The 261494-nt window shown below is 39.0% G+C and overlaps 4 protein-coding genes, 1 non-coding gene and 1 pseudogene across 17 annotated transcripts; 3 read left to right on the top strand and 3 right to left on the bottom strand.

Annotated features, from left to right (window-relative positions):
• Nucleotides 1-5693: 5693 nt before the first annotated feature.
• On the bottom strand, nt 5694-7595 carry LOC144299487 (eukaryotic translation initiation factor 4E type 2 pseudogene; annotated as a pseudogene).
• Nucleotides 7596-20885: 13290 nt separating this feature from the next.
• NAA25 (N-alpha-acetyltransferase 25, NatB auxiliary subunit) lies at nt 20886-99230 on the top strand. The gene is made up of 24 exons (XM_077875676.1): nt 20886-21039; nt 34014-34099; nt 35792-35930; nt 43773-43891; nt 47554-47628; nt 48756-48863; nt 49510-49588; nt 54826-54937; nt 55515-55604; nt 57317-57486; nt 58572-58684; nt 66095-66302; nt 67298-67387; nt 72514-72694; nt 73517-73616; nt 78329-78480; nt 79004-79129; nt 81863-82106; nt 82523-82646; nt 83290-83355; nt 84619-84716; nt 86274-86384; nt 91018-91164; nt 96341-99230. The coding sequence occupies exons 1-24, from the start codon at nt 20982-20984 to the stop codon at nt 96461-96463; spliced, it is 2919 nt and encodes a 972-aa protein (XP_077731802.1). The 5' UTR covers nt 20886-20981; the 3' UTR covers nt 96464-99230.
• A 4142-nt stretch (nt 99231-103372) lies between these two features.
• ERP29 (endoplasmic reticulum protein 29) lies at nt 103373-111423 on the bottom strand. The gene is made up of 3 exons (XM_077875695.1): nt 111146-111423; nt 106240-106378; nt 103373-104201 (listed from the first exon to the last, which is right to left on the bottom strand). Exons 1-3 carry the CDS (start codon nt 111287-111289, stop codon nt 103699-103701), a joined length of 786 nt encoding a protein of 261 aa, XP_077731821.1. The 5' UTR covers nt 111290-111423; the 3' UTR covers nt 103373-103698.
• TMEM116 (transmembrane protein 116) lies at nt 110847-256472 on the top strand. Of its 13 annotated transcripts, none has more exons than XM_077875686.1 (13): nt 110891-110946; nt 130146-130187; nt 136988-137034; nt 137536-137599; nt 145045-145176; nt 199587-199691; nt 204004-204053; nt 204942-205025; nt 205398-205530; nt 207875-208019; nt 208584-208657; nt 209410-209638; nt 231536-231724. In XM_077875686.1, exons 3-13 carry the CDS (start codon nt 137021-137023, stop codon nt 231604-231606), a joined length of 1101 nt encoding a protein of 366 aa, XP_077731812.1. In that variant the 5' UTR covers nt 110891-110946; nt 130146-130187; nt 136988-137020; the 3' UTR covers nt 231607-231724. The 13 variants fall into 13 exon arrangements, 12 of the variants coding, with proteins under 12 accessions (XP_077731820.1, XP_077731815.1, XP_077731812.1 ...); XM_077875685.1 differs by lacking the exon at nt 110891-110946 and adding an exon at nt 111540-111756 and having other exon boundaries at nt 231536-231723; XM_077875683.1 differs by lacking the exons at nt 110891-110946; nt 130146-130187; nt 231536-231724 and adding exons at nt 136306-136451; nt 246505-246574; nt 253116-256472.
• LOC144300082 (U6 spliceosomal RNA) lies at nt 137315-137422 on the top strand. Its single transcript, XR_013366723.1, has one exon. It is a non-coding gene; the product is annotated as a U6 spliceosomal RNA (small nuclear RNA).
• LOC144299872 (disintegrin and metalloproteinase domain-containing protein 1a-like) lies at nt 255125-258546 on the bottom strand. The gene has a single exon (XM_077875679.1). The coding sequence runs from the start codon at nt 258154-258156 to the stop codon at nt 255655-255657; it is 2502 nt and encodes an 833-aa protein (XP_077731805.1). The 5' UTR covers nt 258157-258546; the 3' UTR covers nt 255125-255654.
• Between the last annotated feature and the right edge of the window lie 2948 nt (nt 258547-261494).

Below are 261494 nucleotides of genomic sequence, written 5' to 3'. Positions count from 1 at the left end.
ACAAAACAAAAATAAAAACAAAACCGGAATTTTTAAAAAAGATTTTATTTATTTATTCATGAGAGAGACACACACACACACAGAGAGAGAGAGAGAGAGAGAGAGAGAGAGAGGCAGAGAGAGGGAAAAGCAGGCTTCATGCAGGGAGCTGGATGCAGGACTCGATCCCAGGACTCCAGGATCATGCCCTGGGCCTAAAGGTCTCGAGGCTTAACCGTTGAGCCACCCAGGCGCCCCAAAACTGGAATTTCCAGAGTGATAGGAGTATCTTTATTATAGTAATGGTGACTCAAGGTGGGCCCCTATATAGCTTCAGAATGGTGGATGGTCACCAAAAGACCTGGCACTTGATCAGAGGATTAGACTTTTCCACCTCTGAAGAGGGGAGGGGTTTGGATATTGAGTTTAGTCACCTAACCAGGGGCATCTAGGTGGCTCAGTGATTGAGCATCTGCCTTTGGCTTGGGTGGTGATCCCAGGGTCCTGAGATCAAGTTCCACATCAGGCTCCCTCCAGGGAGCCTGCTTCTCCCTCTGCCTATGTTCCTGCCCTTCTCTCTGTGTCTCTTATGAATAAGTAAAATCTTAAAAAAAAATTACCTGACCAATTATTTAATTGATCATGCCTATGGTAATCAAAACCCCAATAAAAACTCTGGACACCTAAGCTTAAGAGAACTTCCTGGCTGGTAACCATATTGATGTGCCAGGAGGTGATACACCCTGTCTTGGCAAGAAGGCACAGAAGCATTGCGCTGCTCCTCACACTAAATGTTATGTGTCTCTTCATTTGGCTGTTTCGGAATAGTATCCTGTATAATAAAGCTGTAATTGTAAGTACAGTGCTCTTCTAAGTTCTGTGGGTCATTCTAGTGAATTATCAAACCTCAGGGAGTCATGGGAAATTCTGCATTTATGGCCAATCAGAAGTTTGGTTGGTTTGGAGGCCCCTACCCTATGGCTTGGCAATTAAAGTGGGGCAGTCTTGTTGTGGACTACTAAGATCTGTTTTTGACTCACAGCAATTAAGTTCTGGCAAAAGAAAAAAGCGAAGAATTTTTTTTCTCACATCAACAACCAATCCTTCAACTCTCCAGACTTCAGGTGGGTATCCTACAACTTAATTTAACTCTGACGCTAAATACCTGGAGTTAGCATCAGATTTCATAAGTTAGGGGCCCAGTCCCACAAGACACCCCCTCAAACACACTTCAGATGCCAGTCTCAAGTTCATGTTGTCACCTGTGCTTCTGAACCAACTTGTTATAAATCACAGGTTCCCACAACCCACTCCTCAGGTTCTATAATTTGCTTTAATAGCTCAAAGGACTCAGGAAAACATTGTACTTACGTTTACTGGCTTGTAAAGGATAAAATAAAGAATACAGATAACTGCCAGAGCCAGAGGAGGACACACGCAGGTCAAGGGGTGGGTGAGTCCCGAGCACGGGAGCTTCTGTCTTTGTGGAGTTAGGGTATGCCATCCTCATGGCACATGGATACATTTACCAACTCAGAAGCTCTCCAAACTCCATAGTTTAGGGTTTTTAATGGAGGTTCCATTTCACAGGCATGACGGATTAAATCATTGGCCATTGGTGATTAACTCAACCCCAGCCCTTCTCCCTTCCCAGAGGCAAGGGTGGAAGGGTGGAGTGGGGTTGATATTTCCAATTTTCTATTCACATTGTTAGCTCTCTGGAAACCATCCCCCATCCTAAAGCTACCTAGGGGCTCCCCAAGGTCACCTCATGAGCATAAGCTCAGGTATGACTGAAAGGAGTTTATAATAAACAACTAAAGACACTTTTCTCAGGGAATTTCCAAGGATTTTAGAAACTCTTGGGCCAGGAACCAGGGCAAAGACCAAATACTTATTATTATATCATTGTATTGCCAAGAACTGTGCACCTAAACCTGTGTAGTCAGGTGCTAACTCTAGGAGGTTAGCATCAGAACTGAGTAAATACACACAGCTGGGAGTTAAACAGAACACATGCTTTAGTGGAGAAGCCCAGTTAGATATGAGACCCAACCTACAGCAGGTGTTCACAGAATCTTTGAGTCCCAACAACTAATTAGGTGCAGTCTCCACTTGCAGTGAATTTAGGTTATTTGTAAATAGGTTTCTTCTGAACTTTGAAACAGATTTTCCCATAGAAACAGTGTTAACAGTGGTGATTCTGACTGACCCACAAAATGTTATTCAGTTCATAACACTTCCCAGCAATCCTGTGAACTAAACAGAATCCTTTCAACAAAAATTCATTTTCAGGATACCTGGGTGGCTCAGTCAGTTAAGTGTTTGCTTTCAGTTCAAGTCAGGACCTCAGGGTCCTGGGCTCGAGCCCCCACATTGGGCTCCCTGCTTTGCGGGGATTCTGCTTCTCCTTCTCCCTCTGTCTCTGTGCGCCCTCCCGACCCTGCTCATGCTCGCTTTCTATCTTTCTTTTTCTCAAATAACTAAAATCTTAAAAAACAAACAAACAAAAAAACTAAAGAAAAACCATTTTCACTAAATTAGCCAGTTGGATCTTATGTCTTGTAATGAATAATGTTGTCCAAAAAAAAAAAAAAAAAAAAAAGCACTGTAAGAACCTAAATCCCTGAGAATATATCTGCTTCTCCCACTCATATATCCTGCAGCTACAGAACAGAAGGGGGGTAATTTTTCTCCTTCTTAAAACTATTTCACTTTTTGACCAAGCAACTTGACCAAGAAATTTCTAGGAAGCCAACTTATATATAGAAATATTCATGCTATGTAATTACAGGGATGTCTATTACCAGTTCCAGGAATGAAAAATAATGACAAAAGGTCCTTCAAAAAGAGACCAGTTAAATAAATTGTACTTAGTGGAACCATACAAAAAGTAAAAAGAATCAAGGTGCCACCTAGGTGGCCAGTTAAGTGGCTGACTCTTGATTTCGACTCAGATCATGATCTCTGGGTCCTGGGATGGCGCCCCATGTGGAGTCCCACATCAGGCTCTGTGCTCAGCGGGGAGACTGCTTGAAGATTGTCTTGCTCTACCCCAGCTCCTCCCCTCCCTTCTCTCTTCCTCTATCAAATAAATAAATCTTTAAAAAACAATTGAGTGTGGAAAATACATTGCTTTAAGAAAGTTAAAAATCAAATACATCAGGGTGCGTAAGTGGCTCAATTGGTTTAACAACCAACTCTTGATTTTGGCTCTGGCCATGATCATAGAGCCAGTTCTCCAACCTCTCTTCCCCACCACCATGGAGCTTACACTGGGTGTAGAGCCTGCTTGGGATTCTCTTTCTCCCTCTCCTTCTGCCTCTCCCTTGTACTTGCTCTCTTTCTTTCTCTTACAACAAAACAAAACAAAAAATGAATATATCAGGAGAATTCTGTATTTGTAAGTATAATATTAAATAATATTAGTAATATTAAACTATCTAGTATTATGTTAGGCTTAGAAATAAAGGGGAGGAATAATCCATTCCCAGTGGTGGCCTCTACAAGGTTGGGCTTTCAATGACTTTGACATCTTACCATTAAATAATTTTGCAACTAGGTTATTTTTGTAAGCAGGGAGAAAAATAAGTCATATTTCTTCCTCTGCTCCTGACTTACATTGTACTGATAGGAGAGTTTTATAAGCCAGATTTTCAGACTTGCTGTTTTGCATGCCTTATTGGTTGAATGATCCGTGGCATATTTTTTTTTTCTTGTTTGCCCCGTCTTTTCAATTTTATTGCAACCTAATTTACAAACAATAAAAGCACCCATATTAAGTGCACAGTACAAGGTGTTTTGACCTAGGGAACTATGACAGACATCAAGGTACACGTTATTTCCATCCTACTTCTATCAATCCTCATTCCTCCTCTGACCCCTGGCAGCTCTGAACATGCTTTCTTTTACTGCAGAGAGGAGTTTTATATAAATGAATATAGTCATGTCCACTTCTGTGTCAGGTTTCTTTCATTCAGCATAATGTATTTGAGGTTAATCCACACTGTTGATCACATCAGTAGATTTCTTTTTATTGTCTAGCAGCACATCCATCATGTGGATGTACCACAATTTATGTTGATGGACAGAAGAGTTGATTCCAGCTTTTAGCTAATATGGATGAAGCTGCTATGAACATTTTGTACAAGTCTGTTGGGAGAACATGTTTTTATTTCTCTTGGAAAAATGCTTAGGAATGGAACCGCTGGATCACATGATCAGTCTATGTTTTAAGTTTACAAGAAACTGCCAAAACTGTTTTCCAACGTGATTGTACCACTTGACATTTCCAGCAGCAATAAGTGAGCATTCCAGTTGTTCCACATACTTGCCAACTTGGTATAAATATATTTTCAATAAATGAACAGAAGAGCAGTGGCCCTGTGTCCTGGGAACAACTTTTGTCCCTTGCATAGGAGATCCAGAAGTTCTTCTGAATACAGACATTACAACATCATCGAGGGTAGGATAAAGTAGGAATAATGACAAGCTCAAACTTGCCTTAATTCCCTGGGGCATCTTATTTTTACTGGCCTATATTCAGCAGCAGAAAAAAAGAAAAAGTTTACCAACATTTTTATTTCTGACCCAAAAAGGCAGACAGGGTGTAGTGATTACAGTGGCAGCAGAAAGGATTTAGATGAGATCTGAGGAAGACCTGCTTCCTGTTTTACTAGGAGATGATCTGGAAAAGAAGATTAGATGCAGTTCCCCTTAAGCAAGCGCTGTTTCTCCAGCTACAGTGGAATTTTGGTAAAGCCCTGGGGATAGGTGTTGCCTTATCCTTCTCTGCTCTGCCAAACTCAGGTCCCAGCCAGGATGGGGGAGGGGAATCCCTCTCTTTTGGCCAAAGCTATCACTTACCGAATCTGAGACACCAGTAAGGACCTCCTCCCCAACATTTCCCCTGCAGCCCAGGTGCCAGCCAGGACCCCTCAACTCTCCACAGTCTGTTCCCTCAGCCACAACCCCTGCCCCCAGTCTAGGGATTTTCCCTAATTGAGTGCTGCTTTTCCTGGTGTCTCCAGCCACCAACCTCTTTCCCTTCCTTCTCAGCAGCTGCCTTGGAATCACAGATTCCTGGCCCGGTGCCCAGCACAGACTCTGACACATAGAAGGCAATTAATTCATACTTGTGGAATTACATCAAGGTGTTTCTGATGGCTATCTCTGGTGTGGAGTCTTGATGGTTTTCTTTATGGGCTGCTTCATCATAAACATTAAAAGTTAGTTTAGGCCAAAACAAAATTCGTTTTCATTGAATTCCATTTCTCTCTGGCATCCCAGCCTTTGCCTCTTCTTGCCCTTTGCTAGCTCCCTCCATCTTTTTATGTCACTGGCCCCATCCTCTCCATGCTTGACCTTCCTGTCACTGTTGTTTTTTTTTTTAATAATTTTCATACAATATTTTTAAAAAGATGTTATTTATTTGAGAGAGTGAGCGAGAGAGAGAGAAGAGAGCACAAGCAGGGGAGCAGCAGAGGGAGAAGGAGCAGCAGGCTCCCCAATGAGCAGGGAGCCTGAGGCAGGGCTTCATCCCAGGACGGTGGGATCATGAACTGAGCTGAAGGCAGATGCTTAACCAGCTGAGCCACCCAGGTGCCCCTGTCCAACATTACTTTTTAATTATTTTTAAAAATATTTTAAATTATTTTTTTAAGACTTTAACCGTTTATTTGACAGAGAGAAAGAGGACATAAGCAAGGGGAGCAGCAGAGGGAGGGAGAAGCAGGCTCTCCACTGAGCAGGGAGCCCAATGTAGGGCTCCATCACTGGACCCTGGCATTGGGCTCCATCACTGGACCCTGGGATCATGACTTGAGCCAAAGGCAGATGCTTCACCACATAACTAACTGAGCCACCTCAGCAACCCCCCCCCCCCATCACTGTGTTAGTTGTGGCAAGGGGCAACTCCATTGGGAGTGAGTCCCTGGTTCCCCAGATCTTGGTAAACCAGCATCCCCAACACCTTCTATCTCTGCCAACCTTCTCAAATTTTCTGGTGGAAAGGATTATTATTATTTTGTTTTAATGTGTATTGGATTATAGTGACACACAATAAAGTGCATAAATCTTAAGTGTATCATGCAATGAATATTTTATAACATCTTTATTGGGAATACAATTCACATATCTTACAATTAACCCATTTAAAGTGCTTTGTGGGGGCACCTGGGTGGCTCAGTTGGTTAAGTGTCTGCCTTCTGTTCAGGTCATGACTCCGGGGTCCTGGGATGGAGCCCTACATCAGGCTCCCTGCTCAGAGGAGAGCCTCCTTCTCCCTCTGCCTTTCCTTCCTGCTCATGCTCTCTCAAATAATTAAAATCTTAATAAAAAAAAGTGTTTTATGTTTTTTTGCTTTTGTTTTTTGTTTTTTGTTTTAGTTTAGCACCATTTATTAAGTGATCTCAGCTGTTGTTGTAGCTGCTGTGTATCAGACTGTTCTTAAAACATAAAATGCGGGGATCCCTGGGTGGCTCAGCGGTTTGGCACCTGCCTTTGGCCCAGGGCGCAATCCTGGAGTCCCGGGATTGAGTCCCACGTCGGGCTCCCTGCATGGAGCCTGCTTCTCCTTCTGCCTGTGTCTCTGCCTCTCTCTCTCTCTCTATCTCTCTGTCTATCATGAATAAATAATAAATAAAATCTTTAAAAAAAACAACAAAAAACATAAAATGCTCTTCCAATTCCTCTTGTCCAGGACAGAAGCATCTTCCAGGTAGCACGCCAACAGAACAAGAGACTCCAATGATGCCAGCTTCAACGATGGTACCATCCAGAGAGGGAGAGGGTCATGGCACATTCAACCGCGGCTTCCAGAGGTTTTGAAAAAGGAGCCTTTGGGGGGCCCAGCCTGCCTGGCATTTCAATGCTGTCGGTGTGGGTTTTGTACTCCATAATGGTGTTGGGAGGTAGGTTAAGCACTCGCCGAAGGGTATCCCGGATGCGGGCTGTGGTTGCTTGGTCACTGGCAGTCTTGTTCCATATTGAAATAATGTCCTCCTCAAACTGGACAGAGACCACAGCCCCACAGATCTCCTCCCCAACCATGAACTGTTCCCCCAACATGGCCAGGATGAGATTCTCCCAGCAACGGGATGCCAAGCCCTTCCGCAGTCGAATAATCCACTTGCCACCATTTTTATGTGCATCATCCCCCAAATGGGCCTAATTCCTTCTTTGAAGAGATGGAAGTCACTGTGGCCTGTCAGGTCCCCAGGACGTACCATGTGGCTATAAAACCTCCAGAACTGCTCCACAGAGGCAAAGGTGCCGATCTGTTTGATACTCTGTTCATAGCTCTGTGAGCTGGTGGGACGGCCGGGGGTTCTGGAGAACCAGAAAGTATAGTTGTACTGCAGGGGATGCGCTGCTGGCCCAGGGACAACAGCCTTCCTCTTGCTGCCCTGACCTTTGTCTCGTTCTGTTTTTTCCTTCTCACCATCTTTCTGTGTGCTGTTTTCTTCATTCTGATCATGGTCCCCACTGTCATCATCTTTCAATGCATCGAACTTGTGGTTCATTCTCTCGCCGCCGCCGTCGCCACTGCCTCACAGAGTGACTTCCTCTCCGCTGGCGTGTTTTATGGCTTTAAGCTTATTCACAAAATTGTGCAGTCATCACCACAATGTAATTCTAGAATATATCTTTAAAAATATTTTATTTAAAAAACTTTTTTTTTTTTTTTTTTTTTTTTTTTTAGGGATCCCTGGGTGGCTCAGCAGTTTAGCGCCTGCCTTCAGCCCAGGGCATGATCCTGGAGTCGTGGGATCGAGTCCCACGTCCGGCTCCCTGCATGGAGCCTGCTTCTCCCTCTGCCTGTGTCTCTGCCTCTCTCTGTGTGTGTCCCTCATGAATAAATAAATAAAATCTTAAAAAATAAACTCATTTTATTTAGATTTTATTTATGTATTTAAGAAGGGAGCACAAGCAGGGGGAAGAGAGGAGAAGCTGGCTCCATGCTAAGCAAGGAAGCCAACACAGAGCTTGATCCTAGCACCCTAGGATCATGACCTGAGCCAAAGGCATATGCTTAACTGGCTGAGCCACCCAGGCACCCCTTTATCTTTTTTTAAGTAGGCTCCAAACCCAGTGTGGGACTTGAACTCACAACCCTCAGATCAAGAGTCAGATGTTCTTCTGATGGAGCGAGCCAGGCACCCTTTAATTCTAGAATATTTTTGCTATCCCAAAACAAACTCTGGAGATTATGAATAGTCACTCCCTGTTTCTCCTTTATTTCCACTTCTGACCAGGACACCCCTAATCTAGTTTGTGTCTCCTTGGATTTGCCTGTTCTGGACATTTCACATCAATGTAATTACATAATATGTACACTTTTGTGACTGGCGTCTTTAACTTAGCATGATTTTTTTGTTTATTTATCTGAGAGAGAGATGGGGGAGGGTGGAAAGCACAGAGGGAAAGTGAGAAGGAGAAGCAGACACCCCACTGAGCAGAGAGCCCAACTTGGGGCTTGATCTGAGGACCCCAAGATCATGACCTGACTCAAAGGCAGATGCTTGGGCAGCCCCAGTGGCGCAGCGGTTTAGCGCCGCCTGCAGCCCAGGGCGTGATTCCGGAGACCCAGGATGAGTCCCGCATCGGGCTCCCTGCATGGGGCCTGCTTCTCCCTCTGCCTGTGTCTCTGCCTGCCTCTCTCTTTCTTTCTCTCTCTGAATGAATAAATAAATCTTAAAAAAAAAAAAAAAGGCAGATGCTTAACCAACTGAGCTACCCAGGTGCACAGCATGATTTTTTAAAAAGATTTTATTTGTTATTTGTTTGAAAGAGAAAAAGAGATAGCAAGAGAGAGCATGAGCAAGGGGGAGAGGGAGAAGCCGACTCTCCACGGAGCAGGGAGCCCAGTGCAGGGCTTGATCCCAGGACTCTGTGGTCACTGTGATCATAACCTGAGCCTAAGGCAGATGCTTAGTCAACTGAGACACCCAGGTGCCCCTAGCATGATGTTTTCAAAATCCATCCATGTTGTAACATGGATCAGTGCTTTATTCCTTTTTACAGCTGAATGATATTCCATTATAATTGATATATCACATTTTATTTTTCTGTTTATCAGTTGATGGTCATTTGAGTTTATTAAGGGCTGATCTGTGTCCTTCAAAAGTTCCTGTGTTGAAGTTCTAATTCCCAGTACTCAGAATGATTGTATTTGGAGACAGGGTTTTTAAAGATGTAATTGAATAAAATGACGTCAGAAGGGTAGGCTCTAAGCCAGTGATTAGTGTCTTAAGAACAAGAAGAAATTAGGATCCAAATGTACAGAGAGAAGACCATGTCAAGTTACAGGGAGAAGACAGCCAATTACAAGCCAAGGAGAGAGAGGCCTTGGAGGAAACCAGTTCACTTGATACCTTGATATCAGACTTCCAGCCTCCAGAACTGTGAGAACAGCCATTTCTGCTGTTTAAGCTGATCAGTTTGTGGTACTTTGTTATGGCAGCTCTAACAAACTAATAAAGGGCTGTTTCCACTTTTCTCTATTATGAATAATCCTGCTGCGAACATTTGCATACTAGTTTTTCTGTGGATATACATTTTCATTTTGCTAGGAGAAGTTACATCTGGGAGTAGAGTTTGCATGATGAATTTTTCCGTATGTGTACACTCATCGTGCTATCACCCAGGTCAAGAAATAGATTTCAAGGGGGCGCCTGGGTGGCACAGTAGGATGAGCATCTGACTCTTGGTTTTGGCTCAGGTTGTGATCCCAGGATCATGAGATCCAGCCCCATGTTGGGCTCCATGCTCAGTATGGAGCCTGCTTAAGACTGTCTCTCCCTCTGCCCCTCCTCTGCCCCCCTAAATAAATAAATCATAAAAAAAATAAAATAAAAGAAATAGATTTCTAGCACCAGAAGGTTCCTTTAGGCTCCACTCCTATTTATCAACTTCCACAGGGTAACTAGTTTTCTGACTTCTACTATTTATGACTAGTTTTTGCTTGTTCTTAAATGTGATGTAAGTAAAATTATCCTGTATATACTCTTTTTTTGTCTGACTTCTTTCATGCAATATTTTGATTGTTATATTTACCCATGTTCTTGCACGTAGCCTTAGAGTGTGTTTTCATTGTTGTATAGTATTCCATATTTTATTAGTTACAGTATATGACAATTAGTATAGAGTATATTACTTACAGTATATTACAATTTATTAGCTCATTCATTGTTGATGTACAGTTGGTTTGTTTCTATCTTGGCCAAGTATGAATATTATTGCTTTTTGTTTTTTAGGTTTTTTTTTTTGGTTTGTTTTTAAGTAGGCTCCACACCCAGCATGGAGCCCAAGGTGTGGCCTGAACTCTCGACCCTGAGATCAAGACCTGAGCTGAGATCAAGAGTCAGATGCTTAACTGACTAAGCCACCCAGGTGCTCCTGGATATTCTTTTTTTTTTTTTTTTTTTTTTTATTCTTGTTTTTGATTAAACATAACATTCATGGGATGCCTGGGTGGCTCAGGGGTTGAATGTCTGCCTTTGGCTCAGGTCATGATCCTGGGGTTCTGGGATCGAATAAATCTGAATAAAATGCATGGAGCCTGCTTCTCCCTCTGCCTATGTCTGCCTTTCTCTGTGGGTCTCTCATGAATAAATAAGTAAATCTTTAAAAAGAAAAAAGAAACCAGTTTCCTAATCAAGATGCCAGGTCCCAATCTGTTTACTTTGTCAATTCTGAAGCAGGGGGCTAGAAAACTCAACTGACATCTGAATTTGTTCATACATAAGGAGAATGGAGATTGGACGTGGGTCCTCAGAGCATGCTGGGAAATTTTCCAGAGTGCCTGGTTACTAGGCAGAATTCTCAGGAGCTGCTGCTCCGTTTGCCTGATGGCTTCCTCATCCCTCAGATCCTCGCACAGTGCCCTTCTGGTGTTGAGGGGAGACACTCTTAGGATCACTTGCATTGTGGTCTGCTTTTCCAGGAAATCTCTCTGTTCTTTCACCCCCATGCTGCCTAGGAAAGTACTTCTCATTTCCTAGAGGGGAAAACACTAATGCTTAAATAGTATTTTTCAAGGAATGGTTTGAGGGCTGGAAGGATTAACATCTTTGGGGGCAGGGAAAATGTTTGTAAAAAATGCAGGTGCCCAGGCCCACTTCCTACTTACTGGATACAAATTTCTGTGGTGGGGTCCCAGAATATTCATTTCAAAAGTCTGTGGATGATTCTTGTGCTCAATGAAATTAGAGAACCCTCTGGCTTAAATTATCAATTCAAGAAAAATTAACAATCCAGACATATTCTTGAAACTATTATCTAGTCCCATCCACCTGCTCCCCACCAGACTGAATATCTTATTTTACCTACCCACCCCTGTGTCCACCAGGACTTCTTAAACACCATTTCTGCTACAACCTGTCTGATGTCCCTCATCCTTCGGGGGTTGGTTTGATTTCACACACTCCAAGAAACCTTCCCAGAACTCTGGGTAAGGCGCCTCTCTGGCCCCTATTCCTTCCTGTGATTACTCTAGGAGCCCTAGAAAGCTACCATATTGTTGTCTCAAGTAGGCACCTGTCTGTCCCATTACACTGGACCAGTTCCTGGAAGACCAGGCTGACATTTTTTCCATGGGCATGGCTGGAACCTATTATAGGGTGGGGCACACGGTAGGCATTCAATAAATGTTGAAGAGAATAATTACCTATTATGACTGATACTTATGCCTGTTTAAGAAACCTTTGCCTACCTCACCACAAAGATTTTTTTTTAATGTTTTCTTCTAGAAGTCTTATTGTTTTATCTTTTACATTTAGGTCTATGATCAATTTTGAATTCATATTTGTGTATGGTGTGAGGTAGGGAATAAAGAGCTTTTCTGTCTTGTTTTTTGATATCCTATTGCTCCATTTACTAAGGGGAAGATTCTTTTCTTTTAAATTGCACTTGAGCCTTTGTCATAAATCCAGTGGCCAACCAGTAGGAATCTATTAACTGGATGCTGTTCTACTACTAATCTATTTGTCTATCTCAAACCAATACCACACTATCTTAATGACGGTAGCTTTAAGATAGGCTTGAAATCTGGTAATGTAAATCTCCCTCCTGTGTTCTTCTTTTTTTAAAATCTTTATTTTGGCTATTTTAGATCATTTGTATTTGTATACAAAGTTTAGAATCAGTTTGCAAATGAATTTCCTGACTGGTTTTAATCTCTTATACTTTATCTTACCAGAAAATTGACCAAACAGTAGCACTACTTCCCAGAGACTCCTTCATTTACTTATTTATACATTTTTATTTAAATTCAATTTGCCAACATATAGTATAACACCTAGTGCTCATCACATCCTATGCCCTCCTTAACACCCATCATCCAGTGACCTCATCCCTCACTCCTCCCCTTCTGCAACTCTTTGTTCCCGAGTCAGGAGTCTCATGGTTTTTGTCTTCCTTTCTAATTTTTCCCCACTCAGCTTCCCTCCTTTCCCTTATAATCCCATTCATTATTTCTTATATTCCACATATGAGTGAAACCATATGATAATTATCTTTCTCCGATTTAGTTATTTCTAAAGACTCCTTTATTTTAAATTGGGATCCAACTTTTTGGCATACTATCAGCCAAATGCGGCAGACAGGGCTCTGAGTTCAGCAGTTCAGAGGCAGTATAGAGAAAGTCCAGACTCAGAACATCAAATCCACCTAGTTTGGCAAATTCTTGATTTGTGACCCCAGCTTCGATCTGCCCTTGAAAGGAGCTTGTAAACTGTTTCATGACTAGACACAAGTGCATATGAAAATTTACTGTATGATAAAGGTGGCATGTGCTTTGTGAAAAAGATGGATTATTCAATAAATGAGGTTTGGAGGAACTGGGAAAGATCAAATTGGAACTCTACTTCATTATTCACACTGAAATAAATTCTAAATCAATCAAAGATTAAAATGTTAAAAGTGAAACCATAAAAACACTAGGAGAACTCAAAGTACTTTTATTTTATTTATCTTTTTAAAGATTTTATTTATTCCCAAAAGACAGAGAGAGAGAGGCAGAGACACAGGCAGAGGGAGAAGTAGGCTCTATGCAGGGAGCCCGATGTGGGACTCGAGTCTCCAGGATCACACCCCAGGCTGCAGGCGGTGCCAAACCACTGCGCCACGGGGGCTGCCCTAATATGGGACTTTCTACCACGGGGTGGCCTCTGTTGTCTTTCTGATATAGGATTCTCTGCCAAGGGCAATTCTGAGCTCTGTTGTCTTTCTGATATGGGATTCCCTGCCGAGGACATTCTGCAGTTTTTCCTGTAAAGTTCAGCTCTTATCACAGGGGCCTAAGATGGCTGTACTTGTGCTAATGCTAAACTTTAGGTGGGATGGCCTTAATTTTTCTCGGCCTCCACATTAGGGTCATGAGTTCAAGCCCCATGTTGGGCATAGGCTTACAAAAAAAAAAAAAAGAAAAGAAAAGAAAGAAAGGGAGAAAGAAAGAAAGAAAGAAAGAAAGAAAGAAAGAAAGAAAGAAAGAAAGAAAGAAAGAAAAGTAAAAATAATTATAGTAAGATCTATCCCTTCTGAATTTGGGAAGTAGCCTGGGCAATTTGGCATTTGTGTGCCACCTGGTGGACAGAAGTGGATGTGCCCGGGTGGACAGCCAAGAGCTAGATCTCTGATGAGAAAAATGTGTGAGGCCCAGGTTCATACTGGGAATTACTGGCTAAACCAAGACCATGACCCTGATTCTTCAAACTCTTATCTCCCAGTTCTGTGTTTCTTTGCCTTGAACTCTATTTACCTTTAGTTCTGTGCCTTTCTTTGTACTTTCAGCCTTCTCTATGCTAAGTGTTTGGACCCAAGTCTGTTTGATTTTAGAGCCAGAAATCAAGCTGTTTATTCTATTGTCAAAGTGCAGGAAATCAACTGTGAAATATATCACTTTTAGAGCCAGAAATCAAGCTGTTTATTCTATTGTCAAAGTGCAGGAAATCAACTGTGAAATATATCAATTCTGTGAAGGGTTAGGGTTAGGTACTGAAGCCTATCCATCAGAGGAGCATCTGGCTGGCTTAGTCAGAAGAGCATGTGTCCCCTGATCTCAAGGTTGTGAGTTCGAGTCCCACGTTGGATGTAGGGATTACTAAAATAAATAAATAAACAAATAAACTTAAAAAAACCCCAACAACAACATATCCATCAAGATGGAAAAGAAAACCAAAAAAACCTAGAAAAGTCATTGGGTGGAGATATAACCAGTACATCCAAGTAATGTGGCCCCCCTTCCCACATTACCCAGCTATTCAGGCACAATGCACCCATAAGCCTCACTGCCCTTGAGTGAGTTTTTCACCAGAACGAATCTGCCACCAAAAAGGAGAAGAATGAAGGGTGTAACTTGTTCTAAGTCAAAGAAATGGAAACTACCATTGAATGAGCACCTGCTGTATGCCAAGTATTTCCCGTTAATGTCAGCTCTAAAAATGGAGTTCCAAATTGTACAGCAAGCAGAATGGGCTTTTGGCTCCTTTGAGGTCATCTCCTTTGTCACCTGAAATGACTCAGGTTTGCCAAAGGGTGTGGAGGCTGCCTCCCAGGAGCAGGTAAGGACAGACCCAGAGCCAGGTCACTGCTTCAGCCTTACGTGCTGAGGACAAGGGATAGGAATGGGAAAAGAGAAAGGCCAATTCATCTCACTTGGATGCCAACAAGGTTTTTGGGGAGAAGGGAAATATACTCTACCAACAACAGTGACTCAAGGATCTAGAGGCCTGTGTGAGGAGGTCCACAATGCTCAGGCTTTGCCAAGTTCAGGGAACAGTGCTGAGCCTGTCAGTATTCTTCTGGGGCCAGGCCAACAAAGGTAACCTGAGAATGATCTGAGTAACCATGGTCCTGGCCAGGAGCCTCATAGGTGCCCCTACTTGAAGGTGCTGTATTTTTCCATTCTGGGAAATTCTGAAAATACAGGTGAGTCACCAGCTCTTTCATTTGTGCCAAAGATGAGCCCCAGCCCTCCTCCCTCATCTCAAAGCTCAACCTTAGCCGATCATACTTGGCAAATCATCTCAGAATAATCCTGGGGTCAGTTTACCTAGACTCTTGTCCTTTATTCTTGCTGTTTAGCAGAATTTGGGGAGCATGAAATTCTCCCCACTAGGATAGGGCTGCCAGATTTAGCAAATAAAAATACAGGATATCTGGTTAAATGTTTATATCAGACAAATAGTGAATATCATTTTAGTGTAAGTACTTCCAAATATTGCATTGTATTTTACCCAACATTCTATCCTTTACCTGGCATTTCTACTAGAGCAGGAGTTGACAAACTTTTTTTGTAAAGGACCATACAGTAAGTGTTTTAGCCTTGTGGGCCACTGCTGGGTCTCTGTTCTAACTATTCAATGCTCCCTTTGTAGCACCAAAGCAGCTGTAGACAATGCATAAATAAATAGGTGTAGCTGTGTTACATACAATTTTATTTATGGACACTGACCTTTGAATTTATATAATTTTCACATGTCATGAAATACCATTTTTATTTAAATTTTTTTTGCCCACCATTAAAAAAGATAAAAAATCATTCTTAGCTTAAGGTTATACAAAAACAGGTAGAAAGCTAGATTTGGCCTACAGGTCAGTTTGCCTACCTCTGATCTAAAGTCAAAGAGTCCAGGGGTGGCGGCTTAGTCACTTAAGCATCCAACTCTTGATTTCAGCTCAGGTCATGATCTCAGCATTGTGAAACAGCCCCACATTGCGCTCTGAGCTTGACATAGAATCTGTTTGAGATTCTCTCTCTCCCTCTGCCCCTTCTCTCTGTACTCTTTCTCAAATAAATATATCTTAAAAAAAATAGTCAAAGAATCCAAGTTTTGTCAGAGTCTAAATCACCAGAGAATCAATTTCTAACAATACAGATTGCTAGGCCCTACTCCTAGAGTTTCTGATTCAGCAGGTCTGCATCAGTGCCTAAAACTTTCCATTTCTCACAAGTTTCCACATGATGCTTATGTTGCTAAGGACCACACTTTGAGAACCACTGCCCTAGAAGAAAACCATTTCCCTGAAATGCCTCTCTATCAGTAATATTTTGTTTACTTTTAAAAGATTTTAATTTTTAAAAAGATTTTATTTATTTATTTATTTAGAGAGAATGAGAGAGAAAGTGGGGGGAGGGGCAGAGGGAGAGGAAGAGAGAATCTCAAGGAGACTCCAAGCTGAGTGTGGAGCCCGACATGGAGCCGGATCCCATGATCCCAGGATTACAACCTGAGCTGAAACCAAGACTCAGATGCCCAACTGACTGAGCCATCCAGGTATCCCAAAGATTTTTATTTTTAAGTAATCTCTACACTCAACATTGGGCTTGAATTTATAATCCAGAGATCAAGAGTTGCACTGTGCACTGACTGAAACAGCCAGGCACCCCTATCTGGGTTATTTTATTTTTATTTATTTATTTTTTAATTTTTTATTTATTCATGATAGACATAGAGAGAGAGAGAGAGGCCGAGACACAGGCAGAGGGGGAGAAGCAGGCTCCATGCAGGGAGCCCCACGCGGGACTTGATCCCGGGACTCCAGGATCACGCCCCCTGCCAAAGGCAGGCGCTAAACCTCTGAGCCACCCAGGGATCCCCTATCTGGGTTATTTTAAAACCTCCTCAGCCTTAGGAATGATTTCCCATGAGGATCACAGATTCTATCTTTGTTGGAGAGCTTTCCATTCTCTGTAAGAATTTCTCCATGCACTCACTACTGAATTTTCTCTTTTAGCTAGCCTTGGGACAGAATTCAGCTGAGAGTTTCTACTTTTTTAAAAAATAGCTCTTCCCAATAATTAAAAATGATGCATTTAAAAATCTTTCATTTTGGGCAGCCCTGGTGGCCCAGTGGTTTAGCGCCACCTTCAGCCTAGGGTGTGATCCTGGAGACCCGGGATCGAGTCCCACAGTGGGATCCCCATAGGGAGCCTGCCTCTCCCTCTGCCTGTGTCTATGCCCCTCTCTCTCTGTGTCTCTCATGAATAAACAAAATCTTTCAAAAAAAATAGTCATAAAAATCTTTCATTTTGTGGGGCAGCTGGTTGGTTCAGTTAGTAAAGCATGTGACACTTGATCTCAGGGTTGTAAATTCCAGTACCATGTTGGGCATAGAGATTACTTAAAAAGGGAAAAAAATCTTTTATTTTGGAGTAATTTTAGATTTATAGAAAAGTTGAAGAGGGTAAAATTTACATATACTTCTCACTGTTTTCTTTCCCTTTTAAATTTTTTTTATTTTTAAATATTTTATTTATTCATTCATGAGAAACAAGAGAGAGAGAGAGGCAGAGACATAGGCAGAGAGAGAAGCAGGATCCCTGCAGGGTGTCTGATGTGGGACTCAATCCCGGAACATCACAACCTGAGCCTAAGGCAGACAGACGCTCAACCACCGAGCCATCCAGGTGTCCCACCTTTTTTTTTTTTTTTTTTTAAAGATTTTATTTATGTAATTCAGAGAGAGAGAGTGAGATAGAGAGAGAGAGAGAGAGCATGCACACTTGAGGAGGGGAGCTGAGGAGAGGGGGAGAAGTGGGAGAGAATCTCAAGAATCTCAAGTAGACTCTGTGCTGAGTTTGGAGCCTGACACAGGGCTCAATCTCACCACTCTGAGATCATCCCCTGGCTGAAACCAAGAGTGGGATGTTTAATGGACTGAACCGCCCAGGAGCCTCTCATCCAGTTTTCTTGAATGTTAACATCTTACATCACCAGTGTACATTTATCAGAACCAAAAGGCCAACATTAGTACAACACTATTAACTAAACTCCATTTTATTTGAATTTCCGCTGTTTTTCCATGAAGCCCTTTCTCTGTTCTAGGATCCCAACCAAGATACTACATTACTTTAGTTCGCATGTCTCCTTTGGTCTGTGACAGTTTCTCTGTTTCCATATCTTTTTTTAAAAAAATATTTTATTTACTCTTTTTTTCTGTTATATATATATTTTTATAATAAATTTATTTTTTATTGGTGTTCAATTTACCAACATACAGAATAACACCCAGTGCTCATCCCGTCAAGTGCCCCCCTCAGTGCCCGTCACCCATTCACCCCCACCCCCCGCCCTCCTCCTTATTTATTTATTCTTGAGAGACACAGAGAGAGAGGGGCAGAGACACAGGCAGAGGGAGAAGCAGGCTCCATGCAGGGAGCCCGACGTGGGACTTGATCTCAGGTCCCCAGGATCATGTCCTGGGCCGAAGGCGGCACTAAACTGCTGAGCATCTTTCATGCCTTGAGAGTTTTGAAGAGTACTGGTCAGACATTTTATAGAATATCACTCAAATTGGATTTGTTTAATGTTTTCCTCATGAGTACTCTGGGTTTATGGGTTTTCTGGAAAAATACTATGGAAGTTCCTTTCTTATCATCTCATATTGGGGTACATGGCATGAACATGAATTATCACCAGTAATATTAACTTTGATCACTTAGTTAAGGAGGTTCTTACCAGGTTTCTCAACTGAGAAGTTATTTTTCCTTTTCTATATTTAACTTTTTGGAAACTTGTCAATAATTCCAGAGTGTGGATTTGGGAGTGAGACTACCACACATTCTACCACAGATTTACTGTGTGATCTTGGGCAAATTACCTAATATATCTATACTTCAAAATTCTCATTTTAAAATGAGGATTGAAATGGTATCTATTCCACAAGTTTATAAGAGCAAAATGAAAAGATGTATGTAAAAGAGCTTATTTAGCAGTCTCTGGCACATAAGTGCTCAGTAAAAGCACGCTATTATTATTATTATTATTACTATTACCACTATTTTTTTGTAGGCATGTATATTTAAATTTTATTATTTTTTTTATATTTAAATTTTAATAGCAGTTGTTAGCTTGCTGTTATGGTAGATACCAAAGACTTTTGAGGGGTTCCTGGCTGTTTTAGTTGGTAGAGCATGAGGTTCTTTTTTTTTTGAGCATGCAATTCTTGATCTCAGGATTCTAAGTTCAAACCCCATGTTGGCTGTAGAGATTACTTAAAAATAAAATCTTAAAAAAAAAGTAAATAAAAACTATTGATCTAGATCCTTTAATTAGTATTTTTTTAAAGATTTTATTTAATTATTTATTAGAGACAGAGAGAGAGAGAGAGAAAGAGAGAGAGAGAGGCAGAGGGAGAAGCAGGCTCTTTGCAGGGAGCCCGACATGGAACTCGATCTTGGGCCTCCAAGATCACGCCCTGGGCTGAAGGCGGCGCTAAACCGCTGAGCCACCCGGGCTGCCCTAATTAGTATTTTTTTAAAAAATGATTTTATTTATTTATTTGAGAGAGAAAGTGAACAAGAGACAACACAAGCCAAGGCGAGAGGCAGGGGGAGAGGGAGAAGCAGACTCGTTGCTGAGCAGGGAGCCTGATTTGGGGCTTGATCCGAGGACCTTGGGATCATGACCTGAGCTGAAGGCAGGCAGATGGTTCGCTGACTGGGCCATCCAGGTGCTTCTAATTACTATTTTTCAAAGAGCGGTTCTTTGTTTGAATTAGCATCTCTGGCAGTAGAATCCAGGAAACTAATGTTTATCAAGTTCCCCAAGGGATTCTGATGAGCACTAAAGTTGGAGAATCATTTTCTTGGATGCTAAAAAGCTCAGAAGGGGAGAGGGAAGGAACATCAGTAGAAGGTGTCAACCCTATCTGGTCATAGCTGACACTTGGAGACACTGTAGTGCACAGGATCACCCTGGTTCTCAGAAAGACCTGAGTTTGAATCATAGTGACTAGTGTGGCCTTACCTTAGGTTATGACTCTACTGAGCCTGGCACACCTAATGGCTCCCTCCTCCTCCTACTCCAAGTCTTTGACAACTGTCACTTTTTCAACTAGGCTTTCCCTGACCACATTATGCATATACAATTGCCTCCCTCCTCCACTCCCCTGTCCCTGTTTTACTTTTCCCAGAATCGTTTATCACCACCTCATTTGCTATTTTCTTTGTCTCTCCCATCACAAGTAAAGCTCCATGAAAACTCTATTGATGTAGCCTTCGGGCCTAAAACAAAGCAGGGCACATAATTGGTATTCAATAACTATGTATTCTATGCATTGAATTACTTTTTCCCTCCAGCTTTACTGATGTATAATTGACAAACTGACTGGATTACTACTAATCTAGGATGCTTTTTAGCTGGCTAAACGCCAGATGAGGGGTGAAGGGATCCTGAACATTTCAGGCAGATTTTTACTGTTGATCAGCATTCCACAACCCCCTTCCCTTTTTTTTTTTTTTTTTTTTTTTAAGATTTTATTTATTTATTTGACAGAGAGAGAGCGCACAAGCAGGGAGAGCAGCAGGCAGAGGGAAAGAGAGAAGCAGGCTCCCCCCTGCGCAGGGAGCCGGGTTGGGGCTTGAATCCAGGACCCCGGGATTATGACCTCAGTCGAAGGCAGACGCTTCACCGACTGAGCCACCCAGGGGCACCCCCCCCCCCCCATTTTTAAAGTAAGCTGTGTCCTACCAGGGGCTTGAACTTATCAAGCCCAAGATCAAGAGTCGCATGCTCTCCCTATTGGGCGAGTCAGGCACCCCTGATCAGCCCCCCTTTCCTTATTGTCCCTTGGGTCAATCTCCCAGAGGAGTTTCTGGTTCCTCAACAGTTAGTCAAAGACAAGTCTGGCTGGTCCTCCTTGGACACTGAGGATAAATACGACAAGCAGGAGCAGCCGAGCCCCAGTTTTGAACGAGTTTCTCCCCTCCTTTCCTCACTACCCACCAGTACGTGATTCGGAAGGGATTTCAATACCAACAGCCGTCTGTTCCACCCAGGTCGATTCCATCAGGCCAAAGGAGGAAAGTTTCCTATCCGAGAAGCCACTGCGGTGCGGGTAGGGGTCGGGGGTCCCGGGGAATTCCCTCTCCGCGCGGGGCGTCCAGTCGCAGCTCCGCGACTATCGCGATAGAAGAGCGAGATCAGCGCTGGCCCTTTAACAGCCCCTTCCCGAGGGCCTGCCCCGCGCGTGCGCATTGCGGTTCTGCGCTTGTCATCATGGCGACGCGGGGCCATGTGCAGGACCCTAACGACAGGCGCCTCCGGCCCATTTACGGTGAGTGTCTGGGGCCAGCCTGTTGTCGGCGGGACGCGTCGAGGGCTGCTGAGGCCGGGGCGAAGGTCCAGGAGGGGTGCTGAGGGGGCAGGCGCGGAACTGGCGGGCGCGGGGGGCGGGCCGCGCGGACCTCTAGGCCGCAGCCACGGGCCTCGCGTAGGTGCCGGCCGGGCCTTCCTGAGCCCTGTGCTGGCAGCGGCGCGGTCCAGGCAGGGTCAGGTCGGCAGAGCTGGCCTGACTTGCAGGCCCTGAGAGACACTCTGGCTGCGTTGTTAGTGCCGCACCAAGGGATTCTCAGGATCTCAGGTGGATCCCGAGCCAGGTGAAAGCTGGCTCCAGCGTGAGGGTGCGACACTACTTGAGGGAAAATTCACCACTAAAGAGTTTTTACTTACGAGAATCGAGCCTAGGGGGTGGTCTGACTAGCTGTGCTCGGTGCACATGGAAAAACGGACCCAAAGAGGGGAAGGGGCTGATGTAAGGTCACCCAGATCGAGCCAGGAGCAGGTCGGATTCGAGGCCCCCAATCCAGAGCCGTTTGGTGGGGAAACAGCTGCGCTGGGCGCACGTGGGAGGCGGGGTGGGGGGTGGGGGTCGTGGGCCCAAAATAGCGGTGAAGAGACCGTGTTAGCTCTTGTCAGAGGGGCATGCAGGGCTGCTGCAGGGCTTCTCCTCTCCGCAGCTTCTCTGGTTTTCTCTCCAGCTTCCCATGTGCTTGTAAAATAGATCCTCCTCCATAACGTTTCTCTTCACCCCAGGCTTTAAGACCTTGATGTCATCCTTGATGTTGTGAAAAACAGATTTGAGTCAGGGAGGAACACCTTTTCAATAACTGAGATGTTCTGTAATTGGACTGTGGTAGTTCCTCTCTCTCATGGGTGGTTGGTCTCTCTTAATGGTAAGGAAGGCTTCAAGGTCAGTGGTTTTTGCCAAACTAGACCTCGCGTTTATAGTGTAGATGTTACTGTAAATGGAGGTTTCTCCACATGGCTGAGATCACTCAACTTTTTTGGAGGAGGGGGCAACTTTATTTCTGATACAGTTGGTCCTGCTTTTATAAATTTGTATGATGCTTTACTCATGTCTCATTTGATTCTAGCAACAACCCTGTGAGGTGGGAAATAAAAGCTAATGTGTATAGACTGATTACTATGTCGCCTCTGCGACTGGCCCTTCACATGGCTTATCTCATTTAATTTTCACACATTCTCATGAGGTGGATAGTTTTTTCCAATTCTGCACCCCCTCCTCCTTTTCCCCCACAGATGAGAAAAATGGGACTTTGTTCATGTTGTCTAATTTACCTGAGGTCACTCAGCTAACATTTGATGGGGTTAGGATCTGAACCCCAGTGTCCCAAGCTTACTGTCTTAACCATTGCTAGAGAATACCTCACTTTGAGCTGAAGACACTGAGTTGCCAAAGGTCACACAGGTGTGTTGAGTGGCAGAGGTAGGACTCTATTTCCATTTCCTCATGGTGTATGTTATCATACCCTCCAGTATATATTTTCAGAAGGCAAGGATGAAATAAGGGTGATTGAGAGTAGGAACTGAATCCAGCCAGGGCTCACAATTTTTGGCGTATTACGTATGACTCTCTGCAACAGCAGCTGCCTGCAGATTTTTTTTAAGTTTTATTCATTTATTGAGGTAATCTCTGTGCCCATTGTGGGGCTTGAACTCATAACTCTGAGATCAAGAGTCGCGTGCTCCTACTACTGAGCAGCCAGGTGCCCCAGCCCCCTGCCATTAAAAAGATTCAGTACTTTTATTTTTAAATTTAAATTCTAGTTAGCTAACATACAGTGCAGTATTGGTTTCAGGAATAGAATTCAGGGATTTATCACATACATATAGCACCCAGTGCTTATGATAACAAAGTGCCCTCTTTAATACCCATCACCATCTAGCCCAACCTCCCCAAGATACAGTACCTTTAAAAAAAGATTTATTTATTTATTTGAGAGAGAGAGAGAGAGTGCATGTGCATAGTGTGGGAGATGTAATGGTGTGTGGGGGCGGGGGAAGAGAGGGAGTGGGAGAGAGAGAAAACCAAGTAGAATCTATGCTGAACCTGAAGCCTGACTCAGGGCTAGATCCCAGGGCCTTGAATTATGACCTAAAATGAAATAAAGAGGCTGATGCTTAACTGACTGCATCATCCAGACATCCCTAAGATTTAGCATTTTTAAGAATAAATGGATTTCTAAAATTGTTCTTGAAGACTAAAGAAAATGCCTTTGGTGTCCCATGAGTCATTTAGAAATAACGGTGTTTTGAACTACCCAGTAAGGAGTAGTTCATCGTCCATTTCACATTGCTAAACAATTAAGATATGTTAAATAGAAGTGACAGGTCATATTGTCAAAACTGAAGCCAGAATTATGTAGCTTTTGTTATATTACAAAAGAAGAGTATTAGAAGAGACTTTCTTTAAGAATTCCAAGGCAATTAATATCAACTGGCAGGAATAAGAAAAGAGAGGGTACCCACTGTCCTTGACTTCAGCACTTTTGACCTCCAGACTTTGGGACAGCCCCTCCTTTTGTGTTTATATATATTAATACCCCTAAACCACTATTGTTCTTGAATTCAGACTTTAATTAGCTGGTAAAGGAAAAGCCTGTGCTTGGTAGGTAGTGCTTGCTCACCAGCCTGAGGTTCAACAACTGTTAGCATTAATTGAGTGCTTATTTGTATGCTAACTGTCCTATTAGGTAGTAAGATTATTGTGATCATAGTAGTAAACTAAAGGCCTTAGATGAACTTGCTCACAGTTGTAGCTAGTAAATTGTAGATCTGGGATTTGAACATAGGCATTGTCACTGAGAGCCCAGCCCTTCACTGAGTTCAGAATTAGCAGCATCACTGTCTTTGTACAGCATTATTTGTACTGCCAAGGTTTTAGCATTTTACAACTGTTGGAATCTTGCCTGTGACCTCAGTTCATGCTGAGTATTGTTTAGGGTAGAAGTGGACAGGACTGTATGGGCAATTAACTGTGAAATTGTGTTGTGTTGAGATGTGGTAGGTTGAAATTACATTTTCTTTCTTTTTTTTTTTTAAAGATTTTATGTATTTATTCATGAGAGACAGAGAGGCAGAGGAAGAATCGGGCTCCATGAAGGGAGCCCGATGTGGGACTCGATCCCGGGACCATGGGATCATACCCTGAGCCAAAGGCAGACGCTCAACCAACCACTGAACTACCCAGGCGTCCCAAAATTACATTTTCAGTGTCTAGGTTTGGAATAACTTTTCAGAAAGCTCATTAGTTGAAATATCTTCAGAGCGCTTCTCATTATTTTTAAATTGGTAAGTTTAGGTATTGTGTTTTTGGTGTTTGAAAACCATACCTGACCTTACTAGAACAACTACTTTATTTATTTTCCTTTTGCTAAAATTATTGTCTTGTGCTATGTGGTTCTTTACAGATTTTGTACTCTGACATTACTTGGTGAGCACCGGTGCTTTCTTCTATTATTATTATTAATTTTATGTTTTTTTTTTTTAAATTTTTATTTATTTATGATAGTCACAGAGAGAGAGAGAGAGGCAGAGACACAGGCAGAGGGAGAAGCAGGCTCCATGCACCGGGAGCCCGATGTGGGATTCGATCCCGGGTCTCCAGGATCGCGCCCTGGGCCAAAGGCAGGCGCCAAACCGCTGCGCCACCCAGGGATCCCTAATTTTATGTTTTAATTAATTTATTTTAAAGATTTTATTTATTTATTCATAAGGTACAGAGAGAGAAAGAGAGAGGCAGAGACACAGGCAGAGGGAGAAGCAGGCTCCATGCAGGGAGCCTGACACGGGACTTGATCCTGGGACTCCAGGATCACACCTTGGGCCAAAGGCAGGCTCTTAACTGCTAAGCCACCCAGGGATCCCCATTATTATTAGTATTAAAACATTTTTTTTAAAGATTTTATTTATTTATTCATAGAGACACAGAAAGAGAGGCAGAGATATAGGCAGAGGGAGAAGCAGGCTCCATGCAGAGAGCCTGCCTGACGTGTGACTCTATCCAGGGTCTCCAGGATCACGTACATCCTGGGCTGCAGGCGGCACTAAACCGCTGCGCCAACGGGGCTGCCTGTATTAAAACATTTTTAGTGGTTAGAGGGACAAGCAGAATGGAAGTGATGGTCAGGTATGGCACATCATAAATTTGTATAGAATACAGGAATTGCTAGGTCAGCAATTGAAAAATAGAGAAGTTTCAAAGAAAAAATATCCCCACAGTCTTTAGAATACACATACACATTTTTATTTACTTTCTTCATACATGATCTTTTGTTCTAATATGTCTTACTGGCTTGCTATCGTCTGGGTCAGGTATAACATGCTTCCTATTTGTGTTTCTTTTTTCTTTTTTTCCTATTTGTGTTTCTTGAATGGTAATGACTTTTTAGTGAGTTAAGACGTTTCCCTTTGGTCCCTGGTCAACCCCAGGTAATTATTCTGCTATAGTTCATTAGAAATGCTCCCTAGTCCTCAATCCAGTGTGGTATTTATTCTAAGCCTTCTGTTGGGCCTTGTTAGCCCTGTGAGTTATGTCCTGTTTTCCCCCAGGAGTGGCAGGGCATCTTGGTGAGTGAAGATTATCTTACCCTTTAGAAAAGTCATTTGGTACATTATTATGACCATTTAAAAAGGTCTGACTTAGACTTCTACTTTCTAAAAGCATTTTAGACTTAAAAGAAATTTTAATGCACAGAAAATTCTTAGAAGAATACGTAGAGCATAATGGGAGCATAAGGTAGGCTTAAGAGACTTGCTTTTCATGTTATGCCCTTATGGACTGTTTGGATTTTTTCTTTTTATTATTACTTACTATTAACCATGGCTTGCACTCCTTTTGTTATTTAAAAAAATTAGTTGGGACACCTGGGTGACTGGGTTGTTTGAATGTCCAACTCTTGGTCTTAGCTCAGGTCTTGATCTTGGGGTTGTGAATTTGAGCCCTACATTGGCCACCATGCTGGGCATGGACCCTCCTTAAAATTAATTGGGGGGGTGCTGGCTGGCTCAGTTGGAAGAACATGCAACTCTTGATCCTAGGGTTGTGAGTTTGAGCCCCACATTGGGATTACTTAAATAAAACTTGAAAAAAAGAGAAAGCTTTAAAAAAAATTAGTTGGCAAGATTTTGAAAAATATTTTAATAGCATGAAGTCATCACTAATAATTGATTCTTTGAATTTCCTGTTATGGTCACTTTGTATGCACATATCTTTCATTTTCCTGATAGACTACTCAATTTCTAGAAGACTGCCTTTTCTCCCTTTTTGTTTCTGTATTCTTTTTATCATTCACCATATTATTGGGGGCCCAATATGTGCTAGGCACAATTTAGATTCAGGGAATGAGTGAGTACCAAACAGCACAACAGAGACATGGTTTCTGCTTTCAAGGAGCTTGTAGTTTCAACAGATTTCTAAAACGTAATGGTACCCATAATCATTACACTTGTGTAATGATTAAGAGATGTTTTTATGGAGCGCCTGGTGGCTCAGTAGTTGAGCATCTGCCTTCGGCTCAGATCATCCTGGGGTCCTGGGATTGAGTCCCACATCGGGCTCCCTGCAGGGAGCCTGCTTCTCTGCCTCTCTATGTCTCTCATGAATAAATACATAAAAAAAAATTTTTTTTAAAGATTTATTTGAGGGGGAGAGAGCGAGAGGGAACGAAGGGCGGGGCAGAGGAAGAGGGAGAAGCAGTGACGCTTGATTCAGGACCCTGGGATCATGACCTGAGCAGATCCTTAACCCACTGAGCCACCCAGGTGCCCTGTGTTAAGAGCTTTGAAGGAAAAATGTAGGTTCCTTTGAGTGCATACAATATATGGGTATCTGAGCTGTTGGAGACAAGACAAGACAAGGTTCCCTGTGGAAGTGACATTTTACTTTGAATCTGAAAGAAGAGCAGAGGTTAGTTAGGCAATGATGGGAGTGTGTAAAAAGGAGCTCGCTCTACCTGAGGACCTAAGTTAAGGCTTGTGTGGTTGCAGTGCAGACACTGCTCTACTGGTGAGATGAGACTCAGCTTTGTAAGCAATTTTAAGAATTTTGAAATTTGTTTTAGAGATAGTGGGAAGCACTGAAGAGATTTAATTAGTGTAGAGTGAGATGATCAGGCTTGCAGTTTAAAAACGATAGCTCTGAATACTCTAGGGGAAATAGTTGAAAAGGGAGCAGCAAATGTAGGCTGTGAGGTGATCGGTTAGGAGGCATCATTCCTTTTTAAATTTAAGCCCTCCCAGCCATTTTGTGCTTAGTTGGTATTTAACAAAATTTGTTGACTGAGGGAATGTTTCACCTACAGTTTGTATTGGTAAAAGCAAGGCTCCTATTCTAAAGCATTTAGAATTTTAAGCAAAGATGGAGCTATGTTGTATTCAATCTTTTTTTCTAAATTGGAGCAATATCTTTAGTAGTCTTTGAAGCTCTTGTAGGAGGTGGAAACAGTGCACGTTGTCATTTTGGCTGCTCCACAGGCTTTCACAACAGCTGCAAGAACACACAGTGTAAAGACTTTTTGTTTGTTGGTTTTTTTTTTTTTTTTGGCAAGACTAATCTTTCTTTTTTGAAGTAAGCTCTATGCCCAATATGGGGCTCGAACTCATGATCCCTGAGGTCAAGAGGTGCATTCTCCATAGACTGAGCCATACTTTCAGTATCCCTAAGTATGATTGAACAAATCAATCCCAGGGCCTCTTCTACTGGACAAGTAGGTAGGCCTGCATGTGTCAGGGCCTACTGCTGTCTGCATGTGTAAGGAAGTCACTTCTGTTCAAATTGTTGCCCAGGAAGGTGGCTAGTTCACTCATTCAACAGATTTTGATCATCTCTTGCCAATGATTTAACCCAGTATTTCCCAAATTTCCACCATTCTTCTATCCAGTCTGATGATTATAGCTTTATTATAGTATTACCTGTACTATTGTTTACTAAATATTCTTCTCTAAGTGATTTTTTTTCTATTTTTTCCTAAGTTGATTTTTAACTTAAATTTGTTTTAAAATCATCTATTTCATTATCATTAATGGAGGACCTGTCACTTGTGCAGAGAAAACAAAGCAGTAAAAATAAAATGAAAGCAAAACAGTGGTGTTAAAGTCTTAACTAGATTTTGATATTTGTGGGACACCCGGATGGGTCAGTGGTTGAGCGTCTGTCTTTGGCTCGGGTTGTGATCCTGGTGTCCCAGGATCAAGTCCCATATTGGGCTCCCTGCATGGAGCCTGCTTCTCCCTCTGCCTGTGTGTGTGTCTCTCTCTCTGTGTGTGTGTCTCTCATGAACGAATAAATAAAATCTTGAAAAAAAATAAAAGATTCTGATATATTTGTGAAGCTCTGAGTCTGAAGTCTGTTCCTTTGTTGTTAAAAGAAAAAAAAAAATTAGAAAGTAATAAATCAATGGGGTACCTGGCTGGCTCAGTTGGTAGAAGAGCATGGACTCTTGATCTTGGGGTTGTGAGTTTGAGCCCATGTTGAGTGTAGAGATTACTTTAAAATCTTTTTTTTTTTTTTTTTAAATTTATGTATTCATGAGAGACAGAGAGGCAGAGACACAGGCAGAGGGAGGGAGGAGAAACAGGCTCCATTCAGGGATCCTGATGTGGGACTCGATCCCAGGACTCTGGGATCACGCCCTGAGCCAAAGGCAGATGCTCAACTGCTGAGCCACCCAGGCGTCCCAAGAGACTGTCTCTTAAATACAAGGGAAACGTTGGAAGAGATAATGTTCTCAGTGTTAGTTATCTAGTGCTGACTGCAAGGATCATAAAAATATTCCACTCAGAGTGGTACCTTTGCTTTGCAAACATTGCTTTCACCTTTGCATCATCATCTTACTGTTTCCTATGCCTGATTTGTGATGCTGATTTTTGGCTTACTCTTGTTGTTAAGGGAACAGCACTAATCCTCATGGTCAAACCACAGTTTAACTATTGAACAAGTTTCTTTTTAAAAAAAAAAAAAAAAATTTATTTATTTATTTTGAGAGAGAGAGAGAGCATGAGCGAGCGAGCACAGGGAGAGCCAGAGGGAAAGGGAGAAACTCTAGCACACTCTGTGCTGAACATGGAGCCCGACGCAGGGCTTGATCCCAAGACCCTGAGATCACAACCTGAGCCAAAACCAAGAGTAGGATGCTCAGCTAACTGTGCCACCCAGGTGCCCCACTCTGGAGTAAGTTTTAAAACAAACTTATTTAAAAAAACAGAGTTATTGTTTATTATTTTTAATTAAATTTTTTTAGAGGAGTGGGGAGAGGGAGAAAGAATCATAAGCAGGCTCCATGCCCAGGGCAGAGCCAGAGGAGGGGCTCAGTGTCATGATCTTGAGATCATGACCTCAGCCAAAATCAAATCGGAGGCTTAACTGACTGAGCCATTCAGGGGCTCTGGGATGTCTTTTTTATTGGCCTGTTTTCTCCAAGAGTTACCTAATTTATATTTCAGAGTCAGTAATGTAAAATGAAAATAGATTTTTCTTGTCTAGGCATCCAGAAACGGGGAGCCTGGATAATAGCAGACTGGCTCAATGTAGTGGAATGTCTTAGTTAAAACTTGTGGGTGCAAGGAGCAGAAACACTTGACACAAGCTCAAGTGAAAGGGACTTGCGGGCAGCTCTGGTGGCGCAGCGGTTTAGCGCCGCCTGCAGCCTAGGGCGTGATCCTGGAGATCTGGGATCGAATCCCACGTCAGGCTCCCTGCATGGAGCCTGCTTCTCCCTCTGCCTGTGTCTCTGCCTCTCCCCCCACCCCCCTCTCTGTGTCTCTATGAATAAATAAATAAATAATAAAAATTATTTTTTTAAAAAAGGGACTTGCTATAAACCCTTGTAGGAGCATAGGGCAGAAATGTATTCAGGGCTTGATGGAAATTGGAGAGCTGTCAGGATCTAAACCTATTTTCATCACTGCTTTTATCTGTGTGTGTTTATTCTCTGCTTGCTTCTTCATACTGTTTTATTTCTGCTTAGTCATCAGTTCATCCAGGGCCCAACATGTTGGGTTTATAGTCATACCAAGATGTGACCTTCAAAATGGAAATTCTAGCTCTGCCGCTGGTAATGTCAGACTCAAAATGAGGTTCTTCCCCATAGTTTACTAACTCTGGCTTTGTGACTCAGTGTTGCAGTTACAGTTTACCAGGGAGAAACCTGACTTACCCTTGGGTCAAATATCCACCCCATTGGGTGTAGTTACAAGGTCTAGAGATGGTTATCCAGTACTACCCCTGCAGTAGACACAATGAAAACTATTCCCAGAGAAGAGGGCATGGGCAGGTAGGTACCCTTTTAAGTCCTGACCTCTGGTCTCATCCATTTGTGTGCAGATGCTCGGAGCTGGGGTCTCATCAAGGATGTTTAGTTACTCTTTGAGAAGGCTCCAGGGTGTGCTCTAAGAACTTGGAGTCATGCAGGAATGAGTCAGAATTAACTTAGAACTGACTCAGAAAGAGATCAGCATCAAGTTATTAGGAAGAGAGTGTCCTTTATTGAGCTGAAATATCTCTCTCAGGTGTTCTGTAAGGACAAATGATGGCTGAGTTATTTAAGAAAACTAGTGTTAGATATTTGACTGTTTAGCCTAAGATTGTGTGCTTTTTTTAAAAAAATTTTTATTTATTTATGATAGTCACAGAGAGAGAGAGAGAGAGAGAGGCAGAGACATAGGCAGAGGGAGAAGCAGGCTCCATGCACCGGAAGCCCGACGTGGGATTCGATCCCAGATCTCCAGGATCACACCCTGGGCCAAAGGCAGGCGCCAAACCGCTGCGCCACCCAAGGATCCCAGATTGTGTGCTTTTAGAAAAAAAAGAAAAACTCATGGGTTCATGTGGTTGTCTGTTTTAAGTTTTAGTCAGGTATTCATTGGAGGAAAATTGAATTCTTTAGGTAAAATCGTCTATTTCTGTTATTTGGGATACTCTGGGCCACCAGGGCCATAGATTATTTTGAATTGTTTATGCCTCCTCTGTCCCTCTTTGGGACCTTGATGGACAGAGTGGGACCATAGGAGGTAGTAGATTGTGAATTGGCCTGCATTCATCCTTTTTTCTATGTTTAGAATTGACAGCTACCACCATTGTTTTCCACTTAGCACGCTTTTCACTTTCCTTCTCTGGAACTGAATCTTTGCTTTTATATATATACATATATATACACATTTATATAGTGTATGTATATAGTTACAATTATATATACAATATATATACAGTATATTGCTTGTGTATATATATATATATATATATATATACACACACACATTTTATTAATACGCTTTTTTTGTTAGAGCAGTTTTAGGTTTACAGAAAAAATGAGTGAAAAGTAGCGGTCCAATATCTTCCCCCCCAGTTTCCCCTGTTGTTAACATCTTAATTTAGTGTGGTACTTTGTTTCAGTTGCTGAGCCAGTAGGATAGGTTATTATTATTATTTTTAAAGATTTTATTTATTTATTCATGAGAAACAGAGGCAGAGACATAGGCAGAGGGAAAAGCAGGCTCCTTCTGGGGAGCCCGATGTGGGACTTGATCCTAGGACCCCTGGATCATAACCTGAGCTGAAGGCAGTTGGCCAACCACCGAGCCACCCAGGTGTTTTTTTAAAGACTATGAGAAAAATAGAGAGAGACTGAGACATAGGCAGAGGGAAAAGTAGGCTCCCTGTGAGGAGCCTGACACAGGACTCAATCCCAGTACTGCAGGATCACGACCTGAGCCACAGGCAGACACTCAACCACTGAGCCACCAGGTGTCCCTGGGATAAGTTATTTTTATTTATTTTTTATTTATTTTATTGTATTATTATTTTTTAAGATTTTATTTATTCATGAGAGACACACAGAGAGAGAGAGGCAGAGACATAGGCAGAGGGAGAAGCAGGCTCCATGCAAGGGAGCCCAATGTGGGATTCTATCCCAGGACTCCAAGATCACGCTCTGGGCCAAAGGCAGGTGCTAAGCCGCTGAGCCACCCAGGTGTCCCAGGATAGGTTATTTTTAGCTAATGTCCATAGTTTACTAGTTCACATTAGGGTTTATTCTTTGTGTTGTACCTTCTCTGGGTTTTGACAAAAGTATGATGACCTATACCCAATCATTACAGTATCCTACAGAATAGTTTTACTGCTCTAAAAATCCCTTGTGCTCTACCCTTTCATCCCTCTGGTGACCACTGATTGATTGTATTATTGTCTCTATAATTTTTGCCTTTTCCAGAATGTTGTATAATTGGCTACATATATTATGTAGCCTTGCTACATTGGCTTCTTTCATGTAGCAATATGCATTTAAAGTTCCTCTGTGTTTTGTGTGTTTGTGTCTTGATAGCTCATTTCTTTTTATCTGAATAATATTCCATTGTATGGATATACTATAATTTGTTTATCCATTGGCCCATTGAAGGAAATCTTGGTTACTTCCAAGGTTTGGTAGTTATGAATAAAACTGCCATAAACATTTGTGTGCAGGTTTTTTGTGTGGAGGTAAGTTTTCAGCTTATTATAAGGATAGATATCAAGGAGCTCAATTGCTGACCAAATGGTAGAGTAAGTTTAGTGTTTGAGGAAAATGCCAGACTCTTCCAAGGTTGCTGTACCATTTTACCTTCCCAGCAGCACCAAGTGAGAGGTGCTATTGCTCCCTGTACTCACCAGCATTTGATCCATAATTTATTTTCGGTTATCTATGCCTCATCTGCTCCTACACTGACTTTGATGAGCAAAGAGGGACCTGGTAGTAGTAGCATGTTGTGGACTGGCTTGTTTAATCATCTTTCTATATTTAGAATTGGCAGCTACCATCATTTCCTATTTATGATACTTCTCATTTTCTTCTAGATCTTCTCATCTGGAAATGAATCTCTCCTTTTGTTAGACTTTTGGATAATAATTGATTCCTTTCTTTTTTTCAAGATTTGTTTGAGAGAGAGCAGGCATGATTTGGAGGCAGAGGGAGAGGGAGAAGCAGACTACCTGCTGAGTGGGGAGCTTGATTCAGGGCTCTATCTCTTTTTTTTTTTTTTAATTTTTTTTTTTAAAATTTGTTTATGATAGTCACAGAGAGAGAGAGAGAGAGAGAGAGAGAGAGAGAGAGAGAGGCAGAGACATAAGCAGGCTCCATGCACTGGGAGCCTGATGTGGGATTTGATTCTGGGTCTCCAGGATCGCGCCCTGGGCCAAAGGCAGGCGCCAAACCCCTGCGCCACCCAGGGATTCCCCTCAGGGCTCTATCTCATCACGACCTGACCCAACAGCAGAAGCTTAACTGACTGAGCCACCCAGGCACCCTGATTCCTTTTTTTCCCCACATTTTTTTTTTTTTTTTTTAAGATTTTATTTGTTGACTCATGAAACACAGAGAGAAGCAGGGACATAGGCAGAGGGAGAAGCAGGCTCCATGTAGGGAGCCCGATGTGGGATTCCATCCCAGGACTCCGGGATCACGCCCTGAGCCAAAGGCAGACGCTCAACTACTGAGCCATCTAAGCGTCCCGCTTTAACACAATTTTATAACAGGTCTGAGATTTGACTATAGGAATATATGATTGTATTCTGGACTATCCTAGCCATATATATATATTTTTTATCCTAGCCATTTAGAGTTAAAATTGGCACTGTGAGGTTTTTAATACTGAATTAAAATGCCTTATGAAACATAGCAGGGTACCTGGATGGCTCAGTTGCTTTAGCATCTGACTTTGGGTCAGATCACGATCTCAGAATCCTGAGATGGAGCATTGCATCAGGTTCTGTGCTCAGCAGGGAGTCTGCTTCTCCCTCTCCTGCTACCCCTCTCCCTACTTGTTCTATCTCAAATAAATAAAATCTTAGTATATGTGCTGCTGAAGAGAGCACTCAAATAACATCTTTAAAAGAAAAAAAAGAAAACCTCATACCAGCCTATGCATTTTTCATATTTGTTGAAGGAATATAATAACTATCATAATTTGTTTTCATAGATTATCTTGATAATGGTAATAATAAAATGGCAATTCAGCAAGCAGATAAATTGTTGAAGAAACATAAGGATCTTCATTGTGCTAAGGTAAGTTCATTTGCTCTTGAGTTACTTTTGGTGGGTTATATATTGTAATCTTGAAAGAGAAAATATTTATTTATTTATTTATTTATTTATTTATTTACTTATTTATTTATTTATAGATTTTATTTATTTATTCACAAGAGACATAGAGTGAGGCAGAGACACAGGCAGAGGGAGAAGCAGGCTCCATGCAGGAGCCCGATGTGGGACTTGATCCCGGGACCTGAGGATCACACCCTGGGCTGAAGGCGGCGCTAAACTGCTGAGCCACCCAGGGATCCCTGAGAAAAGATTTTAAATCTCTTTAGTGACTATTTTTTCAGGGTTAATTTTTTTTTCAGGTTTTGTTTTGTTTTTATTTTTATTTTTATTTTTATTTTTATTTTTATTTTTTTGTTTTGTTTTTTTTAAAGATTTTATTTATTCATTCTTGAAAGAGAGAGGAGATGGGGGAGCAGAGAGGCAGAGACCCAGGCAGAGGGAGAAGCAAGCTCCATGCAGGGAGCCCGACATGGGACTCCATCTCGGGGACTCCAGGACCATGCCCCGGGGACACAGAGAGGGAGAAGCCGGCTCCATGCAGGGAGCCCTACATGGGATTCCATCCTGGGGACTCCAGGACCACACCCTGGGCAGAAGGCAGGCACTAAACTGCTGAGCCACCCAGGGATCCCATTGTTTTGTTTTTTAAGTAGGCTCCATGCCTAGTGTGGAGTCCAATGCAGAACTTGAATTCATGACCCTGAGATTAAGACCTGAGCTCAGATCAAAAGTCAGATGCTTTACCGAGCCACCCAGGCACCCCTTAAAAGATTTCATTTTATTTATTTTTATTTTTTAGATTTATTTATTAGAGAGAGAGAGTGCATACATGTGTGAGTGCACGAGTTGGGGGCAGGGATGTAGAGAATCTTCAAGCAGACTGCCCTCTGAGCATGGAGCCCTACCTGGGACTCAATCCCAGGACCCATGAAATCGTGACCTGAGCTGAAACCATGAGTTGAATGCTTAACCAACTGAGCCACCCAGGTGCCCCTAAGGATTTTATTTTTAAGCAATCTCTACACTCAACATGGGGCTTGAACTCACAACCCTGAGATTGAGAATTGAACGCTCGACTGATTGAGCCAGCTAGGTGCCTCTCTAAGCCATTTATTTTTCTGATTACTTAAATGCCATAAATAATGTTTAATTAAAAGCTGGCTGTTTATTTCTCTGGATATTTTGGATATAACTTAGCTAACTTAATTTTTTATTTTGATAGACTTTTTTTTTTTTAAGCACTGTTGTGCCTTTTATTTATTCATCTTTTGAGTAGGCTCCATGCCCAATATGGCGTTTGAACTCACAACCTTGAGACTGAAAGTTGTATACTGTTAAGACTGAGTCAGCCAGGTGCCCCTGTTGTGCCTTCTTAATAGACTGAAATAGGAAAGAATCTTGATTTGCTGATAGTTTTAGTGAAATATGGTTTACTTGATTAGCAACATAGACATACCTTACAGCTTATCTTTTATTTTCAAGTTGGCCTTCTTTGGCGCTTTTTTTTTTTTTTTTTTAAGATTTTATTTATTTGACAGAGCACAGGATCAGGGGAGAGGGACAGGAAGAAGTAGGCTCCCCACTGAGCAGGGAGATTTGGCTCATATTTTCGTTTCTGTCCTTTTAAAAGTGATTGTTTTTCCTTTGTCTCAGGTTTTAAAGGCAATTGGTTTACAGAGAACTGGAAAGCAAGAAGAAGCCTTCACCTTGGCACAGGAGGTGGCAGCCCTTGAACCCACAGATGACAACTCTCTACAGGCACTGACTATTCTTTACCGGGAGATGCATCGACGTATGTTTCTTTTTTTCTTTTTCTTTTTCTTTTTCTTTTTCTTTTTCTTTTTCTTTTTCTTTTTCTTTTTCTTTTTCTTTTTCTTTTTCTTTTTCTTTTTCTTTTTCTTTTTCTTCTTCTTCTTCTTCTTCTTCTTCTTCTTCTTCTTCTTCTTTTTCTTCTTTCTTCTTTCTTTTTCTTTCTTTCTTTTTTTTTGTATGTTTTTAAACCAGAGCTGAAGTTTTTGTTTCTTTTCTTTCCTTTTTTAAATTTTTTAAAAAAGATTTATTTATTTATTTTAGAGAGAGAGAAAGCACGTGAGTGGGGGGAAAGGAAGAGGGGGAGAGAATCTTAAGCAGACATGGAGCCTGACACTCAGCTCAATCTTACGACCCTGAGATCATGACCTGAGCCAAAATCAGAAGTCGGACGCTTAGCCAACTGAGCCATCCAGATTCCTCAAGTTTCTGTTTGTTTCCAATTGAGTTCTGTATTTGTTTATTTAACAAAAAATTTTTTGTTTTATTTATTTATTTGAGAGAGCATGAGCAGCATCGGGGGAGGCAGAGAGAGAGGGAGAAACAGACTCCCTGCTAAGCAGGGAGCCCGCTGTCGGGCTCCATCCCAGGACTTGAGATCATGACCTGAACCGAAGGTACTTGCTTAACCAACTGAGCCATCCAGGATCCCTGTCTCTTATTCATTTTACTTATCACTCATGATTAGAGTGAATGGCAATAGGCAATATTTTGTGCATTAACTATGACTTACAAAGACTGTAGGTAGAAAGAATATTTTACATGTATTAGTATCCCTGAATTGGAATGAGAACTTGAGGTCAATTGTGACATTTTGATTTACTATATGGAAGAATTACCCTTTTTTATTATTTGGTATGGAAAATTTCAACATAAAACCAGAACAGCATAATAAATCCTCTTAAACTCATTACCCACCTTCAGCAGTCATTGTCACATGGCCAATTTTATCTGTATCTCCTCCCCCACCACATTATTTCTAAGCATATTCTAGGTTGTTGTTGTTTTTTTTTTCTTTTTATCAAAGTTCGATTTGCCAACATATAGTAACCCAGTGCTCATCCCGTCAAGTGCCACCCTCAGTGTCCGTCACCCAGTCACCCCATCCCCCTGCCACCTCCCCTTCTACTACCCCTTGTTCGTTTCCCAGAATTAGGAGTCTTATGTTCTGTCACCCTCTCTGATTTTTCCCACTCATTTTCTCTCCTTTCCCCTTTAATCCCTTTCACTATTTTTTTGTATTCCCCGAATGAATGAGACCATAAATGTCCTTTTCCGATTAACTTATTTCACTCGTCAGAATAACCTTCAGCTTCCTCCACGTCGAAGCAAATGGTGGGTATTTGCCGTTTTCAATGGCTGAGTAATATTCCATTGCATACATATACCACGTCTTATCCATTCACCTTTCGATGGACACTGAGGTTCCTTCCACAGTTTGGCTATTGTGGACATTGCTATGAACATTGGGGTGCAGGTGTCTCGGTTTTTCACTGCATCTGTATCTTTGGGGTAAATCCCCAGTAGTGCAATTGTGGGGTCGGAGGGTAGCTCTATTTTTAACTCTTTTTTTCTTTTCTTTTTTCTTCTTTTTTTTTTTTTTTTAATATTTTCTTTATTTATTCATGAGAGACAGAGAAAGAGGCAGAGACACAGGCAGAGGGAGAAGCAGGCTCCATGCAGGGAGCCCGACAGGGGACTCGATCCCAGGTCTCCAGGATCAGGCCCTGGACCGAAGGCAGGCGCCAAACCTCTGAGCCACCCAGGGATCCCTATTTTTAACGCTTTGAGGAACCTCCACAGTTTTCCAGAGTGTCCTTACCAGTTCACATTCCCACCAACAGTGCAAGAGGGTTCCTCTTTCTCCGCATCCTCTCCAACATTTGTTGTTTCTTGTCTTGTTAATTTTCAACATTCTCACTGGTGTGAAAGTGGTATCTCATTGTGGTTTTGGTTTGTATTTCCCTGATGGCAAGTGATGTGGAACATTTTCTCATGTGCTTGTTCGCCATGTGTATGTTGTCTTGGGTGAAATTTCTGTTCATGTCTTTTGCCCATTTCATGATTAGATTGTTTCTTTGCTGTTGAGTTTAATAAGTTCTTTATAGAACTTGGATACTAGCCCTTTATCGACTATGTGATTTGTAAATATCTTCTCCCATTCTCTAGGTTGTCTTTTAGTTTTGTTGACTGTTTCTTTTGCTGTGCAGAAGCTTTTTATCTTGAGGAAGTCCCAATAATTCATTTTTGCTTTTGTTTCTCTTGCCTTCATAGATGTATCTTGCAAGAAGTTGCTGTGGGCAAGTTCAAAAAGGTTGTTGCCTGTGTTTTCCTCTAGAATTTTGATGGATTCTTGTCACATTTAGATCTTTCATCCATTTTGAGTTTATCTTTGTGTATGGTATGAGAAAATGGTCTAATTTCATTCTTCTGCATATGGCTATCCAATTTTCCCAGCATCATTTATTGAAGAGACTTCCTTTCTCCAGTGGAAAGTCTTTCCTGCTTTGTCAAATATTAGTTGACCACAGAGTTGAGTGCCCATTTCTGGGTTCTCTATTCTGTTCCATTGATCTGTGTGTCTGTTTTTATGCCAGTACCACACTGTCTTGATGATCACAGCTTGTAGTATAACTTGAAATCCAGCATTGTGATGCCCTGGCATTGGTTTTCTTTTTCAATATTCCCCTGGCTACTTGGGGTCTTTTCTGATTCCACACAAATCTTATTTGTTACAACTCTCTGAAGAAAGTCCATGGTATTTTTTTATTTTTTAAGATTTTATTTATTCATGAGAATACACACACAGAGAGAGAGGCAGAGACACAGGCAGAGGGAGAAGCAGGCTCCATGCAGGGAGCGTGACGTGGGACTCGATCCCAGGTCTCCAGGATCACACCCTGGGCTGAAGGTGGCGCTAAACCCCTGAGCCACCTGGGCTGCCCCAAGTCCATGGTATTTTGATAGGAGTTGCATTGAACATGTAAATTGCCCTGGGTAGCATAGACATTTTTACAATATTAATTTTTCCAATCCCTGAGCATGGAAGATTTTTCCATCTCTTTGTGTCTTCTTCAATTTCTTTCAGAAGTGTTCTGTAGTTTTTAGGGTATAGATCCTTTACCTCTTTGGTTAGGTTTATTCCTAGGTATCTTATGCTTTTGGGTGCAATTGTAAATGGGATTGACTCCTTAATTTCTCTTTCTTTAGTCTCATTGTTAGTCTATAGAAATGCCACTTACTTCTGGGCATTGATTTATGCCCTTAATGTGGGAGCTGCCAAGTATATCAATTAATAACCAAAGTAAAGACTTTCTTAGATATTAATACACTAATAGTAGGAGACTTTAACATGGCACTTTCTGCAAATGACAGATATTCTAAGCAGAACATCACCAAAAACAGGACTTTTTGGTGGGGGGGGCACCTGGGTGGCTCAGTGGTTGGGCATCTGCCTTTGGGTCAGATCATGGTCCTGGGATCCTGGGATCGAGTCCCCATCGGGCTCCCTGTGAGGAGCCTGCTTCTCCCTCTGCCTATGTTTCTGCCCCTCTCTCTGTGTCTCTCATGAATAAAGAAATAAAATCTTAAAAAAATAATTAAAAAAAAAAAGAAACAAGGACTTTTTAAAGTATACACTGGACCAAATGGATTTCACAGATATATATAGAACTTTGCATCTGAATGCAACTGAATACACATTCTTCTCAAGTGCACATGGAACTTTCTCCAGAATAGACCACATACTGGGTCCCAAATCAGGTCTCTGATACCAAAAGATTGGGATTGTACCCTGCATATTTTCAGACCACAGTGCTTTGAAACTAGAACTCAATCACAAGAAGAAATTTGGAAGAAACTCAAACACGTGGAGGTTAAAGAGCATCCTACTAAAAGATGAATGGGTCAACCAGGAAATTAGAGAAGAATTAAAAAGATTCATGGAAACTAATGAAAATGAAGATACAACTGTTCAAAATCTTTGGGATACAGCAAAAACAGTCCTAAGAGGGAAATACATTGCAATACAAGGATCCCTCAAAAAATTGGAAAAAACTCCATCTAATCTCGCATCCAAAGGAATTAGAGAAAGAACAGCAAATAAAACCTACACCACGCAGAAAAAGAGAGATAATAAAGATTCCAGTAGAACTCAATAAAATAGAGACCAGGAGAACTATAGAACAGATCAACAAAACCGGGAGTTTATTCTTTGAAAGAATTAATAAGATAAACCATTAGCCAGCCTTATTAAAAAAAGAGAAAAGACTCAAGTTGATAAAATCATGAAAGAGGAGAGATCACAACCAATACTAAGGAAATACAAACGATTTTAAAAATGTATTATTAGCAGCTATATGCCAATAAATTAGGCAATCTAGAAGGAATGGATGCATTTCTGGGAAACCACAAATTACCAAAACTGGAACAGGAAGAAATAGAAAACCTGAACAGGCCAATAACCAGGGAGGAAATTGAAGCAGTCATCAAAAGCCTCCCAAGACACATAAGTATATAGGGCCAGATGGTTTCCCAGGGGAATTCTATCAAACATCTAAAGAAGAAATAATATCTATTCTACTAAAGCCTTTCCAAAGGATAAAAAGGGACAGAATACTTCCAAACTCACTTTATGAGGCCAGCATCACCTTAATTCCAAAACCAGACAAAGACCCCACCAAAAAGAATTATTGACCAGTATCCCTGATGAATACAGATGTAAAAATACTCAACAAGATACTAGCCAATAGGATCTAACAGTACATTAAGAAGATTATTCACCATGACCAAGTGGGATTTATCCCTGGGATGCAAGATTGGTTCAACACTGGTAAAATCATCAACATGATAAATCACATCAACAAGAGAAAAAACAACCATATGATCCTCTCATTAGATGGAGGGAAAGCATTTGACAAAATACAGCATCCATTCCTGATCAAAACTCTTCAGAATGTAAGGATAGAGGAATATTCCTCAATATCTTAAAAGCCATCTACGAAAAGCCCACAGCAAATAACATTCTCAATGGGGAAATACTGAGAGCCTTTCTCCTTAGATCAGGAACACAACAGGGATGTCCCCTCTCACCACTGCTATTCAACATAGTACTAGAAGTCCTAGCCTCAGCAATCAGACAACAAAAAAATAAGGCATTCATATTGGCAAAGAGTAAGTCAAATTCTCCCTCTTTGCAGATAACATGATACTGTACGTAGGAAACCCAAAAGACTCCACCCCAAGATTGCTAAAACTCATATTCTAGTTAGTTTACCACTTCACCTGTAAATAAAGGTTTTCATTGTTAATTTTTCAAGTCTTTTATTATGGGATAATATATGTCTTCCATTTTCCATATTATAGAAGATATATTTTATGTAACACACTAAAATACTTGATGTGAAAAAAAATAAAAAAAATAAAATACTTGATGTGGAGTAATAAATCTACCCACCAACTTAAGAAACGCATTATCAATACTAAGCTTCCTTTGTGTTCCTCTTTGATCTCACTTCCCCTTTTACATTCCAAGGGGTACTTGCTTTCCTGAATATATTTTATTATCTTGCTATTAAATCTATCACATTCGTTTTTCTAAGTAGTACTTTATTAATTTTGTTCAACTTTGAACTTACTTTAAAAGGTTTGCCCTTGGCAGCCCTGGTGGCTCACTGGTTTAGCACTGCCTTTGGCCCAGGGAGTGATCCTGGAGACCCGGGATCAAGTCCCACGTCCGGCTCCCTGCATGGAGCCTGCTTCTCCCTCTGCCTGTGTCTCTGCCCCGCCCCCCCCCCCCCCATCTCATGAATAAAACAAATCTTTAAAAAAAATAAAAATAAAAGTTTTGCCTTTAGGGCACGTAGGTGGCTCAGTTGGTTAAGAGTATGCCTTTTCGTTGGGTTGTGATCCTGAGGTCCTGGGATTGAGCCCTGCATCAAGTTCTCTGCTCAAGGAGGAGCCTTCTCCCTCTCCCTCTGTTTGCTGCTCTGCCTGCTTGTGCTCTCTCTTTGTTTGTCACATAGATAAATAAAATCTTAAAAAAGTTTTGCCCTCAAACCATCACATTTTTCTTTCTTTCTTTCTTTCTTTCTTTCTTTCTTTCTTTCTTTCTTTCTTTCTTTCTTTCTTCCTTCCTTCCTTCCTTCCTTCCTTCCTTCCTTCCTTCCTTCCTTCCTTCCTTTCTTTCTTTCTCCCTCCCTCTCCCTCTCCCTCTCCCTCTCCTCTTTCTCCCTCTCTTTCTCTCTCTCTCTTTTTTTCTTTTTAAAGGTTTTATTTGTTTATTCATGAGAGAGACAGGCAGAGGGAGAAGCAGGCTCCATGCAGGAAGCCCATTGTGGGACTCAATTCCGGGACCCTGGGATCATGCCCTGAGCCATAGGCAGACGCTCAACCGCTGAGCCACCTAGGCATCAAAGTGCTTAAAGGCATATACTTTTTATTTTTATTTTTTAAAAATATTTTATTTATTTATTTATGAGAGACAGAGAGAGGCAGAGACACAGGTGGAGGGAGAAGCAGGCTCCACGCAGGGAGCCCGACGCGGGACTTGATCCTGGGCCTCCAGGGTCATGCCCTGGGCCGAAGGTGGCTCTAAACAGCTGGGACACCCAGGGTACCCTAAAGTCACGCACTTTAAATAATGCGGTTCTTTTTTTTTTTTTTTTTTAAAGATTTTATTTATTTATTCATGAGAGACACACAGAGAGAGAGAGGCAGAGACACAGGCAGAAAGAGGGAGAAGCAGGCCTCATGCAGGAAGCCTGATGAATGGACTGAAGATGGCGCTAAACCACTGAGCCACCTGGGCTGCCCAATAATGCAGTTCTTAATTGTCAGTTATTCCTAGATAAAGCTGGAAAAAATAAAGTTTTCGCCAACCTTATGGACAGAAAATGTTATCATTTCTGTTTTTCATTTTTATGAAAGAATTTAAGAGTTGGGATATTATATGTATTGATTTAGGGATATGAATTCTCCCCCAGTGTTTTTTTAAAAATCATTTATCTGTCTCACAAATATTGAATGTTTCTCTGTGACAAGAATTGTACCCCACTTGAAGATGAAAGAAGCTCTCTCTGTTCTTATGTTACAGTCTATAAGGGGAAATTCAGAGGCACCTGGCTGGCTCAGTTGGTAGAACATGCAACTGTTGATCTCAGGGTCGTGAGATTAAGCCTTATGTTGAGCATAGAGCTCAATTAAAAAAATGTAAGGGGAGATTCATCAATAGACTATATACTGCATTTTGTGTTAATAAATGTTATATAAGAGATTTATTTAAAAGATATAAAGATGGCAGAGGGAAGCAGTGATCAAACTGGGTGGAGGAGTGATCAAACTGGGTGTTCAGGGAAGGATTACATTTGAACTTGCACAGATCCTTGCAGAGAGGATTGCATTTGAACTGGGTCTTGGTCTTGAATGATGTTCACTGAGTAGAAAAGAGAGGAAAGAAGAATCCAGGCAGAGGGAACAGAGTAAAGGCATGGTTAGGTATGATATAGCATAGGGAGTCTAGTGGAACTACAGATAGATGTGCTAGAACACAAAGGGCTGGGGGAAATAATTAAGGAGACAGGGGCTAGATCTGTAGGGTCTTATTTATGTATTGTTAATGTGTTGAGGAGGCCTGAGCTGTTCCATGCTTGATCGAGTAACACGCAGCATAGAGAACATTAATGCTCAGGTGAGGCAAAACAGATACTTTCTTCTTTCTTAGTGATAGGAGACATCTATTTACTTCAAAGGGGAAAAAAATTAAATGCTGTAAAGATTTAAGATATATTTTAATAATTAAAGAATATCCTGTTTCTCTTTATCCTAGCGGAGTTAGTTACAAAACTTTATGAAGCAGCTGTGAAGAAAGTTCCCAATAGTGAGGAATATCATTCTCACCTCTTCATGGCTTATGCCAGAGTAGGCGAATACAAGAAAATGCAACAGGTAACTTGATTCCAAACTTCCTGGGCTGTGGGATTTGTTATTAGATGTAAAAGCCTCTTTAAATGTGACTTAATTTTAGGAATGTGTGTGTGTGTGCATGTGTGTGTTTGCATATATGTGTAGAACTGAATCTATGTATTTATATGTGGAGATTAGGAAGATACTCTGTGTGTGTGTGTGTGTGTGTGTGTGTGTGTGTTTAAAAGATTTTATTTATTTATTCATGAGGAACAGAGAGGCAGAGACACAGGCAGAGGGAGAAGCAGGCTCCATGCAGCTAGTTGGACGTGGGACTTGATCCCGGGTCTCTAGGATCACACCCTGGGCCGAAGGCGGCGCCAAACCGTTGAGCCACCCAGGCTGCCCCTCTGTGTGTGTTTTAAAGATGAACTATTATTCAGGTTCTTTAAGAGTTTTATTTGGGGAAATCTGATTGTTCTTTTGTGGCCTGATGGTATGTTTTATTTGGTTCTGGTAAGTTGGCTTCAAATTGTCCCAATGCCTAAGATTGCTGTTATATTCGCAGAAATCCCAGAATAAAAAATGAATAGACTATAGAAATATTAATTTTAAAGTTTATATCTTAATTTTTAAATTTAACTCTTTGTAGCCTGCTGAGATTTAAATCCATCTGGGAAAACTCCCCACTGTTTGGATATTTGTCTTTTCCTCCAGAGGCAGCTTATTTGCCATTTAGCATATTTTAGATATTCCCTGTATTCATGTGAAGGAGCCTCATTTGGACACATTTGGACTAGTGGGTGGGTAAAGTCAACATCCCAGAGAGATGAAACTGGTAAGCCCATAAAGGGTTATGATGTCACACTAGTATTTTTTTAAAAAATAGCTTTGTATGGGGATCCCTGGGTGGTGCAGCGGTTTGGCGCCTGCCTTTGGCCCAGGGCGCGATCCTGGAGACCCGGGATCGAATCCCACTTCGGGCTCCCGGTGCATGGAGCCTGCTTCTCCCTCTGTCTGTGTCTCTGCCTCTCTCTCTCTCTCTCTGTAACTATCATAAATAAAAAAAAAAAAAAAAAAAAAAAATTAAAATAGCTTTGTGTGTAGGTATAATTTCTTCTAAAAGCAAAGCTTTCTTACTTGGGTTTTTATTTTGTTTTATTCTTTACTTCAAATATCAGATTATAACAATAGATAAATTAGGGATGTTGGAAAATACTATATTAATATAAATCCTTTCTCCTTAAAATTAGTCCTTATATTTGCTTATGCAAGTTTTTAAGTTGGAAGAATTTTTTTTGCCCAAATACAATTCTTTGAAGAAGTTTTACTTACTATTGGAATATATTCTCAGGAAAAATATTCAGAGATTATAATTTTTCTTTTAGTGTGAAATGGATATATATTTCTAATTGGCAACACTAACGTGTATATGCAAATCTTTAATATTTTTACATCTAGAAATACATTTTAAATAAAGTATATTAAATGTCCATTAATACAGATATAGTTAAAGGAATTATGATTCTTATATATGGTAGAGTAAAATGCAACACCCCATCCTGTCAATTAGTCCTATGTGTCTTTGTCTTTTTCTACCAGTACATAAAGGATCTATTTCTAAGGGTATGTACCAAAATGTTACCAGGATATAGGCTTGTGGATACTTTTCTTTCTCTTAATTTCTTTTTTTTTTTAAGTGTTAATTTTATTATTCCACTGTGTGTGTGTATGTATAAAGATTATTTATTTATTTTAAGAATGAGCAAGAGAGAACATGAGCAAGGGAAGAGGGAGAAGCGAACTCCCTGCTGAGCAGGGAGCCGATGTAGGGCTCGATCTGGGGACTCTAAGACTGTGACCTGAGCCAAAAGCAGATGCTTAACTGACTGAGCCACCCAGGTTCTTACCACAGATTTTTTTTTTAAGATTTTTAAATTTACTTATTCACGAGAGTCACACAGAGAGAGGCAGAGACATAGGCAGAGGGAGAAGCAGGCTCCTTGTGGGGAGCCCAATGCAGGACTTGATCCCAGGACCCTGAGATCGTGACCTGAACCAAAGGCAGATGCTCAACCACTGAGCCACCCAAGTGTCGTCCTGTTTTCTTTCTTTATAGTACAGCTAAATATTCTTCCTAGAAGAGTGTAGATGGGTATATATCTCTCCCTTACTCTGTATAACAGACTCGTTTTTGAGTGCTTCACAAGAGTATCTCGGTTACCTTTCAGCCCTTTTCCCCTGCCAGTCCTCTTAATCCTTATCCTTATTTTTAGCCAAATGTCTTATTTGTTCTTTTTTTTGTTTTAAGATTTTATTTATTTACATGAGAGACACACAGAGAGAGAGAGAGAGAGAGGGAGGCAGAGACACAGGCAGAGGGAAAGCAGGCTCCATGCAGGGAGCCTGATGTGGGACTCGATCCCAGGACTCCAGGATCACAGCCTGGGCTGAAGGCAGACGCTAAACCATTGAGCCACCCAGGGATCCCTGTCTTATTTGTTCTTGTCAGCATGTCTCTTTTTCTTTAATATTTTTGTTCAGTTTATTTTGCTTCTACCTAGAATTGATTCACTCACTTAGCCACTCATTTCAGATGTTTGTATTTGTGTATATGTATTCCTTAGCCCCATCTTTGCCTGTAGACAATCTCTTTCACCTTCAAGGTTCACCTGGAAAGACTGTTACTTTGAAGAAGGCTTTATTTATTGATAAAGTTCCCTATCTCTACTTTCCCTTAAAGAAAAAGAAAGGAATGAATAAACTTAATCTTCACTTTTTTTGGAAACAAAAAAGCATCGTGTTTTTGTATAGGACATTTATTTTTTTGCCAAGTATAATTTAGTTGTTTGAATATTTGTCTTATCTCTTTCCCTAGCTTTTAAGTGCATTTGGAACTAGGACTCAATCTTTGTATCATCAGCAGGAATAGAAAGGTCTATTCCACTTAATAGAGGCTCTGTGTAATTTTTCAAGTGGGTTAAAAATAGGCAAAAGATTAATAAACATAAAATAAAAACTAAAATAGTAACTGTGACAATTAGTTGAGTTCTTACAAAATAATTTTCTTACAAATAATTTGTTCAATTACTAGTTGGCTAATTACAGGTTCTCAGTTATGCATGAATAGATCTACTTTTTCTTCTTGCCATGTCTCTGCTTTTAAGTATTTCATATTATACATTTCACAAAGAAAGGGTTCAGTTCTAGTTAATGATATCTTGAAAGAACCTGATTATTTTCCTAAAATAAGAATTAATTATTTTTTGAGTAATGTCAGAGTAAACTTTTCTAATTTTACGTTTAAATATACTATCTGAATTTTTTTTGTTTTACTATAACTGGTTAATGCAGTGTCTTTTAGTAAAATTTATTGGTATACATTCATGAGCCACATTTTGTGTTTGTTGATAGTCTGTCAGAACCATATTGGGTTGCTATATTTTTCAAAAATACTGTGCTTTAATTTGAAGAAGTCTGATTCAAAAGGTGAAATATTCCTGATGTTGTAAAATTCACCTTTGTGATTACCTATATTGCTATCTGCTAGAGAATATCCATCAAGTTATTAGGCACTTATAGTAACTGGGATGTGTAGACGTGTTGCTGTTCTCCTAGAAAACTTCTTGCCACATATCTAGATTATTAATTGCCCTCTGTATGATGTTTTCTAAATTAAGTATTTATGGCTCTCTATCTTTCAGGCTGGCATGGCTCTATATAAGATTGTCCCCAAAAACCCTTACTACTTTTGGTCTGTGATGAGCTTAATTATGCAAGTGAGTATGGCATTCAGAATGGGTTTGAAATTTGTTCTTATTTTTGTATATAGTTATTGCCCTTGTCTTTTGAACACATTGTGTAATATTTTGCAGCATGTATCAAAGGGAGTATACATATTGCCAGTTGACTTTTTGAGTTGGGGAGTTTTGGTATTTATTCCTTATGACTTGGTATTTTGGTTTATCTGTGTAGCACAGAATGTATTTCCCTTGAATCTTAAATCCACTACTGAGTTATTTGATCAAGTATGAGCCTCAAAATATTTGATATTTTGACTTGAAGTTTGTCTTTAAGACAGTATTATTTATTAGTGAACACAGTACTGAACTGGATGGCCTTGTTTTATCAATTCTGGTTTTTGAACCTCAGTTTGCTCTTTTGCAGAATTGAGATACTTATTTCTCAGAGCTACTATAAGGACCAAAAGGAGATAGTGTGTAAGAGAAGATGGGGAAGAAAGAGTTAAAATGTAGCAGTTAAGGACAGAGAAGCTTAGGGTTCAGACAGATCTGCATTCATATACTGGTTTCAGCACATCTTAGTGGGTTGTTGGGGAATCTCTTAGTTTATCTGTGAAACAAGCATAGTAGCTTGAGCTACTGAGCTCTGAGCAGAATCTTAGACAATGTTAAAATTATTAATATGCACTGATTTTAATTATCAATCTAAGATAATCTTAGTTATTGAAATTCGCTAATACTAAACTATATTAATAGAAGTTATTGATGTTTTACCTCTAATATGTGAACATCTCAAAAAAGACATCTGAAAGACTTCTCTTCAAACACCTGATGATACCCTTTACATATAATAAGCAGTATAGGCATACCCCCCTCTTAACTTTCTAGAAAAATGTCTGAATAACCTATTTAAAAGTTAGGTCATATTATTGAAATCCAGTTTGTCAAAAATAATATGGGCTAATGAATCTTTAACAAATCTCTTCTAAAGCAGACCACTCTGTAACGTATCTTCTTGGCAAGTTCAAATTAGGTCTGATATTTGACATAGGAAGTAGACTGGAATTCTGTGCTGGGATCACATTAATAGTCTGCCTGGTAATAATATAAATAGTGCGAACAGAAGAGAAATTAGAGTGAAACGTTTATTTTTTCTCCTATAGTCTATATCGGCACAGGATGAAAACCTCTCAAAAACGATGTTTCTTCCCCTTGCTGAAAGAATGGTAGAAAAAATGGTGAAGGAGGACAAGATAGAAGCTGAAGCTGAAGTGAGTAATGGAAGTCCTATAAAAGCCCTACTTTTGTATCACATGAGTTTGATATTGCTACAATATTATGCTACAGTATTATAAACTTCTGTCTTATTCCAGTTAGAGAGCTGGGTCCTCACTCTCTTGCCTTTTGTATAGATACAAAGCTTTGGAACAACTCAGCTGAGGTATAATGAACATTCTTACTGCTGATTGCATCTCATTTCCATTAGATACTTTTTAAATTAAGTTAAAATAAATTAAAAATTTTAAGGTAGTCTCCACTCAGCATGGAGCCCAACTCAGGGCTTGAATTCATGACCCTAATATCAAGTTGTGAGCTGGGGCACCTGGGTGGCTTAGTGGTTGAGCATCTGCCTTTGGCTCAGGACGTGATCTGGGGGTTCAGGGATCTAGTTGTACATCAGGCTGTCTGCAGGGAGCCTGCTTCTCCCTCTTCCTATATCTCTGCCTCTTTCTGTGTCTCTCATGAATAAATACCTAAGATCTTAAAAAGAAAAAAAAGATCTGAGCTGATAGCAAGAGTTGGACACTTAACTGACTGAGCCACCCAGATGCCCCTAGATAACTTTTTTAAAAACATGCAAATGACTATTATTATTGACAAGTTTCAATTATTCCATTTATTTGTTTTTTCTGTAAGGTTGAACTTTATTATATGATCCTGGAACGTTTGGGAAAGTACCAGGAAGCCTTGGATGTTATCAGAGGAAAATTAGGCGGTAATTTTTAAAGTTTTCTTAAAGTTTTTTTTTCTTATACATGGAAAATATTTATTGTGGAAAATTTCTTATACAGAAACATAAAGATATAAAGACAAAAAAAATCCACTTGTGATAATTTTATGTTCTTCCAGATTTTCCTGTATGTTGTACTTTGACTTTTTCTTTTTTAAAAAAATTAAATTTAATTTAAATTTATGTTAATTATGTTAAAATTATGTTGATTAACATATAGTGTATTATTAGTTTTAGAGGTAGAGGTCAGTGATCCATCAGTCTTCTATAACACTCCATTTTCATTACATCACTTGCCCTCCTCAATGCCCATCACCCACTTACCCCATCCTCCCCCGACCCTCTACCTCTCTAGCCACTCTGTTTCCTATGATGAAGAATGTTTTGATTTGTCTCCCTCTCTGATTGTCTTGTTTTATTTTTTCCTTTCTTCCTGTATGATCCTCTGTTTCTTAAATTCCACATGAGTGAGATCATATGATAAATGGGTTTCTCTGATTGACTTATTTTGCTTAGCATAATACTCTCTAGTTCCATCCATGTTGTTGCAAATTGCAAGATTTCTTTGTTGTTGTTGGCTGAATAGTATTACATTGTATATATACACACCCACATCATCTTTATTCACTCATCTGTGTTGATGGACATCTAGGCTCTTTCCACAGTTTGGCTATTGTAGACATTGTTGCTATAAACATTGGGGTGCAGGTGCCCCTTTGGATCACTACATTTGTATCTTTGGGGTAAACACCTAGTAGTGCAATTGTTGGGTCATAGGGTAGCTCTGTTTTCAACTTTCTGAGGAACCTCTGTACTGTCTTCCAGAGTGGCTGCACCAGCTTGAATTCTCACCAACAGTGTAAGAGGGTTCCCCTTTCTCTGCATCCTTGGCAATATCTGTCATTTCCTGACTTGTTAATTTTAGCCATGCTGACCAGTGTGAGGTGGTATCTCATTGTGGTTTTGATTTGTATTTCCTTGATGCCAAATGATATTAAGCCTTTTTTCATGTATCTGTTGGCCATTTGTATGTGTTCTTTGGAGAAATGTTTGTTCATTTCTTCTGCCTGTTTTGATTGGATTATTTGTTATTCAGGTGTGAGTTTGATAAGTTCTTTGTAGATTTTAGAGACTAGTCTTTTATCTGATAAGGCATTTACAAGTATCTTCTCCCATTCTGTCTGTGGTCCTTTGGTTTTGGTAACTGTTTCCTTTGCTGTACAAGAGTTTTTTTTATCTTGAGGAAGTCCCAGTAGTACATTTTTGCCTTTGTTTCCCTTGCCTTTGGAGGCATGTCTCAATGCTGCTGCCGAGGTTATAGAGGTTGCTGCCTGTATTCTCCTCTAGAATTCCTAGGTATCTTTTGGTTTTTGGTACAATTGTAAGTTTCTCTTTCTTCTGTCTCATTGTTAGTATATAGAAATGCAACTGATGGGACACGTGGGTGACTCAGCGGTTGAGTGTCTGTCTTTGGCTCACGCCATGATCCCAGGATCCTGGGATCGCGTCCCACATTGGGCTCCCTGTAGGGAGCCTGCTTCTCCCTCTGCCTATGTCTCTGCCTCTCTCTCTGTCTCTCATGAATAAATACAGAAAATCTTAAAAAAAACAAAACAAAAAAAAAGAAAAGAAAAGAAATGCAACTGATTTCCATGCATTAATTTTACATCTTTCCGTGTACATTCACTTTTTAAAAGTATTTTAAAATTGAAAATAATTCATGAATTTAGAAAATTCAGGAGGCGTGAAAGAAAGATTATACCCCAGATCTCCAAGCTTTTGTTCTCTAGGTTCTTCATCAGTAATTTGTTCTGTGTATCCTTCTAAAGATGTCCTTTCCCCTCGCCTTTCTTCCCAGTTTTTTCAAACCATGAATGAGAACATACTGCACCTAGTGCATAGAGTAATCTTATTTATTCGGCATGTTTCTATTAGAAAACATTAAAAAATTAATTACAATTACTTTTCTTGAAGATTTTTATTTATTTATTTATTTAATTTTAAGATTTTATTTATTTATTCGTAGAGACAGAGAGAGAGGCAGAGACACAGGCAGAGGGAGAAGCAGGCATCACACAGAGAGCCTGATATGGGACTCGATCCAGGGTCTCCAGGATCACACCCTGGGCTGCAGGCGGTGCCAAACTGCTGCGCCACTGGGGCTGCCCCTCTTGAAGATTTTTAAATGTTATTTGTCTGTAGTCAGGATGTGTACCCTGGGTACAAAAATTTTTTTGTTTCCCTGCTTGTCCTATGAAGTCATTTGAGTTTGTGACTTTTGCTCTGTATCCTCTTATACCTATACATTTTTTTTTAACTTAACAGTGTCTTAGATATATCCTCATTACCTTACACTTTAATGACTGTCCAATATTTCATAGTATAAATGCAGACAATTTACTTAACCAGCTCTTGACGGATATTGAAGTTATTTGCAGAGAACACCTTTGTTACAAACCAGATTGCCTTCTAAGAGGCTGCTGCAATGTGTATTCCCACCTGCTGTATTTGCTATCAGTGTGTGAGAGGGCCTGCTTCTTTGTATACTTAACTTGTATCACTAAACTGTTATTTCAAACTTTTGGTAAAGATTTAATTTATTTATGAGAGAGTGAGAAAGACAGCATGCACGCAACAAGTACGAGCTAGGGGAGGAGCAGAGGGAGAGGGACAGGCATACTCCAGGTTGAGCATGGAGCCAATGTGGGGCTTGATCTCATGATCCTGAGACCCAGACCTAAGCCAAAACCAGAGGTCAGATGCTTAACTTACTGAGCCACCCAGGCACATTAAACTTTTTTTTTTTTTTTTTTTAATTACTTTTGGGCAGCCCCAAAATTTCTTTTGGCTCAGCAGTTTAGCACCGCCTTCGGCCCAGGGCATGATCCTAGAGACCTGGGATCGAGTCCCACGTCGGGCTCCCTGCATGGAGCCTGCTTTTCCCTCTGCCTGTGTCTCTTCATCTCTCTCTCTCTCTCTGTCTCTCATGAATAAATAAATAAAATCTTAAAAAAAAAATTACTTTCAAGTAAGCTCTACACCCAACGTGTGGCTCTAACTCACAACCCTGAGATCAGGAGTCACATGCTCTACTGACTGAGCCAGCCAGGCACCCCTTTTTTAAACTTTTTAATGTTTTTCAATCTGAGAGATTGAACATATCTTACAATTTTTATTTAATTTGGAGGGAGGATAATTTTTTTGTTTAAAAGCCATTGATATTTTCTTTAAGCTGCTTTTCCTTATCCTTTTCCCATCCTAAAACTGTGGTTAATCATCTTAATGATTTGCAAAAGCACTTTATAGGTTAAAGAGTTAGGTCTTTTCCATCGTAGTGAAAAGACCTCTTCCCTTTTTATTGGAAAACTTATTCGTAGGAACTTCATAGATCTAACCATTCCCCTTTTAAGACGTTTATGACAAAGATTTAGGTTCCTAAACATTTACCCATTTTTGATGATTTCAATAGGAAAAAGTTCTGCAAATGCAGTGTTGTTTTGACAAACCTGGTTTTTAATTGTGCCGTTATAGTCTTTGGGGGAATCTATTGTAGATGAGTAGCTTTAGATCTCTCAATAGGAACAGTCATTAAAAAACTTTATTTCATATAGGTGTGTATATCCTTTATTTGATTGTGGTCATAAAACTAACTGTTAACAACTTTATATAAGACATAGGAGTTTTTGTTGTTTTTTTTAAAGATTTATTTATTTGAGAGAGAAAGTGAAAATGAGTGGAGGGGTGGGGAGGGGCAGAAGGAGAGGGAGAAGCAGACTCCCTACTGAGCCAGAAGCTGGACTCTGGCTGATTTCAGGACTCCGAGATTATGACCTGAGCTACCAGGCATCCCCTCCTTTTTAAAAAAGAGATAATATTTATTTATTTGAGAGAGATGATTATTATTTTAATGTTACTTATTCTTTAACTTCAGCCTCCTTGTATATAGTATGTTAGCCTTTTTTTTTTTTTTTTTAAGTTTTGGGTTTTGTTTTTTTTTTTAAGTTTTATTTATTTATGATAGTCACACACACACACACACACACACACACACACACACACACACAGAGGCAGAGAGACAGGCAGAGGGAGAAGCAGGCTCCATGCACCGGGAGCCCGACGTGGGATTCGATCCGGGGTCTCCAGGATCGCGTCCCAGGGCCAAAGGCAGGCGCCAAACCGCTGCGCCACCCAGGGATCCCAGTTTTGGGGTTTTTTTTGAAGATTTTATTTATTCATGAGAGACCGAGAGAGAGAGGCAGAGACATAGGCAGAGGGAGAAGCAAGCTCCATGAAGGGAGCCCGATGTGGGACTTGATCCCGGAACTCCAGCAGCACGCCCTGCGCCCAAGGCAGGTGCTAAACCACTGAGCCACCCAGGGATCCCCAGCCTTTCTGTTTTTACCCAGCTGGATTATAGTTCTAGGATAGTTAAAATGAAGATTATTTGTAGGAAATTCATAATGTAATTGTTGGTATCCTTAATCAGCTAAGCTCTTCTAAAAGGTTGGGGCAAATCTAATTTGGTCAGAAATAATAGTCTTAGTTTTTCTGTTCCCAGCTCTTGTGAAGGTGTTTGATTCATCTCTGTTCATTTTTGTATTCCTCCTCACATTACACCTTGCTTGTCCCGTTCCAGTCCAAGCTTTTTCCATGTTTTGGAGCTGTATGTATAGATGGGAAGTCTGTCTATGGACCAGTACTAGTCCCTAGGTGCTTTTGGGGTTTTATAAGTGTATCCCATGTACTAGATCCTTGACTCAATACATTCTGGATCCTTGTAGTTTATAGAAAAAATGATTATAAAAGTTTATTTTTTTATTTTATTTTTTTTAATTTTTATTTATTTATGATAGTCACGCACACAGAGAGAGAGAGAGAGAGAGAGGCAGAGACACAGGCAGAGGGAGAAGCAGGCTCCATGCACCAGGAGCCCGACGTGGGATTCGATCCCAGGTCTCCAGGATCGCGCCCTGGGCCAAAGGCAGGCACTAAACCACTGCGCCACCCAGGGATCCCGATTATAAAAGTTTAATAGCAGAAATGTACTTTTTTCTTTTCAGCAAAATAATCTTTATTAAAATAATAGTTTGTATTTAGTAGTGGTCGCATTTTCTAAGAGAGGCAATAAAAAAGTGTGACATTTTCCTTCTTGTGTTTGGACTTTATTCTGGTTTCTGAGAAGAAATGACCAGCTTACCAATTTTTATAACTTTTAATTGTAGAGAAGTTGACAAGTGAGATTCAGAGTCGGGAAAATAAATGCATGGCTATGTACAAGAAGTTGAGCAGGTGGCCAGAGTGCAATGCCCTTTCCAGGCGCCTCTTATTGAAAAAGTAAGTAGATGCTTCTCTTTGGAGTATGAGACTGAAGTGGGGCTCTCAGATGTCACTACTGAAATTTTTTTTCTTGGTCTATTGTCTTTTATATTGCCTGGACATAAAATTTCTTAGTAGTGTGTCCTAGGTATTTTAGAAAGTTTTTAATGGCCCTTCATCTTTCAGTAAAGAGTTATAATGGGACTTAAGGCCACCACGGTGCTAAGTCTTAGGTCTTCAGAATGAATGCCAAAAATCATTAATTTGTTAAATACAGTGTTGGTCTAAAGGAGACACCGCCTCTCTCCACCCTATTTTGGGGAAGTGCTAATGTGGAGTTTTCTGTTAAGAATATTAGTTTTCTGGACCTGGTGATTCCACTGAAGGGAATAATTGTTTCCTAAAAGTTTTATACTTTGAAAATGCCTCTGGAGTTGCCCTTTTGGGGCAGCAGAGGAAATGCAGAGGAAGGGGTGGGCTTCTCTTAGTAAAGACTAAAATGTAACCTAGAAAATAAGTAGAGTATCATGGTTCCTAGGGCAGGCTTGTCACAACTTGGGTTTAATCCTGTGTGCACCATTCAATCTGATTTTAGCTCAGATGACTGGCAGTTCTATCTGACTTATTTCGATTCTGTCTTTCGGCTGATTGAAGAGGCCTGGACTCCTCCTGCTGAAGGTGAACAGTAAGTCGACTCCTTTCCTGAATTACACTGGCACTTTTTAGCACAGTGTAGCAAAAGGATTTCATTGTAAGCCTAATTGAATTCTCTTTTTCGGTCTCAATAGTGTAGCCCTTTCAAAGAAAGATTTTTCATTTTTTTTAAATTGTAAAATAATTTTAAAATAATATATATAATATATTAAAAAACAAAATAATTCTAAAATAATTTTTAGGGTATCCGTGGGTGGTTCATCGATTTAGTACCTGCCTTTGGCCCAGGGCATGATCCTGGAGTCCCGGGATTGAGTCCTGTGTCGTGCTCCTGGCATGGAGCCTGCTTCTCTCTCTGCCGCTCTCTTTATGTCTATCATGAATAAATAAATAAAATCTTTAAAAAATAATAATAATAATTTTTTAAAAATGAAAAATCTTATGTGTTTATTGAAGAAATCTTAAACCAGTGCAGAAATGTGTGGTGTAGAAAGTGTTAGTTCCTAATTATCCTACCATCCTGGAAATAACATTTTCCTCCCTTTTTCCACTTTTATTGAGATATAATTGACTCAGAGATAATACTTTTTTTTTTTTCTTTTTTTAAAGTAAGCTCTATGCCCAACGTGGGGCTTGAACTCATGACCCTGAACCCAAGGTCGAGTTGCATGCTTTGCCAGATGAGTCAGCCAAGTGCCCCCAGAGAGAATGGCAATTTAGAATCTTTTCTTCCAGCTTTATTTCTGTCCATATACTAACATTTATTCTCATTATTTAACATAAAAATGCAGTCCAATTAGACATAATGGTTTGCAACTTGCTATTTTCTTCCTTTAAATATATCTTGGGCATCTTTCAATTTATGATACATATAGATTTGTTTCATTCTTTTTAGTGACCTCTTAAGAGAACTCCAGCTTAAAGATGTACTATAATTCATTTAACTTGCTCCCCATTGATGGACTCATGGACACTTGGATTGTTGCTGGTTTCCTTTTTTTGTTGTTTTCTTTTTTTGCTATTCCAGATGAAAACACAAACATAGATGGGATCTTCTGAAAAAGTAAGCAGGAGTTAAGATGGTAATGAGCTGATGCTTACTTTGTAATATTAACTGAGTCATCTAATTTTTCTCAGCCTTCATTCTTAAAGCAATAAAGTAAAATTTACTTAGATCTTTTAGACAGTATTTTTTTCTTTAAAAAAAAAGATTTATTTATGTATTTATTTGAGAGAAAGAGAGAGAGAGAGAGAGAGCTTGCACTTGTGAGCACAGGGAGGACCAGAGGGAGAGGGAGAGAAGCAGACTCCCCACTGACCACAGAGCCAGATGTGGGGCTCAATCCCTGGACCCAGAGATCATGACCTGAGCGAAAATCAGGAGTTGGTTGTTTAACCAACTGAGCCACCTAGGTGCCCCAGAATATGGTAAGTTCTTAACCCTGGTATAAACAGAATATAGACAGTATTTTATATATATAAGGTCATATGCATTCTTTTTTTAAGAAAGAGGTAGAGGTAATTAGTCACTGTGCAGTAATCAAAGGCCAAAACTAGGAATAATCCTGTGTCATGTGACTTGTCGGAATATGCTTCTGGTTCTCTTTTACTCCCATATTTCTAATTATCAAAGTGCTTTTTATTTTTAAAATTTTTTTCTTGAAATCAGTTTAGCTTCACCTCTAAGTTTTAGGATGGACAATAGAGGTACAAAGATACCTTTTTTCGTGTGTTTATACCTAGCTCTTTAGAAGGAGAAGTGCATTATTCTGCAGAAGAAGCTGTGAAGTTTATAGAAGATCGGATAACAGAAGAATCTAAAAGTTCCCGCCATCTCCGAGGACCACATCTTGCTAAACTGGAACTGATTAGACGTTTAAGACGTCAAGGTTTTAATGATGAGTATAAACTAGGTAAGAACCCTTAATATTATTTGGGAAACCATGAGAAGATACAGATAGGCCCCCCATATCCAAGCACAGTATTCATTCTCTGAGGTCTATGATGATGAAGTCATGTTTGGGAAACAAACATTTTCATAACCTGAAAATATCTACTTATGAATGGATTACTGATACCATTAGCCCTCAATCCTATCTTCAACTCAACTTAACATTAGTATCTCTCCCTGTTCCACCAGAGTCTTTATCAGGCATTCTTTTTTGACCCAACATTAATGTCAGAATCAATTTCAAAGTGAAATAGCCAGTTTTGTCAAAATTTCAAGATTTCATGAAGCAGATGAAAGATTTCTTGAAAATCTGCTTCAAGCGCTTACAAAACCATTGATGAAAGAGTATCTGGTGGAGTTAGAGGAATTAACAGTTAAAGGAAAATTTGTAAGGACAGTGACAAGATGGGAGAAAAACAGGATTTGGGTTGAAAATCTCTGCTGCTTAAATCCAGTTCAATTTGAGAGCATTTCCTTTTTCATTATTTTAGTTTTTGTTTTTAATTTGAGGAAAAATAAGAGGTGTGCTGGTAGCCTCTGCATATCCAGGTTTAAATTTTCCATAGTAGTAATCTTGCTGGGGGTTATTGGCTTGTGACTCTTGCCATTTATTTTCTCTTCTTTTGGTGAGCCTGTTAAACATTCCCTTTCATTTCGTTAACATTTAATACTTGTTAAAGTAAATAGTTTAGGAACTGTGGAAAGAAGCATGTTTGTTTAATGTTTGTGTATAAATTTCAGTCTTTACTTAAACTCTAATGAAAACTTTTTAGGTATTTAAACTTTTTTTTTTTAAGGGTATTTAAACTTTAATGAAAAGTGTTACATTTCCTAAGTGTAATAACAAGTAAACTGAGTTTGTAAGATTCAGCTCCTTTTTACAGTATTTGTTTAAACGGACAAGCCATCCTCCAACCGTCAGTGTCATTCTCATTCAAGCAAAATTTTAATTTAATTGAAATAAAGGTTTTTCAAATCAGACCTCTTAAATTAGAAATTGCTTAATTCATGAATTAATTTAGTGATATCTTTTTTGCTCTCCCTTAGGTGATCCAGAAGAATTAATGTTCCAATATTTTAAAAAGTTTGGGGATAAACCTTGTTGTTTCACAGACCTCAAGGTGTTTGTTGACCTCTTGCCTGCTACACAATGTACAAAAGTAAGTATAGTTTAGAATTCTGTTCGGTGCCTGTATTTACTGTAACTAGGTTAAAGTGTGTGTGTGAGTGGTGAACATGAGATGCCCAGGTAACTGCTGTAGCAAGCCAAGGATTCCAGGTGCTAGCAGATTAAGACATGATTTCTTGTTAAGTTAAGCCACAAGGAGAATAAGCCTCTGATAGTTAGATTCTTTCTTGTTTTATGGTGAGGTGTGGGGTGGTTTTTTTTGTTTTTTGTTTTTTGTTTTTTTTTTTTTTAATTTTAGATTCACCTGTAGCTGTAAGAGAAATAATACAGAGACCTCTGTATACCCTATTCCCATTTTGCCCCATTTGTAACCTCTTGCATAACTATATTGTAATATCATAATTAGGAAATTGATATTGATACAATTCACTGACCTTATCCACATTTCATCAGTTTTACATCTGCGTGTGTACATATGGTACATTATGTGTGTATTTAATGCAGTTATGCAGTGCATGTGGATTCAGTGACCCCCACCAGCGTCATGATACAGAACAGTTCCACTACCAGGATCCTATGTGCTACCCCTTTGTACTGGCAGCCATCTCCCTGTACCTCCCTCTTTCTCTCTGTCTGTGTCCCCTGGCAATCACTAATATGGCTTCTATTTCTGTAATTTTGTCATTTTAAGAATGTTATGTAATAGAATCATATTATGTATAACTTTCTGAGATTAACTTTTTTTCTCCCTCAGCATAATTCCCTGGAGATTCATCCATGTTACATGTTTCAGTAGTTCATTTTTTTTTAAGATTTTATTTATTTATGTATGAGAGAGAGAGAGAGAGGCAGAGACACAGAGGGAGAAGCAGGCTCCATGCAGGGAGTCTGACATGGGACTCGATACTGGGTCTCCAGGATCCCACCCTGGGCTGAAGGCAGCATTAAACCACTGAGCCCCCCGGGCTGCTCTCAGTAGTTCATTCTTGAGTATTGCTGAGTAGTATTCTGTGGTATTGATGTGCCACCATTTCTTTAACCTTTTGAAGGACATCCAGTTTCCTGTTTTTGGCTGTTAGAAATAGAACTGCTGTGGACATTTGAGTGCAGGTTTTTTTTGTGTGAACTTAAATCGTCACTTCTCTGAAAAAAATGGCCAGTGGTGCATTTTGGTTTGGTAGCTGCATGTTAGGGTTTTCTTTCTTTTTTTTTTTTTTTTTTTTTAATAATACAGTAATTATTTTATTTATTTATTTGTTTAGATTTATTTATTTATTTATTTATTTATTTATTTATTTATTTATGATAGTCACAGAGAGAGAGAGAGAGGCAGAGACATAGGCAGAGGGAGAAGCAGGCTCCATGCACCGGGAGCCTGATGTGGGATTCGATCCCGGGTCTCCAGGATCGTGCCCTGGGCCAAAGGCAGGCACCAAACCGCTGCGCCACCCACAGATCCCAGGGTTTTTTGTTGTGGTTTTTTTTAAGAAATGTCTAAACTTTTTCACAGTGGCCATCCCATTTTAAATTCCTATTACCAGTGAATGAGTGATCTAGTTTCTCCACATCCTCATCAGCATTTAGTGTTGGCACTATTTTTTTATTTTAACCATTCTGGTTGGTGCATAGTGATATTTTATAGTGTGTGTGTGTGTGTGTTTTTTTAAGATTCTATTTATTTATTCATGAGACAGACACACACACACACACACAGAGGCAGAGACATAGGCAAAGGGAGAAGCAGGCTCCATGCAGGGAGCCCGATGTGGGACTTGATCCCGGGGCCCCAGGATCATGCCCCGAGCTGAAGGCAGACACCCAACTGGTGAGCCACCCAGGTGTCTTTAATAGTGTTTTTTTTTTTTTTTTTTAATTTTTTTTTTAATTTTTATTTATTTATGATAGTCACAGAGAGAGAGAGAGAGGCAGAGACACAGGCAGAGGGAGAAGCAGGCTCCATGCACCGGGAGCCTGATGTGGGATTCGATCCCGGGTCTCCAGGATCGCGCCCTGGGCCAAAGGCAGGCGCTAAACCACTGCGCCACCCAGGGATCCCTTTAATAGTGGTTTTAATGTGCATTTACCTAATGGTTAATTATGTTGAACATCTTCTCATGTGCTTCATTTGCCAGCTTTATATTCTCAGTGAAATGTGTGTCTCCGTCTTTCCTCACTTTCTAGTTGTTGTTTTTTTTTTTTTTTTACTATTGAGTTTTGAGAGTTTAGATATTCTAGACACAACTCTTTTGTCCGAAATGTGGTTTCATATATTTTCTCCCAGTTTGTACTTGTCTTTTCATCCTTTAATAGGATCCTTTGCAGAGCAAAGTTTTAATTTTGATGAATTTATTTTGGAATAATTTTAGATTTCAGAAAAGTCATGAAGATAGCACTTCAGTGTATTTGGGGTAGGATAGAGTACCATATAAAGAAACATTGGCAAGTATAATGAAAGTCTATGACTTTGATCAGCTTTACTCATAAATACCTATGTAATTAGTGAAGGTTGCAACGAAGCCTTTCTATCGCAGAGTTGTCATCACCTGTTATTCCAGAATGCCTTAGTGGAGGTGACTAGAGTATTTGTTTGGTCGTCATATCTTCAGTCCAGCAAGCTCAATAGTTGGCAGTCTTGAGATGATGTGTCTAGGGCAGATGGAGCAGTGCATTCTCAAACTGATAAGTAGCCAGTGGTATCTATTGTTTTTTTTTTTTTTTTTTTTTTAACGATTTTATTTATTTATTCAGGAGAGACACAGAGGCAGAGACATAGGCAGAGGGAGAAGCAGGCTTCCCACAGGGAGCCTGATGCGGGACTCAATCCCAGGACCTCAGGACTATGACCTGAGCTCAAGGCAGATGCCCAATCACTGAGCCACCTAGGCCTCCCTCTGTTGGGTTCTGAAATGACTGACACTTTGGTTTAGTAAAGCTATTCTTGGAGTGCTGTGCTCACAGCGCTCAGGCCAAGCTTTAGAATTTTCTGAATTAATTGTAACATATCCAGAAAGGGGGTTTTGGGTTGTAGGAGGACTTGAAAGCATAAGAGGGAGAAATAGTTGAGTGGAAGAGAGGTTTGACTTGGTGAGGACAGAGTCCTTCCTTTCTTAAAATGAAAAGCCCTTGTACAAAGGGGATTGAGAATTGGCATGGTAAGAAGTTGTTACAGGGAATTTAGAATTTGGCCAGTGAAAAAAAATCTTTCTCATAGTCAGATTCTCTAAAAATAGATTGTGTGAGTTTCATGTTACTAGAGAGATTTAAGCAGAATCTAGAACCACATGGAAGAGATTCCTTCAGTTAGTGTTGGTTGCACTAAGTGCTAAGATTTGGAACAATTGATCATGTCTTACATTGCTTTTCGTCTTGTAAGTTGAAGCATCAAATAATGGGACTGCTAAGTGCTAAGATTTGGAACAATTGATCATGTCTTACATTGCTTTTCGTCTTCTAAGTTGAAGCATCAAATAATGGGACTGCATTAAAAGGACACTTAAATTACTATCAGCTGAGATTCATAAGGGTTTGCTAATGTGAATCTAGTACAAGCACCTCTGATATATTAGTATGTTTGAAAGTCTTAGGTCATCTCATGTGATCTCATGTAGTAATAATCTGAGAGGAACCCTCTAGAAATGCTGGAATACTAACAGTGACAGGTAGTCATTGTTCTGTGAAACAAAAGATTTAAAGCTGTTGCAATGAGTTTTGTAGTCCCACATAAATTTTTCATGGAGGGGGTAATTTTGCTGCCACAACTTTTTAAATGTAGGATGACTTCAGTAGCTAAAAATTCTGCCACTCAGCAGTGTGTTTATCAGAGGATTGCAAACTGTTCAGTAAAGTTCAAGCTGAGAACTGTAGTCGTAATGAATTAGTAACCCAATCATTTAAAACTGGGACTAACTAGCTCCTAAGAGTAGGCCACTGAATCCAGTTATCCTGAAGTGGCTCACGCAGAGTGATGTTTTTGTTTCCTTTATCTTGGGGTTTTAAACTAAACAAATGATTCCAGTTTTTAAAGAAGCTTTTCGCATATCAGTAAAACTGTACAGACTGGAATAAAGAATGAATATATTGTTTCATGACAAAACCTATCTGGAAGATTCTTTAGCATTCCCTGAAGAAAGCATTAATAATAAGAATCACTAATATATAAAATAGCTTACAAGAATGGAACAGTTGGCAGTAGAAGCTGTATAGGCATTTAATCAAAAACATGAAAACCAGTGCTGCAGTTTCTTTGTTGCATATGGTTATCTGATCATAATAATTAAAATTCATATAATTGGAGACAAATTGAAGCAAAATTGTTCTAGATGTGAAACTGCATGAGTGGAGTTTTCTTTTTAATTTTTACTTGTGTCAAAAAATTTTATGGATAAAGTTGAAAAAGCCAAATAGCACTACAAAGTTTCTGTTGACAAATAGTAGCAGCTGTTTGCCACCTCCCCACCCCCTCAACCCCTGTTGTGGCTCTCTACAGGTAGATCACTTTCAACTCCTATGTGTGTCTTCTGTGATTTACCTCCATATTTCTAAATTACAGATTTGTGTAGCTGTTTATTTTTATAGTTAAAATCTTAGTCTGTTGGAGTCCTGTTGTGGAAAGATGATCTTGTTTACAACAACGTCCTACTTCTCTCCTTATGTACTTGCCTCCAGTTTAGTTCAGTGTTAATTCAGAATTTATATTTTTATGACCAATGGCTGTGCCACTTTGTATATGGAGATTACCTTTCTTGCACAACTTTCTCAGAATTCATACTTTTTATTTGATTAATCCCAATCAATCTGACAGAACCATAAACGTATAAAACTTCTCTGAGTGTAGTCTAAAACATGAGGTGATCATCTGTTCCATTCTCCCCCAAACCTCCTCCATCCCCTGCCCCTCACCCCTCACCTCAGGAATACTTTTTATAGAGCCTGTTTGCCACCTTTTGTGTTGGGGTCTCAAACATTTGGCATGTGGCATTCTGGGATTTGGTTGGGATTAGGGGGAGAGGGTTAGGGTGCCCATCCATCACTGAATAACAGAGTTTCACTTTATCCTCTTTTTTTTTTAAACCAACATAGAGGTTTTGTCTATTTATTTATTTATTTTTAATTCCAATATAGTTTACATACAGTGTTAAATTAATTTCAGATACACAGTATAATGATTTAGCAGTTCTATACGATATTTAGTGTTCATCACAATAAGTATACTCCTTGATTCCCACTCACATCCCCTCTGGTAACCATCAATTTGTTCTCCATAGGTAAGAATCTGTTTCTTGGTTTGTCTCTCTCTTTTTCCCCCTTTAATTTGTTATGTTTCTTAAATTCCACATATGAATAAAAACATATGGTATTTGTTTTTCTCTGACTTATTTCACCTGCCATTATATACTCTCTAGCTCCCTTCATGTTGTTGCAAATGGCAAGATCTCATTCTTTTTTATGGCTGAATAATACTCAAGTGCATGTACCTATGTGTATACACTATATTTTCTTTGTCCATTCATCTATTAATGGATACTTGGACTTCTTCCATAATTTGGCTATTGTAAATAATGCTGCAGTAAACAAAGGGGTGCATATATTCCTTTGAATTGGTGTTTTCATATTTATTGGGTAAATACCCAGTAGTATGATTACTAGATCATATGGTAGATAAGGAGGTGGAGAAGAAGAAACCCTTGTACTCTGTGGTTGGGAATGCAGGCTGGTATAGCCACTGTGGAAGACAGTATGGAGGGTCCTCAAACAATTAAAAATAGCACTTTATCCCCATTTCTAGCTATGCCTGAGTCTGTAGTACCTCTGGTTTGGCTTCTCCTTGGGAATAAAACTGTAGGTTTCTTCTGGGTTTAGGAAGTCAGTCTGTGAACTAGAGGAGGAGTTGAACTTCTTAGATGGAATTTAACTAGCTCTTTTCCTGTTTCAGTCTTACCAAGACTGGAGCTTTCTGGTGTCCTGAATTTTTGCCTTCCAAGGTTTTGTGGTTGGAATAGACTTGCTGCCCCTTGTGCATGTTAGATTTCTCCCCTGTGTGTAGGTTAGTACTTAACACCTGCCATTCTGCCTTTTATCTTTGAAATCTTGTTAATGCTTTTTACCTGTTGTTCTCTTTTCACATGTTTTTGATCCTGTGGTTTGATTCTTTGTTGTCATCTTTTTTTTTAAAGATTTTATTTATTTATTTATCACACACACACACACACACACACACACACACACACACACACAGGCAGAGGGAGAAGCAGGCTCTATGCAGGGAGCCCGACATGGGACCCGATCCCTCGCTGAACAAGGAGCCTGATGTGGGGCTCAATCTCAGAACACTGAAATCAAGACCTGAGCTGAAGGTACACTTCCTCCCTGCCCACTCCCCTAAGGTAGATGTTTAACCAAGACTGAGCCACCCAGGCACCCCAAGCCTATATTTAATATATAATGGGAATGATACATTTTAAAAACTTCTTATGAATTTAAAGAATTAAAAACATTTTAATGCAAGATGTTACCATTGGGAGAAACTGGATGAGAAGGGGACATGGGATCTTTCTGTATTCTTTTTTTTTTTTTCTCAAAGATTTTATTTATTCATGAGACAGAGAGAGAGGGAGAGAGAAAGAGAGAGAGAGGCAGAGACACAGGCAGAGGGAGAAGCAGGCTCTATGCAGAGAGCCCAACGTGGAACCCCATCCCGGGTCTCCAGGATCACACCCTGGGCTGAAGGTGGCACCAAACTGCTGAGACACCTGGGCTGCCCCTGTATTGTTTCTTACAACTGCATGTGAATCTATAATCATTTCAAAATAAAGCTTTAATTAAAAAGCAATTTAGGGATGCCTGTGTGGCTCAGTGGTTAAAGCATCTGCCTTTGGCTTGGATCGTGATCCTGGAGACCTGGGATTGAGTCCCGCATTGGGCTCCCTGCATGGAGCCTGCTTCTCCCTCTGTCTGTGTCTCTGCCACCCCCCCCCCCTGTGTCTCTCATGAATGAATAAATAAAATCTTAAAAAAAAAATTTTTAAGGCCACTGACATAACTATTCCTCTCTATGTAATATTTTCTTTAAGAATTTACTTATATAGCAGTTACAATTGTAGACTTGTTTTTGGTAATTGGTCTTTTTATAGTCTTCCTGATTAAACTTATCATTGCCATATTATATATTATGTTGATGTGATATAATTTATGAAACGTTTTTACAATTCTTTTAATTTTTTAGTTAGTGTAGTACCTGGTATTGACAGATTACTTGTGGACAACAATGAATTAGCATGCCATTTTCATTGGCCTTTTACCAGCATTATTTGTTGTTAGAAAAGTTTTTTAGTAATTTTGATAGCAAATGTCTTTTTCTAGACCGTTTCAACATTTGTTAATTATGTTCTGCCAAAGATAAGTTCTGTTTTGAGATCTGTGCTTTTTTTTTTTTACTTTGCAGTTTATTAATCAATTACTTGGAGTTGTTCCTTTGTCGACACCAACAGAGGATAAGCTGGCACTGCCTGCTGACATCAGAGCTCTACAGCAACATTTGTGTGTGGTGCAGCTGACAAGGTTACTTGGCTTGTACCATACTATGGATAAAAATCAGAAACTGAATGTGGTCAGAGAATTGATGTTAAGGTACCAGCATGGACTAGAATTTGGTGAGCAACCTTTTAAAATGTGTAGTAGTTTCCGGATTTGCTAAGTTTTAGTCCTTTTTCTTTTTTTTTTTTTTTTTTAATCAGAGTACCTTGTTATAATGAGTTTGGCAAGGAGAATATTTTGTCAGGTGGGAAGACTGTTTGGAATGTAAAGCCTTTTTTAAGTTTGGAATTTTATTTTTTAAGATTTTTAAAATTTATTTATTTATGAGAGAGAGAAAGAGAGAGGCAGGCTGAGACACAGGCAGAGGGAGAAGCAGGCTCCATGCAGGGAGCCCAACGCGGGACTCAATCCTGGGACCCCAGGATCACGCCCTGGGCTGAAGGCAGGCGCTAAACCACTGAGCCATGCAGGGATCCCCAAGTTTGGAATTTTAAATAATTAAAATTTTCCATATTCTTCTTGATTGAGCTAACTCAATCTGAGGCTCATATGAATTACATGGAGTTTATAATTGTTGTGACATTTTCTGCTGATTGGCCTTAGTATTTTTAATATATAGACTGAAATTGAACAAAATGAATGTTGTAAATTATGAGGTAAATGTTTGAGAAGTAGATGATCTTTAAATTGTAGATACATGTGATAAAGTGTAAATTATCTGACAAGATGACATCTCTAATGTATCCTAAATCATTAGACGAAGTAATGAGCCTACTATTTATTACTTTAGTAATACATGGCCCTTGGCTTCTGTTCTTCTCTTTACCTGAAGCCTCCTTCCAAATCTTACTGCTTTCCCTTTGGTGCCATTGAGGGTATCACCTTTGCTCTGGAACTCTTTCTTCTGTTCCAGCTGAGTGTGGCCTTACCTTCTTTTGAATCCTTTGATTCATGGCTTATATTTTTCTTCTGGTATTTATATGACTCTTATTACTTTTCATTTCCTCTTTTTATCTTCTCCCTCCTGTCACTTTTCTGCTTTAAAAAATTCCTTTGGGGCTGTGATGTTGAACAAATGTTAAAATACAAATATGGGGTTTTTTCCCTACAGGGAAGTCCTGTTTGAAAACCGAATTGCAGTTTTCAGACTATTACTGTCTTCTTGCTGTCCATGTGCTTATTGATATATGGAGAGAAACAGGTAAGGAAGAGTGATTTCAGTTTAACTTTACATTTTGCTTTTACTGATTATAAATCCTGAGAATAATTATATAATCCAAGAATTTGATTTATGCTTTTAGGTTTTCCTCCTTGCCCTTTTCCAGGTTGCTTTTAGAAGAACCCATCTCCAGATAGCCCCGTCTCGGTAATCAGGATGATTTTACATCAGTGCACATCTGTTTTTATTTTTTAGATTTTGTTAAATTGAAGTATAGTTGAGACACGTTACATTAATTTTAAGTGTACAACATAGTGATTTAGACAATTCTGTACATGGTGCTATGTTCACAATAAATGAAGCCATCATCTAGCACCATACAACACTGTTATAGTACTGTTGATTATATTTCCTATGCTATGCCTTTCATCCCTGTGATTTATTCATTGTACCTTCCACTCCTCTTTTTACACCTGCCTCTCGTCTCCTGACAACTTCCCATTCTCTGTATTTGTTAATTTGTGTCTGCTTTTTTTGTTTGTTTATTTTTTAGATTACACATATAAGCGAAATCATATGGTATTTGTCTTTCTCTAACTTATTTCACTTAGCATAATACCCTCTAGGTCCATCCATGTTGTTGCAAATGGCAAAATATATTTTTTTTAATGGCCAAATAATATTCTTTGGGGTATGTGTGTGTGTGTACACGTATAGATACCACATCTTTATCCATTCATCTATTGATGGACACTTGGTTTGCTTCCATATCCTGGCTATTGTAAATAATGCTGCAATAAATATAGAGGTGTGTAATTCTTTCTGAGTTAGTATTTTCATTTTCTTTGATAAATCCTAGTAGTGGAATTGTTGATTTGGAAGATATTTCTATTTTTAATTTTTTGAGGAACCTCCATACTGTTTTTCACAATGGCTGCACCAGTTTACATTCCCACCAACAGGGCATGAGGAATTCTTTCTCTCCACATCCTTGTCAAACTTGTTATTTCTCATTTTCTGTTCTGTTTTTAAACATTTCTAAATAGTGAATAATGACTGAACTACCTATTACAAAGTTACAATAATTAAATACAGAGAACCTGACTCAGAGATAGATGTATAGGCCCATGAAATGGAATAGCTTTTATTATTCACTTGAAAAAATGTTTAGGAGAATGCATTCTTTTTGGAATATAATTTTAATTGACCTGTTTAGGACAAAAAACACAATACATGCTGAAGGAAGCATCATGTATCATTAAGCAAGAAAAGGATGATTCAGCAAATGGTATTGTAATTACCTTTTCTTTAGGTCTTACTCCTGGCATTTTCTTTTATTAGCATTTAGACACTTACTGCATAGTATTCACAAGAATAAATTGCACAAGACACAAAGGGCTAGGGAGACTGTACTGTGCGTGATGGACACAATCCCTGCCCTTGGGATCATTTCATGGAGCACTTGATTTTGATACCATCACCCTCATGCTTAAAATCCTTTAGAGGTGCCCTGTTTTTCTGAGGATAAAGGTTAACCTTTTTAGGATAGTGTTTACAATGCTTTTTATAATCTAGCCTCTGCCTTTATCTCCAGATTCTTAGGTACTTAAATCCTAAATCTCCTGGGGTTTTTTGTTTGCTAGTATTAGTAAACATGGTGGTACCTCTCTTTGAAATAACTTCCTTCCTTCCTTCATCTAACTTTTACTCAAATGGTGCCTCTGACAAGCCTGTCTTGATTTCATCCCCTCCCCCCATTGCAGATTTTATGCCCCTTTGTGAGTACCCCTATGCTAGTACTTGTTACACTATATTGTCCTGGAGATGGAGGTGAAACCCTATTATCAGAGTCTTTGTCATCTGAGGCCCAGAATTGTGAGTTTGCACAGGGCTATAAAAAAACCATCATTAATGAACTGACCTTTTAGTAATTTGGTCCCTACTCAGATATTCTTCCTCATTTATCCTAGCATCCATTCTTGCTCATAAGTGACTGTATGGCTTTGCTGATCTCTTGGTTTTTTTTTAACAATGTGTCTGCCCATATAGTATTAGCTAACATTTGTTGATCATCAGGTACTTTGAAAGTGCTTTACATGAATTAACTAATTTAAACCTCATAATAATAGAGTTAGGATTATTGCAGTTTTTTTATAGATGAAGGAAAGATAGGGCAGAGAGAAAGAAGCTAATTTTCCATAATCATACAGTGCAAATACATTGGAAAATTGCCAGTATTATAAAGATGCAAGATTTCTTGCAGCCAATGAAATTGAAGTGCTTCAATCAGAGGCATAATCATTGTCCAAGGTGGATCTAACAGATACTAGAAATCTATAGAAATTTGTTAAGGATGTTGGAAAAGCCTGATTTTAATGTGAAAGATTAAGAAGAGCATTTTAAGAAGTTGATGATGCTCTCAGACATTTTGCATAAAGCCATTTGTTTATGATTCTGCAAAAGTAAGATGAAGAGTTAAGGATGTCATTTTTACCTCTAGTTTTATTGAAATGTGGTCAGCATATTACATTGTATTAGCTTAAGATGTATAACATAATGATTTGATGTATGTATATCATGAAATGACTGTCATCATAAGTTTAGTTAATATCTATCACCCCATAGCTAGGTTTTTTCCTTGTGATGAAAAACGTTAAGATCTATTTTCTTAGCAGCTTTTGAGTAATGGTATAGTATCATAAACTGTAGTCCATACTATATATTAATATATTCCCAGAACTTACTTCATTTTGTTATATTACAACATTTAGTTAGAATATTTTTTCCCAAAAGCCTAATCGATCCTTCATGCCTTTTTTTTTTTTTTTTTTTTTTGCTTGATACTTTTTTGATTTGGTGAAGAATTTGCATACAGTTGTATAGTTACAGCCTAAATTTTGCAAAATAAAATAATAAATGTCTATAAGAGTTGGTTTAATGGTTGAGAAGTGTGAATTATACCTTTTTTTTCTTTGAAATTTTGTTTCCATTTTAAGGAGATCTCTTTATAATTTTATTTATTTTTATTCATTTACTCATGAGTGACACAGAGAGACAGAGCCACAAGCAGAGAGGGAGAAGCAGGTTTCTTGTGGGGAGCCTGATGCAGGACTCAATCCCAGGATCACACCCTGAACCAAAGGCAGATGCTCAACAACTGAGCCACCCAGGCATCTTTTTTAAAAAGATCTTTTTAAAAAAGATCTCCTTCGTGGAGATCTTTTATTTTATTTTTTTAAATTAATTAATTAATTTATTTATTTATGATAGTCACACAGAGAGAGAGAGAGAGAGAGGCAGAGACATAGGCAGAGGGAGAAGCAGGCTCCATGCACCGGGAGCCCGACGTGGGATTCGATCCCAGGTCTCCAGGATCACGCCCTGGGTCAAAGGCAGGCGCCAAACTGCTGCGCCACCCAGGGATCTCTGTGGAGATCTTTTTTAAAAAAAACTAGTTATCTTTGAATAGCAGGACTTCTTTTTTTAAAAAGATTTTTATTTATTTGTGAGAGAGAGATAGCGAGCATGAGTGGGGAGAGGGTCAGAGGGAGATGCAGACTCCCCACTGAGCTGGGAGCCTGATGCAGGGCTCAATCGCAGGACTCTGAGATCATGACCTGAGCTGAAGGCAGATGCTGAACATACTGAGCCACCCAGGCACCCTATTCTTCTTTTTTTGTTTAAGATTTATTTATTTACTTTATAGAGAGAGAGCAAATGTGCACACAAGTTAGGGGGAGAGAACCCTCAAGCAGATGCCTCACTGAGTGTAGAACGTTTTGGGGAGCTTGATCTTGTGACCCTGAGATTACCACTCGAGCTGAAACTGAGTGAGTTACCTAACTGAGCCACGCAGGCACTCCAAGGGACTTCTTTTTTTTTTTTTTAAGATTTTATTTTTTTATTCATGAGAGACAGAGAGACAGAGACAGAGACACAGGCAGAGGGAGAAGCAGGCTCCATGCAGGGAGCCCAATGTGGGACTCGATCCTGGGATTCCAGGATCATGCCCTGAGCTGAGGGCAGCACTAAACCGCTGAGCCACTAGGGCTGCACGGAACTAGGACTTCTTAAAATTATTTATTCTGTGTAATTTCCAGATGTTTCCTCCATTCACTTCTGAGCTTCTTGTGGCTAGGAACCACCTGTGACTCTTATCCTCTGGTCTTATATCTAGTGTTGCTCCAGAGTTTAAGTCAGTAAGTGTTGAACTCAATAAAATTAGATTGTGAAGACTAGCAACATTGGAAAACACTTCAAAGAAAGAGCAGAACACAAAATAAGTGTTAAAGTTTTTTCTGACTGTAAAAATAGCTTATAAAAGCTTTGGAAGTTTATTTTAATCTTTTCCAGCTTCTATAGGCATTCTAACATTTTGGCATATTTCCTTCTCTCTTTATCTGTGCATGTCGTATGTGCTGAAGATTACCTTTTCACACTAAATTCTCTGTGTTTTACTGAACTATTACTGAATAAGTATTTTCCCTTATCACTAAAACTCAGTAATGTCAAATGGCTGCCTAATGTGGGTTTTACTATAATTTACTTAATTATTTTCCCATTATTAGTACAGTGAATATTTTTATATGTAAATCATTATTTCCATTTCATATTATTTTCTTAGGTTCATAAAAGAGAAGTTACTTAATCTTTAAGGTTATTGATGCATGTAACCTTTTGAATTTTGGTAGGCCAAAAAAAGTGTGTCAGATTAATTTATCTGATTATTAATGAACATCTTTTTTCAAATACCATTTGACATCTAAATAGTAGAATTACATATGGAAGAAAAATGTTGTCCAGAGAGTGTATCTAGCTGGGGTTTGGTAGAAAAAATCCTGTACTGGGAAGGTTGGTGGACTCAAATTCTCCTTCAAAGTCCATCTCTTCTCAGAATCTAGGTTCTCTGAGATTCCATAACCTCATAAGACCTTACAGCTTAAAGTTTGCATCACTCTTGCAGATGCATGTTTAAGAACTGAGGTAACTATTGAGAAACTTTCTGGGAAATTCCCTAGTTTGTTTATAGGTGTGTATCTAAAATCTGTTCTTTGACACCTAAACTCGTTCTTCAGATAGTTAGGGGAGTAAGTTTTTATCTTTTGTTTGTGAGAAACCTCCATTTACTGCCAAGTACTATGGATAATGCTATTACATTTTGTTTCTAGGTGACGAGACTGCTGTATGGCAGGCCTTGACTTTGCTGGAAGAGGGATTAACCCACAGCCCTTCCAATGCTCAATTCAAATTGCTGCTTGTTCGAATCTACTGTGTACTGGGGGCATTTGAACCAGTGGTGGATCTGTACTCCAGCCTTGATGCTAAGCATATCCAGCATGATACCATTGGGTTGGTAGTATATACTCTGAATACTGAGCAGCCAGCTATCCCAGGGGATCCTTATACATGGAGCTCAGACTTTGCAGTTTTAGCAGTAGTATTGTTTCTGTTCTTAAGCTTTTTATTTATTTTTATTTTTTTAGAGATTTTATTTATTTATTCATGAGAGACAGAGACACAGGCAGAGGGAGAAGCAGGCTCCATGCAGGGAGCCTGATGTGGGACTCGATCCCGGGACTCCAGGATCAAGCCCTAGGCCAAAGGCTCAAAACCGCTAAGCCACCCAGGGATTGCCTTATTAAGCTTTTTAGACTAAGTAATCCTCCATGATGACCCATTGCAAAGCTGAAAGATTTTTATATCTTCTTTATTAAATGGTAATTTTTACATTTGCACAACTTAGGAAAGGTAAGAAAGTTATCCCCAGGGATGGCAAACAGCTTTATACTTTGAAAACTTTCTTAGCACACATTGTCTTGAAGTTTTTATTTGCAGTTGAGATTGACACAGGTACTTTGTTTGACCTTAGAGGTCCTTTGAATTTGTTTTTTGACTATTCTTTATTATAAATCAAGGGTATTGTCTTTATTTCTTTCTGTTCCATTAATCATCTGAGTATAAGAAAGCATGACATAGAGTTTTAGGTCTCCCACAAAACTGAATTAACTTCACTCTTTAAAAAAATTTGATTTTGTGAATGAGATCACTTATGTGGCAAGATGTTTTAACTTTCCTGTGTGCTTGTTTCTCTGTTATAATAATTTGAAGTGTAGTATTTGATACTGGAGGTGGGTAAGTATAACATTTTTGTTTTCTTTCCTTCTGACCTAGCTATCTTTTGACTCGATACGCCGAATCCTTAGGTCAGTATGCTGCTGCATCCCAATCCTGTAACTTCGCACTCAGGTTTTTCCACTCCAACCAGAAAGATGTAAGTGAAAAATATTTTTTAAAAATAAAGTTCTTACCTGCTTAATGCACACATTTCAGAGAACATATTCCCTCGTATGCCAAGTGCACATGTTGAGGTGCACCATGCATACTTACAGGTGCCTGTAGGCCATAGCTTACTGGCCATATCTGTTAGGTAAAGAGTTATTTGTGGTTGCTAGGATGGATGTGTTTAATAGAATCCATGCAAAGCTACAGTTAAAACAGTATTAACAGAATAGGAAGTGGTATTCCTCTTAGATCCATCTTTTAATTTCTAAGAGACTTTTTCTAAGGGTCTAAGAGGTAACCCATCATATGTGTTTATTTTATTTTTTTTTTAATTTTAATTTATTTATGATATTCACACAGAGAGAGAGAGAGGCAGAGACATAGGCAGAGGGAGAAGCAGGCTTCATGCACTGGGAGCCCGACATGGGATTTGATCCTTGGTCTCCAGGATCGCGCCCTGGGCCAAAGGCAGGCGCCAAACCGCTGCGCCACCCAGGGATCCCCATCATATGTGTTTAGAGCCTGGGATGCCATAGAAGATTCTGCAAAAGCAGCAGCTCTCTGTTACCTTTATTTAATTATGAAGTTTATAACTGCTGTGCTCTTCACTAACAATCAGTACACTCGTATTTTCTTAGAATCATAAAATTGACCAATTGAAGGACATATCCAGAAACTTGGGTCAATAGTATGTTTTTTAAAGTAGCAATAAATAAGGTAGAGCTATGTGCCATAATGAAAGGATGGGATTTGCACCATATTTTTCACTGCAAGCAGACTTGATCATCTCCACTTGTCAGTTAAGCAGAAATTTTATGTAGTCTCTAGTCAGTCAGCCAGCTGTGCAAAACCACCCAGAACAGAGGTGAAAAGAAGGCAAGTCTCTAGGATGGTCATTGCCTACTTTGTTCTCATGTGCTTCTAAAACTCATTGCCTGAATTCGGCCATACCAGATATCTGCCCATAGCTTTTTGTTTTCATGGTCTAACAGCAACTAAGGACCTTGGCAGGGAAGCTGGTTTTGGGGGTGGTTCTTTTGTAACTGTAACAGTGGTGGCTAATCTCTCTCTTATTGAATTCTTTAGTCTTGTATTAAATAGAAGGCAGAACAGAAGCATTTCTGAACAGTGGAATATAGGTTTATTGTTCTCAGCTTGCAGTAATTCTGTCCCCACAAGCCTTAGGGCAAGGTCTAGAGGGTTAGTATAGCAAGGGATGGTGAGCTGTGCGTAAGTTAGTTATTAAACCCTATTCTCCTCCCCTTGTGGCATCCTTCCTCCACAGTGATTGGGATCTCTGTTCAGACCTCATTTTGTGCCATAGCTCCTGATCAGTGAAGGAGGGAAGTTGGCATCAGCATTTGAAGGTGCTGGCCTGACTTAAGAGATCCTTAGGACCTTGGGTTTCTAAGAGAGCCTAGCACAAGTAGGCAGTTGAGTTATAAATCTCTGTGTTTTCACTGTGTGTTCATGTATCTGTGCTTGCCCTTCTTAGTTCTGAAGTTTTACTAAGTCAAGAAAAAAAATCAAAAGTGTTTCTCAAATCTCCTTATTCTGGCTGTCATTTCTGTATCTCTAAGAAAGAGGTTAAAGAAACATTTGATTTACTGATAACTCCTTTTCAAAGTTTTGTTTCTCAAATGGCTCTTAGGTGGAAATTGGGGGCAAATAAGGGATTAATCCAAGTCTGGTGCCTGGCCTTACTCCAGTTTTTAATCATCCAGCATTCTAGAAGCACCATATTCATGATTTGGTCAGTAAGGCACATTTCATATACTGTTGAAAATTAAGCTTTTATTTTTTTTTCCACAAATTTTGTGGAGTTGTTTTAAAAATGAAACACACCCACCCCAAAACAAAACAACTCAAGTTATTGTTATAGAGAAAGGAGATCCTCAGGAAAGATTTGAGAGTATGTTGTTCTCAGTGGCTTTTTAATCTTTGAGGTTTTGCGGATGGTGTGTGGCAGGAGTGACTAATTGATCTGAATGTATGTGATGCTGAACCTGAGCATTTTATTGATCTGGGAATAGGACTGTCTGCTTGAAATTTATTTTTATTACTAAGAAGAAAGAGCTTATTTAATCCTACTAAAGTAGATAATCTTTGAGGGGTCGTAGAGGCAAAAGCAAAACCAACACAATAAGGAAAATGCACCTTAACCTTTAATGCCTAGCCTGAGTCCCAGAATAGGGAACTGGAGACTGTGGTGTGGACTGTTTCCTATAGGAATTTGAGAATAAGAACACGATTTTAGTGTTGCCTTGTGTGTCTTAAACCATCTAATAGTATTAGATAATTCTCTGGAAAGCTAAAGCTCTATGTTCTATATCTGTTATTCTTGGAGTTTTTGAGATTCCCCAGATGGTTTTTTCTTGAGTGACTGATGAATTTCAATTCCCAACCTGCTCTTTGAAAGAACACTTTACTCCTTAACTGGAAAATCCAGTGTTCTGCTTTGTAAGGCTTTGTGCTATGGGATTGAAAGTTATATTTGGAAGATCTACACAGGGATTTGCTTTCTGGAAAGATCATCATTTGTTGCTGTCATCTTACTCTGAAATAGATTTTTGCAATATGAGACTGAGCCAGATTTTCTTATCTCCAAAAGTTACCTTTGTGTTTGTACTTTAAAAATAGTTTTCCATTTAAAAGTCTGTCTGTTTTAGGTATTGTGAAGACTATCACTCAGGGTTTGATGTCTATCTATTTTGCTAATTTTTACAGTGACCAGGGTTCATTTCAGGAATCCATATGGGATATAACTAGCCTCATTGGTGCATATATGAGTAGAAATAGGTACGGACAACATTCTCTGATGTTCAAAAGTTTTTAAAGGGCCTATGGCTTCCAATTTTGCCTGCAGTTCCAATAGGGGTTGTCTCTTCAAACCGTAGACCTCTCTTGTGCTCGGTCTTAATACAAGATGCCCAGGCCCTTTTTCTAGCTCTGCAGTGGTACTTTGCTGCAGCATTAAAGGAGGACTATCTTAAAAACAGAAGCCAGAGAGCTACAGTTACCGTCTCAGTTTGTTAAAGGACTACATTCTCTTTCTATTGCCCCTTGTTTTTCTTTTTTTTTTTTTTTAAGCCATTGCCTTTTTTTCAAAAGTGGTGTTCCATGGACCACTCAGAAATTAAAACTGCCTCTGTACTTTGTAAAGCTGTATTCTTTCCTTTAATCAGCATTATTTTGGAACTGTCATTAATAAATTTGACTGGAATCCCCAGAAGTACTATTTTAATCCTGATTAATTGCTGGAGCATTATGTTCCTAAGCAGCTGATTTTTTTTTCAAGCTGTAAGTTTCTGTTGCAAGGGCTGATATTAAGCTTTTTCTAAGTCAAGAGGCCATTGGATAGGCAGGTGTGTTTAGAGTATCCTGGCCTCTTCTTGATGGGGCATATCACTGTCCTTTAATCAGACTAGAAGGTGCACTTGAGCTTTTTTGGATAGTCCTTCTTTAAACCTGCAGGATCACAAGTAATCTTTTTAATTTTCTTGTGTCCGTCCGTCTTTAATTTCTCCAGATACTGCAGGCAAACAGCTCGCCGAGGTGTCCCATGGGGTTTAAAAGCCGCATCGAATGCAGTTGAATTAGCGCCCGTGGCGCAATCCCGCGGCCTGAAATGAACCCTGCGAGGCTGTGTATCAGAGGGTATGTTGTTGACTATTGGCCTATTTTCCTACTGGGCAAATTATTCAGTCATAATGGAGATGGGGGCAGTGCTGACTGAGGCTATGTAAAAAGACTGGCTTTCCTAGAAAGGATCTTTGGGGCAAACATCCACTTTGAGCTTAACATTTTCCTTGGCCCAAAAGGATACCCTCCTGACTTCTGATCCTGATGGCATAGGCCCACACGCATGAAATGTTCTTCCCCGAGATTTTCTTCTATTGTGCCAGAATTTCTGTTGAGAATTCTTTTTCTTGCCTCTGTTCACAACATTTCATCTGTACATATGTATTAATCTAAAATTAAAGCGCATGTGATGAGTGTTCCCTTCACTTGTTCATGGAATTTTCTGGCATAGGTCTTACGTAGTTTGGATGGACAAGAAACCTGGTTCTTGCAGTCTTTCTGTCCTCAGGATGGATTCTGATGAATTCTTAAGGGTCTTTTGTTTGTTGCCTTCTATCCCGATGTAATGCATATATGCCCTATGTTTGTGATACATAGTACTCAGAAATAAACAAAACCAAGGAGCAGCCTATCTTTTCTCTGAAGGAGGGTGACTTTTATTTGGGTTGGTGGTGGGGTGGTTATATTATTCTGGTGTTTTTGGAACGTTTGTATAAAACAGTTTATCTTAGATGCAGAAAAACATGGAGTAATATCCCTTCCACAATGGCACTAACCAAATTTTTGACTGATGTGGTATAACAAAACCTCCAGTCCTACTGAATTGAAAGACATAACTGCTAAGAGAAAGTCTCTGTGGTGGTAGGAGCAGCTGGGTGGTAGTAATACTAATAGTAGTAGTAGTACTAGTCCTAGTAGTAGTATTGGTAAAGAACACATAATTCTGGTATAACAAGAAAAATAATGTTTTTAAAGGCTGATAATACTACTTGATGACCTTTAAAGATTAGAATTCACATCTTAATTTTAGTTTTGAGTATTTTGTTTTGCCTGGCAAAGTTTGCCTTCATTGCCTGATCTGTGAAATATTTATACGGAGGTGATGTCTTTCCTTCCCAGACCTCAGAATATATTATTCAAGCTTACAAATATGGTGCATTTGAGAAGATCCCAGAATTTATCGCTTTTAGGAACAGGTTGAATAATTCTCTTCATTTTGCGCAAGTCCGTACTGAACGGATGTTGTTAGACCTTCTACTTGAAGCAAATATGTAAGTATTGCACAAGACCTATAAAGAACTAAGGGATTAGATCAGATCCTGAGAGCCATTAATGGGCTCATGGGTGATATTAGCAGGCCGAAGCTAAGGAAAAATGGCTGGGGGGAGAAGTTGGTGGGAACAGAGAAGAAAGGGGAAGTAACCCAGGGCATATTGTGGGGAATGATTGGGTGCTGCAAGCACCATGAGTTCTGTACACAAGCTGCCACCCAGACCGTGGTTATCACCCCAAGGTCTGTGGTGTTTAAAGGGTTTCCCTTCCCCTATAAACATGGGATTTCAGGAATTAATGTTGATCCACTTTATTTTAGTTGGGCTTTCAGGCACTTTCTCTTGCTCTGTAGCAGGCTAATATGATACAGGCTTGGTTCTGTGTCATCTTTTGTGCACCTTTACTTCATAATAGTTAATCCTTCTTCCTCTTTTCTTTCTAGTTAAACAAAGTTGTCGCTAATATGTTTTCATGGCTGTTTTACTATTGAAATAACACATAAGCAAATTTTCTATATCATAGATCAACCAGTTTAGCAGAAAGTATAAAGTCAATGAATCTTCGGCCAGAAGAAGATGACATTCCATGGGAAGCCTTGCGAGACAACAGAGACTTAAATGTTTTCTTCAGCTGGGATCCAAAAGACAGGTTACTGGAATTAAACCCTAAACATTTATTTTTGAAGAATTAGGATGCATCTAAGAGTTACCCCACCAAGAAATCTCTTTTTTGCACAAATACAGTAACATGGTTGTTGTAGGGATAAGAAGGTATAGGTAAGCCAAAGGAAGAAAATGAATCTCACTCATATGTTGGATTGCTTGCTAATCTAAAAATTAGATTTCCCCTCATAGCATACATGAAAAGAGATTCTAGTTGGATTAAAGGTTACATGCTAAAACTCTTTAGAAATTCTACAAGAAAATTAAAATTTATTTATTTAGCAAGAGAGAACATGGTTAGGGGTATGGTAGGAGGGGGTAGTAGGAGAGGAAGAGCGTGAAACCTAAGTAGGCTCCACACTCAGCACAAAGCCCTGTTTGGGGCTTGATTTTACAACCTTGAGATCACAACCTGAACTGAAATCAAGAGTCCCACGCTTAACTGACTGTGCCATCCAGACACCCCTAAAAAATATTTTAGAATGGTTAGGGCAAACCTTTCTTAGCATTACGTCAAACCTGTAAACAGAGGATTTGGTCTCTGTAAATATTAGCCTTTTATATAGAAATAAATTTGTTAACAAGTTCTAAAGGTAAATTAGTAATTTTCTTCATATATATTAATATCTTTCACGTACAGGGAGAACTCTTAATTCAATAATAAGATAACGAAAAACCAAGTTGGACTTAAGAAATTCAAAGAAATGTACCTTATAGTGATTTTTTTTAAAAAACCATTATACAAAGATAAAAAAGATTTACTTGTGGTCAGTGAGATTGTGGGGGAAAAGGTTGTTGTGCATTGACATGGAGATATAACTTTATGTAATCTTCCTGTGGGGAATTTTAGTAATCTGTATTAAGATTGAAAATCCCTTATCCCAGTTAATTCAGTAGATTCACTTTTAGGAAAGTATAATCAAAGGAAGTAAGTGCATAGGCACGCAGACCTGTGTATATGAGGTAATTCTGAATATACAGTTGACCCTTGAACATGTAGGATTGGGTTGCTAACCCCCTTGCACAGTTAAAAATCCATGTGTAACTTTTAACTCCCCAGAGACTTAACTGGGGAGTTAAATCATTCTGTTGACTGGAAGTGTTGCCTACAACATGATCAGTTGGTCAGCACATATTTTATATACCAGTATATTATATCCTATACAGGATAAATGTACACTTACTTTAAAGTAAGCTAGAGAAAGAAAATATTATTAAGAAAATTATAAGGAAGAGAGATTCCTGGGTGGCTCAGCTGTTGAGCATCTGCCTTTGGCTCAGGGTGTGATCCTGAAGTTCCAGGATCAAGTCCCACATCAGGCTCCCTGCATGGATCCTGCTTCTCCCTCTGCCTGTGTCTCTGCCTCTCTCTGTGTGTCTCTCATGAATAAATAAATAAAATATCTAAAAATAATTATAAGGAAGAGAAAGTACATTTATAGTACTATACTGTATTTATTTTTTTAAAAATCTGCATAAGTGGACCCATGCAGTTCACATCAGTGTGTTCAAAGGTCAGCTGCATTGTGATTTGAGGATTGCCAAGACTATATTCAGTGATTTGCTAGGATTTAAAACTTAGCCTATAGTTGTCTTCACAGCTAAAGTTTATTATAACAAAAGGACGGGGCAGCCTGGGTGGCTCAGCGGTTTTGCGCCGCCTTCAGCCCAGGGCGTGATCCTGGAGACCCAGGATCGAGTCCCATATCGGGCTCTCTGCATAGAGCCTGCTTCTCCCTCTGCCTGTGTCTCTGCCTCTCATGAATAAATAAATAAAAATCTAAAAAACAAAACAGAAGGACAAATGACAGGATCAGCAAGGGGAAAAAAAAAAAAAGACAATATGGAAAACTCCATGCACAGACTTCCAGTACTCTTTACCTTCTGTGCTCCTCTGTTTAGCGGCAAAAAATGCAGTGATGCATGTGTAGCGTTTCTACCTGGAGAAGCCATTCGAGATTTGGTGCCCAAGGTTTTTACCAGCTGGTTACGTAGGCATCCCTTGTCCATCATGTGCCAATGTTCCAAACTCCCAGAAAGAAAGCAGGTGCTCACCATAGACCATATGGTTTGTACAAACAGTCTAGGTACAGTGAGCTACTCTTCATCATTTAGGGAATGTTTCAAGTCCCAAGTTCGTAGACATCAGCTAAAGCTCAACCTTAAAAGCTGTCCCTTGAAGAATAATAACCTCAGTCTTGCTATGTTAACTCTTTTCTACACACTGTCAAAAAAGATGTCATTTGCAAAATAGTGTATTGTGAACCCATTTTATTTGTTTAAAATATGTCAAATTATATAAATATTTTTATGTTGTACGTTTGTATTGTAAGAGTCTGTATTTTACATTTGTAAGAGTCTGAAAGGATTAATACCAAACTTGTTACTATTGCAGGTGTTTGATTACTAGGGCACATTTTTGTTTTTCAGTTTTTTGTCATTTGAATTTTTTATATCCTATATTTCTTTGAAAATACATGATGTATATTTTGTTGTTATCAGATGTCTCACTGAAGCAGAAAAATGACTTGTTAGATAGGTTGTCATTCCCCATTTTACTGATCCTGAAATGGGAACTTGGGTGATTGGGTTTATCCTTCAGCTAGGAGATGAGCACTGGAACCATTCAATGGGACCTTGACTGATGAAAGTAAACCTTGAAAGATGTAAAGGCAACACACTGAATAAAGTGAATGGTTTGGGGATATTTCTTTTTAAGGGATGTTTCTGAAGAACATAAGAAACTTTCCTTGGAGGAGGAGACCATGTGGTTAAGAATCCGTTCCTTAACATTGAGGCTGATCAGTGGACTTCCAAGTCTGAACCACCCTGTAGAGCCAAGGAACTCAGAAAAGACCACTGAGAATGGCGTGTCCTCCCGGATTGATATTCTTCGTTTACTTCTTCAACAGTTGGAAGTGGCCATGGATATGGGAAAGCGATTTATTGAGAAGGAAGTTCAGGTATCATCAATATGTATTTGTCATCAAAGGTGCAATAATCCAGGGCTGTCTTTTTAAAAATAGGAATTTGGTGTGGATGAATAGTAAAGAGCAGTATTTTGTCCCAGTTTGTGGTACCTAGGAAAAAACTTGATTTTATAGGCTTGGGAATTAAAGAGGCTTCCTCACTATCCAAACTAGATAGTGAGGAAAAGCAAAATAGCTTTATTTGTAATGGTGTATTTTTAATAGCTGTGAACAAATTAATACAGAATTTGTTTCACCATAATGATTTAGTTGTTAATTTGATCCGTGGTTTGCAACCTAGTCACTGAGATAGACTTTATCCAGTAGTTATAGTCCTCTGTTTTCTTGCTTTGTATAAATTTAGATGGATTTAAAGGACATTACCCCCCCCCCCCCCTTTTTTTTTTCAGTATCCTTTCCTTGGTCCTGTTCCTACTAGAATGGCTGGATTCTTTAGTTCTGGCTGTTCACAGTGTCAGACCAGTTCTTTTTATCTTGTTAGTGATATTTATGAGCTGGATACCAGTGGTTTAGGTAAGTATACATTTGCATGAATATGTTTACTTAGGTCTTTGTCTTTGAAAACTTAGTAAATGTAACAAAATATTTAAGTCCTCGCATATTTGGATGATTGTGAGGAGGTGGAAGCTGTTCTGGAAGTGTCTAACTTAACATGAATGTATGTACATTCATAGGTTACAAAGTAATATTTTACAAATTTAAGTCTTTTCCCTATTTAAAATCACTTGTTAGGTCCAAAAATTGAAGAAATCCTTAATTTGTTGAAGTATTGTTGGATTTCGGATTGAATTCTTTACTAAACTTTGTGGAGAAGAGTTTTTTCCTAACCCAGTGAGAATCATGCATATTCCATAGACCCTCTTTCCCCTTCAGATCTTAAGGTTTGTAGATTCTGTCTTTGAGATTATTTGAAGCACTTAGATTTTAAGTCTTCCTAGAAAATTGTAGGTATTACTTTTGAGAGAAAGGTAATTAATGCCTTTCTTTTCCTTTCTTTTATCTTTTTCTTTGTCCCTCAATGATGGAATTTGATGCCTGTGAGTCTTAAGAGTAAAGAAAATGTCCTTGCCCATGAATGGCTTGCGGGTGTTGATCTTGCTGCTGTTTTTTCTTTTTCTTTTCTTTTTCTTTTTCTTTTTTTTTTTTTCGATTTTAGAGGATACAGTGGAAATCCAGGAGCGAGTAGAGAATTGTCTTAAGTCTTTACTAGAACAATTAAAAGGTAAGCATTCTAACTATGGACCCCCGTATTTTATCTAATTAGGAACTCATTTTTTAGTAGAAACTTGAAGGAGTTGCAAACAACTTGAAAATAATGCATACTTTGGGTATTTTGAAAGACTTGTCTTTAACTTTAAAAAGTGTTGATTACAAAAGTAGTAGACAACCTACTATAAAACAGTACACAAGTGGGTATGGTGTTTCTCCCTTTCCTAGCCTCATTTCCCCCAGAGGACAGTAAGTACTTTACTTAAAAGGTAAGTAACACTTTTGGAGTCTATACTCATAGAAGGACCCTAAACAGTCATATGTGTGTATGTGGAAATATATTGTAGTGATTTTATTTTTTTTATTTTTTAAACATACTTTTTTATTTTACTTTTCTGTTGTCTTGGGCACTTACCATGTCAGTTACATATAATATTACACAGTATTATATCAGTGTACTAAGTTTATTTATGTATTGCCCCATGGAGTACATGATATATTATGTACTTGAGTTATTTATAAACTCTATAATAAAGCTGAAATGAACATCTTGGGACATAAGTGTTTGGGTACTTATTTGAGTACTTCTTGGGATTAAATTCCTGGCAATGGAATTGTTTGGTAAAAGGGTACATAAATGCATGTAAAATCTATAAGGGTCTTTATTTTCAAGAGCCTAAATAGGGGGAAAAATAGCCTAAATGGTTTTTTTATTTTATTACCCAAATGAAGAATAATGAAAAGATCAAGAGTTTGAGAATAAAACATGGTATTTATTATGAAGGTTAATTTCTATCATGTACTTTGGTCTTTTAGTCCATAATAGCACACATTCTTCTAAATCATTCATTTGAAGTCTTAATTTTATTGTGACAATGACCTATCTGTGGAACAGCTAGCTGGGGTTTAGACTCTAGAATATATCATTTATGAGGCCACCTTTTATATTTTGAAGACAGCAGAGCCTTAGTTACATGGCTTTTTAAAGAGCTTAAAATAGGGGCTCCTGGCTGGCTCAGTCAGTAGAGCCTACAACTCTTGATCTTGGGGTTGTGAATTTGAGCCCCATCTTACAGATAGAGATAACTTAAAAATAAAATCTTTTTTAAAAAAAAGCTTAAAATAGATATCCTTTGTTTGGTTCATTGTGGTGGGGGAAGCTTTCTGGCTTAAGCTTTTATATTTGCTTATTCTTTATTGGAGCATACATTGTATTCCTAAAAATAGTGTTGAAACAAAAGCCAAATAAAACAATAAAATACTTTCCTATTTTCAGATGTCTTCAGTAGATGTAAAGGTGACCTCTTAGAAGTTAAAGATGGTAACTTGAAAACACGCCCTGCTCTTTTAGAGAACCTAGTCTTCTTTGTTGAGGTATGTCTTTGTTCTCTTCCTGGAAAACTTGGTTTTCCTTAATTGAGTGAAAGATAATTTTTAAAAAATAAACAGGTAAAAGGCACCTTATACCTTTATTTTAATCCCCCACCTTTTGTTAACTGAAAAGCAATTTAAATCATTTTTGAAGGTGTTCCTTCCAAGCATACCAAGAAAGTTTTGTTCATAATGAATAAAACTTGCAATTTCTTTATCTTTGAAAAATTCCTTAGATTCACTCTAAATGTATCTGTTCTCTGTTCATTTTCCTTTTTCACTCAACTATTACGTTTTAAGTTAATTCCACCAGTTTTTTAAATTTGTTGTTACTAGGGACGCCTAAGTGGCTCAGCGGTTGAGCATATGCCTTTTGCTTAGGGTGTGATCCCGGAGTACTAGGATTGAGTCCCACATCAGGCTTCTTGCATGGAGCCTGCTTATGTCTCTGCCTCTCTCTCTGTGTCTGTCATGAATAAATAAATAAAATCTTAAAAAAAATAAATTTGTTGTTGCTATTCACTAATTACTAAGATTCTGCATTATGAAGGAGAATCTGGGCACTTATTCAGCAAAACTTTCTCCTCTTTTTTAACCAGAGGGAAGAGGAGGATTGCAAACACTCATAATCCATTGTCTTATTTTTGTCACATGTTTATTTACTTTTCTTCCCCTCCTAGTCTGTTCTGGTGACTGATACAGTGTAAGTGTCTAAGACTCTGAATAAATCAGCCATAATTGCTCAGTATGTCCATGCACACTCTGTAGCAGAGGAGAAGCATAGGTGTAAACACCTAACTTGAAGGAGGGAATGTGCTGACCAGTTGGGGAGATTTCTGTGTGTGTGTGTGTGTGTGTGTGTGTGTGTGTGTGTGTGAGAGAGAGAGAGAGAGAGAGAACATGGGGGACGGTGGGGAGGGGCAGAGGGAAAGAGAATCTTTTTTTTTTGTTTAAAGCTTTTATTTATTTATCTTCGAGATAAAGAGTGCAGGTGCAGGAGTAGAGAAAGAAGAACAAGCAGACTATGTGCTGAACACAGAGCCTAATGGGGCACTCTGTCCCATGACTCTGAGATCAGGACCTGAGCTAAAATCAAGAGTTGGATGCTTAACTGACTGATCCCCCCAGGATCCCTCTCTGTTAATATTTAAGTTAAGATTTGTGGTGAGGTAATATCTTAATGGGCTGGGAGGTGGGTGGGGAGAGGCATATTATAAATAACTTTTGGATTCCATGCCTAGGAATTTGGACCTCTCACTTGAGTGAAAGGAAACTGGGCTGAGGTGGAGGATGCCTTTAGGGCTAGGAGAGCTAGAAGGGAGGATAAAGATTGAAGCAATCTTAGTATTCTGAGCAGTATTCAAATGAAGGTCTTCAGAATCAGCATGGTAATCGTAGAAATTAATCTAAACTCTCTAATCTGTAGTGGAGAACTAGAGGAGAATTCGAAGGGATTTGCACAGAACTATCAGCAAGAATTTAATCCATAACCTTAACTGTTCCTGCTAGATGTCTTGAATATAATCCTTATTGATGAATTTGCGATTTTTCCTCTTTCAGACTATTTCTATTATCCTTTGGGTGTCCAGTTACTGTGAGAGTGTCCTGCGACCATACAAATTAAATTTACAGAAAAAGAAAAAGAAGAAAAAAGAAACCAGCATCATCATGGTAATAATAGGGAAAACACAACCTGGCTGCATGCTGCTTTTTCTTTTCAGTTTTCCTGCATATTATAAGAAACTTAGAGTCCTGTGTACATTCATTTTCTCTGTCCAGCTTGTTTTTGCTTTTAAATGACACGCCTATAGAAAAGTTGAAAGGCTAGCATGATGACACCCAAATATCCTTACTAGACTTGCCACTTGTTAATACCACTTGGCTCCATCTGCTTTATCTTACTCTCTCATCCTATCTACCCCCCTTGTTTGTTGAACTGTTTGAAAGAAAAGTACAGACTTTGTGATGCTTAACAGGATAGAATAGGGCAGTCGCCTACAAAACCACAATACTCAAGAAATTTTCACAGTCCAGACATTTAATACTGATACAATAATATTATAATGTCCACATTCAGATTTCCCCAGTTATCCCAATTGTGTCCTTTATTATAGCCTTTTTCAAAATACTTAAACCCTAATAAGGATCTGACGTGGCTTTTAGTTTTCTTGTCTTTTTACCCTCCATTAATCTTAAATACTTCTTAGCCTTTTGTACTTACTATTGAAGAGTCTAGCTCAGTTTTTGGTAGCATAGTATTACAGTCTAGATTTGACTAATTACCTTGGGTTTAGGTTAAATATAAATGCTGTGTCTATTTTAGCAAATTAAATCAGGAGGTACTAAGGTTGTTTTGTCCCATTATAGGTCCTTGTAGATTTAATTATTTGATAGAGGAAGTGTCTGGATTTCTTCATTGTGAAGGTGCCTTCCCCCTTGTAATTATAAGTGCTCTGTAGGACGATGCTTTGAGACTGAATATCCTGTTCCCTACCAGCCTTTCGCTTGCTGGTTTTAATATCCACTGTTAAGTCTGATTTGCATAAATCATTTAGTACACTGATGGTTCCACATTGGTGAGTTTTAAAAATCCTGGCAGTCGGGCAGCCCCGGTGGCTTAGTGGTTTAGCGCTGCCTTCAGCCTGGGGCATGATCTTGGAGACCCGGGATTGAGTCCCACATCAGGCTCTCTGCACGGAGCCTGCTTCTCCCTCTGCCTGTGTCTCTGCCTCTCTCTCTCTCTCTCTCTCTCTCTCTCTCTGTCTCTAATAAATAAACAAAATCTTAAAAAAAAAAAAATCTGGCAGTCCTTCCTCATTTACTAGATGGCATTTTTCTGTAAAATGGAGCTGTCTCACCCCATTCATATATATATTTGTATATATGGTTTTTAAATATTACTCCCTATTTAAGTATCATTCTTTTTAAAATTTCCTTTCTAATCCATTATCATTATTCTGTTTTGCATGCTCAGATTTGGCTAATGAAAGCATCTCTAAGCTTGTTCCTGTCCTCTAACAGGTTATCAGCTTTTGAGCCCTTATTTTGTGGAATAGCAAAACTGCTCCAACCACTTTGTTCCTATTCAGCTGAACTGAGAACTTATTTCCAAGGAGCCCTGGTGGCATTTCAAAACCAAGATCTAGATGTTAGGTATACTAATTGGTATTGGGATTTCAGGTTTATGTCAGTGAAAGGAGACAGGAAATTTATTTACACATGCAAACACACAGAATAAATAATTCTTACTGATACCAATATCACAGTGTTCTTCCTTCTTTTCCTTCCCTCTTTCCAGTTTGTAGCTTTTTTTTGTTTTGTTTTGTTTTAGTTTGAACCCTGGTTCCCTACAACATCAGTATATTCACTTGTTTTACAATAGATACTAAGAGTTTTGGAATTACATCATTGTATCATTCACACTACTAGTTTTTTTTTTAAACCATTTTCTTTTTAAGATTTTATTTATTTATTAATGGGAGACATACAGAGGAGAGAGGCAGAGACACAGGCAGAGGAAGAAGCAGGCTGCATGCAGGAAGCCTGATATGGGACTTGATCCCGGGTCTCCCGGATCACAGCCTGGGCCTAAGGCGAGCATGGGTTCAATCCCCACATTAGGGGTAGAGTTTACTTAAAAAAAAAAGTTGTTAAAAAAAATTGATTGATATTGAACCTTCCAGGGAGATTTTTTTAGTCAAAAGTTAGCCTAACAGATTGGGCAGGTTTCTTGTGTTTGTCTGATTTTTAAATTGTGTCATATATTGCTAGGATTTCTTTGTGTTTTGTTTGTTTTTAAAGATTTTATTTTTGTGAGAGAAAGAGAACGAGCATGAGCAGCAGGAAGAGGCAGAAGAAGCAGCAGATTCCCTGCTGAGCAGGGAGTCCCATGCAAGACTCTGTCTCCCAGGACCTGGGATCATAACCTGAGCTGAAGGCAGACGCTTAACCAACTGAGCCACCCAGGCACCTGCTGGGTCTTTGATATATTTTCTGTTCATATCTTTGCCCAAGTTTCTTGTTGTGGTAGTAATATTTTTCCTATTAAAATATTTTAAGCTTTGGGCTCTTAATTTTGTTATTATTAATTCTGTATCCCGTATGATGCAATTTTTTTCAGTTTTTCATTTGTCTTTTAACTTAAGTAATTTTTTGTCAACGTAATTAAAAATTTTTTTAATGTTTTTAAAAAAGATTTTATTTATTTATTAGAAGAAAGAAAACAAGTGGGAGGAGGGGCAGAGGGAGAAGCAGCTCCATGTGGAGCAGGGAGCCTGATGCGGGACTCAATCCTAGGACCCTGGGATCATGACCTGAGCTGAAGGCAGATGCTTAACTGCTGACAGACCCATACACCACCAACACCCCACCCTCGATCATCTTATTTATTTATTTATTTATTTATTTATTTATTTATTTATTTTTTAAGATTTTATTTATTCATGAGAGAGAGAGAGAGAAGCAGAGATACAGGCAGAGGGAGAAGCAGGCTCTATGCAGGAAGCCTGATGTGGGACTTGATCCTGGAACTCCGGGATCACGCCCTGAGCCCAAGGCAGACGCTCAAATGCTGAGCCACCCAGGCATCCCCCATTATTTTTTAAAAATGGTTCTTAGCTTGGTGTAATGTTTAGGAAGGCCTTTTCAATTTATTACACAAGCCATTATCTAAATTTTCTTCTGGAGCTTTGGTGGATTTTTTAAACTTAGTATTTACTCTATTTGGAATTTATTTCGGTTATTTTTTATCTTATTTATTTATTTTTTTAAAGATTTTACTTTGGGAACCTGGGTGGCTTAGTCAGCTAAGCATCTGATTCTTGGTTTCAGCTCAAGTCATGATCTCATGGGTTATTGGACTCCTTGAGCAGCAAGGAGTCTGCTTGAGATTTTCTCCTGCTCCTATCCCCCACACTCATGCTTGCTCTCTCTCTCAAATAAGTAAATTAAAAAATATATATATTTTAAAGTAATCTCTACACCCAAGATGAGGCTTGAACTCATGACCCCAAGATCAAGAGTTTCATGCTCTACTGACTGAGCCAGCCAGGTGCCCCTATTTTATATTTTCAAATGTCTACCTAGTTATCTCAGTACCATTCATCCACTGGAAACCGTTGAGGTTTTGTTCTTTTTTTACTTTTAAATTTTTCATATTTTCAACATTTTATTTAAATTCAAATAATTAACATAATGTATTATTTGTTTCAGAGGTTGCAGTCTGTGATTCATCAATCTTATACAACACCCAGTGCTCATTACATTACATGCCCTCCTTAATGTCCATTACCTAGTTTCTTTTTTAAGATAGATAATTCATTCATTCATTTATTTATTTATTTATTTATTTATTTATTTATTTATTTATTTATTTATGATAGACACACAGATTGAGGCAGAGACACAGGCAGAGGGAGAAACAGACTCCATGCTGGGAGCCCGATGCGGGACTTGATCCTGGGACTCCAGGATCGCGCCCTGGGCCAAAGGCAGGCACCAAACCGCTGAGCCACCCAGGGATCCCCTGTCCATTACTTAGTTATCCCATCCTCCTACCCACCCTCTCCACTTCCAGCAACCCTCAGTTTATATCCTATGATTGAGAGTCTCTTGTGATTTGTCTTCCTCCCTGATCTCCCTGATATTGTCTTGTTTTATTTTTGAAAACCATTGTTTTGAGATGGCACCCTTAAATTCCCTTATATTCTTTGGTTTATCTTGGAACTTGTTTCCTTTCACTTTTTATCAGTTCACTTCTATACCAGTACTGTCTGGATTTTATGTAACTTTATAATATACTCTAATATATATCAGGGCAAGTCCCCTTAACTATTGTTTTTCAGATTTTTTGTAACTGTTGTTATCCATTATTTTTTCTTTTGGAACTTAGAAAACTCTATTTCTGTTATTAACATTAGAGGAAATCTCAAAAATACATAGAGAAGAAATGAAATTTTGGTTTGTCTCATATGTAGTGTTCCAGAAGATTCTCAGCCTGAAGTTGAGTAAATAGGATATTTCCATCTATAGTTCCTCAGAGTGAATAAACCTCATTTAAAAAAATGCTTGTCATTGTTGCTGAGTTTGCATTATTTGGTGGCAGTTAAATTTACCTTGGTTTGAGAGACTTTCATAATATCTAAAACTGTATCCATCTCGGTTACTATTAATAGCATTAATAGCTTATAGTATTACTTAATAGCATTAAGTAATACTATAGTATGAGGTTAATATAGCTTATGAGATGTAAGCAAAGGAAATATGTTTTGATAATCTTTCATCTTTTTAAAAATCTTTTTTCTAGCCACCTGTCTTCACCAGTTTCCAGGACTATGTTACTGGGCTTCAGACTTTAATTTCCAACGTTGTGGATCATATTAAAGGGCTTGAAACACATCTAATTGCACTTAAACTTGAAGAACTTATTTTAGAAGATACTTCTCTCTCACTGGTAAGAGACTGCAGGCAACCAGCAATAAGTTATTTGTAGATATTCAGATGTTCTTTTCTTTATCACAAGGATGAATTTCAATTCATTATTTGCTCCTTCTAGGACTTGTGATTGGAAGGTGCCTTATAGCAGTTTTTTGTTGTGTCATTGGTGGTGGTGGGTTCCCCTCCCCCTTCATTTCTCCCCTCTCTCCATATCTCCTTTCTATACATTTGGGGTGTTTCTTTTAGTATGAAAACTGATGATTAATTAATGAGGAGTATAATTAGAACTGTCCCTGTTTTGAGTACAAGAGGAAACCAGCCATACTCTTGAGATCCACGGACAATCTCCTTGAGTGAGAAGTTACCTCCTACCGGGTTGGTTTATTTCTTTGCCACCCCAGCAGTTATCACCTGAAAAAGAGATGCTGGACATCATAAATAATTATGTCAGTAGTAATTAGGCTAGAGAGAGTAAGCCAGTCAAAAAAGGGAAGGAACCAAGCATGGAATCAAAGGTACTACTCATCAGACTTCTGGTAATTACTTTAGGCTAGTTTCTTACAATTTTGGTAGCAAAATCCTTGTAAAGTCTTGCCTTTAAGATGTGTATTCTTAAAAAACATTAAGTAAACTTTCAGTCTGAAATGATTGAAAATTTAATGGTGTCAGAGGAGTTAACATTCACTGACCTAGTTGCTCTAGTGATGAAACTCCAGTTGTGAGGGAGTGCTCCCTTGAGTAGTTCATCTGGCCCCAGCCTCTGCTAGTGAGGGAGCTCATTCACTAATGACAGCAGCTATCATCACTAGCCTCAGACCTTCCCAGGGAGGCACAACAGCTTTAAAAGATTATAAGCCCCTCTTTTGTAAAGCTTCAACACATTGGAGCTATAAATGAGGCGGAGCTATAAACAAAAGGCTTACTATGGTAAGGGGCTCAGAGCCTTTAATAATAACATTTCCAAAGACTGGTTAAAGAAAGCAGATGTGTTCAGAGGTGAAACAAGAAGTTTGGTTGTAGGCAGTTAAGCTGTATATTCAGCTGCTTTCCTATATACATTAGAATGAATATAGACTTCAATGGTGAGTAGGACTAATTGATGGGTTAATTCTTTAGTATTTTTGTCTTATTTGTTTAGTTTTCCTTTTTTCAAGCTTTACAGTGTTTTGAAAAGTAAAATAATCTTGTAAAAAAAATTGAGATTAAATAAAAACTATATAGTGAAATGTCTTCTTCCCTTTCTAACCCATTCCCTAATTCCATTTCCAAGAAGGAACCATTGTTGTTGATAGTTTCCAAGAAGGAACCATTGTTGTGCAATCTTCCTGAGTTCGATAACCCAAGCTAAAAGCATATAATGTTTGTTTCCTTACCTTTTGCTTTTAAACACAAATGATAGCATACTATACACATTGGGGTTTTTTTTGTACTAAGTGTCTAGATTATTAGGTGAGTACTTCTGTACTTTCTTTTTTTTTAAGATTTTAGTTATTTATTCATCAGAGACAGAGAGTGAGAGAGGCAGAGACATAGGCAGAGGGAGAAGCAGCTCCCCATAGGGAGTCCGACGCAGGACTCTATCCCTGGCCCCTGGGATCATGACCTGAGCTGAAGGCAGACGCTCAGCCACTCAGGCATCCCTTTTTAAAAATTTCTTATTTTCTAAGATTTTATTTATTTATTATAGGGCACAAGTGGAGGTAGGGGCAGAGGGAGTGAAAGAGGGAGAGGCAGTCTTCCTGCTGAGCAAGGAGCTCAGTGTGGGGCTTGATCCTAGGAACCTGATCATGATCTGAGCTGAAGTCAGACACTTAACCAACTGAGCCACCTTATTTCTTAACTGTTGTATAGTGTTTCACTATTTCTTTATACTCAAAATGTATGCTTAAGAAAATTAGAAAATAGAGAATAGCACCTCTCTTTTCTTAGCCCCAAATAAGTCCCAGTCTCATCATCCAGAATTATCCTCACCTCTTTCTCTTCTGTATTCCTGTAACACATCTGTATCTGCCAGTAGCCTTTATGACTTCTGGGCACTTGGGTGCCCAGTAAAAGCCTAGTAATTGAATCCTTGAGAAACAGGTATTTCCTAACTAGGATATTTGCCTTCTGCCTCTCACTTGGACACACTCTGAAAGAAGAGATACTTGATAGTCTGTTTGGAACACTTTTACATATAGAGAAATCTGATAATTAGTGGTAGGTTTTGAGCTGTTTGACTTTTTATTTTTTAGGCCAAACCCAAACTTATTCTCTACTCCAAACTCACAGCTCTTTCCCAAATACTATAGAACAAGAAAAACTCAAAATTATACTATTTGCTTAAAAAAAAATCTTAAAAGATCACAAATTTGGATGAATGTCACATTGCTTCATATGATTGGGCTTTGCTGGATATCTTTGAGATTTTTAATAAGTAGATAGATATAAATTTATTGAGCTTGCTATTGTTGGATAAATGCTCATAGAAATACAGTGATTGAAAGACCTGGCTATAACTCTGAAAAATAGAATGGAGTTTCCTCAGAGAGTTGAAAATAGAGCTACCCTATGACCCAGCAATTTGCACTACTAGGGATTTGCCCCAAAGATACAAATGTAATGATCCAAAGGAGCGCTTGCACCCTAATGTTTATAGCAGCAGTGTCTACAATAGCCAAACTATGGAAAGAGCCCAGATGTCCGTCAACAGATGAATGGATAAAGGTGGTGTGGTATATGTATACAGTGGAATACTACTCAGCCATCAGAAAGTGAAATCCTGCCATTTGCAATGATGTGGATGTAACTATTATGCTAAGTTAAATAAGTCAGAAAGACAAATACCATGGTCTCACTCATATGTAGAATTTAAGGAATAAAACAGGATCATTGGGGAAGAGAAAGAAAAATAAAACAAGACAAAATCAGAGAGGGAGATAAACCATAAGAGACTTTTTTATCATAGGACACAAACTGAGGGTGGCTAGAGGGGAAGGAGGTTGGGGGACAGGGTAACTGGGTGATGGACATTAAGGAGGGCATTACGTGATGTAATGAGCACTGGGTGTTATATAAGACTGATGAATCACTGACCTCTACCTCTGAAATTAATAGTACATTATATATTAATTTAAAAAAAGACCTGGCAAAAAAAAAAAAAAAAAAAAAAAGACCTGGCTTTAGATGCATACAAATTAATTTGGAGGTAAGATAGAGGCACAAAAACTGAACGAGTCTGCGAAGTCTTACCGGAGAGGTTACATTTAAGGATCAGTAAGTGTTCAGTAGGTAGACCAGAATGGATGAAAGGATATCAAAGCAGAAAGAGGCAGAAGAGTGAATTGTGTGGAGGCACCTGAGTCAGTCGGCAGAGCTAGAGCACATGGTATATGGGAAGGACTGTCCAAGACCAAGATGACAGGCACAGTAGCCCACAAAGCTGTTGCCAGTTGTGTGGTGGTGGTTAAAAGATCTGTCTGCCTTCTGATGTAAGAAATAAGATTTTTCATTTTGAGTATTCATTCAAAAGGTTATCTTTAAGTTTGGGCTACTTTAAATTTTTTAAGCCTTGACTCTGTCCTTATCTTTGTTTTTTTTAAAAAGATTTATTTGAGAGCATGAATTTTTGTACAAGTGGGGGGAGGACAGAAAGAGAGAGAATCTCTCTCTGCTGAGCATAGGGCCCAAGGGGGTGGCAGTGGCTCTATTTCACAATCCTGAGATCATGACTTGAGCCAAGACCAAGAGTGGATGCTCAGCTGACTGAGCCACCCAGGCACCCCTGTTCTCATATTTTGACCTTGGGAAAGTCATTTAACCTCTGTGCTTCAACTTCTTTATCTGAAAAATAGAAATCATAATACCTATTTTATAGGATTATAGTGAGGATTACAAAAAACAATAATGGCATTTTATTACCTATTTTTATTGAGGTCATAATACCTATAATATACTGAGCAGCACCAGCCACCAAATGTAGGATCCATATAGTGCTGGCTATTCGTATTTTGAGGGGAAATTTTTTTTTTTCTTCAATTCAGTTGCCACTAGGTTTACTTCTTTTTTCTTTCCTTCCTTTCTTTCTAAACTTCAAACACTATGCATAAACCCTCTGAACTACCACAGTCCCAATCCTTTTTCCTCTTCCCAGGGGCTATCCACTAAAACTGGTTATGTTCCAAGACCTTTTAATGTAACCTTATAATGTACTCTAATAGCTGTTAGGCTTTTGAAAGTAAATGATACATTCTATTTTATTCTGAAACTTGGCTTTTTTTTTTTTTTTTCACTTAACCTCATATTCAAGAGATTTGTTTAGGCTAGCACATATATGCCAGTCTTGTTCTTTTAAACAACTGTATGGTATTCAAAATATGAATGCATCATAGCCATTGGACTTTTTAGGTTGTTTATATACATTTACTACAGGACGGAATGAAATGTATTTTACATGCCTTCTCGTCTTATGCACATGTGTATTTCCAAGGTTGTTTAGGTCTCAAGGTGTGTTTATCTGGTTTCTTCAGGGCTTTGCAGTACCAACTTCATGTAACCTTAGCCAGTTCTCAACCAACCTCCTTTCTCTGTTTGAACATTCCATCCTTTTGTTTTTTGTAGTCTCTACCACAATTCAAGTGTGTAGCACATATTTGAGTAGGTCTAGGAAAGCTTTATTCTTTTTTTAGCTCTTTATTCTCTGGAACCCATGGACTTTGTCAATATAGAAGGAGACCTATCAATATTATAACTAGAAAAGTTGGCAAAGGTAAATGTGATGCCTTTATATGTGTCTGTGATAATGTTCAAATTAATAATAAATTTCTACTTTTGTTTTCTGATGAAATAATGAGAAATATTAATTTTTCCATTTTGTACAGCTAACAAAATAGTGATTTTATATCCAAACTACTTAGTAATCATTTTCTACCTTTTTTTTCTGGATAAAAGTTAATCAGAAATACCAGTTTTTTGATTTTGTGTAACTTAAAACAATACTGATTAAAGACTTAAAAGAATAATGATGCTAAAGCAGGGAGCCTGTTTCTCCCTCTGCCTACGTCTCTGCATCTCTCTGTGTCTCTCATGAATAAATAAATAAAATCTTTTATTAAAAAAAAAAAGGATAATTGTAGTTTTAACTTCCACAAGAAGAACTATAATCTAGGGGAGTGCTTTCAGAGCAAGACCACTAATTATTGTCTCCTTTGTAGGAAGAGAGAAAATTTTCAAAGACTGTGCAAGGGAAGGTGCAGAGCAGTTATCTACACTCACTTCTGGAAATTGGAGAGCTGCTGAAAAAAAGACTGGAGACCACAAAGAAACTAAAAATTTAAGGAAGTCTGAATCACAGGCACTGATGACTTTATGGCAGAAAATTACATCATCTTCCCAGGCAGAAGCTACATCTGGTTGACCATCATTTTAATCCAGAACTTCCTCATAAAATGCATGAAGGACTTTGATTGTGAATTAATTTTTTAGGTATTAAATGTATACAATTGATTAAATTATTGTATATAAACCAGAAGCAGGACCCTCATCTGGGTTTGACCACTTTTTATACATGTTCATATGCATATGGCAGCCACAAGAGAACCCCACTTTTCTTCTTTCCTCCCATCACCAGAAACATCTGGTGGGTAGGGGGGTCCTATAAAAGCAGCAATAGAAATTAAGCATAAAGCATTGACCTCAGAGCAGCTGAATGGCCCTACCATTATTGCAGTAGGTGTTTGGTCTGGTCCTTGAGCCTTAGGAAGCAGAAAGCAGAAGTATAGGGGGACCATGACTAGCAGCAGGCCCTTTTTCCACATTAGTTTAGTTTTGAGGCTTCCTCAGCTGCTTGGCTCCCACAGAACCCAAATCAGGTTCCCAAAGGGCCTCAGATGAAATTTGGCATAAATAAGCACCTGTCACTGAAGAGCGCCACTGAGATGACCACAGGCTCTGTAGCCAAGAAATCCCCATCCTAGCTCCTGTGAGTTAAATCACAGATAGGCTTATGTTAACTTACAGGCATATGGAGGGGGAAGCAGTGCAGACCACTTACGAGCCTGCTGAGGACTAGCTTGCTGTCTTTCATCCATCTTTGGGAAAGATGGGAATCACTGTTTTAAAGAAGAGAGGTGTACATAATTTATGCAGGCAAATCTAATACCAATGTCATTGGTTTTGTGAGATATATATATATATATATATATATGCTTTTACATATATATTTTTCAGGCATATATATGTGTGTGTGTATATATATATATATATATATATGCTTGAAAATAAAGATGTAATACTTTAGTGTTTTTTAATTGGGGGGGGGTGGTTTGGGGAGGAAGGAAGGAATGTATATTATGGACTTAACCTAGGTTTTAAGTTTTAGGCTGGCAAAAGAAATGTTATCCATTGGGTTTGACATTGTCTACTTTCTTCAAACTTGAGAATTACACCAGGATGGTGTTTACATTGTTCCTACATTGTACCTGTAGCTCCCCAAGACTGTAGCTTCAGAGGTTGGTCTGACAGAAAACATAAACATTGCTCTTGAAAATGCTATACAGTTTATACAATTGCTTTGATAACTTTTTGCATTTGAATCTGTGCTTCTATTTTTGGTCTTTGTTACTCAAATACCATTAAAGTTAGTAATTCTTTAAGAACAAAGACATGAGTTTGATAAGGAAATTCAGACATCGGGTTGATTGGTCTTGAAAGACCTTACAGGTCCTTTCCTACTCACTTCTCCAGTGAAAATGTGATACTTTTTTCTTTTAAAAAGCAAAACAAAAGAGAGCTTGGAAAATCTCTGTATGCAAAATAACTGCATTTTGTTCCCTCATCGTGACTTTCTTAGATTCACAATTTGATAGAGTGATTAATAACTGTTTAAACTTCCAAGGAAATTTTTAAGGAAATTACATTATCTGTTCAAAATAAGACTGGAAATCCTAGTCCATCAAGTAATTTCAAGAAGTTATTTTTTGACGTAAGTTGGTATCCACAGCCATCATACCCCATCTCAAAAAGAACTGCCTTGAACAAGATGAATTAAAAACTCTAATTGATTCCAAATTTAATTTAATGACAACATATCATAATTTCGTAAAACTATTGCCTATTTAGATGGGACTTGGTGTGTGTATGAGAGTGGGGGTATGTGTGTATGGCATATGTTCTTGAAATGATGTTTCTTTGAATATCCAGAAATACTGTACATAGAAATAGAAATGCTCTATGAAACAAGTCTTCAACTGACCATGGTCAATCTAGCATATGTGTGCTCAGTGAGCTGGCTTTGGTCCTCAGGGACAGTGCTTGACTCCAGTGGTCTACCTAACTAGTCTTTTGCCTAGGGGCACCCGGGACCTCTACTGGTGTTAGTGACAAATAATGTTACGTCGAGGTTATGCTTCCTTTGTTATTTGCTGACTTTCCTACTAAATGTAGCATTTCAATTAGATCCAACCGCTTACATTTTGGAATAATGTAAAAATGAAATTATGCAGAAATGGCGAATATCTTTTATTGATCTGTTCTTTTGGAAACTGTTATGCACTATAAATTGTGTACAGTTTAAATATATATATATTCATACACACACACACACACACACACATATATATATATATATATTCTTACGGGATTAAAAAGCACCCTCCAGCAATTGTATGTCATTGGTATTTGAAGAGAATTCCCAAATAACCTGTTGCTGCTGCTGCTGCTGTTTTTGGTTTGTGTGGGTTTTTTTGTTGTGTTTGTTTTTGTGTGGTAAATTGATATTTAAAAAAAAAAAAAGGAAAGAAAAAACACGACTACTGTTTACAGACTGAAAAATTACTGCTTTTTATACTACTGAGATCCTAAGTTAAGACTCTCCAAAGCAAACATTTGGTTTAAATCATTTATCTGATGTGGATAAAGCATAGAGAAATTTTTAGTGTTCTTCACATAATGGAAAATGTACAAATGCCTAGCTGTGTTGCCCATCAATTTTGTATATTTTCATAATTTTAATTGTTCAAAATTGCATTATATTTTGCAATCACTATGTTCAACCTGGATTTGTCTTTCATTTAAACTTTTAATATAAAAAGGGGTTTCAATGTATCTATGGCCTTGTTATTGAAACTCTTCCTACTCATTTAAGGTCATTTATTAATATGGGAAGTATGTTTTCCCTTCAGAACTAAGTGAGGCATACATATCCAATTAAACTGGATGGGATTAATTTATATAAATACTTCCATTTTAAGTTGGCATTTCTGCCTGGGTCATTTCTGTTTGGATTCCTAGAAGCCACAACGTTTTAGATAATGTAATTCATCTCAATTTTGTACTGTTACATACCTTGGCAAAATTGTAGTATTTGTGAATTTAAAACTTTTATTTCAAGGCCACTAGTCTTTTCATTTAAAAGTAGTACCCCACATGCCAGCATTCATGAATTTCAATATCTATGTATTGGACACTTCTCTATCACATGCCGAATTCCACTTTAGGCTCTGCTGATACAAATGGTAAATGAGAACACACATCCTAGGTGGTGGCCCAGGTGGGGTAGGAGTTGAGAAAAATAAACCTAGTTTATTTATAAAGTCCTGGAGGTAAGTCAGGATGCTGATAACCAGGTCCCACGAATAGTGCCATCTGACCTGACTGATGGAAAGTCAGCAACGGAGAAAGGAACCCCTGTGCATAGGCCCCAAGGCAGGAACTACTGAGCTTGTTCCAAATGATTGACAAAGGGCTCAAGCAGCTGGGCTTGAAGTGGAAAGGGGGAAGGATGATGGGGGGTAAGGCTGGGGGTTTGTCAGAGCAATGACAATGGCTACTTCGTAGTTAGGGAAAGGAATGAGATCTCTAAATTTACTGGGAAGTTACTAGAAGATTTCAGGCAGGCTGATGACATGGTTTATTCAAGAGTACTTAGGGCCCACAGGCTAAGATCAAAAGTTGACTCACTGACAGTACAGTGGAAAGAGGAGCTTTCTGTCCTGAAATATTGTTTCCTATCTGTCCTGATCTATTAAATGCCCTTGTCTGGGCCCTGAGGAAAGTCTTAAAATTTTTGCCTGCTACTCCATCCCAATATTCTCTGTCATTTTTACAAAAGGTGGGGTACTTGGGTATACTTCACCACTTTTTTTTTTTTTTTTTTTTTTTTTTGAGCACCGGCACATACTCAGAGCAGAGAGAGGGAGAGACTCCCAAGCTGACTCCCTGCTGAGTGTGGAGCCCAGATGTGAGGCTCAGTCCTACGACCTTGATATTACAACCTGTGCTGAAATCCGAGTCCACAGCTCAACCAGCTGCACCATTCAGGTGTGCCCCCTCACTGCCATTTTTAACCTTCCCCAAAAGGTGGGCTCAGGTTTATACTTTTTCTTCCATTTTTAGATGCCGTCACTACCTTGATGCAGACGTGTATTTCATAGTAACAAGTGGAATGTAAGCAACCAGGAGCCAAATGCTTATAAAAATTATTTGTGGGGTACCTACAGCAATTTGTGCTGTCAAAGCACAGCTTTCTTTGCAACTTCCTGCTTCCATATATCCCAGTAAAAATGGGTCCCTGACAATGTGCTATTTCACATAGGAGAAAAGTTATTGCAGGCAAGGCTACTACCTAATACTACATAGTGAGGTAAGGGTTAGGGAAGATTCAAACTCTTAAGTATTGATGAAGCAAGCTGAAATCTCGACCACCCCTAACCCACTATCTCACATTCTTGGTAGTTTTGATGGCTACATTCAAATTGCCAGATTCTGTCTTGGTGCTTTATTGAACAATTTTTCCAGCTGCAATTCTGATGCCAACTTTTTTGGTGACACCAAATGCCAAGGATTATTTGAGATAACTTACAAGTTCCTCAGAATGAGGTTCTTCGTGTTGGATCCAAGGTCTCATTTGCTTCAGGTTATCTGTAAATTCCCCAGAAATTGTCTATATTTGTTTGATTTTGGGAAGCCAGTCCATAGCCTCATTATGATCTGATTAGCAACATTTGAGCCATGATATTTAATTAGAGGAAGAGGGAAGGAATCCATTTGCTCTAAGTGTCAGGGAAGATTTAATTTTATGTGGCATATGCAAATCACTTAAAAACTCTATAGAGTTTTGAGGGCTCATCTTTAATGAGAAATATCTGATATAAAGAGCCTTTGATAGGATAATCTAGCCCTGCCCAATGGCTCTTCAAGTCAAGACCCTAGGCTTATAAATACTCAGTCTGGATTCATCCAATGAAGTACCCCTTGATGTGCTGCCACCTTTCCTTTAACTGGTAGGACTGCATTCAGGGACTGTGGATGCGTTTAAAGTTCTTTCCCTATCTGTCATTTGGCTTCTTTATTTCCCATTAAGACAGTGAATGCTTAGATACTTGGAAGTGAACCTGTTTTAGACAAATGAGAAAAAAATTTAGAACAGCTAAATCAAGTTTATCACTGAGAAACATCCAGAAAGATCTCCCCAAATTTTCAATTAGAATGAAAGAGTAGGTGAAATATTGAAATCTATATACAGTTACATCCTTTTCTCAAATGTTGAATATCTACACGGGCTACTGGCAAGTGTTGAGGTCTGAACACTTGTTCAGATTTTAAGATTTCATTTATTTTTATTTATTTTAAGATTTTATTTTTATTTATTTTTATTTTATTTATTTATTTATTTATTTATTTATTTATTTATTTATTTATTTATTTCTGAGAGAGAGAGAGGCAGAGACACAGGCAGAGGGAGAAGCAGGCACCATGCAGAGAGCCCGATGTGGGATTTGATCCCGAGTCTCCAGGATCATGCCCTGGGCTGCAGGCAGCACTAAACTGTTGAGCCACCAGGGCTGCCCATGTTTTTAAGATTTTATTTATTCATTTGAGAGAGATAAAGAAGGAGGAGGGGCAGGAGAGGGAGAGAGAATCTCAAGCAACTCTGCGCTGAGTAAGAAGCCCACCACAGGGCTCCATCCCAGGACCATGAGATCATGACCTGAGCCAAAATCCAGAGTCAGATGTTCAACTGACTAAGCCACCCAGGCTGCCCCTGAATATCTTTTGCTTGGTTTAAATTCTGAGCCTAAGCTACCACAATGTTTTTTTGTTCCATCCAACTCAACACATGGATTTTCCTGCATGTTTTTGTTTCTAGTGACTTTACTTTTTTTTTTAAGATTTTATTTATTTATTAATGAGAAGCACAGAGAGAGAGAGAGAGGCAGAGACACAGGCAGAGGGAGAAGCAGGCTCCATGCAGGGAGCCCGACATGGGACTCGATCCCGGGACTCCAAGATCACACCCTGGGCTGAAGGCAGCGCTAAGCCGCTGAGCCACCCAGGCTGCCCTCTAGTGACTTTATTATTTTTTTAAAGATTTATTTTTATTTATGATAGACACAGAGAGAAAGAGAGAGGCCGAGACACAGGAAGAGGGAGAAGCAGGCTCCATGCCGGGAGCCCCACACGGGACTCGATCCCGGGACTCCAGGATCGCGCCTGGACCAAAGGCAGGCGCCAAACCGCTGAGCCACCCAGGGATCCCCCTCTAGTGACTTTAAATACCAATCTGGCTGAAATGGACGAACACGAACAAGGTTTTATTTGCTAACTCCCTTCAAGTCAAATTTATTTGTGTGGCTGTAAGAATATTTTAGGACTTGCACTTTGGTATTTCCAAATAGTTAAATATGAAAGTGGAGATGTTATCATGAAGCTTATCATTACATGAAGCTCATCACTCCTAAAAACAGACTGGAGTCCGTACAATGGGTCTCCCACTCTGCTTTTTTAATGTTGGTACTTACTCAGTAACTGACAGTGACAAAGTAACTTAGATGGAAAACAAGCTCTTTTTTTAAAAAAACTTACAATTAGACTGAATGGTATCATTTAGCTATCTAAATCCAACTCTTAAAAATCTGATTTTATCAGTAAAACTAAGAATTTGCTCTTTTTCATGGAATGTGGAAAATTATTACACTGAGCTTCCTTAATGTTGTTATTCCACTTCAAGGACCAGAAAGAGGATGATGCATTTTGCCACCCACAGTCAGTCCACTGGAGTTTGAACGCCAGTGGAAGGTAATAAAGGCAGTCCTTGAGCTGGGACCAGTTTCTACAGTGTTACAGGGATAGTCACTTATCCTGGTAGAGTGGAGTCCATACCAGCTTAGATTAAAAAATAAATTCAAAGGAGAAAGCATATCACAGGCCAAAGTATAATTTGTGAAAGAAAACTGAATGGCTTCAGGTCCTTTTAACCAAAACACAGAAACTTTAATTGGGTCATAATAACACCTGTCAAGGACCTGGGCAGTACACTCTTTTTTATAGCACCAATTCCTTCTGAGGGGGGATTTCACAAGCCATCTGGTAAGTGCTCTGGTTATACACCAGACTGGCGCTAGTAATGTCCTAAGCATGGTCACATCAGCGTCAATGTCCAGGTATGCTCAGATTTCCAGCTTAGTACCCCTTTAACCACCACTCTCTCATATCCCAGGAGGGTCTCTCACAGCCAACAGATTAACTCTCCCCTCTCCCCACCCCCAAACCCTGGAAAACCTGGAGTGCCTTTTTACAGCTCCTCCTTCTCGACCCCCTTCTTCTGGAAAGCAGTCAAGATGTTTAAGCTCTTCTGGAGCTCTTCCTTCTTCCCATCACTCATCTTGTTCTTCTCAATCAGCTTGGTGATCCGGGTCATTTCTGACACTGGGAAGTCCTCCCCTTGGTCTAAGACCTTTCCCATGATCTTTAGATATTGCTCAGCCCACTTCTTCTCAGTGTCCTTCACACTGGCGAGGTTGTCCTGCCCCTGCTTCAAGAGCGCCTGGCGGGCCTCCACACCTGAGGCCCTGATGAACTCCCCAGCAAGGGCATCATATGCAGGCAGGCAACCAGGCATACCCAGGTAGACTCCTTGCCCCTTTAGCCAGCGCTGGATGGCTCCAACCTTAACCACCCCACTATACAGAACTGGGTTCTCAAAGTCCCCATCCCGAAAGAGGTAGAAGACTGGGTAGTTCTCTTTGTCCAGCTTGTATTTGTCACTCAGCTCCATATTCAGCTTATCACCATAATCTGTAAACAGAAAGCAAGTATAAGGAGCAAGATCATAAGGAATGCGGGGAAGGACACTGCTATGAAGCCTATCTGAGCTGATAGCAAGAAGGATCCTGGTTGTGTCTCCTGACTTCTTAGCCACAGGGCATTAATCAACTTATTTAACCTCTCTCTCGCTCTTTTTTTTTTTTTAAAAGAATTTATTTATTCATGAGAGACACAGAGAGAGAGGGGCAGAGACTATGAAGAGGGAGAAGCAGACTCCATGCAGAGAGCCCAATGCGGGACTCGATCCTGGGACTCCGGGATCACGCCCTGAGCCAAAGGCAGGTGCTCAACCACTGAGCCACCCAGGCGTCCCTTATTTAACCTCTCAACTTTGCATTCCTCATCTGAAAAATGGGAATTCTTCTGAATATTTATTCTATGCCCACTATGTGCCAGGTTCTAAGTGCTATGGATCTAGTTATGATTAAGAGTAATAAGTTCTCTGATCAAGGAGCTTATGTTCTTTTAAAGGTAAGAAGAGAGAAGATAAACAAACATACACGATTAGTGCCAAAAAGATAAAACTAACATGGCGCGATGTGACAGTAGGTAAGGCCTACTTGGGTAGTCATGGAAGGCCTTTCTGTGGAGAGGATAGGAGCTGAAAGACCCATGTTTCAAGGAGGGAGACACATGATAATCTGGGAAGAGTGTCTCAGGTAGGAAGGTGTGAAAATGCCAAAGCTCTGAGGCAGGAATAAGCTGGGTGGCTTGAAGGATTTCAAGGGCCATTCTGGCTGGAGCTTAGTGGGCAAGGGGAACATGTGGTAGGTAGCAGGCAGAGGTGTTGGCAGGACCCAATGAGGAGATATGTGCACCTAACCTGACAGAGGTCAGTGCAATATGTGGTATTTGCTATGTTCTTCAGAACAGGTAGTAGCAGTTCCAAGGGCTGATTTTGTGACAACTGGTTTCTTATACCTTGGCAAAAGGAAACAGCCAAGGCCACCTATATTACTGGGCAGTAGTATAGGGAAGCGTGGGGTTCCAGTCCTCCTTCTGCCACTTCAAACTGTACAATCCTGAGCAAGGTACTCCAAGCATGAAGTATTGGGGTCATAGTACTTTCTTCATAAAGTTGTCACAAGGATAAGATACATGCAAAACACTTTAGCACAGTGCCCTGGCACTAAATAAATGTTTGATAAATGTCACCTGCTATTCTTCTTTTAAGCCCCGAGGGAGTGGATCTGCAGCTGAGTCAGGATTGACTACCCAGGAAAAGTGTGGTTATTATCTCTACCCAGGACCAGACTCTCTAGCTAGCTAGGGAACTGAAGCATCCCAGCTGGAGGGAAGCTGTGAGAGGGAAGAACTCATGGCACTTTGAAATAAATACTTAGGTGGAATTCTGTATGAGCTACTTCCTACTACTTCATGGCCTCAAACAAGTCATTTAATTCTTTGAGCTTCAGTTTTCCTTAAGTGTAAAAATGAAGAAAATGTGCCTCACTTTTCAGGCAGGGTTCAAGTGAAGATTCAAAATGCATGGATTGTGCATACCTTTACAGACTGTAAACCACTACGTTTTGGCAACTATTATTATTAGAGTGGTCACTGTGGTTGAGAGCTTCACTTTGATTTAGTGATAGCTCTGATGGATTTGAGTTAAAGCCAAAACCTAATAGTTTTGGTAAAAAACAGCTGAAAAGATGGAAGAAGTGACTATGGAGACCCTAGGAAGCTTGATACCTCCTCTGACCACAGTCCCCTGCAAGGAGAGCCCCAGATTCTTAGAGTAAGTTTAATGTCAGTGTGGGGTAGAGGGTGAAGGATGGGGGATTCCCTTCCCTCAGGCATCTGCAAGGATGAACTTGGGATCAAGTCTGTGGTATCAGAATCTGCTCAAGATAAGCCTACCATGGGTGCCAGATTTTTGAGGTCCTGACCCCACTTACACTGGTGTGTGGCTCAGACAGAAGTGTTGGGTATTCCACCTACAGGGAGGGAAATAATCTCTAGCTTCCTCCCCTTCTGCCCTCCACAGTCAAGATGCATTTGTCCATACCTGAGATCCCCACCTCTGCCACCAAGAGATCATCGCTGGAGGCCGAGTTTTCAGCCAGTCGCTTGAACTCATCCTGTTTCTCACCGTAGGGGTACTGGGTGTCGAACTTCACCAAGACGAACTTGCTTTTGGGAATGACCTGAGGGTACAGAGAGCTGAGCAAGTCCAGGATTCCAGAGACTTTTGGGGCTAATTCCCTTTCTCAAAGGACTCCTGTTTAAGAAAGAGTGCAAACCAAGCCTGCAGGGGAGACAAGTGCTCACACACTAATGTTCATCCATCCATCCATCCCTCAATTCATGTAACAATTTATTGGTGATGGGCACCCCATTAGATTCATAGTAATCAAAGACATATACAACACTGCTTAAAATAAACAAAGCTTAGATGTATTAAGGCCTTCTTGGTAAGATTAAAGGAACCCTTTGAAAATACTACATTTGCCCTTGGCATATCCATCATCCTAGAGGGCCTTTCTTAGTAAACAATGAACCAAAAATCTGACAAAAGTCAACCAACCAAACATCTATAAAGGGACTGGCACCCATGGAGGTGCTTTGGCTAAGGAGCTCAGAAGCTCAATCAACTCTGTAGTTTCAGGGCTCATAGGAAGTTGCTGAGAGGCAGGCTTATGACAATGTCCACTCCCTAGACCACAGTTCCCCTTGGCTAGATCTCCAGGTCCTAAACTGTCAGGGTCAAGACCTTTATTTTATTTGTGGTAAAATTCTGAACATATGACATTCACCATATCAGCCATTTTAAAGTGTACAAAACAGTAAAATTTATTCCACTAACAACAGAGTGGCACCATCACTAGTGTCTATTCCAGAACATTTTCATCACCTGAAAAGGAATCACATACCTATACACATTTTAAGCAATCACTTCCCATTCCTCTTCCCTCCCATCCCCAGGCAACCAACTATCTACTTTTTGTCTCTATGATGTCTGCTCTGATGGAATCCTACAATATGCAGCCTTTGGTACCTGGCTTCTTTCACTATCACGTTTTCAAGGTTCACTGATGTTTTAGCATGTCTCAGTATTTAATTCCTTTTTGTGGGCTAATAACATTCCATTGTATGAATATGACACATTTTATTTATCTATTCATCAGGTGATGGACATTTGGGCTGTTCCCACCTCTTGGACTATTTGTGAATAGTGCTGTTATAAACATTGTGGACAAATGTTTGTTTAAAAGCCTGTTTCCATTTCTTTTGGGTATATACCTGGGAGTGGAAATGCTTGATGATATAATTTCCTTTTTTTTAAAGATTGTATTTATTTATTCATGAGAGACACACACACAGAGAGAGAGAGAGAGAGAGGCAGAGACATAGGTAGAGGAAGAAGCAGGCTCCATGCAGGGTGCCCCATGAGGGACTCGATCCCGGGACTCCAGGATCACACCCTGGGTCGAAGGCAGGCACCAAACCACTGAGCCATCCAGGTGTCCCTGATATAGTAATTCCATGTTTAAGTTTTAGAGGAATCCCCAAGATCTTTCTTTTGATAGTTTCTCTCAATGCACAGGTTTATTCTAACTGTTCTCTCCTCCTCCTACAACTTTTTGTTTTTCTAATGAAAGTGATCAATTGGCCACTTCTGGCCAATTTTTCATCATAAGCAATCACTGTCATAATTAAGTGAAGCTGACATCATTTCAGTTTTTGTTACTCTGTTCCTCATTGTGTGTTGAAGTCCATTTGATTTTAGCTTTTAAAAAAATATTTGACATAGGAAAGGAGAAGCTACCAGAACAGATAATCTTTTAAGTGATCACTGACTTCCAAAATCTGAGCTCTGGGAGCCTAAAAGCAGGTAAGACTTTTGTTTTTGTTGTTTTAAAGATTTTATTATTTGAGAGAGTAGCCATAAGCAGGGGGAGTGGCAGAGGGAGAGAGTGAAGCAGGGAGCTTCACTTGGGCCTCTATCCCAGGACCCTGGGATCATGACCTGAGCCAAAGTCAGGTGCTCACCTGACTGAGCCACGCAGGCACCCCCGCAGGTAAAACTTAAAAATATAAATTAGATCACATCCCTCTAGCCTAAATGGCCTTATTTCAGTTCAACACAACAAGCTCATTCCCACTTAGGGCGTTTTCATTTGCTGACTTTACTGGCTGGAATACACTTTCCCCAACTACTTCCAAGATGTATATCATTCAAAGCTCAGTTTAAATGTCCCGCCCAATGGAGAGGACTCCACTCAAAATCCTAGCACTGCTTCATTTTTACCCTCCTCTATCACGTTACTCTGCTCTGCTTTCTTCACAGCATTAATCACTCTTTAAAATTCTTATCTGTGTTTGTTGTCTGTCCTCTTCACTAGAATATACATTTACAAGGACCTCGTCAGACTTGTTTTCTGCTTTATCTCTATTTCCCAAGAGTGTCTGGCATGTGGCAGATGCTGTGAAAATATTTGATAGATGAACACAAGTAGGGTAGGCTATGGTAGCAGAGGCTACATGTGTCTGGGGGGAATATTCTAAAAGAACACCACAGGATCCCTACCTTCAAAGGGCCTACATTTGTATTATGGAATAATGAATAATTATACAGTGGTCTAATACTGAAACAGAATTGAGAGGCCTCCATCTTTTATTTTGCCATTTTAAGCCATTGGCAGAATGGTTTTGAATGGCACACATTTGCACAGTGAACTTTTTCCTTTTTATTAATCAGTTTGTACCTCTTAATTGCTTTAGAAATCTGTCCTTTCTTCATCCTCAAGGAATCAACTCCACCATACCCTATATTTAGGCAACTTGCTTCTTCAAGATGCAGATTAATTTATCATTCATTCATTCATTGAATAAACAGGTACTGAGGGCCTATCACATGCCAGGCACTGTTCTAAGCAATAAAAAATAAAAATAAAAAAAAAGCAGGCAGGATCTCTTATTTCTAGTGATGGTCAAGGGCAAGAAACAAAACAAAACAAAACAAAAAAAGGTATTGGAAATTGCAAAGAGACAAAACACAGAACAAGGCCCCTGGACATACATATTACCAGGAAGCTCCCCTTCTATACAGTGGTGATGGAAGAAAGATCTAGAAAGGGAGAACACATCTGTTCATTCATTCAACACATCTGTTCATTCATTCAACAAATTATTATTAAGTATCTTTTATGTGACAGGTAACCTGCTAGGTTGTGCAGATGATCAGTGAACAAATAGACAAGGCAGTTCTTCATATTCTAGCGTGGGAGATAATAAAATAGACAAGGAGGGGATCCCTGGGGTGGTTCTGCGGTTTAGAGCCTGCCTTTGGCCCAGGGCGCGATCCTGGAGTCCTGGGATCGAGTCCCACGTCGGGCTCCCAGTGCATGGAGCCTGCTTCTCCCTCCTTTCTCTCTCTCTCTCTCTCTTTCTCCCTCTCTCTCTCTATGTCTATCATGAATAAATAAATAAATAAATCTTTAAAAAAAATAAAATAAAATATATAAGGGGATAAAATCAGTGATGAGTCCTCCACAGAGAAATCCAACTCATGTGACTGGCTCTTTTGACAGAGGGGAGAGGAAGTCAAGGAAGGTCTCAGAGAAGGTAATATTTAACCTAAGGCTGAATGATGAGAAGCAATCAGCCTTTCAAAGATTGAGCAAAGAATGTTCTAGTCAGTAGGAACTGTCAGTGCAAAGGGTCTAGGTCAGTAATGAGCTAGAAATATTCAACGGACAGAAGGCATGTACGGCTGGAGCAGAGGGAACAGAAAGGAGAATGATTAGAAGAGGAAAGGCTAAGCAGTGAGACCTGCAAGAATACTGTAATGAAAGCCATGACCAGGGTGGTAGCAATAAAAACAGACAGACACCAACTGATTAGGAAATACTACTGACTTTACGGTGCAAAATTTCCTTTTAAGTCACACTTGATCTGTGATATTATCCCATTCCCGCTTTTGGGGAGTAGGGTGTAACTGTCCCAATGAAGACCCCAAAAGTACAGGGTGCTGTGGGGTGTGCCTGACAACCATCCAGCCATACCTACACTTTTAAATATGTAAGCCACAGGTGCCAAATCCAGGACAATGAACCCTTTTGAGAATAAAAAGTTCAATCGCTTGAGACAGATTTAGAACTCCACTTTCTTGTTTCACTTCCCAGCAATGGGTACAAATTAAGAAAATAAAACGAATGGCTTCTCTCTCAATGCTTAGTTTCCCCATCTCGCAGGCTAAGTTGAAAGCTACCAGTGGGTGAAGACAGGTGCAAGAGGAGGGAGCTGGGGCTGCGTTCAGCCTTCAACATTTCCAACATCCATTTACCCAGGCGAATCCTTCCACGTCTTGACCCAATTTTACTTCATTTTGTTCCCAGGCCCAAAATATTCCCTAGAGTTCCCTTATTCTTAACGCTTGCACTTCTCGGGAAGACACAGGATAGCTGAGCATTGTTTGCGTACTGCAAAGCCGGCTGCGCTCTACCCCGCAGGAGGAGGGGCGCAGCAATGCCAGTTAACGAGCCGGGTTTCCAACCACCTCCTCCCCCACTTCCCTCGCCCCACCACAGCCGGAGCTCGGCGGCGACCGCTTCGCACCGCCCTCCAGGCCTCCCACTTGGGATTCGAGGATTGGATCTCGCCCGGCACCGCCCTCTCCCCTTAGGTGAGGGGAAGGGGCGGCGGGTTCCGTAGACTGCAAGTCTACGGCTCTCCTGGAAAAGAGGGGAGTACAAATACTGCAAGGGCAAGGGTGCGCGGGGACCCTGGCTCCCGTGTGCCCCATGGTCGCGGTATGGCCCCGGTCCAGAGCCCACCCCCCTTTAGGATGGTGAGAAGTCCTGGGCTCGTCACTACAGACCACCTTCCGCCAGCCCTGTCTCCTTCCCCACGGGTGTGCGCTCCCCTGGGCGCTCAGGTGCACCTGCGCGCGACTCCCCCACCCCCGTTACCTTGTAGAAAGTGACTGTGTCCAGGGGCAGGGCGCCCTTGGTGTGCAGGCCGCTGCCGCCATGCGGAGCGGAGAGGAGCAGGAGGAACAGGAGAAGGGGAAACAGTGGGGACAGAGAAGCGGCGCGGGGCACGCCGGCAGCCATAACGCCGGATTCTGGCAGTGCGAGCTAGGAAGGCTGTAGTGGAGAAAACGCGGAGGGGGGCGTCACGTGACTAGCAGGGCCGGCTGGGAGGCGCGCACGTGTACCGCCTGGGAGGCTCGCGCCGGCCCAGGGCAGGAGGGAGGGGCCACGTGAGGGGCGGGGAGACCAGGCTGCCACGCGCGCGCACTCGCCGAAGCTCGCGCAGGCCTGCGGCGTGGGGGCGGGGCCGCGTGTAGCGGGTGGCGGGAAGGGGCGGCTGCGCACGCGCGCTCGGCGAGGCTCGCCGTCGGCCCGCTCTTTTCCCGTCCTCCTCTCCTCTCCGTGAGGAGAGGCTCCGAGCGCGTGCCCGGCGTCTTGCAGCGATTACTTTGCTCTCTTTCCTCCGCTTCGAAGATGACGAGGCTGGCCATCGTTTCTTCCTGCTTTTGGCCCTGCAGGCAGTCCGTTGGGACCTGCTACTACTTTAGGTTAGTCTGTCAGTGTGTGGTACCACCCTCACGCGGTGGGCATACTCCCCCAGCTCCCTTAGCCAGGACCCAAGTAGGTCGCGCGGACGCTGCTGCCGGTCAGCATGGCGGTCAGGGCCCCCTCCGAGCCCTGCCCAGCGCCTGCCCTGTGGGGCATGCCTCAGCGGCGAGACGCCAGGCTCCGGTACAAGCAGGCTTTACTGAAAGTGGGGCACTCGCGCAGCTACGTCCTAGGCTCCCCGGGGTCTTCAAAACAAGAGTCCTAATAACTCTACACCCTAGATGTTTGTTCAGATGTGTGGTTTACACTGGATCCCTTTTGCCTGCGGGAATACAGAATAGAGATGAATGAGATAGAGCTCTGGACTGAAGGAACTCCTGGTGTTGCGGAGAAGATAGTAACAACAACCACTACAGTGTTGTGAAAACACGTGGAAATCCAGTCAGTCACGCTAAGGAGTGTCAAGGAAAGTTAGAGACAGGAAATGACTTCTGAACCGGATCGTGAAGGAGGAGGAGGAGGAGGCATCGACAAGACAAAAACACCAAAGGATATTTCTAGAAAGGGAAAAAACATGATGAATCTGTAAGGGTAAACTGAGGCACTTTGCAAAAGGTCTCATCAGGCTGAAGGGTTTGGAGCCACCACAGGTGTTAATGAGAATGAAGTTGGATTTGCTCTCACTGAGGAGTGAAGGGAGTGGACCGAAAGGAAGAAGGTTGAAGGCAGGGAGACTAATTAAGGGTCAATTGCAGTAGTCTAGATGAGAGGGTTTAAGGTCCTGCAGTAGGACACAACGAGAGGCATGGGTGGAATTGAGAAATTTTGTGATGTAGAATTCATAAAACTTTATAAACAAATGGATGTGAGGGAAAGAGAATAATTTATATGTACATATTGAGGGGCTTAGCACCATATTAACCATTTTGTATATCTAATAAGTGTGTGTGTGTGTATATAAAGTAGTCTCCAAAGATCATAGGATCCAATCATGGGTAACCAGTTTATATAGAAATTTTGAAAGAATGAGTCAATATATGTATGTGTTTTGGAGGTTTGGAAAAATTTCGGTTTGCCCTAATACGTTATTAAATAAAATGACCCACATAGACACTGATAGAAGCAGAAGGGGGAATTCTGAGCTAAAGTGGTTAAAGAAGGCTTCATGTAGGAAGTGGAAAAGGAGTTAAACCTTGGATGAAAGAACATCTTAGGTGGAGAACAAATGAAAACGGAGCAGAAATGGAAATAAGCATGATGGTTTTGGAAGACTGATTTGGCTGGAGAGACTTCTCAAAACATTTTCTTAAAGATTTTATTCATTTAAAAAAAAGATTTTATTCATTTATTTGAGAGAGGGAGCAGAAGCAGACTCCCCGCTGAGCACAGAGCCCGATGCAAGGCTCAATCCCAGGACCCTGAGATCATGGCCTGAGCAGAAGGCAGATGCTTAACCATTCGAGCCACCCAAGTGCCCCTAGTAAGACAGTTATAAGCCCAGGTAGGGGAAAGTCTTGAAAAGCCAAGATTTTTCTCATTAGGCCTGTACTCAATAAGGAGCTATGAAGAGATTTAGAACCCTTTATAAGATGTTTAGACTACTTTTAAATTATTCACTTCTGAACAAGTAAATGCTTTGGGTACACCTAGTTAGCATGATCAATCAGGAATGGCTTTCTAGTCATAGTTTTGAAGTAGGTTTTGAGAAAAGTGAAGGAAGAAGATTGGTTGGGAAGGGAGGGGAAATATTGGTACCATTGCTATGAATTGCAGCAATTCAATACAGTACAATACGTGTCTCAATACTTCCTTTTAGTAGTGCCCTGGTCCCAGTTGATTGCTTTATAATATGATTAGATTCTTAGCTTCAGGACCCTGATGACAATCTACACAAATAAGTCAGGTGTAATTCTCTATATTTAGGAAGTTACATAATTCCATAGTTGACACTAATGTGGAAAATCAGAAGGCTCACCCTGGGTATTGTAGAGAAGAAGCAGGACATGTTAAGTTGATGCAAGATGGTTGAGCCCAATGGTCAATAAAGAATTCTTGAGACATTTTATGGTTCAAGAAGGTGTTTTTATTATAGTGCAGCAACAGGACCTATGGGCATAAAGAGCTGCACTGGGGTTGTGAGGAGTAACTGATTATATACTTTTAAGTTGAGAGGGTTAGAGATAGTGTAAGTCTGGAAGGAATTTGGAAGCTAGGTTTCTAGGATCTTGAGGCGTTATTTACTACTGTTTAGTAAAACCTTAGTCATGAGATCCTTCAGCTGTATTATCAGTGGGCCATGTGTTTGGAGGATGATTGCTAACACATCTTAAGTGGGCAGAGAAGTTTCCAAAGAGATTTTCATCTGTTAAAGTAGACTTTACAAGATCCTGGAGGTCAGAGTAATGTCATGCTAAGGTTACCTTTTGCCTCTAGCAAAGTATTAAAATTGAGGCAGTTGAGTTCCTGGAGGAAGGTCCCTGCCAGTTTCAAGTACTTGTTAGCTGTAAGTTATAAGGAAGTTTAATTGTTTCTATATTTGTTTTGCCTCAATTCTCCCCATCAAAATGAGTATACGCTTGATGCCATGTAGCAGCTGGAATAAAGAGAAAAGTGGTCTGCTAAGGCAACTAATAAATAAATTTAAGTCTTTTTCTTCTAACATCATCAAGCTGGTGTATCCCCAGTGTCATTGTCTTCTTTGCTATTCCTTGTATACACAAGGCATGTTCCTTCCTCAGGGCCTTTGTACTGGCTTTCTCCCTCTAAAACTTTTCCTTAAGATAGTCATATGACTGCCTCCTTCAGTTCCCTTAAGTATTTCCTCAAATGTTAACTTCCTAAGATCTACCCTGACCATCCTTTAAAAAAAATTACTCCTGGGATCCCTGGGTGGCGCAGCGGTTTAACGCCTGCCTTTGGCCCAGGGCGCAATCCTGGAGACCCGGGATCGAATCCCACGTCGAGCTCCCGGTGCATGGAGCCTGCTTCTCCCTCTGCCTATGTCTCTGCCTCTCTCTCTCTGTGTGTGTGTGTGTGTGACTATCATAAATAAATAAAAATTTTAAAAAAATTACTCCTTCTGGTAGGGACTACTTAGTGCTGGGCCTTGCATATGTGACTTTTTCTTCTGTGCTGGAGGCCTCTGCTGCATCCGTGTTATGCCAGATCCTCAGTCAGGCCAGGAAGCATCTGAGCTTAATCCCCCCTCTTATTTATTGGGGCAGGAGATACTGGAGCAGCACTGTATGTCTTGTGCCTGGCATTGTTCAATCCAGATGTCAGTTTTGGGATAGGAAGAATAACCCAGAACCCAGGAACAAACCGGGTCCCAATGATCAATACAAGTTCTACCTAATCAGTGAATGTATATTACAGGAACTGAAGAAAGAAGGTCCAGGATTTTTTTAAAAAGATTTATTTATTCATGAGAGAGACAGAGAGGCAGAGACATAGGCAGAGGGAGAAGGAGGCCTCCTGCGGGGAGCCTGATGCAGGACTCGATCGCAGAACCCCAGGATCATGACCTGAGCCAAAGGCAGATGCTCAACCACTGAGCCACCCAGGTGCCCCAGAGGTCCAGCATTTTAAATGAAATGTTTCACTATAAAGCTGCTTAGAATGAAGGTCTTCTAGAAGTTATTGGCACAATTTTCCACTTATCTAGGAAATATTTCCCCTCTAACTGCACGAAATCATGTTTGTGTTTTGTGTTGGGGTTTATACTGATTAATAAATATCTAAACTTGAAAAAAAATTGCTCCTTCCTGATACCTCCTTGCTTCACATCCCCCTTTTTTTTCTCCATAGCACTTTTCAGCTTGCTAACATACTACATAATTTGCTTATTTTTCATATTATGTGCTCCCATGAGGACTAGATTTGTCTTTGTGTTTTTGTCTCTTTGGGTTAAGGTACTATATCCCCCCACCTGGCATATGAGAGTACTCAGTACATACTTGTTCACTGAATAAATCAATCAATGAAAGAGAAACTGTTCCATGGCTGTCTCTCAAAATTCATTAGCTCTTTTTACATTCCTTTCTTAAAACCTCATCCTGTTCCCCAGAGATATTCCATCTCTTAGAGCTAATTGTTTTTACCTCGTAAATTTTTGTTGGTGTTGTTGCTAACACTAATTCTTTTGAGACAGATGAACACTTAAATTAAGAACAAAGCTAAAAAAAAAAAAAAGAACAAAGCTGTTTTCATCTGTTAAAAATTATTATGGAAGGAAGATTTACCAGCAGTAGGATTTTCTTCAAGCCGCATCTTCCTTTAAGAATTCTTTCATTATTGGGGTGCCAGGGTAGCTCAGTTGGTTGAGCATCTGCCAGCTCCAGTAGTAATCTTGGAGTCCTGGGATATAGCCCCATACTGGGCTCCCTGGTGAGAGAGTCTGCTTCTCCCTCTCCTTCTGCCACTCCCTCTGCAACTCCTCCTTGCTTTTGCTCATGTGCGTGCTCTCTCTCTCGCTCTCTCTCAAAATCTTAAAGATTCTTTTGGGCACCTGGGTTGGATCAGCCAGTTAAGCATCTGCCTTTGGTTCAGGTCATGATTTCCGGGTCCTGGGATCAAGCCCTGCATCAGACTCCCAGCTCAGTGAGGAGCGTGCTTCTCCCTCTCCAACTGCCTCTCCCCCAGCTCATGCTCTCTCATTCTCTCTCCCTCAAATAAAGTCTTTAAAAAATGAATTCTTTCAATATTAAAAAAATTCTTTCAATGTTTCAATATTTAACAACTACTTGCTGTACATTTTACATGTACCATATACTCTTCTGAGGGCAAGGTGCTTAGATGTGCTCCCGCAGACCTAGTTAAGGAAACCAACATTAAATAATCACACAAATAAATATATAATTACAAATTGTGATAATTTCTGGAAAGAAAAGTTGAAGGCCTATGAAAAAATATGATGGAGGGGTCAATTGGGGTTGGAGTTCATGAAAAACTTCTACAAACAAGTATATGTAAGCTGAGATAAGACCTGAAGGATGAATAGGATTCAGCTCTCAAGAAACTTACTCTTTGGCAGCCTCAGTGGCCCAGCAGTTTAGCGCCGCCTTCACCTGGGGTGTGATCCTGGAGACCTGGGATCCAGTTCCATGTCAGGCTCCCTGCATTGAGGCTGCTTCTCCCTCTGCCTGTGTCTCTGCCTCTCTCTCCTCTCTCTCTGTCTGTCATGAATAAATAACTAAAAAATCTTAAAAAAAAAAAAAAAACTTGTGTGATGAGAAAGACATTAAATAATTATAAATAAATTTGAAATTGTAGATTTTTGGAAAAGAAAACAGCCAATGAGAAAGTTCTAGAGTGAGAAAAAACTTGAAAAATTTGAGAACTAAAAGAATGCCACTCTGAAATTTATACTTTAGTAGCAAAGTCATCACAGAAGGAGGTTATAAGTGCAGAGATTAGGGAAGAATATTTGTTGCAGCGTTGTTTATGGAAGCAAAAAAAAAAAAAAAAAAAGGAAAGAAAGAAAAAGGAGAAAAGGAAGAAAAAACCTGGAAACAACTCACGTGTCTCTGAGAACAGGTGTTAGATATATAGTATATGTGCTGCCAAAGCGAGCACAAGTGTTAGATATATAATCTTTTTTTTTTTTAAGTGGGCTCAACGCCCAATATGGGACCTGAACTTAACACCCCAAGGTGAAGAGTTTTATGCTCTACTGACTCCAGGTGCCCCTAGAGAAATAATCTTATATAAAATATACCTATCAGAATAGGTTAGAACTATTTCCCCGAAATACTAAGAATGTGTACAGAAATATGTGACCTCATTTTTAAAACCCTACAACCATAACTTAACATAAACATAACCCCTATTATGTATGTAGTATTTAGACATGGTTTTGTTTTTGTTGCAAAAAGTAAACTTTATCTGAAGCAAATAAGAAGATCATGGGAAATAGCTTCTAAAGTTGTGACTCCCCAAGAGCAGGTGAATGGGTGCTTTTTGTTTAGGGTTAAGATGAATAGTTACTTAGTTTTTATTTATTTTTTAGTAATCTCTATACCCACCATGGGGCTCAAACTCACAAGTTGCATGTTCTTCCAACTGAGCCAGCCAGGTGCCCCAGATGAATATTTAGATAGGGAGGCCTTGTCATTGTATGTAGAGGTGGGCATAAATTCATGCTTGCACCTTAAGGAAACATGCCTATACATACATTGTGTGTTATGTAAATTAGGCAGAAGCTCTTCCTTGGGCAGAGATTTTAGTGTTATAATGAGGTGAAGATAATTACAGGTCATTCCATGGTCACTCCATGGTCCATAAAGGGTTTAGCTCAACTAGGTGTTCTGGGCTTGTGGGTGGTCTTGTCAGGGAAATTGCTGTTGCCTGAGGGGTGGTTTCAGTTTTCATTTGCCTGTTCCTTGGTGCATGCTTCCAGTGACCCGAAGAATTATCAGGTCTTTTGTCCCTATTTGGATTTTTTTTTTCCTATTTGGATATTTTAAAGATTTTATTTATTCATTTTAGACACAGAGAGAGAGTCAGAGACCTAGGCAGAGGAAGAAGCAGGCTGTCTGACAGGAGCCCGATGCAGGACTAGATTCCAGGACCCTGGGATCACTACCTGACTAAATGCAGGTGTCCCCCCTATTTGGATATTTTAACAAGAAAAGAAAGATGTAGAGAAATACGTTAGTATTGGGATCCCTGGGTGGCGCAGCGGTTTGGCGCCTGCCTTTGGCTCAGGGCGCAATCCTGGAGACCCGGGATCGAATCCCACATCGGGCTCCTGGTGCCTGCTTCTCCCTCTGCCTATGTCTCTGCCTCTCTCTGTGACTATCATAAGTAAATAAAAATAAAATAAAAAGAAATACATTAGTCTTTTAGTATTGGTTACAGTCCAGGGGAATGGAGAGAAAGAAAATAAGACTAATGAAAGAGAAAAAGTTATGGGGCAGCCCAGGTGGCTCAGCATTTTAACGCTGCCTTCGGCCCAAGGCCTGATCCTGGAGACCTGGGATCGAGTCCCATGTTGGGCTCCCTGCATGGAGCCTGCTTCTCCCTCTACCTTGTGTCTCTGCCTCTCTCTCTCTCTCTCTCTCTCTTTGTGTCTCTCATGAATAAATAAATAAAATCTTAAAAACAAAGAAAAAGTTATGGAATAATGTTGAGGAAAACGTAGAATATAAAATACTAGTGTACAATTACTACAAATATGTAGAAGCTGAATGTGTGTGGGTACAAGGACTTAAAGTAACATCAATAAATAAAACACTTCTGACTAAATGAAGAGATTGTAGAAAATTTTATCGTTGATTTCTGTTGTCTTAATATTGTTTTTTTTTTCAATGAAGTAACATTTAAAAAAATCAGAGATTTTAACACCATGGATCAAATATTTCAAGAGATGTTTTTCTTCTTTTGTCCCACTTTGAATTCATGTTATTTTCTTTTATTTTATGTACTCTTTTAAGTCACCTAAAATACTATCTAGGTCAAAGTGGGGATATAAGTAAGTAAATGAAAGTAACCTAGCTCTTGCCAGTCTCTTCCCCTTTAAATCTATACTGCACACTGCCAACATGTTATTATAATATTATCATGTAAAATGGGGATAATAATAATACTTGTCTCATTGGATTGTGAGTGGATTAAATTAGTTAATACTAATTTAAATTAGTTAACACTACTTATAGAGGATTTATGACAGTATCTGCCTTATGGTACATATTTGCTTAAAGACCAGCTATTATGGTTATTATGTCATACCACTTGTCTTGAAAATTTGTTTGATTAAAAAATTTATAGTGGCATTTTGGCAGGATAAAATGCAAATGCAAGAGCTTCCAAAATCTATTTATAAATCAAATAGTCTAAATAAAAATTACGTTTATAATACCACATGCAGCTACTGAACTCTTGAAATGTGGCTATTCTAAATTGAGATGTTGTTTTTTTTAAATTTGTTTTATTTAAGTTCGATTTGCCAACATGTAGTATATCACCCAGTGCTCATCTCATCAAGTGCACTACTCAGTGCCCATCACCCAGTTAATCCCTACCCCCGGCCACCTCGCCTTCCATGACTCTTTGTTTCCCAGAGTTAGGAGTCTCTCATGGTTTGTCTCCCTCTCTAATAATTCCCACTCAGTTCCCCTCCTTTCCCTTATAATCCCTTTCACTATTTCTTATATTCCCCATATGAGTGAAACCATATGATGATTGTCCTTCTCCGATTGACTTATTTTACTCAGTATAATACCCTCCAGGTCCATCCACGTCGAAGCAAATGGTGGGTATTTGTCCTTTCTGATGACTGAGTAATATTCATTGTATATATGTGTGTGTGTGTGTGTATATATATATATATCCATCCACATCTTCTTTATCCATTCATCTGTCGAAGGGCATTGTGGCTCCATCTACAGTTAGGCTATTGTGGATATTGTTGCTATGAATGTGGGGGTGCAGGTGTCCCGGTGTTTCACTACATACATCTGTATCTTTGGGGGAGATACCCAGTAGTGCAATTGCTGGGTCGTAGGGTAGCTCTATTTTTAACTTTTTGAGGAGACTCCACACAGTTTTCCAGAGTGGCTGTACCAGTTTACATTCCCACCAACAGTGCAAGAGGGTGTTCTCCTTTCTCCACATCCTCTCCCAACATTTGTTGTTTCCTGTCTTGTTAATTTTTGCCGTTCTCACTGGTGTGAGGTGGTATCTCATTGTGGTTCTAATATTTATTTCTCTGATGGCAAGAGATGTGGAGCATTTTCTCATGTGCTTGTTGGCCATGTGTATGTCTTCTTTGGTGAAATTTATGTTCATGTCTTTTGCCTATTTTATGATTTTTTTTTTTGTTTCTTGGGTGTTGAGTTTGATAAGTTCTTTATAGATCTTGGATACTAGCTCTTTATCTGCTATGTCATTTGCAAATATCTTCTCCCATTCTGTAGGTTGTCTTTTAGTTTTGGTGACTGTTTCTTTTCCTGTGCAGAAGCTTTTTATCCTGAGTAAGTCCCAATTGGTCATTTCTGCTTTTGTTTCCCTTGCCTTCATAGATGTATCTTGGAGAAGTTACTGTGGCCCAAAAAGGTTGTTGCCTGTGTTCTCTTCCAGGATTTTGGTGGATTCTTGCCTCACATGTAGATATTTCAACCATTTTCAGTTTATCTTTGTGTATGGTGTAAGAGAATGGTCCAGTTTCATTCTTCTGCACATGACTGTCCAATTTCCCCAGCACCATTTATTGAAGAAACTGTCCTTTTTCCAGTGGATAGTCTTTCCCGCTTTGTCAAATATTAGTCGACCACAGAGTTGAGTGCCCATTTCTGGGTTTTCTATTCTGTTCTATTGATCTGTGTGTCCATTTTTGTGCCTGTACCACGCGTCTTAATGATCACAACTTTGTAATACAGCTTGAAATCTGGCATTGTGATGCCCCCGTCATGGTTTTCTTTTTCAATATTCTTCTGGGTATTTGGGATCTTTTTTTTTTTTTTTAAGAGATTTTATTTATTTATTTATTTATTTATTTATTTATTTTATTTTTTCTTTTATAGGGTTGTTTATTTTTTTTATTTTTTTAATTTATTTTTTATTGGTGTTCAATTTACTAACATACAGAATAACCCCCAGTGCCCGTCACCCATTCACTCCCACCCCCCGCCCTTCTCCCCTTCTACCACCCCTAGTTCGTTTCCCAGAGTTAGCAGTCTTTACGTTCTGTCTCCCTTTCTGATATTTCCCACACATTTCTTCTCCCTTCCCTTATATTCCCTTTCACTATTATTTATATTCCCCAAATGAATGAGAACATATAATGTTTGTCCTTCTCCGACTGACTTACTTCACTCAGCATAATACCCTCCAGTTCCATCCACGTTGAAGCAAATGGTGGGTATTTGTCATTTCTAATAGCTGAGTAATATTCCATTGTATACATAAACCACATCTTCTTTATCCATTCATCTTTCGTTGGACACTGAGGCTCCTTCCACAGTTTGGCTATCGTGGCCATAGCTGCTATAAACATTGGGGTGCAGGTGTCCCGGCGTTTCATTGCATTTGTTTCTTTGGGGTAAATCCCCAAGTGCAATTGCTGGGTCGTAGGGCAGGTATATTTTTAACTGTTTGAGGAACCTCCACACAGTTTTCCAGAGTGGCTGCACCAGTTCACATTCCCACCAACAGTGTAAGAGGGTTCCCTTTTCTCCGCATCCTCTCCAACATTTGTGGTTTCCTGCCTTGTTAATTTTCCCCATTCTCACTGGTGTGAGGTGGTATCTCATTGTGGTTTTGATTTGTATTTCCCTGATGGCAAGTGATGCAGAGCATTTTCTCATATGCATGTTGGCCATGTCTATGTCTTCCTCTGTGAGATTTCTGTTCATGTCTTTTGCCCATTTCATGATTGGATTGTTTGTTTCATTGCTGTTGAGTTTAATAAGTTCTTTATAGATCTTGGAAACTAGCCCTTTATCTGATATGTCATTTGTAAATACCTTCTCCCATTCTGTAGGTTGTCTTTGAGTTTTGTTGACTGTATCCTTTGCTGTGCAAAAGCTTCTTATCTTGATGAAGTCCCAATAGTTCATTTTTGCTTTTGTTTCTTTTGCCTTCGTGGATGTATCTTGCAAGAAGTTACTATGGCCGAGTTCAAAAAGGGTGTTGCCTGTGTTCTTCTCTAGGATTTTGATGGAATCTTGTCTCACATTTAGATCTTTCATCCATTTTGAGTTTATCTTTGTGTATGGTGAAAGAGAGTGGTCTAGTTTCATTCTTCTGCATGTGGATGTCCAATTTTCCCAGCACCATTTATTTATTTTTTTTTTTTTGTTTTTCTTTTTTTTTTTTTTTTTAGTTTTTTTTTTTTTTATTGGTGTTCAATTTACTAACATACAGAATAACACCCAGTGCCCGTCACCCATTCACTCCCACCCCCCGCCCTCCTCCCCTTCCACCACCCCTAGTTCGTTTCCCAGAGTTAGCAGTCTTTATGTTCTGTCTCCCTTTCTGATATTTCCCACACATTTCTTCTCCCTTCCCTTATTTTCCCTTTCACTATTATTTATATTCCCCAAATGAATGAGAACATATAATGTTTGTCCTTCTCCGACTGACTTACTTCACTCAGCATAATACCCTCCAGTTCCATCCACGTTGAAGCAAATGGTGGGTATTTGTCATTTCTAATAGCTGAGTAATATTCCATTGTATACATAAACCACATCTTCTTTATCCATTCATCTTTCGTTGGACACCGAGGCTCCTTCCACAGTTTGGCTATCGTGGCCATTGCTGCTAGAAACATCGGGGTGCAGGTGTCCCAGCGTTTCATTGCATTTGTATCTTTGGGGTAAATCCCCAACAGTGCAATTGCTGGGTCGTAGGGCAGGTATATTTTTAACTGTTTGAGGAACCTCCACACAGTTTTCCACAGTGGCTGCACCAGTTCACATTCCCACCAACAGTGTAAGAGGGTTCCCTTTTCTCCACATCCTCTCCAACATTTGTTGTTTCCTGCCTTGTTAATTTTTCCCATTCTCACTGGTGTGAGGTGGTATCTCATTGTGGTTTTGATTTGTATTTCCCTGATGGCAAGTGATGCAGAGCATTTTCTCATGCCAGCACCATTTATTGAAGAGACTGTCTTTCTTCCAATAGATAGTCTTTCCTCCTTTATCGAATATTAGTTGACCATAAATTTCAGGGTCCACTTCTGTATTCTCTATTCTGTTCCACTGATCTATGTGTCTGTTTTTGTGCCAGTACCACACTGTCTTGATGACCACAGCTTTGTAGTACAACCTGAAATCTGGCATTGTGATGCCCCCAGATATGGTTTTCTTTTTTAAAATTCCCCTGGCTATTTGGGGTCTTTTCTGATTCCACACAAATCTTAAAATAATTTGTTCTAACTCTCTGAAGAAAGTCCATGGTATTTTGATAGGGATTGCATTAAACGTGTATATTGCCCTGGGTAACATTGACATTTTCACAATATTAATTCTGCCAATCCATGAGCATGGAATATTTTTCCATCTCTTTGTGTCTTCCTCAATTTCTTTCAGAAGTGTTCTATAGTTTTGAGGGTATAGATCCTTTACATCTTTGGTTAGGTTTATTCCTAGGTATCTTATGCTTTTGGGTGCAATTGTAAATGGGATTGACTCCTTAATTTCTCTTTCTTCAGTCTCATTGTTAGTGTATAGAAATGCCACTGATTTCTGGGCATTGATTTTGTATCCTGCCATGCTACCGAATTGCTGTATGAGTTCTAGCAATCTTGGGGTGGAGACTTTTGGGTTTTCTATGTAGAGTATCATGTCATCGGTGAAGAGGGAGAGTTTGACTTCTTCTTTGCTAATTTGAATGCCTTTAATGTCTTTTTGTTGTCTGATTGCTGAGGCTAGGACTTCCAGTACTATGTTGAACAGCAGTGGTGAGAGTGGACATCCGTGTCTTGTTCCTGATCTTAGGGGAAAGGCTCCCAGTGCTTCCCCATTGTGAATGATATTTGCTGTGGGCTTTTCATAGATGGCTTTTAAGATGTTGAGGAATGTTCCCTCTATCCCTACACTCTGAAGAGTTTTGATCAGGAATGGATGCTGTATTTTGTCAAATGCTTTCTCTGCATCTAATGAGAGGATCATATGGTTCTTGGTTTTTCTCTTGCTGATACGATGAATCACATTGATTGTTTTACGGGTGTTGAACCAGCCTTGTGTCCCAGGGATAAATCCTACTTGGTCATGGTGAATAATTTTCTTAATGTACTGTTGGATCCTGTTGGCCAGTATCTTGTTGAGAATTTTTGCATCCATGTTCATCAGGGATATTGGTCTGTAATTCTCCTTTTTGGTGGGGTCTTTGTCTGGTTTTGGAATTAATGTGATGCTGGCCTCATAGAACGAATTTGGAAGTACTCCATCTCTTTCTATCTTTCCAAACAGCTTTAGGAGGATAGGTATGGTTTCTTCTTTAAACGTTTGATAAAATTCCCCTGGGAAGCCATCTGGCTCTGGACTCTTGTGTCTTGGGAGGTTTTTGATGACTGCTTCAATTTCCTCCCTGGTTATTGGTCTGTTAAGGTTTCTATTTCTTCCTGTTCCAGTTTTGGTAGTTTGTGGCTTTCCAGGAATGCGTCCATTTCTTCTAGATTGCCTAATTTATTGGCGTAGAGCTGTTCATAATATGTTTTTAAAATCGTTTGTATTTCCTTGGTGTTGTTAGTGATCTCTCCTTTCTCATTCATGATTTTATTAATTTGAGACTTCTCTCTCTTCTTTTTAATAAGGCTGGCTAATGGTTTATCTATCTTATTAATTCTTTCAAAGCACCAACTCCTGGTTCTGTTGATCTGTTCCACAGTTCTTCTGGTCTCGATTTCGTTGAGTTCTGCTCGAATCTTTATTAACTCCCTTCTTCTCTTGGGTGTAGGATCTATTTGCTGTTTTTTCTCTAGCTCCTTTATGTGTAAGGTTAGCTTTTGTATTTGAGTTCTTTCCAGTGTTTGAATGGATGCTTGTATTGCGATGTATTTCCCCCTTAGGACTGCTTTTGCTGCGTCCCAAAGATTTTGGATGGTTGTATCTTCATTCTCATTAGTTTCCATGAATGTTTTTAATTCTTCCTTAATTTCCTGGTTGACCCTTTCATCTTTTAGCAGGATGGTCCTTAACCTCCACGTGTTTGAGGTCCTTCCAAACTTCTTGTTGTGATTTAGTTCTAATTTCAAGGCATTATCGTCTGAGAATATTATTTATTTATTTATGAGAAAGAGAGAGAGACGCAGAGACACAGGCAGAGGGAGAAGCAGGCTCCATGCAGGGAGCCTGACATGGGACTCAATCCTGGGTCTCCAGGATCATGCCCCGAACTAAAGGCAGATGCTCAACTGCTGAGCCACCCAGCCATTCAATTTGGGATCTTTTCTGATTCCATATAAATCTTAAAATTATTTGTTCCAACTCTGCAAAGAAAGTCCATGATATTTTGATAGGGATTGCATTGAACGTGTAAATTGCCCTGGGTAGCATAGACATTTTCACAGTATTTATTCTTCCAATCCATGAGCAGGGAATGTTTTTCCATTTCTTTATGTCTTTCTCAATTTCTTTCAGAACTGTTCTGTAATTTTTTGGGAATAGATCCTTTACCTCTTTGGTTAGGTTTATTCCTAGGTATCTTATGCTTTTGGGTGCAATTGTAAATGGGATTGATTCTTTAATTTCTCTTTCTTCAGTCTCATTGTAAGTGTATAGAAATGCAACTGATTCCTGTGCATTGATTTTGTATCCTGCCACATTGCTGAATTGTTGTATGAGTTCTAGCAATCTTGGGGTGGAGTCTTTTGGGCTTTCTATATACGGTATCCTGTCATCTGCGAAGAGGGAGAGATTGACTTGTCCTTTGCTAATTTGAATGCGTTTTATTTCTTTTTGTTGTCTGATTGCTGAGGCTAGGACTTCTAGTACTATATTGAATACCAGTGGTGAGAGTGGACATTCCTGTCGTATTCCTGATCTTAGGGGAAAGGCTTTCAGTTTTCCCCCATTGTGAATGATATTTGCTGTGGGCTTTTCATAAATGGCTTTTAAGATATTGAGGAATGCTCCCTTTATCCTTACACTTTGAAGAATTTTAATCAGAAATGGATGCCATATTTTGTCAACTGCTTTCTCTGTATCTATTGAGAGGATCATATGGTTTTTGTTTTTTCTCTTGTTGATGTGATCTATTACGTTGATTGTGTTAGGAATGTTGAACCACTCTTGCTTCCTGGGGATAAATCCCACTTGGTCATGGTGAATAATCTTCTTAATGTATTGTTGGATCCTATTGGCTAGTATTTGGTGAGAATTTTTGTATCCATGTTCATCAGGAGTATTGGTCTATAATTCTCCTTTTTGGTGGGGCCTTTGTCTGGTTTTAGAATCAAGGTAATGCTGGCCTCATAAAACGAGTTTGGAAGTATTCTGTCCCTTTCTATCTTTTGGAAAGGCTTTAGTAGCATAGGTATTAATTCTTTAAACAAATTCCCCTGGGAAGCCATCTGGCCCTGGACTTATGTGTCTTGGGAGGTTTTTGATGAGTTTCAATTTCCTTGCTGGTTATTGGCCTGTTCAAGTTTTCTATTTCTGCCTGTTCCTTCTGGTAGTTTGTGGTTTCCCAGAAATGCATCCATTTATTCTAGATTGCCTAATTTGTTGGCATATAGCCTCTGATAATATGTTTTTAAAATCATTTGTTTGTATTTCCTTGGCATTGGTTGTGATCTCTCCTCCTTCATTTGTGACTTTATTAATTTGGATCTTTTTTCTTTTTAATAAGGCTGGCTAGGGGTTTATCTATCCTATTAATTCTTTCAAAGAATGAAATCCTGGTTTTGTTGATCTGTTCTACAGTTCTTCTGGTCTCTATTTCATTGAGTTCTTCTTGAATCTTTATTATCTCTCTTCTTCTGCTTGGTGTAGGCTTTACTTGCTGTTCTTTCTCCGGTTCCTTTAGGTGTGAGGTTAGCTTCTGTATGTGAGTTTTTTCCAGTTTCTTGAGGGAGGCTTGTTTTGCGATATATTTCCCTTTTAGGACAACTTTTACTGTATCCCAAAGATTTTGAATGGTATGTCTTGATTTTAATGAATCTTGTTAATTCTTCTCTATTTCCTGGTTGACCCATTCATCTTTTAGTAGGATGCTTTTAACCTCCACGTGTTTGAGTTTCTTCCAAATTTCATGTGATTGAGTTCTAGTTTCAAAGCATTGTGGTCTGAAAATATGCAGGGGACAATCCCAATCTTTTGGTATTGGTTGAGACCTGATTTGTGACCCAATAGGTGTTCTATTCTGAAGAAAGTTCCATGTGTGCTTGAGAAGGATGTGTATTCAGTTGCATTTGGACAGAAAGTTCTGTATATATCTGTGAAATCTATTTAGTCCAGGGTACCATTTAAGGCCCTTGTTTCTTTGGTGATGTTCTGCTTAAAAATCTGTCATTTGTAGAAAGTGCCATGTTGAAGTCTCCTACTATTAGTGTATTATTATAAGTATCTCTTTACTTTGGTTATTAATTGATTGATATACTGGGCAGCTCCCACATTAAGGACATAAATATTCATGATTGTTAGATCTTCTTGTTGGGTAGACCCTTTAAGTATGATATAGTGTCCCTCTTTATCTCTTACTGCAGTCTTTGATATAAACTTTATCTGATATGAGAATTGCTACCCTAGCTTTCTTTTGAGGACCATCTGGATGGTAAATAGTTCTCCACCCCTTCATTTTCAGGCTAGAGGTGTCCTTAGGTCTAAAATGAGTCTTTTGTAGTCAGCATATAGATGGGTCTTCCTTTTTTATCCAGTCTGAAACCCTGTATATTTTTATGGGATCATTTAGCCCATTCACGTTCAGAGTAACTATTGAAAGATATGAATTTAGTGTCGTTGTAATACCTATTCAGTCCTTGTTTTTGTGGATTATTTCTTTGGGTTCCCTCTTTCTTTTACAGGGTCCCCCTTAATATTTCTTGCAGAGCCGGTTTGGTGGTCACATATTCTTTCAGTTTCTGCCTGTCCTAGAAGCTCCCTCTATTCTGCCTATCTCTCCTTCTACTGAATGACAGCTTTGTTGGATAAAGTATTCTTGGCTGCATGTCCTTCTCATTTGGTACCCTATATATATCCTGCCAGCCCTTTCTGGCCTTCCAGGTCTCTGTGGAGAGGTCTGATGTTAATCTGATATTTCTCTGCATAGAAGTTAAGAATCTCCTGTCTCATGCTAGTTTAAGAATTTTCTCTTCATCTTAGAAATTTGCCAGTGTCACTATTAAATGTCAAAGTGTTGAATGTTTTTTATTGATTTTTTTGGGGGGGTCCTCTCTATCTCTTGGATCTGAATGCCTGTTTCCTTCCCCAGATTTGGGAAGTTCTCTTCTGTGACTTGTTCAAATATAGTTTGTGGTCCTCTCTCTCTCAGCCTCTTCTGGAATCCCAATTAGATGTATATTCTTCCTTCTCAAGCTATCATTTACCTTCCCAAGCCTTTCCGTGTGGGCTCTTTCATTGTTTCTCTCTTTTTTCCTCAGCTTCCTTCTCACCATCAACTTGTCTTCTATGTCACTCACCCTCTCTTCCACCTCATTAACCCTAGCAGTTAGAGCATCCAGTTTGGATTGCATCTCACTTAATCTGTTTTTAATTTTGGCCTGATTAGATCTCAATTCTGCAATAATGAAATCTCTAGGGTCCTTTATGCTTTTTCCAGAGCCACCAGTAGTTTATAAATTGTACTTCTGAATTGACTTTCTGACCTCATATTGAAATCCAAATTCTGGGATCCCTGCGTGGCGCAGCGGTTTGGCGCCTGTCTTTGGCCCAGGGCGCGATCCTAGAGACCCGGGATCGAATCCCACATCGGGCTCCCGGTGCATGGAACCTGCTTCTCCCTCTGCCTGTGTCTCTGCCCCTCTCTCTCTGTGACTATCATAAATAAATAAAAAATTAAAAAAAAAAAAGAAATCCAAATTCCGTAACTCTGTGGCAGAGAGTATTGTTTCTGGATCTTTCTTTTGTGAATTCTTCCTTCTAGTCATTTTGTCCAATGCAGAGTGGCTGTATGAGTGGGCTGAGTAAAAAATATCAACGACGCTCTAAGTAAAATACACCCTTGATATTTCTGAAGAGGTCAGAGACCAGAAAATAAAAGAAAAAGAAGAACAGAACAAAATAAAACAAAAGGACCACTCAAGTGAAAAACAAATTTTGAAACAAAGTAGTAAAAATAACAAGCCAAAAACCAAAAACAAAGAAGAAGAAAAAAGAAAAGCAATCAATCAATCAATCAATCAATCAATCAATAAATAAATAGTAAAGAAAAGAGGATAAAGGAAAAAATGGTAGATGGGATGATGGTGATGAAGAGGTGGTAGTGGAGAGAATGTAGTCTTCCTGAGGGGTCCTAGAGAGTGATCCTCTTGGTTCTGAGTGTATTTTGTTCTGTATGTTAGAAGATGTTCAACCCCACATTTATATAAACCAACAATGCTTATGTAAATCCCCAACATTGACCACAAAAACATAAACAAGATAAAAGATGGGAGCACAATAGGATGGAAGAGAGAATATAATCTCACAGAATGAACCTACATGGTGTTCCACTTGGTTCTGGGTGTATGTTGGTCATGTTTTAGAAATTACTAACTTCCGCCATTGTAAAACAAAATGAGGCAGAAAAAACAAATACCCATATCTCGTGTATCTACCAAAATTAAGTTGAATACATTCAAGGGAATCCAGGAGTGTAAAATATATCTAAGACATGTAATTTTAGAAATATGAAAGTCAAAAAGGAAAAAACTTAAAAATGAAGAGCTTGTTAGAAGTGAAAACTTTTTTCTCTGTAGCGTTCCAACTGTTCTCTCTTTAAACAGGTTGAATTCATAGGTGTTCAGGATGTTTGGAAAATTATCTAGGTAAGTTTGTGGGGCCAGGTGAGTTAAGGACCCCTACTCTTCTTCCATCTTGCCCATGTCGAAATGTTGTCATAAGAGTAAGATACACACTGAATTTCAAAGTACAAAATTACAAATGTTAAATATATCAATGATTTTTATTTATTTTTTAAAGATTTTATTTATTTGTGAGAGACAGAGAGAGAGAGAGAGAGAGGCGGAGACAGGCAGAGGGAGAAGCAGACTCTTTGTGAGGAGCCCTATGCGGGACTCGATCCCAGGATCACACCCTGAGCCAAAGGCAGACAGGTGCTCAACCACTGAGCCACCCAGGTGTCCCTCAATGATTTTTTATGTTGATTGCATGTTGAAATGACAGAATTAGGATATTTTGGTTATGTAAAATATATTATTACAATTTCATCTGTTTTTGCTTTTTTGATGTCCTCACTGGAAACTTTTACATTACATCTATGACTTATATTTTTATTGGATAGAACTGCTCTAGATTCTTTTTTTTTTTTCTCTAGATTCTTAAAGTAAAATGCTACTATGTTTTCATCCTAATATTTGTCCAATTGCTGTTTTATATGCAAGGACAATATACTTACATTTATTTCTATTAATTTGTATCTTATTAAAGAAAACTCATTATTTTAAAGCATTTATATTTTATAACATCTTAAATCTGTTGTCTGTCTCTCAAAACTTGAGTACATTCATTCAGTAAATACTGAGTGCCTATTCTAGGGACTGTTTAGGTATTGGAGATTGGGGTGAATGAGACAGATAAGTTGCCTGTCCCCAAGGATGTTACTGTCTACTAGGGGGAATCAAACTGCACAAACAAACATGATACTTTGGAATTTGATAAATGTTACATCTCTGAGGTAATGACATTTAAGCTGGTAATTAAAGGATGAGAAGGAGCTAGTCATATGATTATCTGGAGGAAGAACATTCCAGAGAGAGAGAATGATTATAAATGATCTGAATTGGAAAAGTAGTTGATACATTGGATGAACACATAGTGACAGACTCTAAGATAGTCTCCAATAATGCCTGCCTTTTGGTATTTACACTCTGTGGTCCTTTCTCCTTGGCTGTTTGCAAATCTGTGGTCAGTAGAATGCAGGAGAGGTGATGAGATGTCACGTCAGTGATTTCATTACATAAGATTCTGACTTCCATCTTTCTTGGAAGACATATTAGAGAAATCCACATGACAAAGAACTGAGTGAAGCGTTTGGCCAACAATTGGTTTGGAACATAGTCCCTAAGACCATCAACCCTCAAAGAACTGAATTAGACCAATTACTTTGTGAACTTGAATGCAGACCCTTCCCCATTTGAGCCTTCAGATGAGATCTAGACCTGGTTGATATCTTGATTATAGTCTTGTGAGAGACCCTGAAGCAGAGGACCCAACTAAGCTATTCTTGTACTCGTGACCCACAGAAGCTGTGAGATAATAAATGTGTGTTTTAAGCCACTAAATTTGTGGAAATTTGTTATGCAACAGTAATAACACACACATTTGATAAATATGCTTACTATATTTCTTTCAAGTAATTAATGGAAGTGTTTTACAGAACTGTGTCAAGTCAGGATGCTGATTCCCTCCACCTGAAGTCATTTCTAAGTTGATATTGATCAGTTAGTTAGCACTCCCTTAGGCTTATTTGTGCAATAAATGCCTAATTGTGCTTCCATTTGGTCTATATTTCCTTATCTCTTTAAATATTTCATTTATTTATTTGGGAGAGAGAGAGCACATGAGTGGGGGAGAAGGAAAGGGAGAAACAGACTTCCTGCTGAGCAGGGAGCCTGCTGTGGACTTGATCCAGGACCCTAAGATCATGACCTGAGCCGAAGCCAGATGCTTAACTGATTGAGCCACCCAGGTACCCTTTCCTTACAGTTTTTAAAATTTATTTATTTGAGAGAGGGAGGAGCAGAGGGAGAGGGAAAGAGAGAATCCTAAGCAGACTTTCTGATGAGCATGGAGCCCAATGCAGGCTTGATCAAATGAGCCTTAGATCACAACTCAAGCTGAAACCAAGAGTTGGACACTTGGCTAACTGAGCCACCCAGATGCCTCACCTTATTTTTATATCATGAAATTTCTCACCAAATGCTTTGCCAAAATACCATATATACTATGGTAAATCTATCCAAAGAGAGAATGGGGTAGTCTGGCATGATTTTTTTTTAATAAATCCATTCCGACTTAGTGATTACTTTTTAAAAATTGTTTAAAAGCACAGCTTTTGAATAGGTTATTTCAGAATCTTGTTTGGGATCAGTACTGAGATCTTTGACCTGCAGTTAGCAGATTCCACCATCTTATCTCCTTTTACAAATTAAAAATTTAGTTGTCACCAGTTTTCTACAATTTCTAACAATTTTCCCATTTTTACACAAACTCTCAGATTTCATGCAGTGGTTTACTGGGTTGACCTGCAAGTTTTATCAAAGTCCCGAAATGTAATTTGTTCAGACTAGGAGTGGTGGATTTATTTAGAGCAGTCAGGTGCTCTCTTAGTCTATCTTCAGTTCCCTCTTACAATGTTTGTTTTACACTTTATTCTAAATATTATTCTTTTCAGTAGAAACGACAGAAACATGTTATTCATTAACCATTCATTACACCATGAATTTCAACAATGGAACATTTACTGTGTCCCTGTAAAATTTGCCTATTTACATTTCATCCTTTTAAAGTGTACAATCCAGTGAGTTTTAGTATATTCATAAAGTGTGCAACCATCACCACTGTCTAATTTTAGAATATTTTTGTCACCCTAAAAGAAATCTTGTGCCCATCAGCGGTCATTCTCCATTCTCTCCCAAATTACCTTCCTAGCCCTAAGCAACCACAAATTTACCTCATGGGTCTATAAACTTGCTTATTTTGGACATTTATATGAATAGAATCATATAATTTGTGGTCTTTTGTGATTGGCCTCTTTAGCATGTTTTCATGTCGTAGAATACATCAGGACTTTCCTTTTAATTGCTGAATAATATTTCATTATGTGGATATACTACGTTTTATTTATCCATTCACCACTTTATGGACATTTGTGTTTCTATCATTTGTCTTTTAGGAATAACACTGTTTATGAACATTTGTGTTCAAGTTTTTATGTGAATATGTTTAATTTCTCTTGGGTATATACCCAGAAGTAGAACTCAGTTTATACCTAGCAACTGAGTCATATAGTATAACATTTTGAAGAACTGCCGAAGGGGCTACAGTATTTTCCATTCTCACCAGCAGTATATAAGGGTTTCTATTCTCCACATTTTCATCAACACTTGCTATTGTCTTTTTTTATTATAGCTGTCCTGGTAGATATGAAATGGCATTTCACTGTGATTTAATTAATATTTTCCTGCTGGCATATGATGTTAATAATCTTTTCATGTGATTATTAGTTATCTGTTTATTTGGGAGAAATTTCTATTTAAAACCTTTGCCCATTTTTAAATTGGATTGTATTTTTATTGAATTGTAGGATTTTTAAAAAAGATTTTATTTACTTATTTACTTATTTAGAGTGTGTGCTTGGGGGGGGGCAGAAGGAGAGGGAGAGAGAATCTCAAGTAGACTCCATGCTGAACACAGAGTCTGTAGTGAGGTTTGATCCAAAGATCCTGAGATCATGACCTGAGCTAAAATCAAGAGTCATAGGCTTAAATGACTGAGCCACCTACCCCCTGTAGGAGTTCTTTATATATTCTCTTATGTAAGTCCTTTATCAGATGTGTGGTTTATAATTTTTTTCCCATTCTATGGCTTGTCTTCATTTTTTTTTGATGGTATCTGTTGAAGCAGAAAAGTTTTTAATTTTGAAGAAAACCAATTTATCTGTTTTTTTCTTTTGTTGCTTATGTATTTGTTATCATATCTAGGAAGCAATTGCCTAATAGAAGAGCTCCTTTGATGTCACATTAATTTTTAAAAATATCTTTCCCATTCTTCCTATTAACTAATTCTTTCTCCATTAGAATATTGTGTGTGTTAAGAGGAGAACTATGAGGTCAGAATGACTGGATTTGAATGTTGGTATTACCACTCGATAACTCTGTAACCATTGGGAAGAGACTTCTTTAAGCCTCAGTTTCTTCATTTGAAAAATGGGAACATTAATGGGGTTCCTGGTTAGTTCAGTTGGTAGAGCATGCAACTCTTCAAGCCCTTTGGGTGTGGAGCTTATGAAAATTTTTTTAATGAAAATATTACTTCTTACCTCAAAGCTTGTATTGACAATTAAAATGCTTAGCACATAGCCTTACATATAGAAAGCATTTGATAATTGGTATATGCTATTTATAGAAGTCTTCTTTGAGTTAAAGTATAATTTTTGCTTAAATAAAAATACTATGTTAAGTAGGTGTCTTTCTTGACTTTGTATCCACAGTAGTAATTTGCTGATAGCAGAAGTTTAATGAATATGTTAATTTAATCGATACATAAAATATAGTAGCCCATTATATTAAGTGAGCTGTGATGTATTTGAGCTTACCAAGGAGCTAAGTAAAAAAAGGAAAGAAAACTAAAAATAAGTATCACTCACTTCATTTTGGCTTAGGTTAGCCCTTGCAGAAAAGGAAGATTGGAAGATTATGTTTTAAAAGACATTTCAGGGGCACCTGGCTCAGTGGTTGAGCATCTACCTTTGCCTCAAGTTGTGATCCCAGGGTCCTGGAATCAAGTTCCTCATCGAGCTACCCACAGGGAGCCTGCCTCTCCGTCTCCCTATGTCTGTGCCCCTCTCTCTGTGTCGCTCATGAATAAATAAATAAAATCTTTTTAAAAAGACACCTAAAGGGGGAATGGTGCTAAATATGCAAAAAGTAGGGTACTAATATAGAGAGAAAAATAGAAAAGTAAATCCCCAAATGGGAATTTGGTCAGTGACAAGACATTTTAGAAGAGATGCCAAAAGGGAAAAGTTCTTACGTCAAGAGCCACAGACTGATTTGGAATAGCTGTTGAACAATTTGAGATTTGTTCTTGACTGAGACAAGAGTCCTTTGTCCAAAAGCATTCTTATCACTTGGTGAGACTGTCATTAGTTCCCTCACCCTTATTAGATAGATATATTTGATTAGAGGCCTCAGAACACTCCTTGAGACCTTATGGTAGGGATTTATGATCCAGAAATCTACTTTTTAAACTTGTTTATCTAATGATTTAAACAAAGTGGTTAGAGCCTACCTCCAACTTAACAGTTCCCTGCCAGAACCTACCTCTATTTAATGATGTCCCTTCTTCTACTCCACACTATGATGAATAAGTTAATCATATGTTAACTTCATATGAATAAATGAATCACATTTAAATTACTGAGCCCATGCAAATGATCCAGTTTATGTTATCAATATTTGTAAGTGCATGAAAGTATAGTTAGATGAAAGATAAATGGTTACATAAATTAAATGTTCTTTTTGCTTTCTCCTTACCATAGTCTTTGTCTAAAATTCACTAGTTCTTCCAAATATTGTTTAAATTGCAGGCAGTATATATTGTTCTGTGTGCAGATAATTTGAGATTTTGGTATTCAGGCCATTCTTCCTACCATATTATGAGCTCCTGGAATTCTGAGTCTGTCTCTTATTTGTTTTTGTATCTTCTGTAGCACAATGCTTTACAGAGAGTTGATATATAAATATAAGTATAGTGAGTGAATCATGTAATTTAATATATTTCTGTGGGAAGTTTTGGTACAGAATATTTCAGATGTTACTATTAAATATGAGATACTAACAACCCCTTCTCTTCACAGCTTTTCTTAGTATTACTAAATATTTATTGATTGCTTCAATATGCAGTCTCTCTTTTTCATCACAGGCTTTGTCCCTAAATGGGGCAAGTTTTAAACAGACCTCCCTTCTTCCTTATTTCTTTCTGTTCCATTTCTTTCTTGCAGCTCTATTTATCTTTTCACTATTCTCTCTTTTTTATTATCCCTTTCTCTTCCCTCTTCTTAAAATTCCTAATTCTTTTTAGAACTTTGTTTCCTTGTCACCTGCTCTTTCTATTTTTGTTCTTTCTGCTTGGCTTCTCTTCCACTAGTCACCGCCTTCTTTCCTTGTCCTGAAGACACAGGGCAAGACTGGGTAGGGAGGAGCCCAGATGGGCTGGGGGTGGAGCCACCTGTTCAGTGCTTCAGGATTCAGAACCTGGGAAGGAGCAGTAGCTTAAGCATAGCTGAGGCTAAAGTCCCTATGGCCTTCCTGCTGGAGGTTAGCATTCTGGAGGACAATTGGGACTTGGTGAGATTATAAATTGTCCCTTTCTTTGTTTTTGCTCCCCCTTTCTTCCTCTTTGTTCTGTATTTTTCCACTCACAGTATCTCTTTACTACTTCTTCCTATTTCTTTATTGCTTACTATTTTTTCTCTAGCTGTCAGTTAACTCTGTTTAGTATTTGTTTGCCTTTCCTATTCCCCATTCTTTTCACACATCTGTCTTTTCTCTCTCAAAATTTAACTTTTCATACCTCTTCCCCATTTTATTCTTTCCTTTTTAAATCTTCTCATCTGGCTCTCTTTTCATTTAGTCATTTTATGTCCACCTGTCTATTCTTTTTATCTTACTGTTTCCCAGAGATGAAGCAATAGAAGAGGAAACAAGGAGCCACTTTGTCTTTCCAAGGGCTTTCTGCTCCTTCTCTGATTTATAGGGTATTTTGATTAGGCACTAAAGAGTTTGTGTTCTATACAGATAGTTATTAAACAGTGAAATTGGAGTAAGGTTGAAAATTAAATGTACAAGTTTTAATTTTATATTCACTTTCTTGTTTTATTTAGGTTTTTTCTGCAGTACAGTGGATACAATTTGTTATGGCTACTCTGAGGTAAGTTTGTTTAATCTCATGTACTATGACTGTTTAAACAAATACCCAGGTATAAGTACACTTATACTAGTATAAGTAAAACTAGAATTCTGAAGTTTTCTGCATTTTTCCCCTGGGTATTTGTTTTTACTCTGTAGGGAGAAATACTGTTCTTCACCACGTTGATATTTTCTGATTAATAAAATGTAACATCAACAATAACAAAAAAACAGATTGAGGGATAACATCTGAACATGAAAAGACTTGGTCAACAGTATTGATTTGCAAAATCAGTAACAAAGTGGTCACTTTGACAGCATATATACTAAAAATTGGAATGATACAGAGAAGATTAACATGGCCCCTATGCAAGAATGACATACAAATTCATGAAGCATTCCATATGTTAGAAAAATGTAGTTTATTTTACATCTATTATATATCAGTAAAGCTGTAAAAATTTTTAGCAAAAGGAGGAGCCCCAGTAGTCCTCATTTAATGATAATTTTTTATCACTGTCAGTGTTATAGGTTCAAGTTCACTTATTGCCTATGCTGTATTCCAGAATACACAGAAATCACCAGAGGTGAGCAATCTCTTTTTGTGTTCTGAACTTTCAGTGACTTAGCCTTTGAAATAAATATGAGAAGTGTCATCTACAAATAATGGGATAATTCTATAAATTAATCGTAAATTTGTCATTATGATACAGTGGGATATTTTAGACAGAGTCAATAGCTTTCCCTTTTCTTCTGGATAATTATTTTAACTGTATCTTTGAATACTGAGAGATTGCCTACTAAAAGTACATTTTTTTTGCTATGCATTGATTACTAAAGTTAAGGAAGCAGTTGTTTGAAACCCGTATTCACTCTAAGCACAGTACAGTCCTGCCGAGAGGTGAGTTTTCTGATATTAATATCTTGGTAACATTGCTAGAGGGGATAGGAAATAGTTCAGAGACTTTGTTCTCTAAAAGATACTAGGTTTGCTGTTCAGGTCTTCTAGGCAATTAAAATTTAGTAGTGAAAACAGAGCAAAAATACAGTCTATGTAAAGTTATTCATACCAAAAAGATCAAGTAAAAAAGTCTTTGTTTCATTGAGGTATAGTTGACAAACAAAAATTATATATATTTAAGGTGTTAACAAACAAAAAACCTTCCTGATTGAGAGAGGACTAGGAAGAGAGTTGTATTTCCATCTATGAAAAGAATTGAAGTGAATTGTAACAACTATTTCTCTAATCAGGCCAAATGGCAGAAAATTAGACAAAATATAGTTCAGGACATTTGGGAGAGCTTTTGTTTGTGGAAAATGTGATTGGGTTTTATTGGGCCCACTTTAGTAATCAAAATAGCTCCATATGTTGAATACACTCTTGAGTTCTGAGTATACTGGGTCCTTTTCGAACCTTTTTGGTTCTCATCACTCTCCCATGAAGAGGATGATATTAGCTTCATTTCATAGATGAGGAAATTGAGGCTCAAAGTCATAAAATATGTGTTCAAGTTTCACAGTTAAGTTGCAGAACAGATTTTCAAAAGTCCAACTCTTAACTACAATCCCCTCTCAAATTAAGTATGGTATTTAGTATTTATTATATTCTAGGCAGATTGCTCAGTGTTTTAAATACATTTTTCATTTAATACTTAAAACAATTATGTGAGGTAGATCTTATTAATCTGATACTATAGTGAAGAAATGGAATCTTAGTAAGGTTGAGGGACTTTTCAAAGGTCTTAAATATAGCCAGTAAGTTGTTAGAGCTAGGATTTGAGTATAGGATTGTCTTGCTCCAAAGCCTCTCCCCATATATACTTTTTAAGCCACTGAAATATGATACTTAAGATAGGATTTTGAATTTCAGTCATAGACTGTTACTATGTAAGTAAAACCAGAAAGTAGAAGTCTTTTACTGTATTGTCATTGCCTACCAAAGTAATCTTAGACCATATATCTTTCTGTGATTCAGATTTCCCTAATGTTTGTCTCCTTTGCTGAAATTTGAATTCATATGTGATTAAGTTAATAAAGTATGAATTATATAGTAGAGCTAAGCTGAAGTTCTCAGTCTCTGCATTATTAATCTGTTGGGCTGGATGATTATTTGTTGTAGGAGGCTGCCCTGCACATTAGGTTGTTTAGCAGACTTTACCCACTAGATGCTAGAAGCAAACCGCCTCTCCCCACCTCTCAAGTTGTAAAAATCAAAGTATCTTCAAATATTGCCAAATGTCTCCTGGTGGAGGCAAAATTGCTCTTGGCTGAGAACCATTGTTCTAAGGTGACCTCTGGCATGACAGTGGGTTAGAGCTTTAGAAAGATGTGGGATCTAATTTGGCCTAGGATGTGATCTTTAGTTTCTCTGGCTTCATTTCCCATACCTTTCATATAACCAGAGCCTAAAGGACCTTAGTAACCGCTAGTTCACTGTTTCCCACACATTCTGGTGTAGGAAAAATTCCAATTTTTCCAGGTTAAGAATGTCAGCCATCATCCCCAGTTTTCCTTTTTTCTCCAGCAAAGAATATTTTTAACAGCAAAAACACATGGAAAAGACAAAAATAGTCTATTAAATTAAAAATAAATATAGTAAACTAGAGAGATCCGAGATCCATAGGGAATCTTTGAGGGGACTAGCTGCTGAAACAGTGAGTCAGTAAGGCAAATTAAAGAGAGAAGCAAATGGCCTGGATCAGCCAGTGTTAAATAGCACTCAAGGCAGATATACTTTACTACACTTGTGTGACTTAATTTCCCCATAAAGATCACTTCCTATATTCTTTGTAGCCTGATTTTACTTGAATAGAAATATTGGGAAGCAGGGTTTTAGACTATTCATATGAACTGTTTAAGATCCTTACCAGGACAGACTTGGGCCCAGAACCTTCCCAGGAAAAGTCTTTCGCACAATACATGTCCTCTCTTCTCTACCCATTACCCTGCTTTTGATTTAAAATAGGTACACATCAGACATGTTTTTTTTTATAAAGAATGTTTACTTTCATATTTAGGATGACGTATTTTGCTTTTCTGTGTCTTCCCAATTACCACATAGTGTGCTTGCTTGTACTTTCCTTATACCATGGGCTATCCTGTACCTTTCTTTGTATTACCTTCAACTTAGTATCTTGTAAACATAGGTAGGGTGAAGTTTTTCTTTATTTAAACAACAGATACTCAGTTAATTTCTGTTTACTTATTGACTTTATTGCCTGTTACTAGAACCCAGGGGTTTCCAATGAATGAAAATATATAAACCTCTTTTTATCCTCCATTTTCCTGCTAAAGACTTTAGGTATGTCTTAGTGGCAAACAACTCTCTCTATATAAGGCTATTTATTGAATCAATGACCATAAATTAATTAAATAAATAAATAAATAAATAAATAAATAAAATTACATTCTTGCTTACAAAAGCCTCTTGATTTTTTATTTATTTATTTTTAATTATTATTAAATAAATAAATAAATAAAATTACATTCTTGCTTACAAAAGCCTCTTGGCTGCCTTTCTCCTTCAGAGTTTATTTTATGTTTAGTTTTAATTTTTTACCCAATTAACAGTTATAAACTTGTGGGAGGTCATGGGCCAGTAGAATATGTGAATGTGCCATCTAGCTGGAATTTCAATAGGCTTACCAGAGCAAAGACTGTATATATATATATATATATATATATATATATATATACACACACACACACACATATATGTACACATACATATTATATATTATATATGGTTAATAATATCTGATATTTATTATAGTTTAAAATTTCACGTGCTTTTGTTTCTGTTAGCCAAAGCAATGTGACTATTTACTCCTATTTGCAAGATTTTTAAAAAATTTATTTATTTATTTATTAATGAGAGACACAGAAAGAGAGGCAGAGACACAGGCAGAGAGAGGCAGAGAGAGAGAAGCAGGCTCCATGCAGGGAGCCCAAAGCAGGACTCGATCCCGGGTCTCCAGGATCACGCCCTGGGCCGAAGGCAGGCGCCAAACTGCTGAGTCACCCAAGCATCCTGCAAGATTTTTTAAAAAGATTTTTTTGTTCATTTATTCATGGGAGACACACAGAGAGAGGCAGAGTCATAGGCAGAGGGAGAAGCAAGCCCTATAGGGAGCCTGATGCAGGACTTGATCCCAGGACCCCAGGATCACGCCCTGAGCTGAAGGCAGTTGGTCAACCACTGAGCCACCCAAGCATCCCTATTTGCAGGGTATTGTAGTATCTTAGCTTTCCTCTCATTCGGAAGAGAGGTATGAGAAAAATTCCCTTTTGTACAGGTGAGATTAATTTTTATATTAAGTAGTATGTGATAATAACTTAGAAAAAATTTTAATTTACTTTTTCTTGTGATATATATCAGATGTGGATTAGAAAGCATAAAACATGTATTACTGTTTAAAGAATGATTATAATCACTAGAGACAAGAAATAGAAATTACAAACCTACTGTACTCCTTACTGGTCACAATTATCTTCACTTCTAGAGGTAACTACTATCCAGACTTCTATGACCATAATTTCTTTGCTTTTATGTACAGTTTTGCCTGTAATGTATGTATCTTTAAACAATTTAGTTCAGCTCATTTTTGAACTTTTTGCAAGTGGACTACTATTGTATGTATTTTTAAATATATATTGTTTTGTGATTTGCTGTTTTTTGTCATTGTGAGAGTTATTCATGTTGTGTAAAGCTCCGTTTCATTTCATTTTCACTGATGTTTAGCATTCTGTATTATGAACATATCACAATTCATGTATCTGTGTTACTATAAACGATCTTATACATGTCTTCTGATACATACATGCAAACATTTCCCTAGTATATTAACCTAATGACAGAATTGCTGTAGGAGATGCTATCTCCTAGATAATGCCAAACTTTTTCAAATGGTTGTGCCAGTAGGGCATGAAAGGTCTTATTGCTTCATGTTTCCATTAATACTTGATATTGTCAGACTTTAAAATTTTTTGCCATGATTGTATAATTTTTTCCTCATTGTGGATTTAATTTTTCATTTTCTTGATTACTAATAAGGTTAGGCATATTTCCATGTTTATGGCCATTTGGATTTCCTCATAAGTACCTGTTCATATATTTTGCCCATTTTTTCTATTGTTTTGTAAGAGTTTTTGTTTTTAATACTGTGTTGATATCAGTCCTTTGTCAGTTTTATGTGTTGCAAATAATCTTCTCCCATTTTGTGGCATATATTTTCACTTTCTTTTATGGTGTCTTTTGACACATTTTTCTTTTTCACTGGTTGAATTTTTCAGTTACTTCCTTTATTAGAGTCTTTTTGTTTTGTTTAGGAAAAGTTTCCCTGCCCAGAAGTTGAAGACATTCTCCTCTATTATCTAAAAAATTTTTTATGGTTTTTGCTTTTCATATTTAGTTATTTGTTTAAATTGGAACTTATTTTTTGAGTGTGAGATAGAAAGTCCACTTTTTAAAAAAAATCCATATAGATCCCATTTGTTGCAACATCATTTTGAAAAGACTATCCTTTTTGCATTGATCCAAAAAGCCACCTCAGGGTGCCTGGCTGAGTCAGTCAGTAGAGCCTACAACTCTTGATCTCAGCATTGTGAGTTTTAGCTCCACATTGAGAATGGAGATTACTAAAATAATAATAATAACAAAAATTAAAATGTTTTTTAAAAAGCCACTTTTATCATGTATCAAATGTTTGTTTGTTTGTTTTTTGTATCAAATGTTTGTATATATGCTTAGGTCTGTTTGAGCTCTGTATTCTGTTTCATTTGCCTATTTGCCTGTCCCTGTGCTACTACCACAGTATCTGCACTCTAGCTTTATATTAAGCTTTGATATATGTACAAGTCTTCTTTCTCCTTTTTCTTTAAGAATGTCTTGTTTATCTTGACATCTTATATTTCCTTTTCAGAGGTAGAGCCAGCTTGTTAACTTCCACAAGAAAATATGTTGAGGTAAAATTCAGATTGCATTTAATCTGTATATTAATTTAGAGAGCACCAACACTTAGGTAATCTTAGGTCTTACAATCTATGAGTGTAGTATATTTCTTCACTGTAGGTCCTCCTTGAAGTCTCTCAATAAACATTAAATAATTTTCTCTGTAGGAGAACCAATACTACTTTTAGAAAAGTGGGAGTAGGGAGGTCTAAAAAGAAGAATACTAGAAATTGACAAAGAAAGACAGACTTTACTGATGGAGTCAGAAATTGAAAGGTAGCATATACAATTCTTACTGATATTTTTTCCTACTCTGAGTTTTCATTGAGGAAAGAAGGTGATTAAGGTCTGAGGATCTAAATGTGTAATGTGATGACTATAGTTGATAAAACTTGTTGTATAGTTGAAATTTGCTAAGAGAGTAGAACTTAAAGGTTCTCACCCAAAAAAAAAAAATGTGTGTGGTGATGGTTGTGTTAACTTGGGGAAATCCTTTCACAATGTACACATATATCAAATCATCACATTGCACACTTTAAATATCTTACAATTTTTTCAATAAAGAAAAGAACGGGGAACCCTGGGTGGCGCAGCAGTTTGGCGCCTGCCTTTGGCCCAGGGCGTGATCCTGGAGACCCGGGATGGAATCCCACGTCGGGCTCCCGGTGCATGGAGCCTGCTTCTCCCTCTGCCTATGTCTCTGCCTTTCTCTCTCTCTCTCTGTGACTATCATAAATTAAAAAATAAAAATAAAGAAAGAAAAGAACAGGGGATCCCTGGGTGGCTCAGTGGTTTAGCGCCTGCCTTCGGCTCAGGGCGTGACCCTGGAGTCCCGGGATCGAGTCCCACATCGGGCTCCCTGCATGGAGCCTGCTTCTCCCTCTGCCTGTGTCTCTGTTTCTCTCTCTGTATCTCTCATGAATAAATAAATAAAATCTTTTAAAAAAATGAAAAGAACAATACAAAATACTCCTGCTTCTCCCTCTGCCTGTGTCTCTGTTTCTCTCTCTGTATCTCTCATGAATAAATAAATAAAATCTTTTAAAAAAATGAAAAGAACAATACAAAATACAAGTTAAGGGACAGCCTGGGTGGCTTAGTGGTTGGGCACCTGCCTTCGGCTCAGGTCGTGATCCCTGGATCCAGGATCAAGTCCCGCATGGGGCTCCCTGCGAGGAGCCTGCTTCTCTCTCTGCCTATGTCTCTCCCTCTCTCTCTCAGTCTGTCTCTCATGAATAAATAAATAAATGTTTAAAAAACACAAAAATGCAAGTTAAAATTAAACAAAATTTTTATTTTGAGTCCTTAACCATATCCCTAAACACTCAGCTGGTGATCTCATTTCCTGTTAGAAGATATTGGCTGTGCAACTAGAGGGCATTTTTAATTTTCTATATGTGGCATGTCTCCCATCTCAAAATTTCTTACTTGTCCATTCTTTTTTAAAAAATGATTTTATTGGGTGGCCCCGGTGGCTTAGCAGTTTAGTGCCACCGTCAGCCTGGGGTGTGATCCTGGATACCTGGGATGGTGTCCCACATTGGTTCCCTGCATGGAGCCTGCTTCTCCCTCTGCCTGTGTCTCTGCCTCTCTCTCTCTCTCTCTCTATGTCTCTCATGAATAAATAAAATCTTTTTTTTAAATGTTTTTATTAATTTATTTCAGAGAGAGAGTACACAAGCATGAGCAGAGGGAGGGACAGAGCATGATCAGGGAGCCCAATGAGGGACTTGATTCCAGGACCTTGGGATCATGACCTGAGCTGAAGGAATACATTTATCCCAGGTGCCCCTTATTTGTCCATACTTTCCTTTGTTACTATATTTGAAGAAGGAATGTGTCTATGAGTAAGAAGTTCCAGTGCTAATCTTTACCCATGAGTAGTCTGATTCCAGGACAGTTGGGTTATTTGCAATTATAAATCCCTTACTACCTGGGATATTCCTTTATGTTCCCCACAATCCACCAATGATAGAGACCCCAGAAAAATGATGCCCAAGTTTCTCCTAGAGAGGTATAACATAAAAATAATAGTTACATTCTCCTCACTACATCATTTATGAAGTGATGTTGCTTTGACAGATAAGGCCCCTCTTTTATCTGAGCGTCTCTGACCTTCTCCTGGGGATATGCTGGCTCATTGAGGCACTTCTTTATGGAACTTCAGCAGCCAATAAGGATATTATCTGCTATAACTTGCAAGCAGTTGGACAGGTGAGTGGTACTAGATTGTGATTGTACCTTGTAAGACAGGTGTCCTCAGATCTAAATAGAAAGCAAAGATAATCCATCTTGGATTAACAAGTAGGACCCTCTTGTTTATTGTTATACTTTGAAACAATAGCTTTTATTGTTTTTCCATATTAAGAAACACTACTTGTTTATTAGAGGAAATGTGGAAAATTCAGAGAAGGAAAAAGATAATTAAAATCACCCATAATCATCCACATAATATTTTATATGTATATATAAATTAAATACAATATAGATATATTTTATGTATCTTTCCAATCTTTTTCTCTGTAGGTATATGCATTTTAAAACAAATAAAATAACACATTGGGCAGTCCCGGTGGTGCAGCGGTTTAGCGCCGCCTGCAGCCTGGGGTGTGATTCTGGAGACCCAGGATCGAGTCCCACATTGGGCTCCCTGCATGGAGCCTGCTTCTCCCTCTGCCTGTGTCTCTGCCTCTCTCTCTCTCTCTCTCTCTCTGAATAAATAAATAAATAAATCTTTAAAAAAAATAAAATAAAATAACACATTAATACTTTTTGTGATTTGTTTTTATTTTTTAGCATATCATGAATGTGTTCTCATGTAATGGAACATTCTTTAAGAACATATTTTGAGATTAATGCAGGGATTTTTATTAAAAGAATATAATAAACATTGGCTTAAGCATTGGGAAATATTACAGATCATCATGTATTGATTATAGATCTTTCATAGATTTTATAATTGGGTTAACCCATACAGTAACATCTGTACATAATGTTTCTCTTGGATTTCTCAGACTTGCTGTGTGGAAAAAGTAGAGAAAATGCAAGCTGTACTCACTGCTATGTGTTTCCTTTGAAATTTGCTACTAGAGGGAATATTTCTTTCAATTTAGTAGAGAAATAATAACATGTAATTGGCGGTATGAAATCCATGTACTAATATATGTTAGCTATCTCATAGGAGTTTTAGTATCATGGAAACATACTCTATTCAGTCCTCTTAATATCTCATAAATTGAGTAACACTGTATTGTTTTCTCAGATAAGGAAATAATATAGTTTTGGAAGTAAAAAAGTCTGCATGGAATTCTGGACCCAGTTAAGCTTTGTAATCTTAGGTAAATACTTAATTTTTCTGAATTTAAGTCTCCTAATCTGTAAAATGGTCATTAATAATATTTGCCTTGTGCTTGGCACAGGTATGATTAGTGTTACTTTTTTTTTTTACAACTTTCTTGAGCTGTACATACAATAAATGACATTATTTATTTATAATTTTTAAAAAATTTATTTTAAAAAAGATTTTATTTATTTGGGGGGGGTGGAGCATGAGCAAGAGGAAGGGGTAGAGGGAGAGGAAGAAGCAGACTCCCCCCTGAGCAGGGAGCCTGATGCAGGGCTCAATCCCAGGACCCCAAATTCATGACCCAAGCTGAAGGCAGATGTTTAACCAAGTGAGTCCAGGCGCCCCTACATGACAATATTTGAAGTATACAGTTTTATCTCTTTTATTTTTTAAAAAGATTTTATTTATTTATTTGGGAAAGAGAGAGCAAGAGAGCACAAGCGGGAGGAGGCGCAGAGGGAGGGGGAAAAAGCATGCTCCCCACTGAGCACAGAACCCGGTGTGGAGCTCCATTACAGGAATCTGGGATCATGACTTGAGCCAAAGGCAGATGTTTAACTGGCTGAGCCACCCAAGGATCCCAATTTTATCTTTTTAAATATAAGTATACCCTTATCAAATCATTACTACCATCAACATTACCACAAACAACAAACATTTCTATTTCCATCACCTCCCCAAATCATTTCAAGTGTATTTTCCTTTACCTCATGGAGCATATGAATTATAATAGTTGCTTTTAAAAAATGTTTGTTGGATATTTCCAATATCTGGCTCATTTCTAAGTTGGTGTTTGTTGAGTATATTTTCCCATAATAATGGGTGACAAATTTCTCTTCTTTGTGTGTCAGGTAATTTAGGATTTCATCATGGATGTTGTGAATGCTATGTAGCATAGACTCTGGGTTCTTTTGTAATTCTCTGGAGAATGCTAATGTTTTTGTTTAGCAGACAATCAACCTGATTAGGTTTAGAATGTGAATTTCATCTTATCATTTTTAGGTTCAAGTTCTCTAAGCCTAGTTCTTTAAGCCTTAGCTATGCTGGTTTAGGGGTGTCATGTGCATGCACAGTGCAGTGGTTAGATTGAGACTTATATGGGAACATATACAGAATTAGGACATCTGCTTTTTGGGGGCTCTGTCACTTTTGGGATTCTCCTCATACTTTCCTGCCTGAAAGGGGATGTTCTCTGGTTTATGTGGTCTAAAAGACAGGTTTCTATTGGAGTTTTAGGAGCCTTCATTGAGAAGCATCATGATTGGGGTGTACACTTGAGGGAAAGTTGTAAGAGAGCAAGAGAGAAAAGTTTAGGAAACTCACTTTTGTGCAGTTCACTTTTCCATATTTGACTCCTTTGTTTGATTTTACTTTTCAGAGTCTTCAAGTAGTTGATTTTATATTTTCCCCAGAGTTTTCCTTTGTAATCAATGGGAGGGATGGGCTGTAGAGGGCCAATAGCAATATACTAGCTTGTTTATTTTTATTTATTTATTGAGAGAGAAAGAACATGCAGGGGGAGGAACAGAGGGAGAGAGAATTTTTTTTTTTTAGAGTTTATTTATTCATGAGAGACATAGTGAGGCAGAGACATAGGCAGAGGGAGAAGCAGGCTCCCGGTAGGGAGCCCTTTAGAGGACTCAATCCCAGGACCCTGGGACCACGACCTGAGCAAAAGCAGATGCTCAACCACTGTGCCACCCAGGCATCCTGGGAGAGAGAATCTTAAACAGGCTCCACACTCAGCTTGGAGCCTGACGTAGGGCTCAGTCTCATGACCTTGAGATATGACCTGAGCTGAAATCAAGAGGGGAATATAAAAAATAGTGAAAGGGAATAAGGGGGAAGGGAGAAAAAATGAATGGGAAATTTCAGAAAGGGAAACAGAACATGAGAAACTCCTAAATCTGGGAAACGAACTGGGGTGGTGGAAGGGGAGGTGGGCGGGGGGTGGGGGTGACTGAGTGAGGGCACTGAGGAGGGCACTTGATAGAATGAGCACTGGGTGTTATTCTATATGTTGGCAAATTGAACACCAATAAAAAATAAATTAAAAAAAAAGGTACTTGGAAAACCAAAAATAAAATAAAATGAGAATATGTGAAATATTAAAAAAAAAAAAAGAGTTGAATGCTTAACCAATTAAGCCACCCAGGCACCTCTAGCTTATTATTTTTAACTGTAGTAAAGTACATAACATAAAACCATTGTAATAATTAAATTTTTTAAAAATTGTGGTAAAAAAATTTATCATTCTGACATTTTTATTTATTTTTAATTTTTAATTTTAAAAATATTTTATTTATTTATTCATGAGAGACACAGAGAGAGTCAGAGACCTAAGCAGAGGGAGAAGCAGGCCTTCCTGTTGGGAGCCTGATGTGGGACTCGATCCCAGGACCCTGGGATCACAACCCAAGCCAAAGGCAGACACTCAACCCCTGAGCTACCCAGGCATCCCCTGACATTTTAAAATGTACAGTACAATGTTATTAAGTACATTCACATTGTTAAGTAACTATCACCATCACCCATCTCCAGAAATTTTCATCATCTCAAACTGAAACTCTGTATCCAGTGATTCCACGTCTCCCACCAAGCCCCACTATTCTACTTTCTGTCTGTATGAATTTGACCACTCCAGTTATCTCATACCAATGGAATCATGCAATATTCATCCTTTTGCATCTAGCCTGTTTCCATTAGCTTAATGTCTTCGATGTCTATCCATGTTGTAGCATATATTAGAATTCCATTCCTTTGAGAAACTGCATAATATCCTACTGCATACATAAACCACATTTTATTTATTCATTCATCCATTGATGGACTCCTGGATTACTTCCATCTTTTGGCTATGGTGTATAATGCTGCTGTGAACATCAGTATACAAATACCAGTTTGAGTTTGCCTTGCTCTTAATTCTTTTGAGTATATATATCTAGGAGTGGAATTGCTAGATCAAATGATAAATCTATGTTCAATTTTTCTGAGGAACTACTGTACTGTTTTCCATAACAGCAGCATCATCTTACAGTTCCACTGCATAAAGTTTCTAATTTCTTTATATCCACATTAACAGTTATTTCTGGTTGTTATTGTTTTTTAAATAACTATCCTAATGGGAGTAAAGTGGCATATCATTGTGGTTTTTGAGTTGTATTTCTTTAAAGATTAGTGATATTAGTGATGTTGAATATCTTGTGTGATTATTGACCATTTGTATATCTTCTTTGAAGAAATGTTTATTCAAGTTTTTTGTCCATTTTTATTTTTTTTCATTTTTATTGATTTATAGGAGTTCTTTATATATTGTGAAAATTACTCATCAAATACATGATTTACAAATACTCTCTTCCATTCTCTCATAGGTTGGTTTTTCGCTGTAGATTATGCCTTTTGATGCATAGAAATGTTTAATTTTGATGTGGTTCAGTTTATTGTTTCTTTGTTGCCTGTGCTTTTGATGTTGTACTCAAGAAATAATTGCCAAGTCTAATGTCATGAAGTTTTCCCCTATGTCTTCTGCTAGGAGCTTTACTCTTAGGTTTAGGTCTTTGATTTTGAATTAATTATTGTATATACATAAAGTAAGTGTCCATGTGCATGTAGATATTTAGTTTTTTAAATAACATTTGTTAAAAAGGCTATCCTTTTCTCACAAATGATTTTGCCACTCTTGTTTAAAGTCATATGATGTACATGTGACATTTTATTCCATGCTCTCCATTCTGATCCATTAATTCTATATGTCTTGTCTTTTTTTAAAGAGATTTTATTTATTTATTCACAAAAGGCACACACAGAAAGTGGCAGAGACACAGGCAGAGGGAGAAGTAGGCTCCTTGCAGGGAGCCCAATGTGGGACTGGATCCCAGGACCCCAGGATCACACCCTGAGCCGAAGGCAGATGCTCAACCGCTGAACCACCCAAGCGTCCCTCTGTGTCTGTCTTTAAGCCAGGACTACGTTGTTTTGATTATTGTCACTTTGTACTAAGTTTTGAAACTGGGAAGTGTGAGTCCTCCGACTTTGTTCTTTTTAAAGATTGTTTTTGCTAACACAATCCTATGAGGTTACTTAATGGATTTTAGGATGTATTCTTCTGTCATTAGATGGAATGTTCTATAGATGTTTATTATGTTAGGTTGACTGATAGTGACCTTCAAGTCTATTACATTTTTGCTGATTTTCTGTGTACTTATTGTATTCATTAGTGAGAGATAGTGATTTTTCTGATGATAATTGTGGATTTATCTATTTCTCATTTTAGTTTTATTATTTTTTGCTTCATGTATTCTGAAATTCTCTTCTAAGGGGTATACAAATTTAATATTTTTGTATTGTCTTGATTAGATGAACTAGTTGCCATGATGAAATGACTTTTATCCTTGGTAATATTCTTTGCTCTGTAATTTACCTTTTTCTCATATTTATAAAGCATTTCACTTTTGTTATTCTCTTCTTGTTTCACTTTCAATTATCATTAGCATGGTATATTTTCTTACTTCCTTGTGATTTTAAATTAGTTGTATATTTTAATTTAAAATATACTTGTTAAAAAAAAATAAAAATAAAATATACTTGTTGTGGGCAGCATATATTTAGGTCTTGCTGTTTTTATCCAGCCCAACAATCTCTGCCCTTTCATTGTATTTTTAGGTCACTTACATTTAATTTGATTGTACTGTTTTGTTGAATCTATCATTTTGCTATTAGTTTTCTGTTCTATTCTTTGTTCCCTTTTCTTTCTTTTTCTGCCTTCTTTGGATTAATGTACTATCTTTATTATTATCTTTTATCTCCTTTATTGTCTTATTAAAACCCTTTGTTGTGTTACTTTAGTGGTTCTGTTACAGGGTTAATAGAATTCATTTTAACTTATCATAGTTTAACTTCAAGTAATATCATATTTCTTTACATACAGGGTGAGAAACTTACAATGGAATATTTTCATTTCTCCTCTCCTGGCCCTTTGCTCTTGTCATGTATATTTTATATGGATATTGTAAAGCTCATAATATATTTTTATATCTGCTCAAACAGTTAATTATCATTGCAGAGATTTTAAAGAATAAGTAAAAATATTTTATACTTACTATTTACAATGTTCTTCATTCTTTTATGTAGATTCAGATTTTTATGTGATAACATTTGCTTCTGCCTGAAGCATACTCTTTAACATTTCTTTCTTTTTTTTTTAAGATTTTATTTATTTATTCATGAGAGACAGAGAGAGAGAGAGAGAGAGAGGCAGAGACACAGATAGAGGGAGAAGCAGGCTCCATGCAGGGACCCTGACGTGGGACTCGATCCCGGGTCTCCAGGATCATGCTCTGGGCTGAAGGCATGCTAAACCGCTGAGCCACCCAGGTTGCCCACTCTTTTACATTTCTTACGTTGTGGGTCTGCTTTTGTATGTTTGAAAATGTCTATTTTGCCTTTTTTTTTTTTTTTAGAGTATATTTTCTGGGTATAGACTTCTAGATTGAGAAAATTTTAGTACTTTAACATACTGCTTCAGTGTCTTTTTTGCTCACATAGTTTCCTTTAAGAAATGTGGTGCTGTATCTTTGTTCCTTTCTGCATCTTTTTTCCTCTGGCTTCTTTTTAGGTTTTCTATTAAAATGAGCAATTTGATAATGATGGGCCTTGGTGTAATTTTCTTCATGTTTCTTTTCCTTGGGATTAATTGAGTTTTTGAAACTATGAATTTCTAGTCTTCATCAAATTTGGAAAGCTTTTGTCCATTATTTCTTCAAATATGTTTTCTGTTTCCATTTTCCCCACCACTTGCTCCTTTGAGGCATCCTATTACCTATATATATAATGCTGCTTGAAGCTTTCCCACAGTTCATTGATGCTTTTTTCAATTTTTGGATTCTTTTTTGCTTTGTTTTTCATTTTAAATATTTTCTATTGTTATGCCTTCAGATTCATTAGTAATTTCTTCTGCAGTGTCTAATCTGTATATATTTTTGATTCATCCACTTTGGTTTTTATGCTTAACAGCTTAAATAAGGTCTTTAAAAATACCTTCTGTATTTTCACTTATTAAAAACATGGAATAGAGTCTAATAACTTTTACTTTCTTTTACTGCTAATTCTAATATCTGTTTCAACTGTGGGTAGATTTCAATTGATTGATTATTCTTGTGTGGGTCATGTTTTCCTCCTTCTTTCCATCTAATCTTTGACTGGGTGTCAGACACTGTGAATTTTATTTTTGGAGTACACTAGATATTCCTGTATACCTATAATCATTCTTGAATTTTATCCTTGGAAGCAGTTAAGTTACTTAGAAATAGTTTGAATCTCTCAGATCTTGCTTTTATGATTTTTTTAGTTAGTGGAGTGATGCTTGGTCTCAGGCTAATTATTTCTCACAACTGAGGCAACACCTTCCTGAATACTCTACTTTATGCCCTGTTGAATTATCAGTTTTTTGAATCTTGGTAGTAGTAACTATTTTTGGCCCTATGTGAACTCTAGATACCATTTTCTAATACTTTCAGATGGTTCTTTCAGCTTTGAATAGTTCCCTTACACACATGCACCAATCAATATTACAGAAGACCCTCTGCAAATATCCAGGATGCCCTGAGCAGCTCTTTTCTCTCCAGTACTCTGTTCTATGAACTCTAGCAGCCTTAGTCTTCCTGGATTCTCATCTCTATCTCCTCAGCTCACAGTCTACCAAGCTCTGCCTCAGTTTTTTCTTCCTGTACTATAGCATGGAAACTCTCTTTAGAAAGTAAGCTGAGGTAGGTGTGCCTGGATGGCTCAGTTGATTAAGTGGCCAACTCTTGATTTTGGCTCAGATCTCAGGGTTGTAAGATTAAGCCCCCATCCAGCCCTGTACTCAGCATGGAGTCTGTGTGAGATTCTCTCCCTCTCCTTTTTATTCTCCCTCTTTCCCTTCCCTGGCTCAGGCACATACATGCTCTTTCTCTCTCAAATAAATCAATAAATCTTAAAAAATAAATAAATAAATAAATAAAAGTAAGTAAGCTGAGGTAGTCCTATGGCTTATCTCATGTTTCCCATGTTTCAGAGATCACTGACTTTGTTATCTAGTGTCTAGTGTCTTGAAACTATTGTTTGAAATATTTTGTCTGTCTTTTTTGTTTGTTTGCCAGGAAGTTCTTGTTACACCATTTTGTCCAAAAGTAGAAATTCATAAGTAAAGCTTGAGACAGAATTAGCCGAAAAAACTTCAGCATTTGAGTATTCAGGGTTAACTTGGAGGTTTTAGGGGGAATATTTTATTTAAATAGCTCTCAATAAACATCTAAGTTATACTTTAGAATAGAAAAATGTCGTGGTGCCTGGGTGGCTCAGCTGGTTAAGCATCTGCCTTTGGCTTAAGTCATGATCCCAAGGTCCTGGGATCAAGCCCTGCATCAGGCTCCCTGCTTCTCCTTTGCCCTCTACCACTCCCCCTGTTTGTGTACACACACACACACACACACATTCTTTTTCTCTCAAATAAATAATCTTTAGAATAGAAGAGTGTCTAGACTGTTTCAGATTAATGTTTCAATATTCCAAAAAAAAAAATGTTTCAATATTCCCTGTTGTTTTCCCTCCTGATAAATTCTACCAGCTTGGAGAAAAAAAAATACTGTTTAACTTGGGTCTTTTCTTTATACTGACACACACAGTTTAGATGAAATAGTCCACTGGTTCATTTATTCAACTTTAGGAGAGCATGAAATACAGATATCCCCACCTTTTCAAAAGTTTGTTATACACCTCTTTGCTTTTACAAAAGACCTACATGAGTACTTGTACTTGCTAACTAAAAGAAATCCAAAGAGGATTTTGGCCTTTGTGGAAAAAGGCAAAAAGCAAAAATAAGATTCAGTGTTTGTTTTGCAGCAAGCCATTATGGAGGCAGTGTGTACCCCAGCCAGTGAGTAGCACCACCAAGCTCTCCCTGGGAATACATTCAACATCAAGCTGACATAACTTTGAATTATGTATGTGGGCATCTGTGCTTTATCTCAATTTATTTTCTACATCTATTAGCAAAGTATTTCCATTAGCAAGGGTATCAGAAATGACAATCATTATTGCATTGTTTTGCTATTGAAATTCATATAATTTTGAGGAAATCACTTGATTTTTATGACAATCATTCTTGCTAGTTGAATGTAACTAAGGATACAGATGAATAGCTAGATAAAGAGATACATAAGTCCAAAACGATCCTGAATACAGCAGCTTCTGTCCCTTTGGAATTGGATGTGTTCACCTGCCCAGAAGCTTTCTGAATCTTGTAGTTTAGATTTTTTTTTTAATGGAGGCTTGTAGGCATGATAAATTATTAATTCAATCTCTAGCCTCTCTCCTCATCCTGGGGATTGGGGAGTAGGGTGGAAAGTTCTAAGCCTGAAGTCATGATTTGATCTTTCTGGTAACCAGCCTCTATCCTACAGCTATTCAGGAGCCCACCAAGTACATTAGAACAAAAAGTTCTCCTATCACCCAGGAAATTTCAAGGGATTTAGGAGCTCTGTGTAAGAGCACTTATCATTCTCATCACTCAGGAAATCCCAAGGGTATTAGGAGCTCTGTGTCAGGAACTAAGGGGCAGATACCAAACATATATTTATTATGTCACAAGAGCAAACCCAAACCTAACTCTTTTATCTCTCGCTCTTCATGTTATAAGAGGATCCTGGTACCTAGTTTAATACTCTTTAGAGACCTGGAGACTAAGAAATATATACTTTACTAAAAAATGGAACAATTTTGTTTTTTCAGTTTTTCTACATTAAAATTTTTCTTAATTTATAAAATTAATACATATTCTTGATAAAAATTAAAACACATTTTTGTATACCTGGGGTTTACAAATGAAAAGTGTAAGTTCACCTTCCTTTATTATCCCTGACTTTCACAATTCAGCCAGTTTAGATTAAATGTCTCTGATTTTCAAAATTGTCCTCTAACTGGTTCTTGAGAAAAAAATTGGGAGTGGGAGGAGGTGGGGGCATACCTTAGTTGCACAAGCAGATGAAGAGGTCCTAGATTTCCCAAGAGTCATAGTAAGGAAAGCAGTAGTCACCTGATCTAATAAACAAACAAGATATCCAAGTCACTTAATTTAGATTTCCAGTTTCATTCTTTGAACAGGGAGAGTCTTTTTTTTTTTTTTTTTTCCAAAAAGGATTTTCTCAAAAAACCTTTTTGAAAACTAATGCCAAGGAATGCCTAGGTGGTTCAGTCAGTTAACATCAGTCTTCAACTCAGGACATGATCCCAAGGTCCCTTCTCAGTAGGGAGTCTGCTTCTCCCTCTCCTCTGCCCATTCATGCTCTCAAATAAATAAAAATCCTCTGCCCATTCATGCTCTCAAATAAATAAGTAAGTAAGTAAAGTCTTAACGAAACAAATTAGTGCCAAGAGTTTTAGAATATAGTTAGTAGTTATTATTTCCACTGAAGCAGAATGAAAGAAAATGAGCTTAAGCAGTTGTAGGAAAATATTTAGTTTGGGTAGAAACCTTGAGGATTGTTAGGCAGAAATAAATCATTAGGGTCACTTTGGTGTTTCCCTATCAAATAGGTATGTAATTTTCATCCATGTGAAATGGATTTGCCAGGTGATAGACCAGATAAGTGGTTCACTGGTTCCTAGACTTCAGGGTTTTACAAATGAGTAAAAGAGAAAAGTGTGAGTTGTCATACTGTTGCTCACCTTCTATTTTGCTAAATTAAGAATGCTTTTAAACAACTACTACCTAATTCCATAAAAGGAATAACAATTTATACTAAAAATCTAGGCAAAATATAATCTCAGACTAGAGCATGGACTCTTTAAATTAGTAGATTTAGCTGTATTAATTACATCACCTATGGTTTTTTTTTCAGTATTTTTTAGACCAATGCCTATTTTGTCAGGGATCACCACGAATTTTCGAATTAGCATTTGGAAATTATTGTACTACATAGGTTTTTAAAGCCTTTTCCAGGTTTTGGGCGTATGGCTTCAAGACATGCGGATTTTTTGTTTTGTTTTGAGCTTTTTCTCCTGAGGTGGGTGTGGGATGAAAATTAGAGTCAAGCTTATTCATCTCTCTCTTGTTTTTTTTTTTTTTTTGAAAGATTTTATTTATTTATTCATGAGAGACACACACAGAGAGAGGCGGAGACATAGGCAGAGGGAGAAGCAGGCTCCATGCAGGGAGCCTGATGTAGGTCTCAATCCTGGGACTCCAGGATCATGCTCTGAGCTGAAGACAGATGCTCAATTGCTGAGCCACCCAGGCGTCCCAAGCTTATTAATCTCTTATGTTATTACTTTATTTTTTAATTTTTAAAAAAGATTTTATTCATGAGAGAGAGAGAGAGAGAGAGAGAGAGAGGGAGAGAGGCAGAGACACAGGCAGAGGGAGGAGCAGGCTCCAGGCAGGGAGCCTGATGTGGGACTCAGTCCTGGGACCCCAGGATCAGGCCCTGAGCTGAAGGCAGATGCTCAACTATTGAGCCACCCTGGCGTGTCATGTTATTACTTTATTTTTTTTAAAAAGAATTTTATCTATTTATTCATGAGAGACACAGAGAGAGGCAGAGACATAGGCAGAGGGAGAAGGAGGCTCCATGCAGGGAAACTGATATGGGACTCGATCCCGAACTCCAGGATCACGCCCTGAGCCAAAAGCAGACACGCTTAACCGTTGAGCCACCCAGGCGTCTCCATGTCATTACTTTATTATGTGCCTGGAATTACTGAGCTCTTGCTTGATTTAGGTAATGAAAAGATTTTGTAGGAGACCCAGAGCTGGTCAGGGGTAAACGCTGGCTCAGGAAAGCTCTGGCACTTTTTTGTGTCTTCAGTGAACTGGAACAGAAGAAATCAGTCATTTACCAAGAGCTAATCATTTGTTCTGGAACTTACCTGAGAAGCAAAGTGAGTTTGAGAACTAGACCATCAAATAATTTCATTCTTTGATTAATAAATTGAGATGTGGGATTTTCGAAGTACGTGTGTGTGTGTGTGTGTGTGTGTGTGTGTGTGTGTGTGTGTGAGAGAGAGAGAGAGAGAGAGAGAGAACTCAGCCAACCATTGAATGAATGTTATCATGCCACAATAACACGGAATCAGAAAGCTATAGCATTTGGCTCTGAAAGATGAAATCTGATCCATAGTTTAAGATGCTAAGAACTTTTAATTCTGTTAGGTGATTAGATCTACACCAAGAGGATTATTAATTTGATTGTATATGATTGTCCCCAGATCAGTCTTGGGGTCAGGAACAAATTCCATGCTTTTTCCAAAAGGATATAGAAGTATTGCTGTGTCAATATTTCTGTTTATCAGAGATAGCTGCTATGGAGAAACAAGATAAGGGGAAAATGATAGTGCCAGATATTGTCCCAGTCTGCTTCTCTATTCTGGTATTTATTTTGACATAGGTTGAAGTGTCAGCAGTCATCTTTTCTTAGTGAATGAACCAGGTTTCATTTCCTAGAAAAATATGCTAGTCAGATACTTTAGAGACATCAAAACCAAGTTGGATTGCAAACAGCATGAAATTTGTAGCTTGGAGTTAAAGCATAGAGTTCAGAGTCAAACAGATCTGGGTTTAAATCCCAGCTCTGAGAGCAGCCCCAGTGGCCCAGTGGTTTAGCGCCACCTTCAACCCAGGGCGTGATCCTGGATACACGGGATCGAGTCCCACGTCAGGCTCCCTGCATGGAGCCTGCATCTCCCTCTGCCAGTGTCTCTGCCTCTGTCTTTCTCTGTGCCTCTCATGAAAAATAAATAAAATCTTAAAATAAAACAAATCCCAGCTCCGATACCTATTAGCTATATGATTTTCAAGGAAGTTCACTTTTCTAAATCTTAGTTTCCCTATGTAAGATGAATACTGCTAGGATTTTTAGGGTTGTCATGAAGATTAACTTCAGTAACAACTGCCAAGTGCTTGCCCTTAGTGTGAACTATTGTTGTTTTTCTTCTTTTTGGAGATAAAATAGGATATCTGCTGATCTCCTTAAGAACAGAATTCACTTGTAGGCCTCTTGTTTCCTCCCCATATTTACTGATCTATTACTTTCTGAATCTGGTAGAAAGCAGTCTATTAAAAATATTCTCTTATCTAGGATTAAACTTCATGATATTTGCTTGTTAATATATTCTCACTGCCTCTCTGACCTTTTGGACTTAGCCTGCCTAACTCTAAGGCCTACATTTTACAGTGGCTGGGGGTTTGCATGATATTATTATTGTGATTTTGAGGGTCTTTCATTGGTTTAAATATTATAGGAGCTCAAATAAACTTTTGCTAATTGATAGTTGACCTCTCTGGATTTAATCCCATGCTTAAGGGCACTAAGGCATTCTCTATGGGTAGATTTCTGATGTTAGCCTACTTCAGCTAGCTTTTATCTCATTTAGCCATGGTGTACTAACCAACATCTGGTTAATGCCATTGCACCATGTCTGATCTGTAGTAGAACAGATTTCTGTCATGACTAATCCCCTTTGTTAAGGGTAAATTCTCTAAACAACAGCAAGAATCCCTTGTATCTTAGGTCTGTATGTTAGAGGTAGCTTTACCTGTCCTGTTAAGTGTTTTAGGACATCTAGAGTCTACTTTAGAGTGGAATTATCTCATCTTATTTTCTGTTGCTCAGAAAATGGGTTCTGTCTACATAGAGATAAGAATGAATTTGTTCAAAAATGTCATCTAAAAAGTATATTTATACTTGATTATCCTCTTTTTCTATTTTCTATCATAAGCTTGAGCTACCATCTTTTCAAGATGATTTTACAAAGTAGAAAGCCATATTTGAAATTTAGGTATCTTCATTTTTTGTGTATGTATTTCTGATTTTATTTATTTGTCACTCTTGGAAAATCTCATTTTTGACTGGACTCAGAGGTAGAAGCTCTCAGAGAGGACAGCTCCATCTCTTGGTGATCTGTTCTGGCATTTCTCTTTGGCCTCCGTCATTCTCTTGGCCAAAAGTTTAGAATATTCTGCAGCTTCTTCCTTATTTTTCTTGATGTGCTGTTTCCTCAAAGTAATACACTGATGTTTGTGTTGGAGGACATATGAAGTAACAAGACGATGAATCTCAGGTGCTTTGATTCTAGGTTTCTTACCTTCTTTGTTTAGGGGCTTTCTCACAACATGCTGGCAGACATCATCTTCTTTAGAGAGATTGAAAAGTTTGCAAATTTTGTTGGCTCTTTTGGACCCCAGGTGACAAGGCACAGTGTATCAGTGAGTCCAAGAATATCCTTCTCGCCTTTTTCACAATGACCAAGTTGAGAACACTGAGATTGGCATCTGCAATGCAACCCCAGACAGATTTGCGCTTCTTCTCTCCAGTCCTCCTCAGTTGATAGCATGTATGCTCCTTACACAGCAGCAGGCAGACATGGCCATGGGTTGTTAAGACATCGTGTCTTTGTCATTGCCACCACTGATTCGGACCATGTAACCCTTCCATTCTTCACCCAGAGCATCAGCGGCAACTTCTGTGGCCACACACTTCTCATAGAAGGTACAAAGTTTGCATTCATCCTCCACTTCAATGAGATTCTGGCAGCCAGTAGCTGGGAAAGAGATGTTCAGCTTCATCATGAAGCAGCCTACCACATCCGAGGTGCCATGAAAAAGAGCCATTTTTTTTTTGGAAAGAGTGAACTAAATAAGCTATTGAGATCTTATTTAGTCTCAGGATTCAATAAAAAAACAAAAAGGGCCTGGTTGAAAACTGAGACTTTGTAGTTCCCTTTTGGATCTGTTTTAGACTAATGTAGGGGATATTTGGGGCAAATAAATTCACACATTAATTTTTTACTAATTTATTTTTAAATTTTTTTTAGATTTTATTTATGTATTCGAGAGAGAGAGAGAGAGAGAGAGGCACAGAGACATAGGCAGAGGGAGAAGCAGGCTTCATGCAGGAAGCCTGATGTGGGACTCGATCCCAGGACCCAGGGATCATGCATCTGCACAATCGCTGAGGCACCCAGGCGTCCCAATTTTTTACTAATTTAATAATAGAAGTAAACTTGTTTCTGCCACTTAGCTGACCTTAAATAAGTCCTGTTAAAATACTAGTTTTGGTGTTTTCATCACAAAAATAGGATGAAATGTCATTATGTATATAAAAGTACTTCTGTGTTATAAAGCATTATACAAATATAAGGTTGAGTAGATGATTCTTATTCGTCTTCCCTATTATAAATTCTTTTTTATACATGGTAGTCATTCAATAGCTATTTGCCTCACTGGGATTTTAGGAGAATAAAGATTATGGCTTTGGTGAGTTGTGAGTATTTCAAAAGAATACAAAGTAGTTAGGATGATGCATTTGTTATTAGTCACCTCTGTTTGATATTGAAGAATGTTAACATTATTCATAGTCATCAAGGTTATTAACAATACTCTCAGGCTTTAAATTTTTAAATCTGAAAGCTGCAAGTAATGTCAAATTTAGAATATTTACATATCTAGTGCAAGGATGGAGGAATCCATCAGATATGATGAGATCCTGGTTCCCTCTACTGGGCTTAAATGAAATTACGTTTTTTTAAAATTTTAGGTTTTTATTTTAATTCCAGTTATATTAGTTTCAATTGCTATATATAGCAATTCAACACTTCCATACATCACCTGCTGCTCATCATCACAGGTGAACTCCTTAATCCCCATCACCTATTTTACCCAAGCCCCTACCCCCTTCCCCTCTGGTAACCATTAATTCTCTATAACTAAAGGTCTGTTTCTTGGTTTCTTTCTCTCTTTTTCCCTTTGCTTTTTTTGTCTTGTTTCTTAAATTCATATTAGTGAAAGCATATGGTATTTGTCTTTCTCTGACTTATTTCACTTAACATAATACTCTCTAGATCCATCCATGTTGTTGCAAATGGCAAGACTATTTTTTATGGCTGAATAATATTCCATTGTATATGATACATACCTATTGCTTCTTAAAACGTGCTTCCTCGGCATAGAACAGTCAGTCTCTTTAAGTGGCAACAAGAGGAGAGAGGAAGACAAGGGAATCAGATCACGTTTCAAATTTTACTGCCAGTGTTGGAGAGCCATGTAATTTAGAGGACACTACTCTCTGCTATAGACCATTACTTCTCTCACATGTTTGCCTTAGTAATGGTGGGATAAGTTTTAGGGATGTTTCTGTACAGATTTTTCTAAAAACTAAACTTGCATTTGCCTATGGCCTTGGATAGAGGAACTCAGAGTTATTAGATGAAAATGTGTTGTTGGGCAGCCCCGGTGGCTCAACGGTTTAGTGCCGCCTTCAGCCCATGGTGTGATCCTCGAGACCCGGGATCAAGTCCCACGTCAGGCTCCTGCATGGAGCCTGCTTCTCCCTCTGCCTGTGTCTCTGCCTCTCTCTCTCTCTCTCTCTCTCTGTGTGTGTGTCTTTCATGAATAAATGAATAAAATCTTTAAAAAAAAGAAAGAAAATGTATTGTTTACAGTGTGCCAGTCACTATGCTATACTCTGGGGCACACATCCTTTAAGGTTTGATCATGAGATTGCAGAAATTCTGTCACATATTCAGACTCCACTTCTAGTTCTCTTGCAATTTCTACCACATCTGAAGTACTTCCTCCACTAAAGTCTTAAACACCTCAAAGTCACACATGAGGGTTGGAATCAACTTCTTCCTCACTCCTGTTAATGTTGATATTTTGATCTCTTCCAATGAATCACAAGTGTTCTTTTTATTTTTTTAAGATTTATTTATTCGAGAAAGTGAGAGCATGCGTGAAAGAGAGAGCACAAGAGAAAGGCAGAAGGAGAGGGAGAAACGGGCTCCCCACTGTGCAGGGAGCCTGCCACGGGGCTTGATCCTGGGACCCTGAGATCATGACCTAAACCAAAGGCGGAAGCTTAACTGATTGGGCCACCCAGGTATCCCTTCAAATGTTCTTAATGTTATCTAGAATGATGCATCTTTTCCAGAGGCTTTCAGTTTACGTTACCCGGATCCATCAGAGAAATCACTATGTGTGATAGCTATAGCTTTATGAAATGTATTTCTTAAATAATAAAATTTAAAAGTCTAAATTACTTGGGCTGCAGAATGGCTATTGTGTTAACAGGTATGAAAACAGTATTAATCTCATTGTATATTTCTATCAGAGCTCTGTCAATGAGCAGTAATATTTAGAAAGAAGTCTTTTTTTTTTCTGAGCAGTTCTCAACAGTAGGCTTAAAATATTCAGTAAACAATGTTATAAACAGATGTTCTGTCATCCAGGCTTTGTTTTCATTTCTAGAGCCCAGGCAGTATAGATTTAGCATGATTCTTAAGGGTCCTAGGATTTTCTGAAGGAAAATGAGCATTGGCTTCAACTAAAAGTCACCAGCTACATTAGCCCTAGCAAGAAAGTTAGCCTGTCCTTTGAAGCTTTAAAGCAAGGCATTCACTTCTAACTAAGAAAGTCCTAGTTGGCATCTTCTTTCAGTATAAGGCTGTTTCATCTATGTTGAAAATCTGTTGTTTAGTACAGCCACCTTCAATAATTATTATAGCTAGATCTTATGGATAACTTGCTTCAGCTTCTACATCAGCACTTACTGCTTTGTCTTGCACTGTTATGTTATGGAGATGGCTTCTTTTCTTAAACCTCATGAACCAATTTTCTTTTTTTTTTTTAAGATTTCATTTATTTATTCGAGAGAGAGAGAGAGGCAGGGACACAGGCAGAGGAAGAAGCAGGGTAAGAGAGAGAGAGAGAGAGAGAGGCGAGACACAAGCAGAGGGAGAAGCAGGCTCCATGCAGGGAACCTGATGTGGGACTCGATCCCTGGTCTCCAGGATCAGGCCCTGGGCTGAAGGTGGCACTAAACTGCTGAGCCACCCGGGCTGCCCTTATGAACCAATTTCTGCTAGTTTCAAAGTTTTCTTTTTCCAGTGGATAGTCTTTCCTCCTTTGTCAAATATTAGTTGACGGTCCACTTCCGGATTCTCTATTCTGTTCCACTGATCTATGTGCCTGTTTTTGTGCCAGTACCACACTGTCTTGATGACCACAACTTTATAATACAACATGAAATCTGGCATTGTGATGCCCTCAGCTATGGTTTTCTTTTTTAATATTCCCCTGGCTATTTGGGGTCTTTTCTGATTCCACACAAATCTTAAAATAATTTGTTCCAACTCTCTGAAGAAAGTCCATGGTATTTTGATAGGGATTGCATTAAATGTGTAAATTGCCTTAGGTAACATTGACATTTTCACTATATTAATTCTTCCAATCCATGAGCATGGAATATTTTTCCATCTCTTTGTGTCTTCCTCCATTTCTTTCAGAAGTGTTCTGTAGTTTTTAGGGTATAGATCCTTTACCTCTTTGATTAAGTTTATTCCTAGGTATCTTATGCTTTTGGGAGTAATTGTAAATGGGATTGACTCCTTAATTTCTCTTTCTTCAGTCTCATTGTTAGTGTATAGAAATGCCACTGGTTTCTGGGCATTGATTTTGTATCCTGCCACACTGCCAAATTACTGTATGAGTTCTAGCAATCTTGGGGTGGAGTCTTTTGGGTTTTCTATGTAGAGTTTCATGTCATCGGCGAAGAGGGAGAGTTTGACTTCTTCTTCTTCTTTGAACTTCTTCTTTGCCAATTTGAATGCCTTTAATGTCTTTTTGTTGTCTGATTGCTGAGACTAGGACTTCTAGTACTATGTTGAATAGCAGGGGTGAGAGTGGACATCCGTGTCTTGTTCCTGATCTTAGGGGAAAGGCTCCCAGTGCTTCCCCATTGAGAATGATATTTGCTGTGGGCTTTTCATAGATGGCTTTTAAGGTGTTGAGGAATGTTCCCTCTATCCCTACACTCTGAAGAGTTTTGATCAGGAATGGATGCTGTATTTTGTCATATGCTTTCTCTGCATCTAATGAGAGGATCATATGGTTCTTGTTTTTTCTCTTACTGATATGATGAATCACATTGATTGTCTTATGAGTGTTGAACCAGCCTTGCATCCCAGGGATAAATCCTACTTGGTCATGGTGAATAATCTTCTTAATGTATTGTTGTATCCTATTGGCTAGTATCTTGTTGAGAATTTTTGCATCCATGTTCATCAGGGATACTGGTCTATAATTCTCCTTTTTGGTGGGGTCTTTGTCTGGTTTTGGAATTAAGGTGATGCTGGCCTCATAGAATGAGTTTGGAAGTATTCCATCTCTTTCTACCATTTATTGAAGGAGGAAAGACTATCCACTGGAAAAAAGTCTCTTCAATAAATGGTGCTGGGAAAATTGGGCATCCACATGCAGAAGAATGAAACTAGACCACTCTCTTGCACCATACAGAAAGATAAACTCAAAATGGATGAAAGATCTTAATGTGAGACAAGATTCCATCAAAATCCTAGAGAAGAACACAGGCAACACCCTTTTTGAACTTGGCCACAGTAAACTTCTTGCAAGATTCATCCATGAAGGCAAGAGAAACAAGAGAAAAAAATGAATTATTGGGACTTCATCAAGATAAGAAGCTTTTTTGCACAGCAAAAGATACAGTCAACAAAACTCAAAGACAACCTACAGAATGGGAGAAGAGATTTGCAAATGACGTATCAGATAAAGGGCTAGTTTCCAAGATCTATAAAGAACTTATTAAACTCAACAGCAAAGAAACAGACAATCCAATCATGAAATGGGCAAAAGACATGAACAGAAATCTCACAGAGGAAGACATAGACATGGGCAACAAGCACATGAGGAAATGTGCCACATCACTTGCCATCAGGGAAATACAAATCAAAACCACAATGAGATACCACCTCACACCAGTGAGGATGGGGAAAATTAACAAGACAGGAGACAACCAGTGTTGGAGAGGATGTGGAGAAAGGGGAACCCTCTTGCACTGTTGGTGGAAATGTGAACTGGTGCAGCCACTCTGCAAAACTATGTGGAGGTTCCTCAAAGAGTTAAAAATAGACCTGCCCTATGACCCAGCAATTGCACTGCTGGGGATTTACCCCAAAGATACAGATGCAAAGAAACGCTGGGACACCTGCACCCCGATGTTTGTAGCAGCAATGTCCACAATAGCCAAACTGTGGTAGGAGCCTCGGTGTCCATCGAAAGGTGAATGGATAAAGAAGATGTGGTTTATGTATACAATGGAATATTAATCAGCCATTAGAAACGACAAATACCCACCATTTGCTTTGACGTGAATGGAAGTGGAGGGTATTATGCTGAGTGAAATAAGTCAATCGGATTAGGACAAACATTATGTGGTCTCATTCATGTGGGGAATATAAAAAATAGTGAAAGGGAATAAAAGGGAAAGGAGAAAAAATGAGTGGGATATCAGAAAGGGAGACAGAACATGAGAGACTCCTAACTCTGGGAAATGAACTAGGGGTGGTGGAAGGGGAGGTGGGCGGGGGGTGGGGGTGACCAGGTGACGGGCACTGAGGGGGGCACTTGATGGGATGAGCACTGGGTGTTATTCTAAATGTTGGCAAATCGAACACCAATAAAAAATAGATTTATATTTAAAAAAGTTTACTACAGCTTCCTCACTTATTTCAGTCTTCATAGAATTGAAGAGAGTTAAGGCCTTGCTCTGAATTAGGGTTTGGCTTAAGGCATTGTTGTGGTTGGTTTAATCTTGTATTTAGATCACTGAAACTTTCTTTGTATCAACAGTAAGGTGGTTTCACTTTCTTATCATCTGTGTATTTACTGGAGTAGCACTTCTAATTTCCTTCAAGAGCTTTTCCTTTGCATTCACAACTTGGCTAACTGTACAAGAGGCCTAGCTTTTGACTGTCTTGGCTTTCGGCATGCCTTCCTCACTAAGCTTAATGATTTCTAGCTTTTGGTTTAAAGTGAGAAACACGCTATTCCTCCTTTCAGCTGAACACTTATAGAAGCTGTTGTGGGTTATTAGGAGCCCTAATTTCAGTATTGCTGTGTCTCAGAGAATAGAAAGGACTGAGAAAAGGGAGAGATGGGGGAATGGCCAGTTGTCAGGACACATACAGTGTTTATCAATTAAGCTCATTGTCTTATATGGGTATGGTTTGGGAGCCCCAAACAATTATAGTAGTAACATCAAAGATCGCTGATTGCAGACCACCATTCCAAATACAGTAATAATGAAAACGTTTGAAATTTTATGAGAATTACCAGAATGTTAACAGAGAGACATGAAATACATAAATGCTGGAAAAAATGGTGCCAGTAGACTTGCTTGAGACAGGGTTTCCACAAACCTTCAATTTGTAAAAAAAAAAAAAAAAAAAAAAGGAATATCTGTAAAGAGCAGTAAAGTGAAGCACAACAGAATGAGGTATGCCTATATTTTAAATTATGTTTAATTTTTATTACTTTATATATTAAATAGCCACATGTGTATAGTACCTACTACTCTATTGGATAGTACAGATCTAGATAATAAATGACTATAGTTAGCCACTGAAAAATGGAGACCTGGCATTTTACTGTGATCCTATGCATGCTGTTTTTACATGAACGCTTGTGTAGTTCACCTAGATCCTTGCTACTAATCTGTTTTCTAACACTTGAGACTACACCCCAAATTTTTGTGACTTTCTGTCTTTTGTCTTCTCTGTTATTTTAAAAACAGCTGGCTTTTTAGGGGTGCTTGAGTGACTCAGTTGGCTGAGTGTCTGCCTTCTGCTTGAGTCATAATCCTGGTGTCCTGGGATCAAGCCTCCCTCTCTTGTACACCCCCACTGCTGCCCCCCCCCCCCCCCCGCTCTCTTGAGCGCGCACGCACTGTATCTCTCAAATTAAAAAAAAATGTATATATATATAAAACAAACAGCTTCCTTGTTAGTTTTATTTAAATGTTATTATAGGGCTTTGCAAAACTCCTGTAAATAATGACACATACTATTTTTTGAATGCTTAAATTATGTGCTGTGAACTACAAAAAGTACTTTATATATATATTATTTCATGTAATTTTTACAGCAATTCTAAAAGGTTGATACTTTCATTCTTGTTTTATGTAGGAGGAAACTGATGCTTAGAGAGGTGTGGGTAAAGTATTAAGAAAAATTCCTTTCTCTGTCTCTGGGGACAAATTTGACCTTAGATTAACTTTCTGCTTTTCTTCTGGAAACCTGATAAGATGGACCATCTATTGTGTTACCAGGCAACTTTGCTTATGGTAAAAATGACCCCTGATAGATGAATTATACCTAAACCAGGAAGCTTGTAAATAAAGCATAGGACAGCGGATCCCTGGGTGGCGCAGCGGGTTAGCGCCTGCCATTGGCCCAGGGCGCGATCCTGGAGATCCGGGATCGAATCCCACATCGGGCTCTCGGTGCATGGAGCCTGCTTCTCCCTCTGCCTATGTCTCTGCCTCTCTCTCTCTCTCTCTCTCTCTCTGTGACTATCATAAATAAATAAAAATTAAAAAAAAAAATAAAGCATAGAACAACCTGTTTGGAAGTGATACCTATATGCTTCTCCGGATACAATGAATTTTGGAATTAGGCATGTTCCTTACAGAGATCCTGGAAGCTAAATTCATGGACTGTAGCAAGAGATACTGATTTCTATTTGAGACATAAGCCATGGTGGCTGTTACACTTTGATAATGACAATGTGATTTTGTTCCCTCATACGTAAGCTGTCACTTTTGAGAGGTCAGTGACTAGTTCCTGAAGTGCTACAGGAACTTTTAATGAAGAGAAATAGCTGATCCTGCCGTGCTGATACACTGTCTGCTGGTCTGTGTATTTTTGAGTGCGAAACGTGGCTTATAATAACCATGTGAGTTTGATGGTTTGGTCAAAGTAGGTGGACTTTGCAAAAGATTAAGTAATTTGACCCACAAAATAAGTAAATGGAAAGTTTCCAGAAGAAATACAAAGGCCAATAAATGAAAATATGCTCAATCCTTCTAATAATTAAAGTATAAATTAAAATAATAATAAGATGGCAAAAATTAAAAACATAATGCAGTCTGGTGAGAATGTGAATAAAATAGGCATATTTGCTGGTAATATCAATTGGTAAAAAAGTTTTATAGGCAATTTGTGATATCTCTCAAAATAATTTTTCATATCTTGGTGGTTTTATTTCAAAAAATGTGGTTTATGGAAATATTTGCACAACTGGGCAAAAATGATATTCATATGATTTATGAATGTTATATGAATATCATTTTTTGTAATAGTTGGAGGTTGGAACTCAAATATATATCTGTTAAAGAATGATTAAATAGGGATACCTGGGTGGCTCAAAGAATGATTAAATAGGGATACCTGGGTGGCTAAGCAGTTGAGCGTCTGCCTTCAGCTCAGGGTGTGATCCTAGAATGCTGGGATTGAGTCCCACATTGGGCTCCCTACATGGAGCCTGCTTCTCCCTCTGCCTGTATCCCTGTCTCTTTCTCTCTGTCTCTCTCAAGAATAAATAAAATCTTTTTTAAAAAGAATGATTAAATAAATAGTGGTACATGCAAATAGTAGAAAAGTATCCATTCTTTAAAAGTAATGATCCTTAAGTGAACTAATGGATATTAGTATTGAATACTGACAGCTGCTTATATTATAAAAAGAGAGGCTATTTAATGCTATGTGTTCCTTAAAGGGAGAACACACCACAAACTATGAAGTATTACTGGTCAAAAAAACCCTCCTGAATTTGACCTTTTGGGGGTAGTGGTATGTATCTAATCATCAATAAACAGAAAATAATGGGACAAAAAATATGATAAACCACGCCAGAGAGGTGCAATTAGAAAAATCCAGATTGTAAAAAATTAGATTAAAAAACATCTGATTTTTGGGGCACTTGGGTGGTTAAGCATCTGACTCTTAGTTTTGGCTCAGATTGTGATATCAGGGTTGTGAGATTGAGCCTTGTGTCAGGCTTCATGCTCAGTGTGGAATCTACTTGAGGCTCTCTCTCCTTCCCTTTCTCCCCCCTCAAAATGAATAAATAAATCTTTAAAAATTGTTGATTTTTGGGATCCCTGGGTGGCACAGCAGTTTGGCGCCTGCCTTTGGCCCAGGGCGCGATCCTGGAGACCTGGGATCGAACCCTACGTCGGGCTCCCGGTGCATGGAGCCTGCTTCTCCCTCGGCCTGTGTCTCTGCCTCTCTCTCTCTCTCTCTCTCTGTGACTATCATAAATAAATTTTAAATTTTTTTTTAATTGTTGATTTTTTCAATCAATCAATAATAATTAAAAACCTCTAAAAGATGGAAGAGGAAACTGGTGATTAGAAGAGCTTTAAAAATATATTGCAGAGACAGGACTTCTGGAAAGGTGGTATGAAAAGCTTGGAAGACCCTCTACCCAGTGAAACAGCTCCTTAACTACAAAAATTATAAGAAAACAACAACGTAAAGTCCCTGGAGATTGTCCCATGGATATAAAACAGACAAGTTTTTATTCAAGAAAATTTACTAAATCTTAATAAGAACAATGAGAGTCTATGGCATTTGAGACAGGACTTGTTTCCATCATCCTCCTGTCAGACATGTATAATGAAAGCTTCATTCCAGGTGCTTTACAGTGAGTGGATGTGGCCAAGGGGATGGAAACTCCCTCCCCATCCAGCTCTTGGTCTGGGGCTACAGTTGCACTCCAGGAGTGGCTAGGGAAGACTGCCAATGTCTTTCATCCTTCCCAGCCCTGTGCTGTTTCAGATAGGCCAGCTAAGAGAATGGAGTTCTTTCTCCTACTTAGCCAGTTTTCATAGAGCAAGGGCTCTATCTTATATGCAACAGTCAGAGAATACCGAGGCCTGATGATGCTTGTTCCATCTTGCTTATATGTTGGAGGCTCTGTACTGGTAGAGATAAGCCAAAAGAACCAGGATCTGCCATCTCTCTTTCCTCTAGTGCCAGCTCTTAGAGCAAATATATCATTCTAGGAAAATCAAGCTACTGTCCTTTTTTTTTCTATCTATGGAAAGATTCAGGACTGAATTTATCTGGAGTACAGCATAGAAAAGTTCATGCTTAAGGCTTTGTGGAAAACAAGGCATTATTGAAGATGACAATTAATAGAGAACTGGTAGCTCCACAATACTAGTAGCAACAAGTAAAATTACAGACCATCGAGAAGTTTAACAAAACCAAAGAAGGAAAAATCCAAGGACAGCCCTCCTGGGGTCACATTCATCAGTAGAGAATAGTTTAAGGATCCCTGGGTGGTGCAGTGGTTTAGCGCCTGCCTTTGGCCCAGGGCGTGATCCTGGAGACCCGGGATCGAATCCCACGTCAGGCTCCCAGTGCATGGAGCCTGCTTCTCCCTCTGCCTGTGTCTCTGCCTCTCTCTCTCTCTCTCTCTCTCTTTGTGTGACTATCATAAATTTAAAAAAATTTTTTTAAAAACAGGAGAGGATAGTTTGAAGGCTCTCTATATATGTTCTCAGCTGACCCATTCAGTAGCAATCAGAGTAGGACATGGGATAGATTTGAAAGCATCCCCTTAGCCACACACAGATCCATCAGGAAAGGGCTTTGACAAGGGGTGGTGGAAGGGGAGGTGGGCGGGGGGGTGGGGGTGACTGGGTGGCAGGCACTGAAGTAGGCACTTGACGGGATGAGCACTGGGTGTTATTCTGTAGTTGATAAATTGAACACCAATAAAAATAAATTTATTAAAAAAAAAAGGAAAGGGCTTTAAGTCTTAGTGGCTCAAGGGGCTTAAGCACAATCTATGACCAAATTCTGATTGAATAAGAAGCTTCTCTGATGAAGGGTGAGTTCTTGGAAGCCGGATTTAAAGTCACACACATTGCTGATGATCTGTAAGACTATGTGAATGCCTAAGGCTGCACTCTCTCAGGAGGACCTCTGAGTTGCTCATCACTAGCTGAACATGATGTAAAATCATAAACTCCCTGAATTGTGAAAGCAGACTCCAAACCACACACAGATGTGATGTAATGGGTGGAAATCTTGCTGGATAAGGGGATTTAAGCACAAACTTTGACTAATAAGTGGTTTTTGCATACCCGGGGCTAAAACCAGGCTAACAGATAAATGAGAGGAAAAACTGAGTCTGCACACTGTGGGCAAAACAGAATTCAAAGAATTATTCCATGCCCCTAGAAGGGGTGGCATTACTAACCAGAGTTACTACAATATATTATCTAAAATATCTAATTTTCAACAAAAAATCACAAGACATGCAAAGAAACAGAAAAATGTGAATCATACACAAGAAAAAAAGGAGGCAATAAAAACTTCTTTTGCAGAAGCCTAGATTTAGATTTAATACACAAAGACCTTAAGCATTTATTCTAAATATGTTGAATGAACTAAAAGAAACAATGTTTAAAGAATTAAAGGAAGATGTGATAATATTGATTCATTAAGAAGAGCATATCAATGAAAATATACAAATTATTTTTTAAAAGAACCAAGAGTTGGGGACCTGGGTGGCTTAGTTGGTTGAGCGTCTGCCTCCAGCTCGGGTTGTGATCCCAGGGTCCTGGAATCGAGCCCCATGTCAGGCTCCCTGCTTAGCGGGGAGTCTGCTTATCCCTTTGCCCCTGCCCCCACTCCCGTTTATGCTCTCTCTTCTGCACTCTCTCTCAAATAAATATTTAAAAAAAGAACCAAAGGAAAATTCTGGAGTTAAAAGTGAAAAATTTGGTAGTGGAGCTGAACAGTAGATTTGATTTACCAGAAGAAAGAATTGGTGAATTTCAGGATACATCAGTATAGATTATGTGATGTGAAAAATGGATAAAACAATTAAGAAAATGAACAGGCATGTGGTATGATGTTAAAAGTTCAACTTACATATTATGGGAACACAAGGCAGAGAGGAGAAGAAAGAAAGAAAAAATATTTGAAATAATAATGACTAAAAACTTTCCGAATTTGATGTGAACTCTAATCTCCACATCCAAGAAGTTGAAAAACACTGAGAAGGATAAATACAAAGATATTCATATTTATATACATAATATACTGAAAACCAAAAATAAAGACAAAATCTTGAAAGTAACAGCAAAGAAGTAACTCTTCACCCATAGGGAATCCTCAATGAGGAATATCAACTGAATTCACATCAGAAACAATGGATGCCTGAAGGTAACAAGATAACAAAGTCAAAGTGCTGAAGGAAGAATTCTGTCAACTAAGTCTTATACCCAGCAAAACTATCTTGTACAAATAAAGATGAAATAAAAGCAATCCCAAACAAATAAAAATGGAGAGACCTGTCTTACAGGAAATATTAAAAGAAGTTCCTTAGGCTAAAAATAAGTGACACATTATAGCAACTTGAATACACATGAAAAAATAAGGAGCTCCATTAAAGGAGATTATGTAGGTAATCTACATATCTGTAGGTAGTATAATTGCATATTTCTTTTTTCTTCTCAGTTGATTTATAAAGCAATCACATACAACAATATCTATAAAACTGTATTATATTGTTGGGCTTATAACATGTATAAATAAATATATTTGACAACAGTACAAAGGATAAGGTGGGAACAAGGCTATATGGCAGTAAGAAAATTTTAATAGATGGTAACTCAAATCATATGAATAAAGAGAATCATAAATGGTAAATTAGAAGGTTAATTCTAGAAATATGTTTATTCTCCCCTTTCTTCTCTTAGCTTCATTAAGACATTATAGAAAGCATTAATTATAACAATGCATTGTTGGGTTCTAATATATAGAGATGTAAGATGTGTAAAAATATAAAAAAAATAACACAAAAAGAGAGGGTGGAGCTATATAGGACTAATCTCACTGGAATTAAATTAGTATAAATGTGTATATGTGTGTGTGTGTGTATATATATATTTATCTTAAAATATATAGGAGTATATATTATGAAATTAAGTTAGTATACATCAGAAGTTAATTTTGATAAATTAAGATATACATTATAAGCCCTAGAACAACCACTAAGAAAATAGCTCCAAAATACAGTTTAAAGTAATCAAAGGAGTCAAAATGCCACAATAGAAATACCAACTTAAATTGAAAGGAGATAATAAAGGAGAAACAGAAAAAAGTAGTCATAAGCTGTATAGAAGCAAAAAGCAAATGGCAGATACAAATATAACCATATCAATAATATTATTACATGTGAATGGATTAAAAAATTGACTCAAAAGGCAGAGATCAAACTATTTGTCCTTTATTGGAGATACACTTCAGATTCAAAGGTACCAATAGGCTGAAAGTAAAAGGATGGAAAAGATAAACTATGCACAGAGTAACCAAAAAAAGAGCTGTATGGTTATCAGACAAATGGATTTTAAGACTAAAAAGCTTACTGAAGAGGGATATTTTTATAAAGATAATGGGGCCCATATATCAGGAAGATATGACTGTTACAAATATATATGCCCACCAAAAATAAAACAGAAACTGACAGAATTGAAAAAAGATGCAGATAACTCAACAATAATAGATATTTAGGGATGCCTGGGTAGCTCAGCATGAGCATCTGCCTTCGGTTCAGGGAGTAATCCTGGGTCTGGGGATTGAATCCCACATCAGGCTTCCTGTGAAGAGCCTGCTTCTCCCTCTGTCTATGTCTCTGCCTCTCTGCGTGTGTGTCTCATGAATAAATAAATAAAATCTTTAAAAAAATAGGTGTCTAAATACCTCACTTTCAATAATGGGTAGAATAACTAGGCAGAAAATCAGTAAGAGCATGGAGGACTTGAACAACACTGTCAACTGACTTGACCTAACAGATGTCTATAAGATAGTCTACCCTATAGCAGAATACATAGTCTTCCTAAGTTCACATGGAACATCCTTCAGAATAGATCATATGATATGTCATAACATAAGCCTTAATAGATTTAAAAGGATTGGAATCATACAAAGTATCTTTTCAGACTTTAGGGCATTACATTAGAAATCAACAAGAAAAAGAAATGTGAGAAATTCATAAATATGTGGAAAGTAAACAATATGGTCCTACAAAGTTAATGAGTCAAACTAGAAATTACAAAGGAAATTAGAAAATACTTTGAGATGAATAAAACTGAAAAGCTGCATTCCACTAGTTTTGGTGTATTGTGTTTTTACTTTCAGGTCAGTATTACTCGGATACAATAATCAGACAAAGACATAACAAGAAAAAAAAACCAACAACTACAGACCAGTATCTTTCATGAATATAGATGGGGAAATCCTCCATAAAATACAATCAAACCTAATCCAGCAGCATATGAAAAGATTTTTACATCCTGACCAAGAAGGCTGTATCCAAGAATGCTAGATGGATTTCACACAGAAAAAGCAATGAATGTAATTATATCTGTATTAGTCAGCTAGAGCTGTCAAAACAAAATACCACAGACTGGATGGTTTAAAAAAGTTTATTTTCTCACAGTTCTGAAGTATGAAAGTCTAAGATCAAGGTGCTAACAGGGTTGTTTTCTCCGGAGCTTGTGGCTTGTGGATGGCTGCCTTCACTCTATGGTCTCACATGGCTTTACTCTGTGTACATAAATCCCTGTGTCTCTTATAAAGACATCAGCTCTTTTGTATTAGGGAGCCACCCTTATGACTTCACTTAACAGTAGTCATTTCTTAAAGGTGCTATCCCCAAATACAATCACATTGGGGTTTAGGGCTTTAATGCATTAATTATAATACCATGTTAATAAAATAAAGGAAAAAAACACATGGTCACTGCAATACAGAAAAAAGTGTTTGACAAAACACAAAACTTTTTTTTTTTAAAGATTTTATTTATTTATTCATGAGAGACACACAGAAAGAAGTAGAGACATAGAGGGAGAAGCAGGCTCCTCACAGGGATCCCAATATGGGACTTTTCCCCAGACCCGTGATCATGCCCTGAGCCAAAGGCAGATGGTCAACCACTAAGCCACCCAGCCATCCCTAAATATTTTATTTAGAGAGTGATAGAGTGCATGCACATGTGTGAGCAGGGGGAGGAGCAAAGGAAGGGAGAGAGAGAGAGAATCTCAAGCAGTCTCCATACTGAGTGTAGAGCCCATTGTGGGGCTCAATCTCATAATTCTGAGATCATGACCTGAGCTGAAATCAAGAATCAGAGGCTCAAATGACTGAGCCACCCAGGTACCTCAGGGCATCTATAAAAAGCCTACAGCTAACATCATACTACATGATAAAAAAACTGAATGCTTTCCCCCTTAGTTTAGGAGCAAGACAAAGATGTCTGTTTCCACCACTTACAGACATCACTGTACTTGAGGTTTTAGCCAGGAAAGTTAAGAAAGAGAAATAAAAGCCATCCAGATTAGGAAGAAGGAAATAAAATTATCTAATTTTGAAGATAATGTGATTTTGTATACCCAAATCTCCAAAGAATCCACTAAAATTCTACAAATAAGTTCACTGTGGTTACAGAATATAAGATCAATACAAAAATTGGTTATATTTCTATACACTAGCAATAAACAATCCAAAAATGAAATAAAGAATTCATTTATAATAGCATCAAAAAAAAAAAAAAAACACCGAGGAGAAGATGTAACATAATAATAGTACACTAGAAACTACAAAATACTGTTTTTGTTTGTTTTTACTACAAAATATTGTTGAAAATTAAATAAAATCTAAATAAATGGAAAAGTATTCCGTGTTGATGGATCACAAGACAATATGTTTTCATTTTTTAAATAAGTTCTGCATCCAATGTGGGTCTTGAACCCACAACCCCTAGATCAAAGGTTGCATGTTCTACTGTTTGAGCCAGCCAGGCATGCCTCATAAGACAATATTTTTTTTAAGGTTTATTTATTTGTGAGAGAGAGCATGAGCATGGGCAGGGGGAGAGGCAGATGAAAAGGGAGACAAAAAAATAAAAAGGAGACAAGCAGACTATCACACTGAGTGGGGAGCCCAATGTGGGGCTCAATCCCAGAACCCTGAGATCATTACCTGAGCCAAAATCAAGTCAGATGCCTAACAACTGAGCCACCCAGGATCCCCATAAAAGACAGTGTTTTTGAGATGACAAAATGATCCGCAAGTGATCTACATTTTTATCACAATTCCTGTGAATTGTGAACTGCTTTTTTTTTTTTTTGCAGAAATTGATGAGTTGATCTTAAAGATTATGTGGAAATGCAAAGGACCCAGAGTAGCCAAAATAATCTTGAAAAAGTAGGACAAAGTTGGACTGTTCACACCTCCTGATTTCAAAACTTACAACAAAGTTTCATTAATCAGACAGTGTGGTACTGGTATAGGACTGATGAATATGTCAATGGAATAGAGCTGAAAGTCCAGAAATAAACCCTAACATTTTGAACAATCGATTTTTGACATAGTGGCTAAAATAATTCAGCAAGGAAAGCATAACCTTTGCAATAAATTATGTTTGGCCAACTGAACACTTACATACTAAAGACTGAATTTACCTTACACCACAAACAAAAATTAACTCAAAGTGGATTAGAGGCCTAAAATGTAAGAGCTAACTAAAACAGTAAAACTCTTAGAAAAATATAGGAGTTTAAAAATCAGTTTTTTGAGTGCATAATGGTGTCAGCAATCGACATAAAAAATATTGAACAAGCTACATAGGGATAGACTAATCCAACAACTATTTAGTTATGGGAATATTGTGCCCAATGTTAAAGTACAGAATCCCATTATATTCTTTTCTTAAATTTAATTTTATTTAAATTCAATTAATTAACATATAGTGTATTCTTAGTTTCAGAGATAGAGTTTAGTGATTTATCAGTTGCATATAACACCTAGTGCTCATTACATCTCTGCCTTCCTTTGTGCTATCACAGTTACCCCATCCCACCACCATCTCCCCTCCAGCAGCTCTCAAGTTTGTTTCCTATAGTTTAGAGTCTCCTCTGGTTTGTCCTTCCTCTCTGATTTCATCTTATTTTACTTTCCCTTCTTCCCCCTATGATCCTCTGTTATGTTTCCTAAATTCCACATATGAGTGAAATTGTATAATAATTGTCTTTCTCTGATTGATGTATCTTGATTACCATAATACCCTCTAGCTCCATCTACACCATTGCCAATGGCAAGATTTCATTTTTTTTTGATGGTTGAGTAATATTACATTGTATATATGTACACCATATCTTCATCTATTCATCTGTCAGTAGACGCCTTGGCTCTTTCCATAGTTTGGCTGTTGTGGACATTGCTGCTGTAAACATTGGGGTGCAGGTCACTATGTTTGTATAGCAGATCACTATGTTTGTATCCTTTGGATAAACACCTAGTAGTGCAATTGCTGGGTCATAGGCTAGCTCTATTTTTAATTTTTTGAGGAACCTCCATATTGTTTTCCAGAGTGGCTATACTAGTTTGCATTCCCAACAACAGTATAGGAAGTTTCCCCTTTCTCTGCATCCTTACAAGCATTTGTTGTTCTTTGACATGTTAATTTTAGCCATGCTGACCAGTGTGAGGTTGTATCTCGTGATTTTCATTTGTATTTCCCTCATGATGAGTGATGTTGAGCATTTTTTCATGTGTCTGTTAGCCATTTGTATGTCTTCTTTGGAGAAATGTCTGTTCATGTCTTCTGCTCATTTCTTGACTGGATTTTTTGGGTTTTGGCTGTTGATTTTAATAAATTCTTTGTAGATCCTGGACACTAGCCCTTTATCTGATATGTCATTTGTAAATATCTTCTCCCATTCTGTAGGTTGCCTTTTAGCTTTGTTGACTGTTTTCTTTGCTGTGCAGAAGCTTTTTATCTTGATGAAGTTCCAATAGTTCATTTTTTCTTTTGTTTCCCTAGCCTTTGAAAACCTGTCTAGCAAGAAGTTGTTGCAGCTGAGGTCAAAGAGGTTGCTGGCTGTGTTCTTCCTTAGGATTTTGGCAGATTCCTGTTTCACATTTAAGTCTTTCGTCCATTTTGAGTTTATTTTTGTGTATGGTGTAAGGAAATGGTCCAGTTTCATTCTTCTGCATGTGTCTGTCCAATTTTCCAAACACTATTTGTTGAAGAGACGGTCTTTTTTCCATTGGCTATTCTTTTCTGCTTTGTTGAAGATTAGTTGACCATAGAGCTGAGGGTCCATTTTTGGGTTCCCTTTTCTGTTCCATTGATCCATGTGTCTGTTTTTTCTTTTTTTAATTTATTTTTTATTGGTGTTCAATTTACTAACATACAGAATAACCCCCAGTGCCCATCACCCATTCACTCCCACCCCCCGCCCTCCTCCCCTTCTACCACCCCTAGTTCGTTTCCCAGAGTTAGCAGTCTTTACGTTCTGTCTCCCTTTCTGATATTTCCCACACATTTCTTCTCCCCTCCCTTATATTCCCTTTCACTATTATTTATATTCCCCAAATGAATGAGAACATATAATGTTTGTCCTTCTCCGACTGACTTACTTCACTCAGCATAATACCCTCCAGTTCCATCCACGTTGAAGCAAATGGTGGGTATTTGTCATTTCTAATAGCTGAGTAATATTCCATTGTATACATAAACCACATCTTCTTTATCCATTCATCTTTCGTTGGACACCGAGGCTCCTTCCACAGTTTGGCTATCGTGGCCATTGCTGCTATAAACATCGGGATACAACTTGCTTTTGGCCACTCTGCACTGAGCAAAATGACTAGAAGGAAAACCTCACCTCAAAAGAAAGAATCAGAAACAGTCCTCTCTCCCACAGAGTTACAAAATCTGGATTACAATTCAATGTCAGAAAGCCAATTCAGAAGCACTATTATACAGCTACTGGTGGCTCTAGAAAAAAGCATAAAGGACTCAAGAGACTTCATGACTGCAGAATTTAGAGCTAATCAGGCAGAAATTAAAAATCAATTGAATGAGATGCAATCCAAACTAGAAGTCCTAACGACGAGGGTTAACGAGGTGGAAGAACGAGTGAGTAACATAGAAGACAAGTTGATGGCAAAGAGGGAAACTGAGGAAAAAAGAGACAAACAATTAAAAGACCATGAAGATAGATTAAGGGAAATAAACGACAGCCTGAGGAAGAAAAACTTACGTTTAATTGGTGTTCCCGAGGGCGCCGAAAGGGACAGAGGGCCAGAATATGTATTTGAACAAATTCTAGCTGAAAACTTTCCTAATCTGGGAAGGGAAACAGGCATTCAGATCCAGGAAATAGAGAGATCCCCCCCCTAAAATCAATAAAACCCGTTCAACACCTCGACATTTAATAGTGAAGCTTGCAAATTCCAAAGATAAAGAGAAGATCCTTAAAGCAGCAAGAGACAAGAAATCCCTGACTTTTATGGGGAGGAGTATTAGGGTAACAGCAGACCTCTCCACAGAGACCTGGCAGGCCAGAAAGGGCTGGCAGAATATATTCAGGGTCCTAAATGAGAAGAACATGCAACCTAGAATACTTTATCCAGCAAGGCTCTCATTCAAAATGGAAGGAGAGATAAAGAGCTTCCAAGACAGGCAGCAACTAAAAGAATATGTGACCTCCAAACCAGCTCTGCAAGAAATTTTAAGGGGGACTCTTAAAATTCCCCTTTAAGAAGTTCAGTGGAACATTCCACAAAAACAAGGACTGAATAGATACCATGATGACACTAAACTCATATCTCTCAATAGTAACTCTGAATGTGAACGGGCTTAATGACCCCATCAAAAGGCACAGGGTTTCAGACTGGATAAAAAAGCAGGACCCATCTATTTGCTGTCTACAAGAGACTCATTTTACACAGAAGGACACCTACCGCCTGAAAATAAAAGGTTGGAGAACCATTTACCATTCGAATGGTCCTCAAAAGAAAGCAGGGGTAGCCATCCTTATATCAGATAAACTAAAATTTACCCCGAAGACTGTATTGAGAGATGAAGAGGGACACTATATCATACTTAAAGGATCTATCCAACAAGAGGACTTAACAATCCTCAATAAATATGCGCCGAATGTGGGAGCTGCCAGATATATAAATCAATTATTAACCAAAGTGAAGAAATACTTAGATAATAATACACTTATACTTGGTGACTTCAATCTAGCTCTTTCTATACTCGATAGGTCTTCTAAGCACAACGTCTCCAAAGAAACGAGAGCTTTAAATGATACACTGGACCATGTGTCTGTTTTTATGCCAGTACCATACTGTGTTGATGATTCCAACTTTATAATAGAGCTTGAAATCCGGGGATTGTGATGTCATGAGTTTTGGTTTTATTTTTCAACATTCTTTTGGCTATTCAGGGTCTTTTCTGGTTCCATAAAAATTTTAGGATTATTTGTTCCAATTCTGTTTTCTTAAAAAAAGCTGATGGTATTTTGATGGGGATTGCATTGAATGTATGGATTGCTCTGGGTAGCATAGACATTTAAACAGTATTTGTTTTCCTGATCCATGAGCAATGGAACATTTTTCCATTTCTTTGTGTCTTCCTCAATTTCTTTCATGAGTGTTCTATAGTTTTCTCAGTACAGATCCTTTGCCTCTTTGGTTAGGTTTATTCCTAGGTATCTTTTGGTTTTTGGTACAATTGTAAATGGGATTGACTCCTTAATTTCTCTTTCTTCTGTCTCATTGTTAGTGGATAGAAATGCAACTGATGGGATGCCTGGGTGGCTCAGTGGTTGAGCGTTTGTCTTTGGTTCCGGCCATGATCCCAGGGTCCTGGGATCGCGACCCACATCGGGCTCCCCAGGGGGGGCCTGCTTCTCTCTCTGCTTATGTCTCTGTCTCTCTCAAGAATAAATGAATTAAATATTTTTTTATTTTTTTAATTTTTATTTTTTTATTTATGATAGTCATACACAGAGAGAGAGAGGTAGAGACACAGGCAGAGGGAGAAGCAGGCTCCATGCACCGGGAGCCCGACGTGGGATTCGATCCTGGGTCTCCAGGATTGCGCCCTGGGCCAAAGGCAGGCGCTAAACCGCTGCGCCACCCAGGGATCCCTAAATATTTTTTTAAAAAGAAATGCAACTGATTTCTGTTCATTGATTTTACATCTTTCCATGTACATTTACTTTTAAAAAATATTTTTAAATTAAAAATAATTCATGAATTCAGAAAATTCAAGAGGTGTGAAAGAAAGATTATACCTCAGATCTCCAACCTTTTGTTCTCTAGGTTCTTCACCAGTTATTTGTTCTGTATATCCTTTTAAAGATGTCCTTTCCTCTCCCCCTTCTTCTCCCCAGTTTTTTCAAACCATGAATGAGAACATACTGCATATGTGCATAGAGTAATCTTATTTATTCGGCATAATGTTTTTTATTAGAAAACACTTTATTTTATTAAAAATTTAATTAAAATTATTTTTCTTGAAGATTTTTATTTTTTTAAAGATTTTATTTGTGCTCGCTTCAGCAGCACATATATTAAAAAGATTTTATTTATTTTTTCATGAGAGACACAGAGAGAGAGGCAAAGACATAGGCAGAGGGAAAAGCAGGCTCCATGCAGAGAGCCTGATGCGGGACTTGATCCCAGGACCCCAGGATCACGCCCTGAGCCAAAGGCAGATGCTCAACCACTGAGCCACCCAGGCGTCCCTCTTAAAGATTTTTAATGGTTTTTGTCTGTAGTCAGGATTTGTACCCTGGGTACAAACATTTTTTTGTTTCCCTGCCTGTCCCTATGAAGTCATATGAATTTGTGACTTTTGCTCTATATCCTCTTATACCCATTTTTTTAACTTAACAGTGTGTCTTAGAGATATACCTCATTACCTTACTGTCTTTAATGACTGTCCAATATTTCATAGTACAAATGTAGACAATATACTTAACCAGCTCTTAATGGATATTGAGGTTATTTGCAGAGAACACCTTTGTTACAAACCATATTGCCCTCTAAGGGGCTACAGTGTGTATTCCCACCTGATGTATTTATTATCAGTATAAGAGAGGGCCTGCTTCTTTGTATACTTAACAACTTGTATCACTAAACTGTTATTTCAAACTTTTGTTAAAGATTTTATTTATTTGAGAGAGAGAGAGCGAGAGAGAGCACCCACCAGCATGAGTGCAAGCTAGGGGAGGAGCAGAGGGAGAGGGACAGGCTCACTCCATGTTGAGTCTGAAGCCAATGTGGGGCTTGATCTCGTGACCCTGAGACCAGGACCTAAGCCAAAACCAAAGGTCAGATGCTTAACTGAGCACCCAGGTACATCAAGCTTTTTTTAAAAAAATTACTTTCAAGTAAGCTCTACACCCAACTTGGGGCTCTAACTCACAACCCTGAGATCAGGAGTCACATGCTCTACCAACTGAGCCAGCCAGGTACCTCTGTTTCAGACTTTTTAATGTTTTTCAGTCTGACCGCCCCTCCTCCACTCTCTCACACACACTCTCTCTCACACACACACTCTCTCTCTTTCAAATAATAAAATCTTAAAAGAAAAAAGAAACACAACTGACTTCTGTGCATAGATTTTATATCCTGCAACTTTGCTAAATTCCTGTATCAGTTCTAGCAATTTTGGGGTGAAGTCTTTTGGGTTTTCTACATAAAGTATCATGTCATTGGCAAAGAGTAAAAATTTGACTTCTTCTTTGCCAATTTGGATGCTTTTTATTTATTTTTTGTTTTCTGATTGCTGAGGGTAGGACTTCCAGTACTGTGTTGAACAATGGTTACGAGAGTAGACATTCCTGTCGTGTTCCTCACTTTATGGGAAAACTCTCAATTTCTCCCCATTGAGAATGTATTCATTGTGGATGGCTTTTATGGTATTGAGGTATGTTCTTTCTATCTGTACATGGCAGAGATTTTTTATCAAGAAAGGATGCTGTATTTTGTCAAATGCTCTTTCTGCATATATTGAGAGGTTCATATGGATGGTTCTTGTCCTTTTTTTTTAATGTGGTGTATCACATTAAAACAAGGGCTTTGAAGGACACACTGGACTTAATATATATTCAGAACATTTTATCCTAAAGCAATAGAACAGACATTCTTCTCAAGTGCACATGGAACATTCTCCAGAATAGATCACATAGTGGATCACAAATCAGGTCTCAGCTGATACAAAAAGACTAAGATTATATCATGCATATTTTTAGACCACAGTGCTTTAAAATTTGAACTTATTCACAAAAAATTTGAAAGGATCACAAATGCATGGAGGTTAGTAAGCATCCAAAAAAATGAATGGGTCAACCAGGATATTATGGAATTAAAAAGATACATAGAAGCAAATGAAAATGAAAGTATGACAATTCAGAACCTTCAGGCTGCAGCAAAGGTGGTCCTAAGAGGGAAGTATATAGTAATATATGCTTTTCTCAAGAAACAGGGAAAATTTCAAATATACAACCTAACCTTACATCTAAAGGAGCTGTAAAAAGAACAGCAAATGAAGCCTAAATCCAGAAGGAGAAGATAAATAATAAAGATGAGAGTAGAAATCAATGATACAGAAATCAAAAAAAGGGTAGAACAAACAGATCACAAGGAAACTAGGAGCTGGTCTTTGAAAGAATTAATAAGATCAATAAACTTCTAGCCAGACTTATCAGAAAGAAAAGGGGAAGGACCCAAATAAACAAAATCATGACTGAAAGGAGAGGTCACAATTAATACTGGAGAAATATAAACAATTACAAGAGACTATTATCAGCAATTATATGGCAACAAACTAGGCAATCTGGAAGAAATGGATACATTCCTAGAAACATATAAATTACCAAAACTGAAACAGCAGGAAATAGAAAACCTAACAGCAGGAAATAGAAAACCTAACAGACCTATAATCAGACCTATATTTATTTAAGAAATTGAAGCTATAAATCAAAAATCCCAAAAAACAAGAGTCAAGGGCTGGATGGTCTCCCAGTGGAATTCTACCAATATTTTTAAAGATTTTATTTACTGATTTATTTATTTTATTTATTTAAGAGTGGGTGAAAGAGAGAGAGAGAGAATGAGCAGGGGAAGGGCAGAGGGAGAGGGAGAAGCAGACTCCTTTGCTGAGCAGGTAGCCTGACAATGCAGAGCTGGATCCCAGGACCTGGGATCATGACCTGAGACAAAGGCAGATTCTTAACCAACTGAGCCACAAGGTGCCCCCTACCAAAAATTTAAAGAAGAATTAATACCTATTCTTCTGAAACTGTTTCAAAAAAAAAAAAAAAAAGAAATGGAAAGAAAACTTCCAAGTTCATTCTATGGGGCCAGCATTACCTTGATCCCCAAACCAGACAAAGACCCCACCAAAAAGAATTGCAGACCAATATCCTCGATGAGCATGGATGCAGAAATTCTCTCCAAAATACTAGCTAATAGAATAAAATTAGATCAAAGAGTACATTAAAGGGATTATTCATTGGGATGCCAGAGTGGCTCAGTGGTTGAGCATCTGCCTTCAGCTCAGGGTATGATCCCAGAGTTCCGGGTTTGAGTCCCACTTCCGGCGCCCTGTGGGGGGAGCCTGCTTCTTCTTCTGCCTGTGTCTCTGACTCTCTCTGTATCTCTTATGAATAGATAAATAAATAAAATCTTTTAAAGAAAAAAGGGTTAATCACCATGACCAAATGTGATTTATTCCTGGGCTGCTAGGGTGGTTCAGCATTTATTGACTTTTAACAGCTTTACTGATATATATAACTCACACATTTAAAGTATACAAATCAATGGCAACCATCATCACAATCAAGTTTTTAATATTTTCATTACCTCAAAACCCCACACTTTGTATTCATCACCATTCAGTTCCTTCCTCCTAACCCTAAGTAACCACTACTATACTGCCTGTCTTTATAATTTTTCCTATTCTGGACACTTCATATGAATGGAATCATACATTTCATATAAGTGAAATCATATGATATATGGTCCTTTGTGAATGGATTCTTTCACTTAGAATAATGTTTTCAAGGTTCATTGTGTTGTGGCATATATCAGTACTCCATTCCTTTTTATTGCTGGATAATATTCCTTGAATGGATATACCACATTTATTTATCCATTAATCAGGTGATGGGCATTTGAGTTGTTTCTACTTTTTGGCTGTTATAAATAATGCTGGCCTGAATGTTTGTGTACAAGTTTTTATGTGGACATGTTTTCGTTTCTCTGTATACCTAAGAGTATATTTTCTTGGTCATATGGTATAATTCTGTTGAATCTTTGAGTACTGCCAGTTTTCCGAGGTAATTACAGTCTTATATTCTGATCAGTAGTGTTTGAGAGTTCCAATGACTCCATCCTTGTCAGTACTTGTTATTATCTATCTTTTTGACTATACTCATCCTAGTAGTTGTTGAGTGGTAGCTTATTGTGGATTCATTAATTGACTTTGAATTTCAGTCTGTCCTTCATTCTTCAGATTAACAACACTGTTATGTTTTTATTGATGTATTCAGTTGGTAATATTTTGTATCTATATTCATGAAGTACATATTGCTCTGTAGTTTTCTTTCTTTGTTTTTGATAGTATCTCTTTAGAGGTTTTATAATCAGGTTAATTCTTTGTTCATAAAAACAAGATGTGTAGTGTTGCCTCCTTTTTCTTCTCCTGAAAGCATTTATGCAATACTTTTTAAATTTTGTCCTTAACTGTTTGCTCTAGTTCACCAGTGAAGCTATCTGTATCTGCTCCTTTTTTTCTGGAAAGATGTTTAATTATGAGAAGTGTATTCTTTCTTCTTGTGTTATTTATAATATTTTTTATTTAAGAAATTTGACAGTTTAGTTTATATTGTAGAATTACTGACAATGATAACATTGTTAATAATTTAAAATTTTTAATGTCTTTAGGACCTGTGGTGGTAACTTCTTTTTCATTCTTTTTTTATTTTGAAGATTTATTTATTTACTTAGAGAAAGAGAGAGAGAATGAGCCCATGTGTGCAAGCGGGGAGAGGGAGAGGGCTAGAGAGAATCCCAAACAGACTCCATGCTAAGGACAGAACCTGATACCAGGGTCAATCCCAGGACTCTGAGATGATAACCTGAGCTGAAATCAAGAATCAAGTGCGTAACTGACTCAGTCACCCAGGTGCCCCTCATTCTTAATATTGGTAATCCAATTTTACTCTAGTTCTTTTTTTAAAAAAAACTATTTATTTGAGAGAGAGAAAGTGAGATAGACAGCATGAGCCAGGGGATGGGCAGAGAGAGGGAGAAAATCACTCCCTGCTGAGCAGGGAGCCCAACATGGGCTCAATCCCTCCATGGTTTATTTAGAAGTATATTATTTATTTTCCAAATATTTGTTGATTTTCCATATTTATTTTTGTTACTAATTTGTAATATAATTTTATTATCCATGGGGAACATAATTTAAAATTTTTTAATCCTAAATTTATTCAGGCTTGTTTTATGGCCTAGTATGTGATCTGTCTTGGAAAATGTTTCATTAATATCTGAAAAGAATGTGTAACCTAATTCTATCATGTTATCTAACCAACAATTTTTTTTCCATTTGCTTTTCATTAATGTCTCTTTGGTCCAGGATCCCATTCAGCACCTCATATTACATTTAGTTCCTGTTTCCTTAATCTCATTTAACCTGGGACAGTTCCTCAGTTTTTCTTCCTAACATTGATGCTTTTTTTTTTTTATTATTGGAGTTCAATTTGCCAACATATAGCATAACACCCAATGCTCATCCCACCAAGTGCCCCTCTCAGTGCCCATCACTCAGTCACATTGATGCTTTTTGAAGAATACTGGCAGATTACTTTGTAGTGTTACTCAGTATGGTTTGTCTGATGTGTCTCACGTTTAAATTCCGTTTATGCATTTTGGCAAGAATATCATAGAAGTAGCATCACATACTTCTCAGGACATCATACCCGGAGGCATATAGTTTCAGAACATTTCATTTTAAACATTTTAAAATGTTTTATTTATTCATAAGAGATGGAGAGAAGCAGAGGGAAAGGGAGAAGCAGGCTCCATGCAGAGCAATGGAGCTCAATGCGGGACTCCCAGGATCCTGGGATTATGACCTGAGCCAAAGACGCTTAACCAACAAGCCACCCATGCCTCCATAGTATTGTTAATTTTTTTAAAAGATTTTATTTATTAATTTATTCATAGAGACACAGCTAGAGAAAGAGAGGCAGAGACACAGGCAGAGAGAGAAGCAGGCACCATGCAGGGAGCCTGACGTGGGACTCGATCCCGGGTCTCCAGGATCACACCCTGAGCTGCAGGCGGTGCTAAACCGCTGCGCCAACGGGGCTGCCTGTATTGTTAATTTTTATCATTTGGTTCAATTGATTTCTGCCAGGTCTCTATTTTTCTCTATTTTTTCTTTTGTCACTTTTTTAAAAAAAGATTTTATTTATTTGAAAGACAGAGCAAGCATGTGAGTGGGGGAAGAGTCAGAGAGAGGGAGAGAGAGAGAAGTAGACTCCACACAGAGCGTGGAGCCCAACACAGAACTCGATGTCAGGTCCCTGAGATCATGATTTGGCTGAAATCAAGAATCAGATGCTTAACTAATCAATCTACCCAAGTGTCTCTCTTTTGTCACCTTTAATCAAAAGGCTTAACACATTTTATGATTACCATTTAATTATTTTTTCCAGCTTTATTGTGGTATAATTGACAAATATTTTATATATTCAAGGTGTACAATGTGATATTTTGATTATACATATATGTTGTGAAATGATTATCACAATCAAGTTAATTAAGGCATCCATTACCTTATATAGTTACATTTTGTGTATGTGGTGAGAATAGTTAACATCTACTCTCTTAGCAAATCCATTATTAGCTTTAGTCACCATGTTGTACATTAGAGTTATAGAACTTAATCATCTTATCACTTATTCACCTGAAAGTTTATACCCTTTTACCAATATTACCCCATTTACTCCATCCTTCATCTCCTGGTAACTAGCCTTCCACTCTGTTTCTATAAGTTCAACTTTTTTAGGTTCCACAAATAAGTGAGATCATGTAGTAGTTGTCTCCCTTTGTCTATTTTGCTTGGTATGGTATACTCCAGATTAACCCATGTTCTCACAAATGGTAGAATTTATGTTTTTTTTTAAATATATATCATCTGTGCCTCATTTTTAAAAAAAATTTGTATAAAAGAATTTATGTCATTTTAAAGGTGGAATAATATACGTGTGTGTGTGTATTTAATCACATTTTCTTTATCCATTCATCCACTGATAGATATTTAGGTTTCCATGTCTTGGCTGTTGTGAATAGTGCTCCACCATACATGAGAATGCTGGTATCTCTTTGAGATAATTATTTTCTTTCACTTGAATATGTACCCAGAAGTAGGATTACTGGATCATATGGTAGTTCTCTATACTGCTATTCTTAGTGGCTATGCCAGTTTACACTCCCTCCAGTAGTATATAAGGATTTCCTTTTCTCCACATCCTTGTCAACACTTGTATCATTGACTTTAAAAAAATATATTTTATTTATTTAGAGAGAGAAAGAGAGAGAGCAAGTGTGGGGAAGGGCAGAGGGAGGGAGAGAATCTCAAGCAGACTCCATGCTCAGCATGGAGCCCAAAGCAGGGCTTGATCTCATGACACTGATATCATGCCTGAGCAGTAGTCCAGTCGGACACTTAGCAAATTGAGGCACCCAGGTGTTCTCTTTGACTTTTTTGTAATAGCCATCCTAACAGGTATGAGGTGATATCTGTGGTTTTAATTTGTGTTTCCCTGATGATTAGTGAGATTGAGCACTTTTTCATATACCTGTTGGCCATTTCTGTGCCTTCTTTGGAAAAATGTCTGTTCAGGTCCTTTGCCCATTTTTAAATCATATTATCTTGTGTTATGTTATTGCTATTGAATTATTATATATAGGATTTGCAAATATTTAATTCCATTATATATGTTTGCTTTTTCATTTTGTTGATATTTATTTGGTTTCCTTTGTTGTGCAGAAGTTTTTAGTTTAATGAGTTCCCACATGCTTATCTTTGCTTTTATTGCCTATTTTTGGTGTCATATCAAAAAAATTATCTCCAAGACTAATTAACATTTTCCTCTGTGTTTTCTTCTGGGAGCTTACAATTTTAGGTCATATATTTACATCTTTAATCCATTTTGAGTTGACTTTTGTGTGTGAGGATACAATTTTTTTTTAATGTGGATATCCAGTTCTGCCATCACCCTATATTGAAAAAAATTATCCTTTTCCCATTATTTATTCTTTTTAAAACAGATTTTATTTATTTATTTGACAGAGAGAGACACACACAGAGAGAGAGAGAGAGCACAATTTTACAGAGAGAGAGCACAAGCAGGGGGAGCAGAAGAGGGAGAAGCAAGCTCCCCGCTGAGCAAGGAGCCCAATGTGGGGCTTGATTCCAGGACTCTGGGATCACGACCTGAGCTGAAGGCAGATGCTTAATCAACTGAGCCACCCAGGTGCCCTCCCATTGTTTATACTTGATTCCTTTGTCAAAGATTAGTTAAAATGGTTAAGTTTATTTCTGGGCTCTCAATTCTGGTTTTTTGGTCTTATATGTCTGTTTTTATTCTTTATTATTTTGCTTGCTTACCATTCTATACCAATTGCCATAAGCATTATTTTGCTTACTTTACCATATTATTTTGCTTCCTATAGCTTTGTAACATAATATGAAATTAGGAAGTGTGAATCATTCATTTTTGTTGTTATTGCTCAAGATTGCTTTAGCTATTCAAGGTCTTTTGTGTTTACATTTTTCTCCAAAAAATGCCTTTGCAATTTTGATAGAGATTGAACCTGTAGATTATTTGGCTAGTATGGACATTTTAACAATTCTAATTTTTCCAATCCATGGACACAGGATATCTTTCCATTTATGTGTATCTTCAGTTTCTTTCATCAGTGTTTTAGAGTTTAGAGTGTACAGATCTTTCATCTCCTTGGCTAAATTTTTTCCTAAGTATTTATTATTTTTGATGCTATTGTGAGTTAGATTGTTTTCTTAATTTCTTTTTCATATCATTTGTTCTTAGTGTTTAGATACACAGTCAATTGTTGTAGGTTGATTTTTTGTATCCTGCAGCTTTACTGAATTTATTACTTCTAAAGTTTTTTTTATATAGTCCTTAGGAGTTTCTATGTATAAGATCATGTCCTCTGAAAAAAGAGACAATTTTACTTCCTTCTTTACAATTTGGATACCTTTTCTTTTTTTTTTTAAATATTTTATTTATTTATTCATGAGAGACACAGAGAGAAAGAGAGGCAGAGACACAGGCAGAGGGAGAAACAGGCTCCATGCAGCGAGCCCGATGTGGGACTCGATCCCAGCACTCCAGGATCATGCCCTGGGCTGAAGGCAGGCACTAAACCGCTGAGCCACCCCAGGATCCCTGGATACCTTTTCTTTTTCTTGTCTAACTGCTCTGGCTAGGACTCCTATAGAAGTGACAAGAGTGAGTATCCTTGTCTTGTTGCTGATTTTAGAGGAAAAGCTTTCAGATTTCATCACTGAGTATGATGTTAGCTATGGGCTTATTATATATGTCCTTTATAAGGTTGAGGTAAATTTCTTTTATATTTAATGTGTTGAGAATTTTTTATTATGGAAGGATAATTTTGTCAAATATGACAAAATTTAATGCACCTGTTCATATGATCATGTGATTTTTAAAGATTTTATTTATTTATTTATTTATTTATTTATTCATGAGACAGAGAGAGAGAGAGAAAGAGAGAGAGAGACAGAGGCAGAGACACAGGCAGAGGGAGAAGCAGGCTCCACGCAGGGAGCCAGACGTGGGACTTGATCCCAGGTCCCCAGGATCACTCCCTGGGCCGAAGGCAGCGCTAAACCGCTGAGCCACTGGGGCTGCCCATGTGATTTTTTTTTTGTACTTCATTCTGCTTATGTGCTTGTTATGACTTTATTAAATTAAATTTGTTAAGAGGAGCACAGGACAGGTTCTAGAAGAAGTATACAGCACTCATCAAGGGGCCATATGGGGAGGTCGAGGGCAGAGTGCCGACAGGGAGATAGAAGCTGGGGCATATGGTTTGTGGGTGGGATGCTTTGGGGTTCCCAGTCAGGGTCATATCAACCAATTCAGCCAAAGAAGCAGAATTTTCATAAGCCCATGGGGGTCTTATCCAAGGGGCACATAAAGTGCCAAGGGGCACATAAAGCATACTGGTGCTAGAAAGCAGAGAGTACTGTTGATCACAAAGGCTGTTGGGGAATTCGTATAAGGAACTTATATTTACTGTGACTCTGGACTGCTATCAAGGGCATGCACTTGCCTGAGGGGGTTAGTATCTGTTTAAGGACCCTGCAGGCTGCTTGGTTCAACAATATGGATTATCAAGGCAGCAATGCCATGGAGTGGCTTAAGTAAACTCTCAACAGTGGTGTATTACATTTATTGTTTTGCATATGTTGACTCATCCTGTCTTTAAGGGATAAATCCCATTAGGCAATGGTATATGATCCTTTTAATGTTCTGTTGAATTTTGTTTGCTCGTATTTTGTTGATGATTTTTGCACTTCATTTCATCAGGGATATTAGCTTGTGATTTTCTTTGCTTGTGATTTTCTTTGCTTGTAGTGTTTTTGTCTAGCTTTGATTAGGATAGTACAGGCCTCCTAAAATGAGTTTGGAAGTATTCCATCTTCTGCAAATTTTTTGGAAGAGTTTGAGAAGGTTAGGCATTAATTTCTCTTTAAATGTTTGGTAGAATTCACCAGTGAAACCAAATTGTCCTGAAACTTTCTTTGTTGGTAGGTTGACAATTACTGATTTTATCTCCTTACTCATTATTGGTCTGTTCAGTATTCCTGTTTCTTCCTAATTCAAGCATGATAATCTGTATGTTTCTAGGAATTTATCCATTTCTTCTTTGTTATTCAATTTGTAGGTGTATAATTGCTCATAATGGTCTCTTAGGATCGTTTGTATTTCTGTGGTATTGGTTGTAATGTCTTTCCTTAATTTTTATTTTTTTGACAATGAGAAATGATAATTAAATTTTATTGAATCAATGATCCTTTTGTCCTAGTACCCAGTTCATTTTCTGTTAACATTTTAATCAAATAATGTTACCAAAACGTCCATATTATTTTCCATTAAAGCTGATCAAACTCACGAAAAAAATTTTTTGACTATAGGTGACACAATATTGTATGAGTTTCAGGTATACATCGTAGTGACTCAGCATCTCTATACATTATGATGTGCTCACCACAAGTGTAGTTATCATCTGCCACCATACAATGCCATTACAATATTACTGAGTGTATTTCTTAATGCTGTGCCTTTTATTCCTGTGTAATGTTTCCCCTTTCTTTTTTTTTTTTTTAATTTTATTTATTTATGATAGTCACACAGAGAGAGAGAGGCAGAGACACAGGCAGAGGGAGAAGCAGGCTCCATGCACCGGGAGCCCGACATGGGATTCAATCCTGGGTCTCCAGGATCGCGCCCTGGGCCAAAGGCAGGCGCCAAACCGCTGTGCCACCCAGGGATCCCATGTTTCCCCTTTCATTTCAGATTTTATTTATTTGAATCTTTTCTCCTTATGTCTTAATCAGTCTACCTAAAAGTTTGTCAATTTTGTTTATATTTATAAAAAACTCAATTTTGTTGATCTTTTTGTTGTTTTTCATCCTCTATTTCATTTATTTCTGCTCTGATCTTGTTATTTCCTTCTACTACTGTTGGGCTTATTTTGCTCTTTTTCTAGTCCCTTGAGGTGTAGATTTAGGTTGTTTATTTGAGATCTTTCTTTTTCTTATGTATTTATTGGTTTTGTTCTTATGTATTCTTATGATATTTATTGTTCTAAATTTCCTCTTAAAACTGTTTTTGCTGGATCCCAGGACCCCGGGATCATGCCCTGAGCCAAAGGCAGATGCTTAACCACCGAGTCACCCAGATGCCCCAGGTTAAATATGTATTAAAGAGGGCACTTGGGCAGCCCGGGTGGCTCAGTGGTTTAGCGCTGTCTTCAGCCCAGGGCGCGATCCTGGAGACCTGGGATTGAGTCCCACGTCGGCCTCCCAGCATGAAGCCTGCTTCTCCCTCTGCCTGTGTCTCTGCCTCTCTCTCTCTCTCTCTCTCTATGTATTCTCATGAATAAATAAATAAAATCTTTAAAAAAAAATAAAGAGGGCACTTATTTTGATGAGCACTGAGTGTTGTATATAAGTGATGAATCGCTAAATTCTACAGCTGAAACTAATATTACACTATATGCTAACTGGAATTTATTTTTTTCCGTATTTTTTAATTGAAGTTTTATTTGCCAACACATAGTATTACACCCAGTGCTTATCCCATCAAGTGTCCCCCTCAGTGCCCATCACCTCACCCCATCCCCCACCCGCCTCCCCTACCACTACCCCTTGTTGGTATTAACTGGAATTTAGATAAAAACTTGAAAAAGAAAAAAATTTGTTGAGATGCATTTCACATAAGATAAAATCGATTATTTTAAAGTGAACAGTGTAGTGGTAGTTAGTACATTCACAATATTGTGCAACCTGCATCACTATCTAGTTCCAAAACATTTCTATCACTCCAAAGTAAAAACCCCTTTCTCATTAAGCAGTTTCTCCCCATTTTCCCTACCCAGAGACCACCAATCTGAGTTCAGTCTCTATAGCTATATCTATTCTGAATGCTTTGTATTAATAGAACCGTTCAAAATGTGACCTTCATGTCTGGTTTCGTTCACTTAACATAATGTTTTGAAGGGTCATTTGTGTAGCATATATATCAGTACTTCATTCCTTTTTATGGCTGAATAATATTATATGTATATATCACAATTTATGTATTCATATATTTATGGACATTTGGGCTATTTCTACTTTTTGGCTCTTGTTCTCAGTGCTTTTATAAGAACAGATATAAATGTAGTTGTTTGAGTTTTTGTTTTTGTCTTTGAGGTGTGTACGTAGTAGTAGAGTTGCTGAATCATATGGTAATTCTATGTTAAATTATTAAAAAATTTTTTATTGATGTTCAATTTGCCAATATGTAGTTTAATACCCCGTGCTCATCCTGTCAAGTGCCCTCCTCAGTGCCCGTCACCCAGTCACCCCATCCCCCCACCTGCCTCCCCTTCTACTACCCCTTGTTCGTTTCCTAGAGTTAGAAGGCTCTCATGTTTTGTCACCCTCTCTAATTTTTCCCACTCATTTTTCCTCCTTCTCCTATAATCCCTTTCACTATTTCTTATATTCCCCGTATGAGTGAAACCATGTAGCCATTGTTCTTCTCCGGTTGACTTACTTCACTCAGCGTAATACCCTCTAGTTCCATCCATGTTGAAGCAAATGGTGGGTTTGTCATTTCTAATGGCTGAGTAATATTCCATTATATATATATACCACATCTTCTTTATCCATTCATCTGTTGATGGACATTGAGGCTCCTTCCATAGTATGTTAAATTATTTAAGGAGACACCAAACTGTTCCCATTTTTTGGTACCCTTAATTGCTTTGTGTAGATTCAAATTTCTGTTACCACATGTTTTTTCCTGAATGATTTCCTTTAACGTTTCTTATAGTAATGGTCTGCTTCAGTGTATTCTCTCAGCTTTTGGGTTTGTCTGCACAAGTCCTTACTTTTATCCTTGTTTTTGAAAGGTATTTTTATTTATAAATTTTTTTTATTGGTGTTCAATTTGCCAACATATAGAATAACACCCAGTGCTCATCCCATCAAGTGCCCCACTCAGTGTCTGTCACCCAGTCACCCCACCCCCTGCCCACCTCCCTTTCTACCACCCCTAGTTCATTTCCTAGAATTAGGAATCTCTCATGTTCTGTCTCCCTTTCTGATATTTCCCACTCATTTTTTCTCCTTTCCCCTTTATTCCCTTTCACTATTTTTTATATTCCACAAATGAATGAGATCATATAATGATTGTCCTTCTCCGATTGAAAAGTATTTTTTCTATGTATAGAATTCTAGGTTGACAATTTTTTTCCATTTCAGTTATTTTAAAGATGTTGTGTCCATGTTTTCTAGATTTTATTATTTCTTATAAGAAATGTGATGTCATTCTGATCTTTGTTCCTATGTGTATAATAAGATTTTTGCTCTGGATGCCTTTTTAAAAAATATTTATTCATGAGAGATACAGAGAGAGAGAGACAAAAACAGAGGCAGAGGGAGAGAGGGAGCCTGATGAGGAACTCAATACCAGCACCTTGTGATCACCACATGTGCCAAGGCAGACACTTAACTACTGAGCCTCTCAGGTGCCCACCCTTGGGTGCTTTTCTTGTTTTCTGTTTGTCATTGATTTTCAGTAATTTGATTAGGATATGTCTCGGCGGTGTGTTCTTTTTCATGTTTTTTATGCTTTCTATTTTCATTAAATTTGAAAAAAATTTGGTTATTTCTTCAAACATATCTTGTTTTTCCCTGCTTCTCTACTCTTTCTGGAATTCCAGTTCTATGTGCATTAACCTTCCTGATATTGTCCCATCGTGCATTGAGGGTTTGCTAATTTTTTAAAAAGATTTACTTATTTACTTGAGGTGGGGGAGAGGAGCAGAGGGAGAGAGAGAGAGAGAAAAAAAACCCAAGCAGACTGCACTGAGTGTGGAGCCAGACATGGGGCTTGATCTCACAACCCTGAGATCACAACCTGAGCTGAAATCCAAGTTGGACACTTAACTCACTGCACCACCCAGGGGATCCTACTCATTTTTTTAAAGATTTTTATTTATTTATTCGTGAGAGACACAGAGAGAGAAAGAGAGGCAGAGACACAGGCAGAGGGAGAAGCAGGCTCCACGCAGGGAGCCAAATGTGGGACTCAACCCCAGGTCTCCAGGATCACGCCCTGGACTGAAGGCGGCATTAAACCGCTGAGCCACCTGGGCTGCCCACTCCTACTCATTTTTTTAAGTCTTTTTCCTCTGTTTCATTTTAGATATTTTCTATTTCTATATTTTCAAGTTCACTAATCTTTTCATTTGCAGTTTCAACTTTGTCATATTTTAACTTCATGTATTTTTCATCTCTAGAATTTCAATTTAGGTCTTTTTTATATCTTACATATCTCTATTTGTCTACTTTCCTCTACCTTCTTGGACAGTATGGAGTGTATTTGTAATAGTTTCCTTAACATATTTGTCTACTGATTTTAATGATCTATTATTTCTGAGTCCATTTCCATTGATTAATTTTTCTCTTGGGTGTGGGCCATATTTTCCTGCTTCACTGTATCATTTATAATTCTTCTTAAGAAGTCAAGGTAAGGGGAACCTGGGTGGCTCAGCAGGTTGAGCAGCAGCTGACTTCTGAACAGGTCATGATCTCAGGGTCCTGGGATCAAGCCCCGCCCACCCATGTAGAGCTCTGCACTCAATGAAGAATCTGTTTCTTCCTCTCCCTCTGCACCTCTCCTGCTCATGCTACTCACTGTCTCTCAAATAAATAAATAAAATCTTGGGGCACCTGGGTGGCTTAGTCACTCAAGTGTCTGCCTCCAACTCAGGTCATGATTCTGGGATCCTGGGGTTAAGCCCCATGTTGGGCTCCCTGCTCAGTGGGGAATCTGGTTCTCCCTCTCTCTGCCCCTCCCCCCTGCTCATTCTCTCTCTCTCTCTCTCTCTCTCTCTCAAATAAATAAAATCTTTTAAAAAATGAACTCTTGGGCAGCCCCAGTGGCTCAGCAGTTTAGCGCCGCCTACAGCCCAGGGCGTGATCCTGGAGACCCGGGATCGAGTCCCAAGTCAGGCTCCCTGCATGGAGCCTGCTTCTCCCTCTGCCTGTGTCTCTGCCTCTCTCTCTCTCTCTCTCTCTCTCTCCTCTCTGTGTGTTCTCATGAATAAATAAATAAAATCTTTTAAAAAATGAAATCTTAAAAAAAAATAAGGCAAGGTAAACAAATAGCTGAAGCATTTTATTTGTTCACAAGTAAGCTTGTTAACACTATATAATAAAAATCTACAAAGAATGATGTTGCAGTTTTTTGGTTAGATTTGAAGTCAGACATTCATTAATAAGGAATCTTAGAATATCAACATTCCAGAAATTTCTCTAAGCCATCTGATCGAACAACTGTCTCTGAATTTTACCTTACTTTGAAAGGTACAGAGATATGTTAGAATTGAACTCAGAAGTTTTCAAAATAAACCCTAATTCTTAAAACTCTTCTATATTTAGACTAAAACAATTTTAATAAAACTTTCCTTTCTAGAAACAGTAATAAAGGAAACAAGGCATTTTGTAAAATGTGGTTCTAAACAAGTAATAGTAAAAAAATGTATACTTCTACCTCCTCAAAACAGAGGCTACTTTCTGTTCCTCAGCCTTGGAAATAAGGTATCAGTCTATAAGTAAGTTTGGACAGGGGGTTGCCATAACAAAGCTCAAGTAGTTGAATATGGTCACTTCTTTAAAAGAATTTAGGGAAACTGTGCTTTGTTGAGTGGCACTGAGGACCTCTTTGCTAAACTAGTGCTCCAGGTATTTTTGTTTGGAAAATCTATCATAGTGGATCACAGCTGTTTACTGATGAGCAGAAGAGAAAGATCTGCTTGTGGCTAGCAGGAAGTTTTAAGGTCTTTCAAGTTGTATTTTAAAAAGGACCTGCAGAAATGTGTAAATGTTCTCAGGATGCGAAGTTGGAGCTGAAATGTGCTATCAAACCAGCTGCAAAAAGTATATGGCAGCCATCTCTTAAGGTAAAACCTGGTACCCAGATATGTAAGAAAGCTTCAGAACAGGCTTCAGGAAAGCTTCAGGCTTATCGGTCTTGTCCCATATGTTTACATAATCTGATCATATATGGAGCTGGGCAGAGGGGGCAGGTGCTTCCATTTTGGGGAACCAGGGCCACTTTAATGTCACTTGCATACCATGCCACTGAGGGTCCAGGAACCAGGAATGACCAGGGCTGCAGCAGCTGCCCAACCTCTGGCTCCTCAGTGGAGCTCACAAGCCAACCAAGATTTATAAGATTTTATTAGATGCCAGACATTGCAGACTTTACATTGTTCATTGAAAAAACTATATATATTCCTTTCCTATATATTCATATATATATATATACACACACACACACACACACACACACACACACATATTTTTTTTTCCTTTAAATTTGATTTTGCCTTGGATGTAGCTAACTCTGAATCTGTCTGATCCTTTCAAGGCTTGCTTATTTTTCTAAGGCTTGCTTTTAAACTTTCATTAAGGCAGTCTTTCATGTACAGCTAATTTGTCCCATTAGTGAGCCAATACTCTTCTTAGAATTCTACCTTATTATTCTGTAGTACTTTCATTTCCTACCTATATATTAGGAAGTCTTTGCACTCTGGCTAATGGAGACACAAACTATTGCTTTGGAAGTTGTTTCACCTATTTCTCTCTGGTTATTCTGTTCCTGGTCTTCATGGTTTTCTGTCTCACATGCATAGATCAGTACTTAATCAAGGACTTGAGGGTACTTCTGCAAATCTCCAGAGCACTATATCTGTGTGGCTACCTCTTCTCTGATAATATGCTTCACGTATTATAGCTGCTTTGGCCTCTCCACACTCTAAACTCTGTCTACTTACTCACCAAGACATTCCATGTGTTTGGATTCCCCCTCACTGCACTCACTTTTCCCACCAGTAAGCTGGGACACTCCCTTTTTTTCTTCTTTCAGGGATTACTGTTCTGCACTGATTGTTACTTAATGTTTGAAAACCAAGTGTTTCATATATTTTTCCCAATTTTTAGTTTTTGAGGCTAAAAGGCAAAATGTATTTCTATTATTTCATCAAAGATGGAAGCAGAAATTTTTTTCTCTGGGATTTTGTCCTGCTGATTCCTTCTTATCTTGTCAGAGCTTTGATTCTTTTAAGTATTTAAAAAATATTTCATCCAGTTTGTTTAATTTTTTTAACGAGAAATTTGGTTCAAATAGCCTGGCTATCATTATTAGAAATGGAACTGCTGGGGATCCCTGGGTGGCGCAGCAGTTTGGCGCCTGCCTTTGGCCCAGGGCGCGATCCTGGAGACCCGGGATCGAATCCCACGTCGGGCTCCCGGTGCATGGAGCCTGCTTCTCCCTCTGCCTATGTCTCTGCCTCTCTCTCTCTCTGTGACTATCATAATTAATAAATTAATTAATTAATTTTAAAAAAAGAAATGGAACTGCTTATGGTCTTTCCAATTAGAAAGTAAAATAGAAAAAAACATTCTATGATATTTTTATAAAAGGGGGCAGTAGGGTCAGAGGAGGTGGATAATGTTGTGGCTAATCAAAAAGATAAAATAAGGAATCCAGAACATATAATAAGTAGGCCTGGGTAGAATTCCCAGGCCCAGTTTTGCATGTTATGGATGCTAGATGGTAAGTTACTAATAGACAATTAGGTAGGATTATTATAGAGAAATGATGTAATAAATTGAAAGAAGACAGTTGTGGTAAGTTTTTTTTTTATTTTCACCTAGATATTCTACATTTCCTCATTTCTTTACACTGTCAATTACATCTGGTATCTGTACAAAGAGCTGAAGATTAGACACAACCAGAGTGGACAGAGCACATTTCCACTGGTAAGTTTTATTAGAGCTAATAGTTAACAACAGTGTGCTAAAACAAATCCATGTTCTTGATAAATGGTGTTATCATTCAGCACTGGGTACGTGAATGCATGCAGGTTAATGAAAGAAAAATCATGTGCTCACAGAGCTTCCATTCTGTTGAAAAGATTTCCTCTTCTTTCCTGCCATCAAAAAAAAACAAAGGTTTTGATTATAGGAAACATTATTTACGGTATTGTTATTACTGCCTGGTTCCATCCATCTTAGCTCTATGCTAAACTTCATAGTTACTAAAGAATAAGAGTCAGGAAGGAACACAGTTTGCTCAAATGGGATTTGGGCTACAGTTTTGGAAAAGAAGAGTGTCTGTTTTGCTCTGCTGTATTTCTTCAGCACATGTGGATAACAGATACTGGTTTGCAGAAAGGCAGGAGGTTAAAGTGTGGTAATCAGAAAACAAGATGGATCAGGGGAGTAGCTGTCTTCCTTCTTTGGTTCAAAGAGAATTTGGGACACTGTATAGTATTACACTTGACAACAGAGAGGAGAACACTAAGTACCTCTGGATTTTTTGTGTATGTGTACATATTTGCATATCACATAATTAATTTATTTTAAGTTACCATTCAATGGTTTCTAAAGCAGACTTAACTAGCTTTTACAGTAATATCATAAATCACTTCCAGAACATTTTCTTCACCCTAATCAAATCCTTCATGTCTATTTATTGTTAATTTCTTGCTCTCCCCTCTGCACTAGGCAACTGATAATCTACTTTCTGATTCTATAGATTTTCCTTTTCTGGACATTTCGTATAGATGGAATCATCCAATATATAGTCTCGTGTATCTGATTGATTCCAATTAGCATCATGCTTTTGAAGTTTATCCATTATAGCATGTATAAGTAATTCATTCTTTTTTATTGCTGAATAGTATGCAATTGTATATACACTCAGTTTCTTTCTGATTCTTTTTTAGTATATCACTAAGTGATCTTGGTAGAAAACATTTTTATTATGTTAGCAATTTTTATTTCTTTCTTTGGTTGTCATGATATATTTTAATATTATTATATAAATCTTACTAAATATTCCTGTTTTTTTTACTTCTACAGTGTCCATTCTGTTGTGGGTTTGTTTTTAAAGATTTTATCTTTAAGTATTCTGAACACCCAACATGGGGCTTGAACCTACAACCCCGAGGTCAAGAGTTGCATGCTCCAGTGACTGAGCCAGCCAGGCACCCCGATTGTGGTTTTTTTAAAGGGGAATTTTTATTTAAGAGTGACATGGAGTAAATGAATCTGGAAAACTTCTCCACCTACCTTTTTCTAGGGCCTACAGATCAGTTCTAGACCAAATGAAAGTGATATATTATCATACACATGATGAAATTCAATAAAAATTTGAATAGAAACTGGATGGTATTATGCTGAGCGAAATAAGTCAAAGAAAGACAATTATCATTTGGTTTTACTCATCTGTGGAATATAAGAAACAGCTCAGAGGATCATAGGGAAAGGGAAGGAAAACTGAATGGGAGGTAATAGAGAGGGAGACAAACCATGAGAGACTCTTAACTATAGGGAACAAACTGAAGGTTGCTAGAGGGGAGGTGGATGGAGGGATGGAGTAATGGAGTAATGGGCATTAAGGAGAGTACATGATGTGATGAGCACTGTTATATGCAACTGATGAATTAATGAACTCTACATCTGAAACTAATGATGTACGATATGTTGTCCAGTTGAATTTAAATTTAAAAAATTGTTGAACAAGTAAATGGTACTATAGCATTGTGAAAAGATATTTGAGGGTAAATCAAGGAATCTGTCTTCTTCTAGACACAGTTCTGTCACTTATCTCCTATCTGATATGGGGCATATTGTCTCCCTTTCTTGGGTATCAGTTTTCATCATAAAATGAAGTATTGGTCTGTGTGATCTTTAATGTCCCTTATAGCTCTAAAATGCTGTGATACTCTAAATCATCTGACTGACTTCTAAAGAAGATATGCTTCTTGCTTGTTTCTAGCCTTGTTCTAGATATATATTGTTGGAAAAGATAAGGAGCAGAGAATGCTTTGAAAACTCTCTCTCCTTTTTTTTTTTCTTTTTTTTGCAGAAAGGAAAATGGGCAATAAGGAAATCATTGAAAAATTAATGCAAAGGATCTCCCTTAGTTAGCATCCTGAACAAGATGTTATAGTCTGTCCAAGCACACTGTTCAATAGAACTTTCTGCAATGATCACAATATTTCATTCACTGTCCAGTTTAGTAACAACTAGCCATGTGTGGCTGTTGAGCACTTAAAATGTAGCTGGTGTGACTGAGGAACTGAATTTTTAATTTTATTTAATTAATTTAACCACATTTACCTAGTGGCTATCACATTGTATAACACAGGACTATATTCTGGTGTTTTTTTCTCGTTTACCTCTGGAGAGCCAACACTTATAATTACTTTTCTATATTTTAAACTTGTAGAGTTTCTCAGTTTCCTACAATTTATTAATGGCTATCTATCTATCTATATCTATCTATCTATCTATCTATCTATGTATATATATATCCTTTTATATGTTTGCCTACACGATCCTAGAATCCTAGAGCTGGAAGATACTACAAAAAACTGTTCATTTCCCTCCCTCAAGGAGATCAATGTCTAAAAAAATTCAACAGCCTTATATGGCTAGTATTTCAAGTTTCTATTCATTCACTCACAAGCTCTAAGAGACTGGAATTTGGGAGATGTTATTTGGCTACAGAGTCATTCTCTAAAGAAGTTACCATGATGAGACCAAAAGCCAAGAATGGGAACAACATGAGGAGATATTTTTCTGAGGCTTGAGGAAAACAAATTAATCTTTGAAGGAAGGGGAGGGAGGGACATAAGATTAGCTCTTATATATGGCATTCTACTGTTTTCTTTGCATAGAAATGCACATACTGTACTTTATAACTCATGCTATCGTTCCAAGAAGACAGACTCGAACCCCAAATTTTAACCTCACTGCCTTTTATTCTGTCATCATAGCTTTATATCAGGAATCTTGAAATTTTTTTTTTCATTTTGAGTTCTCTTTTAAATATCCTAGCAAGACTTGTGCCCTAAACTATTATCAGTGAGGTTTTTTTTTTTTAATCAGAAATTCACTGACAGCAAGGTAAGAACGAGAATTAAACACAGGTGGTTAGCCTGAGGATAGAATAGACATCTAGAGGATAGAATAAAAAGAGATGAAGGGACGTAGGTGGAAGAGATCACCAAAGACGAATTTTACTTTTTTCGCATTTTATTTGAGTCAGCAGTAGCTATCTTACTTGAAATCATTTACTGTTCCTGATCCATAGTTTTTAGGGCAAATCAGTTACCCACCTCTGATTATTGATTAATTGCTCACTTAATGCTTATTGATTCCTAACAATGCCATTCTAGAATATAATATAAACTCTTACCTCAGAACAGAAAAAAACTTATTTTCTATTCTATTCTCACTTTAAAGTGTTCTGTTCAAAGTCTTTTACCATAAACTTCCGGTGGATAGATAACATTTTTCTGTAAGCTATTTTTCAGTGTCTAACATAGCTGGGGGGTTTGGAATGTTCTTTCTTCTAGAGTCTCATGGGTATTATTTCCAAGGGGCTTATATAACCCCTCTCTATTATACTAGTCCTGGCTTATTAAGCTTTCTGCTGGTCATCTTATACATAGACTGCTACTCCACCCATAAGGTTGGAAAAGTCCACACTTCCCTGGATCTAAAAGAGCATAGATTGAACCATTAATAGAACAGGGAGGAGTCCTACTTACCTTTATTCTTTTTTTTTTCTACTTACCTTTATTCTTAAGAGAATTTATTGTGATATCCAAGTCTTACTTTAGGGTACTTTCCACAGGCTCTCTTTGTGGCTGTTGTTGTATGTTTTAGAATATAGTAATACAGATAAAATTCTCTTGTCTCCCATGCTAAGGAACTATCTATTTTTTAAGATTGTATTTATTTATTCATGAAAGACACACAGAGAGGCAGAGACACAGGCAGAGAGAGAAGCAGGCTCTGTGCAGGGAGTCTGATGCAGAACTCGATCTTGGGACCCCAGGATCACGCCCTGGGCTGAAGGGAGGTGCTCAACCCGCTGAGCCACCCAGGCATCCCAGGAATTATCTATTTATTTGAATTTTGTAGTAAATATTGTTTGACAGAAGCAAGGTGGCTCTTGGGGATTTTTGTTTATTCAAGTGGTATGTGATGACCTGATATTTATTATACTATGATTGACAATATTCTAAGACTTTACTAGTATTTATTCTTTTCACAGGTTATAGATTATACTTGTCACATTGGTCAAATAGCCATCATTTTGTCAAGGTAAGGTTTTTGCTTTCCATTCTAGAAAGGTGTAAACTCATTATTATGGTCCAGGTGGGAACAAATAGGAGGACAGTGCCTTTTATTTCCATTGAGTCTATCACTCCTAGGTCCTCACAGAGCCTGAGTTGGAAGCAACAAACATAGGATCATTGGTACCATATTCCCAGATAGAAAAAGCAAGCAGTTTGAAGTTACAGATTTGCATTTTAGCCTTAATTCTGCCATTAACTCTATGTGACCTTCAACAAATATTTCCCTTTAAGTTTTTGGACTTCTAATCCCTTTTTATATCATAAAGAGTTATAGCAGATGGCTTTCAAGATCTCATCTACCTTTATAACACATTGGGTGAGTCTTAAAAGTATTTACCCCCCAAAGGGTCTGGATCTCATCTAAAGTAGTAGTCCTATCAGAGTTGATGTTAAGAGTTTGTAACTTTTATTTCTGGGTCTTTTCATCTTATAGGGACCTGGCTATATTTAGCTAGATAAATAATGGATTATTTAAATGTATACCTTGAGAAAGCTCCCAGGAAGGGGCTGATGAAAATGAAGCTATTCCTGGTTGTCATAGAATGTTAGCACAGAACTCCTTGTTAGATTTTTCCTTTCACTTTGACCCACACCCAAAGACTGTCTGTTAGGGTTCATTAATTTAGATATGAAATGCATTCTCCACTCCATTTACCTAGCAGTTGGACAAGAAGTATACATAAAGTTTTTGAGGCCCTTTTCTTGAAGAAATTAAATGTGTGTGAGGGTGGGTGGGTGTGTATTTGTGGAGAGTAGAGGGGTGATGGAATTGAGAGAAGAACAGAGTATTTTATGAAGGGGAAAGAGCATAAAAATATCTGAATATTAGGTTGATATTTTTTTTTCCTCCCAGCCTGATACCTCTGCTGTTGATGATACCTGTATTCTGTCTGGGCAATATCAGTGAATGTTTCCACAACTTCACCCAGAGCCACAGGTAAGCAAGGATCAAATCTATCATTTTAATGGTAGACTACACCTTTTCTTTTTCATATAGAGATATGGAAAAGACTTTCTACATACATTCTGGCCAAGTTGTTTGTATTTGGAACAAGGTAATATGGAAATTTGGTGTAGTCTATAGAACAAGGTATAATCGAGTCAAAAAATACATAAGTAGAAATATAATGCAAAGTGACTGGAAGATAATGTGTATATGAGAAGGACTAAGGTATTATGGGCAAGGGTTGGCAAAATGATAAGTAAAATTTGCATACTTATTAAATTTTGTTGTACCAAATGGGTATCTTTCGTATCTCTCTAGTCTTGTATCCGTAGTAGTACTCTTGTCCATTGATTCTCTTCCTAGGTGTATTCTGATGTATTCACCATCAGCCATGGCTGAACTGCCTTCTGCCAACACATCAGTCTGTAGTGCACTTTATTTTTATGGGATCACCATTTTCCTGACCAGCTTTCTCCTCAGCCTCCTCACCATTGTGGTATGCCTTTCTAGAAAAAGGGAATTTGGAGGGATATGGCAGTATTTCCAGGGCCTGGGAAAAATGGGATGGAGAGACATTTCCTAAAGTCCCAGAACTAAGAAGGTAGCTAAGAGATATTGATAGTTTAATTACTACCTCAGTATTTGGGCTTCCCAAAATTAAACGATTAGTGGGGAAAGAGTCTATATTCACTAGGTGAGAATTATGCTCACCCTAGAACTAACTAATATATGTTCCTGTGGATCCTCATGGAAGACCACACCAGAAAACTAGTATATATCAAGTATACCCTTTATACAGGCTAACACTCCAGAACACAGGAAATATGCTTTGATTTAATTTGATAATTTTCCAAATAATGAAGAAGGTTTCTTTTCTCAATCCTTTATTAGCTATATGTGCATTTATGCTATGTCTAACTGGGATTAAAGTGGCTTAGGCATTTACTAAATACTCATTTAACATCATCAGAATGATGTACAGTTAAAATAATTTGCCGTGTAACAGTATGTTATTTACACATAAATGCATAGTACAAAATCAGCACACAAGCGAATATGCCTTTTTATTTGCCATATCTACTTTTCAGTGTCATTTTCTCCTCTCTTCACATGCTAGTTCAAGTATTACAAACTGCCTGCAGACCAGATTTATCCCACAGATATGTTTTGTTTTGCTGGCACAGCTGGCACATGTGTACCAAATCAATTATGGAGTATTTCCTTTGACAACTTAAAAATAAGTTATAGAGATAGCTTGGCTCAAATCAGCATCTTTGTAAAGAGGGTGAAATGAATAGTTTATATTAGGATGGTTTTGATGTTCTACTGAATGACAAGAGAGGCAGGTATCTCAGAGCCTCACCTGGTGATTCTTGTTTGCCTCTTTATTTTTTTTTTAAAGATTTTATTTATTTATTCACGAGAAACACAGAGAGAGATAGAGGCAGAGACACAGGCAGAGGGAGAGCCGGCCTTATGCAGGGAGCCTGACGTTGGACTTGATCCTGGATCTCCAGGATCACACCCTGGGCTGAAGGCGGCACTAAACCTCTGAGCCACCAGGGCTGTCCCTTCCTTGTTTGCCTCTTTAAATAACCCAAGCTTCGGGTGCCTGGATGGCTCATTTGGTTAAGTGTCTGCCTTCAGCTCAGGTCATGATCTCAGGGTCCTAGGATCAAGCCCCAGAGTTGGACTCCTGGCTCAGCAAGGAGTCTGCTTCTCCCTCTCCCTCAGCCCCTCCCCCCTGCTCATGGTCCCATGCTCTTTCTCTCTCAAATAAATAAAATCTTTAAAAAAAAATAACTCAAGCTTCAGTGGGCATTTAGAATCAGAACTGATTCTACTAGACATAAATATTCCCAAATAAGTAAAAGCCTCCTTTTGATTTCTATGTATGTAGGGAAAGGAAATTACATGGCTAAATTTAATTAAATAATTGGCTTATTAACTTAGAAAATGGGTCTAGATTATTAGGGAAAATTTTAGATTTGTTACCAAGATTTGTACCAAGATTATTGCCTAATTTATTCCCCATAAAAAGTTTGTTGGACTTCTGAACTGATTTATATATTTTTTTCATTAACTTAATCTTATTTGAATAGCCCCCAAATGGAAGGGGAAAACTATCTATTTTCCATCTAAGGTCAAAAAGAGACTTCTTAAAACTTCTTTTGCTTAGAGTTGAGAATTTAAGCTCAGCCATGGTGCTAAAGTGTTTCTTTAAAAGAATTTTTTTAAGATTGATTGATTGATTGATTGATTGATTGATTTATGATAGACATAGAGAGAGAGAGAGAGAGAGAGAGGCAGAGACACAGGAGGAGGGAGAAGCAGGCTCCCTGCCGGGAGCCCGTTGCGGGACTCCATCCCAGGACTCCAGGATCACGCCCTGGGCCAAAGGCAGGCGCTAAACCGCTGAGCGACCCAGAGATCCCGTAAAGTGTTTCTTTTAAGGGTATTAAGCACAGAATACTTTCTAACACAATTTCTAGTGAAGTGTTTTTAAAAAGGGTCTGGTTAGATCTTAGCTTTGACTTCCCATACATTCTGTGATTAGCCTCACTTAGGAAAAAAAAGCCTGAGAGTTGATGTAAAGTTTATGTATTGAACATTGTAACCACAGGTTTGGCTATCTGTCCATTTCCCTTGGGCAAGCAAAAAGTTGACTCTGAAGATTATTTTCTTTCAGAAAAAGCCAGTCTTTGATGGCAAAGACAGGAGAATGAAATTTTCTGCTCTCAGATCCTGAGAGAAGTGATCCCTCTACAACAATAGGAAGCTAGAGCTGGGAAGTTTGGCCAAGCCTTAGGCAAACTACTCACTGCTGTACCCATGTTTAGGTCTTACTTATCCAAGCCCAGACTCTGTATAAGAAGTTTGTAAAATCAACTGGCTTCCTGGGGAGTGAACAGTGGGCAGTGATTCATATTGTGGAGCAGCGAGTTCGCTTCTACCCAGTGGCTTTCTTTTGCTGCTGGGGTCCAGGTAGGTATCTTAAGGGAAAGAGCCAGGTAATGATGAGGGCACCTACTGGGTTCAGATCAAGCAAAATGGTCTCACCAAGAAGGATGACTGCAATTTGTAAAATTCCTGTCCAGCTGTAAAATCTATATTGGTCCCACTTTCTTCTTTTTCTTCCTGTGTTTTAGACATTAAGGTAATTGGACATGAAATGAAACCTAAGAGAGGAAACATCCTGATAGAACTCAGAGGTATTAACACCTGTCCTTTGTACTACACAAAGTGTAGTGAGGATCGGATAATGCTTATGAAAGAGCTTGATAAATTCTGAAATGCTAAGAAGTGCAGCTTATCTTCCCATAGTGTGTCTTATCATCATTGCTACACTAATAACCTGCAAAGTTTAGTCAATGAGGAATAGAAGTTGTAGACCGAAGGCCCAGTGGTTTATGTAACTGATTAATCTCATTCTTAGTCTTTATTATGCCTATAGCTTTATTTCTCACAGTATGTAGGCATGTAGACTTGGGAATTTTATGCTCAAACAGGTGCGGCTGGCAAGAAGATTTATACTTTGTGTTTTCACAGTTGTCATTCTGATGATCATAAAGCTAACTAAGCCACAGGACATGAAGCTTCACATGGCCCTCTGTGTTCTCCAGGTAACACCTTCAACATCTTTTCTCACACCCTCTTATCCTGTTCTCTTATACTGCCATTATGCAGTAAGCACAGTTTTTTCCCTTAGCATATTTATTTCTGTGTTGCAAAAGAGAAAATGTATTATTTATATTCAGTTATGAAGAATGTGAAATTTTCCTCACAAAGCAGATACTTTTGTGAAAGTGCTGCCATGCATTCCAGAGCATATGTATTTCTAGTTAACTTCATCTTATTGGTGTTATTTTTAGGAATGGGTAACAAAAAGACAAGATCTACCAGATAATGTTTTTTATGAAACACTGATAGTGGTGATTTTCTCCCATTCAGGATGAATTGAATGGGATAAATTAGCTATTCTAGGTAAACGGGGAAAGAGGAATACAGAAATAGAATGATTCTCACTTTACCTCTTTCATCAGACTTAAGGTTTTTTTGGGTTATCTGATTATACTGATTGGGCATTGTTCTCAAGCCTCGCCTGGGAAATGGCGGTAATAAGGAAGAGCATTGAAACCAGTTCGTTTCCCTTATGTATATGCTAAGAAATATGACCAGGTCTCAGTCATCCGTAACAAGGTACAGTGTGAAGAGTAAGTTCAGGAAGAGCTAGACAAATATAAAAAACTGACACCAGATCTTGATGTTTGAGATATAGGAGATATAACAATGCTTTATAAATAAGGGGAACGGGTACTATTCCCTTGATCTTTGAAAATCTGAAGGATGGGTTCCATCACTTCATCTCCTCCAGGCTCTAACAGCATCATCCCAGGGTCTGCTCAACTGTGGAGTATATGGCTGGACCCAGTACAAGTTCTACCAACTAAAGCAAAAGGCTCGGCGTGATGCAGACACTCAAACACCATTATTATGCTCACAGAAGAGATTCTATAGCAGGGGCCTAGATACAATGGAGTCTACCCTTACTTTTGCTACTAGCCCTCCACCATCCTTTGAAACTGTAATACTGGAACATCCAGGTACTGGAATTACTCCACACTAATGGACTGAGAAGAGTGTTGGGGAATAACATCTCAAGTCTTTTCCAACCATGCCTTAAACTATGGAAGTGAAAGAGGATGTAGTGCTGTGGTTAGTAGCTTTTCTTCTTGATTTGAGCAGGGTCTCTCTGTTATTCTCAGATTCACTAGTGATTCTTAAAAGTCTTTGTTCAGGGAGGTGAAGTCACTGTCCTTCTAAGAGATAGACTCCTGTCACCTCAGTGAATACTAGATTTGTTTAAATCTCTTCTAGATAAGTTCCAGGTTGTTATTTATATGTGCCATTTCCAGGTTCTCTACTCCAGCCATGGTTGTGGGGTAAGTAGGATGGCACGCAGTCATATTTTGCCAGTATTGTTATTCCCTTTGAGGTTGGACAAAGAAAGTCTTAGGTTTCTGTTCTTTGAAGAGTATTTGAAACTCAGAAGAAAGTAGAACAGTAACTACCAAAAAACTGATGGTGGGATCCTCAGACACACCCTAGTCTCTTATTTGTTCAGTACTGTTCTAAGTCTTGACAGTAGGGACTATCTGCTCTAGGAAATTAAGGCCAATCTTGTGAAGTTACAGGGGATAATAATATTTATAAGAAATCAGGATTAAAAGAAATTTTAGGTATCAAAAACTCTCACCTCTCATTTATAAGCAGAAATCTAAAGGTAGGTTTCATAGTGCCTGGATATAGAATTAGGTTGGACCATATGAAATTACCATTTTTTGTAGGTGAAAATGGCCTAATACCGTCAATTTTACATGGTTTAACCTACTGGTAAGTGCTCAATATATATTTATAGAATAAATGAATGAGTAAGTGAATGAATGGCTAGTAACTAGAATTTGAACCTTTTGGGAAAGAAAAGATTCCCAGACTGCAGAGCCTCATTCAACAGTAGAAATGTCTAATCCATTTCTTCTTCTTCTCCTCTACCTTCTCCTCCTCCTCCTCCTTTTAAAAAGATTTTATTTATTTATTTGAGAGAGAGTGAGAGCAGGGAGTGGAGCAGAGGGAGAAAGACCAGAAGACTTTGCACTGAGCATGGAGCTTGACACAGGACTCTATACCAGCACCCTGAGATCATGACCTGAGCTGAAACCAAGAGTCAAACACTTAACCAGCTGAGCCACCCAGGTACCCCTTTCCTTCTTTAATCAAACAGCAAGTGATGTTTGTCCTCTCCAGTTAAGTTATGAACAAAGCCATGAGATGCCTGGGTGGCTCAGTGGTTGAGCATCTGCGTTTGGCTCAGGACGTAATCCTGGAGTCCGGGATTGAGTCCCACATCGGGCTCCCTGTGAGGAGCCTGCTTCTCCCTCTGCCTATGCCTCTGCCTCTCTCTGTGTGTCTCGCATGAATAAATAAATATAAAAAAGAAAAGTTATGAACAAAGCCAATCTGCTGAGGCCAGAGCAATAGATACTATGATGCAAAAATAAAGAGGAAAGCCAAGTAGACAAAGTGACTGGAATGAGAATCATCTAAAACACCTGGAGCTAGTAATGAGATACTTCTCATCTGACATACTCCTTTGATCTAAGGAAAAATCCTTAAGATTAGAGCAGATTGACAGAATAGATTACAATGGGTGCTCTGAATCATAAGTTCCAGAGATCATTTTGAAGGAACTCTCTGTAGAAATGTTAGGGTGCTCAGTAATAGCTCTTTAAGTTCAAGGTCATAAACTTCAGCCTTACTATGGAGGATAAACTCTCCTTGTTATGTCAAGATCACATCTTGAGGCCTCTCATTGCCCCGTATCTCTGGAAACCTGATTTTTGGATGGCACAGAACAAGAAAGATTGCTTCATATAAGGAGCTGCTTTAAGTTCTTTTAATTTAAAATGAATAATTATTCAACATTTGGAGAGACAGATGGAAAAAAGGAAGAATTCCTATTTCCCTAGAACTTGAGGGACATCAAAGCTACAGAGTCCAGTCCAATTCTTAAACATTTCTTTTAGTGGGGTGCCTGGGTGGCTCAGTTGGGCGTCTGACTCTTGATTTCTGCTCAGATCATGATCTCCACATGGAGGAATTGAGCCCTACATCAAGCTTCATGCTCAGTGAAGAGTCTGCTTCTCCCTCTCCCTCTACGCTTTCTTTCTCTCTCTACCCTTCCCTCTCTCTCAAATAAATAAATCTTTAAAAAAAAAAGGCCTTTTAATGTGACTTCATATTCAGCTTTATTACCAGAAAGAAGGCAATTATCAAATGTTTGTCAGGTTTGTTAATCTTGCTTTGATGAATTTTTTGCAGTGACACTGCTGTTAGATCTTCAGTGGATGTAAGTAAACAAAAAGATAACAGCAATGAGAAATAGTAAAAGGCTAGGCAAGATCCAGATTAGGATTATTAGCTTTTTGTCATACTGAGAGTCAGAGGGAACATGTAGAGTTGGGCCACTATTCAAACTGTCCCTATAACCCTTTGATTCACATGTAGGAGGGGTATAGATGTAGACACAGTGACATTCTTAAAATTTTTGTGAATACCCCTCCATGACATTTGTCCAGGTTGTAGTCATAGTGGAGTGTAGTGGTATCTAAGCAGGTTTGATTAATATGGATCTTCTGTAGACCACGTCGGGTACCATCCTTCATCTTCTTCTCATCATTTCTGTCTATGGCTTTACAAAACTCTGCTCTCCAATACTACATGTCCTACATGGGGAACTGGGTAAGCGTTTGATGTTTTTCAGTTCAGTCAACAGCCTTTCACATTTTGTGTCTTTGGCCTTGTACTTACTAAAGATGTTAGTCATCCCTTTTGATTGACTGCCACAGTTTCCAAACCTGCCCCCTTTGGTATTCTATGTAATGATACCAGCTTTCCAGGTAACCTTTGTGCCCTTTCCAAAAATTTTAACACACTGATGCTTCAGCATCAGCCCTGGTAACAGTAACCTTGTTCTTTGTAAGGAGTGCCATCTTGCTTGTAGATATCTATCTGGCATCACCTGGAGATGCCATTACAGTGTTCACAGGTCACACTCATCTACTCTGAGGCAGCAGGTTTAGAAATTTTCAGGTTTTGTAGAAGGATCCCAGATGTATAATCTGAACCTTTCTTCAGCTGGCATGAGGGCAGACAATAGTGATCCTTTTAATATTCAAGATACTCACAATCACATTCTTTTCCTTTCCTAGTGTCTTTTTTTTCCCTTTACAATATGACTTTCCAAGGGAGTGCCAGAGCTCAGGTTTGTTAAAAGGTAGTCTCTGTGCTTATGCAATTGCTAGGGGAAGTAGTCAGAGCTACAATTGCTGAAGTCCATTTGACAGTAAGAAATTCATGCATAGGACAGAGGTTCTGGCAATGACACTTGTAGGTCATAGTCATGCTTTGTTCCCAAGTTTTGGCCAAGCTCATAAGCCATAAAAGCTGCGAAATGTGGTATCTTTTCATGACAGAAAGATTCAACACTGGTTGAATTCTTAGCAGTACAGGGGTACAGGGGATCCCTGGGTGGCGCAGCGGTTTGGTGCCTGCCTTTGGCCCAGGGCGCGATCCTGGAGACCCGGGATTGAATCCCACATCGGGCTCCCGGTGCATGGAGCCTGCTTCTCCCTCTGCCTGTGTCTCTGCCTCTCTCTCTCTGTGACTATCATAAATAAATTAAAAAAAAAGAAAAAAAAAGAGAATTCTTAGCAGTACAGATACTATTAAGAAATGCATGACTCTGACTCTGGTACCTCCCAAGATTTTGGCTAATGATCATATGAGCAACATTATGCTTCACCCTTCTCAAAAGATGCCAGGCTCTCTAGCAGTTAAAATTTTGAAGTATTTCTTGCAAATTCAGGAAGATTTTCACTAAGTTTCTCTCTGTCCATATCTTCAACCCAATAAGTAATATTGTCACACTTAATTCCTTCATATACCTGTTAACAGGAATATCCATTACCATCTGTTTGTCTTGGTGACATTATTATTCCACATTTGGAACTGCAAATTGTCAACCACAATAAACATTGCTGCATACTTGGAGAGTGGCCACATAAGGTTGTTGAAACCGAGGAGGGTTCTATTTTGCTCTGAAATTGTGAAGTGATTAAGAACTCCTCTTGTTTATCTCCACTCACTGCACAAGACTAACCAGATTTTAAAGATATGATGAAAAATATATGCCCAAAATTCTTTGAAGTATATTTAGACTTGATGCCAAAGACAGTGTCCTATAAAGTCAGGACTCCCTTTGTAGCCCTGAGCAAGTGCTGATAGTCAAAAGAGAATGCAAGTCACCCCCTGAACATACAGTTGTCCTGAATAAAAGGCATGTCCAACCCAGTATCCCATTTTGATGTGTATAAACAGGGAATTTCTTGATAAATAATCCTTTCTTTTGCTTCAATTTAATAATAGGCCATTTTCCTTGTATGAGCAGGATATAGGACACTTTTTCTGCTTTTTCTTCCAGTCCTTTGAATATTATCAAGTTGCTAGGGATGCCTATTCTATAATAAAGAGATTTTCATTTATAATGCATTCCTTGAAGAATAGTTACTATTAGCAATAAAATTATATGCAACTCAGTATAGGAAGGGCTCATTCTCAAATGCCCCATTCAGGAATTCCTGGAAGAAAAATCATCCTAACCTTACTTGTGACCATTTGATTTCATAGAAGGAAGGGCAGAAGGGAGGCAAAGTAACTAGGGTTGTCATTGTCATGGCCCAGTTGAAACAACTGATAGTCTTGCACCCATGTCTCAGTTGCCTTCCCTGAGATCCAAATCTTTGCCAGTGACACAGTTGTTTAGCTAAAGCCCAAAGCTTTGCTGCCTGTTGCAAGGATAGCTGCTTCTACCTGAGAGTTATATGATATCTGTCGTTTGACTGTGGTTCTTTCTACTCCTGTTGTGCTCTCTCTTCTCAGAGTGTCCTTACTTTGCAACCTTCATCAAAGCACAACAGTGTTAGTGCCTCTTAACTGAGTTCCTGCTGTCTTCATAGAGGAGTATACCAAGGAGAGGAAACTTTCATAGGTCCTGCCAGTACTATGACTCAGGATGAGGCCCCAAGAAAAGAAAAAGGTATAACTTTCTTCCTTTAGTCCCAGTCCTCATGGAAGTCTTCCCCTCCTGTCATTCATTGTTCTTTTGAGTCATTGAAATGAAAGGTTTCCAGAGCAGGGGTTTGTGGATCTCTGTGTAGGTCACATTTTGTATCATTCCTACTCTGTACCACTCATCCCTTTTCAAACCTCCAGTCCCTTTTTCTTTCTTTCTTTTTTTCTTTGTTATTCCCGGTATGTTTATTGTCTTATTCCTAGAATACATGTAAAGTATTAGAATAATTAACCCATGTCTCTGTTCTTTTTTCTCATCAGCCTAGTTTTATGAGGTCAAAATAATGTTTTCTCACATTATTTGGGTTAGTACTTCTCTATCTAGACCTACTCAGTATGATGATATTATTCATTTCGAATACAGTTAAGTTTGTATGTTACTGTTCATATTTCATTTTGGGTTTCCCCCCGCATTTTGGATGATGATGATGACTTTGAGGGCTTGTGAAATATTATCATGGTTCTAAAACTCAGTAGTATACCAAAAAATATGCAGAGTACACCTCCTTGAGCCTTTAATCTGCTTCCATGACCTACTTCTTTCTACCAAGTTCCCAACCACCAATCTTAATAGTACTTAGTTTATTTTTCCTGTATTTCTTTCTGCACAAATTAGCAAATACATGTATATTTTCTTGTATCTTCTCCTCTCTTCCCTTCCTTCCTTCTTTCTTTCCTTCCTTCTTTCCTTTCTTTCTTTTTTTTTTCTTTTTAAAGATTCTATTTGAGAGAGAGACAGAGACAGAGGGCATGAGAGAGAGAGTGAACACAAGCCAGGGGAAAGGGCAGAGGGAGAGGGAGAAGCAGAGAGGATAAGGTCTGTGGGGAGCCTGATGCAGGGCTTGTTCCCAGGACCCTGGGATCATGACCTGAGCCAAAGGCAGACACTTAGCCAACTGAGCCACCTAGGTGCCCATATCCTCCCTTTCTTATATAAATGTAGCATAAAATTTTGCATTTTCTTCTTTAAACTTAAAGATACATCCTGTAAATCATCCCATAGCAGGTCAATGAGATCTTCCTCATTCTATGTCTTTTTTACAGCTGCATAGTATTCCATTTTGTGGATATGATTTATGTAATCACTCTTCTACGTATGGACTTTGCAGTTGTTTACATTATTTTGAAATTACACACAACATCAACAAATAATTTTGCACATATATATTTTTGTGGAAGCAATTTTCTCCACAAAATGGGGAAGCAGTGTCTCTAACTGTAGATGAACTTTGTTTGATATTGCCAAATTCCCCTTCAAAGGGTTTTTCCAGTTGCATTCCCATCAACAATATATTAGAGTGCCTATTTTCCCACATTGTAAGCAACAGGATATGTTACCATGTCACAGAGTTTAATTTTCACCAAACTAATAGGTGAGAAGTGGCATCTCAGTATTGTTTAACTTGTATTTTTCTGGGATCCCTGGGTGGTGCAGTGGTTTGGCGCCTGCCTTTGGCCCAGGGCGTGATCCTGGAGACCCGGGATCGAATCCCACGTCAGGCTCCCGGTGCATGGAGCCTGCTTCTCCCTCTACCTGTGTCTCTGCCTCTCTCTCTCTCTCTGTGACTATCATAAATAAATTTAAAAAAATAAAAAAATAACTTGTATTTTTCTAATTTTGAATGAATTTGGACATGTTTTAATATGTTTAAGGACATTTTTGTATCTCCTAACAGTTATTTTTTCATGTCTTTTCCCCTTTTTCTATCAAGCTTTTGGTCTTTTTTTCTCTTTACCCTTTCTCCAGCTTTATTGAGGTATATAATTCATTAAGAAAATTGCATATATATTAAAGTGTATAACATGTTAACTTGATATATGTATATAATGTGGAAGTTTTATATACATATAAAATAAAAATTAAATATATTTATGAAATATAAACTTTCTAAAAGGCAAAGGAACAGTACAGTTAAAATAATTTTGGAGAAGAATAACATACGGGAAGAACTCTGTTCAATTTGAAGACTGGTTTTGGTGATGGGATAAATACATAGGTCAATCAAACAGAAAAGAGAACCCATATATGTATGGCCAACTAGTTTTTGACAGAGGAGTAATGGCAACTGCATGGAGGAAGGGCAATCTTTTCAACAAATGGTGCTGGAAAATTAGATATACCATAGATTAAAAAACAAAACAAAACAAAAGACCTCAACCTAAACTTCACATACACAAATCATCTTAAAATGGGTCACAGATCTAAATGTAAAATGTAAAACTTTAAAACTTTTTAGAAGAAAATATAGAACAGGACCTAGGGCTGGTGAGGAATTTTTAAACATACTACCAAAAGCATGATCCATAAAAGAAATCCGTAAATTGGACCTCATCAAAAGTTAAAACTCTTAATTTGTAAAAGACCTTGTTAAGAGTATGAAAAGACATGCTAAAAACCAGGAGAAAATATTTGCAAACACATATCTGATAAAGGACTCATCTAGAATATATAAAGAACTCTCATTACTCAACAATCCAGTTAGAGAATGGGCAAAAAACAGAGACATTTCACTGAATAGGGTATATGGATGGCAGACAAGTACATAAAAAGATGCTTAACATTAGTAGGCATTAGAGAAATGCAAATTAAGGCCCCATGAGAGATCACTACAGACCCATTAGAACAGCTAAAATTTGAAAAAAAAGACACAATGTCCAATGTTGGTAAGGATGCAGAGAAACTAGATCTTTCATACATTCCTGATAGTATAAAATTTTTTAGCTGCTCTAGAAAAGTTTCTTTAAAAAAATAAGTAGGTTGGGGTGACTGGATGATGGGCACTGAGAGGGACACTTGACAGGGTGAGCACTGGGTGATATGCTACATGTTGGCAAATTGAACTCCAGTAATAAAAAAAATAAGTAAATGGCATGGCTTAGCAATTAGGGTTATAGATATTGATCTCAGAGAAATGAAAATGTATGTCTTCATAAAAACTGTACTCAGGAGGAAGCCCAGGTGGCTCAGCGGTTTAGCACTGCCTTCAGCCCAGGGTGTGATCCTGGAGACCCAGGATCGAGTCCCACATCAGGCTCCCTGCATGGAGCCTGCTTCTCTCTCTGCCTGTGTCTATGCCTCTCTCTCTCTCTCCCTCTCTCTGTCTCTCGTGAATAAATAAATAAAATATTTAAGAAAACCTATATACAGAAAATCACAGCTTTATTTGTAATAGCCAAAAACTGGAAACAGCCAAAGTGTTGCTCAGTAGGCGAAAGGTTAAGCTGTGGTAAGTCCATGTCATGTATTAGCAGCAAAAAGGAATGAACCATTGATTCACAACACTTAGCTGGATTTCAAGGGCATTATGGTGAGCGAAAAATGCAATCTCAAAGGTTGTATACTATAAGGTTCCATTTGTATAACACTTCTGAAATGACAAAATTATAAAGATGGGTAACATATTAGTGTTTGTCAGGGCTTAGGGATAGTGGGGTGGGCAAGAAGTGGTAGTGTAACTATATAGAGGGGTAGCATGACTGAGAACTTTGTGATGATAGGATAGTCCTCTATCTGGATTGTGGTGGTAGTTTACAAAAATCTACACATATGATAAAATGGCATAGAACTATACACATTGTAACAATATCAGTGTCCTGGTTGTGATATTCTTCTGTATCAAAGGAGAGAAGCTCAGTGAAAGGTTTATATGACCTTTCTATGTTATTTGAAATTTCTTTTGAATTATTGCAAAATAAGTTTTTTAAAAAAAAAACACGACTGCCAAACACATTTAAAAAACTAGAAATATTAGGAACAGCTGATAAAAACATAATTTAAGAGGAAGTTTTAAATATAGTATATATCTCACAGAATTTATCAGTATAGTAAGTAATAGTAAGTAATATCAGTATAGAGAATGGTATACACACAAAATAGAATAGAAACAAAAACCTCAACTTTATGGTCAACTAATATTCGACAAAGCAGGAAAGACTATCCATTGGAAAAAAGACAGTCTCTTCAATAAATGGTGCTGGGAAAATTGAACATCCACATGCAGACCATTCTCTTACACCATACACAAAGATAAACTCAAAATGGATGAAAGATCTAAATGTGAGACAAGAATCCATCAAAATCCTAGAGAACACAGGCAACACTCTTTTTGAACTTGGTCACAGCAACTTCTTGCAAGATACATCCACGAAGGCAAGAGAAACAAAAGCAAAAATGAACTATTGGGACTTCATCAAGATAAAAAGCTTCTGCACAGCAAAAGAAACAGCCAACAAAACTCAAAGACAACCTACAGAATGGGAGAAGAGATTTGCAAATGACGTATCAGATAAAGGGCTCGTATCCAAGATATATAAAAAACTTATTAAACTCAACACCAAAGAAACAATCCAATCATGAAATGGGCAAAAGACATGAACAAAAATTTCACAGAGGAAGACATAGACATGGCCAACAAGCACATGAGAAAATGCTCCGCATCACTTGCCATCAGAGAAATACAAATCAAAACCACAATGAGATACTGCCTCACACCAGTGAGAATGGTGAAAATTAACAAGACAGGAAACAACCAATGTTGGAGAGGATGTGGAGAAAGGGGAACCCTCTTGCACTGTTGGTGGGAAGGTGAACTGGTGTAGCCACTCTGGAAAACTGTGTGGAGGTTCCTCAAAGAGTTAAAAATAGATCTGGGGATCCCTGGGTGGCGCAGTGGTTTGGCGCATGCCTTTGGCCCAGGGCGCGATCCTGGAGACCCGGGATCGAATCCCACGTCGGGCTCCCGGTGCATGGAGCCTGCTTCTCCCTCTGCCTGTGTCTCTGCCTCTCTCTCTCTCTCTCTGTGTGTGACTATCATAAATAAATAAAAATAAATAAAAATAAAAATAGATCTGCCCTAAGACCCAGCAATTGCACTGCTGGGGATTTACCCCAAAGATACAGATGCAGTGAAATGCCAGGACACCTGCACCCCGATGTTTATAGCAGCAATGTCCACAATAGCCAAACTGCGGAAGGAGCCTCGGTGTCCATCGAAAGATGAATGGATAAAAAAGATGTGTTATATGTATGCAATGGAGTATTACTCAGCCATTAGAAACGACAAATACACACTATTTGCTTCGACGTGGATGGAACTGGAGGGTATTCTGCTGAGTGAAATAAGTTAATCGGAAAAGGACAAACATTATATGGTCTCATTCATTTGGGGAATATAAAAATTAGTGAAAGGGAATAAAGAGAAAGAGAAAATGAGTGAAAATATCAGTGAGGGTGACAAAACATGAGAGACACCTAACTCTGGGAAATGGACAAGGGGTGGTGGAAAGGGAGGTGGGCGGGGGGTTGGGGTGACTGAGTGATGGGCACTGAGGTGGGCACTTGGCGGGATGAGCACTGGGTGTTATGCTAAATGTTGGCAAATTGAACTCCAATAAAAAAATTAAAAGAAACAAGTTTGATATTTTATACACATACATATGATTTTTGTTTCCTACAGAAAGTACATATTTTTCTCTTATGCCCATTGAATAACTAAAAATCAGTGATGAAAAAAATCAGGAATTTTGCAATAAGCAATTGGGGAAGGGGACATTAGCAAGATGACAGAATGGTAAACCCTGAACCCTCATTTCCCTCAGAAACAAACATATACAGAAGCATTTCACAGATTCTCTTTTTGAGAAATCAAGATACTAATTGAAAGTCTCCTGTACCCCAAGTGAACATGCAACCAGACTCACCAAAGCTTATAGGGACATTGGGGACACCTTCTTGCCAGGATCCCTATCCCTGGAATAGTGCTATATAATCAGAAAGAGACAAACACACCCCAGCTCCCAGCTTCTTCCACAGGAAAGAAGGGGGTTGATTTGCATTTCCAGTACCTACATTTTCTGGGAGGGCTCTCCAGAGGACGCTTTTGTCATAATATTGGAGCTCTGATGGGACTTGCACAGTCTGGCTTCCCTGGGAGAGAACAGAGATGGCAGTTTGGACTGATAGACATCATAGTATCTACCCCTGCTCATCACAGAGTGAGAAGATGAAAAATCCCAGCTCGGCTTCTCCTTGAGGAAGGAAATAATTTATATATCATATGTCCCAACTTTTCCATGGTTGTTCTAAAACTGGCATCAGTCTTATAGACTTGGAACCTTGAGAATTTAATGCAATGTAGCCACCTGACAAAGAACAGAGATTGTGGTTTGGACTGATGGAATGCCATAGCTCCTCCTTATGGCTTAGCACAGAGCAAAGAGACAAAAACACAGCTTTCTGCTGTTCCTGGGGGAAGTAAAGAGTTTGTAGAGATGCCCAGAATATCTGGCCAGACTGATCGGTGGATGTCTTCTGTATGAGGCCAGTCCATGATGACTGAGGGAGGTGCATGCTTTGTTTAAAACACCAACACCAACAGAGAGAGTCAAGGAAAATAAAGAATCAGGCAGATAAGTATCAAATAAAGGCATAAGATAAATCACCAGAAATAAACCCTAGTGAAATGGAGATTTATGATTTACTTAATGGAGAATTCAAAATAACCATAATAAAAATGCTCACTGAGGTCAAGAGAATAATGCATGAACAAAGTGATAATTTCAACATGGCAGTAGAATATATATATATTTTTTAATAGAAATGGAGCTGAAGAACACAATAACTGAACTAAAAAATTCACGAGAAGGGTTCAATATCAGACCAGATCAAGCAGAAGAAAGGATAAGTGGAACTCAAAGACAGATCCTTGGAAATAATTCAGTCAGAGGAGCAAAAAGAAAACAAATGAAAATGAAATCTTGGGGGAGGAGCAAGATGGCGGAGGAGCAGGGTCTCCAAATCACCTGTCTCCACCAAACTACCTAGAAAACCTTCAAATTATCCTGAAAATCTATGAATTCGGCCTGAGATTCAAAGAGAGACCAGCTGGAATGCTACAGTGAGAAGAGTTCGCGCATCTATCAAGGTAGGAAGACGGGGAAAAAGAAGTAAAGAAACAAAGGCCTCCAAGGGGGAGGGGCCCCGCGAGGAGCCGGGCTGAGGCCGGGGCGAGTGTCCCCAGGACAGGAGAGCCCCGTCCCGGAGACGCAGGAGCTGCACCGACCTTCCCGGGCGGAAAGGGGCTCGCGGGGAGGTGGAGCAGGACCCAGGAGGGCGGGGAGGCCCTCGGGCTCCCCGGGACAGTAACAGAGCAACTGCGCGCCCAGGAGAGTGCGCCGAGCTCCCTAAGGGCTGCAGCGCGCACGGCGGGACCCGGCGGGACCCGGAGCAGCTCGGGGGGCTCGGGCGGCGGCTCCGCGGAGGGGGCTGCGCGGCGGGAGCGCGAATCCACCAGCGCAGGCTCCGGAGCACAGGGCGCCGGGACACAGCCCAGGATCCCGCCTCCCCCGGGACAGGCAGAGGCCGGGAGGGCCCAGGACAGCGAGGACGCTCCTGCCCCAGCTGAGCAGATCAGCGGCCCCGCCCGGAGCCTCCAGGCCCTGCAGACGGAGTTCCTGCCGGAGCTGAATCCAGGTTTCCAGAGCTGCCCCGCCACTGGGGCTGTTCCTCCTGCGGCCTCACGGGGTAAACAACCCCCACCGAGCCCTGCACCAGGCAGGGGCACAGCAGCTCCCCCAACTGCTAACACCTGAAAATCAGCACAACAGGCCCCTCCCCCAGAAGATCAGCTAGACGGACAACTTCCAGGAGAAGCCAAGGGACTTAAAGTACACAGAATCAGAGGATACTCCCCGGTGGTTCTTTTTTTGTTTGTTTGTTTTTGTTTTTGTTTTTGTTTTTGTTTTGTTTTGCTTTTTGATTTGTTTCCTTCCCCCACCCCCTTTTTTTTCTCCTTTCTTTTTCTTTCTCTTTTTCTTCTTTTTTTTTTTTTTTTTTTTTTCGTTTTTTTTTCTTTTTCTTCCCTTTTTTTTTCTCTTTCTCTTTTCTTTCCTTCTTTCTCTCCTCTCTTTTTCTCTTTTTCCCAATACAACTTGCTTTTGGCCACTCTGCACTGAGCAAAATGACTAGAAGGAAAACCTCACCTCAAAAGAAAGAATCAGAAACAGTCCTCTCTCCCACAGAGTTACAAAATCTGGATTACAATTCAATGTCAGAAAGCCAATTCAGAAGCACTATTATACAGCTACTGGTGGCTCTAGAAAAAAGTATAAAGGACTCAAGAGACTTCATGACTGCAGAATTTAGAGCTAATCAGGCAGAAATTAAAAACCAATTGAATGAGATGCAATCCAAACTAGAAGTCCTAACGACGAGGGTTAACGAGGTGGAAGAACGAGTGAGTGACCTAGAAGACAAGTTGACAGCAAAGAGGGAAACTGAGGAAAAAAGAGACAAACAATTAAAAGACCATGAAGATAGATTAAGGGAAATAAACGACAGCCTGAGGAAGAAAAACCTACGTTTAATTGGGGTTCCCGAGGGCGCCGAAAGGGACAGAGGGCCAGAATATGTATTTGAACAAATTCTAGCTGAAAACTTTCCTAATCTGGGAAGGGAAACAGGCATTCAGATCCAGGAAATAGAGAGATCCCCCCCTAAAATCAATAAAAACCGTTCAACACCTCGACATTTAATTGTGAAGCTTGCAAATTCCAAAGATAAGGAGAAGATCCTTAAAGCAGCAAGAGACAAGAAATCCCTGACTTTTATGGGGAGGAGTATTAGGGTAACAGCAGACCTCTCCACAGAGACCTGGCAGGCCAGAAAGGGCTGGCAGGATATATTCAGGGTCCTAAATGAAAAGAACATGCAACCAAGAATACTTTATCCAGCAAGGCTCTCATTCAAAATGGAAGGAGAGATAAAGAGCTTCCAAGACAGGCAGCAACTAAAAGAATATGTGACCTCCAAACCAGCTCTGCAAGAAATTTTAAGGGGGCCTCTTAAAATTCCCCTTTAAGAAGAAGTTCAGTGGAACAGTCCACAAAAACAAAGACTGAATAGATATCATGATGACACTAAACTCATATCTCTCAATAGTAACTCTGAATGTGAACGGGCTTAATGACCCCATCAAAAGGCGCAGGGTTTCAGACTGGATAAAAAAGCAGGACCCATCTATTTGCTGTCTACAAGAGACTCATTTTAGACAGAAGGACACCTACAGCCTGAAAATAAAAGGTTGGAGAACCATTTACCATTCGAATGGTCCTCAAAAGAAAGCAGGGGTAGCCATCCTTATATCAGATAAACTAAAATTTACCCCAAAGACTGTAGTGAGAGATGAAGAGGGACACTATATCATACTTAAAGGATCTATTCAACAAGAGGACTTAACAATCCTCAATATATATGCTCCGAATGTGGGAGCTGCCAAATATATAAATCAATTATTAACCAAAGTGAAGAAATACTTAGATAATAATACACTTATACTTGGTGACTTCAATCTAGCTCTTTCTATACTTGATAGGTCTTCTAAGCAAAACATCTCCAAAGAAACGAGAGCTTTAAATGATACACTGGACCAGATGGATTTCACAGATATCTACAGAACTTTACATCCAAACTCAACTGAATACACATTCTTCTCAAGCGCACATGGAACTTTCTCCAGAATAGACCACATATTGGGTCACAAATCGGGTCTGAACCGATACCAAAAGATTGGGATTGTCCCCTGCATATTCTCGGACCATAATGCCTTGAAATTAGAACTAAATCACAACAAGAAGTTTGGAAGGACCTCAAACACATGGAGGTTAAGGACCATCCTGCTAAAAGATAAAAGGGTCAACCAGGAAATTAAGGAAGAATTAAAAAGATTCATGGAAACTAATGAGAATGAAGATACAACCGTTCAAAATCTTTGGGATGCAGCAAAAGCAGTCCTAAGGGGGAAATACATCGCAATACAAGCATCCATTCAAAAACTGGAAAGAACTCAAATACAAAAGCTAACCTTACACATAAAGGAGCTAGAGAAAAAACAGCAAATAGATCCTACACCCAAGAGAAGAAGGGAGCTAATAAAGATTCGAGCAGAACTCAACGAAATCGAGACCAGAAGAACTGTGGAACAGATCAACAGAACCAGGAGTTGGTTCTTTGAAAGAATTAATAAGATAGATAAACCATTAGCCAGCCTTATTAAAAAGAAGAGAGAGAAGACTCAAATTAATAAAATCATGAATGAGAAAGGAGAGATCACTACCAACACCAAGGAAATACAAACGATTTTAAAAACATATTATGAACAGCTATACGCCAATAAATTAGGCAATCTAGAAGAAATGGACGCATTCCTGGAAAGCCACAAACTACCAAAACTGGAACAGGAAGAAATAGAAAACCTGAACAGGCCAATAACCAGGGAGGAAATTGAAGCAGTCATCAAAAACCTCCCAAGACACAAGAGTCCAGGGCCAGATGGCTTCCCAGGAGAATTTTATCAAACGTTTAAAGAAGAAATCATACCTATTCTCCTAAAGCTGTTTGGAAAGATAGAAAGAGATGGAGTACTTCCAAATTCGTTCTATGAAGCCAGCATCACCTTAATTCCAAAGCCAGACAAAGACCCCGCCAAAAAGGAGAATTACAGACCAATATCCCTGATGAACATGGATGCAAAAATTCTCAACAAGATACTGGCCAATAGGATCCAACAGTACATTAAGAAAATTATTCATCATGACCAAGTAGGATTTATCCCTGGGACACAAGGCTGGTTCAACACCCGTAAAACAATCAATGTGATTCATCATATCAGCAAGAGAAAAACCAAGAACCATATGATCCTCTCATTGGATGCAGAGAAAGCATTTGACAAAATACAGCATCCATTCCTGATCAAAACTCTTCAGAGTGTAGGGATAGAGGGAACATTCCTCGACATCTTAAAAGCCATCTATGAAAAGCCCACAGCAAATATCATTCTCAATGGGGAAGCACTGGGAGCCTTTCCCCTAAGATCAGGAACAAGACAGGGATGTCCACTCTCACCACTGCTATTCAACATAGTACTGGAAGTCCTAGCCTCAGCAATCAGACAACAAAAAGACATTAAAGGCATTCAAATTGGCAAAGAAGAAGTCAAACTCTCCCTCTTCGCCGATGACATGATACTCTACATAGAAAACCCAAAAGTCTCCACCCCAAGATTGCTAGAACTCATACAGCAATTCGGTAGCGTGGCAGGATACAAAATCAATGCCCAGAAGTCAGTGGCATTTCTATACACTAACAATGAGACTGAAGAAAGAGAAATTAAGGAGTCAATCCCATTTACAATTGCACCCAAAAGCATAAGATACCTAGGAATAAACCTCACCAAAGATGTAAAGGATCTATACCCTCAAAACTATAGAACACTTCTGAAAGAAATTGAGGAAGACACAAAGAGATGGAAAAATATTCCATGCTCATGGATTGGCAGAATTAATATTGTGAAAATGTCAATGTTACCCAGGGCAATATACACGTTTAATGCAATCCCTATCAAAATACCATGGACTTTCTTCAGAGAGTTAGAACAAATTATTTTAAGATTTGTGTGGAATCAGAAAAGACCCCGAATAGCCAGGGGAATTTTAAAAAAGAAAACCATATCTGGGGGCATCACAATGCCAGATTTCAGGTTGTACTACAAAGCTGTGGTCATCAAGACAGTGTGGTACTGGCACAAAAACAGACACATAGATCAGTGGAACAGAATAGAGAATCCAGAAGTGGACCCTGAACTTTATGGGCAACTAATATTCGATAAAGGAGGAAAGACTATCCATTGGAAGAAAGACAGTCTCTTCAATAAATGGTGCTGGGAAAATTGGACATCCACATGCAGAAGAATGAAACTAGACCACTCTCTTTCACCATACACAAAGATAAACTCAAAATGGATGAAAGATCTAAATGTGAGACAAGATTCCATCAAAATCCTAGAGAAGAACACAGGCAACACCCTTTTTGAACTCGGCCATAGTAACTTCTTGCAAGATACATCCACGAAGGCAAAAGAAACAAAAGCAAAAATGAACTATTGGGACTTCATCAAGATAAGAAGCTTTTGCACAGCAAAGGATACAGTCAACAAAACTCAAAGACAACCTACAGAATGGGAGAAGATATTTGCAAATGACATATCAGATAAAGGGCTAGTTTCCAAGATCTATAAAGAACTTATTAAACTCAACACCAAAGAAACAAACAATCCAATCATGAAATGGGCAAAAGACATGAACAGAAATCTCACAGAAGAAGACATAGACATGGCCAACATGCACATGAGAAAATGCTCTGCATCACTTGCCATCAGGGAAATACAAATCAAAACCACAATGAGATACCACCTCACACCAGTGAGAATGGGAAAAATTAACAAGGCAGGAAACAACAAATGTTGGAGAGGATGTGGAGAAAAGGGAACCCTCTTACACTGTTGGTGGGAATGTGAACTGGTGCAGCCACTGTGGAAAACTGTGTGGAGGTTCCTCAAACAGTTAAAAATATACCTGCCCTACGACCCAGCAATTGCACTGTTGGGGATTTACCCCAAAGATACATATGCAATGAAACGCCTGGACACCTGCACCCCGATGTTTCTAGCAGCAATGGCCACGATAGCCAAACTGTGGAAGGAGCCTCGGTGTCCAACGAAAGATGAATGGATAAAGAAGATGTGGTTTATGTATACAATGGAATATTACTCAGCTATTAGAAATGACAAATACCCACCATTTGCTTCAACGTGGATGGAACTGGAGGGTATTATGCTGAGTGAAGTAAGTCAGTCGGAGAAGGACAAACATTATATGTTCTCATTCATTTGGGGAATATAAATAATAGTGAAAGGGAAAATAAGGGAAGGGAGAAGAAATGTGTGGGAAATATCAGAAAGGGAGACAGAACATAAAGACTGCTAACTCTGGGAAACGAACTAGGGGTGGTAGAAGGGGAGGAGGGCGGGGGGTGGGAGTGAATGGGTGACGGGCACTGGGTGTTATTCTGTATGTTAGTAAATTGAACACCAATAAAAAAAAATAATAAAAAAAAAAAAAAAAAAAAAAAGAAAATGAAATCTTAAGGGACTTAGCAGATACCATAAAGAAGAGCAATATACACATTATAGGAGTCCCAGAAGGAGGACAGGGGATTAAAAAGTGATCAGAAAGCTTATTCAAAGGAATAGAAGCTGAAAATGTTACAATTCTGGAGAAGGAAATGTACATACAGATTGATGAAAACTAGAGAACACCAAACAGTAGTCCAAAGATAGCCACACTGAGATATGTTATAATTAAATTGTCAAAAATCAAAGACAAAGAGGAGTTTGAAAGAAGCAAGAGAAAAGTGATTTCTCATATACAAGGGAACATTTATGACTCTCAGTGTTTTTTTTTTTTGTGTGTGTGTGTGTGTGTGTGTGTGTGTTGTTGTTGTTGTTGTTTTTCGGAGACTTGGTAGGCTGAAAGGGAGTTGCATGATATATTCAAACTGAAAAAAATCCTGCCAACCAAGACTACTTTACCTGGCAAAATTATCCCTCAAAAATGGAGAGATAAAGGGTTTCCCAAACAAAAGCTGAGGGAGTTCATCACTACTAGAACTGCCTTAAAAAGAAATGGTAAAGGGAGTTCTTCAGGTTGAAAGGATGTTAAAAAGTAACACAATAGCATAATATGAAATTCCTGATGCCTGAGTGGCTCAGTGGTTGAAAGTCGGCCATTGGCTCAGGGTGTGTCCCGGTGGGATCAGATCCTGCATCAGGCTCCTGGAGAGGAGCCTGCTTCTCCCTCTGCCTATGTCTCTGCCTCTCTCTGTGTGTCTGTCATGAAAAAATAAATAAAATCTTTATTTTTATTTATTTTTTTAATAAAATAATTTTTATTGGTGTTCAATTTACCAACATACAGAATAACACCCAGTGCTCATCCCGTCAAGTGTCCCCCTCAGTACCCGTCACCCACTCACCCCCACCCCCCGCCCTCCTCCCCTTCCACCACCCCCAGTTTGTTTCCCAGAGTTAGGAGTCTTTATGTTCTGTCTCCCTTTCTGATATTTCCCACACATTTCTTCTCCATTCCCTTATATTCCCTTTCACTATTATTTATATTCCCCAAATGAATGAGAACATATAATGTTTGTCCTTCTCCGATTGACTTACTTCACTCAGCATAATACCCTCCAGTTCCATCCACTTTGAAGCAAATGGTGGGTATTTGTCGTTTCTAATGGCTGAGTAATATTCCATTGTATACATAAACCACATCTTCTTTATCCATTCATCTTTCGATGGACACCGAGGCTCCTTCCACAGTTTGGCTATTGTGGACATTGCTGCTATAAACATCGGGGTGCAGGTGTCCCAGCGTTTCATTGCATCTGAATCTTTGGGGTAAATCAAATAAAATCTTTAAAAAAATATATGAAACTCATTGGTAAAGGCAAATATATAGATAAATACAGAATACTGTATCACTGTAATGGTGATGAGTAAGTAATTTTTAATTCTAGTATAAAAGTTGAAGGACTAAAGTATTAAAAGTAACTAAAAATATATTAAAAGATATAATATGAATAGATGCTAATTCAATGGCAATAACAAAGTAGGGGGAGGGAAGAAGTTAAAATGTTGAGTTCTTTATGTGATTAAGCTTAAGTTGTTATCAGCTTTAAATAGACTCTTCTAACTATATTTTATGTAAGCCCCAAGGTAACCACAAAAAATACCAGTAGAAATTACAAAAGAAAAAAGAAAGGAATTACAACATATCAATACCAAAAAATTCAACAAAACAGAAAGGAAGACAGAAGAAAGGAAAAGGCAGACCAAAGAACTGCAGGACTAACAGAAAACAGCAAAATAGCAATATTAAATCCTTCACTATCAGTAATTACTTTAAACAGTTGAGGGGCACCTAGGTGGCTCCATTGGTTAAGCAACCAACTCTTGATTTCGGCTCAGGCTGTGATCTCAGGGTTCTGAGATCAAGCCCTTGTCGGGCTCGGCACTAGGCATGGAGACTGCTTAAGATTCTCTCTCTTCCACTTCCTCTGCCCCTCTCCCCTCTTAAAAAATGAAATTAGTGAGGCACCTGAATGGCTCAGTGGTTGAACATTGGTATTGGTCTTTGGCTCAGGTCTTGATCCCAGGGTTCTGGGATCAAGTCCCACATCAGGCTCCCCACAGGGAGTCTGCTTCTCCCTCTGCCTCTCTCTCTCTCTCTCTCATAAATAAAATCTTTTTAAAAATGGAATTAGAAAATAGCTCAAGACAAATGAAAATACAGCACATTGAAACTTATGAGATGTAGCAAAAGCAATACTAAGAGGGATGGCACCAAATCAGTATTGAAAAAGAACAACAGGGGATCCCTGGGTGGCTCAGTGGTTTAGCACCTGCCTTCAGCCCAGGGCATGATCCTGGAGTTCCAGGATCAAGTCCTGCATCAGGCTCCTTGCATGGAGTCTGCCTCTCTCTCTCTCTCTCTCTCTCTCTCTCTCTCTCTCTCTCTCCCTCTCATAAATAAACAAACAAACAAATAAATAAATAATTTTTAAAAAGAGCAACAAACTTGGAGGCATCACATTTCTTGACTCCAAAATGTATTACAAAGCTACAGTATTCAAAACAATACGATACTGGCATTAAGGCAGATACACAGACAAATGAAACAGGAATTGACACTGATGTGGCCAACTGATCTTCAACAAGGGTGCCAAGAATACACAATTGGGAAAGAATAGTCTCCTCATCAAATGATGTTGGGAAAACTAGACATCTACATGCAAAAGAATGAAATTGGACTCTTACATTATACACAAAAATCAACTCAAAATGAATTAAACACTTAAATGTAAGACCTGAAACTGTAAGCCTCCTAGAAGAAGGACATCGCCATGACATTGGTCTTGGAATGATTTCATAGTTATGCTACCAGAAAAATAAGAAACAAAACCAAAGAGTATGAGTATCATAAAAAAGGCAAAAAAGAAATACAAATCTTGTGTATTGAAGGAAAATACCATGTTCAAAAAGATTTTATGCCAGAAACATAAGCATGAGTTTGGCATTAAGAAATGCATCATCATAATTCATTACAAAACTTAAAGGATAAAAAAAGTGAACATAAGAATACATGCCAAAAATTGTTAAAATTCACCAGCTATTCCAATTTTTGAAAATTTCATGAGACTATGAAGATACTACATAAACATGGTAAAGACACCAAAATCTAATGGCAAATAACATTTTATTTTTTTTAATTTTTATTTATTTATGATAGTCACACAGAGAGAGGCAGAGACACAGGCAGAGGGAGAAGCAGGCTCCATGCACCAGGAGCCCAACGTGGGATTCGATCCCGGGTCTCCAGGATCGCGCCCTGGGCCAAAGGCAGGCGCCAAACCGCTGCACCACCCAGAGATCCCCGCAAATTACATTTTAATTACTGAAATACTGAAGGTTTTTACACTTCAAATCTCTTTCTTTTTTGCCTTTTTGTCCTAGTCAATTTGAATAACTTCCAGCAGATTCTCCCCAACATAAGACTTTGTCATGGAAGTTTAATTTTAAAAACTCGTAGTCCCTGGACTTTTCTGGTACCTTCACACTTTACAGTTGACCTCTTGCACTCTCCCCAAAACTGAAGTGTCAGAAACCCTTTCTAATTTCAGGTGTTTTGTTTTTTGTTTTGTTTTGGCGAATTGGTTCCCTATGCTGCCTAGAGTATCTGTTTGATAGTTAGGATTTCTCCTGTTTTGGGGTCCAGTCAGCATCTTATTACTCTTCTCTAATTTATCTCTGACAGATACTAATACCACTTGGCTCTTAGAGCTATCAGTAATTTATCTTTATCTATGCATGCTTTGTAGTTTGTGAGATGCCTTATCACCTTTTTGTTGTTGTTTGTAGGTTTTGATTTTACCATCCTGGTGCTTTGTCTGTCTTCTGTGGAGTGGTTTGAAGAAATTTTGAAAAACTGAAGTCTGCTGCCACTTTCTGCAAATCTCCCTTCCGTTCTCATATTTAAATTTGTTTCCTAACCATTAAAAAATAGAATGGTACATCCTATGGCAAATAGTTTTTTTCCATGGACTATGACATGCAGCCTTATTCAAAAAGTTTTTGTTTTTATTTTTGTTTTTTTTTTTCTAAACTAGAAAACCTGAATTCAATTCCCAACTTGGTTATTTGCAAATTGTTATTTTTGTCATTTAATCTATTGAGCATCAGCTTCTTGTTTGTAAAGTGGAAATAACAATATCTATATGAATTTTTTGATTATTCAACAGCATTTCTAGAAATGCTTTGCAAAGTAAGAAGTGTGATGCAAGTATGAAATATTGATACTTCTTCAAAGTTTCCCTTTGAGAACTTTCCCAGGATCAGGATTTCCCCTTTCCCATGAATGTTTTTCCAAAAAGTTTTTTTTAAAAGATTTTACTTGTTTATTCATGAGAGAGAGAGAGACAGAGAGGCAGAGACACAAGCAAAGGGAGAAGCAGGTTCCATGCAGGGAACCTGATGTGGGACTTGATCCCGGGTCTCCAGGATCACACCCTGGGCTGAAGGCAGCGCTAAACTGCTGAGCTACCCAGGATGCCCTCCAAAAAGTTTTTTTTTTTTAATTGAAAGAGAGTACAGCAAAGTTCTTACTATATCATCAGAAATATTTGACCCATCACAGAGGCTCAGTGAATTAGCCAGGCATGAAATCCTTTGCAGAAGAGACAATGTCTTTGCCCAGATACCTTGATGCTGCTTTAATTGAATTGCATCAGATATAGTAAACATTTATAATGCCCAAGATCCTACCAGACCACTACCTTTGAAGAGCTTATATGTGATATGGACCCATCTCGAAAACATAATGAGGGATCCCTGGGTGGCGCAGCGGTTTAGCGCCTGCCTTTGGCCCAGGGCGCGATCCTGGAGACCCGGGATCGAATCCCACGTCGGGCTCCTGGTGCATGGAGCCTGCTTCTCCCTCTGCCTGTGTTTCTGCCTCTGTCTCTCTCTCTCTGTGTGACTATCATAAATAAATAAAAAATTTAAAAAAAAAAGAAAACATAATGAGGCTTTAAAAGCATGACATTATGTTATACATATACTTTGTACATAAAACAACCCCATATAGTTTCTGCCTCAAAATAGACAAAACTAATAATAATCATGTACAATAGGGAGGACTGCGAAGAAGTGATGAGGAGAGATTTAGCTTTATTTTTAATGTTTTTCACTTTTTATTTTTTAATAATAAATTTATTTTTTATAGGTGTTCAATTTGCCAACATACAGAATAACACCTAGTACTCATCCCGTCAAGTGCCCCCCTCAGTGCTTGTCACCCATTCACCCCCACCCCCCGCCCTCCTCCCCTTCCACCACCCCTAGTTCGTTTCCCAGAGTTAGGAGTCTTTATGTTCTGTCTCCCTTTCTGATATTTCCCACACATTTCTTCTCCATTCCCTTATATTCCCTTTCACTATTATTTATATTCCCCAAATGAATGAGAACATATAATGTTTGTCCTTTTCCAATTGACTTACTTCACTCAGCATAATACCCTCCAGTTCCATCCACGTTGAAGCAAATGGTGGGTACTTGTCGTTTCTAATGGCTGAGTAATATTCCATTGTACACATAAACCACATCTTCTTTATCCATTCATCTTTCAATGGACACCGAGGCTCCTTCCACAGTTTGGCTATTGTGGACATTGCTGCTATAAACATCGGGGTGCAGGTGTCCCGGCGTTTCATTGCATCTGTATCTGGGGTAAATCCCCAAGAGTGCAATTGCTGGGTCATAGGGCAGGTCTATTTTTAACTCTTTGAGGAACCTCCATACAGTTTTCCAGAGTGGCTGTACCAGTTCACAGTCCCACCAACAGTGTAAGAGGGTTCCCTTTTCTCCGCATCCTCTCCAACATTTGTGGTTTCCTGCCTTGTTAATTTTCCCCATTCTCACTGGTGTGAGGTGGTATCTCATTGTGGTTTTGATTTGTATTTCCCTGATGGCAAGTGACGCGGAGCATTTACTCATGTGCATGTTGGCCATGTCTATGTCTTCCTCTGTGAGATTTCTGTTCATGTCTTTTGCCCATTTCATGATTGGATTGTTTGTTTCTTTGCTGTTGAGTTTAATAAGTTCTTTATAGATCTTGGAAACTAGGCCTTTATCTGATACGTCATTTGCAAATATCTGCTCCCATTCTGTAGGTTGTCTTTTAGTTTTGCTGACTGTATCCTTTGCTGTGCAAAAGCTTCTTATCTTGATGAAGTCCCAATAGTTCATTTTTGCTTTTGTTTCTCTTGCCTTCGTGGATGTATCTTGCAAGAAGTTACTGTGGCTGAGTTCAAAAAGGGTGTTGCCTGTGTTCTCCTCTAGGATTTGGATGGAATCTTGTCTCACATTAAGATCTTTCATCCATTTTGAGTTTATCTTTCTGTATGGTGCAAGAGAGTGGTCTATTTTCATTCTTCTGCATGTGGATGTCCAATTTTCCCAGCACCATTTATTGAAGAGACTGTCTTTCTTCCAATGGATAGTCTTTCCTCCTTTATCGAATATTAGTTGACCGTAAAGTTGAGGGTCCACTTCTGTATTCTCTATTCTGTTCCACTGATCTATGTGTCTGTTTTTGTGCCAGTACCACACTGTCTCGATGACCACAGCTTTGTAGTACAACCTGAAATCTGGCATTGTGATGCCCCCAGATATGGTTTTCTTTTTTAAAATTCCCCTGGCTATTCAGAGTCTTTTCTGATTCCACACAATCTTAAAATAATTTGTTCCAACTCTCTGAAGAAAGTCCATGGTATTTTTTTTTAAAGATTTATTTATTTATTTATTTATGATAGTCACACAGAGAGAGAGAGAGAGGCAGAGACACAGGCAGAGGGAGAAACAGGCTCCATGCACCGGGAGCCCGACGTGGGACTCGATCCAGGGTCTCCAGGATTGCGCCCTGGGCCAAAGGCAGAGGCCAAACCGCGGAGCCACCCAGGGATCCCCAAGTCCATGGTATTTTGATAGGGATTGCATTAAACGTGCAAATTCCCCTGGGTAACATTGACATTTTCACAATATTAATTCTGCCAATCCATAAGCATGGAATATTTTTCCATCTCTTTGTGTCTTCCTCAATTTCCTTCAGAAGTGTTCTATAATTTTTAGGATATAGATCCTTTACCTCTTTAGGTTTATTCCTAGGTATCTTATGCTTTTGAGTGCAATTGTAAATGGGATTGACTCCTTAATTTCTCTTTCTTCAGTCTCATTGTTAGTGTATAGAAATGCCACTGGTTTCTGGGCATTGATTTTGTATGCTGCCACATTGTCAAATTGCTGTATGAGTTCTAGCAATCTTGGGGTGCAGGCTTTTGGGTTTTCTATGTAGAGTATCATGTCATCGGCGAAAAGGGAGAGTTTGACTTCTTCTTTGCCACTTTGAATGCCTTTAATGTCTTTTTGTTGTCTGATTGCTGAGGCTAGGACTTCCAGTACTATGTTGAATAGCAGTGGTGAGAGTGGACATCCCTTTCTTGTTCCTGATCTTAGGGGAAAGGCTCCCAGTGCTTCCCCATTGAGAATGATATTTGCTGTGGGCTTTTCGTAGATGGCTTTTAAGATGTTGAGGAATGTTCCCTCTATCCCTACACTCTGAAGAGTTTTGATCAGGAATGGATGCTGTATTTTGTCAAAAGCTTTCTCTGCATCTAATGAGAGGATCATATGGTTCTTGGTTTTTCTCTTGCTGATATGATGAATCACATTGATTGTTTTACGAGTGTTGGACCAGCCTTGTGTCCCTGGGATAAATCCTACTTGGTCATGGTGAATAATTTTCTTAATGTACTGTTGGATCCTATTGGCTAGTATCTTGTTGAGAGTTTTTGCATCTGTGTTCATCAGGGATATTGGTCTGTAATTCTCCTTTTTGGTGGGGTCTTTGTCTGGTTTTGGAATTAAGGTGATGCTGGCCTCATAGAACGAATTTGGAAGGACTCCATCTCTTTCTATTTTTCCAAACAGCTTTAGTAGAATAGGCATGGTTTCTTCTTTAAACGTTTGATAGAATTCCCCTGGGAAGCCATCTGGCCCTGGACTTTTGTGTCTTGGGAGGTTTTTAATGACTGCTTCAATTTCCTCCCTGGTTATTGGCCTGTTCAGGTTTTCTATTTCTTCCTGTTCCAGTTTTGGTAGTTTGTGGCTTTTTGGTAGAAATACGTCCATTTCTTCTAGATTGCCTAATTTATTGGTGTATAGCTGTTCATAATATGTTTCTAAAATCGTTTGTGTTTCCTTGATGTTGGTAGTGATCTCTCCTTTCTCATTCATGATTTTATTAATTTGAGTCTTCTTTCTCTTCTTTTTAATAAGGCTAGCTAATGGTTTATCTATCCTATTAATTCTTTCAAAGAACCAGCTCCTGGTTTTGTTGATCTGTTCCACAGTTCTTCTGGTCTCGATTTCATTGAGTTCTGTTCGAATCTTTATTAACTCTCTTCTGCTGGGTGTGGGATCTATTTGCTGTTTTTTCTCTAGCCCCTTTACGTATAAGGTTAGCTTTTGTATTTGAGTTCTTTCCAGTGTTTGAATGGATGCTTGTATTGCGATGTATTTCCCCCTTAGGACTGCTTTTGCTGCATCCCAAAGATTTTGAACGATTGTATCTTCATTCTCATTAGTTTCCATGAATCTTTTTAATTCTTCCTTAATTTCCTGGTTGACCCTTTCATCTTTTAGCAGGATGGACCTTAACCTGCACGTGTTTGAGGTCCTTCCAAACTTCTTGTTGTGATTTCTAATTTCAAGGCATTATGGTCTGAGAATATGCAGGGGACGATCCCAATCTTTTGGTATCGGTTCAGACCCGATTTGTGACCCAGTATGTGGTGTATTCTGGAGAAAGTTCCATGTGCACTTGAGAAGAATGTGTATTCAGTTGAGTTTGGATGTAAAGTTCTGTAGATATCTGTGAAATCCATCAGGTCCAGTGTATCATTTAAAGCTCTCGTTTCTTTGGAGATGTTGTGCTTAGAAGACCTATCGAGTATAGAAAGAGCTAGATTGAAGTCACCAAGTATAAGTGTATTATTATCTAAGTATTTCTTCACTTTGGTTATTAATTGATTTATATATTTGGCAGCTCCCACATTCGGCGCATATTTATTGAGGATTGATAAGTCCTCTTGTTGGATAGATCCTTTAAGTATGATATAGTATCCCTCTTCATCTCTCAATACAGTCTTCGGGGTAAATTTTAGTTTATCTGATATAAGGATGGCTACCCCTGCTTTCTTTTGAGGACCATTTGAATGGTAAATGGTTCTCCAACCTTTTATTTTCAGTCTGTAGGTGTCCTTCTGTCTAAAATGAGTCTCTTGTAGACAGCAAATAGATGGGTCCTGCTTTTTTATCCAGTCTGAAACCCTGTGCCTTTTGATGGGGTCATTAAGCCTGTTCACGTTCAGAGTTACTATTGAAAGGTATGAGTTAAGTGTCATCATGATATCTATTCAGTCCTTGTTTTTGTGGATTGTTTCACTGGACTTCTTCTTAAAGGGGAATTTTAAGAGTCCCCCTTAAAATTTCTTGCAGAGCTGGTTTGGAGGTCACATATTCTTTTAGTTGCTGCCTGTCTTGGAAGCTCTTTATCTCTCCTTCCATTTTGAATGAGAGCCTTGCTGGATAAAGTATTCTTGGTTGCATGTTCTTCTCATTTAGGACCCTGAATATATCCTGCCAGCCCTTTCTGGCCTGCCAGGTCTCTGTGGAGAGGTCTGCTGTTACCCTAATACTCCTCCCCATAAAAGTCAGGGATTTCTTGTCTCTTGCTGCTTTAAGTATCTTCTCTTTATCTTTGGAATTTGCAAGCTTCACTATTAAATGTCGAGGTGTTGAACTGTTTTTATTGATTTTAGGGGGGGATCTCTCTATTTCCTGGATCTGAATGCCTGTTTCCCTTCCCAGATTAGGAAAGTTTTCAGCTATGATTTGTTCAAATACATATTCTGGCCTCTTGTCCCTTTCGGCGCCCTCGGGAACCCCAATTAAACGTAGGTTTTTCTTCCTCAGGCTGTCGTTTATTTTCCTTTATCTTCATGGTCTTTTAATTGTTTGTCTCTTTTTTCCTCAGTTTCCCTCTTTGCCATCAACTTGTCTTCTATGTCACTCACTCATTCATCCACCTCGTTAACCCTCGTCGTTAGGACTTCTAGTTTGGATTGCATCTCATTCAATTGATTTTTAATTTCTGCCTGATTGGATCTAAATTCTGCAGTCATGAAGTCTCTTGAGTCTTTTATGCTTTTTTCTAGAGCCACCAGTAGCTGTATAATAGTGCTTCTGAATTGGCTTTCTGACACTGAATTGTAATCCAGATTTTGTAACTCTGTGGGAGAGAGGGCTGTTTCTGATTCTTTCTTTTGAGATGAGGTTTTCCTTCTAGTCATTTTGCTCAGTGCAGAGTGGCCAAAAACAAGTTGTATTGGGAAAAGGAGAAAAAGAGAGGAGAGAAAGAAGGAAAGAAAAGAGAAAAAGAAAAAAGAAAAAAGGAAGAGAAAAAGAGAAAGAAAAAGAAAGGAAAAAAAGGGTGGGGGAAGCAAACAAATCAAAAAGCAAAAAACAAAAACAAAAACAAAAAAACACGGGGATGTATCTTCTGATTCTGTGTACTTTAAGTCCCTTGACTTCCCCTGGAACTTGTTCCTCTAGCTGGTCTTCTGGGGGAGGGGCCTGTTGTGCTGATTTTCAGGTGTTAGCCCTTGGGGGAGCTGCTCTGCCCCCTGCCTGGTGCAGGGCTCAGTGGGGGTTGTTTACCCCGTGAGGCCCCAGGAGGAACAACCCCAGTGGCGGGGCCAGCTCTGGAGCCCTGGCTTCAGCCCCCGCAGTAACTACAGAGCTCTCCCTCTGCAGGGCCTGGATGCTCTGGGGGGCAGGGCCGCTGATCTGCTCAGCTCGGGGCAGTAGCGTCCTTGCGGTCCTGGGCCCTCCTGGCCTCTGCCTGTCCCGAGGGGAGGCGGGATCCTGGGCTGTGTCCCCAGCGCCCTGTGCTCCCGGCCTGCGCTGTTGGATTCGTGCTCCCGGTGGTGCAGCCCCCTCCGCGGAGCCGCCGCCTTAGCCCCTCTGAGTCGCTCCCGGAGCCGCGCAGCCCCCTCCGCACAGAGCCTCTTCCTCTGCCCGAGACCCTCCGAGCTGCTCCCGGGTCCGCCGGGCACGCTGCAGCCCTTAGGGAGCTCGGCGCACTCTCCCTGGGGCGCAGGTGTCTGTTAGTGTCCCAGGGAGCCTGAGGGCATCCCCGCCCTCCTGGGGCCCTACTCTAACTCCCTGCGAGGCCTTTCCGCCCGGCAAGATCGGTGAAGCTCCTGCTTCTCCAGGTCGGGGCTCTCCTGTCCTGGGGACACTCGCCCCGGCCTTAGCCCGGCTCCTCGCGGGGCCCCTCCCTCTTGGATGCCTTTTGTTTCTTTATTTCTAACCCCCCCCCCCCCGCCCCGTCTTCCTACTTTGATAGAAGCGCAAACTCTTCTCACTGTAGCATTCCAGCTTTTCTCTCTTTAAATCTCAGGCCGAATTCGTAGATTTTCAGGATAATTTGAAGGTTATCTAGGTAATTTGGTGAGGACAGGTGATTTGGGGACCCTACTCTTCCGCCATCTTGCCCCTCCTCCTGTTCATCAGTTTTGTTTATTGAATTCCACATATCAGTGAAATCATATGGTATTTGTCTTTCTCTGGCTCACTTATTTTGCTTAGCACAATACCCTCAACTTCCATCCATATTGTTGCAAATGGCAAGATTTTACTCTTTAATAAATGTATTTTTTATTGGTGTTCAATTTGCCAACATACAGAATAACACCCAGTGTTCATCCGGTAAAGTGCCCACCTCAGTGCCCGTCACCCAGTCACCCTCACCCCCCGCCCACCTCCCCTTCCACCACCCCTAGTTCGTTTCCCAGAGTTAGTTTTCTTTTTTTTTTTTAAATTTTATTTATTTATGATAGTCACATAGAGAGAGAGAGAGAGAGAGAGAGAGGCAGAGACACAGGCAGAGGGAGAAGCAGGCTCCATGCACCGGGAGCCCGACGTGGGATTCGATCCCGGGTCTCCAGGATCGCGCCCTGGGCCAAAGGCAGGCGCCAAACCGCTGAGCCACCCAGGGATCCCCCAGAGTTAGTTTTTATGTTCTGTCTCCCTTTCTGATATTTCCCACACATTTCTTCTCCCTTCCCTTTCACTATTTTTTATATTCCTCAAATGAATGAGAACATATAATGTTTGTCCTTATCCGATTGACATATTTCACTCTGCAGAATACCCTCCAGTTCCATCCACGTCGAAACAAATAGTGGGTATTTGTTGTTTCTAATGGCTGAGTAATATTCCATTGTATACATATACCACATCTTCTTTATCCATTCATCTTTCGATGGACACCGAGGCTCCTTCCACAGTTTGGCCATTGTGGACACTGCTGCTAGAAACATCGGGGTGCAGGTGTCCCGGCATTTCATTGCATCTGTATCTTTGGGGTAAATCCCCAAGAGTGCAATTGCTGGGTCATAGGGCAGGTCTATCTTTAACTCTTTGAGGAACCTCCATACAGTTTTCCAGAGTGGCTGTACCAGTTCACATTCCCACCAACAGTGCAGGAGGGTTCCCCTTTCTCCACATCCTCTCCAACATTTGTGGTTTCCTGCTTTGTTAATTTTCCCCATTCTCACTGGTGTGAGGTGGTATCTCATTGTGGTTTTGATTTGTATTTCCCTGATGGCAAGTGATGCGGAGAATTTCCTCATGTGCTTGTTGCCCATGTCCATGTCTTCCTCTGTGAGATTTCTGTTCATGTCTTTTGCCCATTTCATGATTGGATTGTTTGTTTCTTTGCTGTTGAGTTTAATAAGTTCTTTATAGATCTTGGAAACTAGGCCTTTATCTGATACGTCATTTGCAAATATCTGCTCCCATTCTGTAGGTTGTCTTTGAGTTTTGTTGACAGTACCTTTTGCTTTGCAAAAGCTTCTTATCTTGATGAAGTCCCAATAGTTCATTTTTGCTTTTGTTTCTTTTGCCTTCGTGGATGTATCTTGCAAGAAGTTACTGTGGCTGAGTTCAAAAAGGGTGTTGCCTGTGTTCTCTTCTAGGATTTGGATGGAATCTTGTCTCACATTAAGATCTTTCATCCATTTTGAGTTTATCTTTCTGTATGGTGCAAGAGAGTGGTCTATTTTCATTCTTCTGCATGTGGATGTCCAATTTTCCCAGCACCATTTATTGAAGAGACTGTCTTTCCAATGGATAGTCTTTCCTCCTTTATCGAATATTAGTTGACCATAAAGTTGAGGGTCCACTTCTGTATTCTCTATTCTGTTCCACTGATCTATGTGTCTGTTTTTGTGCCAGTACCACACTGTCTTGATGACCACAGCTTTGTAGTACAACCTGAAATCTGGCATTGTGATGCCCCCAGATATGGTTTTCTTTTTTAAAATTCCCCTGGATATTCGGGGTCTTTTTTGATTCCACACAAATCTTAAAATAATTTGTTCTAACTCTCTGAAGAAAGTCTATGGTATTTTGATAGGGATTGCATTAAACGTGCAAATTCCCCTGGGTAACATTGACATTTTCACAATATTAATTCTGCCAATCCATAAGCATGGAATATTTTTCCATGTCTTTGTGTCTTCCTCCATTTCTTTGAGAAGTGCTCTGTAGTTTTTAGGGTATAGATCCTTTACCTCTTTGATTAGGTTTATTCCTAGGTATCTTATGCTTTTGGGTGCAATTGTAAATGGGATTGACTCCTTAATTTCTCTTGCTTCAATCTCATTGTTAGTGTATAGAAATGCCACTGGTTTCTGGGCATTGATTTTGTATGCTGCCACATTGTCAAATTGCTGTATGAGTTCTAGCAATCTTGGAGTGGAGTCTTTTGGGTTTTCTATATACAGTATCATGTCATCTGTGAAGAGGGAGCGTTTGACTTGTCCTTTGCTAATTCGAATGCCTTTTATTTCTTTTTGTTGTCTGATTGCTGAGGCTAGGACTTCTAGTACTATGTTGAATAGCAATGGTGAGAGTGAACATTCCTGTCATATTCCTGATCTTAGGGGAAAGGCTCTCAGTTTTTCCACATTGAGGATTATATTTGCTGTGGGCTTTTTGTAGATGGCTTTTAAGATGTCGAGGAATGTTCCCTCTATCCCTACACTTTGAAGAGTTTTAATCAGAAATGGATGCCGTATTTTCTCAAATGCTTTCTCTGTATTTATTGAGGGGATCATATGGTTCTTGTTTTTTCTCTTGTTGATGTGATCCATTCCGTTGATTGTTTTAGGAATGTTGAACTTGCTTCTTGGGGATAAATCCCACTTGGTCATGCTGAATAATCTTCTTAATGTACTGTTGGATCCTATTGGCTAGTATCTTGTTGAGAGTTTTTGCATCTGTGTTCATCAGGGATATTGGTCTATAATTTTCCTTTTTGGTGGGGTCTTTGTCTGGATTTGGAATTAAGGTGATGCTGGCCTCATAAAACGAGTTTGGAAGTATTCTGTCCCTTTCTATCCTTTGGAAAGGCTTTAGTAGAATAGGTATGGTTTCTTCTTTAAACGTTTGATAGAATTCCCCCAGGGAAGCCATCTGGCCCTATACTTATGTGTCTTGGGAGGTTTTTGATGACTGCTTCAATTTCCTCCCTGGTTATTGGCCTGTGCAGGTTTTCTATGTCTTCCAGTTCCAGTTTTGGTAGTTTGTGGTTTTCCAGAAATGCATCCATTTCTTCTAGACTGCCTAATTTATTGGTGTATAGCTGCTCATAATACGTTTTTAAAATCATTTGTATTTCCTTTGTATTGGTTGTGATCTCTCCTCTTTCATTCATGATTTAATTAATTTGTCTTTTTTCTTTTTAATAAGACTGGCTAATGGTTTATCTATCTTATTAATTATTTCAAAGAACAAACTCCTGGTTTTGTTGATCTGTTCTACAGTTCTTCTGTTCTCTATTTCATTGAGTTCTGCTCAAATTTTTATTCTCTCTTCTTCTGCTTGGTATAGGTTTTATATGCTGTTCTTTCTCCAGTTCTTTAGGTGCAAGTTTAACTTGTGCATTTGAGTTTTTTCCAATTTTTTGAGGGATCCTTGTATTGCAATGTATTTCCCTCTTAGGACTGCTTTTGCTGTATCCCAAAGATTTTGAACAATTGTGTCTTCATTTTCATTAGTTTCCATGAATCTTGTTGTTTCTTATCTAATTTCCTGGTTGGCCCATTCATCTTTTAGTAGGGTGGTCTTTAACCTCCACGTGTTTGAGTTTCTTCCAAATTTCTTGTGATTGAGTTCTCGTTTCAAAGCATTGTGGTCTGATAATATGCAGGGGGACAATCCCAATCTTTTGATATCTGTTGAGACCTGATTTGTGACCCAGTATGTGGTCTATTCTGGGAAAGTTCCATGTGCACTTGAGAAGAATGTGCATTCAGGTGCGTTCAGATGGAAAGTTCTGTGTGTGTGTGTGTGTGTGTATATATATATATATATATATATATATATATGAAATCCATCTGGTCCAGTGTATTATTTAAGGCCCTTGTTTCTTTGGTGATGTTGTGCTTAGAAGATCTGTCATTTACAGAAAGTGCCGTGTTTAAGTCTTCTATTATTATTGTATTATTTTCTAAGTATGTGTTTACTTTGGTTATTAATTGATTAATATACTTTATAGCTCCCACAATAGGGGCATAAATAATCATGATTGTAAGTTCTTCTTGCTGGATAGACGCTTTAAGTATGATATACTATCCCTCTTCCTCTCTTACTAGTCTTTGGGATAAACTTTAATCTATCTGATATGAGGATTGCTACCCCAGCTTTCTTTTTAGGACCATTTGAATGGTAAATAGTTCTCAAACCTTTCATTTTCAGGCTTAAGATGTCCTTAGGTCTAAAATGAGTCTCTTGTAGACAGCAAATATATGGGTCTTGCTTTTTTATCCAGTCCAAAACCCTATGTCCTTTGATGGGATCATTTAGCCCATTCACATTCAGAGTAACTATTGAAACATATGAATTTAATGTCATCGTAATACCTATACAGTCCTTGTTTTTGTGGATTATTTCTTTGGGCTCCCTCTTTCTTTTACAGGGTCCCCTTAATATTTCTTGCAGAGCTGGTTTGGAGGTCACATATTCTTTCAGTTTCTGCCTATCTTGGGAGCTCTTTATCTTTCCTTCTATACTGAATGAGAGCCTTGCTGGATATAGTAATCTTGGCTGCATGTTCTTCTGATTTAGTACCCGGATTATATCCTGCCAGCCCTTTCTGGCCTTCCAAGTCTCTGTGGTGAGGTCTGCTGTTAATCTAATATTTCTCCCCATATAATTAAGAATCTCTTGTCTCTCACTGCTTTAAGGATTTTCTCTTTATCTTTGGAATTTGCAAGTTTCACTATTAAATGTCGAGGTGTTGAATGGTTTTTATTGATTTGGGGGATCCTCTCTATCTCCTGGATCTGAATGCCTGTTTCCCTCCCCCAAATTAGGAAAGTTCTCAGCTATTATTTGTTCAAATATGCTTTCTGGCCCTCTCTCCCTCTTGGCGTTTTCTAGAACCCCAATTATACGTAGATTCTTCCTTCTGAAGAATTTATCAGATCGTTTATTTCCCTTAACCTTTCCTCATGGCCTTTTAAGTGTTTTTCTCTTTTTTCCTCAGCTTCCTTCCTTGCCATCAACTTGTCTTCTATGTTGCTCACTCTTTCTTCCACCTCATTAACCCTCATCATTAGGACCTCCAGTTTGGATTGCATCTCATTTCATTGATTTTTAATTATAGCCTGATTAGATCTAAATTCTGCAGTCATAAAGTCTCTTGAATCCTTTCTGCTTTTTTTTTTTCCAGAGCCACCAGTAGCTTTATAATTGTGCTTCTGAATTGGCTTTTTAACATCGAATTGTAATCCATATTCTGTAACTCTGTAGCAGAGAGTACTATTTCTGATTCTTTCTTTTGTGATGGATTCTTCCTTCTAGTCATTTTGCTCAGTGCAGAGTGGCTGTATGAGCAGGCTGAATCAAGAATATCAACCACAACCTAAGTAAATTTCACCCTAGATGATTCTGACAAGGTCAGAGACCAGAAAATGAAACAAAGATCAGAACAAAATAAAACAAAAGGACCACTAAAGTGAAAAATAAATTTTAAAACAAAGTAGTAAAAAATAAAAGGCTAAGAATCCCAAAGAAGAAGAAAAAGAGAAAGAAAAAAGAAAAAAAGAAGAGAAAAATAGCAAAAGTTAAGATGGAAAAAAAAGAGAAGAAGAAAAAGGGGGGATGGGACTGGGAGATGGTGGTGGTAAAGAAGTTGTAGTAGAGGGAGAATGTAGTCTGAGGGTCCTAGAGGGTGATCCTCTTGTTTCTGAGTATAAAGTTCTGTATGTTAGAAGATGCTCAGTCCCACATTTATATAAATCAGCAATACTTGCAGAAAGCCCCACATTGACCACCAACATAAATGAGATAAAAGGAGGGGTCAGAATGGGAATGAAGAGAGAATGTAATCTCACAGAATGAACCAGCATGGTAAACCAGTTGGTTCTGGTTGCATGCTGGTCATGTTTTAGAAGGTATTAACTTCTGCCGTTGTAGAAGAAAACGAGGCAGAGAAAACAAAAAACACAAAACCAAAAAAAAAACATATCTCGTGTATCTCCCAAAATTAAATTGAGTATGTTGAAGGGAATCTAGAAGTGAAAAATATATATGACATGTAATTGTAGAAATATGAAACTCAAAAGGAAGAAACTTAAAAATGAAGAGGTGGTAAAATATTGTAGTTAAGGTGGGAAAAGAGAAAAAAATACTGGAAATTTTTAGTCTGATATAATGAGTTGTACTGGAAAAAGGGGTGGGAAGGAGAGGTACCCTCTACTTCTATATACTATAAATCCCTTTACTTCCCCTGGAGCTTTCCAGCACTGCTTGGTCAAGAACTTGCTCTTCTGTTCTTCCAGCTGGTCTTCTGGGGGAGAGGTCTGCTGTGCTGATTCTCAGGTGTCTGTGGTGGGTGGACTCTGCCTCCTACCAGGTATGGGGCTCAGTTTGAGCTTTATCCTGTGAGGCTTTTGTTCCCTGGTGGCCTGCCTCTCCCAGGCACAAGGAGGAACAATAACAATGGCGGAGGCCAGGTCTCCAGCTCTGGAGTCAGCCCCCTCCCCCGCCCTCTCCCCGCAGTAACTAATGCAGTCTCCCAGCCTGCACTAGCCTAGAGGCTCCTTCTGTGCGGGTGCGCTAATCTGCACAGCTTGGGGGCACCCAACGGAAGGAGAGTCCTTGCTGTCCTGTGCCCTTCCCGCTTCTGCCTGTCCTGGGGGATTGCAGGATTGTGGGCTTTGTCCACTCAGTGCCCTGGGATCCGGGGCCCTGTGCTGCTGGAATCGCGCTCCCGGGGTATGCAGCTCCCAAAGGCAGCAGGGCACAGACACTTCCGTCCAGAGCTGGCCCGCCTAACTGACTGGCTTCTCCCAAATACTCCCCAAGCTGCATGCTCCAGCCCTTTACCAAGATCAGTCCACGGTTTGTGGTGCACTTTCCTCAGGGCACACTTCCTCTATTAGTGACTCCGGTAAACTGGAGGCTTCACTGCCCCTCCTGCAATTCTCCCCGATTTCTCTAAGCACTTTTCCGTCTGGGAAGAATGTGGTGCGGATTTTTAAAGTTCCCACTTCTTTGGTGCTGGGCTTTCCGGTTTGGAGGTTTTCGCTGCCCTGGCTTTAGCCTGGCTCCTTGTGATGCCCCTCCCCCACTTGATTCTTTTTTTACTTTTTTCCGCTTTAATACCTTGCTAAAGGCAAAAACCCTTCTCTCTGTAGCGTTCCAGCTGTTCTCGCTAAATCTCAGGTCGAATTGGTAGATGTTCAGGATGATTTGAAAGTTACCTAGGTAAGTTGGTGGGACCAGGTGAGTTGAGGACCCCTACTCTTCCTCCGTCTTTGCCATCTCCCTGTGTGTCTGTTTTTGTGCCAGTACAATACTGTCTCGATGATTACAGATGTGTAATACAGCTTGAAGTCCAGAATTGTCCAGAATTGTGAGGTCACCAGCTTTGGTTTTCTTTTCCTTTTTCTTTTTAAGATTTAATTTATTTATTCATGAGAGACACAGAGAGAGAGGCAGAGATATAGGCAGAGGGAGAAGCAGGCTCCTTGCAGGAAGCCCAATACAGGACTCGATCCCAAGACCCCAGGATCACTTCCTGAGCTGAAGGCAGATGCCCAGCCACTGAGCCACCCAGGCATCCCAGATTTGGTTTTCTTTTTAAATGTTCCTTAGGCTATATGGGGGCTTTTCTGGTTCCATACAAATATTAGGATTATTTGTTCGAGCTCTCTGAAAAATGCTGGTGTTATTTTGATAGGATTTGCATTGAATGTATAGATTGCTCTGGGAAGCATAGATATTTTAACAATATTTGTTCTTTCAATCCATGAGCATGTAATGTTTTTCTACTTCTTTGTGCCTTCCTCAACTTTTTTCATGAGTGCTTTATAGTCTTCAGAGTACAGATCCTTACCTCTTTAGTTAGGTTTATTCCTAGGTATCTTTTGGTTTTTGGTGCAGTTGTAAATGGGACTGATTCCTTAATTTCTATTCTGTCTCATTGTTAGTATATAGAAATGTAATTTATGGGATGCCTGGGTGGCTCAGCGGTTTGGCACCTGCCTTCGGCCCAGGGCGTGATCCCAGGTCGGGCTCCCTGCATGGAGCCTGCTTCTCCCTCTGCCTGTGTCTCTGCCTCTCTCTGTGTGTGTGTCTCTCATGAATAAATAAATAAAATCTTTAAAAAAATGTAATTTATTTTTTTTATTTAAATTCAACTTGCCAACGTGTAGTACATCATTAGTTTCAGATGCAGTTTTCAATAACTCATCAGTTGCATATAACACTCAGTGCTCATCACATCATGTGCCCTCCTAAATGCCTGTCATTTAGTTACCCTATCCCCCACTCACCTCCCCTTCACCAACCCCCAGTTAGTTTCCCAGAGTTAAGAATCTCTTATGGTTTGTCTTCCTCTCTGATTTTTTCCCATTCAGGTTCCCATCCTTCCCTATGGTCCCTTTCACTATTTCTTATATTCTGCATATGAGCAAAACCATTTAATTGTCTTTCTCCAAATGACTTATTTCACTTAATCATAATACTCTACAGTTCCATCTACACTGATGTAAATGGTAGGTATTTATCCTTTCTGGTGGCTGAATTATATTACCTTGTATGTACATACCACATCTTCTTTATCCATTCATCTGTCAAAGGAAATCTTGGCTCCATCCACAGTTTGGTCATTATGGTCATTACTGCTATGAACATTGGTGTGCAGGTGTCCCTTCATTTCACTACATCTGTATCTTTGGGGTAAATATCCAGTAGTGCAATTGCTGGGTCATAGGGTCACTCTATCTTTAACTTCTTGAGAAACCTCCATATTGTTATCTGGAGTGGCTGTACCAGCTTGCATTCCCACCAACAGCATAAGAAGGCTCCCTTTCTTCCACATACTCGCTAACATTTGTTGTTTTTTTTTTTTAATTTTTATTTATTTATGATAGTCACAGAGAGAGAGAGAGGCGCAGAGACAAAGGCAGAGGGAGAATCAGGCTCCATGCACCGGGAGCCCGATGTGGGACTCAATCCCGGGTCTCCAGGATCGCGCCCTGGGCCAAAGGCAGGCGCCAAACCGCTGTGCCACCCAGGGATCCCCATTTGTTGTTTTAATGTCACTAACATTTGAAATCATTTCCTGATTTCTGTGCATTGATTTTGTATCCTGTCATTTTGCTAAATTCCTGTATGAGTTTTAGCAATTTTGAGGTAGAGTCTTTTGGGTTTTCCATATAGAGTTTCAGGTCATCTGCAAAGAGTGAGAGTTTGACTTCTTTGCCTATTCAGATGCCTTTTATTTCGTTTTGTTGTCAGATTGCTATCTACTCATCTTTCTTAACTTTGAGTCTGGATCACTTATTTTTATCCTATGAGCATCAGTCTTTTTCTTTTCTTTTCTTTTCTTTTTTTTTTTTTGCAGATTTCTTTTTTTTAATTTATTTTTTATTGGTGTCCAATTTGCCAAAATATAGAATTACACCCAGTGCTCATCCCATCAAGTGACCCCCTCAATGCCCGTCACCCAGTCACCCCCACCCCCGGCCCACCTCCCCTTCCACCACCCCTAGTTCGTTTCCCAGAGTTAGGAGTTTCTCATGTTCTGTCTCCCTTTCTGATATTTCCCACTCATTTTGCATCAGTCTTTTTCAACCATAAACTGAATACATCAAAAATATCTTGCACAGTTATCTTGAGGATTACTAGTATGGAAAACTTTTAGACTTCTGCTCAGCACAAAATGTGCAATAAATATCATTCCAGGTTACCATTATTTTCCTTTATTACATATCATATTAGCAAATTAGGCCATTATAGGGGATTTCCTGCTTATCCCACAATCTTATCCCTCTCAATCTCCACAAGTTATAAACCACAGAAATTCCTATTTAGAATCTATCTCTGAAATGAAGACCTAGTTTATGCTTTACAAAGATTTCACCTAAATTTAACTAGATTAAACCATCTCAGGGACTCCTGGATGGCTCAGTGGTTGAGCACTGACTTTTGGCTCAGGTCATGATCCGGGAGTCCTGGGATTGAGTCCCTCATCAGGCTCCCCACAAGGAGCTTGCTTCTCCTTTTGCCTATGTCTCTGCCTCTCTCTCTCTGTGTTCTCTCATAAATAAATAAATAAATAAATAAATAAATAAATAAATAAATAAAATCTTTTAAAAAACTGTCTTCCTCTTTGTAATACTTAATCTTCTTGAATATATATTTGGTGGGAAAAAATTTATCAGGAAATTAATTATATAAGAAGAGGAACTGGTAGACCTGGCAGACTAAGAATCACCAGGGAAATACAAATCAAAACCACAGTGAGATAGCACCTCCCACCAGTCAGAATGGCTCAAATTAACAACTCAGGAAACAACAAATGTTGATGAGGATCAAAAAGGGGAAACCTCTTATACTGCTGGTGGGAAGGCAAACTGGTACCACCAGTCTAGATAACAGTTTGGAGGTTCCTCAAAAAGTTAAAAATTGAGCTACTCTATGACCCAGCAATGGCACTACTAAGTATTTATCCAAAGGATACAAAATAGTGATTTGGGGAACCCTGGGTGGCACAGCAGTTTAGCGCCTGCCTTTGGCCCAGGGCGTGATCCTGGAGACCCGGGATCGAATCCCACGTCGGGCTCCCGGTGCATGGAGCCTGCTTCTCTCTCTGCCTGTCTCTGCCTCTCTCTCTCTCTCTCTCTCTGTGACTATCATAAATAAATAAAAAATTAAAAAAAAAACAAAATAATGATTCGAAGGGGTACCCCAATGTTTATAAGCAGCAATGTCCACAATAGCCAAAATATGGAAAGAGCCCACATGTACATCAACTGATGAATGGATGAAGATGTGGGGTGTGTGAGTGCGTGTGTGTGTGTGTGTATGTATGTATATATACATACATATATAAGGAATATTACTCAGCCATCAAAAAGAGTAAAATCTTGCCATTTGCAACAACATGGATGGAAATAGAGGATATTGTGCTAAGTAAAATAAGTCAGCCAGAGAAAGACAAATACCATATGATTTCACTGATATGTGGAATTCAAGAAACAAAACTGATGAACATAGGGGAAGGGAAGGAAAAATAAGGTAAAATAAAAACAGAGAAAGAGGCAAACCATCAGAGACTCTTAATAGGGAACAAACTGGATGCCTGGGTGGCTCAGTTGGTTAAGCATCTGCCTTCAGCTCAGGTCAAGATCTCAGGGTCCTAGATGGAGTCTGCAAGGAGTCTGCTTCTCCCTCTCCCTTTTCTCCTCCTCCTCCCCTGCTTGTGCTATCTCTCACTTGCTCTCTCAAGTAAGTAAATAAATAAAATATTTTTTTAAAAAAAGCAATAGGGACTAAAGAGTTGTTGGAGGGGAAGTGGGTAGGAACATTGAGTAAATGGGTGATGGGCATTGACGAGGGCAGTTGATGGAATGAGCACTGAATGTTATATGCAAGTAATGAATCACTAAATCCTACCCCTGAAACTAATACACTATATGTTAACTAACTTGAATTTTTAAAAAATCTAAAATACATAAAAATATACAAAAAAAATCTAAAATAAAAAATAAGAGCTTCCACAGCAAAGGAAACCATCAACAAAATGAAAAGGCAGCTACTGGATGGAAGAAAATATTTGCAAATTGTGTATTTAATAAGGGATTAATATCTAAAATATAAAAAAGAACTCCAGCAACTAAATAGCAATAAAACAATCCAATTAAAAAATTGGCAGACCATCTGTATAGATATTCTTCCAAAGAAAACATACAAGATGGCCAAGAGGTCCATAAAAAGGAGCTCAGTGTTACTAATCATCAGGGAAATGCAAACCAAAGCTGCAGTGAGATATCTTACACCTGTTAGAATGGTTATTAAAAAGACTCAAAATCAGGACACCTGGGTGGCTCAGCGGTTAAGCATCTGCCTTCGGCTCAGGGTATGATCCCGGAGTTCTGGGATCGAGTCCCACATCAGGCTCCTACAGGGAGCCTGCTTCTCCCTCTGTCTCTGTCCCTGCTTCTCTCTGTGTCTCTCATGAATAAATAAATAAATCTTTAAAAAAAATTGAAATAACAAGTGGTGGCTAGGATGTGGACAAAAAGGGAACCCTTTTGCACTGTTGGGGGAAATGTAAATTGGTGCAGCCACTATGAAAAGCAGTATGGAGGTCCCTTAAGAAATTCAAAATAGAACCATGATATGATTTAGTAATTCCACTACTGGCTATCCAAAGGAAACAAGCACTAAATTGAAAAGATATCTGCACCTCCATATTCATTGCAGCATTGTTTACAATAGCCAAAACATGGAAGCAACTATATGTTTATCATTGGATGAATGGAAAAGAATATGTGAGATATATAGGTACATATAATATACATATATGTATTTATTTTATATGTATATTTACATATTATATATTTTATGTATATTATATATATGTATACATATAAAATCTAATGATATATATCTACTATATATAAAGGAATATTGTATACAATGTATATATTCAACATTATTCAGCAATAAAAAAGAAGGAAATCTTGCCATTTATAACAACATGGATGACTTGAGAATTCTTTTTTTTTATATTTTTAAAGGTTTTTAATTTATTCATCTGAGAGAGAGCAAATGAGCAAGCGAGAACATGAGCAGCGAGAGGGGCAGGGGCAGAGGGAGAGGGAGAAGCAGACTGTCTGCTGAGCAGGGAGCCCAACATGGGGCTTGATCCTAGGACCCCAGGTTCACTACCTGAACAGAAGGTAGATACTTAACTGACTGAGCCACCCAGGCACCCTGACAGAATTCTAAGTAAAATAAGTCACTAGAGAAATACCAATACTATATCATCTCAATTGTATGTGGAATCTGAAAACAAGCAAAAAGCAAAAATAGATACAGAGAACAAATAAGTTGCCAGAGGCAGGGGATGAGAGGGTTGATGAAATGGTAAAGGTAGCCAAAAAATAGAGACTTTCAGTTATAGAATAAATAAGTCCTGGAGATACAATAAACAACATGATGACTAATTAATACTGTATTATGTATTTGAAAATTACTGAGAGAGTAGAACTTAAAAGTTCTAGTAGAACTTAAAAGTTCTTATCGTAAGAAAAAAAACTGGGGGATCCCCAGGTGGCTCAGTGATTTAGCGCCTACCTTCAGCCCAGGGCATGATCCTGGAGACCCGGGATGGAGTCCCGCGTCGAGCTCCCTGCATGGAGCCTGCTTCTCCCTCTGCCTGTGTCTCTGCCTCTCTCTCTCTCTCTGTCTCTCATGAATGAGTAAATAAAATCTTTAAAAAAGAAAGAAAGAAAGAAAGAAACTGTGTGGTGATAGATGTTAACTAGACTTAACCATGGCAACCATTTCACCATATTTGCAAATACGAATCATTATGTTGTATACCTGAAACTCATGTAATGTTATATGTCAATTATAATTCAAAATTTAAAAATAGGGGATCCCTGGGTGGCTCAGTGGTTTAGCACCTGCCTTTGGCCCAGGGCATGATCCTGGAGTCCTGGGGTCAGGTCCCGCATTGGGCTCCCTGCATGGAGCCTGCTTCTCCCTCTGCCCGTGTCTCTGCCTCTCTTTCTCTCTGTGTCTCTCATGAATAAATAAAATCTTTTTTAAAAATTTAAAAATAAGCTTAAAAATGAAGTTTGAACATACAAAAAGCTAAATTTTTGTCAGACTAATTTCATGCTTTGTCTTTATTGTGGGGGTAATTATATTAATGTGAGGTTATGATGACATGATCTGGGTTGTCAGTAAATTACTTTTTTTATTTCTTTCCCCTCTCACTGGGCCCCAGAGAATGTGGTGGAGTCTGATTCCAGACAACAAGGATATTCTCACAAGCAGTCCTACAGGAACAAGAGAGGGTGTTGGGTCAGGTCTGAGGAAGAGACAGCTTATCCAAGTCCACCAGCAGGGCATGATGCCTGGACTTCAGGAGCATTAATACATATCTGTAGCATTCAAATATTTTTCTTTTTCACATTGTAATTTCCCTTTGTCCCCCACTCTACCCCCCAAATCTGGATAAAAATGTAGAGCCTGGACATGACTATGGTTTGAGGAACTAAGGGAAGGGCCTGGGTATTTTCTGGCCTAAGGCAGCACAAAAAGGATAATAGCTGCCCAGGTAAAAGATAGCAGTAAGTTTTAGGGGAGCAAGTAGCTGGTGACTGCTGACTCAGATGTTTGAAACATGCAAGCTTTCATCAAAATCCCCCAAATGTAATATGGAGAGGAATCAGTTGAAAAAGCATAATTTCTAGAGGCAGTCACATTCGATGTAGAACTGTTGTCACCCAAACTTTACAAGAAACTGATCCTCAAACATGGAGATTTCACAACCTATGTTACATCTAACTGCTTTTTCCTGCCCACATTAAAACTAGCCTCCTCCTTTACCGTAGTCTATCCTAATGTGGTTCAACGTTCATTTGCTGGAATTCAAGATTTTTATTTTATGTTTGGAATTCAAGATGTTATAAACTTTTTATTACTTGATAATTTCTAAATGTTTAGCAATCCCAGTGCCTGGGATTGGTGAAGTCAGCTAAGCATCCAACTCTTGGTTTCAATTCAGGTCATGATCTCAGGATCCTGGGATCGAGCCCACTGTTGGGCTCCAAGCTCAGCAAAAAGTCTGCCTAGAGTTCCCTCTCCCTCCCCCTCCACCCCTCCCCTCCTTCTAAAATGAATAAATCTGTTTTAAAAAATTGGTCTGCCTCAGTATTACACTAAGTAAGATTTTTGTTGTGCTAAGGAATAGCAAGAGGCATTCAGCCAAGGAAATGAATTTGGCCTTATCTATATTTTAAGGTTATCTCCAGTTAATTATTCATAATAGACTTTTATTAAGCATTTATAATATGCTGAATCCAAGCACTGAGTAAGATGACAACCTGCCATTCCCTGATGTCAAGATGTAATAGGAGAAAAGACATTTTCATTGATAATTTTTATGCAATTTGGGAGTTCATAGTAGAGGTCAATTAGGGACCTGTTGAGTGCCTTCCTCATCACTTTTTACCATAAGAAAAGACCCATGAGGAAGTGGAGAATAGTGATTGAGCCATACCTGAGGAGAGATGCAGGTTCCACCACTTACCAGTTCTAGAGCAAATTTTCTTTGCTTCCTCATCAACAACATGGAGGTTTCATAGGGAACTTGGGAAGATGAAGTGGAAACAATGAATGCAAAGTATTTATCACAATTCTTGCCACAAAATAACATTAATGTTATACTTGCTTTGTGCTTCTTCACAGAGAAGTATCTACCACCTCTAAGCACTGTTAACCTGTAATTGGAGAGATTCCTTCTGATGTCAGTGAACAAGTTAATAATTTCAATACATTAAAAAATAGAAGATAAAAATTTAGTTTTATACACGTACTTAGCACTGTCGGAGGTTAGGGTCTCTATACTCATAAAATTAGCATAAATACAGTTTTCTAAGTCTAGGTGATATTCATCAGACACAAGATATTTGGAGGTTTGAAATTCATCCCATGAAGATGATTAAAGAGGAAAGGCTATGAAAGCTGCTCTAAAGAAAAATAATTGAAACCTTGTGGGTGAAAAGGGAGTATGGCTATAGGAAGGTTTTGGGAATACTGGGAAGTAATAAGTTGGGTATACATGCATCATGTTAAACATCTGCCAGATTTGAAAAGGAGTATGATTTTAACACTTGCCCCTTGACCTTGGGACAATCAGGCTTTTCTGGTTTCCCAGGTATGGTATATCCCACAGAGTCCTAGAATAAAATGGACTTAATAACTATGCCAAGTGGAATCTGAAGAGATAAATAATCAGAATAGGGTTTTATTTATTTTTGGATTTAAACGCTCATTTCATGAATATACATTTATAAGGCAAATTTAAATGATCACATAAACAGCTGTCCTCATAATAGGTACTGGTTACTTATATAGTGAAAGTAATAAATGCAGGTAAATATGGTAGTATATGTCAAACAACTTAGACGAAAGATGGTATGTACTAAAGGAGTTTCTGGTGAATGGAAAAATTGGCCCGAGACAAAGATACTGATGTTGTATACAGATGCATGTGAAGAGTTCAAATGAAATGTGGAAAAGTAAAAAGTAGTAGAATATTTAATATATTAAATAAATAAAACCTTACATACTAAAATGAGTTTAAAAAAAAGTGAGTGGTGAATCCCTCCTCCTACATTAGTATATTTTTATAGACTGTATTTCTAGTCAGAGCCACTGGAGCTGTCATTCCCACTTCATCTTTACTTCCCTGAGCCTCTCATTCCCATTCAGTGCTTGAGATGTCTGACATATTTGGCTTCTTTCTCCCACTACTTCTCTTATGGCTCGGATTCTTCCTCCTCTTCCTCTTCCTCTTCCTCTTCTTCTTCTTCCTCTTCCTCTTCCTCTTCTTCCTCTTCTTGCCTTTCCTCTTCCACTACCTCTTCTGGAGCAGCCATTTCAGGCTCTGCTTCTGGGGGCTTTACTGCAGCCTCAGCTGGACCCTTTTCTGTGGGCTCTGGAGGAGCTCCTCTTGCACGTTTACAAATGATAATGATACAAATAATTACGACTAATAATATTAGGAAGGAAAATACCAAAGATGATATGATAATTTGGTCTAAGAAACCATCCTCACGTTTTTCAACAATGGTAGTGGTTTCAGGTCCCTTTACTACAGCAGGAGAGCCACTGTCCACACTACCCCCAGTTCCTATAGTTTTGCAGTTAGGTGGGGCATAGCCAGCCTCACAATGGCAGTGCTTTAAATTGTTGCAAACTCCTCTCCCATTACACATTTCTTTTGGTTCACAGTCATAGTTGAGCACAGCATAATCAACACAGGAGAAATTATAACAAATTTTTTCTGGGGCACAAAGAGTGCCAATTTCCACATAACCATCATCAGGGATATCGGTAACATTATAAACATCCATGCTCCAACACCAGTCATCTCTATAAGGAATCTGGACCATTGTATGCATGGGTTTGATATCTGGCATATTTTTAATATTTGTACATATAACTTTCCCACAATATATGTTTTCATCTGTGCACTTAACATATTGTTGGCTCTCTGAAGTGGGAAGGCCACAGTTTCCAAACCGATCCCCTTTAGTGTTCATGGAAATGTAACAGTCTTCTGGGGCAGACCTTGCAGGGTACCCAAAAACACTTACACATTGAAAATCGAGAGTCTTACACTGACCCTGAACACAATAGTGAACTCTTTGACAAGATGTACCATCTTGCTTGTATGTGTTAGTGGGGCATCTGTCAGAGATACCATCACAATACTCTGGAAGGTCACACTCTCCCAAAGCAGAGCGACACATCAGTCCCTGTTCTGCATAATCACATGTATCTTTACAGCAAGGTCCATGACTACACTTTGCTTTTGGCTTCAGGTGACATGTTTGGTCACAGCAAAGGTTATTACCACAGTCAGGTCCACAATCACATTGTTCATCCTCCTCCAACACACCATTTCCACACGTGGCTTGCCTACGCAGGCGACCTTTGGGCCGAGGCTTGTTAAATAGGCAGGCCCCTTTATGCTCCCGGAGGAACTTGTAGAAGTAGTCAGAGCTGCAGTTGCTGAAGCCACTTTCCTTAGTGATATTTTCATGCATGAGGCAAAAGTGTTTATCTTTACAAATGCAGGCTGAGTGGTCGTGCTGAATACCCAAGTTGTGCCCGAGCTCATGGACCATGAGCGCTGCAAACAGGAGGACATCTTCATGATGGAAGGATTCAACGGCTGTTGCAAAGCCTCCCGAACAGGCACCATTGAGAAATGCCTGCCCCGCATCCCCTTCAGGATGATGTCCAACGATCATGTGGGCAACATCGTGCTCCACACGATGGAACAGCTTCTCCTGTCTCCAGCTATTGAAATTCCTGAGTGTAACTCGCAAGTCCGCTGGGACTTCTATGAGGTCCCCCTCGGTCCAGATCTCCATTCCAGCCAACACCACCTCTGTGTTTATTCCCCTAGTGAAGATGTTGGCCAGAGCGGTGATGTCCATTACTCTCTGGACTGTCTCATTGACGTTACTGCCCCACATTTGGAACCGCTGGTGGTTGACCACGACAAACATCTCCACGTACTTGGTGTGTGACCAAAAGGAGGACGGTGCCTGTAGACTGCGAGGCTCCCTGCTCCCTTGTTGCCGGCTGGTGGACACCACTTGGCTGCCTTTGGAAGTGACATTACAGGAGACTCGAGCTTGGTGTGCCATGGTGTACAGCACATGTTCAAACCGTTTTGAAGTGTCCATGGGCTCAATGCCATAGGGTTTTCCCTCCCTAATCAGGATGCCCCTGAGGCCCGAACAGGTGTTGAGAGAAACAAAAGAACCTGGGACTCCTTCTATGTAGCCTTCATAGTGACAGTCATGCGAGATGAAAGGCATTTCTTGCCCCAGGACACCATTGTGGTAGCTGAAGACTGGAAAGTTACTCACAAAATAGTCTCTCTTCACCTTCAGGTGAATCACCTGTTTCTGGCCCTGCATTAATAGTACATAGGATGCCTTTTCCCCTGGGTCTTCCCTTCCCTTGGCTGTCAGACTCTTGGGGATGACTGTTTCATAAGAAGAGTAATATACAGATCCAGGGTCACAGTACAAGCTTGGCAAGAAAATCAGTACCAACAGCAACAAAACCCCCAACCTGACACACAGAGGTCCTGGTGCTACCAGTGCCCGCCTCAAGTCCTTCACGTGGGGAGCCCAAGTCTGAAACACTTGGCCAGCCTCGTAGGTAACCACTTGGTATTTCTGCAGAGAAGACAAGAAGGAGGCAGAGTGTCTCAAAGAAGCTGCCATGGATATGGCCATTGTGAATCAGCTGATGGTGGGTGGCCTGCGTCCATCAGCAGCAGCTCTCCCTGACACACAGACCCTCAGTCACAGGCATTAGCTCCAGATCTCTTCTGGCTGCATAAAGGGTGGCTACTGTCTACCTGTGAGAGGCACAGCCTCTGGCTGTGTCCTTTCCAGTCTTTCTGATCTGTTATCCTTCAGATAGTGTCCTTTCTCTGTGACTTCTTTCCACAGCATCAGCTTCAGTGCACCTTGGCTAAAGTCCTTCCGACATCATAGGCTGATATAATCATGAAGGACTGCAAACTCTAAAATGCAAGACCCTACCTTGAGAGTGGAAACAAAACCTCCATGCCTTCTCAACTGTGCCACACAGAATGCCCCACCCCCACCCCTCTGGTCGTCCGTTGCTTGGCTAACTCCAAGTGTTCCAGACCAGGGGGATTGGACATCTTTGGTGAGCACACTCTGTCGCTCACTTCCCCTCTTCTAAAACTCTTGCTCTGTGATACACAGACATCATAATTCAGATTGTTCTTTATCCCTCGATGGCATTATAGTGATATGCACACCTCACAGGCCGGTCTGTTAGCTAAGGCAGATAGAGTGGTGGCACTGTGGCCACAGGACAGACTCACGTGGGCTGGTGACTCACGGGGCAAGGGCCAATAGTCCTCTCTGTTTTAACATCACCAAAGTTTGGTTTCTCGAGTTCTGTTTATAACACAGTCCAAACGTGTATGGGGATGCTAACAGAGCGGTCTCCTCTTATGCATGAGTATCATGGCCATGTTGGTGGGTGCGTAGAGGCCCACAGCCTTCTCGAGATGGCCCTGACATACTGGTACACTAAGATTGTGCCTGTTCTGAACTAGATAATCCTGATAAAAGTCTCCCTTGTGTTAGAATATGGCCTCTGGGGGTTCAGCGACCTCTTCTGTCTGTTCATCTTTATACCCCTGGGTCTAGAAGAGGGCTTGTCCAAGAGTAGATGAACAAGAATTATTTATCAGGTGAACCCTGGTATGGGTACGGTGATGTCTCATCTGTTGTGTGTTATTTGTTTGTACTTGCTTGAATGCCTGCCCTGAATGGCTAAAAGTGTCTTCTGGGAAACCCACAACCATGCTGACTAATGGCATATTTGTGATTTCAGTGTGTGTATACCTCTTCCTATATTTTACCAGAAGTTCACTCTCCTGATTTCTTCCTGCCTCTTCTTTCACTGAGAAAAATGGAAGCAATCCAATGAGTACTTCTACATGTAGATGCCAGGTGAGCCCACCTGTACCTAGAGTCTCCTCCACTGTAGTGGATAAGTTGTCCATGCTCCAATCTAAGGCCGATCCTTCTGCTTGTATGCAGAGTCTCCTTCCCATTCAGTTGCTCACGGACTTTGTTCACTCTTCCAGTTCTCCCTTCTCCCTTTGACATCTTTTTTTTTTAAGATTTATTTATTTATTCATGAGACACACACACACACAGAGAGAGAGAGAGAGAGAGAGGCAGAGACATAGGCAGAGGGAGAAGCAGGCTCCTCGCAGGGAGCCCGATGCAGGACTAGATCCCGGATCCGGAGATCACGACCTGGGCCGAAGGCAGGCACTCAACCGCTGAGCCACCCAGGCGTCCCTCCCTTTGACATTTTAAACATCTGTTTGTCCATTGGATCCAGTCTCATCATATGCTGTAATATCTCGCCCTTATGAAACCATCCTTCTCAGCCTATATCACTCTCCAGTTGCATCCAATTTCTCTTTTCCATTTCAAAATGAAACTCTTTGAAAGAGTGTATAAACATTCTGTTCCAGTTTGCACCACTCCTTTTTTCTTTTCTGAAATGTTTTACTTTGAATCACAGCACAAACACGAAGCATGCATAAGATGTAAATGTATTTTACAGTGAGTTATTAGAAAGAGAACAGCCGAGCCAGACACAAAAGGACAAATATTTTATGATTTCATTTATTTAAAAACATTTTATTCAAACTCAATGTAATTAATATATAGTGTATATTAGTTTCAGAGGCAGAATTTAGGGATTCAGCAGTTGCGTATATAACACCCAGTGCTCATTCCATCAGGTGCCCTCCTTACGGCCGGCCCATCACCCAGTTACCCGGTCCCCCCTGCCCACCTCCCACTCCAGCAACCCTCAGTTTGTTTCCTATAGTTGAGTCTCTTACGGTTTGTCTCCCTCTCTGTTTCCATCTTATTTTATTTTTCCTTCCTTTCTCCTGTGTCCATCTGTTTGGTTTCTTAAATTCCACATAGGAGTCAGATCTTGTATTTGTCTTTCTCTGACTCTTATTTCACTTAGCATAATACCCTCTAGTTTCATCCACGTCTTTCCAAATGGCAAGATTTCATCCTTTTAGATGGATGAATAGTATTCCATCTGTGTGTGTGTGTGTCTGTGTGTGTGTCCACACACCACGTCTTCTTTATCCATTCATCTGTCAATGGACATCTGGGCTTGTTCCATAGTTTAGCTACTATGGACATTGCTGCTGTAAACATTGGGGTCCAGATGCCCCCTTGGACCACTATGTTTGTAGCCTTTGCATAAATACCTAGTAGTGCCATTGCTGGGTTGTAGGGTAGCTTGATTTTTAACTTTTTGAGGAACCTCCACACTGTGTTCCACAGCAGCTACCAGTTTTCATTTCCACCCACAGTGTGAGAGGGTTCTTCTTTCTCCGCATCTCGCCAACATCTGCTGTTTCCTGAGTTGTTAATTTTAGCCATTCTGACCAGCTGGGAGGTGGTATCCCATTGTGGTTTTGATTTGTGTTTCCCTGATGCCGAGTGATGTTGAGTTTTGTTTTTGTTTTTGTTTTTGTTTTTGTTTTTTACCTGCCTATTAGCCATTTGTACGTCTTCTTTGGGAAATGTCTCTTCATGTCTTCTGCCCATTTCTTGACTGCAGACTTTGGTTTGGGGGTATTGGAGTTTGAAAGTTCTTTATAGACTTTGGATATTAGCCCTTTATCTGATATGTCATTTGTAAATATCTCCTCCTGTTCCATAGGTTGCCTTTTAGTTTTGCTGTTTCCTTTGCTGTGCAAAAGCTTTTTATCTTGATGAAATCTCAACAGTTCATTTTTGCTTTTGTTTCCCTTGCTTTGAAGACGTGTCTAGCAAGAAGTTGCTGCAGCTGAGGTCAAAGAGATTCCTGCCTGTGTTCTTCTCTAGGATTTTGATGGATTTCTGCCACACATTTAGGTCTTTCATTGATTTTGAGTTTATTTTTGTGTATGGTGTAAGAAAGTGGTCCTGTTTCATTCTTCTGCATGTGGCTGTGCAGTGTGAGTTATATATCAAGAAAGCTGTTATTAAAAGCTGTTGTTAAA

The sequence above is a fragment of the Canis aureus genome, chromosome 27, assembly GCF_053574225.1.
Source record: "Canis aureus isolate CA01 chromosome 27, VMU_Caureus_v.1.0, whole genome shotgun sequence".
In the NCBI taxonomy this organism is placed as follows: Eukaryota; Metazoa; Chordata; class Mammalia; order Carnivora; family Canidae; genus Canis; species Canis aureus.
The sequence above is the reverse complement of the archived record's forward strand: the minus strand, read 5'-3'. Positions and strand labels throughout refer to the sequence as shown.

Excerpts from the sequence above, each read along its gene's own strand:
- NAA25 (XM_077875676.1), top strand. The coding sequence starts at position 20,982 with ATGGCGACGCGGGGCCATGTGCAGGACCCTAACGACAGGCGCCTCCGG. Across the intron at positions 48,864-49,509 it reads AGATAGAAGCTGAAGCTGAA|GTTGAACTTTATTATATGAT; the intron begins GTGAGTAATGGA and ends TTTTTCTGTAAG. Across the intron at positions 57,487-58,571 it reads TAATGATGAGTATAAACTAG|GTGATCCAGAAGAATTAATG; the intron begins GTAAGAACCCTT and ends GCTCTCCCTTAG.
- ERP29 (XM_077875695.1), bottom strand. The coding sequence starts at position 111,289 with ATGGCTGCCGGCGTGCCCCGCGCCGCTTCTCTGTCCCCACTGTTTCCC. Across the intron at positions 106,379-111,145 it reads ACACAGTCACTTTCTACAAG|GTCATTCCCAAAAGCAAGTT; the intron begins GTAACGGGGGTG and ends CTGTACCCTCAG. Across the intron at positions 104,202-106,239 it reads GGCAGAGGTGGGGATCTCAG|ATTATGGTGATAAGCTGAAT; the intron begins GTATGGACAAAT and ends TTCTGTTTACAG.
- TMEM116 (XM_077875682.1), top strand. The coding sequence starts at position 136,404 with ATGGCCTTCCTGCTGGAGGTTAGCATTCTGGAGGACAATTGGGACTTG. Across the intron at positions 136,452-136,987 it reads TGGAGGACAATTGGGACTTG|GTTTTTTCTGCAGTACAGTG; the intron begins GTGAGATTATAA and ends TGTTTTATTTAG. Across the intron at positions 205,531-207,874 it reads TCAGCCTCCTCACCATTGTG|GTCTTACTTATCCAAGCCCA; the intron begins GTATGCCTTTCT and ends ACCCATGTTTAG.
- LOC144299872 (XM_077875679.1), bottom strand. The coding sequence starts at position 258,156 with ATGGCCATATCCATGGCAGCTTCTTTGAGACACTCTGCCTCCTTCTTG.